We start from the raw sequence: 288358 nt of genomic DNA, 5'->3' as shown, positions 1-288358 counted from the left end.
ATTTCATTAGTTTTCTGCTAATATCCTTTTTCTGATACAGGATCTTATCTAAGATACCATTTTGCATTTAATTGCCATGTCTCCTTTGGCTCTTCTGCTCATGACAGTTTTTTAGACTCCTTGTTTTCAAAGATCCTGAGAAGTACTATTCAGTTATTGTGTAGAATGTCTCTCAATCAGGACTTGTCTGATGGTTTTTTTTTATGGGTAAGCAAGGCTTAGGAGTTCTGCAGAAGAACCACAGCACATCATATAAAGGGTACATTCATTTTTATGTATAATTTAATTTTTATTATGTTATTTTAATGACCATACAATACATCATTAGTTTTTGATGCAGTGTTCCATGATTCAGTGTTCAGTACTCCATGCAATCCATGCCCTCCTTAATACCTATCACTGGGCTCACCCATCCCCTCCACCTCCCTCTAAAATCCTCAGTTTGATTCCCAGGGTCCACAGTCTCTCATGGTTCGTCTCCCCCTCTGATTTCCCCCCTTCATTTTACCCTTCCTTCTCCTAATGTCCTCCATACTATTTCTTATGTTCCACAAGCAAGTACAACCATATGATAATTGAATTTCTCTGCTTGACTTATTTCACTCAGTATAATCTCCTCCAGTCCCATCCATGTTGATGCAAAAGTTGGGTATTCATCCTTTATGATGGCTGAATAAAATTCTACTGTATATATGGACCACATCTTCTTTATCCATTCATCTGTTGAAGGGCATCTCAGCTCTTTCCATAGTTTGGCTATTGTGGACCTTGTTGCTATGAACATTGGGGTGCATATGGCCCTTTTTCACTATATTTGTATCTTTGGGGTAATTAACCAGTAGTGCAATTTCTGGGTCACAGGGTAGCTCTATTTTCAATTTTTTGAGGAACTTCCACACTGTTTTCCAAAGTGGCTGTACCAACTTGCATTCTCACCAACAGTGTAAGAGGGTTCCCCTTTCTCCACATCCTCTCCAACATTTGTTGTTTCTTGCCTTGTTAATTTTTGCCATTCTAACTGGTGTAAGGTGGTATCTCAATGAGGTTTTGATGTGAATTTCCCTGATAGCTAATGATGATGAACATTTTTTTAATGTGTCATCCTGTCTTCATGAGAGAAGTGTATGTTCATGTCTTCTGCCCATTGTTTGATCTGATTATCTGTTTTTTGGGATCCTTTGTACTTTACCTATTCAACTCTTCCCTGTTTGTTTCCATACTTTTGGCAACAACTATCTGATAGTTTTAATTTTTCCATGCCTCTGCTTTTGAATTTCATGGTCAGGCTTATAAACACTATGCTCTGTCTAGTGATGCAGACTCCATTAAGATTTTTTGGCTTCTTATATTCCACTGACACTCTCAAGTACTTCACTCCTTCTAGGGGTATAGACTGCCTTCCTTAAAGTTTGGCCTTCTGTTTTAAGTTTCTTCGAAAATGATCCACTTGAAACAATTCACTTATCCATGGCTATACTTTGTCTTTGGTGCCACGCTGGATGTGGTGCTTCTGAATCATTGTATGAGTTCCTTCCCTTTCTGGATTCCATTTCTTTATTTTTATTCTATTCTATTATTCTATTTCTTTATTTTTATACCAGTATCATATTGGCTTCATTATGGTAGCTTTGCAGTAATTTTAGAAATTAGGTAGTATAAATCCTTCTACTTGATGTTTTTTTCTTTCAACATTGCATTGGTCATTCAGTGTCATATAAATTTTAAGATCAGTTGTCCACTTCCATGAAAACACCCGATAGGATTATAATTGGGATTTCATTGAATTGATAGGTCAATTTTGTTAGATCTGACATCTTAACAATATTGAGTCTTTCAATTCATGAGCATATTATGTCTCTATTAGTTTTCTTTAACTTATAGTTTTAGTAAAGAAATGTTGTAACTTTTTAAAGTATTTTATTTATTTATTTGACAGAGAGAGAGAGAGAGAGAGAGAGATCACAAGTAGGCAGAGAGGCAGGCAGAGAGAGAGGGGGAAGCAGGCTCCTCCCTGAGCAGAGAGCCCGATGTGGGGCTCGATCCTAGGACCCTGAGACCATGACCTGAGCTGAAGGCAGAGGCTTAACCCACTGAGCTACCCAGGTGCTCCGAAATGTTGTAACTTTTTTGTCAGGATATTTTCTTGTATTTGATGTTTTTTATACCATTGCAAATAAAATTTTTTTTAAGAACAAAGTTTGTATTCCGTTTCTCAATACTAGAATTTCTATTGGATCTTTTTAAAAAAGGTTGTATTTCTTTATTGTGATTCTATCATCACTTCATTCATTATAATCACATTTTTCTTTAAGTCTTTTAGTATATTTCAAATAGCTGTTTCAATATTCTTGTTTGCTAATTACAATATCATGGCAGTATTTTTTCTACTGACTGATTTTTAAAAATTTATGGGTCACATTTTTATGCTAATTTGCATGTCTGGATTATATTTTATTTATAGGGCCTGGTTTCATTTTGACAGGGCTACTAAATTAGTCGTGGATTCTTGTTGATTCTGTTAGTGCTGGTTTTTGTCTTTGTCAGGGTAAGCTTCTTTTGATTTTGTCCTTCATTAAAAAGTGATGTTTTCATTCCAAAAGTATGTCCTTTCTGGGCTCTCAACTGAACAGCTGAAATCTTCATCATCTCTCTGAATGGGCCAGGATTGCAATATTTTTCACCCTTCAGTGACTTCAGTTCTCCATTCAATCTTAGGCCAGCATCATCTGCCTTCTATCAATTCTAGTAGGTCTTTTTGTGACTGTGCATGGCACATCCCTCACCCAAAGACCAAGGCGTGTCCTCAAAGAGACTTCTTGGAACTTTTTTGTGAATTTTTCCTTTCCAGGAGAGCCCTAAAATTCTATCCACTTGAGCAATATAGATTTCTGGTCACTGCTTCCCCAGCTCAACAATGCCACTACTTCACTTTAGGCTCCATTTCTCTGGGACAAGTAAATAAAGCACTCCTATGTACAACTTCCTTCTCTGAAGAATTACAGGACTGCTTTGCCTATTGCTCAATGTATTAAAAGAACAGCCCTAGATATTTTGTCCAATTTTATGGTTATTTGGAAGGAAAGTGAGATACCAGTTATTTTTTCGGTAATTGGAAACTGAATTGTTACATTAAATAAACTTCTAAAATCATTATTTTAATGCTGGAAATTTTTGAGTGGGTTGAAAAGTAAATGTGTATAATTATTCATTTATCACTCTGAAACTTTAACAGCCAATAATATTTCCTGACATATTTATGACTCATTTTTGGAAAATAATTGTGCTATTACTAAGGTTTGGGGAAACTCTGGATTATAATATAAACTTTATGCTGTAATTTGTTGAAGAGTTGCTCTTTTTTTCTAAGCAAAAGTTTTGGAATCCCGGATAGTAATTCTATTTTGCAGGTCTGATCCTGTGGAGGAAACATAGTCACCCTTTAATGAACAAAATTCTGAGTCTGTTTTCAAACTATTTTGGACTGTATGACTAAATGAACACTATTTTTGTTATATTTTTGGGTATTCCCTTTTTTGGGTAAGGAAGCATCACCTCAAAGTCTTATTTAAATGTAAAAGGAACACACAACTAAAGGTATTACAAAGAAAGAAAAATACACATGAGAATAAATATCCAGTAAATCAATCACTTCTCTAGACTCAATATTCCATGGGCAGAGACAACTATTTCTTGTTCTCCTTTCATGTACACAATATACCATCTGAGAGTTGTGTTAATTTTTCTTAGAGTCCTGGAATACAACGCAGGAATACACTTTTATGTGTATTATCTGCCTTAAACAGAAAAAAAACACGAGATTGGAAAAATAAAACTAATTTAATATCTGTCATGCAAACTTCCACCTCTGTATCTCACCACATATATACTTAGGGAAACTTTATTTTAAGAGGGAGGAAACCCAAGGATTTGGCTAATGTAGCAACAACTAAAATGTTTTTAAGAAAACAAACAAGAAAAAGTTCCTAAAGTATTAAATTTTTAGAAGGTTAAAGTATAAGGATGGTGCTAGTTACAACAAAGCAAAGCCCTTTGGTGACATGATGATGCACTTTCCCTCTCCAATTTCAGTATTTACTATGTGACATATTCTGAGGATACACTGTTTTTTTTTTTTTCCTGATAAATATATTTCAGAAAAATGAGTTTTGTGTTGACTTTTTTTCTAAAGATGATTTTCTAATGTGAATTTTAAGAAATGAACCATTATAATATAACATACTGAAAGTAGATAAAATTCCTGATGTTGACATATTGCACATATGACCTAATTCATCATAGATTGTGGTGTCCATTTATACATTTTGATGATGACTTTTTTTTAAATTTTGTTTATTTATTTGACAGAGAGATCACAAGTATGTAGAGAGGCAGACAGAGAGAGAAGAGGAAGCAGGCTCCCCACTGAGCAGAGAGCCCGATGTAGGGCTTGATCCCAGGACTCTGAGACCATGACCTCAGCCAAAGGCAGAGGCTTAACCCACTGAGCCACCCAGGTGCCCCTGATGATGACTTTTTTTAACTAGAGGTGAAAGGAGACCTGATTTCCCATTGTGATATTGGTCTCTCCTTATTATAATTTGTATTTCTAGAACTTTTGAGAAGCTAGAGGGTACAAATGTTATCAGAATCTTATAACAAACTAGACTTTGATTTATTTTTGCTTTTATGACAATCCTACTTCAAGGAATAAGTAACACACAATATGCTAACTACTGAGAAGTTTTATGAGGTTCTTTATTTTATTTTTTAAAGATTTATTTATTTATTTATTTGACAGAGATCATAAGTAGGCAGAGAGGCAGGTGGGGGGGCGGGGGGAGGTTAGCAGGCTCCCTACTGAGCAGAGAGCCCGATGCGGGGCTCGATCCCAGGACCCTGGGATCATGACCTGAGCTGAAAGCAGAGGCTTTAACCCACTGAGCCACCCAAGTGCCTGTTTTATGAGGTTCTATAGGTCAGTGCAGTTCATTTCATTTTGAAATGAAAATGAAAATGGACTATTATGTAATTATTACATATGACTTCACATTACCAATGTGATTATTAATACTTTTATATGCTGACAATCAACAATAAAATAGGCAACTAAACAAACTGGTGGAAATAAGATGGCTAGTGCTTCTTAGCAACATGAGGAGAAAATGAATAATATACATAAATGGAGTATCCAGTTTGACTATGGAGTAAAAGAAACTAGGAAGTACTTTATAAATATTAAACCTCATATCATGATCATCATATATTTATGGAAACTTATGGTATCTGTAAGGCCTACATGGATTTAAACTGGAAGTATTTATTTTTTTCCTTCATTAAGAAGTTAGAGCTATATAGTCCTGGGATTGTGTGATAGTGCAGCAATGACAACTGGGACACAGATCATCCTGTCATCCTAGCCTGCCATTATTTGTGTGTGGCTTTCATCTTTGCAGAATCAGAGTTGATGCTGTACTTCAAGATACTACATTTGCTTTTCAAGCAGGGAGAACAGTGAAAGAGCTGATTGTTAATGTGCCATCCCATTCCATTAACAAGCTTTCCAGGAAGAAGCTCCACCTGCCTGCTTATATTTTCATCTCAGTGAAAACTGGGCCATATGGTCACCTCTAGCTGCTTGAAAGTCTGGGAAAGGTAGTATTTACTTTTCCACCTACATAAAGAAGGCAAGAGAGAAAAGTAGTCAGAGAAGCAAATTCACAATATCTGTCATCACTAGTATAAGCAAACCAAGGGATTATGACTTAATGAGCTGGAGTCACCTATTGCCAGGAATAAAAAGTTGGAAAACACTGTATCTGGCAGAATAATTGCTCTTATGGAGAAACTCATTTCAGGAGAGAATGTTTTTTAGTAGTAGGTGAGTCTATGTGAGGAATGGGTAATAATTTGCTCCTAGATGTCAACAAAGGAAGCAAAACTATTCTGCATGGGAAGTTTTTAACTCTTTAGAGAAGAGGTGAGAGTCAGAGATACATCAGAGTACAAACCCTGAAAAAGGTGACTCCTTTGCATAAATCTCTAAGACTTCAGTAAAGTTACTACATTCACAAAATGCTTGTGATTTAATTTTTTTCAAACTGCAGAGTCTCCATTTTGTATCTTGTCTGACATTAGGGTAAAGCAGGAAAGCATGAAATGGAGGAGCTACAGAAAGAGAAGAAATGAGCCTGCAAGAGTTTACATGTATTATAGAGGGAAATCTGGACTGTCTCTAAGGCCTGGAGTGGGGGGTGTGGTCTTCTGCAAGTCATATTTAAGTTGTGGAGTTAAGGATAGCTCCCAGGACAGGGAAAACCAAGCTGACATATAGGCTACACACAGAAAACCCGAGTTAGTAAGTAACTAGGAATCCAGAATCTTTGCAGAAATTCATGCATGTATGAACTATCTGGCAGAGAGAGAGAGAGACAGAACTATGGAACATGTGCTCATGCATTTGTGTGTCTGGTTTAAATCTCTTTGATGCTGGATTTTCTTTTCAAGTTATCATTGCTCTTGTTGGGAGTTAAAAGGGAAACTTTGCCAAGGGGAACATTTTTCTTTGCCTTTTCTTTATTGCTGTTTTATCAGATAACAGACTGAAAGCCAATTTTTCACTAATTCCTTTGAGAAAAAAGTTTTCTTGATTTTGTTTTCCAGTAGGATTTAAATTCCTGAATAGGCACTAATTTAAATGGTTCCATAATATCTATTGCATCTTTACATCATGATTTCTTTAATCAATTCTTTGTTCATAGGCATTAGCTTCTTTCTAACTTTTTATGGTAAAAGACTGTACTATATGACATATGCCTTTTTATACTAATTTGATTATTCTACTTAGGTATATACTCCTAAGGTGAGGTCACAAATTCCAAAAGTATGTGTAGTTTATATTTTAGATAAGCCATCAAAATACCTACCATTAAGATTATACTAATTGAACTTTCTACAGACAAATTTTACTTGCTTTTATTGACTATAACCAAAAATAATTTCATGTTTGTTATCTAATTGATTTAATTTAGAAGTTTCCTATCTTATCTTTTGTCCATTTTTCTCATTTGTGAAAACTCTATGTATGAGGATTTTAATATTTTATTAAATATATATATATGCATGTTGCAACTGTTTTCCTACTTTGTTATTAGTATTTTAGCTTTATTTCTTTTATTTAGTGTGCTAATCAAAGTCTTTCAGTTTAGATTCAGAATATATTAGTATTCAGCTATATTGTTTCTGGTTTCATTTTAGAGCTTTTACTATCCATTGATATAAATATGTTCGACATATTCTTGTGGTATTCTTATATTATCATTGTCATTTCTATGAATGTGAAATTTATTTTGAACCTAGTAGTGAATCCAGCTTTATTTTCAAAGTGGCTAATGCATTATCTTAATATTAGTTATCGAATAATTACAACCCTAAAGATTTTAAATATACCATGAAAACTTCTGTTAATTTCTGAGATCTCCATTGTGTTCATTTAATATGCATGATGGATGGCCCAAGTAATTTTCCACTAGTAGCAGAAGTGGTCCTCTGGCTATGAGGAACAATTAAAATATATTATACGATATACACTTAATTATACAATTTAAATCTAACATACTGCAAGAGGGTTTTAATAGTTTCAAGAGGAGACACTCTTATCATCATAATCCCATTTTAGCTCTGTTAATGAAATTACATCATACTGGGATTCTTCCTTTAGGAGTTTAACAGCAGAGACCTGATTGAACTCTCTCTAACATAGGATTTCATGGAGAAGGTCAGAGAGTTAAACCATCTCTTTATACATCTTACCTGCAGCCTTGAAACAAGTCCATTACTTGAGTTTAAATAACTTTAAATAGCAGGGCTCTGTTTTTCTGAGTTGTATATTTCCCAAGACTGTTTTACATAGGAATGCTTTGCATTTTTTTTAAAGATTTTATTCATTTATTTGTCAGAGAGAGAGAGAGAGAGAGAGAGCAAGCACAAGCAGGGGTACCGGCAGAGGGAAAGGGAGAAGTAGGCTCTCTACTGAGCAGGAACCCCCATGTGGAGCTCGATCCCAGGACCCTGAGATCATGAATTGAGCAGAAGGCAGAAGTAACCAACTGAGCCACTGAGGCATCCCGGGAATATTTTTTATTTTAAAATTCTCTCTTATTGTATCGAAATATAACAAAACCTAAGACTTATATCGTTTGAGTTAACCAATATTCATAATTTATTTTTCCTTGTATATATTTGATAGTTGTTTTTTATTCAGGCAGAATAATACCACAAAGAACTTTTAAAGATCTTGTTTGTATATTCTTGCTATATACTTCTATTTAGACCCACACAATTTAATTATAGTAGCGTTACCCTCATTTTTGACGGTTTTTGTATCTTTGCCCAATTATTTTTCCCACAGAATTTGAAAATACATCCTTCCAAGAAAAAAAAAAAAGTTCTGTCAGCACATTAGAAATGTTGGTTTGATTTTATTGTTTAGTTTTGGAGGAACTTCCATCTTTACAAGATTGAGTTTTCTTCTCCAGGAAAAAGCTACATCTATTAAAAATCAATTTTCATATCTTTCAGAGAAATTTTATAGTTTTCACCCCATATAATCCTTAGGTGTACAAGTCTTACTAAATTTTATAACCAAGAATTTTATTTTTTTGAGCTTTTTTTTTTTTAAAGATTTTATTTATTTATTTGACAGACAGAGATCACAAGTAGGCAGAGAGGCAGGCAGAGACAGAGAGGAGGAAGCAGGCTTCCTGCCAAGCAGAGAGCCCCATGCGGGGCTCGATCCCAGGACCCCAGAATCATGACCTGAGCCAAAGACAAAGGCTTTAACCCACTGAGCCACCCAGGCACCCCATGAGCCTTTGTTTTTAATGGGCACTCTCTCATTTGTATTTATTTCTATTAATATGTGATTATTTTTATAGAAAATTGGTGTATTTATTGTATTTTTTCTTAAGCTGATTAATATTTAACCATTATTATTATCTTAAGTATTTTTCAGATGTTTTTAATATAAACATATTGTCTGTATTAACATTATTATGACTATTTCTCTTCAAATTGTCCATAAAAAATCACTGAGGGATTGTGGTTATCCAATCATGCCACTATGAGTAGCAAATGATTTTGCTCTTTGTCAAATGACTAAAATGCTACATCACAAGTGCTCACCGACTACCACTGATATTAAGAAGCTATTGATTAAAATATATTTGTTGATTTCTGTGGTGTAAGAACGTTAAATAAATGGGAACCTGAGAATCAGTAAAATACATGGTTAGATTAAATATTTATGTGCAATACTTGTATATCATGAAGACTTAAGACAAACATTATTTTTAAAGAATTATTTCATTACAGGCAGAAATTTTGGTTCAGTTTTTTTCACAGTACTTTGCATATTTCATTCTGCCGCTTTCTGATCTCCATTGTTTCTGATGAGAAGTTACCTACTTATTATTGTTCCCATGTATATGATGATGAGTAATTTTTTTCTTGCTGTTTTTACATTTTTCTATCTCTTTGCTTTTAAATAGTTTGATTATAACCTCTTTGCTTTTATGATAATTTGGGGATACTGAGCTTCTTGGATTTATAGATTAATGTTTCACTGAAATTGGTAGTTTTCAGCCATTGTTCTTATAATAAACTCTATAGCTCTTTCTCTCTCTCCTCTCTTCCTAAGATTAACATTACGTGTATGTTGGCACACCTGATGTTTCTCCGAAAGGTCTCTGAGAATATGAAATCCTCTTGCATAGCTGGTGGAAATGTGAGATTATGCAGTTATTTTACAAAATATATTTCCACTTTAATTTAAAATATTAAATGTAAGCCTGTAGCTCAACAGTTTAATACCTAGAACTCTACTCAAAAGAAACAAAAATATATGAGGACACAAATTTGAATGTGAATGTCCATAAAACATGACTCTGTGATAATAAAAGTTGTAAACAATTCAAATGTCCATTAGCCAGGAGATGGATACCTAAAAGATTTATGCCCGTACAATAGAATATTACTCAGCAAAAAAAGAACAAAATAATGATTCATGTTACAATGTGGAAGAATCTCAAGAAAAGTCTGGCAAGTGAAAGTAGTCACATGCAAAAGACTGCATATTGTGTGATTCCCATTATATGCAATATCCAGAATATACAGTTTTAGTGAGACAGAAAACAGGCCAGTGTGCATGGAGCTGCACCACAGTTAGATGAAGTGTTAAAAATCTAAAAAGTGTGAAAATACAGAAAACGCAAAAGAGGAAGTTTTAGCTCCCATCTAACTGAAGATCTAAAGGAGATAATAGAATGTGGAGAGACAGTATATAAAGTTACAATTTTTATAACTGAAAACAGACAAATTATTGAAGGAAACAATGTATTTCTAGAAGGAGAAATAAGAAGAAATACTTTCAAATAAATCTTAGAGTGAAAATGAATATGATTCATGTAAAGGATTTTATTTTTGAAGTAGGCAAGGAGAAATGATAGGTAACAGGTTGAACCATATCAAATTGCCCTTTTCTATGAATCAAAAATAGTCAAATAGCTGCAATTTCATATATGGTTCAGCCTTTTACAAAGAAACAACAGTACAACCGCTTGGAACTTGGGAGGTAAAACTAGCAGTCTTTGCCACACATGTGAAAAAACAAAAACAAAACCTGCAAACCTGATAGCGTGTAAGATCAAAAGCACTTGCACATGGGTCTGTGGGCAGAATTCACAAAACAGGTATGTCCGGCAAATTCAAAAGCCATGACAAACCATTTGCTATGCAAAATAAAGTCTTCAAATCTAGAAGTATAAACCTGATGAAACTAAGGACTAAATAAGACAACTTCTAGCAAACACTGTCAAATTTTAGCTACCCTCCCTAAAGAAACTTCAAAAGAAACTACATTTACACATCTACTCCCATGGAGGAAATTTTAGTAAATTTCTCTCCAAAATGTCAAATTTATAAGTAAAGCTATTCTTGATCTAATTTATATATATGTAACACTTTATTAAAAATACAGAGAATACATTTTCTTTTAAAAGCACATAGAGTATTTTCAAAGGATAATTATAGTTAGTCATAATTAAATTTTCCTTTTAAGTATTAGTAAAGTGCGAATCAGGGGAGAAAATAAAGTGATTCTAAAAGTGCAATAAAAATAGAAGAGTTAGGGTGCCTGGGTGGCTCAGTGGGTTAAAGCCTCTGCCTTTGGCTCAGGTCATGGTCCCAGGGTCCTGGGATCAAGCCCCACGTCAGTCTCTCTGCTTGGCGGGGAGCCTACTTCCTCCTCTCTCTCTGCCTGCCTCTCTACCTACTTGTGATCTCTGTCAAATAAATAAATAAAATCTTTAAAAAAAATAGAAGAGTTAAAGAGACACTTGAGTATTTTTTAAATTCCTAAACTCATTCATTCATAAGAAATGAAAAAAGAACCACAATGAGACATACTTTTATCTATGAGATTGACAAAACTACTAAATTTGAAAAATAGTGCTAACTTGAGCGAGATAAAAACAGCACTTCAACTATTGTTAAGATGCTAAATTATTACAATCTTTTGATAGAATATTTGGCAAAAACTACATATCTTTGACATGGCAATTTCATTGCTAAGAATTTATACTATTTTTCTTCTTTTTACTGGGTAACTTTCCCCCCCCATTTTATTTTGTTTTACTTTCTTTTTCATCATGATAAATATACTCTTTAACTCTCATCTCCTACTTTCCCCCTCCCCTCCTTCCGCTATCCCCCTTCCCTCTGGTAACCATCACTTTGATCTCTGTAGTTTAGAGTCTGTTTCTTGGTTTGTCTCTCTCTCTTCTTTTCCTTTGCTTGTTTGATTTGTTTCTTGAATTCCACATATAAGTGAGGTCATATGGTATTTGTCTTTCTCTGACTGACTTGTTTCGCTCAGCATTATACTCTCTAGCTCTATTCATGTTGTTGCAACATGTTCTTTTTATGGCTGGATAATAAATAAACAAAACTGGAAGTATCACAATTCCAGATTTCAAGTTATATTACAAAGTGGTACTAATTAAGACAGTATCATACTGGCATAAAAATAGTCACATAAATCAATGGAAAAGAACAGAAAGCCTAGAAATAAGCTCACAGTTGTATGGTCGATTAGTCTGTGACAAAGGAGGAATGAACAGATGATGGGAAAAAGTCTGATCAACAAATGGTACTGGGAAAACTGGACAGACACATGCACAAGAATGAAACTGGACTATTTTCTTTCACTTTACACAAAAACAAATTCAAAATGGATTAAAGACCTAAATGTGAGATCTGAAACCACAGAAATCTTTGAAGAGAGCAGAGGCAGTAATCTCTCTAGGATCAGCCATAGCAACATTTTTCAAGATATGTCTCCTGAGGCAAGGGAAATAAAAGCAAAAATCAACCACTGGGACTACATCACAATAAAAAGCTTCTGCACAACAAAGGAAACAGTCAACAAAAGTAAAACACAGCCTAAGGAATGGAAGAAGATATTTGCAAATGACATATCCAATAAAAGGTTAGTATCCACAATAAATAAAAAAACTGATACAACTTAATACCCCCAAAACAAATAATCCAATTAAAAAATGAAAAGAAGACATGATCTCCAAAGAGGACCTACAGATAGCTAACAGATATATGAAAAAAATGCTCAACATCAGTCATCATCAGGGAAATATAAATCAGAACAACAGCTGTCACCTCATACCTATGAGAATGGCTAAAATCAACATCACAAGAAACAAAAGGTGTTGGTGAGGATGTGAAGAAAAAGGAAACCTTTTGCACCATTGTTGGGAATGCAAACTGGTACAGACACTGTGGAAAACAATATCTGATACAGATACAAATACAATTCAACACCCACAGGAAAAAAAAAAAACAATTAAAAAATGGGCAGAAGATGTGAACAGACATTTCTCCAGAGCATACAATGCAGATGGCCAACTGACACATGAAAAGATGCTCAAGAGCTCTCATCATCAAGAAAATGCTAAGAATTTATTCTAAGGATATAAAGATATTCTTGTGAAAGTATATATTTCCAACTAGAATAAACAAGCAAAAAAAAAAGAAGAAGAAGAAGAAGAAGAGAGAGATGATAGCATTATTTTGATAGGAAAAAAGTAAACCAAGGGAAAATCTAGCTGACCTTGCATTTGGCAATAACTTCTTAGAACACAAAATACATGACCTATGAAAGAAAAAAATGGATAAATTGGTGTATTACTTTGCTAGGGCTGCTGTAAGAAGGCACCACAGACTAGATAACTTAAACAATAAAAATGTATTTACTCACTCTTCTGGAGGCTAAACATCTGAGATCAAAGTGTTGATAGATCTGGTTCCTTCTAAGGGCTGTGAGGGAAGAGTCTGTTACAGGCCTTCTCCTTGGTTTGTAGATGGCCTTCTTCTACCAGGATCTTCACAGCCTTTTCCCTTTGTACATGTGTGTATAAATTTTCTTTTTCTATAAGGACACCAGACATTGGATTAGGCCCCACTCTAAGGAGCTCATTTTAATGTAACCATCTCTGTCATGACCCTGTCTCACAATATGGTCACATATTGAGGTACTGAGGATTAGGATTTTAACTTAGGAAACTTATTTATTTATTTACTTATTTATTAATTGAACAAATTAATTTTATTTATTTATTTATTTATTTATTTATTTATTTATTTGACAGCGAGCGAGCGAGCACAAGTGGGCAGAGCGGCAGGCAGAGCGGCAGGCAGAGGGAATGGAAGAAACAGGCTCTTTGTTGAGCAGAGAGCCTGATGTGGGGTTCAATCCCAGGATCCCGAGATCATGACCTGAGCTGAAGGCAGCTTCTTAACCAACTGAGCCACTCAGGCGCCCCTAACTTAGGAATTTTAGAGGGAGCATATTCACCGCATAACAATTGGACTTTGTTAAAATTTAAAAAAAATCTGCACTGTGAAAGACACTGTTAAAATGAAAAAGATAAGACAAAGATTTGGAGGAAATCTTTGCAAAGTGGATATCTGATAAAGGGCAAGTACCCAAAATATAAAAAGAACTCTTAAGACTCGACAAGAAAACAAATGACCTAATTAAAAATAAGCAATATCTGCACAAGATATTTTGCCTAAGAAGATATACAGATGGCAAATAAGCACAAGAAAAGATGCTCAACATCCTGTCATCAGGGAAATGCAACTTAAAACAACAATGAGATACCAATACACACCTATTAGAATGATCAAAATCCAGATCACTGACAACACTAAATATTGGCAAGGACATGGAATAACCAGAACTCTTATTCACTGCTGATAAGAATGCAAAATGGTAAGCCATTTTGGAAGGCCGGTGGTTTCATTCACAACTAAGCATAGTCTTACCAATGGATCCCACAATCATTTTCCTCAGTATTTACCCAAATGAGTTGAATATTTATATCTATACAAGAACCTGAACACAAGTGTTCATAGCAGCTTTATTCATGATTGCTAGAACTTGAGGGCACAAGATATCCTTCAGTAAGTGAGTGGATAAACAAACAGAGGTACATCTAGACAATGAAATATTATTCTATGATGAAAAGAAATGAGCTATCAAGCCATGAAAAGACATGGAGGCACTTTAAATGCATATTTCTAAGTGAGATAAATCAATCTGAAAAGGTTGTATACGATAGGATTCTAACATGACATTCTGGAGAAGTCAAAACTATGGAAACAGTAAAATAATCAGTTGTCAGGGGTTGAAAGTGAGAGATGCAAGGATGACTAGGACAGAATGAGAGATTCTTAGTGTAATCAAACTATTGTGTAAGATACTATAATGGTAGATACGTGTCATTATACATTTGTTAAAACCCTTCAGTGTACAATACACTAAGAATGAACCCTAATGTAAATTATGGACTTTAGTTAATGACAATGTATTAATATTAACGTATTCTTGGCCCATCAATTTTAACAAACACAGCACAATAATGCAAGATATCAGTAATAGGGGAAACTAGAAGGAGGGAATGAGGTATATGAAAACTCTTTGAGCTTTCTGCTCATTTTTTTCTGTAATCCCAAATCTGCTAAAAATAAATCTAACTAAAAAAGTGGGAATAAAACAAAAAACCCTATTTAATAAATAATTATGACATAATGAAATACTATACAACTCCTAAAGAAATTAGGAGATCTGAATACACTAATATGGAAAAAATGTAAAGAGGAAACAAGGTAGAGCAGTGTTTATATTATTATATTTGTATAAATATTATATATTATATATATTATATATAATATATATGTTATATTTGTATAAATACAATTTATATGAGATGTATATATAATGGTCTACATGCATTTTTATGAAAAGATGTGAAAGAATTGTTTATGGTCTTTACCTTTATAAAAATAACTATGGATTGGAATTAAATAGATGGTAGGAGAGAGACATAGGCATCCTACTGTATTCCTTTTATTGTCAGAGTATTTTGATTATACAAAAATTAAGTTCAAAGTTAAAAATACTCTATATACATAAATTATATATGTTTGCTAAAACTGACTATGGAATGAAAGGGACATACACTGGATTTTAGTAAAATTCAAGTGCTCATTGAAAAACTTTCCTTTGCTATTAATTCAAATGGACGACTTTATAATTAATTACTTATCCATGGATTACTTATTTGACAGTTACGATGCTCTTAAATATGAAATCTGTAGGGATAGGACAGACCTGTATGGCGTTGAAAGATGGATCAAGGAAGCTTTGAATTAAACTGGATATGAAAATAAAGTTTGATTTCCTCTGCCTTCAATCTTTTGATACAGAAAGTGCTGAAACGGACTTTTCCTTTACACAGACATGATCAAGATGGAAAAAAGGAGTGGGAGAAACAAGAAAAAACACTGTCAGAGCTGCTTAATATGTCCTCAAGAAAAGAAGCAAAGAGAGCTAACATTGCACAAAGAATCTTTAAAGCAGTGGCTACACAGTTATTTTCTTGGTTATACATACCTCATTGGATCTTAATTTAATTTACATTCAATTAAATTAACATATAGTGTATTATTAGTTTCAGAGGTAGAGTTTAGTGATTCATCAGTTGTATATAACACCCAATGCTCATCACATCATGTGCCTTCCTTAATGCCCATCACCCTGTTACCCCCACTCCCTCCCCCCTTCTCCTCCAGCAACTCTGTTTGTTATCTATGGTTAAGAATCTCTTTTGTTTTGTCTCCCTCTCTGATTTCATCTTTATTTTTTCCTTCCTTCCTCTATGCTTCTCTGTTTTGTTTCTTAAATTCCACATAAGAATGAAATCATATAATTGTCTTTCTCTGACTGACTTATTGGATTTTAAGTGTCAGTAAATTCTATTAAGAAACAGTATCAGTATCACAGTATCCAGGTGGTGGGTATTGGAGAGGGCACTGATTTCATGGAGCACCGGGTGTGGTACAAAAATAATGAATACTGTTACGCTGAAAAAAAAAAAAAAGAAACAATATCAGTATTGTAAATTCTTAATTTTTGTAGTAGGAGTTCAATTCAGCAGATGACTGAATACTATCTATCACATGGTGTGGTAGTCCCTAGAAGCCAGATCAAGAAAAAAAAAATGATTTTTTTCTCTTTTGCTTTGTTTTCTTATGGAGAACATCTGTGATCTCACATGTATGTTAAATTTTAGGACTTAAATGATGCATCACTACAGCCTCTGCTAATGATTAGGAGCTGCAGAGAAGAGGATATTTTTATTCAGAGTAGAAGAAAGATAAAAGCAAAGAATTTTGGATGCTCTTTATTTGCATAGATATGTTAATAGGTCTTTTAAGCCTATATTTGACTATAAGACATGACTTATTTCCTGCTAATACAAATAGGCTATTTACTAGACTAAGTCTGTAGCTACACTTCCAAGGTTGAAAATAAAAGCAAAATGGGGGGATTTCTCTGTACATAGTTCCAAGCAGCTGGTGATCCGCAGTCAGGACCATTGCTCCAGCGGGGACAAGCAAACTGTGTGTGTTTCTATTCTGTATTACTTCCTTGGGGATGGATGGTAGAAGAAATTTGACCTTTTTTCAGGCAATGATACTAGCATGAGGGGTCCCAGCTGAACATCAAAGTCAACTTGAGAGTAATGTATGCAAGTCATAACACTTTAATTTGTGGCTCTGATGAACCCTGAAATAATGAACAAAGAAATGACACTGCCTAAGAGAAGAACAAATCAGGAAACTAATTTTGGTAAGTTGTCCCAAGTACTGGTATCTGGCCCTGCTTCTGAGTGTTTATGTACATATAATTGAAAGAGGATTGTTATAGGCTTCTCTGTACACAGTAAGCTCTTAAAATATTTCTGTTAATGTAACAACTTGTATATTACATCCTGTGGACAACAGATAATTGCTTCAGCTCTCTGCTTTACTGATTCTTATTAGACAAAACCTGCAGGACTTCTTAACCTCAAAGACTGAACAGCAAGAACTTGGTACCTATAAAAGGGACCTTGAAGTCCTAGCATCTCAAGTTATAAATGAAGAAAGTGACATTAAGAATGAGTGTTTGTTTATGTGACTTGCCTAAAATCAGTGACATTTGTTGTCGATCTGCTCTAGACTCAAAAGGATTGTGTGACTGGTCACAGCTTTGGTAGGTAACTAAATGGGCAGAATGAAAAGTTCTTTGTTTTTTTCCCATTGTAAATTAATTTCCCCAGTCTGAGAAGTATGAGAGCAGAATGACACTCTTCACTAACTTAGTAGAGCAGTCAGTCAAATACTGCCGTCTGTTGCCATGTGGTGCATTGTGGAGCTGACACACTTTCAGCCTTTGAAGAAAGGGCATGTAATTGCATCAGTGTGCCATGAAATCCATTTAAATCTGGCGAATGTAGTGCAATTCTTTGTTAGCAATTATAAATTCACAGTGGTAGGTGATAGGAACCGAGACAGAAATGGGATGTCAGGAAAAATGAGGATTACTTGCTGGCAACTGTCTATTCAGTTGCCAAAAAATTAAACAGTTTGAGCTTCATTGGGGTATTAATGCTACTGCTTAGAAACTAGCAGTTAATTTTTATACCCCTTGCTGTCCCCACCTTTGTTCTCATGAAGCAAACAGATTTAGTTTCCAATGCACAGAGTGATGCCATAATAAAAGAGGGTATATCTCTGAAGGAAGATTTTATATATATATATATATATATATATATATATATATATATATAGGAAGTATTTCTGTCTAAGATTATAGTGTTTTAAACTCCACCAACAGGAATATAATCAAGAGAGTAAAAATAGAGTTTTTTTTTTAACCTAAATACAACTGTCCAATATATAGCATAGTGTGTGTGAGTGTGCTGTTCTTGTTTGAAATTATGGAATTTTCATAAAGACTTTGGCAGGGCATATATGTGCAGAAAAGTGAAAATGTTAAGGCTAACACAATGGAAATATTTAGTTTTACACTGCATTTAATTCTTAAAAAGCATCTTTGCTTTTAAAAGTCAAATACGGTGCAGCAGTTAAACTACATGCTTCAAAAACATGGCCCATTTTGCCTCTCCTGCTGTAGACAAATCCCATGACTGCTATTCAAGTGGGTGGTGGCCAATGAGTTAAATAGATGAGGTAACATGATGCACTTTACATAAGTCTCCCAAACATATTTTAAAGCCCAACCTTTTGTATGCAAAAATAATTCATTGTGTAAAACATAGGGAATACTAGAGGAAAGTTCTTTGACCTTGTTTTCTCTTTTTTTCCTTAACCAGAACACTTAATCAGCTCTCTGGCTTTTCTCTGTACCCTGATGCAATGCCCAACTGTTCCTCTAGAAACCTTCCTCAGAAATAAATCATCATCTAAAAGCATCCCTATATATTTTGGGTCACTGCCAATTCCCAACTCTCTCTCCCCATCTAAAAATTTTTCCTATTTAAAAATACCTTCTCCCTTCCAATTCTCTCCAAACATATTTCTTCAATATTTCTTCCTCAAGAATCTGCAGATCATGGCAATAATTGCTAAATGAATAATATATGGAGTAAAATGTGATTAGCTAAAATGCCAGTCTCATTTTATTGCAAATCAGCAACTTAAATTATATTTATATAGACCATTTTCTTATTTCTGGGTTTGGAGAAAGTACTTATTTATTTGGAGCTCTAATGAGAAAATGAGAGTTAGCTATCTTATTATCTAATTTTGAGAATACATTAGAGCTAAATTAGATATTTTCTCACAGAGTGACATCATATTTCAAATTATACACCTGCAAGACTGGAGGATCATTGAGCTTACATATAAACATTCTTCTGTAGAATTTTTAGTAATCTTAATGGCAATTCATGATGATGAATTGAAGCTCATGGTGAATTGAAAAGCAGGATGAGCTCATTAATCAATTCAATACAGTATCTGTCACCGGTAACTTTAGAATTATCTACTTCCTTCTTATATCTGGAAAAGACTAGTTGCCAGATGACTATTGATAAAATGTCATAGTGAAAAAATACCTGAAATTGAAGGATGCCTGCTTTGATATAAAGTACTGAATTAAAAAAGAAGAGCCATGTTTGGTATTATATTAACTCTAATAGATACCAACAAGTCAGTATTTTAAATGAATTAGAATGAAGACTGGAAGTAAATTAAGTGTTAATTACATCATTTATAACTGAATACAGGAACTACAGCATAGGCTCTGAATTAATATGTTGATGACTCCCAAATCTGAATATTAAGCCTGAATCTGATTTCCAAATTTGTATCTTAAGCCCTAAGTTACCAGAACTCCAGCCTCATAAGTCTACCTAGTCTAATATCATCTTCATGTGGATATGGACTAACTATCTCAAATTCAGTGTTACCACAAGGGAACCTGTAGTTCTCATACCTACTTCTGCCTCATCCCTCCATTTCAGTAGGGATACCACAGTCCATTGTATAGCTTAAATAAAAAATCATGAGGCTAACCTATTAAAATATAACAGTCTTTTACTCTCTTCTCATATTTTTTTTAAATCATTTTTTAAAATTTATTTTCAGCATAACAGTATTCATTGTTTTTGTACCACACCCAGTGCTCCATGCAATCCGTGCCCTCTCTAATACCCACCACCTTGTTCTCCCAACCTTCCACTCCCCCACCTCTTCAAACCCTTCAGATTGTTTTTCAGAGTCCATAGTCTCTCATTGTTCACCTCCCCTTCCAATTTCCCCCAACTCCCTTCTCCTAACTCCCCATGTCCTCCATGCTATTTGTTATGCTCCACAAATAAGTGAAACCATATGATAATTGACTCTCTCTGCTTGACTTATTTCACTCAGCATAATCTCTTCCAGTCCCGTCCATGTTGCTACAAAAGTTGGGTATTCATCCTTTCTGATGGAGGCATAATACTCCATAGTGTATATGGACCACATCTTCCTTATCCATTTGTCCGTTGAAGGGCATCTTGGTTCTTTCCACAGTTTGGCAACCATGGCCATTGCTGCTATAAACATTGGGGTACAGATGGCCCTTCTTTTCACTACATCTGTATCTTTGGGGCAAATACCCAGTAGTGCAATTGCAGGGTCATAGGGAAGTTCTATTTTTAATTTCTTGAGGAATCTCCACACTGTTCTCCAAAGAGGCTGCACCAACTTGCATTCTCACCAACAGTGGAAGAGGGTTCCCCTTTCTCCACATTCCCTCCAACACATGTTGTTTCCTGTCTTGCTAATTTTGGCCATTCTAAATGCTGTAAGGTGGTATCTCAATGTGGTTTTAATTTGAATCTCCCTGATGGCTAGTGATGATGAACATTTTTTCATGTGTCTGATAGCCATTTGTATGTCTTCATTGGAGAAGTGTCTGTTCATATCTTCTGCCCATTTTTTGATATGATTATCTGTTTTGTGTGTGTTGAGTTTGAGGAGTTCTTCAAAGAGCTGGAGCAAATAATCCAAAAGTTTGTATGGAACCAGAAGAGACCATGAATCGCTAAGGAAATGTTGAAAAACAAAAATAAAACTGGGGGCATCACGTTACCTGATTTCAAGCTTTACTACAAAGCTGTGATCACCAAGACAGCATGGTACTGGCATAAAAACAGACACATAGACCAGTGGAACAGAGTAGAGAGCCCAGATATGGACCCTCAACTCTATGGTCAGTTAATCTTCGACAAAACAGGAAAAAATATACAGTGGAAAAAAGACAGTCTCTTCAATAAATGGTGCTGGGAAAACTGGGCAGCTATATGTAGAAGAATGAAACTCGACCATTCTCTTACACTGTACACAAAGATAAACTCAAAATGGATAAAAAACCTCAACGTGAGACAGGAATCCATCAGTATCCTAGAGGAGAACATAGGCAGTATTCTCTTCCATATCAGCCACAGCAACTTCTTTCAAGATATGTCTCCAAAGGCAAAGGAAACAAAAGCCAAAATAAACTTTTGGGACTTCATCAAAATCAAAAGCTTCTGCACAGCAAAGGAAACAGTCAAGAAAACAAAGAGGCAAACCATGGAATGGGAGAAGATAATTGCAAATGACAGTACAGACAAAAGATTGATATCCAGGATCTATAAAGAACTCTCTTCTCATATTTTTAACACATGAGCAAATCATGCAGACCTACCTTCAGGGTATGTCCATGAACTTCTTACCATTCCCACTATTATTATCCCAATCCAAGTCATCATGACTTCTTGGCAAGATCAGGGTAATGGTTTATTAATTTTCCTGCTTTTCTTCTTGGTCTTCTCCTTCCATTGTCTACAGTTTGATCTCAGTAATGGTCTGAAAGTTAAATCAAAACATGCTAGTCTCTACTTAAAAATTATTATTTGCTTCACTTAGAATGATTGTCAAAATCCTTATAGACTTAAAAACCATACATGTACTGGCTCTTGCTAAGTATTCAAGCCTCTACTTGAATCACTATCTCCTTTACATACTTTTGTTCCAAAATGACTAGAATTATTTTGGTTTCTTGATGTTGGCAAGCTTGTTCCCATCTCCAGGTATTTGCAAAAATTATTCTCTCTGTTTAAAATATCCCTCTATTTAACTTTCTCAAGACTGGCTTATTCTCGCCATTGCCATTCAGATCTCTATCAAATGTCAATTTAAGTATTGGATTTCCTCTCTGACATCTCAAACTACAGCAACCACCAAATGATCTCTATCTCATTGCTTCGCTTTGATTCTCTGTATAGTACTTACCACTATCTGGTATTTCTTAAGGATTTATGTATTTTATTTCTATTGGCCATCTCTCTCTACTAGAATGTAAGCTCCATTAAAGCATGAAATTTTCATCTTTCTATTCTCAAAGCATATATGGTGACTGGAGCATTTAGGCATTCTATACATATTTCCCCAATAAACTGATTAAGGGATTGTGTATTTTCAATTGAGTAATTACTGTAACTTGGTAAGTGTGAGCCAAATAGGAAACCATTTAGAAAAATAGTAAAAATGTTGAATATACACACCAACATAGCATTTTTATGTCCCATATTTGGATTAGGTTGACATATTTGCAAGTATACCTTATTGTTTTGGATTATAAATACTTTAACATCACTACAGTTAATACACTCATATATATGAGAATGTAAAGCTTATTATGTTCCATGCAATGATTTAAATGCTTTACACACGCTAACTCATATAATCTTTATAAAACCCTAATAATATAAATTTTATTGTATAGATGAAGAAACTAAAGCACAAAAAGATTAAACAAGTAATTCAAGATTATTTGAGTAGTAAGTAGCAGAGTTGGGAATAAACTCTAGAAGCTTGGATTGTTTGTATTCCTAACCACTAAGCAATACTACCTTTTTACTTTGAAATGCAAGTTAACTTATTCACAAGAATAATTTACTGATAGCTTAATGCATTAATGGCAAAGTATTAAATATTTTAGATGGAAAGATAAATATTGTGGTTATATTCTTCAGGAGACTTTTATTTTTGATAGACTAGCAGAAAAGTTAACAATTAATGAAGAGTCAATGATAATGTGTAGAAAAGCTTTGTTAAATAAAAGCAGCAGGGGTAATCATGGGATAGATCATCATATCATAGAGCATGCAACTCTTGATCTCAGGGTTGTAAGTTCAAGCCCCATGTTGGGTATAGAGATTAGCTCAAAATAAAATATCACACAAACAAACAAAAAAAGAAACATCCAGAAAGAAAGGTAACTGACATATATTGAGGAAGGAAATTTGTTAGTCAAGGCATTCTGGAAGAGCTTATGTTTAAGCTAAATCCAGAACAGCAGTAGGAGTTACATCAGAGAATAGGCATGTCATAGTAGAAGAGCAATGCAAATAGCGAAGTCTAACGTCAAGGTCTAACCTGGCATATGTTTTGGGTTACAGGGTTATACTGATATATTAGAAATACTTAACGCGACTGGCTCTCTTCCTGTCTGTCAGTAACATGTGTTCTCATGTGAATCTGTCTTCTAATTCCTATATTCAGTGGCCTTCCTGATCTACTGATTACAAAGTCAACTATAGGTCATTGCAACAGAACTGACATCTCTCTTTTTATACAAAAGAAAGAAATAGAGGTGAAAATGGTCTAAACAGGAATTTTAAAACTTGTGCAAATGAACAACTTTAAAACACCTAAGCAATAGAATTTTAAAATGTTACAAAATAGAAACATTATTGGGTTTAAAGGAATTATTTTTGAGAAGCATTTTTGAAAGTGACTAATAATATGGTGCTCAATAACTTTAAAGGGAATTTAAATTAAGATGCTTTTTAGTAATTTCCCTCACAAGCAACCTTAAAGTGTTTTTAACAAATATAACAACCAATATCAAAAGCATAAATATCAAAATAATCATCAGAGACTTGAATTTCAATTTGTTCTAAAAATAATTTAGTCAATAATATCTGTGGATTATTACTTTATAACACCTTTCCTAGAATAAGTGATTCTATCCACCCCAAATTTTCTGTGTATGTGTGTGTGTGTGTGTGTATGTGTGTGTGTGTTCTTTTCCCACTTGAATTGAATACTTTTAGGACAAAAGAGGTAGATAGTGAAAAAGTTTACTTTATCCAATGCCTTATCATCACAGGCAAACTCTTAGTAGTTACATTACTCAAATAAGAGAAAAGTAAATATAATATTGCAATAAGTTCTAGCCATTAGATTTCAGGAAATCATTAGAATATTGAACATTCTAATGTAAAAAGAATTTTAGAAGTGGTAATTTCTTTTTTGTTAGCTTATTTTTATGTTAATATATGACTGAAGAAAACAGAGCAGTTCATCTGGTTCACTTCTTTTCAAGATATGATGATCTCTCTTATGATTAATTGTACAACTTTTCAGTAGCTATTGTTGTTGCTAAAGAACCTTCCATCAGAAACTTGAGAGAAAATTTAAAGACATTCATCAAACTTTTCATTTGGAGTCTAGAGAAACAATAAGGTAGATATTGACTTCTCTTGAGGAATGGATCATGATTTATTGATCCAAAGAGAGAGTCAATATTTACCTTCAGTGAAAGTAATTCTTGATGGTCAATGAAATGTAAAATTTAATGCATTATTTCTAATAAAAAATATCTTGAAATCTATTAAATGGTGACACTTTAAATAGAATTTATATTTTTCAGTTTATAAAAATATATATGCATTATAAGAAACTCTAATATATAGAAAATTAGAAAAAATTTCAATAATTTCCATATAAAACTGTTAATAGCTTGGTGTATTTCATGTCATTGCCTATAAAAATATTTGAGAGTGTTTATACATGTAAATTTTGATTTTAAATATGATAAAAATAAAATATGTAGTTTGTGTTATTCTTTCCAAATATGCATTCCTGCTTTCTGTAAGAGGATTATATATCCCCACCAATGACCTGTGACTTGGCAAACCTTATGTGCAGTGAATGTACATCTCCAACCCACTGACATTGTGTTTGTCTATGAAAATTGCTTTGGTCAATGGCATGAGGGATACACACACACACACACTATCACATCCCAGCTTTAAAAGTGATTACGTGGGGTGCCTGAGTGGCTCAGTGGGTTAAAGCCTCTGCCTTCAGCTAGGGTCATGATCCCAGAGTCCTGGGATCTAGCCCCGTGTGTCGCGCTCTCTGCTCGGCAGGGAGCCTGCTTCCCTCTCTCTCTCTGCCTGCCTCTCTGCTACTTGTGATCTCTGAGTGTCAAATAAATAAAATCTTTTAAAAAAAAAGTGATTACGTTATTTCCACCAACTCTTTTGCTGTTTTCCCTCTGACATGAAACTGACTTGTGTCATACTGGGGCTTCTCTTTCCATAAGGACCCAGAGTTAGAAGACAAATAGAAGGGGGAAGCATCATCTCCTCACAGATGCTGACTTATAATGTGTGTAAAAAAACAAAGATTTATTGTTGCAAACCATCGAGAATTTGGGTATTGGTACTGTGCTAAAGTGACTAATACATTGAAGTGTATTAATAAATGTTATTTTTAGACATTACATAAACTTTACTATTCCTAAAGGAAATATTGATAAATCCTACTACCACAATATTTAGAATTTTTATTAATCAAAAGATACCATAAAGAAAGTGAAATAAAAGCCAGAGAATACCTTCTCAGAGAAGGTGTTTGCCACATATGTAACTAAAAAAGAATAAATTAAAAACACTCTCAGATCTTATATACAAATATAATTAACTAGTAACATATATTAATATTTAATGAATAATATATAAATATATAATATTTATAATATGTATATAATTAAATAACTATAAAGATTAAGAAAAAGATAAATCTGATAAGAAAGGGCAAAATGAATGAATGGGAGTTTTACAAAAGAGAAAGATCAAATATTATATAAACACTTAAAGATGTTGAGATTCATTAGTAAATAGGAAAATGAAAGCTAAGTATACAATAAGATACAATTTTACTCTCACTATATTGGCAAATTTTAAAACTGAAGTTACCATCTGTCGAAAAAATATGTATCAATTGGGCCATAGGAATGCTTATACTTTAAGTTGGACTGTATTGGTATTTACAATTTGATAAACAAATTAATTTTGCCTTTTAAAGCTGAAAGCATACACATTGTATTACTCAGAAAGTTCACTCTAGGGGCGCCTGGGTGGCTCAGTGGGTTAAGCCGCTGCCCTCGGCTCAGGTCATGATCTCAGGGTCCTGGGATCGAGGCCCGCATCGGGCTCTCTGCTCAGCAGGGAGCCTGCTTTCCTCTCTCTCTCTCTCTCTCTGCCGCCTCTCTGTCTACTTGTGATCTCTCTCTGTCAAATAAATAAATAAAATCTTTAAAAAAAAAAAAGAAAGTTCACTCTAGATACTAGAAAGCTTTTGTACTTTTGTATTAGGAGACTAAGAAGAGATAGCAACAACCTCAGGAGGAAATACCCAGAAGCACACACAAATGAATCTTACACATTAATGAGAGAGAGAGAGAGAGAGAGAAGGAAGGAAGGAAGGAAGAAAGGAAGGAAGGAAGGAAGGAAGGAAGGAAGGAAGGAAGGGGAAAAGAAAAGAGAAGAAAAGAAAAGGAAAAAAAAGAAAAAAGCACATTTAAGGAGCACATTTAAGGAGCTCACACACAATATTGAAAAACAATGCTTTGTTTAGGAATATCTGTTTTACATATGGTAGAGAAATAATTCAGGTAGGAATTATCTGTAGGGGAAGAAGGTATAAAATAGAATTGTTAATAATTGTTCATTTTATTATTATGTTTTATAACAACATGTTTCTATTATTGCCTCATTCATTGTGTGTCTCAATAAATTCTTTTTTTTTTTTTTAAAGATTTTATTTATTTATTTGACAGAGAGAGATCACAAGCAGGCAGAGAGGCAGTCAGAGAGAGAGGAGGAAGCAGGCTCCCCGCTGAGCAGAGAGCCCGATGCGGGGCTCGATCCCAGGACCCTGAGATCATGACCTGAGCTGAAGGCAGCGGCTCAACCCACTGAGCCACCCAGGCGCCCCAATAAATTCTTTTTTTTAAGATTTTATTTATTTATTTGACAGAGAGAGAGAGAGAGGAGAGAGAGAGAGAGAGAGACCGCGAGAGAGGGAGAGGGGGAACACAAGCACAGGTTGTGGGAAAGGGAGAAGCAGCCCTGCCACAGAGCAGGAAGTTCAATGTGGGGCTGATCCCAGGACTCTGGGATCATGACCCCAGCCAAAGGCAGACACCCAACGACTGAGCCACCCAGGTGCCACTCAATAAATTTTTATAAAACTTAACTCTTTTATCTTTGTAAGAATATTAAATGATAATATTAATAATACTGTGAAGAATATTTATTTATAATTTCTGTTACATTTGGGATTATTTTCTTAGGATAGAGTGTCCAATAATGGATTTAGTGGTTTTGACTGTATCATTTTTGTAATAAGTTCTTTTTTTTAAAGAATTTATTTATTTACTTGACAGAGAGATCACAGGTAGACAGAGAGGCAGGCAGAGAGAGATGAAGCAAGCTCCCCGCCACCGCCCCGCTGAGCAGAGAGCCTGATGCAGGGCTACATCCCAAGATCCCGAGACATGACCTGAGCCGAAGGCAGTGGCTTAACCCACTAGGCCACCCAACAAATACTTACTCACTAGTTGTGCCAATATTTTTTCTACCCAAAATATACGGTTCATGCATCAACACTGTATATTTTCATTTAACAACCATATTGTGTTAATTTGGTTTATGAAAATAATATTCCAATGTAAAATAGTCGCTTCTTTATTATTTGCAATTTACATGATGATTTTACAACGGAAATAAACTCTGAGAGTGATTGCAAGCAACCTTCATGTTGTTGTCCCTTATTTTTTAGCTGCAGGCATTTTTTGGTGCTCATTTTCTTACATCTATCCTTTTTTCCACTGTAGGATTATTTTTCCTTTGAGTTTTAAAGGTATGTGCTATGGTGAGTGCTGTGAATTGTGTTAAGACTGATGATTCACGCATGGAGGACAAGGGGAGTTAGAGAGGAGAAGGGAGTTGAGGGAAATTGGAAGGGGAGGTGAACCATGAGAGACTATGGACTCTGAAAAACAATCTGAGGGTTTTGAAGGGGCTGGGGGTGGGAGATTGGGGGAACCAGGTGGTGGGTATTGTAGAGGGCACGGATTGCATGGAGCACTGGGTGTGGTGCAAAAACAATGAATACTGTTATGCTGAAAATAAATTTAAAAAATTAAAAAAAAAGACTGATGATTCACAAACCTGTACCCCTGAAATAAATAATACATTATATATTAATAAAAAATTTGAATCTCATTTAAAAAATAAAAAGTTAAAATTGAAAAAAAGAGAAAACTATCTATTCTCCAACATTTAATGAAATGATTACATTAGTTTCTAGTCTTAATGTGTATTTTTACATTTACCTTTTTTATATCTCTGAAAATTACTAGAAGAGTATAGAATGAGGTTGTTCTACTTCAGAGCTCAACTGGTTCTTCTAATACCATGTATAATTATTCCTTTCTCATCACAGTGACAAGTGAGGGTGCCTTTGTCAATCATTACATTTCATTTTTGTGACACTTTTCTATTTTTAGTTTGATGTTATATTAATTATTAGTGGTTATAATTTACTTTAAAATGTATGATGTTATCCCCCATTACTGCTGTTTATTAATTTTTACATAGTGTAATATATTTTTTAAAGATTTTTTAAGAAAGAATGCTGTGTTTAGTTTACTTACACTGAATATTAATTCTTAAAGAATTATTTTCTTTAAAATACTTAATATTCTCTTTAAGATATTTGGTGTTTCTTAACATTTTTTCTTTTCATATTTTTTGTAGAAAAATTTTATAGTTTTCTGTTCATGTGTGACATATGTATTTCTTTTCTTTTCTTTTTTAGAAATTTCTTGGCCTTCTATGTACTGTTACTTTTTGAATGAGATTTGTTTTTAATTAATTTTTATGAAATAAATTACTAAATGGTAAGAATACTCCCTCATACCATAGAGGTTTTTAAAATAACTCTCAGAATAGATTTTTTTTTTTCATTGTAACCTCTGACCAAGATCTATTCAGGCCAAATGCTCAGATTCGAAGACTGAACTCAACTATCTAATGGGCATTAAGGTATTGGCAAATTTCTTACTGTAGATTTTTATGTATTAGGAATTCAAACTAGAATATTTGGTAAAATTTCAAGAATACTTATATTTGAACATGGGAAGCCCATCTAAGTGAAAAGAAGCAAGAACAGGAGGGAGGGAGTAAAGGGATAAGATTTCCATATTCTACCTGTCAGAGCATCACAGCTTTATCCTTGTATTTTATGCCTCCCCATGAAATGTTTGATATTTTATTAAAGAATCATTGGCCCTAAACAGAAGAGATGTTCAATAAATGTTAATTTATCTTTCTAGGTTTTAAAATATTAAAGATCAATATCCATTATTGACAATAATCAGTATTTGAATATCTCAAGAACATTCCCCTTCCCCAATACACACACACACACACACACACACACACACACTGGATTTGGGCCCAGGGTGATAACCCCTAAAACTGAAGTCCACACTTGAATAAGCTGATAGGAGTATCTTATAGATTACTTAAAGCCTTGTAGAATTCTCAGGCTGCCAATATACAACAAAAAAGGAAGCTTCATCAATACAAGATGGATTTTTAATGGTGGCATAATAAGGGTGAATGCCAAACTAGTTGTAAGCAAAGTCAACAGAGAAGCTCATTCATGATACTGACCCAGGCTCTCAAGTCAAAAGGGGCCCAATCCACGTTTACATTTCTTGAAAATCCCTGTGTATTTTTTAAATACAAATGACAATCTAGGATTACAAAAAATGGTGGCATGCTTTAAATACTTTCTATTAAGAAATGCACATATTTCACACACTCACACACACACACACACACACTACATTGACTTTGTCAATTAGAAATCATTAGGCACAAATTTGAGGTCCTCTGGAAATATGAGATCTGGACCAAATGCTCCACTCATTCTGCCATAATAGGTTCCGATTTTAACTTTTCAGAAAGGACTATTTCAAATAAACTCCTAACAGGATCTACATAGTGTCGGTTTCTTGTTGTTGTTGTTGTTGTTGTTTAATGATACTTTCATGGTACAATCTTTTATTTTCACTTCATTTCATGGCTTTTTAAGGAGATATGAGTAAGGCAGATATTTTCACATATTATTTTTCATGTCAGAAATACTTTTATTTATGGTTCTATCTGTTCTTATATATCCATTGGCATATTTTGAGCTTTTCTGCATTTTTAACTTCTGTTCATTGTAATCTTCTTTTGACAAAGGATTGGTGTAACACAATAATCTGCAAAGCCCCAGAATGTGGCGAGTTGGATACAGTTGGTAATAAGAGAGTTAGCTGATGTTACTTATAGGGAATATTACCGAGTCCTTGAATTCTGTGTCACATCATACATTTTAGAGATTAGAAGCAACTTAAGAGCTACCAAAGAAGCCAGATGTTTACATAATTCTTCATAGTGTCATAGAAAGAGAGAGAAAGCAAAATGAGAAATAAGTATAGAGCATGCAGTGGTTTAGGAGAAAATAATGTATTTTATATACTATTTAGATATCTATAACATATAATATATATTATAAATATATACAATATATACTTCTTTATATATCATAATTATAAATTACTATAATATATATTTCTATATATAACTATTTAGATATTTTATATGTATATATCTTACATATATAAAAAGTGAGAATATGAAACCTATAGCAATAATTTGGATTGTCACTAAGCTTTAAACATTGACCAACTGAAGGCGGAATCCAAAAATATAATGCAATGTGTAATACATTCTTACAGTAGATAACACAAAATCAAGACACTGATTGGAAAAAAAGGCACAAAAGGAACATTTTCCTCAGCCACATCTGATTAAGTGTTTCCTCAGTTACACAATGAGAAGACTTTGAAAGTTAATATAAGAACCATACTGGAGATTATTTCTAGTATGTTTGTGTATAAGTATGCAAAGTGAATTCTTTATTCAAATTATACCTTTATTTCATGGTATGGTTCAGTGATTCTCAATTAATCCTTTCATTATGAAGTGCTTAGTTGAAGAAAGTCTTCATACAATTTATGCATAGGTATCTGAATATGATAATCACTAACCAATAACTGGTTTCTAGAACTCAGTCCCAGAGTAGACTAGACAGCTAAGCCACACTTTGTATGGACTGTAAAGATACCAAGCAAATTCCTGTTGGTCATGTCATATGTTGCCTATATGTACATTAATGGCATGATTATATGTTTTGTGATATCTCTGATAAACTTCAAAAACATTAATTATATGAAGAAGAGGTTCACAGGTTCACAGCATTTACATTTACACTCTAATGGATTCTTATACTAGGTAATTGAGAATAACAATATTATTATCACTCAGGTGCATTAGAAACAGAGAGGTTTTCTGATATGCCAACAGTTTTCAGTCCCACTCACCATTTTAAAGGCAAAACTATTAGTATACATAATCCATTAATAAAGCTTTTAGAAGATGCTTTTACTTGTGAAGAATACTGCACTCTAAACATAAGTGGCATTAATGTTACTCAAGAACTTGAAGCTTCAATATGCTCTTGGGAACAATTAGAATTCTGTCACATAAGTACTAGACTATACCTACTTAAACTAGTTTTCTATATCATGGAAAGTAAGAAGGTAATTATCAAAATGGATATAAATGAAACATGCATTTTAGAAAATAGTTGAACCAATTACTCTCAAAGGATATATAAGGGCTGGCAAATCTTTCACCTGATTTACTCATCCACTCAAACTTTATTTCCAAAAGTAAGCAGAGATCATCCCATAAATATTCATTTATTAGATTTATAAAATGTGGCCAGACCAAGCCGCAGAAAACTGTTTGAGACAGATATCATTTGACAACTAATCTAAGACCATTTTTAAGAATTATTTCTGCCACAGAAGTAGACTTTGGAAAAAAATCTCTAATGACATCTTATTAGATACTATCGTAACAGCAGAGAGTTTTTTTCAGACAAAGAATACTCACTCTGTCACAGTGCAGGGCTGGGAAAAATAAACACAGTCTCCAGACTCTCTGGAGAAAGGCAACAATATGCAAGTCCCTATTCCCATTAAAATAAGAAAACTGCATGTGTAATTATGTAGGGGCCACACGAACATGATTATTTTATATTTGACACTTGATTACTCACTTAATAGCCTCCATTTGGAGAATTGTAACAAAACATTTTGGAGGTGTAATAGCAAACAACGATGGGTACTATATTTTCTTTCCCTTGGTTTTCTCCTCTTTCTCTTTTCCCTTTTATAATCTCATTACTTACTATCATCATCATATCACCATCAGCTAAAAAGCAAAATCTGAATAAATGTATGGCTGAATATTAAAATGATGGTAAAAAGTGAAAATGATAAAGTAATGCTGCTGTGCATTTTGTTTTCAATACATTTGAGTTTGTAAGAGAGGAGTTATCATATCCATTTCTGCTTATAGTATCCTTGTGAAGTAAGAAAATTTAAGATGAGAGATTATGTAACCAGCCCACAGTTAGAGGTTAATGTAGCAGCATTTGAACATATGTATGGGCTTTGGTATCTAAGTGTCATGCACTGAAATCTCAGCTGCATTAATTACTTTCTTGGTGATAGTTGGTGGGTTGGTTAATTTCTATGGTTTGAAAAGTTTTGTACCAGTTCAAGTGATTTAGAGTTAAATTCTCAACTTTTCACTGATGCAAAGGTTTTCCCTCAATTAAATACAATATATAAGAAGCTCTTAGGAAAAGAGACATCTGTGTTCATGTATGTATTGCAAACAAAGGAAAAAGTGGCAGCAGCCACTGTGTTCTTTTATACATGGCCCTAGGATAAAACATTTTTACAGTCCACAACATTCTTTCTCAAGTGATGGATATTTTATATAACAAGGGTAGTGTCAATGGCTCCTCATAAAGTATTATTGAGCTGTGCTGGCTGACAGTATAATATAGTGATTAACAGGGTGAGTTCTACAAGCAATCCTAAATTTATATGGAACCACAAAAGATCCCAAATAACCAAAGCAATTTTAAGAAAGAAAAGCAAAACTGGGCATCACAATTCTGGACTTCAAGTTACATTACAAAGCTGTAGTAATTAAAACAGTATGGTACTGGCACAAAAATAAACACATAGATCAACAGAACAGAATAGAAATTGCAGAAATAAACCCACAATTATATGGCTAATTAATTTTTGACAAAACAGGAAAGACTATTCAATGGTACAGAAAATTGTGTTGGGAAAACAAGACAACAATATGTGAAAGAATGAAACTGGACCACTTTTTTAAACCATACCCCAAAATAAATTCATGATGTATTAGTGACCTAAATGTGAGACTTGAAACCATAAAACTCCTAGAAGATAACACAGGCAGTAACTTCTTTGACATTAGTTGTAGCAACATTTTCGAGAGATGTCTCCTGAGTCAAGGGAAATCAAAGCAATAGTTTCTATTGGAACTACATCAAAATAAAAGGCTTCTACTGAGCAAAGGAAACCACCAAAAAAACCTAAAAAACCTACTGAGTGGGAGAAGGCAATTGCAAATGACATATCCAATAAAGGACTAGTATCCAAAATATATAACAAACTTACAAAACTCAACACCTAAAAAAGAAATAACCCAATTGAAAAATGGGCCGAAGACATGAAGAGGCCTTTTTTCCTAAAGAGGACATTCAGATGGCCAAGAGACACATGAAAGCATGCCCATTATCACTTACCATTAGGGAAATGTATAGCAAAACTATAATGAGATGTCATGTCACACCTGTCAGAATGGCTAAAATCAAAACCACAGGAAACAGTAAGAGGTGGTGAGGAATGCATGACTGGTGGGAAGGCAAACTGGTGCAGCCACTGTAGAAAACAGTGTGGAGGTTCTTGAAAAAGTTAAAAATATAAGTACTCTACGATCTAGCAATCACACTGCTGGGTATTTCCCTGAAGAATACAAAAATACTGATTCAAAGGAATGCATGTGCCCCTATACTGTATAGACAATAAACAATGACCAACCCAGTAATATAACCTAGAGAGAACTGTTTGCACCTTGGTTTATTCATCTGTAAAATGACGCTAATAATAGTACTTACATCCTAGAGTCAGTGTGAGCATTAAATTAGTAATTATACGAAAAGCTCAAAACTCTTTGGCAGTAGTAAATTTGGTAGTAAATGCTATATATATATTACCTATTTTTATTATTGCCAGATCTCTCTTTAAAAGGTGATGGGGAAGTTATGTTGCCCTAAAAGCATGTTTCATCAAATAAAGCTGTGCAAGAACATGGCCAGATTTCAAATTTTGCAGTAATCCTTCACCAATCCTTCTCATTGATTATAGTTCACTACAGCAGGCTTAGTAATGATATTAACTCAGAATTGTTTGGTAGTGGGTGCGATTGATTGTATTAGCATCCTAATGACTAGGCAGAAGAGTGGGAATCTAGTTTCTAGTAGCGCAATCAATTTATCTTATTTTCTTTCCAGTGTGAATAAATGTCCGAAGCTCATTTTGTGTGTTTCCTACTCAAGACTGAATAGGCCTAGAATATTTTGGTGGAAAACAGTATTTGTCTGGGCCCTGGTGGTATTCACTGCTGGGTTGGTCATTGTTTATTATCTATATGGTATATGTTAATTGGTACAAATTATCATGAGTTTTATATTGTTAATTCCTAATATTTCCAACTCCACTTTAGTCCTGTGGGATATTTACTTAATCTTACTAATCTTACATCCATTCCCCCATACTTCTGCATAGAAAATCCAAATTCTCAACATAATTAGTCAGTTAAACTATTTCAGAACATTCACAACATTTTCAAACTGGCATTAACAACCCTATCACTAACAAAAGATTACTATAAGCAGATAAAGGTTTTTTTTTTTTTTTCCTTCAGTTCCTTTTGTCATTTGTGTATATCCCAGAGTGATTTATAGGAAATTCTTTTCATTTAAATGTTCCTTTACAGAGTTAAATATAAAAGCAAGGTATTCTCAAAGTAGTCTGTTGTTATTCTCATTTCCCCTCCATTTCTTCTTTTTACCTATAGGCACCTATTTTGATTTTATGCTATTGTTTGTTTTGATATATAATAGCATAGTTCAGGGTATAAGTTTTTCTCCATCTTGCTTCGTCACTTAACAAAGCATCTTGGAGATCACTTCATAAAAATATGGAGACATGTGTGCCATTCTTTTTTTAGCAGGATAGCACTCTTTTGTATGAATGTTTGAATATAACCTAGTTTATTTAACCACAGTGATGGACATATGTACTTCCTGTTGCTATTACTCACAATGCTGTAATTACTGGACATGTAAATTGTAAACTCCTTTCTGGGGATTCTACTCACAATGCTGTAATTAACGGACTTGTAAATTATAAATTCCCTTCTGGGGAGGTTTTTTCTGTGTGGTTTTTTGTTGTTGTTGTTGTTGTTGTTTTTGTGGTTGTTAATGGTGGTGTTTTTGCCAGTATGCCTTTGGAAAATATTTCTAGAAGTGACCCTACTGGGCCAAAGGATAGATGCCTATGCATATTTGCTAGATACCATATTTCTTTCCAAAATTTGCACTCTTATTACTGACACATGATGACTATGTTTCCACTGGAGTGTCAACAGAGTATATTGTCAAAATTTTTAATATTTGCCAAACTAACAGGTGAGAAGTAACATCCTAGTGTAGTTTTGATTTATTTTTTTAGTTTATTAATATACATAGTTTAATTATAAAGCATTGAGATTAAAATTTTAGCTGAATATACTCATAATTTTATTTTATTTTTTATTATATTATGACATTTATTATGAACCAGAGTAAGATTGAGTAGCATTTCTTTTTGAGTGCAAGGTATGTTCACATATCCAGTCCACTCAGCACAGTATGTTAAGTGCTCAGAACATTGCTAATACTTGATATATTTTAGGACATAGACTTCTTTCACGTTACTGCTGTTTTTATACATGGAGCTCCATGAGTGTCCTAAATAACCCTCCTGACAGCTCTCTACCTTCACATTCTTTTCCCAAGAGGTTAAATCATGACTTAACATAACTGGCAAATGAGGAAGGAGAAATTGGTCATGCACAGCTGGCTTCTGCCTTGTCCTCTTCCTTGAAACTGCTGCAGAGCATGTGCTCTTGTGAAGTTTACTTTTATGTAAATGCAGTGTTAAAGACTTTTTGCATAGCCTGTAACTAGGCACAGATGCTTGCCCAGTATTGGTATTTGGTATGTAGGAACCCAATTGTTGCCTATAAATACAAGGACGTCTTTATTCCTGGGAGACTGATGCTATAATATTTAGGAATGAAGTCTATCAAGCTTGCAACATTTTTTTCAAATGGTCCCCTAAAAAAATCTCCACTATAATAATACTTACTATTATACTTGTATTAACTTTTATCAGGGATAGAAAACGAAGAAGGTTAAGTAATAATGATGTGTAAATTTAGGTGAAGAATATATGGGAGTTCATCGTGTTACTGTTTCAATTCTTCGTTAATATAAACAGTTTTCAAATTAGTAATTAAAAAAATAAATTGGCCATAAAAAAGGATAAAAATAGAAGAAAAAAATCAGTCACTGAGATACAAGAGAGGACAGATGATAAATAGGCTGCTAGGTTGTATTTATGAGAGCAGTATTGCCAATAAATGTCACTGAATAAATCCTAGAATAAAAAAACATGATGTTTGTATTAGAAGGTATAACCAATATCACAAATGAAAACCATGTATTTCTTTTCCTCTAATTAATAAATGGAACTACTAACTATGCGGTGAAATTAATATTCAGAACTAATAGTCAGCAGTTAAAAGTATTAATTTTTTAAAACTCCCTTTTATTTTCTTCTGAAGATAATATTGATGTTTCTCAGTTCTCAACCATAAGATTCCTTTCATTTTGTTTCAAATTCATCCAAGATCAGGGAGAGAAACAAATACTTTTATTTCATAGTCAAGCTCTGTGGAAACAAACTTATCTCTGCTTTCAAGGAGATGACATGATTTGACCCTATGGCTTATAACTAAATGATTTTCGCTTGGTGATATACAAATGTAAATTCTTTGTTTGCGAAACTGACAGCTGGCATTCTCTATTATTTAATGGAAACATTAGAAAGTAATAAATGTGCATAATTTGTTTCCTTTTTTATTGTATCTGGTATAAATTATCTTTTGGGATGAAATGCAAAATGCCAGGTGGTATCAAGTCCTAGGGACATATTGCAACTTATCAAACATAAAATTGTGAAATGTAAAGGAATAATGATTACATAACAAATGTCCACAAATCTTGGCCTAAAAACAGGGTATTTTTAAGAGTCTTAGTTTCTTCTATTTAGTAATATATTATCCAAAAACACTTAATTTTTCTTATTATTTTACTCGTGGGATTTTTATTTTTTAGATTTTAAGATAACTTGGTATTACATTATAAAGTCTTCATAATCTAAGCGCCTACATAATGCATGGAAAAGCTGTATCTTTTACTTTAATGTGAAACGTAAATTTCTTAAAAAGCTCTTGAAACCTATCACTATTCTACTTGTAAATGAATCTGAAATTATTAAGAATGTAATCTGTTGAGGCACCTCGGTGGCTTAGTTACTTAAGCGTCTGCCTTTGGTTCAGGTCAGGATCTCAGAGTCTTGGGATTAAGCTCTGTTGGGCTCCCTGTTCAGTGCAGAATCTGCTTCTCCCTCTCTTTCTGTCCCTCCTCACCCTCGCCTGGGCACTAGTGCATGCTCATTCTCTCTCAAATAAATAAAATCTTAAAAAGTTGAAATCTATTGTGCAACATTAAATTCCATAGCAGACCAAAAAGTGTAAGGCTCATTCTAGCTCCAGTATCTAAATTACTTTGTTTTCTAAACTTTGTGTTTTGTGGGCAGTTGCTCTGGAACAATCCCTGTTGAACTAATCCCAGGTTGGCACCCTTCCCAGATGCTGATTGGGTTTCTTCAGTGGAAATGCAGCACCTCCTCATATAATTTTTACCCTGCACCCAAGCCAGGTCAGCTCGAACCATAGTGCGGGCCTCAGACTCCTCTGTGTGAGTCAGTGACAGGCCCTTGTATCCCTCAGCCTGCAGGAGAGATGTGTTTAGGTCTCTGAATGGTCTCTTGAAGCCCCTCTCACTCATCTACTATGGGGAGGTTGCACATTACTCTGGCAACTCACACCAAAGGAATCCTCTCTAGGTTTCTTCCACATCCCTTTTTACAGTCTAGTACAGAGGGTAAAGCTAAGAGCAGAATAAACCAGTTTTACATCCATTTCTTAGCATGCTTTTCAAAGGTGATACAGCACCTCAGGCTATAGGTCTATGGGGAACCTTCTCTGCTATTCTTGTCCTTTGCATATAATGCCAAAACTCTGTTCAGAGTCCATTTTAACACAGTGATAGTTTTTCTTCAACTAACCAAAGTCTGTTTCTATTGTTTATGGTTGAAAGAACCTTAATTAATATAAGCAACTTCAGTGAATATATCTTGCTATACAGCCAAGAGGTGTCTATTGGGTGCACACACGTGAGACATATCTCTCTCAGTGGCATGGATCTAAGAGAGAACAGCCTTGAATTTCACTGAACGTAAAACATGAAGTTAAAAAAAGCAACAAAACAAAACTTAAAGGAGCCCCAGGACTAAAGGCTGAAGACATTTAGATAGAGATGTGTAGAATTCTGCTACAGTAAGCTAGGTTGTGTTATTTCAAACAATGAATACACATGACTGTGATTTGGGTGCTGTATTTCAGGGAACTGAAGGTTTCCTGAATACCTAGACTAAAAGTCAGATCTTTGTTTTATCTATCTATCTATCTATCTATCTATTTATCTATCATCTATTTATATTAACATATAATGTATTGTTTGTATGAACATATATTGTATTATTTATGAATCACAGGTCTATGATTCCTCAGTCTTACACAATTTATAGCACTCACCATAGCACATACCCTCTCCAACGTCCATCACCCAGTCACCTCATCCCTCTCACCTCCCCCCTTCCCTCCAACAATCCTCAGTTTGTTTCCTGAGATCATATGATAATTGTCTTTCTCTGGCTGACTTATTTTGCTTAGCATGATGCCCACTGGTTCCATCCACATCATTGCAAATGGCAAGATTTTGTTTTGTTTTGTTTTGTTTTTTTCATGGCTAAGATGCTTGTTTTTCAAAGATTTATTTCTTTTATTTTGAGAGGGAGTAAGAGAGAGGAAGGACAGAGGGATAGGGAGAGAATCCCATATAGACACAACACAGATGTGGAGCCTGAAGCAGGGCCAAATCCCATGACACTGAGATCATGACCTGAGCCAAAATCAAAAGTCATGTCACTTAATTGGCTACAGCACCCAGGAGCCCCTGAAAGTCAGATGCTTGTTGATTTCTCAGTAATCAGTTACCTTATGAGGTCTGATGCTTCAGTTACAAAATGAGCAAGGGAGATGAGTGGCAACTATAATCACATTTGATTGACACATTCTAAACATTTTAGTATTTTGTGACTTATTTTAAGATGTATTCATATTGTAGTCTTGAGTTTAAGTGCCTAGTTTAACTAGATAACTGTCTATAATTTAATTAATTTATTCAGTAATATGATTTTTTTTTAAAGATTTTATTTATTTATTTGACAGAGAGAAATCACAAGTAGGCAGAGAGGCAGGCAGAGAGAGAGGAGGAAGCAGGCTCCCTGCTGAGCAGAAAGCCCGATGTGGGGCTCGAACCCAGGACCTGGGATCATGACCTGAGCCGAAGGCAGCGGCTTAACCCACTGAGCCACCCAGGCGCCCCAGTAATATGACTTTGAACATTCAGTATGTGGCAGGCCTTTTTCTGGAAACTTGGGACACATTAGGTAGGTATATCAAATAGATAATCTAGCCCTATCCAATAGACAATAAACAATAAATACAATCAAAAACAAATTTCTAGTAAGCTAGAATGTGCTGAGGGGTATGGAAGACAACACAGAGTAGGATACAGGGGCTCAGGAGTGGAAGTAGGTTGGGAAGTTATGGTTTAAATAAGATTGTCAGAGTAACTTCCTTGAGAAAGTGACATTTGAGCAGACTTGAAAATGAGCTGCTGAAATACGGTAAGAGGCAAAGGTTTTTCCCGACATAACATTCCAAGTTCAAAGGCCTGAGGTGAGCTACTCTAGCCTATCTTTATAGGCTGAATTATAGGGCTGAATAATAAGGATACATGGCTGGAGCCTAGGAGAACAGCAGATACCAGACAAAGTCAGAGAGATAAGGGTGGGGATAGAAACAAGTGAAGGCTGAGTATAATCCACAGACTTGTGGGCAGTAAGAGCAAAAGATACACAATTCTGAAAATGCCTCAGGCTTACTTTTGACCTTGTTCAGAGAGTTCTCTCAAGGAACAATTGCACTCACAAAATAACATGATATGCAGAGATCATGTGCCGGGTAATTGTTTCTGCTCAGCCCATATTTGTCCCACAGAAGCTAAAATGTAGAAGAAAGGTAAAAGATAAAATACTGGTAAAAAGTATTAATGCAAATGAAAATCATTCCTTTAGTATCAAGAACATTTAGAAAATTGACTACCTATCTTTTTTTTTTGAAGTAATTGTTTCAGTTTTCTTTATTTTCTTTTATTTTTCTTTATTTTAGAGAAATTAATGTTCCCAAATCATATTTTTGATAAATTATCAGTTATTGTAATTATAAAGTTGACAATTTTAATGAGCTTCAATGACAACCATTAAAATAAAAGAGCCAAGACTGCCAGTATGACCTCTTCACCTGCTAACCTATCCAGGTGACAGAGTGATGCTCAAATCCTAATGGATCATTAGTTCTGATATGCTATATAGCTAATTTTTTAAAAGGATTTCTAAAAATCTCAGGTAGATTGTTTTTCAGAAGTTAGGCAATGGACATTTTATTTATAAGTTGCATCTTATTCCTTAGGATATAGTGCTAGTGGAAAACAGAAGAGAAATTTGTGTTTCTCATTGCAGAGGATGTGAGAAGTGGAGATAAGAAGCATGTCTTATTCCATTTAGGGAAAAAAGAGCACTTAAACTAGCTTCTTATTCCTTACAAAGAGGATTCTTCCCCTCTTTCTTTGAAGACAGAATTATTATGCTTTTCAGTAAGACAATAAATATAGAGCTCTTTGTTTAAAAATAATGTTTTGTTTCACTTTGGTGGAAACTAATAAACAAACACAATAAATGAAATGGAGTAATCATTATATGCAACATACTGGGCTCTGTTTCACAGATACAGAAAATGAAATAGAAATTTCAGAAATGGAAATTAATCTCCATTTATTGGTTGGTATGAAGTGGGTGTGGAATAGGGCTATATACTAGGCATCTGAACCAAAGAGAATTTCTTTCCTTACTTTATCACAGGTAGCCTCTGATAATTTAAGATGATTTATTAATTATTTGTCTACAATGCACAACAACTGAAGATGTTTATTAGTCTTAGAATAATTTTGTGAAATGCAGATTTTTGTCAACTTGTAAAGGAAATTTTAAGAAAATATTATTAAAATTCATATAAACTTTTCATTCTTGTTAAATGGTAAAATGTCTAGAGCAAAAATGTTACTTAAAATGTGATATACCTAAATTTGATATAATATTTTGACTTAGAAAAAAGAAATAAAGCTTAATGAAAAGCTGATTTAATGTTTCAATTATTCTAGTTAACTTATTATTGCCTCTGCTGCAATCTTTTAGTTAGAGGAAAACTATTTTCCATTTTAAAATTATCAATAAAAACTATAGCATGGCCATTGCTTTTACTATATCCCTGTTACAGAATTTTAAATCTCTGAATTATCCAACCACATTTTTCTGGATGTCTGAATGAGATTTTGTTAACTTCATAACATGGTTCTAGTACATGTGCAGATACCAGTCAATTAATAAACAGGGGACCAGAGGAAAAGGCTCCTGAATTTTGGGCAGCACTGTACTGCATAAGAACAAGGCATTTATCAAACTGTCTTATAGACATCCTGTTAATCTAAATGTGTCTGGATTAAAGTACCAGCAATTTATTTCACCATTTCATCACTTGTGAAGTTTGAAGTTTATTTTAAATGCATAATTATTACCCTTGCTCCATGCTTTCTCACAGGATCTCTGAAGGACAGTAAAGTATTGCAATCATATTTTTGGTACCAATTTTTTTCTCCCAATCATTCCCACAGCTGAAAATATACCATATGCAGTATAGGAGAGTGCATGCAAGAGGAGGAGATCAGTTCTGAGTATTTAGATTAAATGCTTCTGTTTTATTAATATTTGCAATTAACTTCATTGGAAGTTATCCTTCCACCTCTTTTGAGGATTTATACCATTTCTGATTGTGTCTTGAAGCAACATTGAGCACCTCAAGGCATGTATATCAGTGCAAACTCTGCCCTTTTCTCCCAGTATAATCCATCTAACAACTTATAACATATAGGTAAAGATTAACCTTTTAGAACAGCTCTGTATTTTAAATGAGTACCTTCCTAAGTCATTAAATAATATTAAATATCGCTTTAGTTATATAGACAATATAGTAGTCCTGAAATACTTGTTTAATACACTTAAGAGAACAAACACATTGCCCACTTCTATGCTATCTTAAATATTCATTTTTTTAAACCTGGGGGCCAGTTATCTCTTACAAGTAAAATTATGAATGAAAAGGGAAAGATCCCGACTAACACCAAGGAAATAAAAACAATCATCAGAAATTATTATCAACAGTTATATGCCAATAAGTTAAGCAACCTAGACAAAATGGATACATTCCTGGAAACCTATAAATTTCCAAAACTGAATCAGGAAGAAATTGACAACCTGAGTAGACTAATATCTAGTAACGAGATTGAAGCAATGACCAAAAACCTCCCAAAAAAACAAGAGCCCAGGACCTGACAGATTCTCTGAAGAATTCTACCAAACATTCAAAGTAGAAATAATACCTATTCTCCTGAAGCTGTTTCAAAGAATAGAAACAGAAGGAAAACTTCCAGACTCTTTTTATAAAGCCAACATTACCCTGATCCCCAAACCAGGAAAATACCTACCAAAAAGAAGAATTTCAGACCAATATCCCTGATGAATATGGATGCTAAGATTCTCAACAAGATCCTAGTTAATAGGATCCAACAGTACATTAAAAAGATTATCCACCATGACCAGGTGGGATTTATCCATGGGATGCAAGGGTGGTTCAACATTCACAAATCAATCAATGTGATAGAACAAATCAATAACAGAAGAGAAGAACCACATGGTCCTCTCAATTGATGCAGAAAAAGCAACCGACAAGATACAGCATCCGTTCCGATTAAAACGATTCAATGTATAGGGATAGAGGGAACATTCCTCAACTTCATAAAATCTATCTATGAAAACCCACAGCAAATATCATCCTCAATGGGAAAAAGCTGACAACCTTCCTTTTGAGATCAGGAACATGACAAGGATATCCACTCTCTCCACTCTTGTTCAACATAGTACTGGAAGTCCTAGCAAAAGCAATCAGACAAAAAAAGAAATAAAAGGTATTCAAATTGGCAATGAAGAAGTCAAATTCTCTCTCTTCACAGATGACGTGATATTTTATATGGAAAACACAAAGACTGCACCCCGAAACTACTGAAACTCATACAGCAATTCAGTAATGTGGCAGGATACAAAGTCAATGTACAGAAATCAGATGCTTTCTTATACACTAACAATGAAAATACAGGAAGGGAAATTAGGAATCAATTCCATTTACTACTGCACCAAGAACCATAAGATACCTGGGAATAAACCTAACCCAAGAGGTAATAAAGGATCTATACTCCAGGAACTACAGAACACTTATGAAAGAAACTGAAGAAGACACGAAAAGATGGAAGACCATTCCATGCTCATAGATTGGAAGAATAAACACTTAAAATGTCTATACTGCCTAGAGCAATCTATACTTTCAACGTCGTCCCAATCAAAATCCCACTGGCATTTTTCAAAGAGCTGGAACAAACAATCCTAAAATTTGTATGGAACCAGGAGAGACCCTGAATTGCTAAGGAGATGTTGAAAAAGAAAAGCAAAACTGGGGGCATCACGTTGCCTGATCTCCAGCTGAGATCACCAAGACAGCCTGGTACTGGCACAAAAACAGACACAGAGACCAACATTTTTTTTTTTTTAAAGATTTTATTTATTTATTTGACAGAGAGAAATCACAAGTAGGCAGAGAGGCAGGCAGAGAGAGAGGAGGAAGCAGGCTCCCCGCTGAGCAGAAAGCCCGATGTGGGGCTCGAACCCAGGACCTGGGATCATGACCTGAGCCGAAGGCAGCGGCTTAACCCACTGAGCCACCCAGGCGCCCCCATTTTTTTTTGTTTGTTTGTTTGTTTAGAGATCATAAGTAGGCAGAGAGGCAGGCAGAGAGAGAGGGAGAGGGAAGCAGGCCCCCTGCTGAGCAGAGAGCCCGATGTGGGACTCGATCCAGGACCCTGAGATCATGACCTGAGCTGAAGGCAGCAGCTTAACCCACTGAGCCACCCAGGTGCCTCCGAATCCTAGTTTAAATGCATCAGAGCTCACTGGTCGACCGGCATTCCCACTGTGGTAGCCAGTTCCCATGCAATCCCTCGGGGTATCTCCAGGGCACCTGCTGGATGGGGGCTGAGCTGTGGGCACGCAGACCTCATCCCTGTGAAAGCTCAGGCAATGGATGTTGGAGGCCTGGGCTGTGTCCCAGTGGCAGGAGCCAAGGAAGAGGGGAGAGGGGAGCAGTGCGGGGGCAGTGGTTCTGCTGGTCAGAGGGCAGGCCCTGACCTGCCTCTGTTCTGCTCATGACCTCTGATGTGACCACAGGCTGGGGGCCTTGGCTTAGGACTGAGAGCTAGGGTTTAAGTTGAGAACCGTCCTGCCCACTGTCTTGATGGCTGCGGTCCTTGTCTAAAATCCCAGTGGAACAGAGTGGAGAGCCCAGATATGGACCCTCAACTCTATGGTCAAATAATCTTTGACAAGGCAGGAAAAAATATACAGTGGAAAAAAGACAGTCTCTTCAATAAATGGTGCTGGGAAAACTGGACAGCTTTTTGAAATCCTAGTAAAAAAAAATATCCAAGATTCTCATCCCACTGAGTTAAATTGATGCCTTGATATCAATTGGTTTTATTTTTATTTTTAAAAACATGTATGTATAAAATCCCTACTAACATCAGCAGATTAAAAAACACTATAAAATAGCTCAGAAGGGACTACTTATTAGTTTTCTTGGCATATCTAACCTTATTTATATTTTCTGTTTCTATATTGCCTAAGATTTATAGTATATACTTTAGAATGTCCTTTTCACATTATTTGTCCCAGGTCATTGTAAGAGAAGGTTTGTTTGTTTGCTTGTTTGTTTTTAAAGATTTTATTTACTTGACAGACAGAGACCACAAGTAGGCAGAGAGGCAGGCAGAGAGAGAGAGGAGGAAGCAGACTCCCCACGGAGCAGAGAGCTCAATGTGGGGCTCGATCCCAAGACCCTAAGATCATGACCTGAGCCAAAGGCAGAGGCTTTAACCCACTTAGCCACCCAGATGCCCCGAGAAGGTTTGTTTTAATTGTGGTTTACATCCCTTTAGGAAAATTCTTATTTGCACAGGGAGGGAGAATTACAAAACTAACCAAATAACTTAGTTTAGTATAAAAGAAGCTTTTAACAAAAATTAAATTAGATGAGCTCTGGTGTGGGGTAGAAGGCTTTGATTCATCATTTGCTTTTTGCTTCCAAACTAAGAATGTCCCTCATAAGTAATCCACTTCTCAACATTCAATATCCCTAATATAGTCCCTTTGTATTCATAATGACTTGTCTAATATCAAAGGAAAAGGAGAAAATTAAAGATGCCTCTTTTATGTATCTGTATTATAAAGGTGTGTATTACTGAAGGTTGAAATGAAAAAAAAAGGCAAAAAATGCATCTGTCACATATCTGTTAGTATAAAATCTGTATTTCTGAAAATGTCTTATTGGGATATGACTTTATTTATTTATCCTTAGACAACATATGGATATATTGAGAAGCTATGGTATCAGGCATTGTTCTAGATTCTAGAAAGTAAAACTGATAAAGTTCCTGGCTCACAGAGTTTGCTTTTCAGTGGGGGTAGATGTTGTGATACACATGGTTCCATCCTCCAGCTGCTCCACTTCCATCCTGAAGGCAGGTCTCCTTCCCTAAGCCTCCATCAGTAGCTCTCTTCCCCCCTACTTCACATTACATACTGACCAATCTCAATAGTAACTACCCACTGTGCCTTATTGTTTTTAAACCTACAATTAACATCTGCACCACTCTGATATGCCTTATTTGATCGTTTACTGAACAGTCGATTTGAATTTCCTACAGGTATTGTAAGCACAAAGTACAAAATAAGAACTTGATATGTTTTCCCCTACACCTTCTCCTCTCATGTTAACCTGACTTTGTCAGTATCTTTAGCATACATGCACTTATTAAATCAACTGGTCTCCGAGTCTACCCTCTCATCTTTCTTTCACCACCCTTGCTCTAGTTTTGGCCATGTCAAATAACAAAGCTAGTATAACATATAAAAAATAATAATATCATAATGTAAAAATAATATATGATACAATATAATACAATGCAATAAATGGGCTTACTCTAATCTCATTATAGCCTCCTACACTAAAACTAATCCGATCATCCTGATTACTGAAAGAATTATCACTTGAAAATGTCTATACCATAATAATACTTTTCTGCTTAAATCTTCCCATGGCTTCTGGTAAAAAGCAATATTGTTTAGCATGGCATAAAAGGCACTTCATATCTATCATCTACTTGTGTCATATTCTGCCACCTTCCTGTTTCCCTAGAAGGAAACCATCAGTTTAATTTTACAGCTCTTCCATTTTCCTCATCTCTCACCTTGTTTGTCTAGAAGTTTATTTCTGCATTTCTCTGAACATATTTTGTGTGTGTGTGCATGTGTGTTTAGTTACTTGACTCTTTAAACAGCAATATGCTTTATAAAATTAATCATTTTTACTTTTCTTATTTTCTACAATATTTTCCTGATATATTTATTTTCTTATTCCTCTAAGAGTGTTGTTCTCAATGTGGGTCTTTGAGTGTATAATTTTCTGGGCTCTCTTATACCTACCACTTAAATTAAATGCAGCTGGATATATAATTCTAGATTCAAAGTTATTTTCCATCAACCACTTTAAAATTATTACTCATTTTTTTTTTAATATCTGGTATTGCTATTGAGAATTCTGATGCCAGTCTGAGTCTTACTACCATGTAAGAGCTTTTCTGGAAGTTTTTATTTCATTTTGAGGTTATAAGGGTATATTAATTTTTCTTTATGTAAAATGCATTGTACTCTATGAGTCATTTCAACCTGAGGTATTCAATCTTGCTTTAATTATCTGAAATTCATTGTCATTTTCTCAAATATCTCCTCCTATGAGTATGTATTTAAGCATATACCTGTGTCTGTATTTGTTTTCTTTCTCTTCTTCAGTAACTTATGTTCTCTGTATATTGGCCTCTACTTACTTTTGCTTATATTCTATATATCTCTTATGCTTTATTTTTATATCATACATTTTTCAATCCTTTTCATTTGCCTTCTTGGAGAGTAATCCACAATGATCATCCTGCTTGCTAATTTTTCTTCTGTTATATCACATCTTTTGTTATTTTTTCAATCATTATAATGTATATAACTCACATTTTACTTGTATATTTGAATGACTTCTTGCTCCTGTTTTGCTTTATGAATATCCTCTCTTGTCATTTTGAGAATATTTATTATAGTAAATACAATTATCAATGTGTTCCAATAATTTTGCCTCATGCTTTATGTGTCATTCAGATAATTTTCTTTCTTTTAATGCATTTAAACTCTTATCCTGTGGCCTTGCATCCTCAGATAAAAACTATTCTGGCGGCACCTGGGTGGCTCAGTTGGTTAAGTATCCAACTCTTGATCTCAGCTCAGGGTCTTGATCTCAGGATTGTGAGTTTCAAGTCCTGAGTTGGGCTCCATGCCGGGTGTGGTGCTTACTGATAAAACAGAACAAAAGAAAACAAAAAAAAATTGTTCTTTTTTTTCCATTTTATTTTATTTCTTTTCAGCGTTCCAGCATTCATTGTTTATGCACTACACCCAGTGCTCCATGCAATATGTGCCTTCCAAAATAGTCACCATCAGGCTCACCCAAACTCCCATCCCCCTCCCCTCCAAAACCCTCAGTTTGTTTCTCAGAGTCCACAGTCTCTCATGGTTTGCCTCCCCCTACAATTTCAACTGTTCTGCCTGGTAAGGGGTTACTGGGAGACTACTGGGAATGTAGTGGCAAAACAGAGATTCTCTGCTTGTATGGAGCTTAAATCGTTTCTTTAAAAAAACATTTTATTGAGGAATGATAGACATATAAAATGTATACATATTTAATGTATACAATTAAATGATGGAGGTAAATTTATATCTGTGATACCATCACCACAATCAATGCCATAAACATATAATTTGTCCTCAGAGAATGTAACCTTCAGAGAAAATTCAGAGTTTCATGCACCAGAAGTTCTGTGAGAAGGGAATGTACAAACCTAGAAGTAATATATGAAAATAATTTTCTAGTGAGATTATATGGTGGATGACACAAATTTTACTTAGTTGTAATAAACTATTTAAATTTTAGAGACACATATTGCAGGTAAAAATAACTAAATTCAATTATAGCTAATGTTAGGTCGTGAACATTTAGGATATTTTTGTTAAAATTTTACAAATCATATTATTAATTTCCTGGGGATTTTCACTCTCTAGTCAGTGGGAAAAGTTTTTATATAATTTTAATAAATTCATTCTGCACAAAAACCTTAATAAGAGGAATTTAGTTTATTTTTCATCCTGTGTAAAACTGGGATTTTGCATGAACCTGTTACCTTGTCACCAGATATTAGTTTGATTCTTTATGGAGACTGCTTTTGAAATGGTTTGATATTTCTAGCTGAAAAATCAAACAAGGTTTAAAATGCAAGACCGAGTTCGGCAAATCTTAATAACTTCTGATGAAAAAGGATTACACCAATCTGGTAGAAAACATGCTCCACCGCTGCTCCAGTTATAGTGAGAATTTTACTAAAGGAGGTTGTAAATGTCCCTATGGGATAAAGCTGTGAGAATAACAACACCATTATTGTACAAAGGCTGCTTGGATTTTAGTCCCTTGAGAAGGTTTTGATTCTGTGTTGCGGAAGCAGGCATACAGAAAAAGATGTGTCTGTCTTTTTAACAGGGAAGGCTAGGACATTGGAATACACAGGTCTCTCTCTCTCTCTCTCTCTCTCTCACACACACACACACACACACACACACACAACTAGATGTGGTGGAAATTTTGGGGTGCTGTCCAGATCCTCCAGCTGCTAGAATGTAGGCATCCAAAGGTTTTTAGCTGAATCCCTTCCTGCAATTGGGAACAGCCTCGTCCAAAGTCAGACCTCTTCTCTAGGAGTAGCCCACATACTATGATTGGTCCATGCTGGGGTATGAAATTGCCACCCCTTCTCTCTATTCATCACATTTCCACTGAGAACCCTTTCTGTTTCAGTGTACCCATGGGATTGCGTGAGACTTCTGTCTCAGTTGTAACAGCGGTACAATTTTTCCATCTGCTCAATTCTTTTTCTTCTCTCCTTTCCAGGCAGTGTTCTTGAGAGCACATCCCCCCAAATTTCTGCATTCAGATTTGCATCTCATCAATTTATTTTGGAAAAACCTGACCTATATAGCACACTAAGTGATATTTCCCACTGGAATTGTGTTTCTGCCATTGGAAGTCTTAGGCTTTCTTCAGTGGTTCAATATTTCTTAGCCCTCATATCCTTCTGCAGTACCAAAGGTTATTGAAATTTATCTAACAGACAATGAGAATTACCTTCTATTACAGGAGAAAGATTACCCAGATATGTGGAATAATTTTTTAGGACTCTCCTCTCTTGATGTTTATATTTATTACATATTATTGTATATACTTTTCACTTTGTAACACAAATACTTTCTTTTGGTTAGAGGGATCTGTTGAACAATAATTTCACTGATTATATGGAAATTTATAGATCAACACTCTGATACTGAAAAGGGTTTAAGAGGCCTGCGTGTGTGTATGTATAAAGTGTAGTATTGCACATGTATGGTGAGATTGGTTCTTTCTCTTCATTCATTCATCTATTTTAGTACAGGTTCCCTAGAAGTAGAATTGGACAGGAGGAATTCTTGTACAAACAATTTCTTTTGAGGGTGCTCTCAAGAAAAGGAAAGTAGGGAAACAGGTCAAAACAGGGAGAAATCTAAGCATGGTTGTAGCTCTCCTAGAGACTCACTTCAGTTTGATTCATGAAGGATGTTCTGTAGCACAAACTGTACCATAGAATTAATCTTACCTTGAGGCAATTATTGCATACCTGTCAATCATTGGCCAAAGTCTGAGATTTGAAGGGCGTAGAAACAAATCAACAATTCTCAAGAGAAAGGGTAGCTATGAAATGTTATCTGGGCCAACACTTCCAACAGTGTGAAATGGAAGCACTGTGGCATATCTTGTAAAGGAAGGCAGAAAGGGCAATCACAACATCCACTGCATCATCAATCTATCACCTATCATCCATTCATTTATCCATCCAAAAGATGTGTTGAGTATATATCTTGCAAGGTTCTGGGAATAAAAAAATGGGCCCTCGATCTGAAAGAACATGCAGTATAGTAGAAGAGATAGATTAAAAGGCAATTAAAACTCAGAAAAATATGTTCTTTTATAGAAGTCTAACTGGGAGCTCTGTGCAAATTTGTCACTCCTAATTTTTCTTGTATAAATGGGGTTATTGAAAGTTTCCTAAAAGATGTGGTTGTTAATAGTAATGACAAAAGGAGTTCATTAGTTACTAATAAGGATGAAGGAAGGTATAATGATTGGCAGAACAGAAGTTAGGTTATTACTGCTCATTCTTGACAGGGGGAAGCCTAATCAAATTAAGTATTTCTTTGGGCCTATTTTGTTATTTGGTGAGGAAGTGAAGTGTCTGGGTGTTTGTGAAGGAGTTGATGAACTAGATCAGAGGGTTCTTTTGTGTTCTCTTGGCTTATAATTACTTGGTTAGACCTAAAGCTATATCTCAAGGAAAAGAGGCATCAGAGTTTAAAGAGAGCTATTATGATGAGATTCTCTTCTTAGTCCCTTGACTTAGTAATGTTTAATAGGTTTCCTAATATTTTTCCTATTAAACCCCCCAAAGTCTTAAATCTGACGTACCTATGTTGCATTGGAAATTAATAGTGATCACTGAAAATGATCTTTAGGTTGATTAGCCAAGTAGGGGGAAAACAATAAACCCACATTTAATTTGAAACCTAAATGCACTTTGTTAGACAAGAGTTTGTGTGAGTAATGTTGAGACTCTGTCATAAGAGGACTTACATGTCATTGTGTATGTTAAAAATAGCACTGATATTATCTCTCTCTCTTTTTTATAATACAGCTCTGCACGAGGAGAGGATATAATAATATGAGGAGAGGATATAATAATATCCTTCTCTCTAAGTTAGAGAGAGGGATTATTTAACTGTCCATTTCATTTCCATGACTGAACTCAAAATGATTCAGTTACCTTTCTATTTACAAATGAGGAGAGCAAAGTTGTTACTGCTCTGCCATCAATGGGTTTATTTATGCTTTTTTTTTTTTTTTCTGTAGTGGACTCAAGTTAGTTTTGTCTTTCTATATTCCCTTTTGCTGATAAAAACAACTCAATTCTTTTCTCTGGGTATCCACTACTCCTTCATTCTAAATTCTAGTATTGATGTTTGGCTTGCAGGTCTGGTCAATTAGATTCACTGTAACTGATTCAAGGATGTATGTGTGATCTGTTCCAAGCCAAGAATAATTAGCCTCAGGAATTTTGCAAGGCACTATCAGAAAAGAAACATGTTCTTTTCTCTGAGTTTAACCAATCATAAAATGTAAGTCTTTATTTGATATTGACTATCTTTGATACTTTGTCAGGGACAGCCTTCTCAGATTCAAGCCAGTATGGAAGGAAACAGATGATGGGGAGATGTTATTTCTTAAAAACTTAGCCTTACAACCTCAATAGAGCCATGTCTAAAGTCCATCTAGTTATAGAGTTTCTAGTATATGAAAATTCCTTTTGGTAAATAAGCCAGACTGAGTTGTGTTTCAGTTTCTTGGACTCAAAAGAGCTCTGACCCATAAACTTACTTTCCAATCAAAGCTCCAAACTGCCACATGTCTGTCCACACTTCTCTCACAACATCATTGGCTTCTCATCTCTTCATTAGTAATTTTTCTTGTTTGGATGTAGTAATACTATTTTGGGTTGATTACTTCAGCCCAAATCTGGAACTATTAGTGAGAAGTTGCACCATACAAAAGTTCCATCATACAAAACTCTGATCATACAAAGCCATTTGAGGAATTGTCCAATTGTCTTGCAAATTCCACATCCCTCTCCAAGCTTCATTCTTGTACGAAGATGCAAAATTAGAGGAAACTCACAGCAAGTTAGGTCATTAACTGATGAAGGCATGAACACAGATGATTTAAGAGCTCTTTAAGAGGCCACTGAATATTGGAAATGAAGGACAAGAGCAGAGTTTATAATGACTTTGGCCTTCTTTGGTACCCAGGTAAATAACAGCGCCATTAAGAAAAAGTCTTAGGGAAAGATAATATAATTCTGGATGTATGTCTTTCTGTCTCAACTATCAAAAAACCAGTTTAATTTACTTCTCCATGTTTTATTATAATAATATCATTGCTGGTTTCCTCACATCTACTCTTGTTCCCTGCTATCTAAAGGGCAGGGTGAATTTTCAAAATCCAAGTCTGGATATGTAATCTGTTTTGCTTAAAATGCTTTAAAGACTTTCAACACTTTTAAGGAGAAGCAAAAAAGAATCCTTAAGGGGCACCTGGGTGGCTCAGTGGGTTAAAGCCTCTGCCTTCGGCTCAGGTCATGATCCCAGGGTCCTGGGATCGAGCCCCACATCGGGCTCTCTGCTCCGCAGGGGGCCTGCTTCCTCCTCTCTCTCTCTCTCTGCCTGCTTGTGATCTCTGTCTGTCAAATAAATAAATAAAATCTTTAAAAAAAAAAAAAAAGAATCCTTAACATGAACTTCGGTTTTAGGGAAATACTGTTAACACTGGTCTAAAGGCACTACAGAGTTCACCATCATCAAAGAAATAAATTTAGTGACATCAAGGAAATTATGTAAATAGCAACTACCAGCACAATCTGGCACCTTCTTGACTGTCAGCATCCGTCAGCCTACACTTTCCCCCTCTCCTAACTCACTGCTCCCAGGCAATCCCAGGTCCTCAGCACACCCAACTCCCTCCATTCCTGGGTCTTCTAAGCATGCCATCACTCTGCTGGAGAAACCCAGTCTCCCACATCTCCTTTCCCAAGTTAATTTTACTTAGTTTCCTGACATCCCTCACTAGAGCAAATCCTCCTATTAAATTGACTTTGTAATTTTTACTAGATCTGCAGTTCTGTGATGATTCATATGATTATTTGATTATTAAATGCCTTTCTCACTGAACTGTGTGCTCCATGAAGGTAGAGACCATATAAGTTTTAGTTTGCCATTATATTCAGTGCCTTGTTAATGTCTGGCTCATTATAAATCCCTCTTGTGTATTTATTTCTTAAAGAAATGAGTATTTTTTTGAGAGCACATATATTTCTGTTAAAAACTATTCTTCTTGCTTGTCTTTGCATGTTTGAGTCCATACGGCTCAACATTTTAAAAAAATATATTCTTCTCCCTCCTACAGCTCTGCCTTAGTTTCATTTTTATATATCACTGAGATGAATCCCTTCCTTTCTCCTTTGACAAGAAATGCTTATGCCAAATATTAGTTGGTAGGATTTTGAATCCTAAACATATTATGTAATGTTTGTGTGTAGTTCCATGGATGGCATTGCTCTCAATTTAGGCAAAATTATCGATAACATTCCTTTGATAAAGGAATTAATTTTTCTCACTGCAATTTATTTACCCTGGAAATATCAGAAAACTCACTATTCAGAGGTCTCTTAATCTCTTGCCATTTAAAACGACAATTTATGTGGTAGGAATGGTGGCACAAAGGAATGTCATTTATTTCTGCAAGGTTTATGTAATGGACAGAGTGCAGACAGCAGATAAAGCTGAATATTTGTGCCTGGGATAGAGAATATTTTAATTGCAAATTCACCAATAGAGGAATTCTTGTCACTACCTTAGAGGAGAATAAATAGATGATCTCCCTCTTACTTCCACATGCATACTTATGAACTTTATCGGAGAAATCAGGCTAGACATGACTGTGCTCTGTTTAACTATTTCTATCCCTGTAAGTGTTTTAGCTAACTTATTAGCTACAATATATCTACTTTGGCAAGATCTCTGTAGAATTTGCTATTGATGACAGTTTTGCTAAACCAGGATGCCCAGTTTGCACTACTGGGAAGTGATTTGAACAGAGAAAATAAACAGTGCATAAGATTATAAACACAAGCATTTCTCATGTTTTTGCTAATTGGATTTATAGGTATTCATGTAAGATTTTTAATTTTCTAGATTATAATGATTATGATATTTCAGGTTCTATTCCATACAAAATTAACTTAACAAATGGCCGTGAATTATTAGACATTATCATAACCCCTCAGAAAATGAAACTGAGACATAGGAAGGAGAACTTGCTTGAGGTCCAACAGCTAGTGAGTGCTGGCACCAGGACTGGATCTCAGACATCTAATGTCAGAGCCCAGGCCTTTTACCATTACCCAGTATTGCTTCTTGTTTATCATAGATTCATTTGTTTTGTTTTGCACTGATCTCTAAAATTCACGTTGGCTTCAACTCAGATTGAGAACAAAAGCCTTAAGAAAAGTACAATCCAGTTAATGTTCTTTTTATCTGCACACATTTACTTTAAAAAACTACTTGAAAGTGCACTGCTTATTTCCTCTCTCTTTCTTAGAAAATCGGGCAGAGTGTATCCTCCAAAATAATTGCAACTTGCTCTCCTTTTTCATGCATTCTTCATCCAATAGGATGTTGACAGTTTCTCCACGAGAATAAGTCTGATGTTGTCTCCCTTTGAGTCTGTGCTTTGGACATGTGCTTATAGTGAAAGTAACCAAAAAGAGGTCTTTAAAGATGATGTAACTTCTGCCTGGTCATCCTGAGGTGCCCGATCTTGGAGCCTTCACTATGTTGTGATAAAGCCCAGACCACATGAAGAGGACACATGCCATTGTTCTGGTCTTCAACATCAGATGAGATCTCAGCCAACAGTTAGCATCAGCCACCAGACATGAAGGTGAATGCTACTACATATGATTCCTGTCCCCAGTTTTTCAGTCTTTCCAGTTGAGACCTCAGCCATTGCAGATCAGAAACAAATTATCCCTCTTGTTGTCTGTCTGACTTCTTGACTTAAAAGGTGTGGAGGATAATAAAGTTAATCATTTATGCCACTAAGGTTTTAGGTTGGTTTGTTCTTCAACAATAAATAACTGGAATCATAAAATAGAGCTAATACCACTCACCTAGTATAAGGCATATAACTAATTAATATTTGAATTAGTGTAATTAGAATTTTTCATTATAGTCAAATCCTAGATGAACTTTAAAATTGCTTTAGATCAAGAGCATCTAATTTTTTAAAAAAGTCAGAGTGAGAATTTAGATTTGACTTTTAGGGATAGGTTTTTTGCTTTAGCTGAATTGATTACTTGGTGTTTTTTGTATTAACTCTTCTTAAATGTTTTGTGTCTCATTTTCTTTCTCTTTCAAATTCTTTGCTAAAATCATGGTGTTTTTTATTATGATGATTAGTCATAAACTTCTGCAAAGAACACTTGCTTGCATGGACAAGTATATTTGAATGGTGAAGGCTTAACCATATGCTCTGATATGGCCACCAAACTCTAGTATGAAGAAGTAGATTCAAGATCACTGGGAGCTAAGATTGAAACTAATATTATTTCAAATATTATCACTGGAAATTGCCCTTCAATGAGGTATTTTTTTCCAGCAATTTGGAGTATTCAATGGTAAATGTTCTGGGAGTGTGGAAGAGCAATACTATCAAAAGCAATTATCTGAGAGATTTTCAACTAAAAAAATCATGACAATGTGTGTGTGTGTGTGTGTGTGTGTGTGTGTTTTGAGAGCGAATCTTCTTAAACAGAGTATCTAAATCTAAGATTGTCCATGATTTAAAATACTGAAATAATTCAAGCTTACTTGAACTAAGTTTTAGTGCAATTTGTAAGGTTTTACTTGAATATGTTAATTACCTGATTAAGATACATGAATATTTTATCTTGATATTCTTTAAGGATGTTAAAGTTTTTCAGTGTGTTGACAATTTATGTGTTATATTCATATGCCTTAATCTCTTAAATATATAAATCTCTTGACATTTTAAAAATGTGAGATTAAAAAAAAACAATCACAATATATATTTAAATAGATGTAATAATTTTTTTTCAGTTCATCACTACAAAGTGGCAGATATCAAACATTCTAAACAAAAACTAGCAAGAGAAAGGAAAGTGGAAGTGAGAAATTGTAAAACACAGTAGAAAAAAAAACTTCATTAGTGGATATGTTCAGGTAGATTTCAAAATAAATGTGTATATTAATTAAAAACCAACAAAAATATAAAATAAGTAGTAATAGTTTTAAGAGAAGTAGAAAATAGTATGTTTTCAACACTTTAGTTAAACAAAGGGTATTAAACACATAACTTTGAAACAGTGATTGAGATAAGCTTTGGGGACTCAAAGAGACCCTTGCCCTCAAAAAATTGAAGTTCTGGAGCACCTGGGTGGCCCAGTGGGGTAAGCCACTGCCTTCAGCTCAGGTTATGATCTCAGAGTCCTGGGATTGAGTCCCGCATCGGGCTCTCTGCTCAGCAGGGAGCCTGCTCCCCTCTGCCCCCCGCCTGCCTCTCTGCCTACTTATGATCCCTCTCTCTGTTAAATAAATAAATAAATAATCTTTAAAAAAAATTGAAGTTATGGAGAGGGATACATTTGACTCAAATGTAATAACAACAATGATAATAACATAATGATACAATGACAATGTAATGTGTAAGTTCATAGGCACTAACTACCACTGGGCACAAGGGTCCCTAGACACAAAGGTTCTCTGTATGGGGATCTCCCAAACAATTCTCGAGGAAGAAGATCCTTCATGAAAATATCGAAGGTTAAATTAGAAGAGGATGGAAGAAAGAACATTCCAGAAAGAAGAAGCAGCCACATGAAATATAGTACTGACAAAATTACTTATGGAGAGATTAGAAACAATTTAGTCCGGCTGGAGCATAAAATATGAATCAGGCTGCATTGAGTGATAGTTTTGAGCCATATCAAGGATGATCTTGTATACCATAAGGAGCTATGTCTTCTCAGACAGCATGGGGAATGAAGAAATGAGGGGAGTTCATGAGAAGGCAAGTGGTAGGATCAGATATTATTCAACAGTTCTAGGTGGGTCACTGAAGCTTTGTAGAAACTGATTATAAATGAGAGATTTCTTTCAGAAGCAAAGGCAGAGACCAAGCATCTAACTAGAGCAAGGAAGGCCAGAGGAGATCACATATTCAATAAATTTTGATTTGGTAAAGCTATTATTGTTTGGTTGAAAACCTAGCAGATGGGGGATGAAAAAGAAGTAAAGAATACCTTTCTGTTGTAAAACTTAAATTATAAAATGAAGCACAGCAGGCTTGACTGAAGGATGAAACTGAAGCCATTTAAGACAAGGTCTCATGTACCATGTAAACTATAAAACTTAAATTGCTTTTCAATGTTGGCACTCACTGAGGTAGAGAACTTAGGATGATCAATTTTGGGAAACAATTTTGTTGTTAGCAAAGATAAATTGACAATTGTAAGATCAAATTTTGAGCCTCTGAGCAAGGCTCTTGTGTAAACAAAATGCAGAAAGTCAGAAATGCACCGAAGTTCAGGAAAGAAGAAATCAGGATTGGATATTCCAATTTTTGGAAGAGTCAACATGAAAATTTTAGTAAAAGTCATTAGACTACACATAGAAAGTGAATACAAAGAGGAAAGAAATTGTACAAATAGTAACTTTAGAGAATTCCAATAGTTTAACTCACTGATGTACTGGTAAATGTTTAACAGGCTCTCTTAAAAAATGCTTGTCTATAAATATATAAGGTTATTCTAAAATTTACCAAAAAGGATGTGTAACAGAGCTTTTAAATAATGATAAGATACACATTACTCATTACTAAAAATTATTTATAGTCAACCCATTCTCACAGAATGCTTTTGTTGATTTTTGCTGAACTCTTTGTATCCATAGCTAATCAGTGATAGCAACTGATGAAAGGTTATAGTTGCTACATAAATGCTGGTTGATACTCTCCTGAATTGGTAAACTGAAAGTGGAACAATGAAGATGTATCTTAGAACTTCACTTGTGTCAATAATGTGAGAGTTCTTTGCTGAATCAGAAAGTAGTTTTTGAATATGGTAAAAACATTTTCTCCTTTTTTGTGCTATTCACAATGTGATGGCTATAGACATACGCACTTTTAAATTTAATATTATTAACATTTTCTCTAACACTTTTGAAAGTCTAGAAAATAAACAAAGTGAATAATCAAGACTTAATTTATAGTGGTTGCTGATTTCCACAGTTTAAGTACTCTTATCATGGCCAGTTTCAAGAATCCCAACATACTGCCAATTAATGCAGAGCTTGGGAAAAATATGCAGTAGCACATTTTAAACATACAGATAAAATGCATGTAAATAACCCACAGAGCAAAATGTAGTAAAATAATTAGGAAGTAATGAATTGTGAGAACTTACTACATTTGTTTTTAATGTTGAAACATCCAACTGAAAAGTTAGAGGAAAGAATTCACAGAAGTCCACCTTCACATCTGACACTAATTTTAAGTTTGAGAGGTTCAATTATTTGCAAGAAAGACTTACAGAACTCACTAAAAGCTGTTATACTTGCAGTTAAGGTTTATTAGAGAGAACAGATATAGATTAAGTCAGCTAAGAGAAGAAATGCATAAGGCAACATTTGGAAGAATAACATATGTGGAACTTCCAGTTGTCCTCTTCTCATGGAGTCAGGACAGCCTTCTCTCAGCATTGATGTATGAGAGTACGTGGAGAGTGGGGTCAAACAGGAAATTTCTACTGAGCTTGGATATCCAGGGTCTTTATAAGGGTTCTATCTAGTAGAAATGGTTAACTGCAGAAGAGACTGATCCTAATTTTTAGCCCCTCAAGGAGATCAAGATGCGTGATCCAAAGCACTCACTGTACATCACATTATTGGTGTGACTCAGAACATACAGGTTAAATCACATTGGTGTGACTCAGAGCCCCCACCCTAAGTCATACTGCCCCAAGGCAAACAAAGACATTCCTATCAGTCATGACATTCCAAGGGCTTAGTTACCTTCCGGAAGCAAAGGGCAAAGACCAGACCTTCTTGAACAAAGTTAAATTCTTTACTACTAAATAAATATAATTTATTTAATTGTAAGTTTATGTGACTTAATCTTTAATAATGACTATGTTTAACATCTGGCGTGCAATATTCCTGAAAATTTTACAACAGCTCTTGTGAACTGGTATAAATTGCTTCCAGAATGGCACTAGTTAAAACGGAAACAGAAAAAGGATTCATGAAAGGAACAGAGGTATAAAACAATACTAATGCAGAATATATTTGCAGGAAAAAAAAATTAGAAGAGGAGATGTGATGCTTAAAAAGAACAAAATGGGTACCTGGGTGGCTCAGTCAGTTAAACATCTGGAATCAGATCATGATCCCAGGGTCCTGGAAACTAGCCCAGCATTGGGCTATCTGCTCAGCGGGGAGGCTGCTTCTTCTCCCTCTGCCTGCCTCTCTGCCTACTTGTGCTCTCTTTCTCTGTCATATAAATAAATAAAATCTTAAAAAAAAAAGAACAAAATGATCAATAATTAAGTCCAAAAAATAAGGTCTCAAAACTGTCTTTTCTTCAAAAATAATATGTTTTGCTGGTCAAAGGACAAAAAGTTTATGCAAGATTGTTGTGGTAAAGGAGAGGTAGGAATAAGCTGGACATAAACGTTGCTTGTTTTTGTTTAATTTTCATAAGAAAAGTTTAATAAATTGGGCGTAAGATGTATAAGAAAATCTAATGTAAATCTGACAGATGAAATGTATTGAAATCATGATTTTAAGAACTGTCCCAATGTAACTTATAAAGATCATAAGTAACCAAATGGAGATAGTCATATTTAACTCCTTACATAAAGACATATTAAGTGATAAACTATATAATTTAAGGGGCCCAAACAGGTGCCAATGCCCACATCTCTTGTCCTCCAAGGTGGAAAATTCTTCTTTTAGATGTTTATTCTTCTAGCATGTTTTTCTTTTTAAAGTAAGTCCTTTTCATGGGACTAACACAAGCTTTATAATGCTGACCCACAGAAGTAGAAACTATAGAAAATGAATAAAAGGAATAAAAGGAAATAGTGCCCCTGAAGGAAAAGAGGGAAAGGGACACTAAAATCAAAGTGTACTAAATGTTCTGATAAAGGATGATGGGAGGCTTCATTTGCACACCATTTTGTATACATGAAATTATTATTTTCATCATACATAAAATCAATGTATCATACATAAGATTTTTCCCTCCATTGATTCTTGTCAAAAACCAATTAAGTCATATGCTTTTCATGTTTTGGTCTTACTTGTACTTTATATTTTTGAACAAAATGAGTTGTTAAATAATTTGACAATTAAAAGTGCCATTTGTATTATTTATTGACAGAAATATGACCTATGGAGCCATGCAGACTAGGGTTAACAAGAGATTAAGCTTGAACTGGTGAATTACTTGATTTTGGTTATTTGATACTTTAATATACAATGAAGATATTAGGATTTGCATTATATCACTCAATATAATAATGCATATGAAAGCATTTTAACATTATTTTGACAGATACATGGCAGGTATGTGAATACATTAATGTAGAATATTATCTAGTTTTTCTATAATAATCCATTTTGTTTTTTCTGTTAGTGATTGTTCCTTCTTTGTTGATATGACAACTGAGGCACAGCTTTTTTCTATATAATTATCAAGGAATATCTGCATGTCTACAAGTGCAAACTTAGCTAAAACCACATATGGTAGGATTAGTAAAACCTCCTTTTGTAGAGTGTAGTATGGGGTCTTGTACATTTGGATATGTCCAAAGGTTTTCTTGGTATCAATTCTTCAAATTATTTCTACTGTGAATTGATATTTAAGAGTGTAGTATGTTCACTGAAGATAATGACACTGCTGTATATCCTATATACAGTCCCAGCATTGTCTAATATATATTTAAGCATTTGGTTGTCAATTAATATTTGATTTATTAAGATGAGATAGTATTTTATGATCAGTATTTGGGGGTAAAATATATTCTATTCTATTTCTAAATTGCATGGCATGTGGCATAATGATGAATGAGGCCTCAAGTCCAGCTTGTCCCTTTAGTAGCCATAGGACATGATCTACTTACTCAGACTCTCTGGGTCACAGTTTCCCTGTCTTTAGAATAGCAATAATACCTATTTCATGCAGCTGTAAAGATTTATAAGAAGTTGTACATAAAAAGCTTAGCACGACTCCTGACTTAAAGTTAGCTCAATAAATATTAATTCTCTCCTGGCCCATCATTCTTCAGAAGTTGAATTATATGCATTTCACTATAAGCAAGGTAATTAATAGCTAGTGTTGCTAACATCTTAAAAGTGTTAGTTACAGGGACGTCTTATATTCTATAAATGCCAGAGGATAACAACAACATCTTTAAGGCAAATATGCTCAAATAACTTGTGACAGCAATCTTACTACCAGCAAATAAATTATAATAGTAGTAATTTCCCTATGAAATTGGAAACCTTTTCATAAGAGAACAGTTCTTTTATCTTTAACTTCATAAATCACAGTATATAATGTGCTCTCAACTTGAAAATAAAGATGTACTTTTGTAGACGTTGAAATTTATAACATTGTTACTTGCAGCACTAGAAAAAAATTCCACTTTAAGGAAATCTGACTGCAGTTTTTTCAGTGGGACTAACTACTTTTGCCTACATTAAAAAAATGTGAAAATTATGTTATGAAATCTCTCTGATATTTGGTTTTCAAGGAACTTTCTGACCTCAGCTGATTATTGGTGATGTCAATAGTGTTTTACTGTCTGTACATGGCGTGCTTCTAAATAATTGAAGAGTCCTTATGCTGTTCTTTTCATACCATTATTTCAAATAACTAGATCCCATACATGTCATTGATGCCAGAAGCTCTGTTCTGAGAATAAAATGTGCCATTGCATTCCACAGATTAAAAGGACTCTTTATTCTGGACAGGCTTCTGATAGACTGCTTATAATACTGGTCACGAATAGGGATTTTTATTTTATTTTTATTTTTTTAAAAGATTTTATTTATTTGAGAGAAGAAGAAAGAACAAGCAGGGGAGCGACAGAGGGAGAGAGAGAGGGAATCCCAAGCAGACTCCGAGCTGAGCAGGGAGCCTGATGCAGGTCTTGATCTCCATACCCCGAGATGGGGTGCCTGGGTGGCTCAGTTGGTTAAGCCACTGCCTTCAGCTCAGGTCATGATCCTGGAGTCCTGGGATTGAGTCTCATCAATCAGACTCTGCTCAGCAGGGAGTCTGCTTCTCCCTCTGACCCCGCCCCCTCTTGTGCTTTCTTACTCTCTCTCTTTCAAATAAATAAATACATAAATCTTAAAAAAAAACAAGACCCTGAGATAATGACTTAAGCCAAAGTCAGATACTTAATTAACTGAGCCATCCAGGCACCCCATGAATAGGGATTTTTAAATGATGATTTGGGAAAATATAAACAACTTGAATATATTTTGAATTTCATGTTTTTTTCTATTTTACATTTTTTGGGATAACTTGAAAATAATGTTATTTGCTTGAAAGTATATTCATGAGCTTTTTTTAAAATTTGGTAGTAGTATCTTTCATATTTTAGATTAATTATTCTATATAGTTTTGTGTCCTTATTATGTATTTGTTTATAAAATTGTCCATATTAAAACATGTCCCTTCTTATTTAACAACTTTATAAGAGAATTAGGTTATTTATTTACAATGAATATTATAGAATCTAATTTTTTTCTGATCTTAAATACAGGGCATTTAGTCAGTGGTATACAAGTGCCCTTGTATATAATTTTTTTCTCACAATAGACTTTTGTTGTACAACTGGGAAACTCTGAGTCATATTTCAAGTTCAATTTAATTCTATTTCTCCAAAAGAGAAGTATTTTCTGAATATACAAATAAAGGTGCAGCCATGGAAGTACATTGCTCAGATCTCCTGTAACAGAAACTGATGTGGTGAACTTGGATGGAATGATAGTCAGCTTCTGCCCCTTTAGAACCACTACTGCATTTACACAGAAACCATGTTTCCCCAGGCTGCTCATAGCCAATAACTGAGCACACTACCAGTGTTGGATGATTCTTACTCAATGTTGTATCTCTCAAATGGGCAATTTTACTAGGAGTTCTGGCTGAGACTTTTATTTTTTTAAGTATACTACAGTTTAAGGCTCTTCTTACCTATTTCTTATTTCCCTCTTTATTTTTATCTCTCTCAGATCTGAATCATGGTATAAAGACTCTGACTACTCCACCTCCCAACCCTTTATTCTTCACAAGTGTTTGCCCCAATAAATTTCTTGTATCTTAGCATCCATTTTTCAGAGGACCCAAATAGATACAGGCTAGGAGTGGTCCAAGGAAATAGGCACTAAGACAATAGTCCTTGGTTCAAGGTGGTGGCCTAACTATTAAAAATTTCATCAGTGGTAAACTTGTTAAATAATCTGTTAGAGAGATAAACCACCCTAAGGCAAAAGGAGTTCCCTGAAGTGTGGTGCCTCTCCTGGTTGCTAGGCCATTGGTAACATTAAACTTCAGCATATACCAGTGGGGGACCTCCTGGGACTGATGAGGAAATATAGAAATTACGCATCAAGGTATGCACAAGAATTATTTAGCATATACCATCAGGAGCCAGAGGATTATTCCTGGGATTGGATTTTGAGGGTGCTTGGTCAGAACATAAGACTGGAAAGGTATAAATGTGTTCAATCACGAGAACTTTCTTAGAACACAGAACGTAACAATCCATCAAGGACTTCAGGGATTGAGGCAAACTCATTGTTAGGATATAGCCTATGTTGAGTGCAGGGGAAGAAGCACTGAGCAACTAAGCAGACAAAACAACTCAACCAGTTGACTTTAGCCAGTGTTCATAATAGGCCACTCTGGATCTTGCATCATGAGCACATGAATGAAGTGGCCAATGAGGGCTGATAAAGAGGTCACACATAGATTCAATATAATGGACTCCCACTCACCAAAGTCAATCAAGGCAAAAATGACTAACAGTACAATTTGCTAGCAATGGAGGTTAATGTTGAAATGCCTGGGTACTTTTCCATGAGGCGAGAAATGAACTCCTCTGTCACAATTCTGCCACTTCCATCCTAGAATGCCATTGGTTTGTCCTGATAGGAATACATACCTAGTATAAATTTGACTTTCCTGACTACAGAGCCTTAGCCAGCAACACAGTCTGGGAGATTACAAAATACCTTATTTATAGACATGGAATGCCACTACCTATTATATGGTCTGGGGACTCATTTTACAGTGAAAGAATTGTTTAAGAGTGCAAGCTATGACCTGCGATAATGGGGTATGCTGATGCTATCACAAATCACACTATCCAGAAGCAGTCAATCTCATAGATTACTGGAACGACACAGCTGAAACATTATTGTGGAGGCAATATGAAGGGGTGCCAGACTTCAGGAGGTAGGACATATACTAAATCATGAACCTTTGAATGTGTTTGGCGGCCTTATTTAAAAGAATTTGTAGGTCCTGGAGTCAAAGGATGCACTATGGTCTAAATGTTTGTGTCTACCCACATTCATAAGTTGAAATCTTGAGCTTGTATCTTGTCTGTATTCCTACTGGACAAGGAGGTTCTATGCTGGTAATTAGTAATGGGCCTAACCTAAAATCTAACATATATTATGTGAATAATACATGTTTGTTGAATAGAGTTTTATTAAATTTATGTTCTTCACATGGCATGTCTATATGAAATTTAGCATTTACCATACTGTGCAATTATTGATGAGCCTCTCTCCAATCACACTATTAAGCTGTTAGCCATTTAGAGTAAAGATAATTCTCATTCATCTTTGTATTTCCAGTATATAAAGCCACACAGCAGAAGCTAAACACTTTAAAAAGATAATTTCACTTACTTTAAGTGATAATAGCCCATATGAAACAATATAAAATAATAGCATAAATTAATGATAAAGTCAGTATTTTATAATACTTGGGTATATATTAAATATAAAAAGCAAATAAAAAACCCCAAAAAACAAATAACCCAATTTAAAAATGGGCAGAAGACATGAGCAGGCATTTCTCCAAAGACATACAAATGGACAACAGACACATGAGAAGATGCTCAACATCATTCATCATCAGGGAAGTGCAAATCAAAACTACAATATCACCTCACAACAGTCAGAATGGCTAAAATCAAAAGCACAAGAAACAATGGGTATTGGCAAGGATGTGGAGAAAAAGAAACCCTGGTACACTGTTGGTGGGAATGCAAACTGGTTCAGCCACTGTGGAAAACAGTATGAAGGGTCCCCAAGAAGTTAAAAATAGAACTACCATATGATCCAAGAATCATGCTATTGAGTATGTAATTGGGTATTGGTAATTCAAAGGGATACATGCACCCCTGTTTTTACTGCAACATTATTTCCATTTCCATTTCCATTATTTACAATTGCCAAACTATGGAAGCAGTCCAAGTGTCCATCGATAGATGAAAGATAAAGAAGATGTGGTATATATATATATATATATATATATATATATATATATATATTATTATTATTATTATTAAACCATAAAAAAGAATGAAATTTTGCCATTTGCCAACAGGGATGGAGCTAGAGAGTATAATGGTAAGCAAAACAAGTCAGTCAGAGAGACAAATACCATATGATTTCACTCATATGTGGAGCTTAAGAAACAAGAAATGAACAAAGGAAAAAGAGAGAGAGAAACAAACCAAGAAACAGACCCTTAAATGTAGAGAACAAACTGATGGTTACCAGAGGAGAGGTGGGTGGGGATGGGTTAAATAGGCGATGGGGATTAAGAGTATACTTATCATCATGAGCACTGAGTATTGTATAGAAATTGTTGAATCAATATATTATACACCTGAAACTAATATAACACTGTATGTTAACTGTGCTGGAATTAAAATTAAAAACTTAATTAAAAAACACAAGTTTTTAGAGCTTATTAAGTTGCATCTCCTGACATTTTAGGAAAAAAAAAATCATGAGAAGATAAAAAACAAGAATCCTTAATTGATTGAAATAAGAATAAAAGTACCAAAAAAAAAGCATGGTTCTTAAAAAAAAAAATGGTGGTTCTTAAAAGGTTACCTATGTTCACTGGATGCACTTGAGGGTTGCTTTAGGTAAAAGAAATCATTTCTTTATTGATTTAATTCATTCATCATATCCATATTGAGTATCTCCTAAATGCTAACCACTAAATTAAACACCATAATATATTCTTACAGTAGAACATAATTATTTATAATGGGTCACATTTAAACATTTATTTCTTTATTGATACTTTTTAATTTATTATATATTATTATTGAGGCTTCTTTATCATTATTTATTAATATATAGACACATATTTTGAAAAGACAATCTTTAGATGTAACTTTATATATTAATATTTATTTTCTCTCTTTCTCTATTGGTTTCTCTTCTCATACAAACACAAAAAGCAACAACAATAGAACAAAGAAACTAAAAAATAAAAAGGTCAAAGCTCCCTTAAACAAGGACAAAGTATTTTCTTTGATTTCTTTCTAACAAATTAACACCTTATTGCTCTCCTTGCTGTCACAATTAAGCTTTTTTACCTTACTGGCCTTAACTTTTCATAATTCTTTATTGATAAACTATCAATTGGGCAGCCATCATTCCAATGAAGCTGTTCTTTCAAAGATCAAAAACAGCTGCAAGGGGTAACTGGGTGGCTTAGTTGGTTAAAGGACTGCCTTCAGCTCAGGTCATTATCCTGGAGTCCCAGGATGGAGTCTGCATTGGGATCCCTGCTCAGCGGGAACTCTGCTTCTCCCTCTGACCCTCCCCCACCTCACATACTCTTCCTCTCTCTCTTTCTGTCTCTCAAATAAATAAAATCTTAAAGCAAAAACAAAAACAAAAACAGCTGCTGGTAATTCCCAAAGAGTGTTTAGAATTTCCTACCATGAGACTCTGTGACTCAGGAACATGTGATCTATGAAGTGGGAGGAGGGAATATAATTGACTAGAGAATGTCTCAAAAAGAAGTCAAACATTTGAGAATAAAATAGACCAGGTTAAAGAAGGTAGAAAGTGAAAAAATAAGCTAAAAATGATTAAATTAGAGGATGTGACAATAGAAGCTAAGCTCTAACATCAGTATGGTAAACCCAATCCAGCTCTTACTAGACATCAATTTGAACAATAAATAAATAGAAAACATTTTTAAAAAGCGCCATCTCTGTGAGCAGGGTGTATTTAGCAGCAGTGTATAGAAACAATAAAAGCACCAGGTGTTATCCAAATACTACCTTTTCACTTCCTAGGTTTGAAATGTCTCAGCTTTGTCTTTTGTCATTTTCATCACCCCTGATTAAATTCAATACCTTTTGTGGGACATAGTTTGTTACCTTCCTAACCAGCCTTTTTGCTTCCAGATTTTTCTTCATCTAATACATTTTCAACCGTGTCATATAAGCTGACTTTCTAAATCTGATTATATTATTCCTCCTCTCAAAAATGTTCAAGTCAGTGTTTTGTTTTGTTTTTGTTTTTTCCTTTGGGGTAAAAAATATCCAAATTCCTTAATACAGCACTCAAAAATTGTATAATTCATTTTCAACCTGCATTTTCATCTTGACCTCAGGTCATGTTTCTCAATATTTCACATGCTGAGCTTGCTATTTCTCTCCCAAATGCTCATTAATTCCTTCTCACTGTGGCTTAATCTATTCCATCTATCTGAACTCTCCTTCTTTTTCTTTGATTGTTTAGTGATACATTACTTATCCTTCAACCACAGCTAGAATGTAGTTCCTCTGTGAAGACTATCTAGATTGAATGCCACCCAGTATAACTAACTGGACTCTTGTAACACAAGTACTGGTGGATGTTCTCAGTACCCCCAGAAGATGGTTCAAACTTAGGCTAAATGGTTATGCTTGAATCCCTTTTCCTAGCTCTGTGTCTGACAGAATTAACAATCAATGAATATGTATTAAATTTTATTGAATATGTAGGTCTTTGTCTCATGAGACTATCTGTGGTTATCAACATCTGAGTATAGATTAATAAAATGTATAGCTTTGAGGAGGAGGAGTCAAGATGGTGGAGAAGTAGCAGGCTGAGACTACTTCAGGTAGCGGGAGATCAGCTAAATAGCTTATCTAAAGATTGCAAACACCTACAAATCCAACGGGAGATTGAAGAGAAGAAGAACAGCAATTCTAGAAACAGAAAATCAACCACTGTCTGAAGGCAGGACTGGCGGAGAAGTGAATCCAAAGCGACTGGAAGATAGACTGCGGGGGGAGGGGCCGGCTCCCGGCGAGTGGCGGAGCAATGGAGCACAAAATCAGGACTTTTAAAAGTCTGTTCCGCTGAGGGACATTGCTCCAGAGGCTTAACTGGGGTGAAGCCCAGGCGGGGTCAGCGCGGCCTCAGGTCCCACAGGGTCACAGAAGGATCGGGGGTGTCTGAGTGTCGCAGAGATTACTGGTATTAGAACAGGGAAGCCGGCTACAGAGACAGAGCCGAGGAGTGAGCTCTAAACTCGGGGTTACCTTGAACCGTTCGCAGGCTCGGTCAGCTCGGAGCACGGCCAGAGGCCAGGGTGACGGGAGTCATTGGGCGCTCTTCTCTGAGGGCGCACTGAGGAGTGGGGCCCCGGGCTCTTGGCTCCTCCAGGCCAGAGACTGGGAGGCCGCCATCTTCATTCCCCTCTTCCAGAACTCTACTGAAAGTGCTCAGGGAACAAAAGCTCCCGAAAGCAAACCCAGCAAACCCGAGCGGATTACTCAGCCCAGCCCCGGGTAAGGGCGGTGCAACTCCGCCTGGGGCAAAGACGCTTGAGAATCACTACAACAGGCCCCTCCCCCAGAAGATCAACGAGAAACCCAGCCAGGACCAAGTTCACCTACCAAGGAGTGCAGTTTCAATACCAAGGAGAGCGGCGGAATTCCAGAGGAGAAGAAAGCAAAGCATGGAACTCATGGCTTTCTCCCCATGATTCTTTAACCTTGCAGTTAATTTAATTTTTTTTTTCTTTTTAAATTTTTTTTCTCTTCTTCTGCTAAATTTTTTTTAACTTTTACCATTTTCTTTTTTAACGTTTTTAAAATAGTTTATCTAATATATATATATATATATATATTTCTTCCTTTTTATATTTTTTATTGGCTTTCTTTTTTTAATAGTTTCTTTTTTTCTTTTCTTTTTCTTTCTGAACCCCTTTTTATCCCCTTTCTCCCCCCTCACGATTTGGGATCTCTTCTGATTTGGCTAAAGCATATTTTCCTGGGGTTGTTGCCACCCTTTTAGTATTTTGCTTGCTCCTTCACATACTCTTATCTGGACAAAATGACAAGGTGGAAAAATTCACCACAAAAAAAAGAACAAGAGGCAGTACCAAAGGCTAGTGACCTAATCAATACAGACATTGGTAATATGTCAGATCCAGAGTTCAGAATGACGATTCTCAAGGTTCTAGCCGGGCTCAAAAAAGGCATGGAAGATATTAGAGAAACCTTCACGGGAGATATAAAAGCCCTTTCTGGAGAAATAAAAGAACTAAAATCTAACCAAGTTGAAATCAAAAAAGCTATTAATGAGGTGCAATCAAAAATGGAGGCTCTCACTGCTAGGATAAATGAAGCAGAAGAAAGAATTAGCGAAAAAGAAGACCAAATGACAGAGAATAAAGAAGCTGAGCAAAAGAGGGACAAACAGCTACTGGACCACTAGGGGAGAATTCGAGAGATAAGTGACACCATAAGATGAAACAGCATTAGAATAATTGGGATTCCAGAAGAAGAGGAAACAGAGAGGGGAGCAGAAGGTATGTTGGAGAGAATTATTGGAGAAAATTTCCCCAATATGGCAGAGGGAACAAGCATCAAAATCCAGGAGGTTCAGAGAACCCCCCTCAAAATCAATAAGAATAGGTCCACACCCCATCACCTAATAGTAAAATTGACAAGTCTTAGTGACAAAGAGAAGATCCTGAAAGCAGCCAGGGAAAAGAAGTCTGTAACATACAATGGTAAAAATATTAGATTGGCAGCAGACTTATCCACAGAGACCTGGCAGGCCAGAAAGAGCTGGCATGATATATTCAGAGTACTAAACGAGAAAAACATGCAGCCAAGAATACTATATCCAGCTAGGCTATCATTGAAAATAGAAGGAGAGATTAAAAGCTTCCAGGACAAACAAAAACTGAAAGAATTTGCAAATACCAAACCAGCTCTACAGGAAATATTGAACGGGGTCCTCTAAGCAAAGAGAGACCCTAAAAGTAGTAGATCAGAAAGAAACAGAGACAATATACAATAACAGTCACCTTACAGGCAATACAATGGCACTAAATTCATATCTCTCAATACTTACCCTGAATGTTAATGGGCTAAATGCCCCAATCAAAAGACAGAGGGTATCAGAATGGATAAGAAAACAAAACCCATCTATATGTTGCCTACAGGAAACTCATCTTAAACCCGAAGACACCTCCAGGTTTAAAGTGAGGGGGTGGAAAAGAATTTACCATGCTAATGGACATCAGAAGAAAGCAGGAGTGGCAATCCTTATATCAGATCAATTAGATTTTAAGCCAAAGACTATAATAAGAGATGAGGAAGGACACTATATCATACTCAAAGGAACTGTCCAACAAAAAGATCTAACAATTTTAAATATCTATGCCCCTAACGTGGGAGCAGCCAACTATATAAACCAATTAATAACAAAATCAAAGAAACACATCGACAAGAATACAATAATAGTAGGGGATTTTAACACTCCCCTCACTGAAATGGACAGATCATCCAAGCAAAAGATCAGCAAGGAAATCAAGGCCTTAAATGACACACTGGACCAGATGGACATCACAGATATATTCAGAACATTTCATCCCAAAGCAACAGAATAAACATTCTTCTCTAGTGCACATGGAACATTCTCCAGAATAGATCACATTCTTGGTCCTAAATAAAGTCTCAACCGGTATCAAAAGATTGGGATCATTCCCTGCATATTTTCAGACCACGATGCTCTAAAGCTAGAACTCAATCACAAGAGGAAATTTGGAAAGAACCCAAATACATGGAGACTAAACAGCATCCTTCTAAAGAATGAATGGGTCAACCAGGAAATTAAAGAAGAATTGAAAAAATTTATGGAAACAAATGATAATGAAAACACAACGGTTCAAAATCTGTGGGACACAACAAAGGCAGTCCTGAGAGGAGAATATATAGCGGTACAAGCCTTTCTCAAGAAACAAGAAAGGTCTCAGGTACACAACCTAACCCTACACCTAAAGGAGCTGGAGAAGAACAAGAAAGAAACCCTAAACCCAGCAGAAGAGAAATCATAAAGATCAGAGCAGAAATCAATGAAATAGAAACCAAAAAAAACAAAACAAAACAAAACAAAAAACCAATAGAACAAATCAATGAAACTAGGAGCTTGTTCTTTGAAAGAATAAGATTGATAAACCCTGGCCAGACTTATCAAGAAGAAAAGAGAAAGGACCCAAATAAATAAAATCATGAATGAAAGAGGAGAGATCACAACGAACACCAAAGAAATACAGACAATTATAAGAACATACTATGAGAAACTCTACGCCAACAAATTTGACAATCTGGAAGAAATGGATGCATTCCTAGAGACATATAAACTACCACAACTGAACCAGGAAGAAATAGAAAGCCTGAACAGACCCATAACCAGTAAGGAGATTGAAACAGTCATCAAAAATCTCCAAACAAACAAAAGCCCAGGGCCAGACGGCTTCCCGGGGGAATTCTACCAAACATTTAAAGAAGAACTAATTCCTATTCTCCTGAAACTGTTCCAAAAAATAGAAATAGAAGGAAAACTTCCAAACTCATTTTATGAGACCAGCATCACCTGGATCCCAAAACCAGACAAGGATCCTAATAAAAAAGAGAACTACAGACCAATATCCTTGATGAACACAGATGCAAAAATTCTCGCCAAAATACTAGCCAATAGGATTCAACAGTACATTAAAAGGATTATTCACCACGACCAAGTGGGATTTATTCCAGGGCTGCAAGCCTGGTTCAACATCCGCAAATCAATCAATGTGATACAACACATTAATAAAAGAAAGAACAAGAACCATATGATACTCTCCATAGATGCTGAAAAAGCATTTGACAAAGTACAGCATCCCTTCCTGATCAAAACTCTTCAAAGTGTAGGGATAGACGGCACATACCTCAATATTATGAAAGCCATCTATGAAAAACCCACCGCAAATATCATTCTCAATGGAAAAAACTGAAAGCTTTTCCGCTAAGGTCAGGAACACGGCAGGGATGTCCGTTATCACCACTGCTATTCAACAGAGTACTAGAAGTCCTAGCCTCAGCAATCAGACAACAAAAGGAAATTAAAGGCATCCAAATCATCAAAGAAGAAGTCAAACTATCACTCTTCGCAGATGATATGGATACTATATGTGGAAAACCCAAAAGACTCCACTCCAAAACTGCTAGAACTTGTACAGGAATTCAGTAAAGTGTCAGGATATAAAATCAATGCACAGAAATCAGTTGCATTTCTCTACACCAACAACAAGACAGAAGAAAGAGAAATTAAGGAGTCCATCCCATTTACAATTGCACCCAAAACTATAAGATACCTGGGAATAAACCTAACCAAAGAGACTAAGAATCTATACTCAGAAAATTATAAAGTACTCATGAAAGAAATTGAGGAAGACACAAAGAAATGGAAAAATGTTCCATGCTCCTGGATTGGAAGAATAAATATTGTGAAAATGTCTATGCTACCTAAAGCAATCTACACATTTAATGCAATTCCTATCAAAGTACCATCCATTTTTTTCAAAGAAATGGAACAAATCATCCTAAAATTTATATGGAACCAGAAAAGACCTTGAATAGCCAAAGCAATATTGAAAAAGAAAGCCAAAGTTGGTGGCATCACAATTCCGGACTTCAAGCTCTATTACAAAGCTGTCATCATCAAGACAGCATGGTACTGGCACAAAAACAGACACATAGATCAATGGAACAGAATAGAGAGCCCAGAAATAGACCCTCAACTCTATGGTCAACTCATCTTTGACAAAGCAGGAAAGAATGTCCAATGGAAAAAAGACAGCCTCTTCAATAAATGGTGTTGGGAAAATTGGACAGCCACATGCAGAAAAATGAAATTGGATAATTTCCTTACACCACACGAAAATAGACTCAAAATGGATGAAGGATCTCAATGTGAGAAAGGAATCCATCAAAATCCTTGAGGAGAACACAGGCAGCAACCTCTTCAACCTCAGCCGCAGCAACATCTTCCTAGGAACATCACCAAAGGCAAGGGAAGCAAGGGCAAAAATGAACTATTGGGATTTTATCAAGATCAAAAGCTTTTGCACAGCAAAGGAAACAGTTAACAAAACCAAAAGACAACTGACAGAATGGGAGAAGATATTTGCAAATGACATATCAGATAAAGGGCTAGTGTCCAAAATGTATAAAGAACTTAGCAAACTCAACACCCAAAGAACAAATAATCCAATCAAGAAATGGGCAGAGGACATGAACAGACATTTCTGCAAAGAAGACATCCAGATGGCCAACAGACACATGAAAAAGTGCTCCATATCACTCGGCATCAGGGAAATACAAATCAAAACCACCATGAGATATCACCTCACACCAGTCAGAATGGCTAAAATTAACAAGTCAGGAAATGACAGATGCTGGCGAGGATGCGGAGAAAGGGGAACCCTCCTACACTGGTGGTGGGAATGCAAGCTGGTGCAACCACTCTGGAAAACAGCATGGAGGTTCCTCAAAATGTTGAAAATAGAACTACCCTATGACCTAGCAATTGCACTGCTGGGTATTTACCCTAAAGATACAAACGTAGTGATCTGAAGGGGCACGTGCACCCGAATGTTTATAGCAGCAATGTCTACAATAGCCAAACTATGGAAAGAACCTAGATGTCCGTCAACAGATGAATGGATAAAGAAGATGTGGTATATATACACAATGGAATACTATGCAGCCATCAAAAGAAATGAAATCTTGCCATTTGTGACGACGTGGATGGAACTAGAGGGTATCATGCTTAGCGAAATAAGTCAATCGGAGAAAGACAACTATCATATGATCTCCCTGATATGAGGGAGAGGAGATGCAACATGGGGGGTTAAGGGGGTAGGAGAAGAGTAAATGAAACAAGATGGGATTGGGAGGGAGACAAACCATAAGTGACTCTCAATCTCACAAAACAAACTGAGGGTTGATGGGGGGAGGGGGGTTGGGAGAGGGGGGGTGGGGCTATGGATATTGGGGAGGGTATGTGCTATGGTGAGTGCTGTGAAGTGTGTAAACCTGGCGATTTGCAGACCTGTACCCCTGGGGATAAAAATATATGTTTATAAAAAATAAAATATAAAAAAATAAAAAATAATAAATAAATAAAATGTATAGCTTTGACTTTGTGAAACTCAAGCTGAAGACTGGGTTAAGGGAATGGTTAGACCTACCAGAGAGGTCACATCTTTCTGTGGGGTAGGCTAACATATAAATGAGGTCTCAGGGCTGAATCTAGTGGACAAGGAAGACCAGGGTCACATGACAAATCCTAATTAAACACACGTAACAAAAACTAAGAAAACATTACATATATTTGAAATAAGAGCTTTCTTCCTTTCTCCTCACCAGAAAAGTTAACCATTTCCAAAAATCTTTAAATGATTAACATGATTTTTCTAAATGATTTTTATTTAATATTTAAAAAAATAATACGATCAACTTTTTCTTAAAGATAAAAGGTTAATGAACACAATATAAATTCATATAATTTTAGAGAATAGAGTAACTTTAGAAATGGTTAAGTTTAACCCTCTCATTTTATAGTTATGAAAATTTTGCTAAGTAGGGAAGATATTTTCCCTGGGCAGCTAGTGTCAGAGATGGGTCTGGAACCCATGACTTTTGTTCTCTTTCCGTAACATAATTACATCAATTTTATTACCTTTTATTACTATCTAATGCAGGGGTTGGCAAATGATAGACCATGAGCCAAATCTGGCTTGCTGCCCGATTTGGTAAAGTTTACTGGAACATAGCTATGCTCATGTGTTTACATATTGTCTGTGGATATTTCTATGTGACAACAGAATTAAGTGGTAACACAGAGACCATATAACCCTGGGAACCTAAAATATTTATTCTCTGGCTCTTTACCAAGAAAATTTGCCAACCTCTGATCTAAACCATTAGCCCTTTTGTGAGAACCTTACCTACTTTCCTCATTCCTCTCCCAGTTTATTTTCCTTGCAACTACCCACTCTCCAGCAGCATCCACACTCTGTTATGGGACATGCACAAGGGAAGGAAAGAAAGACCTTTATACTCCAGCAAAGATTGCCCACTTTTTAACCCAAACTAAATTTTCCTAAAGGAGGTCATTTTCAATGACTTGTTAATATTATTAAGAAACATGATATACATTCTAAGTTGGACAATGAGTAGACATTGTAGACATTGCTATTGGCCCTAGTAGACACAAGCGGTGGCAAGAATAATTGATAATTTGAGGTCTGCTGCAAGAACTGGCTTCAAAGGCTTTGTCAAAGGTCTGCAAACAAAGGCATACATATTTAAGATTAGATAATTTTTTTGGATAATTTTGTACGGATGTCTTTTTGAATTATTTTTGGGATGACAATTTACAACCACAATTCTCTTGTGATGAGAATTCTGCTTGAGAGTCCTTTCTTGAAAATCCATTCACCATCTGAGTTGATAATGGTGAACACATTGGCTAGGACCAAAACAATGGGATCACTGACCACCACCTCCCCCCAATCCCCCCACCCCCCCCAGAAATAATGCTTGAATGGTACTTTGAAAGAAGAGAGTAATACTTGGTAGTGAACTTTCAACTGGATAAGAAATGGGAGACTAAAATGAAATATGATGTTCAGATAGCAAGAAATGTGATAATGAAGAAGGTAAGCTTCTTAGATTGTAGAGATAAAGATGATGGTGAGGAAAAGAAAAATAACATGGGAAAGACTAACCAGAATTATATGATAGGAGGAACTGTAAAAGATCATATTTATCTGAACCTCAAACCCTGTTGACAGTAGACAGAAAATGGTGAATTCAACCATAACCTTGAGAGTGGGGAAAGCACTTGATGCTCAGTACTGCTCTCTATGGTTCACCTGTTATTGAGGATATTACTGGCAATTCATGCTGCACTCCCTTTGAAGCTACTGAGATTGAGGAATAGAAGAATATCAAGGTGTATGTACACCTACAAGGAAATTATTCCTGAGAGCCTGAACTTTGACCATAGTATAAGAGGCTCACAGGTGCTTCCTCTTAATATTTTTTTAGTAAGTGATTCAGTAGAGCAGGACAAAAGACCATTCACAGGACTATGGTCCAGAAATTCCATCAGGCTCCTGGGTGGCTCAGTCAGTTAAGTATCTGCCTTTGGCTCAGGTCATGATCCCAAGGTCCTAGGATCAAGACCTGCATTGGGCTCCCTGCTTAGTAGGAGCCTGCTTCTCCCTCTTCCTCTGGCTCTCTGTTCATGCTCTCTCTCTCTCAAATAAATAAATAAAATCTTAAAAAGAAAGAAAGAAAGAAAGAAAGGAAGGAAGGAAGGAAGGAAGGAAGGAAGGAAGGAAGGAAGGAAGAAAGAAAGAAAGAAAAAGAAAGAAAGAAAGAAAGAAAAAAGAAATGGCCACAAAATTCTTTCAGCTGACAAAAGGCCAGTGATAGCAATACATTTTATTTATTTTTTTTTTAAACAGATAAAGGGAATTGGTAGCTATATATATATATATATATATATATATATATATATATATATATTTAAATTTATTTATTTGACACAGAGATCACAAGTAGGCAGAGAGGCAGGCAGAGAGAGAGGAAGGGAAGCAGGCTCCCCGCTGAGCAGAGAGCCCGATGCGGGGCTCGATCCCAGGACCCTGGGATCATGACCCAAGCCGAAAGCAGAGGCTTAACCCACTGAGCCACCCAGGCGCCCCAGCAATACATTTTATCATGAATATCCAAATCGTTGGAGCTGGGAATCTAGAGAAGTTCCACCAAGTTACTGCTCAAAGTCAGTGAAAGGTTTTTCAGAATCAGCACTGTAAAAAAGAGGCCCACGTGATTCTGACTGATCAGCCAGGTCTGTGAATCACGGAACACAGAGTTTAGATCAGTGAAAAATTCCAGGTTTTAGAGCTCTCAAATAATCTACAACTTACTTGACATGTCCAAGAAATGGCTTTTTAGATTTTATTTTATGTTAAAATTAACATGCTATTTGAATTCACTTAGAAATAACATCTTATTTAGACCCTTATATACAATGTTCTGAAGCCTGGGTTGGATCCAGCATGTCTCTGCATTAAGCTTCCCTTTTTTTATTCATACAGTGGGGACTGGCATATCTGGATTGCTTCATACTTTCAGAAAGCATTTCTTTTCTTTCACGAAAAGCTACAGATGTTTTCCTTGTTCCTCCTCATTTATTTCCTAAAATGATTTAAGAAGTTTCAACCCCTCTGTTCATGATCCTTACACAAGCTCACAAAGAGATTTTTGCAAGGTTACTGTCTCCTGGATTTATCTTTCTGCTTAGTTTCTATATTAGCACAATTATTATCATTTTAAATTTAGATAGATGAGTTTATATCTAAGCACATTTGAATAACTTATCAATCTATATAAAGTTTGGAACAGAGAAATTAAGGGTAAAATAAAAAGATAAGGTGGAAACAGCAAGAAACTAATACAGGAGTTAATCTTTTCTAAATGTTTGAAATAGGAAGGCACATTTGTTTAAAAACTCTATTACATTGTCAATGGAAAGCGAATCTTATATCTGATTAATAATATACAATGTAAAAACAAAAAGCTTTAAGCTCTTAAAAAATATTATAGAAGCATTTAGTATTTAACCCCCTGCCTTTTAGTTATACAGTGAAATGGTTTTCTATCGACTACATTTAAGTGCTTCTTTTGGAACTTAGGTTTTTGTGGCTATTGCAACATGGGGTGTAGTAAACATCTAGCTCCATAAGGTGGCATCAACCCACCAGAGTGAGCAAGGACACCACAGATCATATTTCAGGTGACCTTGGACCTTCAGCTTGCATTTTTTCCTAAAGTTGTTTTATTCAAAGGAGAAATTCAAGATATTTTAAAAGGTTCCTTCTGATCTATTATCCATTGACTTACAAAAAGAAAATCTCAAATGAATCCAAATTTGTGTTCATCTTAAGAGCCTAAAGTTCAAGTGTACAGTTGAAGCTTATCTCAATCTCCAGTCTTCCCCAACTGGCATACTTGGGCTTGAAATCCTCCAGGAACTCTGTGCTTCTGGGATTTCTGACATTTCAACTTTTGGGTTATAGTCAAACATATAGTCACACGTACCATGTAGATAATGATTTTCTTAGTTTTCTAATGCAGCAAGGAAATGTGGGATAGAGAAACATGTAAGATATTTAGGATTTTTTTTTTTTTTTTGCTTTTTACGGATTGAACTAAATCTTATTTAAAAATAAAAATAAATGGTGCTCTTTGAATTGTTTCTGTAGCAATACAAATGACTCAAAAACACAGAATTAAAATAATCAAATAAAAATGCAATTGGGTTGCATAATCCTCATGTGATAATGGGGAGGAAATAAACTAGCTTACTTATAATAAATGAAAGGGAGAAAGAAAAAAATACATTTGCTTCAACAATTGCTTATTAGTGGATGCTAATATTGTAATTTATTGTTGAACGTTAACCAGCTCACATAACTAGAAAAACAAGTGATTATACTCCATATATCATTAAAATACCATGCACTACATTATGCCAATACAAATGCATTTACATACCCAGTTATTTCTAAAGGTCATTTTAGAGAACATTGTTACAATTAAATATGAAGAAACCTGTTTACTTCTCAACTTCTAGTACCAGTTATCTCTGAAGAGGTTCTTATAATATGAGAAATAAGGACCTAATAATGCAATAAGGGCAAGCCCTAAGCAGTTTTCTCAACTCTGCTCTTTACCAGTTTGGTGACATATAAGTCATTTAATCTCCCTACATGTAGATTCAGAATTGACTCCCCGTTCTTACTTTACAGCAATGTTAGGAGGATTAATTGGTTAATGAATCTAAAGGCTCTAGGCTCAGTAAAGGGAGATACAAATGTAATGTATTATTTGCCAGTGAAAGAAGACAGTGAGGAAGCACTCTCCTTACTAATCAAAATTATTCCTACCAAGAGAGTGAAAGTTAGCAAGTAAATTAAGACTATTTTTGATAGAGTTTCCAGTCTTAGATATCCTAGGGCAGCAAGCAGGGAGAGCAAACATGGCTCTCAGACAATTTAAATATATTTCTTCTATTAAGAAAATGGGGCCACTTCAAAGACAGAATAGATTTCATAAAGCCATCAGAGCACAAACTTTGTGATAGTTGGACTAGACCTAAATAAAAGACATATGTTCAATAAATTAAAATAAACAGTAATTCAAACGAAGATGTTTTCTTGTATTCTTTTCCTGCTGTCTTCTTAGAACAAAGACCACACCATGGTGAATGATTTAAAGAATTAAGTAATAAAAATCAATCCTATATGGTAGCAGCACAAAATATTATTCCCAGAATTCATGATAAATGTGAATACTGTTGAGTGTCTGTAAGAATTCAGATATCAAGGAGTTGTTTAAATAGAACTGGATTGGGAATAAGATTACTCGAGGCTGCCCTTTTTTGATGCTGTCTCCTTCGGATATTTTGCCCTTAAATTAAATTTTTGCAGTGAGAAGTCTGCATTATATCTAAGTTATTTTCCAGCTGAAAGATAAAGCAGTTACAAGTTTCATCTGTGTTTAAATCTCAGTAAGAGTTATTTTCCTGACCAAAAAAAATAAAAGCAACTGATTTTGGTCCGGGTGTGGAATCTCCCAGCGTGCCAGGTTTCCCTAAATTGAGAATGATGAGGATTAATAAATCCACCACTATATCAGAGTCATATCCCACTCAGACTTGGTTTGAATAGCCATCTTCAGGTGTGAAAACAGATTTGTGGCAGTATTTCTGATATTTGTTCTATGAAACCAAAAACTTATCTGGACAATCTTTTCACAATAGTTTGTGAAAATGGCTAATGCATACAGAGAAGAGTTCCTAATACCCAATACTATCTAACATTATCTTCAAATAGATCACCTAATTTATGAATTTGAAGTGTTAGCAATCATTTGTCAACTTCCTTCCATCAGTATGATTGATGACATTGTGGTTACCCTGTGTTCTTGCTTTGTTATTGGATTGTAGCAATTATCTTGGTCTTTTAATTATAAGTCCCAATCAAAAGATCTCATTTCTTCTGAGGAAACTCAAAGCCTTTTCTTAGACAAGTAATTAATTTAGTTCTAGAACATACTAGATATATACCCAGAAAGCTGATGATCTGCGGTCATTAAGACAAAAAAAAAAATACAAACATACATAATGCAAATACTCTAATAAATCATGTTATTTATTAACTAATAAATTCTATATGAATAGTAATCAAATTAGCTAATAAACCAACCATGTATCATATAGTTCATTATAATTGTGTATTTTAAAAACTGATGGTAAACTGTAAGTTGTCTTACAATACATGCAATTTCTTATTATATTAATAGTTGTTCAGCAGCTATATCTAATTTAAAGTTTTCAGAAAGTAACCAATGAAACAGAGAAAGGTTTTGAATTAATTTCATGATATCACATACATTTTTGGGGGATTGAGATAATACTTTCCTTATTTTTTCCCAAGTTTAATGTGTCAAACTATTTGTGGAAATAATGGGAAAAAAGATTTATCATAAATGCTAATTTTAAATAAGATGATATTTTTTAGATCTCTACTAAACTCACTGCAAATTTATCTATTTTTCATATGTAAATTATTATTCTTAAGAAGGTTGGAAACCTGTTAATTCTTTGAAGACTGAATTTTGTTACTTTGAAAAAGCCACCACAAGGTGGCAAGCCAAGAGAAGTTTTAAAACTGTAATCTTGGAACATAACTTGTGGGGTGAGAGCTCCAAGTCAGGTTCATTTGAGGAGTCACCATACACCTGACATGTCAGTAGCCAAACCAGTACATAAAAGTTGATGTACGCCCCAATTAAAAAAGCATGATTATCCATAAAGGAAAGGCAGCAGGCTATGAAGCCAAAACTCTGGCATTGAGCCAGAGATCTTAGCTCTACCTTGGCTCTAACAGTGTAAGGCCTGGAAATCACATTAACTCTTTGTGTCAAGACATGTTATTTCTTCGCGCCAACCTAGCAGTGATTTTGTATATAGAAATGAAAAATAGCTGTCTGTAGCATTTCAGCTCCAGCTACCTCCAGGAGTCTAGGGAATAACCAGTGCTAAAAGGAGCTTTCAGTTTAAAGCAATTCAATTCAATTTACCTCACCTAAACTCCACTCTCAGAGATCAGCCTGATAAGAACATTGTGCTGGACACACTGAGGTATACACAGATAACAAAATGCACATCTTTGGCCTCAAGGAAACAAACAAAAGCACGGGATGAAAGGGAAAGCAATTTATAGAAATTTCATCACTAATAAAATTGAAAATGTACACACATAAATACATAGAAATATCCAAATCTGTTAGACTAGTTAATAAGTAACCTTTAACATTTATATATCTTGCATTTAATACAGACAGTATTTAGTTTGGTAATAATTTATTAAAAAGTCCATAATATTGATAAGTTGTGTATCATCTTTATTATAGATTCCTCATTCACTGAAAACAGGACAGTATATGTTTCTTTCTTTTACAGTTAGGTTTTTTTTTTTTTTTAATACTAAAGCCAATCTCAAAATTTTTGCTTGGAAAGTAAATTAATCCAGAACTAAACTTTAAACTCTGGTCTTCAACATACTGAAGGACAATGGTTTATTTGAAAACAAAGGCCACTTCTTCCATATATGTATGTATGGATGTATGTATGTATGTGTGTATGTATTTCCAGTGTCCTGCAAATAGTGGGGGCCTGCTCAATGTTGCTTTTTATGCTTATGTCCTCTAGAGGGATTTAGTAATATGGACCAATAACTGGACAACTAGAGCGCAGCTTTATGAGTTATTTCTAGTACTTTAGGTGATTTCTGTTACTAATTTAATAAGCCTCATTGCATTTTCTCAAGGAATAATTTAAAAAATACACATTAGAAATTCTCATTTGTAAGTTAAATTAAAGGCTGGAAGCAACAAATGCCAAATTTTTAATCAGATTAATAGCTAAGAACTTTGCTTGTTTTATGTGTGCTAGAAACTGCAGTAGGGGCACCTGGGTGGCTCTGTTCGTTAAGTGTCTGCCTTAGGCTCAGGTCATGATCCCAGGGTCATGGCATTGAGCCCTGTGTCGGACTCCTTGCTCAGTGGGGAGCCTGCTTCTCCCTCTCCCTCTACCTGCTACTCCACCTGCTTGTGCTCTCTCTCTCTCTCTGTCAAATAAATAAAAATTCTTAAAAAAGAAAAAGAAACTGCAGTAAATGTATGTTCAACATTTACTCAAACAGCATCTCTTGTATCTGATAAATTTGTTTTTATGCATACTCAAGTTATCCTTTTGTTATCTTTTTATCTCCTTTCTCATTTATAATTTATAATTGATCAAATGGACCCTATTTTGAAATCAGTTTTTATAGTAATGCAGACTTTCTTAGCTGTGGTCTGGTGATGTTATCTCTAGAAATTCTTAAGCAGGGACAATTTTGCAATGCAGGAGACATTCAGCAATGTCTGGAGACATTTTTATTGTCATTGTAGGGGAGGGAATTGCTCCTGGCATTTAGTAAATAGAGGTGGAATGCTACAAAAAAAAAAAAAAAAAAAAAAAATCCTACAATACACCAGACAGCCCCACACAACAAAGAATGTCAACAGTATTGAAGTTGAGAGATCCTGTCATTTTAAACCTTATAGTCAAAGCTGGATGTATGTACATGTATTTGCATTCTTTAAATGAAGAAAATCTATGGCTTTCGTCTATTATTAGAAGGATTCCTGAGATCAAAAAAACTACATTGAAAAGTTACACGATTTTACTACGCAATTTATATTCTATTCAGTTTAGTTTTGAAATTGGCATTTATTGAGTCTCTTTGCTTAGCAATTAATGTCATAATTTTTGCACTGAGTTAATAAACAAGAAAAATATAATAAAAATGGCACAATAAAGCAATATATTAATGATAATGGCAACTTTATACAAGAGGAGTGGGGGCATAAAGAGCTCTATATTTTCTGCTCATTTCTGTATATTGAAAAACCACTCTAAAAAAGTCTACTAATTAAAAAAAATGCAATGTGATATATGAAATAATAGCAATGAGACAAGCAAGGACAAAACAGAAGGTGACCCCTTAGCACTTGAGCAGGCACAATTTGAAAGAAAGGCACTTCCAGACAGAGAAAAAAGATCACAAACATGTTCCGTAATATAAATTATTCCTGTGAAACGGAACATTTTCTGGGGATTTTTCAACTGGTATAATTAATGGATACTTTAAGTCTGGGGCTTCTGGGTACTCACACACCCTGTTTTCCTTTCCAATTTCCGCCGCTGGATGGATCTTATATTCCTTTTCCTATGCATATTTGTGGTTCCTATACTGCCTTACTATATATCCTTTTCTTTGATAACAAATTCATCATTTTAAAAAAAAAAATTTTTTTTTTAAAGATTTTTTATTTATTTATTTGACAGAGAGAAATCACAAGTAAGCAGAGAGGCAGGCAGAGAGAGAGGAGGAAGCAGGCTCCCCGCTGAGCAGAAGGCCCGATGCGGGGCTCGAACCCAGGACCTGGGATCATGACCTGAGCCGAAGGCAGCGGCTTAACCCACTGAGCCACTCAGGCGCCCCTAAAAAAAATTTTTGTTATTCTAACAAGACTTCCTACTTCTTCTCTTGTTTCTTCCACTGCCAACTCCATTTATAATGTTGGTTTGGAATATTCTCATTCCAGGAGTGGATAAAGGAGAATTTCAAAGGACCTATAAAAATCTAATTACATTCTTCTCTCACTTCAAGAAATTTTTAAAAAATCTTGGAATCATTCTTTGAATTATATTCTTACTTTATAATACTTAAGATAGGCCCAGAACAAGAAATTTAAATCTGGCTTTAGCTTCTAGCCATTGCTTTTGTAGACTTGTATATCTTCTTTTTGTTGTTGTTGATGTAGTTAGGATTGACTTTTTTCTATTAATGAAATACAAACATTTATGATTGTGGCTTTGGGTTTCCAGAAGAAAAGCAGGCAGAGCAGGCTTTGGCCTATATTTATTCTTATCAATTCACCCTTTTACTCTAGAAAAAAGTAGTCCTACTTATACCCAGGTTCGCTCCATGGATTTTAACACTGGAGTTTGGGGAGAAGTCTCAGATAGGGATGCAAACCATCCTTGCCTTGCATTGCCTCCTAAAGATATTGTTGGAAACATAGAATTAAAAACAAAAACTCCCAACCCAGAAAATCTCTCCACAAAGGTAGAAGAGAAAAAAAAAAAAAATTATTGAATAGGAATTCAAGCAGATGCAATGTACATCACGATCTGGTAAAGAAATTTGAAATACAGAAAGAAATCTTACCTTTTATATAGCCAAGCAAATACAATTAATTACAAACATATTCTCAAAATAATCAATAAGCAAATAAACTAGTCTTCAAGTAAGGGAATTGACATCACCATTTGTCATATGTAGTTCAACCTAAATTCACTTCTTAATTGGGGCAGCCTCCTCTGTTTCCTAATTGCCTATATTTAAAAAATAGGCAAGAGGTAAGTTTTCAATTGGGAGCCAGGAGCTGGCTGAAGTCAGGCCTCCACACCCTCTGAAAAGTGGGAGATATGGGTGCTTCCTTCCTTGATTACATTTCAAAGAGATGGTTTCAATCCTCAGGAAATATTCCTGGTTTGCAAAACTGGTAAAAAGCTTATTAGCCTTTAAAAAGATTTATATAGGGGCACCTAGGTGGCTCAGGGGTTAAAGCCTCTGCCTTTGGTTCAGGTCATGATCCCAGGATTCAGGGATTGAGCCCCGCATGGGGTTCTCTGCTCAGCAGGGAGCCCGCCTCCCTTCCTGTCTCTCTGCCTGCCTCTCTGCCTACTTGTGATCTCTGTCAAATAAATAGATAAAATCTTAAAAAAAAATTATATACATATCAAAGGGGTAGGAAAGGATTCACAATTCCTTTTTTTCTAAAGTAAATGCTTTAAGAAAAAGGTGTGTGCCTGTGTGTGTGTGTCGGGGGAGTGGTGTGTGTGTCTCTTTTGCACCAAGGAAAATTAAACTTTTTCTATTTCGATTTGTACTTGCCTTACAGCCTATGAATCACCTGTGATTCAAAAGTATACAGTATTCTCTTGTGGGATTAACAGCTGATTCAAATTTTATTTTAGTATACAAATATGTGCACACACATTTATGTTTATTTGTAATTATTAATCATGTCCAAATCTGACAAGTCTTATACCTGTTTATAAAAATTTCTATTGGTTTTGTTATGTTTCTTAACTTCATATACTATAAGGAACCATTACCTAAATGTTTGTAATAAAATTAATGTTAAACTCTCCGGATAGAAAAAACCCCACTAAATTGTATTTCTTAAACTGAAAAATTAAAGAAGGGAAGAGTCAAAACAGATTTAAATGAAAAATTAGATCTTGCTTCCATACATAAATTGCTTTAAATGTATTTTTTTTTCTTGTATTGGTATTGCCTGGAATACTGATATTAGAATGAGAATCTCAGCATCTATTCCTAGTGTACTGATTCTAAATGTAATTTTTAACAGGACTTCTACTTATGCCTAAAAGTCCAAATCAAAAAGAAAAGAAAAAAGAAAGAAAAATCATAATGTATTTAATCCCATGTACGATGAAAATCCACCCTACAGCTATGTATGATGAAAATCCAGTACTGAGAGTCCCAAGTATCATTAATTGTTGTTTCAAATCTCTGGGTGATGTTCATTTCTCTTATTTAATCATCTCATTTTCATATCCATAATGTATAAATTACATTTTAATACTAATTACTAACTCCTTATATAAAACAGAAGGGATAAGTAAAGGAAGAAGATAGCTAATATTAATTTTCACAGGAAAGAGAATAAGAAAGAAAGGTAAGTATATAATATCCTCTTTTTTGAATTAATAAGGCGGCCATGGGCCTTATTTATAATTTCCTTCCTTCAGTACTCCTTCCATATTCACTTTATTCCCATTCAGCATCTCAGATGGATGCTATTCTTTTCTTGAAATGATTCAAACTTTCATTCCTTGGAGATTCTAACCCTTTGGTGATCCTGATCTTATCCACATTCTTTTTCTGTAGTGTTTCATTAAATTTACCACCAGATATAATAATACTCTGAAGTGCTCCAGAGGATCTTCGGGGACCCAGGGATATAGGGGAACATCTATCTGCCTCCACTATTTAGCAGCAAACCTATTTCTTTTACCAGCTGAGATTATTTGCCACAATCATTTTGCTCTTGGTAAAGTAGCAATAAGAAGTCTTAAGTGATGAGATGGCAATGCAAATTCTTATTTAGTGGAATAAGGACTAGGAGCATTCCTTTTTAAGAAATAAAGACTTCCACATCAGAAGAATCTAAAGAAATGGGACTTGGAAATTAGATTATTCTCAAGTAGGTCCCTTGTTTCCTAGACCCCTGTACCCCGGTTACAAGAGAAACGACGCTATAGGTTGATCACTGTTCCAAAGATATATCATGTGCTAAAAGGCAATATCCTAATGTCCTAAGGTATCATTTACGAGCTAGTGCTGTAATTAAATTTTCTTTGTTTTTCTAAATCCAGTAATTAATTTTTCAATAAGCCATTATAAAATTGTGCCTAGGCTAAAGCATACATCTGAAGCACAGTGAATCCTATGGGGTCAGTATATTCCCTCATTTGTTTTTCTATAAAGTTCATTTTTTTTGACAAGATGTAATGTGTAAAATATAGGATGTTAAATTAAGCATGAGTAACTCCAAGAAATTCCAATTCTTACAGAAGTATTATATTCAGGAAAGACAAATTTCAATCACTCTTTCAAATCACAACCCACTCCTTAATAGGATGAGAAAAGAAAATAGATTGATTTGCTATTTTAATGAACTAACCATCAGGTAACAAGAGCTAATCTTCATTATGGGCACTTTGGATACACAACAGTGACTATAGCCAGGTCTTCCTTGGAGAAGTAAAGTTTATCATTTCAAGACATTTGATAATAATTTTCCCTATAAACATGGCTTTTTTCTCTGTGAGTCTCTTCCTTAATCCTAATATATGCCATGTTCAATTTCCTTTTGACTTTAGCTCTGCTCAAATAATACTTCAAACTGATAATGGGATGTTACTGCACATTGTTCAGCCTATAGCTGGAAAAATCAATAAATACCTGATTCATAAGTAGTTAAGATCTTGTAGTGACTGGTGTCCCACTGAGTGGTGTCTCTGACCAAGACCCAGTAACAACCTAGGGGATGCTGTTGAAAAGAAGAGTTCATTTTAATGGTGGATATGGAGGTACTCAAATTCTAGGGGCCTGCTCTGTGATTCTCTGATTGTGTTATTATAGGCAAAAGAAAACTCAGAAAGTAAAGGGAAAGTCAGAATTCTTTTCATTCTAAAAATTAATGCTGAAGATACGTATATAAAGATAAATGCTCATGAGGACATATACCCTAAGACTTCCTTTGTGTTCAATACCCTCCCACTATCCTGTTTTTAACCACTACTAAATTATCTATCATGTCAGGATGTAATAATTTCTTATTTTTTTCCTGTATGTAACACTATACTTGGAGGGCAAAGATTATATCTTTATCTTCTTAAATCATTAGTGTCCAGCTGAGTGGTTGACAAATAGCATGTAATGACTAAATGAATTAATGAGTCATTTCTCACTCTATACCCCTGAAGAAACTCCAGGAAAAAAAGGTTAAAAAAGAATTGAGGTGGTCCCTTGTAATCTTGAACAATTTTCTCAATCCTAGAGTTTATATGTGGAATTTAGTCTTGGATAGAAAACAATTCTTTGATGAATTTTACACACTCTGTCTTCATACCTCACCTGATTTTCCATCTTTCCATGTTTAAGTCATCTGAAAAAGCAAACAAACAAATAAACAACAAACAAAAAAACCCCCCAAAACCCAAACCTTCAGACTTGTGTGAATCTAGAGAATCCCAGGATGTAGCCACTTATCAAATTCTCTGGATGTCTGGAGATTTGGGTATCATTCTGACAACCAACTTTGTAAAGTTTTGAGATTGCTTTTTTTCTTTCTAAAATCTGAAAAAAAGGTGAGTGAGCTCATGAGATTATGAGCTTTTATAATTATCAAAGAATAAAAAGTATTTATTTTTTGCTGGTCATAAGAGGTACTCCAGCTAAAATTTTTCATCTCAGATTCAAATAGAACAGTCAAGAAATCAATATAACTCACATGATTCTTGTGTTTGAAATAAAGCTCAGTGAATATGTTAAATGGGTATTTTGAAAGCTTTATGTTTACATTTCTAGTGAACTCCTTGCATCACAATGTATGATCTATTTAAAATACTCCTTTCAAATATAGAAACAAATATTTCTCTTTTGCTGCTTTAAATTTTTTTTTCAAAAATGTCTCAATAAAGAAGTTTCAATAGGTTATAAAATTTCAGTCTCAACTAGGATCAAATTTGAGGCCATTATATTAGGATTCTACTTAATAAATGTTCAGGTGTCATCATGGTATGAAATGGATTACCATATTTGAACCATATTGGAGAAGCTGGTATTTCTGGACATCACTCTTTATAAGTAAATGTAAATTAAAGCATTTATTTCATATTAAATCAGTTAAAATATTTCATGGATGTAGGGAAAACTACATGAATATATTTTTCATAAAATTTATAAACATAAATTTAGACTTCTGTTTAAGCAGGTTACCACTGTTTACTTGCCCAACTCTTAGGTATCTGCACATTTGAAAGCTTCTCTTTAGATTAAAAAATACTGTGCCTATTCCTATAAAACTTCAGCATACAGAGTAAGTGAAGGCTTCTTTTTAAAAGTTCATTGTATAAAGTATACCCTGAACATCTATTATAGGGTATTAGGTCTACTATACATTTTGGCATCAATTTAGATCTCAAAATTCAGTCAAATCTAATAATTCGGAAATTTCATTTCTGTAGTGAGGTATGAAAATTGCTCATTATACACCACTTCTCTGTATGTGATAATTTGAGAAATGGGCCCCGACTTTTCACTGTTCCTTCTCATACTATTTGCCATGTGACATTGTATTCCTTTCAGGAAGTGGGGCAGAATATATTTTCCTACTACTTTCCTTTGGGTTCTGACATATATTTCATATGGGCCAATATCAGGAAATAGAAGTGACCAGTACCAAGTCCCTTAAGAGACCATGTGTATTTCCACTTGTTACCTTGCATCCCTGCCACCACCATAAGAGGAACTTCCCCTGTAGCTACTATTTCCTCTGGCTTGATCCTAGAATAAATAGATAGGAGAGACATGACACTAAATCTCAGTGAGGAGAGTAGTCATGCTCAAATAAACCCATAGCTTGAAGCAAAGCTATCCCCCAGTTAAATGCAACCAAGATCAGCTTGCTTCCAAAGCTGAGCTAATTAAATGCTTATTGTTGTATGCCACTGACATTGTGTAGCAATTGTATATGCAATATTACTCCTCCATGTACAGTTGAATATGTTTTATGATCTGAAGTTATATATATCTTCATCTATTCCAGACTGGAACTATATCATTTTATTTGTCATCAACTGAATCAGAAATTAGGACTTGTAGTCCATAAAACTGACATTGTCTCCTTTCTTCAAGTTGCACTGATATAAGATGACATGGGTTTTAATAGGAAGGGAGTCTTTTGATAATCAACATCAAAAGAGACTTGTACATAGTTCCTAAATGAGGGATGGCTTTACAGTTGAAGGTGTGAAGTAGTGGCAAATAAGTCAACTTTTACTGGAAAGAAAAAGTATGGTACCACCACAAGATCAGTGTTTATATTTTAATTCAGTACAACATTGTAAAATGTAATATAAAACAAAGTTTGGAATGATTAAAAAATTCAAGTGATTTGTTTGTGTATGTGTGTATACTGCTGAGGGATAGGGAAGAAAATGAAAAAGTAGGAAATAGCTTCTTTGTAACCTCAAAATTCCATTCCTCTGGTACCACTTTTAGTGCCAAAATCTGTATTAGTCTGGTTTCTCTAGAGAAATAAAACTAATAGAATATATAAATAGATAGATTAAAAGAGATTATGATGGATTGGCTCACATGAGTATGAAGGCTAAGAAGTATGTGCTTTCTGTAACCTGGAGGCTCAGTGAAGCCAGCGGTGTAATTCTAGTCCAAACTCCAAGGCCTAAGGACCCGGGAAGGCTTGAGGACATTAGAAGATGGATGTCCAGTTCAAGCAGAGAGAGTAAATTTGCCCTTCTTCTGTCCTTTTTGTTCTCCCCATCCCAGGTTTACTGAGATATAATTGACATATAATATTGTCTAAGTTTAAAAAATCTAATGTGAGAACATTCAACATCTATTCTCTTAGCAACTTTTAAGTATATAAAAAAGTATTGTTAACTATAGTCACCTTGCTGTATGTTAGAGCCCTAGTCAGTGAACAGCTTTCCATTTTTTTTGGATCAGTCATTGGAGCTTTATAGTTTCCTTTGGTGATATACTTGTTTATTCATGATTCTTGTGGCCCTGCATTGGTTTCTGTGCAGTAGAAACTTTCTGAAGTAGTAGGCACATTTTCTAGACTTTATAGATTGGTTTTGGCAGGGGGAGCCCTTTAGCCACCAGCAGAAAGGGTTCACACTGCACCTTGCCATTGACAACCACTCTCTAATCTGAATGGAAACATAGGTATAAAACAGTGGGAAAAAATCATATTTAGAACTTACTTAAGATATTCAGTGGTAATTAAATTGAAAATGTCACATATTGCACACTGAAAACAAGGATGATGGTGATTAGGTTGGCAAATAATCCGAAAGATAAGAAAAAAGCTATTGCCAGGATATTCATGGGATTACCATGCTTACTTTTTTTCTAAGAGGGAATTAAATTTATCAGGTGGGGAATTTTGTCTTTAGAAAAGTACAATGCTCTAAAATGATCATGTTGATTTCAGAAGAATAGTCTTGGGACTTTAAAAACTACATACTCTTCAGTAAATAATTTCAATCGTTTTACTGGAAAAATAAGTTCTACTTTATATGTGCTAAGGCATGTAAGTCTAAGACACCATAGTAAACATTCAGTAAATACTAATTGAGTAAAACTATTAGTATTAATTATGCCAATTATAAAGGATATTACAGTGTGCAATATTGAGCATGTGTTTCCAAACTGTGCTAGACTTATTAAATGATAATATAATGTGTATAAGGATTAATTTTTTTAAGCTGTAAAATAACATTTTCCATGCAATTAGGAATTACATGGTTTCAACAGTTTTAGCTACAGGAGTGAAGAGGCTGTATCTTTCAAAGAGCATTTATTAGTAATAAAAGAAAAAGCTGGTAAGATTACATGAACAGCAAATTCTAGTATTACAAGAATATCAATGTAATGGATGATTTTCCATACTTTTAAAATTTTATATTTAAAATAAAGATCCTTTTCACTTTCCTTTCTAAATGAAGAAGAATCTTGGGCCACCTCCCATTCTGGGCAACTCAAACACAATTTCCAAAGAAGGGACCAGTAATCCTTTAGTCACAAGATAGAAACCGAGTTGAGTACTCAGGGGGCTGGTGAAGTAGAGAAAATTAGTAGCTTCAAACTGACTCTTTTGTGATAAATTTCTGGATAGGAGAGGGTATTGGGAATTGTGATACCATTTTGATAGGAGAAAATATGTTTACTGAGTTGAAAATATATTTTCAAAAATTTATGTTTCCTACCCAGATTTAGTCAAAGTTTAACCTTAAGAGTACAAAACTATTATGGGTTGCGGGAGATTTTATTAAAGATGGAGCAAAATAGTTATGTATGCGGTTATACTCTTAAAATTATGGATTAAACTTCTGTAATTTTTGTTTTCATACATTTTAAATAGGCATAATGGGGCTAGGTAGGTTAGGAACTTTAATCAATAAACTAGAGAGAAAACTGAGAATTAAAATTAAGTCTAATCAGATATATTAGAATAAAAGGAGTTATTTACTGGTGATGTTAATTTGAATGAGGAAAATACTTTTTATCGCTAAAATAATTACTGAAATTTAAATTTTGGAAATAATAGTATTTGCACTCAAATAGTAATGAAGGAATTTAAACAAGATTATTAAAATGAAAAGATTATTTTTATCTATTATCTGTATTTTCTATGAAAATGTATATGATTTTGTTAAGGGCAACAGGATATTTATTGGAAAGCTATTGATGAGTATCTGATATATTGAAATTTAACTGGGCTATGTTTTCCTCATTCAATCAATAAATAGGGGAATATAATATCTATATTCCTGATGTTCTTATGTAATGGCTTTTTTAGCTTGACTTTGGCTATCATTTATGGTCTTTCAGGTCCAAGATAATATGTAGTCTGAAGGATATATGGACTTGAAGAGAATAAGCTTTAACTATTTGGGTGAGTAAATCCCAACTGCAATTATCTTAATTCTTTCTTTTGAAATTTTAAATTACCTATCTAAAAAATTAAGTTCAGAGATAAGACTTTAACGGAAATTTTATTAGAAATTTGCTAGTGACATTGTAAACCTCTATTACTGGTTTTATCTAGGCTACTTTATCATCTCACAAAAACAAGAACTTTGGTCTGAGGCTTTCAGGATTGAGGACATACTTTTTTATAGTTGAGAACAACTGGGTAGAACCTTTGGTATAGGGAAAGGATCACAGGGTAAAACAGCCACAGACAAATTCAGATTTGAAAAAGGGATTTGAATGGGGCATGTTTAGAAGATGGCAGGATAAAGGGAAATGAGAAAGAGGATAAATAGTGGGATTGCAAAGAAATAGTGGAATATTTTGGCTCATGTGGAAAGAGAAGTGCTAGTACAGAATTTTCAATATTCTAAAACTATTATCTCTGGTTTTCTTTTAAAAAATTGATCTATACTGAATACATGGGGGCTTCAAGATGTGATGATGCTGGGAGTTTCACATATGTGTTCCACAATAGCCTTTCTCCACATTAAAAAAAAAAAAAGATGCACTTGCACTTGCTTTGTTAATTTGACTTTTGCTTTCTGGCTGTAAGTGTTTTTACATCTGTATAACATTATAAGTGGGATCACCAATCTTGAATATGATGCAATTAATTTTTAAATATTTGTGGCAGGGTTAAAAGAAAAAAAAAGAATATAAAATCACCACTCTGTTCCAATGCTTATGAATACTGTATACTTTATTTTTAGATAATTGTGAATCATTTTAGCCTCCCTTGAAGTCTATACTAGGTTGGTAAGAAATAATACAGGTTGGGGATTTTGGAGGTTTCAACATAAAAAATACCAGACTTATGAGAGAAAAGAAATATTTTTATATATGAAACCAAAATACTTAATCCCTTCATTTTGGCAGTTACCTAACTAACAAAAGTGATTAAATGAGTTAATGAATAAAGAATGAGGAGTTGTTAAAGGAGAGAGATTGGAGGAATTGAAAGTGAATGAATCAAACATAAAACAACACAGTGGATGACCACAAAACTCCAAGAAGAAAGGGCAAGTGGTAAGCTCCTCAACATCAGTTTTGGCAATGGTTTTTTGGATTTGAAATCAAAAGTAAAGGTAAAAAAAGTGAAAATAAACAAGTGGGACTACATCAAACTAAAAAGCTTCTGCATGGCAAAGGAAACCATCAACAAAATGAGAAAACAACATATGGAACGGGAGAAAATATTTGCAAAACATATATAAGGAGTTAATATCCAAAATATATAAGAATTCATACAACCTGATAACAAACAAAAAGCCCCCACAACAATCTGAGCAATTGAAAAATCACAGCAATTGAAAAAATGCAGAAAACTAATTAATCCCATTCTCCTACTTCTTCCATGAGCACCAGTCAGAATAAACAATCATAACTGACACAAAAACTTCAGTCTGTACCTATTTGTTTAAAAATTCTCTTTAAAAAAATCATTCTAGTAAACTGCAACTTTTTGATAAAGGAGTCCTAGACAAAGGTTGGGTAGAGGATCTGAATAGAAATTTTTCCAAAGAAGACATACAGATGGCTAATAGGTACACGAAAATGCTTAACATCACTAATTATCAGGGAAATGCAAATCAAAACCACAATGAGATATCACCTCATACCTGTTGATTGACTATTATCAAAGAGAAATAACAAGTGTTGGTGAGGATGTAGAGAAAAGGGAACCCTTGTTTACTGCTGGTGGAAATATAAAATGGCATAGCTACTATGGAAAACAATATGAAGGTTTCTCAAAAATTTAAAAATAGAGTTACCATATGATCCAGCAACTCTAATTCTGGTTATTTATGCAAAGAAATCAAAGGTACTAACTCAAAAAAATATATTCATCCCACTTTGCTGAAGTATTTACAATAGCCAAGATATGGGAACAACCTACCTGTCCAGTGAATGAATGAATGGATAAGGAAGATGTGGTGAATATATAATGGAATATTATTTAGCCATTAAAAAAGAATGAAGTCTTGTCATTTGCTACAACCTGGATGGACCCTGAGGGCATTAAGCCAAATGAAATAGGCCAGACAGAGAAGGACAAATACTGTATGAATTCACTTATATATAGAATCCATTAAAAAAAAAAAAAGCCAAAGCCACAGTTACAGAGAAAAATTGGTGGTTGACAGAAGGGAGGCAGTTGGGGTGGGTGTGGGGGGCAAAATGGGTGAAAGGAGTCAGAAGGTTCATACTTTGAGTTATAAAATAAATAACAGAGTTGTAATGCATAGGATGTAAGTATAGTTTATAATACTGTAGTACATATTTGAAAGCTGTTAAGAGACTAAATCATAAAAATTCTCATAATAAGAAAAAATTCTGTAACTGTATGGTGACAAATATTAACTAGACATGTTGTGGTGATCCTATTGTTATATATACAAATATTGAATCATTATGCTATATACCTGAAACTAATATAATGTTGTATGTTAATTATACCTCAATTAAAAAAAGAGGACAATTAAAAAAAAAGTTTTTTTTTTTTACTTTCTCCCATTTTTAGAAGAAGTAACTCCAATTTTCAAGTAAGTGCAAAATACCAAGTAATGAAATTGTTGAGCTATAAATTTACTAAAATAATTCTAATTACATGGCTTGGTTCTAACTTTATATATGGTACAAGATATTAAATAATGATATTATTAAATTATAAGTTTATTAAAAAATATATCTAGATGATTTGGGGTTTTTTACTTTCTTTTGTGCATTTCTATAATGACTAAAACACCAGGACAAATACTGTCTAAACATGTTGGTTATTGCTGTCTTCATTTACAGTGAGACTGAACCAAGTAACTTGTTTAAGATAATATCTCAGGTAGGTTGGATGGCTAAAATCAAGGATTATAGGACCCAAACCACTGTTTTTTATGCTACAATGGTCTCCTAGAGTTCAGTCAGGGAGGAGAGCTATGCTTGAAACATGCACACTACATTTATTTTATTACTGAACATGAGGATGGGAGTATAGAAGTGATATCGTTAGGTACTGTATTTGAGGGTGATTAGGGAAAGCCCTCTTGGATGAAGTAATAATGTAAGAGATCTAAGATAAATAAACCTTCCCTGAATATAAAGAGGGTAAAGAGGGGAACATTACAGGCAGAAAGAAGAAATATAAATGTCTTAAAGTGGAGGCTTGCTTGGTATGCTCAACTACATGCAAGGAGGTCATTGTGGCTGGATCTCAGTTATCAAGTATCGATGCCTGTATAAAACCAAGTGACAGTAGTTCAGGAAGATGTTGGGGCTGAGAAAATATTTTAAGGTATCAACATATCAATAATATTCAAAGGTATGGGAAAAGAGTAGATCACTAACAAAGTAAGGTAGTTGACAAGTGAGGAGGTCCAAAGACTGTACTTCGGAGCACTCCAAACTTTAAAAGTACAAAATAAGAATAGGATCTGGAAAAAGAGTCTGAAAGGGGAGAAACATAAAAACTAAAAAAAACAAAACAAACCAAAACAAAACAGCAGGAAGTGTGTTGTTCCAGAGGAAAAGAGAAAAATATTTCAAAAAAGGAGTGATCAGTTCTGTCGAATGCTGGTATTATAAGATGTTGGATAATTATTGATCATTGAGTTCGGCAATATAGAGCTCTCAGTGATAGAATGAAATTTGAATATAGTAGTGGAGATCGAAAATCTGTTTAGAGTGGACTTAGAAGAAAAATGAGGCAGTAGTATTACAGAGCAACGGAAAATCATTTTAGGTGCTTTGCAGAAAAGGAGAGTAAAGGTAAAGGTCACAGTTGCAGGAGGAATGTATTACTATGTTGCATGATATATATCATATGTATTTATATTTATGTGCATGTGCGTGTGTGTGTGTGTGTGTGTGTGTGTGTGTGTGTGTGTGTATTTAGGTCTGTAAGAGAAAAATTCTGAGTAAAAGGGGGAAGTAAGGAATATTCTGAGCAAACTCCTCAGTCAGGTGAGAGGGCTGCTATTCAGTGCACGTGTATAGTTCTTTTAATTTGCTTTCTCCTTAAAGGAGAGCAAAGACAAAAGTTGACTCTATATAGTTTATTTAGATGTTTCCTATAAGCAAAAGTAAGTCAATAAACAGATCAGAATGGGAAAAAGGAAAAGCCAATAAAGGTTGCATTATTGCAGATTTCAGAGAGACCTCAGAGAAGAATACAGAACCCATGTAGAACTTCCTCTTCATTTTAGTCTACTATGTTCACAAATCCCACTATTAGAGGGTTATCCTCAGGGACATTCATGATGATGATGATAACAACGGTATTTTTATACATAGAGTTGGACACAGCCTAGACTCATAACTGATGAATTAATTCAATCACTGATGTAAAATAAATTTTCCTTCCGAAAGTCCTATGCAATTACCATGACATTGGCAACCCCATCCAGTTGCTGAAAATATTGAGCAGGATAGAAGAAGAGGCATTTTGTTTGGATGGAGGTGCCCATAGGGGCTCTATATATTTAGCAATTAAAAGAAACTTTTACTTCTGTGCACCTCTCTTGAAAATGACTTGGAATTAGGCTAGCCTGTCTCTGGATATACTTTACAAGAAAGAAAAAACCTATATATTTCTATATCTAATAGGAATAATTTCAAATTGTTAGTATAAGAAGTATATTCATGGCCCTGTGTGTGGGCTCTTTAATAATGCCCATTATCTTTCATAGATGCACACAGATATTGACTCATTCTGAATTAGTTAGCACCATTAGTCATAGAATCTCACAGTATGTCTGTAGATTTGCTTTTGTCCTCACTTTCACTGAAGTACAAGAAGGTTAAGTGACTTGCCAATGAATATCAAACATGTTGGTAAAGAAGCCAAGAATAGAACCTTAAGATCCTGACTCCAAGTTATTTATGTCACTGTATTTATTGACTTTACCTTATGCTTATCTTTTCTCTCATTTCTTGGGCACACTTATGATAAATATAATGAAAAGTGACACTCCAATGTTTTAAATAGAGGCTGTACTTTACACCCATGGCAGGATGGAAACAGAATAAGTCTGTAAGACTTGTGCAGTGGGTTTTTTAATTCAAGTCTCATAGTAACCCATTGGACCATCCATTTAATTTCCTAAGGCTGTAGTTTCCACACTTTCCATATCTATAATATTGATATAGTCCTTTCTTAAGTTCTTTTTAAGTCCCACATTCTATTTTTCTAGGAAATAATACTGGAGGATTTGGTCATTTTAACTTCATCTGTATGGTGAGTGACTTTACCATGTAGGGCTCCTTAGTCTTCCTGATCTATTTTCAAGAATCCTTAAAGTACAATTGTTAGGGATTTTGCCATTACAAGACTCCACTGAGCAGTCCATAGTTAGCCATGTCTCTTTTTCTTAGAATGTTAGCCAATTTTAATTTCTTAACATAGAATCAAAATAGTAGCTTCCCATTACTTCTGGAAAAAAAAAAAAGAAAGAAATCATATGCCTGTTAGTTGACATGTGCCTACATATCTATCACATGCTCTCTGAGAATTAAATCTCATGAAAATCCTATCTGTTTTTCTCCCTACTATATTTATCTATAGCTACCAAGATAGTGTTAAGCACAAAGTAACTCAATAAAGACTTGTTTTATAAATGAATTTATTAGGTAAGAAAAGCTAGAATTCTGCCTCATATAGTCTTAGAAATACCACTGACATAATGCCCATGATAAAATTATAAAGCAAATTAATAGTTTTTAGGTGACAACAAATATTTCTCATTGTACTCCTTTCATATCAAGTCCCAATCTTCAGTTTTTTTTTTAGTTCCTATGAATGTTACAATTCTAATTAAAATGCATTGACTTCTTATTTTTGATGTCAGTTTCTATGCTTTGAAAAATTGGAAAATTGGTTCACTTACATTAGTTTGCACAACTGTATACTTTTCAGTTTTTTTATGACACTAAATTTTTAAATTTTTACTATGCTTATTTCCATTTATTCTTAAATCTTGATTTCTTGTTATTCCAAATTTAAATAGCTTTTTTCCTTATCTTTGTTTCCTAAGATGAAGAAATTAATATCCTAATACTGCCCTTTGGCCCTTCCTGTTCTCTACACCCAGACTTTTCTTAGCTATGTCATTCATTATGAAATATCAGGGTATGCTAGTTCTTTGTTGTGACTCAGCTCCACTTCTACACTCCTGAATATTTCTTTCATTAAAATGAGATTCTTGTTATATTCTGCAATTGGAGGCAATTAATGGAAGGAGGAAGCAGTAAGATGTATTTTTCTACTTCTGGTAGTCTGCATGGTATATTTCTTTTCAAAGTGAGCCTGATGTGGGGCTCAATCCCAGGACCTGAGCTGACGGCAGATGCTTAACAACTGAGCCACCCATGTGTCCCTTTTCTGGATATTTTCTTTTTCTACATCTTCATATATAGTGGGCTTCTATTCTGTGCTCTCTAATCTGGTGTTGAGTCCATTCAGTGGATCTTCGCTTGAGATACCGTAGTTTCCATGTCTGGAATTCCATTTAGGTCTTTTTATACCTTCCATTTTTTACTCAGCTTTTTCATGTTTTCCTTTAAATAACTGTACTTAGTGATAGCTCTTTTAATATCCTTGGCTCTCAATTCTGTCATCCCTCTCCTTTCTAGGTCTGTTTTTTTGACAATTTTTTCTTTGTCACATTTTTCTCCTTCTTGTTATAGATAGTATTCTTTTAAATTATGTGCTGAAGATTATGACTCTGTGTCTGGACTTTGTTTTCTTTTCTTTTTTTTTAATTTTTTGGTCAGTTTGGTTTTATTTTATGATCTAACATTTTTTTTTAAATTTTTTATTTATTTTCAGCATAACAGTATTGATTGTTTTTGCACCACACCCAGTGCTTCATGCAATCCGTGCCCTCCCTAATACCCAGCACCTGGCTCCCCCAACCTTCCACCCTTAGCCCCTTCAAAACCCTCAGATTGTTTTTCAGAGTCCATAGTCTCTCATGGTTCACTTCTCCTTCCAATTTCCCTCAACTCCCTTCTTCTTTAAAGAATTTTGGGCTTTAAACATGTAGGCAATTAAATTATTAGTGATTCCATTTGCTACTTTGAGACTTGTTCTTAATATTTATTTGGTGGACTTTCGGTAGACTTTACTATGTAAACAATTTAGTCCCATTACTAAGGTGTGTTCTTTCTGTGGTCCCTACTGAATATCCCTAGTGGTCAATAAAGACTCTCCTCTCTGGTTGATTGGAATTTGAGTACTTCCGTGTGTGGATTCTGGTTCAGCTCACAGTCCTTTGATTGGTTCCTCAACCTTGTGGAGTTTCACCCATGCATATGCATTTAAGTAGTTGTGATGGTTAAGCTAATGGGTTAAGCTATTTATTTATTTATTTATTATTAATTTATTTGTTTATTTAAGCAGCACTAATTTAAATTTTGCTGTAGAAGTATTTTGTAGATGTAGGTAATATCTAAAATCAGTTGACTTTAAGTATAAAAAACTATAACTGATTATATAGGTGGGCCTCACCCAATTAAGTGGAGGCCTTAAGACCAAAGACCAAGTCTTCTGGAGAAGAAGAAATTCTGCCTCAGGACAAAAGCATCAACTCCTGCTTTAGATTCCAACCTACAGTCTACCTTACAGTTTTCAGACTTGCCAGCCCCCAGAATCATGTGAGCTAATTCTTTGTAGTGTCTGTTTATCTTTATCTATCATCTATCTATCTATCTATCTACCTATCTATCATCTATTTATCTATCATCTACCTATCTATCATCATCTATTTCCTATTGGTTATGCCTCTTTGGAGACCCCTGACTGGTAGAGTAAACAATAAAGACTCAAGGGGCTGGGGCATGGGAATTTCTGGAACTTTCTTCGTATACAACTCTCTCATCTCTGGAATTCAGACTTGAAATTTATAGCTTCCTTAGCACCCATGAAATCCAACCTCTGGCTTTTCAATTAAATAAGATAGCATGTTCTGCTTGCATTCTCTCTGTTTCTCAGTGTGTCCAGACAGAATCTGGGGCAATCATAAAGTTCACTTCATTTATTTCTCTTCTTCCAGTGATCATGGCCCTCCTCTACAAGTTGTCCAGTGACTGAAAGATGTTTCACACACTTTGTCCATTTTTCTGTTTGTCTCCAATAAGGAGGTTAAATCCAGTCTTTCTCATTCCATAGTGGCCAGAGCTTGTCCCTTGACCTTCTATATTAGTAAGGTAAGAATTCAATCAATTAGGAATTTCCATTTAAAAATTATATTGGAAGAAATTTATATTCATAAGGAAATATATATTCATTGTTTTGTTTTCAGTGAACTAGAAATACAGAAGTTTCATACATAGGCACTCTTCTTAGATGTTTGCATTACAATTTATTTTCACACTGAGGTAGACTTCCATTTTGATCTCAGCAAGTGTATAATCAATCTTTTCCCTGTTTGAATACTGTTCTCATATGGAGTCTGAATAAATCATGGGTCCACTGAAAGGTCACAATAGGTTATTTGTTTAATATGTTATTTTATATTTGTTTAGAATCATTATCTTTGGGAATTCTTGACAGATATAATAGACCTCTCTGCACTATGACTATGACTAGTCAGCTACCTCTTTTATAGATTTTTTTTATTGCTTTAGGGTATCAAGTTGCTATAAGAATGAAAAAAAAAATCCCATCTCTGAGCCTAGCAGTATAATTTCCATTCCCTCTTCTTCTTACCACTTTTCTGGGCTAATGAGTTTATTCAGAACTTTTCCTCCTGTGTTCACATACTGCTGCTTCTTTCCTTCCTTTATTGATTCATTTCAGGTCTGGTATAACTGGAAAATTACTCCTTTTACAGCATTAAATTTCTGTATTATTTTTTCCATTCCAGTAAAAATATGATGGATATAAGACTTAGTTTCCTTTCTTATGTAATAATGATTGAGTTGCATGTAATGGACAGATAGAAAATGTTTTATATAAAATGGCCTAATGGAAGCACTTTTCCTTGTTTAAAAAACACAGTATCTTCCATTTTTATGTCTATTTGAAGCTATTTCTCAACTCTCAATTTAGCTTTCCCTGGTGGGAGTCATCATTACTTGCTCTTGGCAAGCAGAAAGATTGCAACAAAGTCATTTAGTTTTTCCCATTTCCTTTATCCCATATTTTTTTAAGTCGCCCCTGTAATGAGATGGTTGTAAAGCTATTTTGTTTGCATTCTTCGAATATGTTTTTTCCTTTTTCTGAAGTATTATCCTATGTACCTTATACTCCATTTGAATCCCAGGTTAAAACTCTGTGTGTGTGTTTGTGTGTGTGTGTGTGTTAGCCTTATGTACTCTCTGTCAGTCATGACTAGAACAGTTATATTTTGACTAATATTTATGGGTCTTGAAGAATGTGGTTACTGTGACCATAATTTCTGTGACATTAATAATTTTAAAAATTATGTTAATATTCCTACAGCATAAATTAATCAATCCATGGGATTGGATGTCATTATTATCTAATGTATTGTTTACTATTTACTTTTAGTTTTGTGGTTATCTTATTAGACAAAATAAATTAGCAGAGAAAACTCAAAGTATATTACCCAGAAAATGTTTGTCATTTTGTTCCCTTGTAGTATTAGCAATCAATGTAGGTAGTATTAGCAATCAATGAGATCATTTAAAACATTTTTAATAGTACATTGGAAATAGTTTGTTGTGATTTTAGCATATCATTTTATTAACTAATAAATATTTTATAGTTAGAATTGTGCCATCCTCATGTTTTTTTCTCCTTTATAACATATTTTACTTGGCTGACATTCTTTTTTACACAAAATGTGGGATCATTTCTCTCTGAAACTTGTCAACATTAAATCTAGGACTTTTACATATATTGCCCAAAATAAATACCTCACTTTTATAGGTGTGTTCATTTTAATATGTGAGTTTCATTTTGGATCTTTTTGGTTTAAATATTGCAATGATTGTATCATTTTAATAATATTTCAAATTATTTGGTAAAGAAATAATTGATTTTGATATTATTTACATTGCAGTATCTGAAATTACTGTTTAAACAGTTAAAATTCCAGTTTTCTTCTTAATGCTGATTTTATAAGCATTTTTCTTCTGTGTTAAAAGCTTCCTATAACCCTTTTCTGTTTTCCAAAGATGAAGAAAGCAAAGGCAGATAAGGAAGTGAGATCTGAAAAGATAAAATATCTAAAAGGATGTCACATTAGTCAAAGTTTTAAGAGAAAATTTCATATTATATTCTTCAACTTTAAAATATACTGAAATAGGGAGACTCCATTAGCTTTTGAGATGCTGTGATTATTCCACACCTGTTCTCTCATCTCTCACTTTCATAATTTCATATAAATCATACTTACTAAAAATCAAGAACAAATGCAGATATCAGTGGACCTTTGGAATTGATAATAAAATCACAATCTGAAGTGCCATCTTTGACTCAATAGAATTAACTATTATGTATATCATATAAAGGTAAATATTTGTAGTTGGGTTTGAAAAACTTCTGAAATCTGAAGAACAAAATGCAAATTAATACACTGCTTTCTGTTTATTTTTGAAGCATTGATTACATCGGTGTAAATATTAATTTCTGCGTTAGTTTGTACTGTCAATATATACAAACATTGATATATATCACTGTTGTGAAATGCAAGAGTGGAAATGCCATTTACTTTACGTTGTTAATTCACTCAGGCAAAATATTTCAAAACAAAACAGATTCAAATGGAACATTTTGGCCATCTTCCCTACCTCATTTTACATTTTTTTGTCTTTCCTTATATGTTCCTATTGCTTACTTACCTTATGAATACCGTTTATACTACTACTATTGCTACTGTTGCCAACAATACATATCATTGAGCACTTACATCCCAGTGCATTTTTAAAGAAACTTTAGGAAGTGGGTCTTGGTGTACTATTATTAACCCTTTTTATATATGAGGGAAGTGAAAAACAGGGGAGATTATGTGATTTGACCAAGATCTTGCAGCCAGTAGAGGCACCACTGGTTTATAAACAGTAATATGGTTGCAGAGCCCATGTTCTCTAGCATAATTTTGTAATTCTCAGACCACTATAACTCTAACTATACTAATATCTGTTCCAGTTCAACTTCTAGAATCAGTCCTAACAGAGCTTTAGCAATGACTGTGCTCTGTACAAAAGCAAGGCACTTGGCCTGGATTTGGACATGTCTATGAGCAAAGTACAAATCCATCCTCCCCTCTGTGTCTTCAGGAGACCAGTGAGGTTGTCTGAGGATTACTCTCCCCATGTGACCCAAGGAAATAATAAAATCTAATCTATCTAGGCCATAGCCTTAACTCAAAGGAAGAATGATAAGGGCGCCTGGGTGGCTCAGTGGGTTAAGCTGCTGCCTTCGGCTCAGGTCATGATCTCAGAGTCCTGGGATCGAGCCCCGAATCGGGCTCTCTGCTCAGCAGGGAGCCTGCTTCCTCCTCTCTCTCTGCCTGCCTCTCTGACTGCTTGTGATCTCTCTGTCAAATAAATAAATAAAATCTTTAAAAAAAATTAAAAAAAAAGGAAGAATGATAATTAATATAAGCTTATGTAAATCAGTACATAAATTTAAGCAATTGTAAGGTATCTCATCTGCACTAACATTTGCTGTTATAATGCAGAATAAGAGCTGGGCTAAATACAAGCTGGAGACAGTTTATAACCTTGTGACCACTGGTTATCCCCTCAACCTCAATTTCATCAGGTGTAAATGGAAATAAAAATTAATAACTTAAAAAAATTACTAACTTTATAAGTTAAAGTATTTTAGGTTTTTGTCAGATGACATATGTATGGTGGGAGGCATATGTTAATTCTTCAATAAATGTGAGTTCTCTGATGACTTTCTTAACTGCCCTAGGTAGAATTCAGTAACCCAAGACATGACTTTTGGCTGCTTTTTCCTGTTTATTTTTCCCAATTCTTTTCTTTCTTTAGGCCCTGGATCCTGGATCTTTTGGCCAAATTATAGTTTCTCTTTTCCAATTTTGGTATAACTAAACTGGACTGATTTTTTACATGGTTTTTACTACTTTGCTCTTCCTGATTACATAGCCTGGCTTCATCAGTTGTCTTTTGGGATATGATTCAACCCTGAATCTTTGCCCACTTGCTAGGGGCTCTGCATGCTCTTTTGCTTGCATGTGAGTATGTATGCCAATTTTAAATAGATGTTTATTTTTTTAGGACATGAATTTTGCTTATTTTTAGCTTGCATGTAGTGCTGATCACGTACATTTATGCCATTACTCTCCATTTACATAGTTTAAACATTCAGAGTACTACCAAATATCATTTTCCAAAATTGCCACTGACCTGGCTTGTTTCCTTATTAAGCTCTTTCAACAATGGCTAGAAAGTGGTTGCTACCTTTTTCATTTATTCTTCCGTCATTGCATTATTAGTTCCAGAAGAAACAAACTTGGATGAAGATGAGCCATTTCCTGGGAGAACATGGCATATTCGTCAATGCATGCCCTTTTCACTCTGGCATAGCTTTAGGATATTGTGTTGCAGAGCTTCTCCAATTCTGCTGATGAGAACATTTTCTTTCTTAGGAATATAATTTGTCACCTACCTAATTAATTATTTTATTGAAATGGCCAAGAATTTCTTTTGTCCTCTTTGTTGACCAAGACTTGAAGTTTCTCATATTCCTTTGTATACTTTGCTGTGAAGGCACAGGGTTTTAGGCAAAAGTGATTTGTGACTCTCTGCATGTCTGTTTGTCTCTTCCATTTGGGGACAGCAGTTTGCCATGTTATCTGAATACTATGATGAAACTTGTTGATTTTCACCTTATTCAGCCTTTTTTCTTGTTGTGAGGGTGGGCATGATGACTTCCAAGCCCCATGCACTCCAGAAAGGCAGTTTATTCCATTTCACTGGTAACTAGAATTCTGTGGTATAGATATACCACATCCTGTTCAGCTATTCACCAGTTGAATGACATCTGGGCTGTTTCTAGTTTGGGGCTATTACAAATAAACATGCTATAAATATTCATGCACAGGTTTTCATGTGAATATAAGTTTTCATTTCTCTCGGACAAATGCCCAAGGAATGCAATTACTGGGTATTACTGTAGTTGCATATTTAATATTATAAACAAAAACAGCAAAAATTTAAAAAAAACCCTGCAAACCATTTTTAAGAATAGTTGTGCCATTTTACATCTTTATCAGCAATGTATGAGTGATTCAGTCTCTCCATATCCTTACCAATATTTGCTGTTTTCACTAATTTTTTTTAGCCATTCTGCAAGATGTTTTGGGATACTGTAGTGTGGCTCTGATTTGCGTTTTCCTAATGACAAATGATATTAACATATTTTAATACGTTGATCTTTCATCTGTATAATCTCTTCAGTGAAATGTTCTTCATGTCTTTAGCCCATTTAGTCATTATATTGTTTGTTTTTACATTGTTTACTTTGAGAGTTCTTTATATACTGTAGATACTAGTTCTTTGCAAAATATATGTTTGCAAATCTCATTTGTATCTCTTTAATTTTTTAATTTTTTAAAATTTATTTGACACAGAGAGAGACAACAAGATCAGGAACATAAGCAGGGGGAATGAGAGAGGGAGAAACAGGTTTATCGCTAAGCAGGGAGCATGATCTGGGGCTCGATCCCAGGACCCCAGGACCATGATCTGATCTGAAGGCAGACACTTAATTACCGAGACACCCAGGCTTCCCTGTACCTTGTCTTTTCATCCTCTTGACAGGGTCTTTGCAGAGCAAAAGCTTTCAATTTTGAGAAAGTCCAATTCATCAATTGTCTTCCAATGGAATGTGTTTTTGTTGTCAGGTCTCTGAACACTTTGCCTAGACCAAACCTCCCAAATTTTCTATTTCTGAGTTCTCAGTTCTTATCTATTGACATGCATCTATCCCTCTGTTGTATTGTAGTGACTTGATTACTCTAGCTATATAGTAAGACTTGGTATCAGGTAGAGTGATTCTGTCTACTTTATTCTTCTTTTGTCAAGATTGCTTATAATCTTTTTTCAGTTGCAAAAGTAACATATGAAGGCACACTTGTAAAATATTTTAAATGACATGTGTTTCATGTGTTTCTCAAAAGTATATTTTGGTAACTTTTGGAGAAAAATCTCCCTTTTCAATTGCAGAGGTTATTGGTTTCCCAAATGTGCATTCTTTCTGATGGGCTTAAGACTAATGCTTCTAGCTATACATAATGGCACAAAGGTCTAATGCTTTAGGTCTTTTAGCAAAATATGGCCCTGGGTGAATTCTCACAATGTAGTGGTAGATATTGATAGGATCATGTTGCTTTGCTTTCATCACAGCAACTCAAGATGGCTGGAGGCCTAGTCTTTTGTGTGGTATGACTAGAGAGAAGCTTGAAGCAATTTTGAAAAAGCAGCCTTGTATGCAATGTTATTCCCAGATAGTTAGAGAGAGGATTAGCCTTATCCCCACATGCTTAGTTTCCCTGGTGTCAGAAAGGCTCATTTTAAGCTGATGTTGTCCACACAAATTTGGAGATAAAGTGATTAAGCAGAAATGTCCATGAGCTATTACTTCCAGAATTACATCTAATTATTCTACGTAGGAAATTCCTGGTGCTAGGAAATAGGGCATCTGTCTTGAGCTGATTTCAAGCTGGAAGTGTGTCTTACTGCCTAAATGGGATTAAAATGACCCTCTTCTGATTCATATTCAGAACTTTTTGGCAGGAGGATTGCTTTAAGAGGTGCTGCATCCTGGAGTAGGGATCATTTTGTATAGTGGATGTTGGAGGAAAGCAGTGCCTTCTATAATAGTAATTTGGGCAGATTTTTTTGAAAAATACTGTTTTAGTAAAAGTCCAAATATATTTTCTCTGTTACATCATTTGGCTTGACAAATAGCATATGGAAAGACAGGAAAATACTTATTAGAGTAGAAAGTGATGTAAAGGTGGGGCACCTGGGTGGCTCAGTGGGTTAAGGCCTCTGCCTTCAGCTCAGGTCATGATCTCAGGGTCCTGGGATTGAGCCCCACATCGGGCTCTCTGCTCAGCAGGGAGCCTGCTTCCCCCTCTCTCTCTGCCTGCTTCTCTGACTCCTTGTGATCTCTGTCTCTGTCAAATAAATAAATAAAATCTTAAAAAAAAAGAATGTGATATAAAGGTAACATCAAAAGACTTAAATGTTAATTTTTTCTGCTAAGTAATCTGTAGATAGAAAGAGGCTTGAGGAAGTTTGACCCCTGTTATCCAAAGTGGAATTTAGTGGAAAGATACCAATAGAATAGAATATAATTAATTTTATCATTTTGCTATTTGCTACCCTAAAATCCTTCTTCCACCACCCATTTCATTTAGGAGGATACTTCTCCCCTCATTCAAATCATGGAGTTCTGGTGGAGACTGATCACAATGCTCTTTCCCTTTATAGGTGGCCATGTGATCCACTTAGGCCAACCACAGATTTTAAGCACCTAGCCATAGCAATTGTTTCTATTACGGGCACATGTTCCAAACCAGTTTGATCAGATTTGTTTTCTAGAATTTCTAGGTGACACTGATAGATGTCTGACAGGTAAGCATGAATACTTGGGAGTCAGTATGCTAGGTTCTGAGGGAATGTAAGCTTGAAAAAATGGTAAATAGAAATGAGAATTTTTTGACCCATTTTCCCTGAGTTCAGTCATAACATGTTTTTTCTTCAGTTTGGTTAGTTGAGCTAATAAATGTTTACAAATATGCTTGTGTCTTTACCTTTTTTTTTTCATTCTTTAAAAGTTTTGAGTTTACAACAAAATTGAGAGGAAGGTACAAAGATTTCTCATATACTCCTTGGCCCCACACATTTCCCCCACTATCAACATTATTCACCAGAATGGGACATTTTCACTAAGGATGAACTTACATTGACACATCTTAATAACCCAAAGTCCATAATTTACCTTAAGGTTCAGTCCTGGTGTTGTATGTTCTAAGGGCTTGGACAAATGTATAATGACATATATGAATTATAATATCACACTGAGTATTTTCACTGCCCTAATAATCCTCTGTGCTTTGCCTATTCATCCCCCTCCCATCCTGTAATGACTGATTTTTTTTTTTTTTAATTATCTCCAGGTTTTGCGCTTTCCAGAATGTCAAATAGTTGGAATTAGCAATATGCATTTAGGTTTCCTCCATGTCTTCTCATAGCTCGATAGCTGATTTTTTCTTAGTGCTGGAAAATATCCCCATAGTCTTTTTGTACTGCAGCGTATATAACCATTCACTTTCTGAAGAACATCTTGTTTGCTTCCAAGTTTTGGGAATTATACATAAAACTGCTATAAATAAGTATGTAAGTCTTTGTATGCACTTAAGTTTTTAACTTTTATGGGTAAATACCAAGAAGTTTAGTTTTGTAAGAAATTGTCAAACCGTCTTCCAAAGTGGTTATAGAATTTTCTGTTCCCACCAGCAATGTATGAGTAGTTCTTGTTATTTCACGTCCTCACCAGGATTGGTGTTCTCAGTGTTCCAGATTTTGGACAACCTAGTAGGTGTGTAGTGGCATCTCATTGTTGTATTTCCCAGATGACATACAATATATAGGCTCTTTTTCATGTTGTTATTTTCCATCTGTGTATTTTCTTTGGTGTGGTGTCTGGAGTCTTTCACCCAATTTTTAATGTGATTGTATTCTTAAGGTTGAATTTGAAGAGTTCTTTGTTTATTTTGGGAATTCTTTTGTTTACCAGACATGTCTTTTGAAAATATTTTCTTCTAGTCTGAGTTTGTCTTCAAATTATTTTGAACATTGTTTTGCACAGAGCAGACATTTTTAATTTTAATGAATTCCAGCTTATCAATTATTTCTTTCATTCGTCTTGACTTTGGTGTTGTATCTAAAATGGTATGACCATATCTAATGTCATCTAAGTTTTCTCTTATATTATTTTCTAGGAGTTTTATAGTTTTGCCTTTTGTACTTAGATCTATTATCCATTTTGAGTTAATTTTGGTATAAGGTCTGTGTCTAGATTAAGTTTTTGCATGTGGATGTTTAGTTGTTCCAGCACCATTTTTTTGCAGATACTATCTTTCCTCCACTGCACTGCATTTGCTCCTTTGTCAAATATCAGTTGATTGTATTTATGGGGGTCTATTTCTTGGCTCCTTATTCTATTCTATTTATCTGTCTCTTCTTTCACCAATACCACAGTGTCTTAATTACTGTAGCTTTACAGTGAGTCTTGAAATCAGGTAGCATCAGTCTTCTAAATTTGTTCTTCTTGAATACTGTTTGGTTATTCTGGCCTTTTGCCCCTTCATATGAATTTTGAATCAGTTTATTGATATTCATATAATAACTTACTGGGATTTTTATTGAGATTGTATCAAATTTGTAGATAAAGTTGAGAAGAACTGACATCTTAACAATAGTGAGTCTTCCTCTCCATGAACATGGAATATGTATTATTTAGTTTTCCTTTGATTTCATTCATCAAAGTTTTGTAGTTTTTTTCATATAGATCTTATAAATATTTTTATGAGATTTCTACCTAAATGTTTCTTTTGGGGGGTGCTAATGAAAATGGTATTGTATTTCTAATTTCAAATTCCATTTGTTCACCATGGAAAGCAATGGACTTCTGTCTATTATCCCAGTAACCTTGTAACCTTGCTATAGTCACGTTATTAGTGACAGCAACTTTTTTGTTAATTCTTTGGATTTTCTACATAGATGATAAATCATCTGTGAACAAAGAAAGCTTTATGAATTTCTTTCCAATCTGTTTTTTAATTGCATTTTATTTCTTTTTCTTGCTTTTATGCAGTAGCGAGGACTCCTAGTATGATGCTGAAAAAGAGCAGAGAGAGAAGACATCCATGGATGTACACCATGATCTTAGTAGGAAAGTTTTGAGTTCCTCACTATTAAGTATGATGTTTTCTGTAGGTTTTTTGAAATAAGTAGTCTTTATCAAGTTGAGATATTTCCCTCCTATTCCTAATTTTACTGATAGTTCTTAACCATGAATGGATGTTGGACTGTATCAAAAGCTTTTTCTGTGTCAATTGATGTGACCATGTGGCCTTTCATTTTAAATCTATTATAATAAATTACATTAGTTAATTTTCAAATGTAGAATCAGCCTTGCATACTTGGGATAAATTTCATTTAATCATTGTGTATATTTCATTTTATACATTTTTGGATTTAATTTGCTAATATTTTGTTGAGGATTTTAGCATCTATGTTCATAAAAGATATTAGTCTATAGTTTTCTTACAATGTCTTTGTCTAGTTTTGGTATTAGGGTAATGGTGACCTCATATAATGAGATAGGAAGTATTCCCCTTATTAACTTCTTCTGAAAGAGATCATAAAGAATTGGTATAATTCCTTAAATGTTTGGTAGAAATCGCCCTTGAATCCATCTGGGTCTGATGCTCTCTGTTTGGAAATTTATTAATTTTTGATTCAACTTCTTTAGTAGATACAGACTTATTCAGACCATTTCTTCTACTATCTATGAGTTCTGGCAGGTTGTCTTTCAAGGAATTGGTCCATTTCATTTAAGTTATCAAATTTGTAGGCATAGTATTTCCTACAAAGATACTGTTTATTCATAGTATTTTCTTATTACACTGTTAGTTTCTATGGCATCTGTAGTGATGCTTCTTTTTCATTTTTAGTGTTGGTAATTTGTGTTCACTCTCCTTTTTCTTAGTTAGCTGGCTAGAGATTTATAAATTCTATTGATCTTTCAAAGAGTCAGCTTTTGCTGATTTTCTGTATTGATTTTCTGTTTTTAATTTCATTGGTTTCTACTGCAATTTTTATTATTTCTCTTTTATATGCTTAATTGAATTTACTTTGCTGTTCCATTTCTAGTTTCCTAAGGTGACTAGAGCAAACCAATTCATAGTGCCTGACATATTTCTTGGACTAAGATGAGTTAAACATTGAAAGAGCAAGAAATTATTACAAAAGAAATGACATACCCATATGTGCATGTGTATGTACATACACATTTAGTGACTATTGAAAGATTTCCATTCCAAAATCAAAACTATTTTCTGTTCTCCTTTGAAATGAGAATGTCAGAAATTCATAGAAGTATTTTTAAAAAGGGGGAAATTACTGGCAAAAAAACAAAAAACAAAAAACAAAAAAAGAGGTGGGGGTTGGTGGTGGGATTTCTGATTGCTCCCTTCAGTCCAGACATCCTTGTTTAAAATTTGCCTACCATATCTATTCTCAACTTCTGGTTTTTTTCTAATAGACAGATGTTGGAATTTTCAAGTCTGTTAACCAAGTGCTACTTTTATCATTCTATTCCTTATTATTTAGCACACTATTTTGAAATAATGCCTACATTGGATTTCACAGCCATTTAATTCACTACTCAAAAGAGTAGTATACAAAATTCATCTAATCTATTAAGATTTTTATTATGATTATTACTATTATTATTAATAGTTAATAGTTTTGTTTTACTTTTAGCTATTAAGCTTTACAGTTCTATAAGGTTAACTTATTTATATACTCTTCCATATCCTTAAAAATATAAATTATGCTTATTCATTTTACTGACTTTTCCACATATTTTGCCATTTCTGTAGGTATGGTTGCATTGTTCACACCAGTTCTGGTATTTGAAAGGACCAGTCTCCACAAAGTGTGTTCTCATAGGCTTTTTTTTTTTTTTTTTCATAAGCTTTTACTTAAAGACAAAAGATACAGTAGAGTGAGTAAAAGAGAATGGCAGGTAGGTATCAGAGATCAAAGAGAATGTCAAAGAGACATTCCCTAAGTCCCTTTTTTAATACATGCGTGGACCATGCTAAGTTTCTGGCCTGACCTGCAAATTCTTGTTTTACGGAGTGCTCCTCAAAAAACTCTTACAATCCCTTTAAATAATCAAGCCACACTTGTCAAACAGGTTGGGCTTGTTGCAAACCAGCAGTCAAGACTGATCCTGTGGGTCACCAGGGAAATTTCAGATTTAAACATCACATCATAAATCCCACTACTCTCAACTCTCCACAAGTCAAAAAGCAGACATCCAGGAGTCCCAAGATATAAAGGCTGAACTTTCTCAGTCCAGCTGTTAATCAACTCTGGTTACACATCACTAATATTTTATTTTGAAAGGCTTTATCCAGTCTGTGCCTGTCATATCATTTTATGACAAACTATCTCTAGATCTTATAGAGAAAATGTGGAATGGACTACTGGACAGTCGATTTCAGTGTTAAATTTTCTGGGTATAAGACTTCCAATTTGTTTTCTCTTCCTTGACATTTAGAACACTGTTCAGCATCTTAAATCTAGTAATCCACCTATACTATTTTACGTGGAAGTAGACAATATTTCTCTGTGGTGAATATTTGTCTCAAGAAGCAGGGAACCAGGCTAGAGATGAGAGTGGTTGAGATTGGGATGAAGTTTGTCTACCAAGCAGATACTAGTGTAACTTTACTGTCATGTTTTTTTGCTCCTTATGCCAGCTCATCAAGGTTCATAAACTTTATAACCTGAAGTTTCCCAACTTTACATCAGCTCTTCCATGAACAGATCTTAAAATACATTTTCTTTCTCTGGATTTGTCTCTGTCTCCATTGTTCCTCAGAATCCTTGGTCCAACTTGGTAACATTTTTGTTTACCATTCTTTTTCCTACTTCGGGATTTTTTTTTTCTTTTACAAATATATATTTGGAGTTCCAAAAGGCAAAAAATGAAGGGAGGAAAGACAGTAATTCAAGAATTTTCTATTTTCTAGAATGGGTTTTTTTAATTAAATATAGTTGACATACAATGTTCTGTTAGTTTCAGATGTTCAACATAGTTAACAGTGCTATATATTACTCTATGCTCACCACAAGTGTAGTTACTATCTGTCACCATATAACATTATTACAGTATTATTCAGGATGTTCTATACGCTATACTTTTGTATCCACATGACTTATTTGATAATTGAAAATTTGTATCTTGATCCTATTTTGCTCGTCCCCCCATCTCTCCCCTCTGGTAACAACCAGTTTGTTCTCTGTATTTATGGTTTCGATTCTGTTTGTTGTTATTGTTTTTTAGATTCCACATATAAGTGAAATCATATTTGTCTTTCTATATCTAACTTATTTCATTTAGTATAATACTCTCTACGTCCATTCATGTTTTTGTGGATGGCAAGATCTTATTCTTTTATATGGCCAAGTAATATTCATATATATATATATATATACATATATATATATATATATATATGTATATATATGTAATAGTCTTTATCCATTCATGTATTGATGGACACTTAAGTTGCTTCCATACCTTTGCTATTGTAAATAATGCTGCAATAAACAGGGGTGCATATAGCTTTTTGAATTAGTTTTTTTTTTTTTTTTTTTTTTTCATTTTCTCTGGGTAAATAGCCAGTAGTGGAACTACAGAATCATATAGTATTTTTATTTTTAATTTTTCTCCAAATTCTTTCCACTACTTTCTGTTTCTTTTCTTTTTTGATACTAGCCATCCTGATAGGTGTAAGGTGTAATATCTCATTGTGGTTTTGATTTGCTTTTCCTTGATGATTAGTGATGTTAAGTATTTTTCATGTGTTTGTGGCTGTTTGTATGTCTTTTTGGAATACCTATTTTGGAAAAATGTCTATTCAAGGTCTTCTGCCAATTTTCAAATCAGATTATTTGTTCTTCTCATGTTGAATTATGCATTGTATAAGTTCTTCATATATTTTGGATATTATCCCCTTACTAGATATACCATTTGCAAATATCCTGCCCATTCACAGGTTGCTTTTTCATTTTGTTGGTCATTTCTTTTGCCGTGCAAAGGCTTTTTTATTTTGGTGTAGTCCCTGCTTTGGGATTTTATATTTCTTATTATCTTTACCTTGGGTACGTCTTTTTTGACTTATCATTTTAACCTAGCTATGGCCTTATAATTATTCACATCTTCCGGGGAAATCTTCCCTGATTTATCACTCTGTGTTGGCTTACTCTTTAATATTATCATATAGAACCTGAACTTAGCCTTCAAGAGTTAAAAAATTTCTTTCTCTTCTATAGGATTTGTAGAGGAATCCATAATTCAATGTATTGTATCTGGTTTGGAAAATTCTCCAGTTTGCCTCAAATATAGCTTTTGTCCCTCTTTCACTTTGGAGAGATTCCAGTTACACATATCTTTTCATATTTTTTTCAATTGCCTCTTGCATTCTTTTTCTTTATTTTGCATCTCTTTTCCAATATGCACTTCAATATTAATATTTCATACTCAAATTTCCAATTATCAGTCTGTTGTTTTATTGTGTCCAATATGCCACTGTTCATTATCCCAGAGACTTACCTCTAGGATTGTGTGCATTATTTAAAATTGTTTTATTACATTCCAGTACTGCAAAATGCTGTAGACTCATCTTGTATATTTCCTGTGCCAGTCCTACAAACGGCCACTTCTTCAAGGGTCTTGGCTCCTTTTACTGGTTAATGGTATTAGACACCAAAAACTGGGTGGGAGGTGTGCTTATTGCTATGGAGGTCATAGACATCAGGAAAGAGATTGTTGCTCCCAAAGGATATAAGTCTTAATGGAAAGGCCAGTGTTTACATTTCAGATATGTTGCATTATAAGGTATCAGTTGGGAAGTAATGTTTTCAAAACATGTAGTCAATCAATAGGGAAGAAAGAAAATAAATTTGCTCTCTGCCTTCTTGATGAAATGATTCTAAGCAATGAGATATTGAAGGACATGTGATATTTGGGCTTATGGGACCCATTTCAGGAAACTTCCCCAATTGTTTACTTTTGTTGTGATCTGAAAGGAGCATCAGTTTTTGTTCCCATTTGGCTTCTCTACTTCTCTAGATTCTCTAAATTATCCGTGAACAGTTCTCAATCAGTTTGGGGCTACAGCGTGTTAATTTTGAATTGCCTGAACTGTGAAATCTGATAATTTTGAGGCAGCACAAACTCTCATTGAAGAGTTCTAGTTTTTGTGTTGAAACTGTACCTTAAAAACCTTGGAATATACAATCTTTTAAAATTGAGTTTCACTTTACTTATTAAGAACAACAAAAAAGGTTATCTAACTTGTGATGTTGAAATTTAACAGAAGACTTATATAACATATTTCAGAAGGAAAATAATTATTTTTAGTTTTATCTTTTTAAAGAAATATATAAATGGAAAATCTAGAGATTCCTGAATAGCTCAGTCAGTTAAGCATCTGCCTTCAGCTCAGGTCATGATCCCGGGGTCCTGAGAGTCCCATGTTGGGCTCTCTGCTCAGCGGGGAGCCTGTTTCTCCCTCTCCCTCTGCTGTTTGCCCTGCTTGTGCATGCTCTCTCTCTGACAAATAAATAAATAATCTTAAAAAAAAGTAAATTAAAAGGAAAAAAAAACAATCAAACAAAATCTGAACTCTTGGATACAAAGGATGGAGTGGTGGTTGCCAGAGGTAGGGGAAGGGGGAAAAGAAAGTGGGTAAAATGGGTGAAGTGAGTTAAAAAGTAAAAGCATCCAGCTATAAAATAAAGAAGTTATGGGATATAATGTACAACATGGTGACTATAGTTAGTAGTACTGTATTGCATATTTGAAAGCTTCAGCACAAGAAAAAATGTATGTAATTATATATGGTAATGGATGTTAACTAGAATTGTTGTGATCCTTTAAAAATACATACACATATCAAATAATATGCTGTGCTCTTGAAACTAATACAATGCCATGTCAATTACAGTTAAATTTTTGAAAATAGATAAAATAAAAATTAAAATGGGCTAAATCAAAGTTGATAGAACAAGGAGATATATTTCTATATACTTACTTGTATATATACACAAATGTAACTATATTCTTTTATTTGTAACCATCTATGTATATTAATCAAAATGAGTTCATACTAATGACTCTGACTCTTCAGTCATTACCACATGGAACATTCTTGCTTCCCTCTATTGCCTATGTAAAACTTCCAAAACCAGTAGAAAGAATTCCAGCTATCGACATATGCAATAATTTACTTAATTGTTCAATTTCAGTGTTCAAACATCCTGGTTTCAGAATTGTTAGCCATAGCCCTGTGAAAAGTACTTTATCAACAATAGTACAGTGCCTATACAGTTTCTTTTGCTGCTATTCTTAACAAATTCCACTCAATTTTAGATTTAGTCAGCACCTTATTTCCCATCCATTGAGAAATTTTCCTCCACGAATTTTCAGTGTGCTTAGATTCTTTATCACTTTCTGGATTTCATCCTGGGATCTTCTAAGTCCTAAATAATGTTTGATAAATTTTCACAGGTTAAATTAACCCTTTTTGCCGTAAGTGTGAGTTCTTCGAAATGCTTAACATCTAATATTTAACATTACAATATCCTACAGAATAGTTTAACCTTCCTAAGAAGTCTCCGGTGTTTCAGGTACTCAGCATCACCCTCCCTGAACCCTTCCTTTGTTTTCTGTCTTAAATAACTGTGTTTTTTCTAGAATGTCATATAATTACAATCATATAGAATGTAGTTATTTTTGACTGGCTTCTTTCAATTAACGATAGGCATTTAAGATTCATCTGTGTTGTTCTGTGGTTTGACGCAGCTCATCTCTTTTTGCCCACAAATACATTCCATCATATGGATATAATGCAGCTTATTTTATCCATTCACCTATTGGAACAGTCTCATTGCTTCTAGTTTTGGGCAATTGTGAATGAAGGTGCTATAAACATTCATATATGAATGATTTGTGTGGACATTTATTTTCAAATCAGTTGGGTCAGTACATGGTTACTGGATCTAATGGTAAAATTATGTTTAGTTTTGGAATAAACTACCAAAGTGTCTTACAAAGTGGCTTTACCATTTTGTCTTTTTTTAAATTTATATTTTATATAAATTTTATATAATTTATATATATATATAAAATAATTTATATTTTATATAAAATAAATTATCAACATAACAGTATTCATTGTTTTTGTACCACACCCAGTGCTCCATGCAATCCATGCCCTCTCTAATACCCACCACCTGGCTCCCCCAACCTCCCACCCCCCTACCTCTTCAAACCCTTCAGATTGTTTTTCAGAGTCCATAGTCTCTCATTGTTCACCTCCCCTTCCAATTTCCCCCAACTCCCTTCTCCTAACTCCCCATGTCCTCCATGCTATTTGTTATGTTCCACAAATAAGGGAAACCATATGATAATTGACTCTCTCTGCTTGACTTATTCACTCAGCATAATCTCTTCCAGTCCCATCCATGTTGCTACAAAAGTTGGGTATTCATCTTTCTGATGGAGGCCTAATACTCCATAGTGTATATGGACCTCATCTTCCTTATCCATTCGTCCGTTGAAGGGCATCTTGGTTCTTTCCACAGTTTGGCGACCGTGGCCATTGCTGCTATAAACATTGGGGTACAGATGGCCCTTCTTTTCACTACATCTGTATCTTTGGGGTAAATACCCAGTAGTGCAATGGCAGGGTCATAGGGAAGTTCTATTTTTAATTTCTTGAGGAATCTCCACACTGTTCTCCAAAGTGGCTGCACCAACTTGCATTCCCACCAACAGTGGAAGAGGGTTCCCCTTTCTCCACATCCTCTCCAACACATGTTGTTTCCTGTCTTGCTAATTTTGGCCATTCTAAGCGGTGTAAGGTGGTATCTCAATGTGTTTTTAATTCGAATCTCCCTGATGGCTAGTGATGATGAACATTTTTTCATGTGTCTGATAGCCATTTGTATGTCTTCATTGGAGAAGTGTCTGTTCATATCTTCTGCCTATTTTTTGATATGATTATCTGTTTTGTGTGTGTTGAGTTTGAGGAGTTCTTTATAGATCCTGGATATCAATCTTTTGTCTGTACTGTCATTTGCAAATATCTTCTCCCATTCCGTGGGTTGCCTCTTTGTTTTCTTGACTGTTTCCTTTGGCTTTACCATTTTGAATTACAACCAGCAATGGATGAAATCTCCTGTTCCTCTGTATCTTTGCCAGCAGTTGGTCCTGTCATGATTTTTTCTTTGTTTGGCTTTGGTTTTGTTTTTTTAGCCATTCTAATGGGTATGTAGTGATATCTTATTGTGTGAATTTAAAATATTTTAATAACTCAAATGTTATTTGAGTTGAGCACCTTTTCATCTGCTGAAGCCACCTGTACATCCTTTCTGGTGAAACATGTGTTCAGATATTTTGCCTCTTTTAAATTGATCACTTTGTTCTCTTATTGCTATTTTAAAAGTTCTTTGTATATTTGGAACATAAGAATCTCTTCATCAGATAATGTGTTCTGCAAACTTTTTTTCCCCCATGTCTGTGGCTTATCTTCTCATATTCTTAGGAGTCTCTTCTGCAGAGCAGAAGTTTTTAATCTTTTTTTTTTTAATTTTTTTGAATTTATTTTCAGCGTAACAGTATTCATTGTTTTTGCACCACACCCAGTGCTCCATGCAATCTGTGCCCTCTCCAATACCCACCACCTGGTTCCCCCAACCTCCCACCCCCCGCCGCTTCAGAACCCTCAGATTGTTTTTCAGAAGTTTTTAATCTTAATGAAGTTCAGTTAACTGGTTTTTTTCTTTCCTGAACTGTGCTATCAGTGTTGTATTCAGAAACTCATCATAAACCCACATTATGTACATTTTCTGTTTTCTTCAGAAGTGTTATAGTTTGTATTTCACATTTAGTCCTGTTGTCAGTTCTGACTCAATTTTATGAAAGGTACAAGGGTTGTGTTTAAGTTAATTTTTTTGTATATAAGCATCCAATTGTTCTGGCAGCATTTGTTGTAAAGATTTCAATTTCTCTATTGAATTGCCTTTTCTCCTTTTTCAAAGATAAGTTGACTATACCAATTTGTGTGTATTTCTGGGCTCTCTTCTGTTCTCTTGATCTGTGTGTGCATTCTTGCCCTCATAACACACTGTTTTGATTATTGTAATCTTACAATAAGTTTTAAAGTTAGGTAGTATTAGTGCTCTAACTTTATTCTTCTTTACTATTGCATTGTATATTGTAGGTCTTTTGTCTTTTTATATCAACTTTAAAATTAGTTTGTTAATATCCACAAAATAACTTGCTGAAATTTTGATGGGGATTGCACTGAATCTATATGGAAAGAGTTCTTGTATTAACAATTTTGAGTTTTCTAATCTGTAGATACAGACTTTCCATTTACTTGAATCTTCTTTGATTTCTTTCATCAGCATGATATAGTTTTCTTTCATCAGTGTAATATAGTTTTGCTCTACTAATCCTTCACGTTTTGTCAGATTTATATCTTTCTTTCCTTTTTTTTCTTCTCCCCCTCCCTCCCTTCCTTCCTCCCTCCCTCCTTCATTTCTTCCTGCCTGCCTTCCTTCCTTCCCTTCTGCCTTCCTTGTTTGTATTGTTCATGGTATTGCTTTTCTGTATATTTCTAATTTCAGTTGTAAATCATTGGCATATAAAGAAACAATTGACTTTTATATGTTAACCTTGTGTTCAGTGACTGTTATAATTGTTTACTAATTGTAGGATTTTGTTGTTATTGAAATTCTCTACAATCATGTGATATGTGTATAGAGATAGTCTTATTCCTTCTCCTCTCAATTTATATATCTGTACTTAATATTCTTGTATTGTAGTAATTCAAGTAAAACATTGAAGAGGATTGGTGAGAAAGAACATCCTTGCCTTGTTCCTGACTTAAGGGTAAAGACATTTACTTTCTTATTATTGAGTATGATGTTTACTATGTTTTTTTTCATGGTGTTTTCTGTCAAGATGAGGAAGTTTCTCTCTACAGTTAGTTTCCTGAGTTTTCATCATCAATGAGGGTTTGATTTTGTCAAATGCTTTTTCTGCATCTGTTGATATGGTCACATAACCTTTCTTTAGCTTGTTGGAATAGTGGATTGCAATTATTAATTTTCAAGCATTGAAAATGTGGTTTTCTTTTTCTGTAATATCTTTATCTGGTATTGATGTTAGGGTTATTCTGGTAATTCTAGTTAGGAATAATTCTGTCTCTATTTTTTTTTTTTTTTAGATGAGATTGTGGAGAACTGTGGCCATTTCTTTCTTACGTGTCTGCCACAGTTTACTAGTTAATTCATCTGGGCCTAGTAAGCTTTATTTAATGTTTATTAATTACTCATTCAAATTCTTTAATATTTAAAAATCTTTTCTGATGATCTCTTTCTCCTTGAGTTTTGACAGTTTGTTTCTTTTAAGGAATCAGTCAATTTCATTTAAATTATCTTATCATGGTGCTTAGTGTTCTTTTATTATTTCTTTAATGCCCATGGGACAAGCAGTGATGAGCCCTTCTTCAATTTTAACATTTGCAGTTTTTCTTTTCTTTCCTGTTACCAGAGTTAGACTTGTAGAGTCTATTAATCTGTTGATCTTTTTAAAGAATCAGCCTTTGTTTCATTGATTTTTCTCTATTGTTTTTCTGTTTTCAGTTCATTAACTTGTGATGGAATTTTTGTTATTTCCTTTCTTCTGCTTCTTTTAGGCTTAAATTGTTCCTCTTTCTATAGTTTCCTTAAGATATTGATTTTCATCCTTTTTTTGTTCTAATAGATGCATTTCATGTGTACGTTTCTCTCAAAATACTGTTTTTGCTGTATCCAACAATTTTTGATAACTTGTGTTTTCGCTTCATTAAATACGCAATGTTTTTTTATTTTGGAACTTCTTTGATTCTAATGGTATTTAGTGTTTGTTATTTTATTTCTAAAATTTATAGGTTTTCAGCTATCTTTTTGTTAGTTTTTTTTCTAGCTTAATTCCGTTGTGATCTAAGAACATATTTTGTATGATTTCTGTTCTTCTAAATTTTGTGAGATATATTTTCTGGCCATAGTGCAGTCTGTCTTGGGGAACATTTCATGGAAGTTTGAGAAGACTATTAATTCCTGTGTTGCTGGATATAGTATTCTAAAAATGTCGATCAACCCCAGTTAATGGATAGTGTTGTTAAGGTAATCATATTCTTACTGAGTTTCTCCTTACTTGATCTATCAATTACTAATGGAAGGGATTAAATGTTCAACCAAAATAGTAGACTTGTCTATTTCTCTTCTCAGGTGTATCGGTTTTTGCCTCATACATTTTGATGTGCAGTTGTTAAGGACATACACATTTAGTTTTATTATGTTTTATAGGAGAATTTTTACTTTACTAGTATGTAGTGCCTCTACATCCCTGATAATTTTCATTTAAAAGTCAACTTTATTTAGGATTAATATAACTATTCACCTTTCTTTTGACTAGTGTTAATATGGCTTATCTCTCCACATCCCTTTACTTTTAACTGTCTTTAAACATAAAATAAATTTCTTATAGACAACATATGTTATGGGACTTTTTAAAAATCTACTCTGACAATCTTTCTTTTATTTGGTGCATTTTGACCACTCACATGTAGTGATTATTGATTCAGTTCGATTAATATCTACAATGTTTGTAACTGTTGTCTATTCTTTCAATTCATTCTTTGTAATTTTTAATCTTCTTATTCTGCTGTTTATGGTTTTAACTGAGCATTTTATGATTCCATTTCCTCGCCTCTCTTAGCATGGCAATTGTACTTCTGTTTTAAAAATTTTAGTGGCTGTTCTGGAATTTGCAGTACACATTTATAACTCATCTAAATGCACTTTCAAATAACACAGCACTGCTTCATACATAGCATATTTACTGTATAGCAGAGTATTCCCTGTTCCTTCCTCTAATCTCTTATGAGTTGTCTGTCATTCATTTTACCTATCTATATATGCTGTAATAACCCAGTTCATACTAACTACTATTAAACAGTTATCTTTTATATTAAAGAAGGGTAATAGCAATAAAAATTTTATTTAACTTTCATTTATTTCTTCTCTGCTGCTCTTTTTTTTAAATAGATCCACATTCTGACCTATATAATTTTCCTTCTTCCTTTAAAAATTTTTGAAATTTCTTGCATGGTAGGTCTGCTGACAACAAATTCCTTCAGTTATTACTTGTCTGAAAGGTCTTTATTTGTTCACTTTGGAAATAAATTTTGGTGGGTATTTAATCCAAGATTGATGTTTATTTTTTCCTTTCAAACTTTATTTTACTCCACTCTCTTCCTACATGAATGATTTCTCACAAGAAGACTATTATAATTCTTACTCTAGTTCCCCTATAGATAAGATGGTTACTTCCTTGACTTCTTTCAAGATTTTGTCTTAATCTGTGTTTATACATGATATGCCTAGATATATTTTATTTTGTTCTATGTTGTTTGGATGTTTATCATAACATTAGAGCCCTTAATCAGTTTTAAATTCCTTGTTTAAATTCCTAGATTTGTGGCGTTTCAGTCTGCCTCTGATGTTTGCTTTATGTCTTCAGACTTTTTTTGTCTGTTTTGTTTTGCTTCACTTTGACTTTTTGTGCTTTTCATGTCACTTTTTTGTTGTTGTTGTTGTTGAAACCTGGACATTTGTCAGGTGACAAAGTTGAAGTAAATAGGCCTTGTGAGATTTTGTTAATGTGGCTCAGAGTTGGTCTGTGTTTAATATTTTCATAACTGCATTTGTGTGAGGTTTTAAATTACTTTAGTGTCCTTATTTGTGTATCCCCTTTGACTTTGAGTTTCTTTAAGTACTCCACCTAGGAAAAATTCTAAATCTTGTGAGTCTTTCATCTGTAATCCACTATTAACCATAATGAAGCCCTGCTGGTATGGTAGAAAGGTGTGGGAAAGGGAAGTATTCTATAATCTTTTGATTAAATCTCTGTATTTTTGTGAGCTTGTGCCTCTGGGTTTTGACCTTCATAAGTGTTTCTCTAGTGTTATAGCTTTTTTATCTCCCTTAGATGAGATAGGCTAGTTAGAGGAGACTGGAGTCTGTGAAAGTCACTCCCAGCAGCTGGGATAAGGGTATGATAATATTTTTTTTTCCTTTTTTTTTTTTTTTTTTTTCTTTCCTTCTGAGAATAGGCAGTACTTATGAAGAAAATTCTGGAAGTATTTGACAATAATTACCTTCCCCTTTATCTTTAAGGGGCACAACAGGGTCATTCCGAAATATTTATCCTGAAAACAGTGGACTTGAAAAACATGGGGCTCTTTCTAAGACTACAGTCTTTTTGTCATGCTAGTCCACACTGAGCTTCCAGCAATTCATCAAAATCACCATATAAGTATTCTTACACATTTATGGTTCCTGTGGCTCCTGCTCCAAGCAAGCAGTTCTTGACTGTGACTCTCTTGATTTGCCTGTCTCTCTGAATTTCAGGGTGGCAATTTGCCCTGTAATCTCAGTTATCTGATGGATTCAATAAAAGCCATTGATTTTCTTTTTGTTCTGCTTTTCCTTGTTTTAAGGATAAGAGTGACAACTTTAAAGCTCTTCTATACATGTTGCAGCTGAAATCAGAAGTTGCAGCCATTGGGTCTTTAACACCTAGAATGTTAACCTGACTTAAGAACTTGATGTTTATACTAATATTCTTCATTTTTTCTATTCTTAGTAACACATTAATCATATTTATTTTAAAGTTACTATCTGATTACTGTAGTATCTAAATAATCTATTTTTTCTTGTTTTTGGGTCATTGTTTTTGTTAAAGCATGCCTTTTAATTTTTAAATTTAATGCTAGATATTGTGTATGAAAAGTCAGAGAAGCTCTGAATGATGTTTTCTTTCTCTAAGGTGATTATACATTTTTTTTCTAAAGGGCAAATAGAAGATAGGGTGATTTCCTTGAGCCCATGGGAAATTCATTTTAGTCGTTTTTTTTTTTTTTTTTTTCTTACAAGCAGAACATGTTTGACTGTGGCTTTACTTCTAGATCATAGCCCTTATCTGTTGGCCGTGTTCCTCTGTGGTCTAACTATAACCTAGCAGTGTTTGCTAGTGTCCTTCATCTTGGCAGGTCTTGAACTCCCACCTCTGTCTCTAGTACTGCACTGCTGATGAACTCTCTTGGCAGCTCTTTAGCTTCCCAGCCACTAATTTCTGTATAAATCATGGCAGTAGCTCTCTGAGCATATTCATCTGAGAAGTTCACAAATATCTTAAAGGAAATGGCATACTTGGGTTCACTTTTTGTGGTTCTCTCTTCCCTGAGATTTTTTCTTTTAAGATTTTTATTTATTTATTTGACAGAGAGAGGGAGAGAGATCACAAGTAGGCAGAGAGGCAGGCAGAGAGAGGGGGGAAGCAGGCTCCTTGCTGAGCAGAGAGCCTGATGCGAGGCTTGATCCTAGGATCCTGGGATCACGACTGGAGCTGAAGGCAAAGGCTTATCCCACTGAGCCACCCAGGCGCCCCTTCTCTGAGATTTTGTCCAACAAGTCCAATCACTTTGAAATTTACATAATCCAATCTCTGAATTATAAATATCAATTACATTAACGAGTCCTAAATGTCTCCATTATTTTTCATTGTCCTGAACTATATCAGTATACACCTATATTTTGAAATATATTCAACCAAATTGAGTAATTTTGGGGGATTTTAAAAAACTTCATATCGAGGATGTTGAAAGTATAATTCAGTCTACACAAAAGTAATCAAGAGAAATATTTGCTTTCAAGTTTTACAATTTTTGAAGCATTTAAAATAAGAAATAAAGGATATCATCATTTATAAATAAGTCCAATGACCTCGTGCTCTATATTAATTAGGATTTACTTCAATCTTATACTATTTTGAGGATTTAATTTTTTAAAAATGTAGTCGTGGTAAACTGAGAAAGTTGCCCTAAAAATATTGTAGGTATAGCAGCTATAAAATATAGATTATAAATTGAGAATTTTAAAACACTAATTTGCTTTACCATTTCTCATGTGAGATTATATAGTTAAGTGTAGTGAAATGGCATACAATATGAAGGCAGCTGAGTGAAGAACAATGATAGTGCAACATTACAGATAATTATGTAGTTGTTCATATATTAAATGCATTTCCTTTCATTTAATTCCCCCAAAAGAAAAAAAAAAAGCAGAATACATGAATCTGTTTTATATTTGGTTAATATTACATATGAAGCTTAATTTAGGACACAATTTAAATTGTATCTCTAATAATAAGACAAATTTAGTTGAGAAAGAATACAATTATTTCAATGGTTATCTAGTTTATTGTAAATATATGTGTAGGGAGGGACGGATGAAGAGAAAGAGAGAAGGGGAGCCAGGAGAGAGAGAGAGAGAGAAATAGATAGAGTGAGAGAATGCATTTAGAAAGTGTGATTAAGCCACAACAACATGGCTAAAAAAATTCTGTTTAACTTAAAATAAATTCTTGGATTATATCTTCTCCATGGAAAAAGTAAATTAAATCTCTTAAAATTTAGTGCTTGGAACCTGATTAACCTTTTCCTTGAAATTTCAAGATTTTATCTGCAAAAGGTATAGTACTGTTTATAAACCAAATCACTTATTTAAAGCAATGGAGTCTAATAATCAGAAACAAAAAAGTCTTTACACATCCATGGCCAATTTGTCCAGATATTTATTTTAAATAAATGCTAGTCTAAATTTCTGATTTTATAGGTCTACAATGATTAGCTAATCCAAAAACTGCTACAATTTACTATTGAATATTTTTACATACACAAAAGCACTAAGGTGGGCATCACATGCATAGACTTGAATTACTGCCTTTTTTTTTTTTTTTTTTTTTTTTGGTAACTGGGACACTTTCTGAAACAAAGAAGGCCAATATTTTGCCGTAATTAGACTTTGTGACGAGGAGTCTTAGAGTTTTGCAATTTTAGCAGGCATGCTTTTTTTTTTTTTTTCTTACTAGTTAATTGGAGATAATTGAAGAAGACAAAGAAATGTCCCTGGTGAGTGTTAGTTGTAGTACTGCTTTGTGAGAACGAAACTATAACTAGGGCAACATGAAACCTGCAAAAGAACAATGGTAAAAAATTATAGAATATTCTTTAGGAGTTCTAAGTGGAAACTAAAACGGCTAGAAACTAACATACTCTGACGTGTCAGGAAATATTTCTTAACTCACTTTGGTAATAGCAAACTTAAAATGAAGCTTAATTAAGGGTTTATCAGAGGTATTCTCTCTCTTTATTCTTTTATTATAATTATTATTTTCTCTGTCTTTTTTAAGTACTATATTTCAAAGCATAAAATTTACAAATAGAAAACTGACTTGAGAGTGAGGGATTTTCACACAGAACTAAACACACACACATACACACAGAAAAATACAATAAACATCTTTGTACTCACCAACCAGAACCAACAATTTTATCATTATTTATTTGGTTCTTATGATTTTTTTGCCTTGTTTTACTTAAAAGTATAAAACATTCTATATGGTTAATTCTATTTGAATAATGTCTCCATTAAATGTAATCTTAGGTACTATTTTGCTCCTGACTCCCTACAGGCAATAGATACCATGAACCTAGTATATGCTTTCAATCTAATTTTGTTAATTTTTTTAAAATGATAGATTAGATTTCTATGTTCAATTTTTTGTAAATATAACAGAGTGTATCATTCCTCAATTTATTATTTTACCAAACAATATATTTTTGAGATCTACCTGTATTCAGAGAGGGAATGAGAAAGAGAGAAAGAAAGATAGAGATGCAGACAGAGATCTCTCTAGTTTTTCTGGTTATATAGTTTCTACTTTTAGATTTCTAATCTACATTTATTATGTTGTGTTCTATGGATCCTGCTTTAACAGAATACAGCTGGAATTTATTTCATTAAAATTTTTGACTTAACAGGTTTTAGTTGGTGAGTAAATACGGTTTGCAAGATTACTTAAACCTTTCTTTTATTTATTTTTTATTTATTTATTTATTTTTTTTAGATTTTATTTATTTGTCAGAGAGAGAGGGAGAGAGAGCAAGCACAGGCAGACAGAATGGCAGGCAGAGGCAGAGGGAGAAGCAGGCTCCCCGCCGAGCAAGGAGCCCGATGTGGGACTCGATCCCAGGACGCTAGGATCATACCTGAGCCGAAGGCAGCTGCTTAACCAACTGAGCCACCCAGGCGTCCCTAAACCTTTCTTTTAAATTTCCATGTTATCTGAGTTTTGGTTGCAACATATTTACTTTTGTTCATTTTCTTTTTCTACCTTTTAGCGAATTTGTTAAGTATGCTTAATTCATTTATTTTCTCTCTATATTAGGAGCTAATTTATTCTATGCTTTCTCATTAAAGGCCTATGATGAAATATGTAATGTGTATTTTATACATGCATATATACATCTGTTTATATTTAAGTTAATTAATATTTTAGCCTCTTTCTGGACACTTCAGGGACTTTACTATTGCCTAAATTTTCTAAAACTGTCTTCTACATTTTTATTAATCTCTTTTAGTTCTGTTAGTTTCTAAATTCAAAAAAAAAGTTATTATTATGTATACTACTCTGGCTACAATTATTTACCTACTTCTTGCTCATCATTACAATTTGAATCCCAATTCCTTTCCCCAGGTACTTTTTTTCCTTGCCAAGGCCTTTATTTTTTCTGCATACTTAGACTTTAGTTTGGTATTGAATATTTGATTGACATTATTTTTTTTTAATTATTATTATTTTTTTTATTTGACAGAGGTCACAAGTAGGCAGAGAGGCAGGCAGAGACAGAGAGAGGAAGGGAAGCAGGCTCCCTGCTGAGCAGAGAGCCGGATGAGGGGCTGGATAATAATATTATCTGATAGCTTTTAACTTTTCTTTAAAAATTTTGAGTTTCCACAGTTTCACAAAAAATATACTTAGTATTTAATTTTAATTAAAAAAAAAAGATTTTGTCTACTTATTTGAGAAAGACAGAGAAAGAATTTGTGAGAGAGAGCATGATCATGGACAGGGGCAGAGGGACAAGCAGACTCCCATTGAGCAGGGAGCTCAATGCTGGGCTTGATCCCAGGATCCTGGGATCCTGATGTGAACTGAAAGCAGATGCTTAACTGACTGAGCCACCCAGGTGCCCCTAATATTTAATTTTTAATTCTAAAGATTTAATATTTTCTTAGTTCTGGGAAATTCTCAGCTATCATTTCATTAAATAGTGCCTCCTTCACATTCTTTCATTCCATTTTTCTGCTCTTCTCTTCACTATTCTGTGAATCCAAATAGATCTATATTGGATCTTTTACATCTATCGTGCTATTTACCTCTGAAAATTGATCAAGTCAGTTTACTTATTGAGGCATATTATAATTTGGATTGTTTTGCACTTTTTTTTTTTTTCATTTGGTTCTCTTCAAATCTTTCTTGTTTCAAAATCTTTATCCTTTTTTTGCAACACATCTCTTATTTTATCTGTTTGAACATTTGGAACATACCAAATACTCAAGTTAAATTTCTTTAAAATTTTTCACTTCCTGGCTTACAATTCTCCCAGTGTGGATCTGCCAGCAGTTTTCTTCCTTTGGGCTTCATTGTGAATCTTACAATTTCATTTTGTAGACCATCCTTGAGGGGATATATCTGGACTCCTAAGAGTTCCAAGACTTTCAAGACTACTCTGTGGGACAGTTTTTTGGTACTACTGCTATGTACTTACAGATTACACCATCTTAGGACAAATCTTACAACAGTTTACATGCTTAGGGTCCTGGCCCTGAATAGCTTGTGTAAATATAGCCTCAAACTTACCATGTGCAATCATGGACACAGGTCTGTCTGTTTCTGCACAGAGTCTGCTGGCAGATAGCTTAAGTCTTACAGTAATGTGAAGCAAGCAGGTAAAAAAATATTTTGTTGCCATACTAAATGTTAGTGACTCTTAGATCTATACGTGGGGTCCAGGGAGTTTGTCTTTGATTTTCATCCTTTTGCAGATAGCTCCTTTCTATCCAGTACAAATTCTTCCACCACCAAATCCATGATTTATGTCCCTTCAACTCCTTTTGGTGCCAAACCCTATGGATAATTAGTTACATATGTCTGAACTGAAAGGAAGAATCACTATCAACCCAACCTGACAATTAAACAGAAGGTTCATAAAAATTTACTTTTTATATATTTTTAAAAAGATTTTACTTATTTATTTGAGAGAGAAAGAGAAATAGTGAGCACAAGTTGGGGAGTAGGAGTTGGGGAGTAGGGAGGGAGACTCAGCAGGGAGTTTGACATGGGGCTCCATCCTGGGACTCTGGGATAATGACCTGAGCAGACGCTTAACTGACTGAGCCACCAAATGGCCCTACTTTTTATGTTTTCATTTGAGCTAAATCTTTAGATTAAAAAAATTGCTTGGAAATATTTATGTTCACAATGAACATATGTATTTCAGTTATATTTCAATCTCTGTATATATTATATAGATGCACTTTCAGGAGGTATTTTGGTAAACAAAACTTATTTCTCCTTGAAATTCATATAGCATAAAAATAAATGTGGAAAGAAACAATATGAGGACCTATGTTGAAAACCAAATTTACTCAAGTTTACTTATGACTTAGTATTTTAGATTTATTTCTATAATCAATGAGATAGAAAAATGTTACTGTTATTTGTAAACTGGTTCTAGAATTAATAAACCCATTTAAACCATGGAAACTAAGTCTGTTTCCTTCAGTGTCAGCCACATACATCATCTATCTTTGAACCAAAAGAAATATTGACTTTCTCATAATAGTTATGATGAGAAGGATAACACTAAGCTCATTATTATCATGACATAGATGAAAAATCAGAGAAATCAATTCATTATATCTGTCCATAAATTAAATTTTAGTCAATTTTCACTATATAAAAGTATACATACTATGCTATGTGTTCATACCATTTCCCGATGTAAACTTAATCAATAGACTAAAAAGGTAAATTTAGTTAATTTTGTCTTTCAACATCATATTGAAAAGAGGATAAAACCAAATTTGGAAAATTGTTTTGTTGTTAATATAGTTCACTTTGAACAGACCCTGTTTGAATTTTCAAATTTTAGTTTCATGATTCATTGCAATGACCTTAAGGCATTGGTTCTGAAATAAACTACATATCATTTTTCTTTTGTAACAGTTGGGCAATTAGCATGGCTTAAAGATAAAAACAATCATGAAACATAATTCACACAGTAAGAATGCAGGAGAGAAATGCATTATCTATGTCCAAAACTTTGAAGAGTTAACAACTTTAAAGAATGTGTTGATTTATACTATATTAACTTCATACATTTAAAACATTATACTTCCCCCGTGTATATTAAATAAGTGATAAGATACTAATTAGGTATTATTTTGAATTCTCTTAAATACTTAAGGATTGAATTAAAAGGGTTAAACCAATCAGTGCAGTAGACAAATATTTTTTGAGGAACTAGGATGTATGAGGTATATGTTGTTAATTAGATATATAAATTTTTAAGACATAATTCTTACCATCAATGAAATTAAACCTACTAGAAAGGAGCTCTCTGAGGAAGTATTAATAAATACATATCATGAGCTTAAGTAAATAATTACTAGAATAAAATGAAGATATAAAAATACTAATAATGAGATGACATGTGGAAATGAGACTGTCTGTACAGGGGCATATGGATTGAAGAGGAATGAAGAAAAGGGAAAGAGGTATATATATATATATTTTTTAAGCTAAATTTTAGGTAGTGAACATACAGTGCAATATTGGTTTCTGGAGTAGAATTCAGTGATTCATTACTTCCATACAACACCAAGTGCTCATGATAACAAGTGCCCTCCTTAATGACTATTGCCCTCTAGACCATCCTCCACCAATGTCCCTCCAACAAGCATCAGTTTGTTCTCTATTTTTTTTTTAAAGATTTTATTTATTTGTCAGAGAGAGAGAGGGAGAGAGAGCGAGCACAGGCAGACAGAATGGCAGGCAGAGGCAGAGGGAGAAGCAGGCTCCCTGCTGAGCAAGGAGCCCAATGTGGGATTCGATCCCAGGACGCTGGGATCATGACCTGAGCCGAAGGCAGCTGCTTAACCAACTGAGCCACCCAGGTGTCCCTTTGTTCTCTATTTTTAAGAGTCTCTTATAGCTTGGGAAAAGAAATATATAATTAAGAAAATGGGAAATGAAACTAAATAAAAGAGAAATGAGACAAGGTATAGGATAATAAAAAACAAATGAACAAACAATAAAAATGAAGAAAATGAGCCAGACTTCTGGAACAGTCATTTATTCATTGAATTTTTTATTTTATTTATAATCTGAAGAATCCTTCTAATCTGAGGATATCCTTAGCAAATTCATAAACTACATTTTACTAATATTTTGGTAGAAAGAAATCATTATTATTTTGCAATACAACAGTGCATTTAGCACTGAGAATATTTGATGTACTATACTTTTATAGATGTAAAACTCTTGACAAATAGTACTATTTCTTTTGTCTTTCATAAAGGTTTTAATTCATAGTTGTAATTTGTGAGTAGCATATATATATATTTAAAAAAGCCATTCTTACATAAAAGCCCCCCCAAAAAAAACAAAAACAAAAACAAAACAACAAAAGAAAGTTAAGATATCTCAACAATCTGAGTTATGGGTTGGTTTTTGTTTTTGTTTTTTTTTGAATCTGATAAAAATTATCAATCACAAACTTTTATTTCCTATGAGAAAATAATATAGAACAATTTTCTCAAATCTTTTCCTGAAGACAATATTAAAGAATCAATAAAATATCTGATAAAAAGCCACTGAAGAGAAAACATCTTAAAATATCAAAGAACTATCAAGACAGTGAATAAATTAAGTCCAAATTTAAGAGATGCTATGTAAGACTACAGAGAAGAGGTCCAGAACTCAAAATGCTTTCTCTAAACATAAAAGTTTCTGATTTTTTTACATACCATGTGCAACAAGTGGTCAAAAATAAGAGCAAACAAGGAAAGACTAAGATAGCAAAACCAGAACAGAATTAGAAACAGATCTACAAAGACTTCAGTTTTAGATTTATCATCTACAAAGTAAACACAAACACACACATTTTACCATACTCTTGGAGACTGTAAAAGATTTAAAGATTTAACAGGAAACAAGAAACTATAAAATGTGTCACAGATTTGTATAAGAGCCAAATAGAAATTCTTGAAAAAAAAAAAAAATCTATACATTAACCAGTAGTAAGAGGAAAAAGAAGATACTGCAAAGTAGTTTCCAAAAGCAGATTTTCTATCTAAGAGCAGGTTAGAAATACCTGGAGAACCAGCCAACTGGAAAATAGATCTGAAAAAGCACTTAAAATACAGCATTGAGAGATAAGAAGACTCAAATTAGAGAATAGGGGATAAGAAAACAGCAAATACAGTGAGACATTCTAAAATCCATATCACTAGAGTTTCAGAGGAAGTGGAGAGAAGGAATAGTTCAAAAGCAATATTTGAAGATAATGGTTGAGGATTTTCCAGAACTAATGAAGTAACAGTCCAGAGAGTCAAGAAGCCCAGTAAATCATTAGCATGAAAAATAAGATAAATACACTTGGAAAACTGTTTAGTATCTTCTCAAACTGAACATAAGCATACTCTACGGCCTACTGATTTTGTTACTAGTTTATACCACAAACATAAATGTATATGTACATAAAAATATGTGTAAAGTATCTACATAAAATATGTATCAACCTTATTTATATTAGCCTTAAATTGGAAACAAACCAAATGTCTATCACAGGACGAGATAAGCATTGTATAGTTTTCAATGAATGGAAAATAAAAAATTATGCAGTGATGAAAAGGAACAAATTGCTGCAATAGCATAGGTATTATCTTTCACATATAATGTTCTATAAGAGAGGATGATCAGATAGGGTTATACACTGCAAGATTCCATTTACACAAATTTTAAAATCAGGAAAAAGAAAAAAAATGTGTTAGAAGTCAGAATAATAATTATGGGGGCGCCTGGGTGGCTCAGTGGGTTAAGCTGCTGCCTTCGGCTCAGGTCATGATCTCAGGGTCCTGGGATTGAGTCCCGCATCGGGCTCTCTGCTCCCCAGGGAGCCTGCTTCCCTCTCTCTCTCTCTCTCTGCCTGCCTCTCTGTCTACTTGTGATCTCTCTCTGTCAAATAAATAAATAAAATCTTTAAAAAAAAAAAAAGAATAATAATTATGTTTTGGGGATGTTGAGAGGGAAGATACGAGAAGTTTCTAGTGTGTCTTAATGTTCTAAGTTTAGATCTGGGTGATTAAATAGATAAACTTGTTTGGAAGATTTAATAAAGCTATATACTAAAGATTTGTCCATTTTATTACAAGTATGCTGTATTTCATCAAATAAACCTTCTTATTAAAAATGTTAAAGCTATTGAGAAGAGGAAAATGATAATATATAACATCTTCACCAAGAGTGTGGATATGAAAAGCTTTCTTTTTTTTTTTTTTTTAAGATTTTATTTATTTATTTGTCAGAGAGAGAGAGAGAGAGCGAGCACAGGCAGACAGAGCGGTAGGCAGAGGCAGAGGGAGAAGCAGGCTCCCCACAGAACAAGGAGCCCGATGTGGGACTCGATCCCAGGACTCTGGGATCATGACCTGAGCCGAAGGCAGCGGCTTAACCAACTGAGCCACCCAGGCATCCCTTTCTTTTGATTTTTAATCTAATTTTATTTAATTTTTTTTTCAGTGTTCCAAAATTCATTGTTTATGCACCATACCCAGTGCTCCATGTAATACATGGCCTCCATAATACCCACCACCAGGCTCACCCAACCCCCCAACACCCTCCCCTCCAAAACCTTCAGTTTGTTCCTCAGAGCCCGAGATATGGAAAGCTTTCTTAAGAAACGTAAAGTACTAGGGCGCCTGGGTGGCTCAGTCAGTTAAGCAGCCAACTCTTGATTTCAGCTCAGGTCATGATCTCAAGGTCCTGGTATCAACCCCTGCGTAGGGCTTCCTGCTCAGTGGGAATCTGCTTATCCCTCTGCTCCTCCCATAGCTAATGCACTCTCTCTCACTCAAATAAATAAAATCTTAAAAAAAAAAGAAAAGAAAAGAAATGCAGAGCACTTATGATGCAGAAAGAAACTGATAAACTGATAAATAAATAGGGAGCTTCTTTTCATCCAAAGTGATTGGTGAGCAATTCATATCCAGAATATATAAAATTCTACTTATCAATAAAGAAAAAAATACCCAAAAACTAATTGAAAAAATTGGTAAAACTCTTGAATAAGAACTTCAAAACAAGAAAAAAAAATACAAATGACAATAACAGCATCATACAGAAAGGTGGGAAACATCTTTAATAACCATACAGAAAATCTAGCTACTCCATGTGTTGGAAAATTTATGGAACAATGGCAGTTTCCATACACTACTGGTTTGTGTGTAAATTCTGATGCCATTTTGTAAAGCTGGAATTATCTGTTGTAGTTAAAATACACACATCCAATGAACAAACAATTCTACTCTTGGAAGAACTGCAAGAGGCACACCAGGGCCCATGCATAGAGATGCTTGTAGCAGCTTTGCTCATAATTGTCCTAAACTAGAAATGACTAGTCATTTCTAAATTAATTGTGTTGTATTTTAAAAATGTAACACTCCCTATCAAAGAAGCTAAAGAAACTAAGCTAAATCCAACACCACTGGTGATTCTTAAAAGAACAAAACAAACCCAATATTGAGCAAAATAAGCACACTAAATAATATGTTCAGGATGATTTTATTGCTAGAAGCTACATAAACAGGACAGACTGTTCTGCTGTGATGCACACATAGGAGGTAAAACTAGAAAGAAAATCATGGAAGTGATTACCATTAAAGTTGAGATAATATTAACCTCAAGTGCAGAAAGAGGAAATGTAATTGTCCAGAGACAGATGGAGTTGATAGAAATGTTCCCTATATTAACCCAGATGCTTGTTACATAGGTGGTCATTTTAGGATTATTCTATATCTGTATATTTATGTTGTTTTGCATATCTGACATTTTTCTATTTCATAATAAAGTAAAAAGACCACAAACTCATATACATAATCAGTGAGTGCAACTATCTGATGAACATTTGTACTGCCTAATTAATAAACTAAACCCAGTGGACAAAAAGCTAAATTCTGTGTCATTATAACAACTGCCTCAACCTGACTATAGTAGTGAATCTAATTGTGTTGTTAATCCAGAAACATTTTGATTCTAAAATCATTTGACATAAACAAAAGCTGACTCAATTTCTTTGGTAAGATTTCAAAGTGCATGAAAAGAAAAGTCTTTTCAATTTAATTAGGTAAAGATTATGATTCTTGTGCTAAATATAAATATATACATTCTATTTGAAAAAGAAAAGCTAGACACATAAAGCAGAATTAATTCAGAAAGAAAATACTCATTTCAGTCTCAAGTTTTCTCTAAATTATTTATTTACTTTAAACTCTGCTTCTAATTTTTTTTTAACTACCCAAAATCTCTAATTAGGTTTACATTAAAAAAGGTCTTTATCATTTGCAATATCAAGTATTTCTTCATTATATACTCTACCCTGAATCTCTACCCTATGAACACTTAGGTATCTGTATTTTTTTTTTTTTTTAGGATTTTATTTATTTATTTGAGAGAATAACAATGAGAGAGAGGAGGTCTCCAGGACCATGACCTGAACCGAAGGTTGATGCTTAGCCAACTGAGCCACCCAGGTGCCCCACATAGTTTTGACGTTATCGGTCCTCTGGAGGAGTTTGGGAAAAACCTGAGGGCCATCAAACCACATTCTGATAAACACTGTAGTATAATAATAGCTCTTTTGAAATGAATAACCTCATTCTCCTCTTATTTTTATATTCTTCAAGCGATAAAGAAGATTTAAAATGTGGAAATATGAGAGAAATTTTTAGAATTATGAGAATTTTAGAATTATCTAAAACTGAATTATGGTGATGATTCCACAACTGTAAATTTACTAAAATTCATTCAATTAAAAACCTACACTTGGTTAATGTTATGCCTTAATAAACCTGTAAAAATTGTGGAATATAATCTCATCTTTCCTTTGTAAAATCATCATGTAGTGATCTTGCTTTGTGATTTCACATTTATTGTAACTTGTGACTTATTTAAATGTTTTATTTTAGAAGAGGCAGGACAGTGTAGTGATTATAAAAACATGCTCTTGCTTGACCCTGAATTCATAGATTTAATTCCAAATACCTCTCTAGGTATTTGGTTTGTTTTCTTTTATTCTAAGTATTAACTGAGCTAATGTGTCTAGATGAACATAGAGTAGTGTCATTACCTGGTAAGCACTATATAAATGTTAGCTATTATTCTATATGCTAAATTAAGGAGCCATTTAAATGGTGAAATTAAAAATACAGAAGTAAAATAATAAAACTGATAGAGAAAATAGGAGAGAAAGGAAATAAAAAGGAATTCGTTAATCCTCTTAAAGTAAATAAGTCCTATCCTTGAGACAACACATAAGTAAGCAATGATTAAATTAATTCAAGTGTATTTGTAAGTGGTGGACTGATGAATAATGATGTCAATAATTAGCAAGATGAAAGAAATTTGATTATTTTGGCTATATCTGTTATTGTTTTATAGTAAGTAAAATAATTTTAAGGAAAAGATGACCTGAAGTAATAAAGGTTGAAGAGTTTGATATTATTAAAGACTTGCATAGGTACTGGTGAGAAATGGAGATAGATGCTAAATAAGAATACCTAAGAGCAAAACCAAATGTAATTGGAATCTAGCTCAAGTTGTAGACTATAACTTTAAAAAAAATTTTTTTTTAAAGATCTCATTTTTAAGTAATCCCTGCATCCAATGTGGGCTCAAACTTATAGTCTCGAAATCAAGAGTCATGTGCTCTACCAACTGGGTCAGCCAGGTGCCCCTAATTTTTTTCAATGTTAATGGCTGCATATTCCTTTGACAATCTCAAGAGACAAAATGATGAAAGTACTTTACTAAAACTGATCCTCTTACTAAATATTATAATCAATTTTTAGAGTGTACAATAGCCATTATGATTAATAGTCATCTATTCTCTGTGAAATAATTGTTCTGAGTCAACCATGATAATTTCTTCAACCTTGCCAGTGTTTAGTTTAGAGATGGCCAAGTTTAACAACATTAGGCAATGAAATGCAAATGAATGTTCACTTTGGACTTTTAAGGAACTGAATTCAGCCTTTGCTGTGGGATATGAAAAAAGATACTTGTTTACCAGTTTTTGTTAGCAGACATTTTATGTTCATAAGAACCATCCTCAAGATGAATCTAGTTTGTGGTAGTAGAGCAGAGACAAAGAAATAACCTTGGGGTCTTTATAAAATCTGGTAAAAACCACATGAAATATCTCAGAAGACTGGCCTAAATCTAGACTGCCTATTATGTAAGTTCATATATTTTCTCATTTCTAAATACCATTTAAGTTGTGGTTTCCATTACTTAAAGTGAAATAATTCAACCTAATACAAAATAGGTATTTGGAAACACTCTTCAGACATTCATCATAAAGTATAATTAAGAAGGAAATTAAGAAGAAAAAGATGATATTTAATTAAAATAGGATTAATATTATATTTACATATGTAATTGAATTTACATTTAATCATCATTGTGTAATCATTTTATCTGGAAATCATGGTTTCCTCCCAAACTGAATATCCCAAAGGAGCTACTTAGATGATTAAACCTGTGGAATTCAAGCAACTGAGAAAAAATCAATTGTACAAGTTCATGTTTGACCAAAAGTAGTTCTTAGCATGTATATAGATCATAAAAATGATGTAATTGAAACAATCTTACAAATAAAGGAATTAAAAATTTAGAAAGTATATTTGATAATGTGATAAGAAATTTGTATTTGCTTCTGTCCTATTTTTAGCATTGTTATCTAATAGAAATCCACCAAATAATACATTCAATTTGTATTAGTATGAATCATTGCAATGATATTATAAATGGCTTACAAATTACAGGAGAAGGTTTACATTCTCTTAACTGCATTTTATTTCTTTTATTTTTCTCTTGACTTATAGGCAATCTTCTTAGCATACTTCATTACATTATTCTCAGAGTACATTAATCTCACTACTTTTAAGAAATAAACACATGCCAAACTTCTCACATTGATTGTACCTGAAGCAACTCTGCTGAAATTGTCCCTTTAAACATCTTTTATTCTTGGGTATAATTAGAAGAAAGAAAAAGTGAACGTAAAGCTAAATTCAGTTCTTATATTTTAATATAACAATCTCCAAGTACACTAACATAAGTGTCCTTTAATATCTTCTTAAATAAGTGATAAAAACTATACTACAGCATATCAAATCTTTGCCAGCCAAATCTTTCATCCTCCCCTAAATATGTGCATGGGCTAGAAACAGATTAATTAAATTCAGAACCCATCATAATGTTATTCCCTTAGAGAATGGAAAGGTGAAGTCTCACTCAGCACAGTTTTACTAAGCTAAAAAAAAAGGAAAAAAAAAAAACATTAAATGCAATTTCTTCCAAAATCATAAGATGCTCTTTCATTCTAGGAAATCATTCAGGCTTGACAGCAAGAAAACACTTCTAAATTGGAAAAGCCTTTAGTTTTCAAACTTTTCCTCTGGTTCTTATTTCCCTTTTACATTCTGAGGTCAGTAATGTTCCACTCAAGTACACTCCTCAGAGTTTTTGTGCACTATTCTCCAGTGCTTATTTCCCACTTGAGTGCCATCTAGAAGGAACTGTTAATCTATCTCTACTTTAAAAAAATAAGATTTCTCCCTGATTGATACAAATTATTAGATTGAACTACATGAAATTGTCAACATTCATCCATTTTGATTTATGAAAACAGTATTTTCAGATGGACCAAACTAATATAATCAAAATATTGAGAATTTCAACACATCAGAAAAAGGTGATCTAATGCAGTCAATAATAGAAGCTTATTTTCTTTCTAATTTGTAATGTTTCTGAGATTTCAACTTCCCAAGATTTAGACTTCTCTGCTGTATAGAATAGAGAGTCATTACTTTTCACTAATATTGTTTTCTTCTTTGCTAATTTCAGGGACTATTTTAATCTGAATTTGGCTATGAAAATAGTACTACAAGGAGAGGAGTTTTAATATGAGGATTTAAGCTTATATATTTCTGACAGAAACTGGGGGAGTAAAAATAGATAAACCTAGAGCAAGAGCACTGGAAAAATTTATTAATGATGTTGGCTGAAGCATAGGCTAAAGAGGATGGGAAAGAAACCAAGGACCACAGGGACTTTTGACAAGATTTCTTGTTTTCCCCAGAACTGCGAGTCAGAAAGGTGCTACTTTAGGTCTGCACCTGTACCCATTATGTCTGACCTGACTATGTTAGTGACAGTCACTTCACTTCTACTTTCCTAATTTCACTCAACTTCCTCTTAATGAGAAACACTGACTTGTGCTAATACAGCTAAGGGGATTCCATTGAAAGCATGTCTTAGCTTAGAAGGTAGTCATAGTAATTCCAAGGTGACTAATGACAATTTACCACAGATGTAGAGGCCTCAGATTCATGTAAGTGATCAAAGATTTTCATCTCCAGGGGACTACTACTTTTCCCTAAAAAAAAAACCAACCCTAATAATATAAACTTACCACTGTGATATACCATATCCACAATATCTCTTTCCTTCTTTCTCTTTGAGTTCAGTGGAGGGTAATACCTCCACTCCCCCTCCCCCTCCACTGAACTCAAGGATTTTGCCAATAAATTAAGTGGAAATGCTTTTCCAAGATCTTTTTGGCTCACAGCCATAATTAGTTATCGATAGGAGATAAAGCATATGGCAGGCTTAATAATAGAACATCTCTCTTGCACTCTGAAAGAAAGTTGGTCTACCTGATCAGCTTCTACATGAGAAATACATCTCTTATCCCTCTGTTCATTTGTGAGACCCTCTACCCTTATTAGAAGATTAGTGAAGTATCCATGCATTAAATCTGCCCTCCATTAGAAAAGTCACCTAATCACCATTAATGTAAGTAAATACAAATGACTACGGAAAAAAAAAATTTTTTTTTTCCAATGGAAACGTTCTTTCCAATTTTTCCAAAGAGACAAGATCTTGTTTACAAAGTGGTTGACTATAATTTTTATACCAATTAGTTCTTATCACTTAGAGAAAACTGGCTATTTGGGAAATGCATGAGAAATGTGTGAAATAAAAGTGTTCCTTATTGCGATTTTAAATATTTAAGGATAATAGTTTATTTCTTTAGAATTTTGTTTAAAAATAAGCTTGTTACCAATTTTTATACACCAAGTATTATTTTCCTAGCGGATATCTTTTTTCTCTATTTCACAACCTTCAGCAATAATTGTAGCTAATGGTAATCAAAGTTAAAGTGAAAGAATTGTGAATCTTGTAAATGTATCATCACTTGAGAAACAGGAAACCACAATACCATAGAGAACTAATAGTGTCCATGAATGTAGTACTCATCCTATATGTTAAAGATGTCTAACATTTTAATGTTACTGCAATATTACATGAAAAACATGAGAAAATGAGTTTGAGAAAAAGAGGCTCACCAGGCTGTGAGGGATGAGAATGATATTCAGATAGACAACAGAGATTGGGCAGGTAGGAAGATGGTGTTGGAGGTAAAGGAAGGATCTTAGAACCTTGAAAATTGGCAAATAAATACAATGTCCTAGTTATTAAAGAAGGAAATGAGTTGATGGCTTTGAAGAACAGAGTCAAAGTCAAAGATAAAAGCTTATTTTTGCAATTCTACCTGAAAGCCTTTTCATGTGTTTTTTCTGAGTACCTTTGTTTGCTAAAGTAGAAAAAGTAGAAAAAGAATACTTTGTCTATTTTATCTCTTTCATGTCAGAAAACTTACTGGCGGGGTGCCTGGGTGGCTTAGGGGGTTAAAGCCTCTGCCTTCGGCTCAGGTCATGATCCCAGGGTCCTGGGATCGAGCCCCGCATCGGGCTCTCTGCTCAGTGGGGCGCCTGCTTCCTCCTCTCTCTCTGCCTGCCTCTCTGCCTACTTGTGATCTCTGTCTGTCAAATAAATAAATAAAATATAAAAAAAAAAAAAGAAAACTTCTTGGCTTCCTTGAAATTTAAATTAACAAGATTTATTCCATAATGACTAATTTTGATTTTATAATTCTAACCAGGGATGAGTGTCCTTATAATAAGGAATTTCATCAGTTCCTAATAGGAGAATATATAATTTTTCATTTTCATTAAAATGGACTTACTTTAAAATGTCTCAAGGTACTTTGATCTAAATGATGATTTCTGTCAGTAGTGAAATAGAGAATTAGGTAGCTTACACTGTATTTAAAATTATTAATACCTGTACTTGAACATTTTTATTTTAGAATAGATTTAGATTTACAGAAAAGTTGCAGAGCTAGTAAGTTGCTATATATTCTGTACTGTTTCTCTTATTATTACTTTTATATATTCATATATTTGTCATAATTAATAAACTGATGAGGATATATTACTATTAAATGGAGTCTATACTTTATGCATACTTTATTCCTATTGCGTTGACCTAATCTTTTTCTTTTCCAGGATCCCATCCGAAATACTACATTACATTGAGTCATCATGTCTACTTAGGCTCCACTTGGCTTGTCACAGTTTCTTAGATGTTCTTTGTTTTTGATCACATTGAAAGTTTTAGATTACTGGTCAGGTATTTTGTAGAATGTCCTTTAGTTTGGAATTGTCTGATGTTTTTCTCATGGTAAGACTACGGTAGTATGTTCTTGAATATTATACAGAAAGAAATTTTAAAATTATCACTCAAAAATCATTATAATCTAGGAAATAAATGTAAATGTGTAGAGAAAGGAATGGAAAGTTATATATATCAATATATACTATATAATAAATATCTAGTATCAAAATGTAGAGTCCAAAGAGCAGATTTTCAAACTTTTTGAAACCTTAATCCATAATACATATATTTTACATTGTGCCTCAGGAAACATACACACACATTAAAAAAAAAAGGTCATATAGTCATATTTTATTGTAATCCATTAAAATAATTATATAATCCACCAGTACACTATGACTTGTAGCTTTAATAGACTGAGGAAATCAAATAGGGCCTTCTTTCTCATCTTCCTCCTCCCTAGCTTTAGAAAGCATTTGACTGAATGCTACCAAAGACAGAGGGAAAAAATGAGAAAAAAAAATATTGGAGAGATGATATAACATCTAATAATATAAAGTTCCCTAAAGAATTTCTTTACATATGTTGGTAACACAAAAAGGTAAGTGAGAAGAAAATAAATACATGTTTTGGTGATTTTCATAATGGCCATTATAGTTAAATTAGGTGAATCAAGAATAAAAAAGTTAATTCCATGGATAAAAGTTGTACAGTAAGTCAGCAGTAAAGAGGGAAATAAAAACCAGGCATCTGCTCCCTGCAGTCACTATCACTCACGTCCTGCAAACAGTTGATTTAGCAGTAAATTGCAATCTCTTTAATGCTTCTTATTACATATGTCTGTGTTTTCACTATAAAAAAGAAAGTGAGGGAGAGAGGAGTCAAGATGGCGGAGAAGTAGCAGGCTGAGACTAATTCGGGTAGTGGGAGATCAGCTAAATAGCTTATCTAAAGATTGCAAACACCTACAAATCCAACGGAAGATTGAAGAGAAGAACAGCAATTCTAGAAACAGAAAATCAACCACTATCTGAAAGGTAGGACTGGTGGAAAAGTGAATCCAAAGCCACGGGAAGATAGACCGTGGGGGGAGGGGCCGGCTCCCGGCGAGCGGCGGAGCAACGGAGCAAAATCAGGACTTTTAAAAGTCTGTTCTGCTGAGGGACATCGCTCCAGAGGCTTAACTGGGGTGAAGCCCAGGTGGGGTCAGCGCGGCCTCAGGTCCCACAGGGTCACAGAAGGATCGGGGGTGTCTGAGTGTCGCAGAGCTTACCGGTATTAGAACGGGGAAGCTGGCTACAGAGACAGAGCCGAGGAGTGACTCTCAGCTCGGGGTTGCCTTGAACTGGTCACAGGCTCGGTCAGCTCAGAGCGCGGCCAGAGGCCAGGGTGACGGGAGTCATTGGGCGCTGTTCTCTGAGGGCGCACTGAGGAGTGGGGCCCCGGGCTCTCGGCTCCTCCGGGCCGGAGACCGGGAGGCCACCATCTTCATTCCCATCCTCCGGAACTCTACGGAAAGCGCTCAGGGAACAAAAGCTCCTGGAAAGCGCTCAGGGAACAAAAGCTCCCGAAAGCAAACCCGAGCGGATTACTCAGCGTGGCCCCGGGTAAGGGCGGTGCAACTCCGCCTGGGGCAAAGACACTTGAGAATCACTACAACAGGCCCCTCCCCCAGAAGATCAACGGGAAACCCAGCCAGTACCAAGTTCACCTACCAAGGAGTACAGTTTCAATACCAAGGAGAGCGGCGGAATTCCAGAGGAGAAGAAAGCAAAGCACGGAACTCATGGCTTTCTCCCCATGATTTTTTAGCCTTGCAGTTAATTTAATTTTTTTTTCTTTTTCAATTTTTTTTTCTTTTTCTCTTCTTCTGCTAATTTTTTTTAACTTTTAACGTTTTCTTTTTTAACGTTTTTTTTAAATAGTTTATCTAATATATATATATATTTTTCCTCTTTTTATTTTTTTTCTTTATCGGCTTTCTTTTTTTAAATAGTTTCTTTTTTTTTTTTCTTTTTGAACCCCTTTTTATCCCCTCACAATGTGGGATCTCTTCTGATTTGGCTAAAGCATATTTTCCTGGGGTTGTTGCCACCCTTTTAGTATTTTACTTGCTCCTTCATAAACTCTTATCTGGACAAAATGACAAGGCGGAAAAATTCACAACAAAAAAAAGAACAAGAGGCAGTACCAAAGGCTAGGGACCTAATCAATACAGACATTGGTAATATGTCAGAGATAGAGTTCAGAATGACGATTCTCAAGGTTCTAGCCGGGCTTGAAAAAGGCATGGAAGACATTAAAGCAACCCTCTTGGGAGATATAAAAGCCCTTTCTGGAGAAATAAAAGAACTAAAATCTAACCAAGTTGAAATCAAAAAAGCTATTAATGAGGTGCAATCAAAAATGGAGGCTCTCACTGCTAGGATAAATGAGGCAGAAGAAAGAATTAGCAAAAAAGAAGACCAAATGACAGAGAATAAAGAAGCTGAGCAAAAGAGGGACAAACAGCTACTGGACCACTAGGGGAGAATTCGAGGGATAAGTGACACCATAAGACAAAACAACATTAGAATAATTGGGATTCCAGAAGAAGAGGAAATAGAGAGAGGAGCAGAAAGTATATTGGAGAGAATTATTGGAGAGAATTTCCCCAATATGGCAAAGGGAACAAGCATCAAAATCCAGGAGGTTCAGAGAACCCCCCTCAAAATCAATAAGAATAGGTCCCCACCCCATCACCTAATAGTAAAATTTACAAGTCTTAGTGACAAAGAGAAAATCCTGAAAGCAGCCCGGGAAAAGAAGTCTGTAACGTACAATGGTAAAAATATTCGATTGGCAGCAGACTTATCCACAGAGACCTGGCAGGCCAGAAAGAGCTGGCATGATATATTCAGAGTACTAAACGAGAAAAACATGCAGCCAAGAATACTATATCCAGCTAGGCTATCATTGAAAATAGAAGGAGAGATTAAAAGCTTCCAGGACAAACAAAAACTGAAAGAATTTGCAAATACCAAACCAGCTCTACAGGAAATATTGAAAGGGGTCCTCTAAGCAAAGAGAGACCCTAAAAGTAGTAGATCAGAAAGAAACAGAGACAATATACAATAACAGTCGCCTTACAGGCAATACAATGGCAATAAATTCATATCTCTCAATACTTACCCTGAATGTTAATGGGCTAAATGCCCCAATCAAAAGACACAGGGTATCAGAATGGATAAAAAAACAAAACCCATCTATATGTTGCCTACAGGAAACTCATCTTAAACCCGAAGACACCTCCAGGTTTAAAGTGAGGGGGTGGAAAAGAATTTACCATGCTAATGGACATCAGAAGAAAGCAGGAGTGGCAATCCTTATAGCAGATCAATTAGATTTTAAGCCAAAGACTATAATAAGAGATGAGGAAGGACACTATATCATACTCAAAGGAACTGTCCAACAAGAAGATCTAACAATTTTAATATCTATGCCCCTAACGTGGGAGCAGCCAACTATATAAACCAATTAATAACAAAATCAAAGAAACACATCGACAAGAATACAATTATAGTAGGGGACTTTAACACTCCCCTCACTGAAATGGACAGATCATCCAAGCAAAAGATCAACAAGGAAATCAAGGCCTTAAATGACACACTGGACCAGATGGACATCACAGATATATTCAGAACATTTCATCCCAAAGCAACAGAATACACATTCTTCTCTAGTGCACATGGAACATTCTCCAGAATAGATCACATTCTTGGTCCTAAAGCAGGTCTCAACCGGTATCAAAAGATTGGGATCATTCCCTGCATATTTTCAGACCACGATGCTCTAAAGCTAGAACTCAATCACAAGAGGAAATTTGGAAAGAACCCAAATTTGGAAAGAACTCCAAATGGAGACTAAACAGCATCCTTCTAAAGAATGAATGGGTCAACCAGGAAATTAAAGAAGAATTGAAAAAATTCATGGAAACAAATGATAATGAAAACACAACGGTTCAGAATCTGTGGGACACAACAAAGGCAGTCCTGAGAGGAAAATATATAGCGGTACAAGCCTTTCTCAAGAAACAAGAAAGGTCTCAGGTACACAACCTAACCCTACACCTAAAGGAGCTGGAGAAAGAACAAGAAAGAAACCCTAAACCCAGCAGGAGAAGAGAAATCATAAAGATCAGAGCAGAAATCAATGAAATAGAAACCAAAAAAACAATAGAACAAATCAATGAAACTAGGAGCTGGTTCTTTGAAAGAATTAATAAGATTGATCAACCCCTGGCCAGACTTATCAAAAAGAAAAGAGAAAGGACCCAAATAAATAAAATCATGAATGAAAGAGGAGAGATCACAACGAACACCAAAGAAATACAGACAATTATAAGAACATACTATGAGCAACTCTACGCCAACAAATTTGACAGTCTGGAAGAAATGGATGCATTCCTAGAGACATATAAACTACCACAACTGAACCAGGAAGAAATAGAAAGCCTGAACAGACCTATAACCAGTAAGGAGATTGAAACAGTCATCAAAAATCTCCAAACAAACAAAAGCCCAGGGCCAGATGGCTTCCCGGGGGAATTCTACCAAACATTTAAAGAAGAACTAATTCCTATTCTCCTGAAACTGTTCCAAAAAATAGAAATAGAAGGAAAACTTCCAAACTCATTTTATGAGGCCAGCATCACCTTGATACCAAAACCAGACAAGGATCCCAACAAAAAAGAGAACTACAGACCAATATCCTTGATGAACACAGATGCAAAAATTCTCGCCAAAATACTAGCCAATAGGATTCAACAGTACATTAAAAGGATTATTCACCACGACCAAGTGGGATTTATTCCAGGGCTGCAAGGCTGGTTCAACATCCGCAAATCAATCAATGTGATACAACACATTAATAAAAGAAAGAACAAGAACCATATGGTACTCTCCATAGATGCTGAAAAAGCATTTGACAAAGTACAGCATCCCTTCCTGATCAAAACTCTTCAAAGTGTAGGGATAGACGGCACATACCTCAATATTATGAAAAACCCACCGCAAATATCATTCTCAATGGAGAAAAACTGAAAGCTTTTCCGCTAAGGTCAGGAACACGGCAGGGATGTCCGTTATCACCAATGCTATTCAACAGAGTACTAGAAGTCCTAGCCTCAGCAATCAGACAACAAAAGGAAATTAAAGGCATCCAAATCGGCAAAGAAGAAGTCAAACTATCACTCTTTGCAGATGATATGATACTCTATGTGGAAAACCCAAAAGACTCCACTCCAAAACTGCTAGAACTTGTACAGGAATTCAGTAAAGTGTCAGGATATAAAATCAATGCACAGAAATCAGTTGCATTTCTCTACACCAACAACAAGACAGAAGAAAGAGAAATTAAGGAGACAATCCCATTTACAATTGCACCCAAAACTATAAGATACCTAGGAATAAACCTAACCAAAGAGACTAAGAATCTATACTCAGAAAACTATAAAGTACTCATGAAAGAAATTGAGGAAGACACAAAGAAATGGAAAAATGTTCCATGCTCCTGGATTGGAAGAATAAATATTGTGAAAATGTCTATGCTACCTAAAGCAATCTACACATTTAATGCAATTCCTATCAAAGTACCATCCATTTTTTTCAAAGAAATGGAACAAATAATCCTAAAATTTATATGGAACCAGAAAAGACCTCGAATAGCCAAAGCCATATTGAAAAAGAAAGCCAAAGTTGGTGGCATCACAATTCCGGACTTCAAGCTCTATTACAAAGCTGTCATCATCAAGACAGCATGGTACTGGCACAAAAACAGACACATAGATCAATGGAACAGAATAGAGAGCCCAGAAATGGACCCTCAACTCTATGGTCAACTCATCTTCGACAAAGCAGGAAAGAATGTCCAATGGAAAAAACACAGCCTCTTCAATAAATGGTGTTGGGAAAATTGGACAGCCACATGCAGAAAAATGAAATTGGATCATTTCCTTACACCACACACTAAAATAGACTCAAAATGGATGAAGGATCTCAATGTGAGAAAGGAATCCATCAAAATACTCGAGGAGAACAGAGGCAGCAACCTCTTCGACCTCAGCCGCAGCAACATCTTCCTAGGAACATCACCAAAGGCAAGGGAAGCAAGGGCAAAAATGAACTATTGGGATTTTATCAAGATCAAAAGCTTTTGCACAGCAAAGGAAACAGTTAACAAAACCAAAAGACAACTGACAGAATGGGAGAAGATATTTGCAAATGACATATCAGATAAAGGGCTAGTGTCCAAAATCTATAAAGAACTTAGCAAACTCAACACCCAAAGAACAAATAATCCAATCAAGAAATGGGCAGAGGACATGAACAGACATTTCTGCAAAGAAGACATCCAGATGGCCAACAGACACATGAAAAAGTGCTCCATATCACTCAGCATCAGGGAAATACAAATCAAAACCACCATGAGATATCACCTCACACCAGTCAGAATGGCTAAAATTAACAAGTCAGGAAATGACAGATGCTGGCGAGGATGCGGAGAAAGGGGAACCCTCCTACACTGTTGGTGGGAATGCAACCTGGTGCAACCACTCTGGAAAACAGCATGGAGGTTCCTCAAAATGTTGAAAATAGAACTACCCTATGACCCTGCAATTGCACTGCTGGGTATTTACCCTAAAGATACAAACGTAGTGATCTGAAGGGGCACGTGCACCCGAATGTTTATAGCAGCAATGTCTACAATAGCCAAACTATGGAAAGAACCTAGATGTCCATCTACAGACGAATGGATAAAGAAGATGTGGTATATATACACAATGGAATACTATACAGCCATCAAAAGAAATGAAATCTTGCCATTTGTGATGACGTGGATGGAACTAGAGGGTATCATGCTTAGCGAAATAAGTCAATCGGAGAAAGACAACTATCATATGATCTCCCTGATATGAGGGAGAGGAGATGCAACATGGGGAGTTGAGGGGGTAGGAGAAGAGTAAATGAAACAAGATGGGATTGGGAGGGAGACAAACCATAAGTGACTCTTAATCTCACAAAACAAACTGAGGGTTGATGGGGGGAGGGGGTTGGGAGAGGGGGGTGGGGTTATGGATATTGGGGAGGGTATGTGCTGTGGTGAGTGCTGTGAAGTGTGTAAACCTGGCGATTCGCAGACCTGTACCCCTGGGGATAAAAATATATGTTTATATAGCTGTAAAAAAAAAAAAAAGAAAAAGAAAAAAGAAAGGATGAATACCCAAGTTTTGTAGCAACATGGACGGGACTGGAAGAGATGATGCTGAGTGAAATAAGTCAAGCAGAGAGAGTCAATTATCATATGGTTTCACTTATTTGTGGAGCATAACAAATAGCATGGAGGACAAGGGGAGATGGAGAGGAGAAGGGAGTTGAGGGAAATTGGAAGGGGAGGTGAACCATGAGAGACTATGGACTCTGAAAAACGATCTGAGAATTTTGAAGGGGTGGGGGGTGGGAGGTTGGGGGCACCAGGTGGTGGGTATTGTAGAGGGCACGGATTGCATGGAGCACTGGGTGTGGTGCAAAAATAATGAATACTGTTATGCTGAAAAAATAAAAAAAAAATTAAAAAAAAAAAAGAAAGTGAGTATAGGGAATTCAAAGCTATGTACAAATGATTTTGGTTCTCAATTTTACTTCTCTATTGAATACGAAAAACTGCAGGAATCATGTACAAATGTCCTATGTTTCAAGTGACTTTCCCTATTGCAGTCCCCAGGGCACATTCACAGTCTTGAGCTAAAAGGTAATATTACAGGGATCCTTTCTAAATGGGGATAAAATAAGAGAAGAATCTTTCATTCTGAGTCCCATGAGGAAGGGAGGCTCAGAAGCATGTTTTCTTACCACTTCCGTTTGCATAAAGAGGTGGATACACATCTATGGAGCATTTTCAGAAAGGGCTTATGTGGCAGGGGTGTAGTTAGTGGGTGGAGGATGGTCTAGACACATGAGGAATTCTAATACGGGTATTTGGGGAATCTTATGAATTCAATTCTTGTTTAGGAGCCAAAAGAGTAGCTTGTTAGTAACATTTTTTAATGCCAGGGTTTGGTTCCCAGTGTCAGTAGCTACTTCTTCAGGCTATTTGGCACACATCATGTAATAGGGGTTGCCTGAAAAAACAAACAAACAAAAAAAAAGCTAGAGGCCAGGAAGTATGACATATTGCTCATCAACAATTCGGCTAGCCAAGAAATGATCTGCATGTTGATGGGCCCTCTGATTAGCTATTCATGATGAAATGTACTGTTACAGTGCATGTATATGCATAAAGCAAGAAGGGGTAAAGTTAAATGTAGGAAATAGATGGGCACAAACGCCCTTTGTAATTGGCCATTTCTAGGTAAACAAAGGGTGATTTATCTTGTCTAAATGCAGAGAAGATATAATTACAGTTATTTTAAGCCACTAAATTATCTACTATTTGTTTAAACAAAATAAAGTCCTAATAAGAAACAACTTGGCTTGTTGAGTTTTGCTTGGTTAATTTTTAAAAATGTTCTTTGGTTTAGTTATTACACTTTATTTTAAATTTACAGTGTTGGTAGCTTTAGATGTGACCTTGTATTCCTTCTAATGGTGATGACATTTCAATTTTTAAAAACATCTTGATGGTATTTTTCCACATTAATACAAGCTTGACAGAACAAAGTACTAGAATCTTTAAATGAGCCTTTATTATATTTATAAGCAACGTAAGAGCAAACAACAAAAGCATAAAAGGAAATTTTCAATAAAGCATGGCAGCATTCTGACCCATGACTAAAAGTGTGCTAGAGTCTGTGGTTTATAATTGTGATTTATTTATTTATTTACTTATTTAATTTTTAAAGATTTTATTTATTTGACACACAGAGATCACAAGTAGGCAGAGAGGCAGACAGAGAGAGAGGGGCAAGCAGGCTCGCTGGTAAGCAGAGAGCCTGATGTGGGGCTTGATCCCAGGACTCTGAGATCATGATCTGAGCTGAAGGCAGAGGATTAACCCACTGAGGCCCCCAAGCGCCCCAATATAATTGTGATTTAATAAACCCTAAAAGAGACCTAAAGTTAAGTGCAAACTTTGAGTAAATATGTATTTGTGCATTTTTTTCACGCAGTAAAGGTACCTACTTCTTTTCATAACGTTTTTAAAGCTAAATGGATCATAACCAATAGTAGCCAAATTTCCCCCTCCCTCCAAAGATGAATCTTTGCCAAACTTTTAAAAAACTAGATCATCTATATATTATGCAAATTGTTTCAGAAAATTAAAATGAAGGAAACATATCTAACTTATTTAGGGTGCCAATTTAAACTTGATACTATAATCAAATAAAGAGAGCATACATGAAAAGATAATTATAGACTAGGATTTCTTTGGATTCAATATCTAAAACAAAAGATTTCAACCTACAGTTCAGTAGTATAAAAATCAATGTAATATTAGCTTCTGTAATAGACAAAACCCCAAATCTCAGTTGTATAACACATGGAGATTGATTGATTAATTGACTGATTATTTAAATTTATTTCTCTGATAAAGGTAGTGGTAGTGATAGAAGGTAGAGTGGTATTCTGTACAAGCAGTCATTAGAGCCCAGGTCCTCTAGGACCTTTGGTTCTCAATTTTACTTCTCCATTGAATACGAAAAACTGCAGGAATCATGTAAAAATGTCCTATGGTAGCTTCTTCTAATGTCTTGTTGGGTGTGACTTCCAGCCAACATATGGTGAAAATGAGAGATTATAATTCAATGGGGAAAGAGGGAAGTTGTTCAATGAATGATATTACAAAAACTGTTTATTAATATGGAAAAATAAAATTCAATCCCTACAGACTACCTAAAGCAAAATCAATTACTAAGAGAATATTGGGAGTCTTTTAAATTAGATCCCAGTTTCTTAACGTCTGAGTCAGGAAACTGGCACAGAAACCACTTCCACTGTATTCTATTGGTCAAGTGATCACAGAGACAAGATTCAAAAGCAAGGAGTACAGATCACTCACCTGGATGAAAGAAATGTCAGAGAATTTTGGCCCATATCTAAAAACTGCTACAAGTGTCTCCTGACATTTTGGGTTAAATTTTACTGTTTACAGGGAGGAACAGTACTTAAATGAGGGGAGACAGAAGAAAGCAACAAAAGAATAAAGGTAAGGGTGTAGTATACAAAAAATGCAAACCTCATACTAATAACTATCTTCATTAAAACTTTTTTTGAAACTGTTTCCATATTTTACCTTTGAGAAAGATTTGAAATATTAGTCATACATAGAACAGTATTAGCAAATCAGTCTAATGTACTTTGATAGAGTAATTTTTCACTTCTGATTGCTATGTTTTATTTTAGATAAGTCACTTCGGCAAGAGTTCCACCAGTATGCATTCATAACAATATTTTTTACCATTACAGATTAAATAAACAGATAATGAATTAATTTACATTTGAAACATGAAGTATATTAAACAGAGAACGTACCTTTTGTTACCCTGGGCAACATCTACCCTCTGCTTAGTTATTTATTTAGATTTGACAGCTACTTCAAATCAGAAACTTGAGGATACACATGGAAGACAAAATATAGAGGAAAATTATTCCCTTATTTACCATTATATGCATGCTAAAGTAAGCATGCAAAACATTTTAAAAAAGAAAACAAAACAAAACAGCAGGCCACCCTTTGGTAAAACATTCTGAGCTGAAGAGATGGTCAATTTCATACTTATTCACAATGTACTATAAAAATCTTAAGAATATGTAGATTCTAGTTTGCCTATTAAAAACATAATTTATTTTCTGATAGAAAGGGCATCAAAAAAATTTTGATTAATGACAGTGCTAAAAGAGAATTAAGCACTATTTTTCCCCCTGAGAAGTCATCTGAGTTTTATCTGTGTTATATAGGCACTATTTTTAATTAGGTTTTATCATCTTTCAAGAACTCATATAATCATTTATTAGACTTGTAAGTTGTCTGTTGAAAGTTTATGTGAGCTTCATAAATGATCTCCCACTTTTCTCCTGTATGTTGAAATAGTTTGTGTACGGGTGTGTTTAAATTTTGGTAAAATTTGCCAGTGATGTCATCTGGTCATGAAATTAGCTTTGTGGGAATATTCTTTTTTTTTTTTTAAGATTTTATTTATTTATTTGACAGGCAGAGATTACAAGCAGGCAGAGAGTCAGGCAGAGAGAGAGGAGGAAGCAGGCGCCCCGCTGAGCAGAGAGCCCGATGCGGGGCTCGATCCCAGGACCCTGGGACCATGACCTGAGCCCAAGGCAGAGGCTTTAACTCACTGAGCCACCCAGGCGCCCCTGTGGGAATATTCTTAATTATTGATTCAAATTCTCTAATAATAAAAGTGTTCTGAAGTGTTTTGAAATGTTGAAGTGTTCCATGAATTTCCCCATTTCATTTCAATCTACAAATTTTTAGAAATAAAGTTGGTAAAATATCATTTCATTCCTTTTTTTAGTGCTTACAAAGAGTAATACCTATATGTAGCATTCATATATGATATTGAATACTTGTGCTTTATATCTCTTTTCTCTTGATCAGCTTCACCAGATGTTTACCAATTGTCAGAGAACCACCTTGTGACAATTTTAAGACCCTTAATCTTAAATTTCTCAGTCACAAAGCAGACAGGAGGGATCAGGATAAATGTTTCTTTTAAGACTCAAAGACTCAAAATAATGTGCTAAATTTGGGGTAGGCATATCTTAGTCAAGTTCCATATTTTGGGTGAAATTTCCAAGATTTTTGTCCTCAATTGTACTCCAGACTTCTATTTTATTGTACACTGTCGTAGATGGATTTTCACCATTTTGTTTCATTTTTCCAGAGTTGGATGAATCTGCCTTTTAACTGTTTTCAGAATGCCACTTTAGAACATAGCCTAAGCACTTTTTTCCCACAAAGATAATTTGTTTGGGGCAGCAGAATATGGTATCCAGAGAATATGTGACAAAAGACAGACACAGGTAAGTGGTTAGTATCCGACTTTACAAGAGGGATATCAGTGCATCACCAATAGTCAGGCCAATGGAGCGCAGTGATGAACAATATAGGAGCTGTCACAATTCAGAGATCCAGATAGATAAGTTAAAACAAAACAAATAAACAAAAGGACAGGAAGTAGCAGGGTGACAAAAATTAGGAAACTAAATGCAGTCTCCAGAAGCTGGGAGTATGGGGATTGACAAGAGAGAAAAGTGGGGTTCAGGCTTGAGGGACTGGAGAATTTCTAAGACAACCAGTTTAAGCAGGGACATTGGCACAGGAGACCAGGGACAATCTCCTGTTACAGAGCCATTCCCAGAAACAAAGCTGAAGCATAATTTCTTGATTTGGCCTGCATGGTCAGAGCCAGACTGGTAGCAATAACAACTTGTTGCTGACCATCTGGCAGTGAATTAAATCCTTGCTGGCAAGAAAGAGTTTTGGGTTTAGAAACAAGGGCAGGGTTGAACTTAAATGCCAGGAAGTCTGGCAAAAGGGAGGTAGCAAGATCCTGATACCATGGACAGTTGGACCCTTTCATACACATTTCTTTTACTTGTTTTAACCCTGTTTTAAATTAGGGACATTAGAACTTTCTAATAATAGATCTCCTATTATTAAGAAGAACATATTTTATGTAAATATGTTCCTTACCAAGCATTATTAACAATAAATTAAACCTAAGGTAATTTTGATTTCTCAAAGCTTATAATGTCTACCTCACAGGAAATTAACTACTAAAATGTTTATCCCAGTCATTTCAAATTGGGGGTCATATCTTCCAAATCAAGAAACCAAATTATCTTTAAACCTTGAAATATTGCTATTACTCAAACTTCATATTTAAAATGCTTCATTTATGGGAAAAACAAACTGTCAAAATTTGTTAAATATTATTTTCAAGAAATGTCATATTTCTCACTCCTTTACAGAGACCCTATTATTATTAAATCAGTCTGCCAAAGCACATTTTTACTTATTTTATTATCTATTCCCAAATTAGTACAGATGTTGATGTCAACCCTTTCTTATACAACTCTATCTTCTGAGAAATTTTGGTAATTATTTCATAAATGCTAATTTTAAAATGTACACTATTCTTTTTTTATAATCTAGAATGCAAAACAGAGTGTTGGATAGGATGGGGGTAGTGACCAGAATATCATTTCTATTTCTATTCCTCAAAGCTCCTATTCCAAATAAGATGCTGCTTGTCTCTTTCAGTTTTTGTATGAGCCTGTTGACTTTGCAATCTGAAAGCTCTTGATCTTTAATGATCTGTAACACATCTGTATGCATAATACTGCCTTCCAAACTCCTCAACAATACAAAAACATTAGGCACGTATCATGGAGCTCTTTTAATACATTTTCCATGCAACAGTGCTTTTCCAAAACGCAGCCCATTTTTGCATAAAAAATAAGATTTTACTGTGTGAGGATAATCAGGTAGTTATGCTGAACTAATGAGCTTTTTCTCTTTCTGACAGTTCTCAGATATAGTAATTGGGGAATTTAGTCATTCTTTAGATCCAGGAATGATGAGTTTTCTATCTTTGGCCATCGTGGAAGATTTCCTTACACTAGAATATCCTGGCCAGGCATTAACAAAGCAACACTCCAATCCATTGATTACATTATATGAAATAATAGGTTGTCTGCCTATTCATTCATATAAAATCATTTGTTAAAACGGAGTCACTTTGCATATAATGTAAATTGATTGTGCCTACTTGCTACTGTTCTTTTATTACATTATGTATCTGAAAAGATGTTATTTTTCTTCTTTACTATATAAAGCAAAATTTAAAAATTAAAAAAGATGAACACAGGGAAGTGATGATGTATTAGCTGGGATAACTTCATTTTATTTTGTTAGAGGAAATATGTTTTCTCTAATTTGGAACCATATTTTAAGAATTCTATTGTCATAATTTTTAGACATTCCATCTTTTTCTGTTTATCTCATATCCTATGTTCCAGAATTCACTCTTGATGCTTTATAATCATACAAATCCCCTTTCTGCATTACGAAAGGAACATTCAATTCAAAAACGGAGAGGAAGGGCCTGTGAAATTCATTTAGACTAATAGCATATTTATTTAGCACCAAAGGGCAACATTCTCATTATGAAAATATGTTTTATTTTTTTTCCCCCAATATGACAAACAAGCTAGTGAGAAAGTGGCAAATCTTCTACCTTTGGCTATTTTTCTCTGAAACTCTGTCCTATTTCTTACTCTGTTGTGGAAATAGCCATCACTTTCCCATTTCTTTCCCTCACTCAATTTCACTTCTTTCCATAGTTCTTTATATTCATGATCAAACAAATGAAAGCTTGAGGGTTTCCTGTGTGTACCCAACATCAGAAATGCAAGGAAATGACTATGTCTTAAGGAGAGCATAAACCTTGCCTTCAAATCTATGTTTATGAGATTTAAAAATTATTTTTAGGTATTTCTAATTCTGATAGAAACATACTCGAAAAACAAAACAAAACACAAAACTGTGGTGCCTTGTTTCTTATTCTCTCCATTGTCTGGCAAGCAGAAAATAAGATTAAACTGATAAAAAGCTTGCAAGGAGGCAAGATTAGCTTAAAGAGAAAAATTAACAAATGAAAACAATATTCTGCCTGTTTAGCAAGAGCCAACAAAAAAATCCAATGACCAAAAAAAGAAAGAAAAAAGAGTATCTAAAACATGTGTTCTGTAAGCTAAGTGTGCAAAAGGATAGCTTTTTAACAGCTATTGAATTCACTCTGGGACTGAACCATTAAATCATTCTAACCCCATCTGTCAGACAATCGGGAAATCTTTACATTTTAGCTGGAACTTTAACACAGGGATCTAGGTATTCACAGGTTGCTTTCCTGTAGTATAAAGTTTAATGTACTGTATAGCACATCGTTGAAAACTGGCCAAGACTGACATGGACTTGGCAGATACTTTCTGGGGCTCCTGGTGCCAACAAGATGTCTTTGCTAGGTAAAAACAAATAACCAATTTTTTTTCCAGCCTGCAGAGATAAAAGGTTCCTGGGAATTGCTGAGTGTTATATTGCTGTCCTAAAACCCTTCATTTTGTGTTCTTGTTCTGAGTTGTGTTTTTGTTGTAATTGGCTCCCTGCCTAGGAACTTGCTGTGCCCTGCTGGGTTAACCATGATGGGCAGGTGGTATGAGGAACCACCAGTTGATCTGACAGTAGCCCAGTGGAGTTTTGCATTACCTTTACCACAAGAAGGTAGTATAAATATTTAGAAGGCAAGATGATATTTTCTCCCCCTCCCCCCCACTCTCCCCCACCTTGCTTCCCTGCTAAATTGATCTCTGTCTTCTCAGCCTTTCACTTCTCATCTTTCTGTACATACACATCCAAATTTCATTCTGTAAGCTTACTCTGCTGTGGCACTTTATCAGCTTCAAACATGTCAAAACAATCAACACAACCATCTTGGGCAGGGCTCTTCACCAGAAGTTAAAGTCTTTATTGACACTTTGGCAAACATTTAGAAAAGGTCTCCTTAAATCCCATAGATAAGGCTATGGAATGTTTTATTAGCATTCAAGATCTATGAAATAAAGGAAAAGGGATTAGCCAAAAGTTACTATTTATTTGCAAATATATGTCATTAAAACTTGCAAGAATACTGTTATTTCATTTATAAATATTCTGTTGTGGAGATTTTTATTGAATCTCCACTATATCCCAAGCACTAAGGATACAGCAGTGAACCAGAGACAAAGCCCTATTGTCATGGAACTAACAGATGAGTGGGAAAGATGAAAACTGAGTGAATTTATAATAGATATATAGGTCATATAATTATAAGTATTAAGAAGGAATATAAATCAGGTTAAAGAGACATTCGGGGAAGAGGGTGGTGCCATTTAGGTAAGGTGATTAAGTAAGGCCCATCTGAATCAAATACAGAAGTGAGTTTATATAAATTGAATGGTGTCTATCCATTCATTCAACAAATATTTATTGACTGCATAGAATAATGCAAAGCAAGTGTTTTATTTAGTACCTAAGCTATATTGTGTACATACTTCAGGTATTACTTGTTGCCACTCTGGCATAACATAGAGATTAAGATTTTAGGTTTTGATATTATATACCTATGTTTCCATCTTACTGTAGTATGATATGTAATGAGAAATTAATTTCTCTAAATCTCAGTTTTCTCATGTATAAAATAACATCCATCCCAGTGACTTGTTATATGTATAATTGAAAAAGCAAATGAGAAGCACCTAGCATAGTTCTTAAAACACAACTTGTAATTATTGAATACAGTTATTAAAATTGTTAAAAGCAATGCTTGGTCAGATCTTTCAAGTTAAAAATAAAATATTGATTATATAACCATGGGAGCACTTACTTTACTAAAGCCTTCTGCTTATTTTAACGGTAGCATTTTATTTTTTTATTTTTTTTAAAGATTTTATTTATTTATTTTACAGAGAGAGATCACAAGTAGGCAGAGAGGCAGGCAGAGAGAGAGAGGGAAGCAGGCTCCCTGCTGAACAGAGAGCCCGATGTGGGACTCGATCCCAGGACCCTGAGATCATGACCTGAGCTGAAGGCAGAGGCTTTAACCCACTGAGCCACCCAGGCGCCCTAACGGTAGCATTTTAAAAATGAATAAAGTATGATATGAGAAAAATTATAGCAGCCATTACTTTTTTTACAAATGAAAACAACTTAATTAAAAGGCCCCATTTCCAATACATTAGTTCAAAGTAATTCAGTTACTTTCAGAATTCTCTCTATATACCTTTTTCTCCAGGTGACCTATGTTTAAGAGCAAGTCAGAATGTTATAGATCATCCTGCCATAAGGAAAGAGAAAATAATGCATTCTGCCATTTTTGGTCACCAAGGTCCTCAGACTGAGTCCCTCTTGTCTCAGCTTTAGATACTCTTGACACTTTTGACCCCACCTTAGGCTAGACAGAAGCCTTCATCTGCTTTCCTTGCACTATCCAGGACTCTTTCCCAAACAGCTATCTTTAAATCATTCCTATCTTAAAATCACTTTCAGCTTAGACCAGTGGTTCTCAAGCATGCATTAAAATCACCTGGAAGGTTTATTAAGCCATAGATTGCAGAGTTCTATCCCTGGAGTTTCTGATTCAGTGGGTCCCAATGGAGCCTGACAACTTGCATTTCTAATAAGTTTCCAGGTGATGTTGATGTTATTGTTCCAGGACTGTACTTGGGAACCTACTGACCCAGATGAATACTTACTTCCTTTTGGGCTAGAAGATCATCATGTTGAATTTTCCATTCTTTATGTTTTATAATATAAACTGTATTTCTCAGTCTTTCAAAATTCACCCTCAACATTTAAAGCTGAACTTTTGGAATTCTAGAAAAACCTTTTTCTCTCTCATCAAAGTCTGATTCTTACAAATCAAAAGTACTTTGTCTTTCAGGACAATGGTTTTCCTTTTCCTTAGTATATTTTGTATTTGTTTCAAACTAAGATTAATGAAATGAAATACCAGGAAGAAGACCAGATTTTTTTTTCTAATTTCAAATGTATTTTTCAGTGGAAAAAACAGTGCATCTGCATATTTAAAAAGTATCTACTGTTTAAGTATTCTCTATTTTAGCCTTCTGATTGCTAAATATGATTGAGTCACATAACAGTCTTCCAAACTCTGGAGGTATCATACTGTTACACAATTATGTTCTGTTAAATAACGCTTATGCAGATTACAAGTACTTAGCTAAGTTAATATGAGCAACCGTTTACAATCTGTTATATTTTGCTTATGGTAATTTTTAAGAGATTATGCTGGATGCACAAATAAGCTAGCTGAACCTGCTAAATGAAAGTGCATGCACTTAATCCTTTTTCTCTTACTGAATTTAAATTAGACTGTAAGAATTGCTTTTTTAAAAGCATATCTCTTAGAGTTGAAATAAACACTTTGGCCATTGAGGAGAGTATGAATTGTAAATGCATATATACATACATACATACACAAATATACATATGTAAACACCTACATATTTTGGTAAACTGATGAGACAAAACCAGATATAGTACACAAGAGCTGGCTAATGTAATCTGAATAAAACAATGTATCATCACCTTCAATTTTTCTAGCTTTAAGCTGACTAGAGGATACACTTATTCTAAATTTTTAATCATCTTTTTTTTTGAGTACCCTCAAATTAGCTGTGATTTGATTACAAGGTCTCTATTTCGATTGGATTGGGCATGAAATTTGGGGTGTTAGTTTTTTGTATGTGTGTGTTTAGTTGTTTCGCAGACAGACTCGCTCTATCATAAATGCATGGGATGTGCTTCCCACATGGGTATGCCCCACAATTTGCAATGTCCCTGGGTTTTAGTATGGCATTTACACCTATAAGGTATATGAAGATAATTAACATAATTTAATATTTGAAAATGACTATGGTAGTGCAATATGAAGCTAAAAGGGTCAATACATTTTCTGAGGAAGAGATTATGAAAGCTATCCTTTGTTTTTAGCAGGTGAGGTTGCTACTTTCAGAGTATGCCTTTGTATTTGGAGCTCTATCTCTGTCTATTAGTCTCTGTAATATAGATCCGAACAGATTTTTTTCCCCCCAAATGATATCGGCCTATCTCTGTTTCCTCCCTGCCAGCTGCCTGTTCGTATTTCTGTTTATTTCAAGCAATCAACAACTCTTTTACATTTCTACAGGCTGAGTTTCTGTGGTCCCGTCTTTCTTTTGGCTGGAAAATATCCTAGCTTCATTTGACAGCAGGTCTAGCAAGCCTGGTTATAATACCAAGTGATGCATTCTGGTCCAGGATTTTGATAATTTCAACTCCATTTTGCTAATTGAAGACAACATTAACACAGTGTTTGCCAATAAATTGTGTCCAAATACTGAATAAAGGGAGTGACAGTGTTCAAGGACACTAAGCTCTGTGCATGCATTATTATTCTTAGACTCCATGTTAATCTTCATTGCCTCCCATGGGTACCATTTATACTAGAGAGCTATTATTTTGCCTGCCACAAATACTTCCCTTTCATTTGGTAAAAGCACCTTGCCTTTCTTTTGGAAGACAAGTCTTTCCTCAATAGTCTTAATCCATGTGATTTGAGGGAGGCTGATTCAACCTTGAACATTAGCAATACATGTGACCCAGATGTGGTCATTTAGGGCACTTCAGTTTCCTCACTAAACTCATAACCTTGGCTGGAACGGCAAGGCCCTTACATGTGGATTTTACTGTCCACAGAAGAAGAAGTATTTTGTTTATTTGTTTTCAAGAAGGTGTCTAAAGTGATAAAAGATCATCTTGATATCAGTGGTTATCACTTGGCACTACTTGTGGCTGAATACAGCTGCTAAAATAAAGTCAACAAAGATAAAAGCAAAGCAGTGGTGAAGAGTTACCTTTACAGAACTCTTCTTGAATACCTCATTTGAATATCTATATCTACCCAAATCTAAAGCTGTTTCCACTCTTAGACTTCTCCTTATGCCAGTCAAACACTCCATTTTTTTGTTTGCATCAACCAGAACCGGGTTCTACCACCGAGAACTAAACCATATTATAAAGCTCATTGATTAACAGTATCCCTAATTCCAAACACTGGCATCAAAAACAAAAACACTATAGAACCACAAAATTTAGGACAAAGCCAATGATTTATCCTATGATAAATTAGTAAGCACTCTGCTTTATTAGCATTAACACCTAACATTTCATCTATAGGGCTACCAAGAAGCCATTTGATGTGATATGCATGTGTACTCAAATATGAGAATTGCTTGTTCTTTCCTACTTTATTTTCATTTTCGGTTCTCCCCTTCGTTTGATACCCAAGTATAAGGCTGCTTTGGCTTTATAATACATAGTGATATTTCCTCTTTATTTATTTATTTATTTTTAAAGATTTTATTTATTTATTTGTCGGAGAGAGCACAAGCAGGGGGAGCACCAGGCAGAGGGAGAAACAGGCTCCCCACTGAGCAGGGAACCTGATGTGGGACTAGACTACAGGACCGTGGGATCATGACCTGAGCCGAAGGCAGATGCTTAATAACTGACCCACCCAGGCATCCCGATATTTCCTCTTTGATTAAGCTGTCCTCTTTAATAGGGAGGTGGTATATAAACACTGTAGTGGAGACTAATGATAAGCTATGGAGGGAAGAGATTACAGTGACAGCTCTGAGCCCTGTAGGTCAGGAGAGAGTTGCTGCCAGTGTAGGATTTGTCCAGCAACTCCTTTATTTTCAGGATGATTGTCATTTCATTGTATTACATTGAGCCTTTAAACAATCCATAATTTATTGCTTTTCTTCTCAAATGTGTGCTTCCAGGGCAGAGTAAGCAATGTGGAGACTTTCCCAAACAACTTTATCAAGGTCTTCTATGTATGCCTGTGAATCCCAACAGAAGAGTTTCCTTTGGTGTCCAAACTCCAGATCATGGGCTTTTATTTCATAAGTGATCAGTGTGGAAGATGAGGCCTGGCAAGAGTCATTTTTATCTCAATAACTTTGACCTCATTGATGTACTCAGGAACTGATACTTTTGCTGACTAGAATATATTCCTAATATGTGGAGACCACTTTTAAGATCTGAGAGTCCTCTAAATTATGATAAATGTAATCTAAATTTGGCTCCTGGGCTTACTATCTGGGAGTCCTTGGGATTTAGTTTCCTCTCATGGAAACTAGAATAATCTTTTTGTTTTTTAAACTAGAATAATCTTAATAGATGATTTTATTGGGTGTTAGTCATTATTAAATTAGATAATGTTGATTAGTCTAAAAATGTGATTTATTAGTACAGAATGAGCATTATAGTCCAATGTAAAAATAATCATCAAAAATGAGTCCAATTCTCTGGCAAAGTTTTTTTAGTAATAATTTCCAAGATGTGATTCATTCAAAACATATTCTCCGACTCATACATGTTATATCATGAAATTATTTGCCTGAGGTTACCACTTGATCTATATGTTCTATCTGACCACTTCCCCTCTTTTTCCTATGTGAATACATCACAAGCAAATTACTGGCCATATGTTTCTACTTGTACTCAGTGCCCAGAGTGTGCACATACATAAAACGGTTCCCATGAGGGAAGAAAAATAAAGACCCTTGAGATGAATGAATCTCCTAGAGCAAAGGAAAGATGCTCTTCTCTGGAATTCAACATAGTCATGGAATCAGAGCACACAAGAAGTGATCTATCAGTACCGCCTCAAGGTCACAATTTCAAATTCAGAGAATCACCCAAGGGAGAGTTTCAGAATTAGTAAGTGCTTCTGGGACTGCAGCAAAAAGCAGTTCAGGAAGAAACACCATTTATAAAAGTGAAGAAGCTACAGTGAATACTAATTTTTTTTCTCCTTTCTGGACAAATGACAGAATAGGATTACCACAGAAAATGGGAAGTGATAGTAATTATGACTTAGGAGAGGCGTTTAAAATCATTATTGGTGGAGATGGTGATAAACAAACAGAGTTGTTTGGGCAGGAAGGAAAGTTAAAACAAAAATTCTGAAAGAACATAAAAGAAAAAGGTCCAAAACAAAAGAGTTCTTTTCTTAAAGACAAATGGGAAGGAGAGAAATTAGTGAAACCTAGGTGAGATAAAAGATTAAAGTTTTAGTATTCAGGAGTTTGGAAGACCGGTCAATTTTTATAAAAACATATTTAAGTACTCTCACTAGAACAAACATTTCTATCTACTTGGAACATAATTTTGTTTATAAATAAATAACATTAAATAATCACACTATTAATGATATGTTACCTTTATGAAAGGCTTCTTTTTTTTTTTAAATAAACTCTTAATGTCATCATATTAGTCAGTCTGGGAGAGAACAAGAGAGAACACAAAGCAAATGGGTTAGAACTGGGACAAAAATTTATATTTTCTAAATGCTCAAAGCTTCTCCTACTATATTATACCTGCTCAAACAGGTTTTTACCAATTTCATAAACATTTAGAATGGAGACTTCCATCTCATTAGGCCTTGTTGGTTCATGTAGTACTATCAATTTCCTAAATTCAGGGTATATTCCACGAAAACCAACTAGTAATTATTTTGGTTATTTGTCTCCTTAGGGACAAACTGATACCAACTGTATTCTAAGGATAATTTCTTATTATTCTTACTTGGCAAAGCAAAAATTTTTTAAATTAGAAATAGCATGGTTTAATTTATGGTAAGAGTGTGTGATATACCCAGAATATTAGAATTCTGTTTCATTTAGTCAAAACAGTCAGCTGTGGATCTTTGGTTTGGTAAGTTTTACTGCATCTTGAGGGCAAAGCAAGAATTGTCATGTTGCTTTGAGACTGAAACTTAGAAGAAAAGTTGCAAGAGTGTGGTCAGAGAGAAAACTTTGAGATGGATAGTTGAAATTAATCTACAAGATTGGAGATATGCAGGGAATTCCATATTTTAAACACAAAACTAACAGCTACCTCCACGCTAGTTATAATTGCCAGATTTTATGTACTAAAATTGCTACTTTGTCCTGAAAGTGGCTAACTTTATAAAATCTCCATTAAGCTTATAGATAGAATTTTATTGTCTAGCTAAATGGTAGTATAATGTTTCTCTCCTTTTCCAATTGTTCAACTTAGGGAACTTAGAATACAGTTATCCCTCACTGTTGAGATTCTGTTCAGTTTAATCAACAAATACACTAAAATAGTATTCTCCATAATTACTTCATATGTATCTTATTAATTTTTTACTGCTGTGTATTCTTCTTCTTCAAATGCATTATTGTATTATTCTTTCCATTAAAACTCATCTCTTTCTCATATGAATAATTTCCACAGCTGTCCAGATCCATCTGTATTTTTGATCAAGCTGATTTATTATCTTTAGCTTCCAGCATTTTATTATTACAGATTTGGATGTGTGCTCGTTTACATTTTCCACTGACTGCTTAATGAATATGTTGAATAATACCAATGCACAGTCTGATCCCCAGGGACCTTCCCTGATACTTCTAGCCTTCAATGAGGCATAAAATAAGTGAAGTTTTCTATTTGCTGAGCTAATTTGTATATTCTTATTGTACCATTATTTGCATGCAATAAAACCTTAAGTAATGAAACCCTCAATTAACTAGATTTTTTTCGACTTAACTTTTAGAATAAAGAAGAAATTAATAGCAAAACAGTAGCTAGCAGGTATTTTTTACAAAACCACCACTTTGCAGATTCCTAGCTCAATTTTGCTTTAGAACAGTTTCTTCTATCTTCTATAACTATAGTGAGAAAGTTTTAAATAATTAAGACTTGGGTATAGCAATATCCTCAGGGAATTTATTAAGAAAATATGCCATAGACCCTATAGTAAACTGAAGAGAACTGGACCTGCTGACTTCATGTAAAGGATGCTATTTCAGATAACATCCCATCCCCCACCTGCAGGTGTATACACGTATGTAACCAGAGAGAATCTTTCAGACAAACAAAAAAATTATGGAGACCCTGATCCCCTTCTCTTTATGATCAGATAAGGTGAGTTTTCTTGCTTAACTTAAAACAAGCTAACTAATCCCCATTCATAAATTTCAGTTTTCAAATACAAATTTTTATACACATTTTTGCTGGTATATATATCATAATACACATGGGCACACAGTCCTTTTCATCTTACATTTTAACAAGTTCTATCTCAATCAACTTCATGATGGTATGGCTGTGTATAATTCTAAAGCTATCTTTTCTTCAGAATAAAGGACTTAGCTAAAAGTGAATCTTTTGACATTATGATGGCCAGGCTCAGTATCACCCTGAGGTCTTCCCTTCCTCCTCTGGTATAGTGGTTGTTGCTTCTTATGTACCACTTTACCTCCCTAAGTAAACACTAAGGCAGTGTCCCAACTTTGCAGTCTCTGATCTTGGACCTTCATCTTTATTGCCTATTCCCATACAATCTTTCTATCTTAGCTATGCTTGAGGCGGGGAGGCAGGGGGTTAGGTGAGCCTGGTGATGGGTATTAAGGAGGGCACATATTGCATGGAGCATAGGGTGTGGTGCATAAACAATGAATCTTGGAACACAGAAAAAATAAAATAAAATTAAAAAATTTAGAATTAAAAAAAGGGAAGATGTTAAAAAGATGCCTAAAATTTCAATTATAACCTGCTCTATTATGAATTATCTTGGTCAAATCATATGAGAATCAGTTCCCTGTTATGTCATTTAAAAAATGGCAATTATAAATCTTGAATTGTTCCTAGGGTTTAAATGCAAAAGTATATGTAAAGTCCCTGTAAAAGTGGCTTGTTCATAATAGATAAGTTGTCCATAAATTTTAGCTACATACTCCTTCTTGTTGCAGGGGAATCCTTAGTGGCTATTTCTCCAAATATTTAAATAAACTAAAGCATGATATGAGGAAAGCTTGATGAGTGGACAGAGGGACATAGATTCCAAAGAACTAGAAACACAATGGTTAAATCTAAAATCACCAGAGAGAAAATCTATAGTATACTAATTCATTGAACCTTGTATTCGTGTAGTAGAAACATAGTAACAGATATCTAACAATATCATGTTTTGCCAGTCATGGTATAACACTAGCTAATACAGGTTGCTATGGGGATACCTTACTTTTAGTTTATTTAAGAAACAACTGTTTATTTATTTATTTACTTACTTACTTATATTTCAAGTTCTTTGAAATGTTGAGGTCTTCTAAAATTGTCATAGGACAGGCAGTGGAAGGTTTCTTGGGCGTGGGGAACCCTGGCTGTTATTTCTGGTGCTATGACTGGAGAACCATAAATTTTCTGATCAACAGGGTATTTCAGAACCTCTTGAGAAGAAAACATAGTTTCTCATTGTTACCTACAAATATTGTGTAGTCTTTGGAAAGTTAAAGAGAGCAAAAAATTATGTCTGCAGATCATAAATAAATGGTATGGAAAAATATCTTGGAGACAAAAGAACTTTTTAGAGGAATTATATACATCATTGTATCACCAATACTTTTGATGTCATAGGGGATGTTATTCTGAGGCAAAATAAGGAGACTGACAACTCTGAAACTCAAAAGATCCAGATTCTGAATGGAAAACTTTTTAGGAATATCTTATTCAAATTATTTTTCAAAAAATTATTTTTCTTACATTCTCTTTTTAATGTGTACATATAAGTGATTCACAAAATAGTAATCTAAATTGAGTGAAAAATATATTTTTTCCAGGGGTGTCTGGGTGGCTGATTTAGTTAGGCATCCAATTCTAGGTTCCAGCTAGGTCATAATTTCAGGATCCTGGGGTGGAGCCCAGTATGGGCTCCATGCTCAGTGGGGAGTCTGCTTGAGATTCTTTCCTCTCACCCTCTCATTCTGCTCTGCTCCTTCCCACCCATGCTCTCTCTCTCAAATAAATAAATAAATAAATAAAATATTAAAAAAAAGAGATTTTTCCATAAGGACAAAATTTTAAAAGTTTTAATTGGTAATGTTTTTTTATTGTTCTTTCTTTATGGTAATTAACATAAAGATGTATCACACAATTGAGTATGTCTTAGATTTAATGAAATATAGTGGCTGTTCAGATGCTATAAAATAGTGATCTAAAATGAGCATATTTATGGAAACATTATGTTTCCATATTAGCTGTCTGCTATACCTATACCTATAGTTTAGGTATAGCAGACAGCAGAACACCACTGTGAATGCAACAAAATTACAAGTCCTAACATTTTTTGACATAATAGGGGAAACAATAGAGAACACATTAAAAAAAAATTAGGATGCAATGTAAGAGGACTCATCTTTTTATACTGGCATTTAGAGTACTTAGATTACTCATAGAAGAGTAATTGTGGGATTATCCAGATCCATTTTCTTACATACATACATACATACTTACATACTTTTGCTATTTTATTGTCATATCCCATATAGTGGTCTGCTCTGTGGAAAGCATGACTGGTTTAGGTCTATTTGTACAAATAAAAATGTACAAGTGTTCTCTTTTGTAATGTGGGGAAATGCAAAGTTACCTCAAAGATGAGGATATTTTTATTTAAAAAAATACACTGTAGTAATCTTACTTTTAAAAACTTCTGAAGTAATACAAAATAAGCCTGCTAGGCAAAGAGAAAGCTGAAAAAAATCAGAAGAAAATGATTTATATGGCCAAGCATATAGATTAAATGAAAATACAGAGATACTTATGTCCAAATTTTCTCAATTGTGGCCTCTATTTTGCACCTGCAGTGTGTGGGCACAATTCAAACAAGATAACATCTGGCATAGTGTAAATGCAGTAATCAACAATTGCAGAAGCATTTAAATTGTGGCTGCACTTATGGGAAAGAGAGAAAAGGCAATTAGGAAGATGTGAGTCTAAGATAGGTTTAAACTCACAATTTCCACAGAACTCATTCTTTAGACAAAAGACCAGAAGCAAGGCTGTACAGGATTTCAGAGGGAACGTGAGGTCACAAGCTCAAGTAGTTCAGTCATGGAGTGATGGAGGGATTTGGAGATGATTAGATCTGGTTCCTCATTCCCACCTCAGCATTTCCTAGGCTTGGGTAGTTGCAACAATTACTTAAACTCTGCATCACATGTCTCTCATTTGTAAAATTAAAATAATAGAATAGAAAGAATGTGGGTTTATAGTGAGAATTATAGTAGAATGCCGTAAAGTAGGAAGAATTGTGAATGGTAGTTTGCATTCTCACCCTTCTTTTCACTTTCTCATTTCTTTCCCTGTATTTTATACATAATAATGATAACTTTTATGTATTTGACTTGACTAAGTGTGCTTCAATTTGACTTATAAATTCACCTACTTTGTACCCTGAAGACCTGCAAATCATTTATTCATTCTAAACCATGTATCAATAGCCTCTTATGCACAAATTAATATGCTAGGTGATGGAATTGCAATTGTGAGCTTGAAAAGACGAGGACCCTTGTTTCATATAATCTACTGAATGAGACAGACATTAATCAGATGTACATAAAAAATAAAATGACATTACAAATGTGATAATCACCATGAATAAAAGATATTCCTTGTAACATGAAAGGGTCCAGAAGCCAAGAAAGTCAGGAAAATACTTAGTAAACTGAAGGAAGAACAACTATCTAAGCAAAAGGCAAGTGAAGAACATGCAGGCAACAACAACAAAAAACAACAGGAGATAGGCATTTTTGGCAAAAAAGAGCTCTTTAATACCAAACATATTTTCTTGATTTAATACATATTAAAGACCTGAAAAACTGGTAGAGGTCTTTATCAGGTTATGTGGAAAGACTAAGAGGGTTTTCTACATAGGGCTGAAGTTATGAGTAATGTTCAAAAATGTGTTTTTGATTTTATAACAATGTAAATATTCCTTAAAATTGGCAAATTGTGCCAATGGACAATTTAAGGGCAATCAGATGAATTTAATTCACAATGACATGTCCAAGGGCTAAATTTGGGGGAGAGATAAAAACAAAGCAGGAGTAGGATCAAATTGAGTTTGGCATGACAGATGTTCACATATAACACTTCCTCCTCTTGATCATTCCTACTTTTTCCTTTACTTAGAGAATAGGAAAAAAGTATTTAATTTCTAAGCTGGATTGAACTTCATTTCTGAAGGAGTGTGCACAAATACAGTAGTACAGTTTATATATGTATGTGTGTAGTTTGTGTACTTTATTCATGGTGTGAACTGATGTGAGGGAAATACAGCTATCAAGAAGCTGTCCAAAATCTGAGCTAGAGTATGGATATTTCACAAGGTTACAAATTATAAGAGTAATTGTACCTTAGACCTCTGAGATGGACACCATAAATTAATGTCCTTTATTTTTAATCTTTTATGTACTTATCCATTCTCTTATCCATTCATTCTATTGTTGATAGCATATCATGCATGAGAAAGTCTCTTAGTCATGAAGATACATCAATACACAAAGTAATCACATCCTATAGACCCCATAGAGCATATAGTTTTTCATGGAATATAGACAATTACACTTTTATACATTTTTTATATTATATTATACATACACAATTATACATTATATGGTAATTACAATATAGTAATTACCATAGTTAAGGTAGGAAACAAAGAATGCAAGGAGATCGGAAAGTTGGGCATAATAATCTAGTGTTGAAGGATGAAAACAGTGAGAAAAACTTCTCAGATGCAGTAATTTTAAGTCCAGTCCTCACCAAGGAATGGGAAATGGCCAAAATTTGGAGGATAGGTAGCAGAACACAGCATGAAAGGGAATAGTATGCAGAGGGGAAGCCTGTAGGCTACACAAAGAAGTTCAATATGATGGAATATAAAAGTACAAGATGGATTGTGAAAAGCTATGAGGGCAGAGAGGAAAGGAAGAGCTAGAAGATCGAGATTCTCATGCAGCAAATTAAGAAGTTGGATGTATCCTCAAAGCAATAGTTTGTTTTGTAATTGGGAAATGGTTCAGCAAGGGAGCATCATGATCAGAGTCACATTTTTGTTTGTATGTTTTAAAGATCCTTTTACAGAGATTTTATATGGATAAAATTTTAGGAAAAAAGAAACAAGGGACATAGAGATATCAGTTGGTTTTAGTGGTACTGGAGAAAACAAAATGATTAGGAGATATGTTTAAGTCATTGTCTGCAAGTCAGCATAATTGATTTGGTATGGGGTTGCAAAGGACGATTTCCGAGTGTTTGACTGTAGTAACCAAAGATGATATAGTACTGATTACAGAGTAAGGGAACAACTACCAAAGAGATAATTAGGAGAAGGCATAATAAGCTTTGCGCAGGTGGAGTTTGAGGTGTCTATCAGACACCAAACAGAAATTTCTAGTGACTATTTAAATATACAGGATCTGGAATTGAGGAGAAAAATCTGGTATGGAGTTAAAATATAGAGAAAAATAGTCATTACAGACATAGTGTTTGCAGCCTTTCCTCTGCAAGATGCAGCTTTAAGATGGCTTCCTAATTCTAAATCCCAGAATTAGATCAGTCCTGTCTGTAGCAAATATTGCAGATCGTTTCAATGAGCTTCTCTTCCTCTAACCTAGAGGATCGAAAGGTAAAATTTCATTTCTCACACTCTTAAAGCTAAGTTTTTAAAACTGAAAATCTTTCACCAAGCAGGTTCCCATGTACAGCTTGGGAACCAGAACTAAAATTACAGGGCAGAGGCCATGTGGCTTCTCTGTCAAGCAAAATCAGGGAAAAAAAAAAATCCCTTTTCCTTCTCTCTTTTCAATTTTCCCTTCCTCTTCACCCTCTCCTACCTTCTCCTCCATTTCTTCTACCTCCACTTCCTCTTCTTCTTTTTCTTTGGTGGGGGGCTCACACTTTCTGATTTTATTTTATTTTTTAATTTTTAAAATTTAAATTCAATTAATTAATACAAAATGTATGTTTCAGAGGTAGAGGTCAGTGATTCATCAGTCTTATGTAACACCCAGTGCTCATTATATCACATGCCTTCCTTAATGCCTATCACCCATCTACCCCATCCCCCCACTCACTTCCCCTCCAGCAACCCTCAGTTTGTTTCCCATGATGAAGAGTCTCTTATGCTTTGTCTCCCTCTCTGATTTAATCTCCTCCTCCTCTTCTTCATCTTCTTTGTAGTCTTCTTTTTTAATAACAACTATATAAGGTCTGTGATGTCAAGCCTATGCAGGATTTCAAATGGATTATTTTTGTTGTGTGGTTGGATAGTTCTCCTACTTAAAATGCTTCTGGAATATAAATTTATATTCTGGCATATAAATTTAGTGTCTAAACAACAATATTTAAATATATTCTTTCTTTTTTCTTTTATTTTAATTAGGAGTAGATGGTATTGTCAGCCATTAAAAATACTTCCTTAGTTAGAACTAATTAGGTTTTGCTGGAGTCATTACTGGGTACATATTTTGCAAGGACCAGTACAAAATAAAAATGTGAGACCCTTATTCAAAAAAATTACAAAGAATTTCAAGATGTCAACCACAGAGCACTAAATCAAACAGCAGGAGTTTCTTAGCCCATAACCCTGTGCACCTGCACAGTCCACACCCCCTTGAAATCAATCCCAACTACAATTTTAAAAAACCATTTGGGGGGCACCTGGGTGGCTCAGAGGGTTAAAGCCTCTGCCTTCGGCTCAGGTCATGATCCCAGGGTTCTGGGATCGAGCCCCACATCGGGCTCTCTGCTCAGTGGGGAACCTGCTTCCTCCTCTCTCTCTCTGCCTGCCTCTCTGCCTGCTTGTGATCTCTGTCTGTCAAATAAATAAATAAAATCTTTAAAAAAACCCCAAACATTTGGGTTGATGTGGGCAGAAGGTCCATTCTGGAAGCAAGTATTCTCAGGCTCCACTACCTCATAGCTTTACCAACTACAACAGTTGTTAGTTGCTGGGTCAGCAAAAAAGAGGTAAGATAATTATTCATCAGCTAATCACTGGTGCACTACAAGTGTCACATGCTATTTCATCTTATATGCCATTGGTCTAAATTGGCACAGGCTCCCTCCTAACTGAAAGAGTGCTGGAAAATATCAGGAAATAATTTTAAGCTCACTGTGGTGAGCTTTATTGTATTTGCATTGTAATGTACACCTGCACAAGCCACAGGAAGTCCTGGAAATCCCCAGGACTCCTAAAGCCAGACTAGAGACTTCTTTAAAACTTATCACAAGGACATGCCTTCTGCCATCAGAAAGATACCAAAAAAATGAAGGCAGGGAGGAAAGAGTTGAGCTATGTATGCCTTGAACCCTTCCCTAACTCCATAATATGATCATTTATTCCTTCTTTTAAAGGAGAGGGAGGGACATGAAGATTGAGATAGGCCTGGAATATTATTCTATAGGAAACCCATTCATATGGAAATTAAATGACACTGGAAATGAGGTTCATGTCAAAAACCCCTTCTCCTTCATGATCCTTCTGTTAGACTATTCATGGAGGTATCCAGGAAAGCATGGATATCATTTGTACATAGCTGATGTTCAGGTATCTTCATTAAAATGCCTATGTGCTCAGAACACTGAACATTCAGGAAGAGGAAGGGAGATGGGTTGCTTAATATGTTCTGGCATCTTAAATACTTTTATTTTCAAATGCCCTTCCCGGAAGAAACCTTTCAAAACTGTTTGGCTTTTGTTTGTTCATTTTCCGTGAAGAGTTGCTGGCATGGAGAAGGCTGAAATTTACCAATTACTGTAGATTTTAATTTAATATTTTACATTTTCCTTGTATAATCTAAGCTCATCCTAACAGTAGTTAAAACAAGTTTAATAACAGAAAGCCACTTTAGAGAAAAATATAGAATTTCAGTGTGTAACAATACCATCGATAATTCACTATTATTTGATGTTTCAGAATCTCTACACCATTCTTATCATTATGATTCATGACCACAGTCATTATGTTTATGTGAAATTATAACAAACAAATAGAATAGGAAGGCTAAATCAACAGATCCAAAGTACAGAATGCTGTTAAGCATTTGTAATACTTCAAAACTATCTTTAAAATAATAATCTTTTCTATATATAATTATCTCATCATCCAGATCTATATAATTTTAACAAATTTTAACAAATAAAAATACCCTAATGATGAAAATGCAATGTCATTATACCAATACTATAAAAGAATATATAGTTTTAGCCTGAGATTCTTACTGGCAGGAATCTAAGCCCCAGAAAATATGCATTCCCTCAAAATATAGGTGTTTTTTTTTGTTAAAGATAGATAAGCAGTGTGTAAATGAGAATGTAGAAATATATAAAATTTTCCAAATGAAACTTACTTGCTTCACACTGATTAATCCATAAATGTTTACATTTGCAATAGTTGCCAAGATAGGATTAAAGTCTTGATTCTTGGGATATCCAAGAGTGAGGAGAAAGGGGTATTCTGTTTTTCCCTTCCTGTTGCAGTGACAACAGGCTATTTCAAGATGGCTCATTTTTTGGAAGTAGTTGTAATAAAAAATATAAATATTAGTACTTTGCCTTATATTTTAACCTAAAAATTAGTTAACCAACCAAACACACTTTATGACAAACTACCATTAAGATACAAATATTTTGTAGTGTGGCAACTTCTTAGATGTATGTTCTTCCAAACTGTCATTAAAACTTTGATGATTTTTTTACATCTATAAAATATTTCCTTTTATTCTTTAATATTACTGTATTCTTTTTTTTTTAAAGATTTTATTTATTTATTTGAGAGAGAGAGTGAGAGAGAGCAAGCATGATGGGGCGGTGGGAGGCAGGCAGAGCAAGAGAAGGGAGAGGGAAAAGCAGGCTCCATCCCAGGACCCCTGAGATCATGACCTGAGACCAAGGCAGATGTTTAACTGACTGAACCACCCAGGCACCCCATCTTACTGCATTCTTAATAAACTGTAAACCTTAAACTCTGTCTCTTTTGAGGTTTTGTCAATTTTTTCTCACTAGAGTGAATTTATTTTGACTGAATTTCTCATGATAATATATATTTGTAATGCTGGTGAGTAAGGGAGAGGCAGAGCTAGGTAGGGAGAGATGAGGACTACAGGCAGGATCTGGCTCACAAAAATCTCAAAAATGTGGAGGTGTAAGGAGACAGAAATAGACCAAACCAGACCACCCTGCCCTAGGTGTCAGAGGTGGGTCTTGTTATAACAGCTATTTGTGACCAACAAAAATTAAAAAGGAAGTAAGCTATTAAAGGTGTTATCACTAAAAATAAATAAAGGTGTTATCACTAATCTTTACTCAGTGGTGCTATTAATAGAGATGTTAGCACTGAAGACCTACAAGGGAACTTAAAACCCCTCAGGGGCCCCTCTGTCTGGAACTTTCTAACTCCTGAAAGCCTTTTCTGTATTCTCACAATCGCTTTACACTCTCCTTTGTTCACGAGATTCATTCTTTGACTCTGTGAGACAAGAACCTCTCTTTCCCGCTTCATTGGTTTTAAATAACTTTTCTGCCTCCTATATTGAGGGTCAGTTTGGGGTTGATATTTTCTTCATTTGCAAAATACTGACTTGATATGCTTATCTTTAAAACAAATTTAGATGAATGGGTACGATACCAATATTGGGGAATGCCTTCTTCAATCAGCTGCTTGCCTTATCTAGACAACGTGTAAGACATTTCAATCTGGCAGTGACCTGTCTAAAACCAGAGCAGCTGTTTAATCATTCATAGTCACCTTCTATGAACTTCCAACTGCCACCATTCCTTTAATAGTTCTGGAACATGTGATACTTTATTCCAAGTAGACTGTTATGCAATAAGGAATACTAGTCAGGTTCTGTAACATCAACACAGAAAATGTTTGAATGTATGAACAAGAGGGCCTACCGTGTGTTTTCTTACGTTCTCATTTAAAATTCTTAGCAGCTGCTTGAGATTATTAGCCTCATTTTACAGATGTGAAAACTCAAGTTGAGAGGTTGGGAAATTCATTGCCTATCAAAGACAAGCAGATAATTAAGTGCTCTCATTGGTCTGATTCTAGGTCCAACTCAAAGGTAATGGAAAGATGTAAAGTCTCTTAAATAAATAGTGAGAAGAGAGAATAACAACAACAAAAAATGTTGTCTTCACATTTCTGGGTAATAAAATCAATGGTTTCTCAACTTGTTTCCAGTATTGTAGTTAAAGATTTACTCATGATTCTCAAGCAATTTCAATGAAAGCCCAACTGGTTCAAATTTTTTTTTTTTTTATCCCAGAGTTAAATAATAAAAGTCCTAAAAAGCAATTTTAGAATTGCAGTGATATAGTAATGGCATCATTATGTTTACAGGCTGATAGGGTCTGAAACTAGGTATTTTTAAGGATAGCAATACTTTTCACCAATCGCATGAAACTAATCATCGGTTGTTAAGTTGACCTGGGAACTCATCCAGACATCTGCCATGTAAAAAGGAAAAAGGCACAAATCAAGGAAAAATTGGGGGTGAGTTAGTAACGGATTTATCTTTGAATTGTCTAATTTAGTTGAGTTACACCTTCACCATACTTCTCAGCAATATAGCTTTTTGAAGTGAATTTCCTCTTTGGCCAAGAAGAAATAAATGAGTAGATGAATAAAGGAAAAATGAGGTACAGGAAATAAATGAAAACTTTCTCATATATCTTCCATCTACCAGGTACAGACAGCATAGTTACTTATGTAGTTAACTGTTCTCTGAATCTTTAAAGCCATGGCAAGATTTATTGTTGAATACTGAAGATGAAATAATACTTGACGTTACGCAAAATATCATATATTGCAGGTATCAAATTACTGTCATTTAAATAAACTGTAAATCAGCTTCTTATTCCTTGGCAGAGATTTAGCTGCTGTAAATCAGTAGGATCTTCCTGCTTTTCCAGCAAACCATTACTGTCTTTTATATTCTAACAATTATCATGTGACTCCTCTTCAAAATAATAAAGAACAGGGAATCACTGCTGCAGAGAACATCCTTTGGGGATTTCTCACAGGCAGAGTATTTCTATTTTTCTTTTCTAAGGCCACATAATGATTTCTCATAGCACAAGTCAGTGAGCTTTTCCTTAAATAGCTAGGTAGTGAATATTTTAGGATTTTGCCAGATAGGGCTCTGTTAAAACTATGAAATCCTACCACTGTGGCTGGAATGCAGCTACAAACAATAACTAAAAAATGGTATAGGTGGAATCCAATAAAATTTTATTTATAAGAACAGGACAGAATTTACCCATTGATTTTGGTGACTTCTGTCATGTAGAATAGCTTCATCATACCTTCCACTTGGCCAGAGTACCCCACTGAAAGATTTTTTCACTATCTCCAAATTTGCTGGCTGCCAGTAATTTGCCTTTGTCCTTCCTCTCCTTTTGGTATGAAATTCCTTTCTATATCTTAGCCATTCTTCAATTTCTATCTCAAATCTACCTCATCAAAGACCTCCAGTAAGCATCATATTATGTATATAACAGGATATCATGAACTATCCCATTCATTAGGCAATCCCTTCTCTTGATGACTTGTAACAGTGTTATTATATTATTTTTGCACATAGAATCCTTTTTTTAAGAACTCAAGAAAAAAATATGAATTTTTAAAATGGGCAAAGGAAATAAATATATATTTACCAAAGAAGACATACAAACGGCCAACAGGTACATGAAAAGATGCTCAGTATCACTAATAATCAGGGAAATGCTGATCAAAACCACAACGAGATATCACCTCACACTTGTTAGAATGGCTATTATCAAAAAAATAAAAAACAGTTATTGGTGAGGCTTTGGAGAAAAGAAAACCCTTGTGCACTGTTGACAGAAATGTGAATTGATGTAGCCATTATGGAAAACAGTATGGAAGGTCCTCAAAAAAAAAAAGAAAAAAGAAAACAAAAAACTACCATATGACCCAGGAATCCCATTTCTGTGTGTATATCCAAAGGAAATGAAATCACTATTGCAGAGAGATATCTTCATTGCAGCATTATTCACAACAGCCAAGATGTGAAGACAACCTAAGTGTGCATCAACAGAAGAACAGATAAAGCTGTGATTGATATATATGCATATATGTATATGTGTGTGTATACATATATACATATATAATATATATACACATATATATATATATATATATATATAATTCAGTAATAATAAAGAAGGAAACTTTGTCTTTTTGTGACAACATGGATGAACCTAAAGGGCATTACTTTAAGTGAAGTAAGTCAGATAGAGAAAGGCAAATACTAGATGTTCTCACTTATATGTGGAATCTAGAAAAGCAAAACTCGTAGAAGCAGTAAAATGGTTGTTGCCAGAGGCAGAGGGGTGGGGGAAATGGGAAGATGCTGGTCAAAGGATATAAACTCCCAAATATAATATAAATAAGATCTGAGGATCTAATGGACAGCATGGTGACTATAATTAACAGTACTATATTATATACTTGAAAGCTGTTAAGAGAGATCTTATCACTGCATATACACAGAAATCTTAATTATGTGAGGGACTGACATGTTACTTAATCTTACTGTTTATAATCATTTTGCAATATATACATGTCTAATAACCATATTGTACACCTTAAACTCATGTTATATGTAAATATATGCATGTCTAATAACCATATTGTACACCTTAAACTCATATATGTTATATGTAAATAATATCTAATAGATCTTGGGGGGGGATTAGAAGGAACCCAATCATACAGTATGATCCTCTCATTTGGGAAACATAAAAACCAGAGAGGCTAAGTAATCTTCCATGATCAAATGAGGACAAAGGAATAGGAAAGCCCAGCTCTCTTAAATCCTACTTTAGTGGTCTTTATTAAGGCTGTAAAAATCTTAGCATTACATAAGAATTCCTAAGAGGATGTAACTCAACATTCCATCAAGTACAAAAAGTCCCTCTATCAGTTCACTAGCAATTAATACCCATTTCTAATATTTCCAATCATAGGGAAATCACTACTGACAAGCCTCTGCTTAAAAATAACTTAGTTTCTAAAAGGACCTTTGTGAGTCCATTTCCTATTAAACCAAAATGACACACTTAAATTCTTTGCTAATGTATGTAGAGTTGATGAAATGGTGATCTGGTGAGAGTCTTTGCTCTTATTAATAAAAATTGTGAGTAGAAAGTAAAATGAGAAGCTTCATTACCTCCTGTGGAGATGTCTATGGTTGGGCAGGTGTAATTGTGATTTCTCATATTGAGTAAAACCATCCTTGCTGTAATATTTACTCACTTGCTTTTGCTCCACAGATTTTACTTTCAGAGTCTTATCTCACTTTCACATGGCAAATATTCACACATTTCAGAAATACTGTCATGTATCCTCTAAGAATATTTTTTCAGATTAAACAGGACCAAAACTGTCATTTATCCATACAAAACCAAGAACACTTCTAACAACTCACATGTATGTATGTCATTCTTAAAAAAACAGTGGTTTCCACAGTGGCAAGTGGTCTGACCAGCACAGAATACATTGAGCCTCTTGTCTTCCATGATTTGAAAAAGCTGAAATTCTCTTAATACAGACTGATTGCATTTAAAGATACATTCCTTTGGATTAATCTGTTGGTAGTCTGCATATATTCCTTACCCTGTAAGTTGATTTCAGCAAGCTAAAATCAGAAATAACTCAGTTATATTTCAACAAATTCTTACATAAACAATTTTATCTTATTTCATCAATTGTGCTTTCAATAGATCCTTGAAATTCATACTATAATGTGGAATACTAAGTTTTATGATTTAACCTCATATGCTGTCACTGAGAATGCTACATGGTTGGAGGTCTTTGGGCTTAATTTCCTAAATCAGTGGACCACTCTTCAAGAAAGAAAAATTCTTTTATGAGTGTTAAAGTCCCTGAAAAAGAAAGTTCAAAAACAAATGTTTTTTTTTGAAGGCTTGACAGTAATTTTAAAAATAGGACAAAGCATTGTGCATTTAGATTTATATTTCATGTGCTTTTGCTAGGATAAGCATTCTCTGTAAGGAACTCTTGGGAGTGCTGAAGGTTGAAACTGCTCTGTACTTGTTTTTACACACAGTCATGGGCTGAATCTCACCATTTGTGATCTAAAGTTCTGAGGACAACCTCCAAGGCGGATTATCAGCAGTGAAAGAAAGCTTAAATGTATTAGTAAGTCTCTACCTGAGCTCTATCTAATTTATTACATATAAATCAGCATTTTGTTGAGTTTACTTAGTTTTAATCTATTTAATCTAAGTAGCTTCCTCTTTATAAATAGTATTTTTAAAATCCATTTTGAGAGAACAAAAGAAGACAATTATATGTGACAGATATATGTTTAGGCAAAATCTAAGATACAAAAACACAACAGAACATGGGGAAATATCTCATTCTATCAATGCCACAGGACTTTCTCACCAAGCTATTTCGTTAGTGATCTAAAAATAAGCATGGGGTTTTCTAAGCCTTCTAAATTAGTGTGATGCAGGCTAGAGCACCCACATCAAGGCTCTTATCTATAAGACCAGCAGGTTAAAGTCATTTGCAAGTGTCACCTCTGCCCTCCTACACTCATCTTGAGTGGTTCATTAGATTGTTTTGAGTAGTAGCACCCAGGTGTCAATGAGATTGCTAAAGGCTCTCAGCATGAACTTAGATTTCATAATGGATATGACTGAAGCAATGGCTGTTATTTTCATACAGTAGCAATTCTGTAATTTTGGATTCTGAAATTTGATGACCTCAGTTGTACTTTAGTCATCTACTTCTTTACAATAGAGACTGGTAGGCTGGCCTATCTACACTATAATGTGTGTGAGAGTGGGAGAAAAGTGAGAACTCATGATAAGGGGTAGGGGGTAATAGTGTAAGGAACACATTCTTAATTTATGTTGGCTTGAGAAAAAACCTCATTTGGGCTTGATGGTCAGAAGTTTATATACTATTATATAAATATGGTACTTGAGGTATTATATATTTTAATAGACAACTTTTTGGACTCCAGAAAAAAAATGATGCTAATAATCTACATGGTATCATTTAATGCACACACACACACACACACACTCACTCACTCCAACAATCATAGAAAATATAGAAAGACCCATAAATAAAAATTTAAAAAATATTGAAACATAATTCCAAGACCTAACTCTTATAGTCTTTTTACTATATATATTTTATAGGGACAGTGTATTAAACATATTACGAGGTATATATATATATATATATATATATATATATATATATATATGTATGTGTGTGTAGACATATACATTTTAATGTAACTGAAACAACCCATTGTCTTTTCAGATTTTTTTTTATTTTTTTTAAATTTTTTTTATTTTTCAGCATAACAGTATTCATTATTTTTGCACCCCACCCAGTGCTCCATGCAATCCGTGCCCTCTCCAATACCCACCACCTGGATCCCCCAACCTCCCACCCCCCGCCCCTTCAAAACCCTCAGATTGTTTTTCAGAGTCCATTGTCTCTCATGGTTCACCTCCCCTTCCAATTTCCCTCAACTCCCTTCTCCTCTCCATCTCCCTTTGTCCTCCATGCTATTTGTTATGCTCCACAAATAAGTGAAACCATATGATAATTGACTCTCTCTGCTTGACTTATTTCACTCAGCATAATCTCTTCCAGTCCCGTCCATGTTGCTACAAAAGTTGGGTATCCATCCTTTCTGATGGAGGCATAATACTCCACAGTGTATATGGACCACATCTTCCTTATCCATTCGTCTGTTGAAGGGCATCATGGTTCTTTCCACAGTTTGGCGACCGTGGCCATTGCTGCTATAAACATTGGGGTACAGATGGCCCTTCTTTTCACTATATCTGTATCTTTGGGGTAAATACCTAGTAGTGCAATTGCAGGGTCATAGGGAAGCTCTATTTTTAATTTCTTGAGGAATCTCCACACTGTTCTCCAAAGTGGCTGCACCAACTTGCATTCCCACCAACAGTGTAAGATCAATGAGGTAGAAACCAGAGATAGAGTAGAACGTATCAATGAAACTAGAAGCTGATTTTTTGAAAGAATCAATAAGATCGATAAACCATTGGCCACACTAATCCAAAAGAAAAGAGAGAAAGCCCAAATTCATAAAATTATGAATGAAAAAGGAGAGATCACAACTAACACCAAGGAAGTAGAAATAATAATCAGAAGTTATTATCACCAGTTATATGCCAATAAGCTAAGCAACCTAGATGAAATGGATGCATTCCTGGAAAACTATAAACTCCCAAAATTGAACCAGGAAGAAATCGACAACCTGAATAGACCGATATCTAGTAACGAGATTGAAGAAGTGATCAAAAACCTCCCAAAAAACAAGAGCCCAGGACCTGATGGATTCCCTGGGGAATTCTACCAAACTTTCAAAGAAGAAATAACACCTATTCTCCTGAAGCTATTTCAAAAAATTGAAGCAGAAGGAAAACTTCCAGACTCTTCCTATGAAGCCAGCATTACCCTGATCCCCAACCAGGCAAAGACCCTACCAAAAAGGAGAATTTCAGACCAATATCACTGATGAATATGGATGCTAAGATTCTCAACAAGATCCTAGCAAACAGGATCCAACAGCACATTAAAAAGATTATCCACCATGACCAGGTGGGATTCAACCCTGGGCTACAAGGATGGTTCAACATTCGCAAATCAATCAATGTGATAGAACAAATCAATAAGAGAAGAGAGAAGAACCACATGGTCCTCTCAATTGATGCAGAAAAAGCATTTGACAAAATCCAGCATCCGTTCCTGATTAAAACGCTTTAAAGTATAGGGATAGAGGGAACATTCCTGAACTTCATAAAATCTATCTCTGAAAGACCCGTTGAGATCAGGAACATGACAAGGATGCCCACTCTCACCACTCTTGTTCAACATAGTATTAGAAGTCTTAGCAACAGCAATCAGACAACAAAGAGAAATAAAAGGTATCCAAATTGGCAATGAAGAAGTCAAACTCTCTCTCTTTGCAGATGACATAATTCTTTATATGGAAAACCCAAAAGACTCCACCCCCAAACTACTAGAACTCACACAGCAATTCAGTAACGTGGCAGGATACAAAGTCAACGTACAGAAATCAGTGGCTTTCTTATACACTTACAATGAAAATACAGAAAGGGAAATTAGAGAATCGATTCCATTTACTATAGCACCAAGAATCATAAGATACCTGGGAATAAATCTAACCAAAGATGTCTTTTCAGATTTAAATAAAAATTTATTGAAACCCAGTGTGTGGCAATTTTTATATAACTACAAATTCTCTGACATTGCTGTCTTTACCTTGAATATAGGCTGATCTTAATACCTCATTATGATCAATTCCATGTGTTAATTTGGGCAGGTTACCTGTTCAAACACTAATCTAGGTATCTTGTAAATTAGGTTAAAGTCCAAATTCAGTTGACTTTAACAAGAGATTATCAGGGCACCTGGGTGGCTCAGATGGTTAAGCATCTGCCTTGGGCTTGGGTCATGATCTCTGGGCCCTGGAATCGAGACCCACATTGAGCTCCCTGGTTGCTCAGCCAGGAGTCTGAGTCTGAGTCTCCCTTACCCTCTCCCTCTGCCTCTCTCCCTGCTTGTGTACTTTTTCCATCCTCTCAGATGAATAAAATCTTAAAAACAAAACAAAACAGAAAAAACAAAAAGGAAAAGGAAAAAGAAAAGATTATCCTAGATGAATTGGGTAAACCTGATTCAATCCAATGGGAAGTTGTAAGAGCACATCTGAGGCTTCTCAAAGTTCTGCCTATAGATAACTGCTTCAGAAGTGTCCAAGAGTTTCAGCTTGCTTTTCCTGATGGCCTGCCCTATAGTTTCCAAATTTGCCTATCCAGTCCCTAAAATTATGTAAGCCAATTCCTTTCGATTGGCACTTGCCTATTTGTCTATCTTTTCAAACTTCAGTATAGTGATTTGCCGTATAACCATAATATACTGATAGGTGCATGGAAATCTTTTGATATTGTTTTTATCTTTTTTTTTCTTTCTTCTTGTTGCAAGGTTGAGAATGGCTTCCAAGCTCTTTACATTTTTTAAAGTGAAACTAGAACTTTCTAAGTGCTACATCCATGTGAATGTCAGTTGGAGGATGGTGGCACACTGTTCAGGAAAATATGATCATTAAAATAACTAGCATACATTTATTTTATTATTGTTTTCCCCTTTATATAAAAAAAATATGAAAACTTAAGCAAGTGGGATGCATATAAATGTCTTGATTAGGGTTCTATTATTTTTAAAGAGTTGGTTCTAAATATTTGGTTATATAAATGCTAAGAAATGGATATTTCTTGCAATTTCTACTTAGGCTTTACACTATAATAAGGAGATGCAAAGGGACTGTGAAATAGGTAATCTGACCATACTTGGAATATTTGCAGGATGCTCCATATATTCTTAGAGTCAGATAAGAGGATGAATGCCTGGCATGAACACCATAGTGACTGGCCCAGACTCTCATTCCGTGTCCCTACTTCTATTCTTGCCAAACTAAAAAAGGATTATGAACCAGTAAATGACAAAGAAGACCATTGTTAATAGCAGCTAACTTTCATTATGTGGCACAAAGATGACTTTTTTGTCCCCTGAAAAGTCCTTCCTTCCTTCCAAACTCATTGCTGTGTAGCCTAAAAACAATAGCTGAATTGCTCTGGGCATGTGCTTGAAAGTGAGGGCTAAAAGTAGAGTGTGCCTTTACTTAACAATAACAATTAGAATTTTCTTTCTCAAATAACCTCACAAACACGATGGTTCACAACTGGCATGCTGTGACCTAGTTTCAGTTGGTTTTATAAGAATATTCATTATAATAATGCAGTAACCAAAACTCAGCATGCTGAGCAGCTAGAAACCAATTTCTCAGACTTCTACAATTCCCATCTATCTATTTCAGGGGATTGTTGTTCTACAGGTACTCAACTACATGTAGATATTCTTACACTTTTTTATACTTATATTTTTCTTTGTTCCCTTGCTCCTTATGAAAAAAAGATTCCCAAAACGAAACCTGGTGTAAAATTCAAGTGCTTATTAGCTGAGAATACATTTTCTCAACTAATTTCTTCTAGGGACATGGGGGAAAACCCTAAAGAAATAACAATGGATTTTTAATGTATTTTCAAATCACAGATAACAGTAAAATTCTGTGGATAAGTAAAAAGAATACTTCATATAGAGTGTATAATATTCCTGGAGAATTATATCATAAATTCAAAGCAGGTCTAGTTTTGTTACTAGAAATATTCTACTCTAATTTATGCTTTCTTAATTTGTTAAAGAAACAAATAGCACAAATTTCTTTGGGATAAGGTATTAAAATATAGAGTATTATATGCAACAATTCAATATCCTTATTCCATTGTTTTTATTCCTTGAAATTTCATCAATATTATCTCAAACTACATGCCTGCTTTCTCCATATACATATACATACATATATATATCCATATCCATCTATCTATCTATCTATATATATATATATATCCACATATCTCCTGTTACTCAGCTTTGGTTTTCCAATTCTCTAATTAGAAAATTAGCTACTCTATACCTAACTGGATACCAAATTGTCTCTAAATTTCTGCTGATGTTTTAATCATACAGAAATTTCAACTAGAAGTTATGCTTTTTCCTGCTATCTTAATAAATTAAAAGTATATTTTCTATAAACTGAGATGTTTCTTGCAAGGAATATAGATAGTCACGTAACCAAGAACTATTTTTGAACTGAATAAAGGATATTGGATAACCATTTTGGGAGATGCTGTAGTGATCAATGAGCTTGAAGGATTACTGAGTAAGGTTTTTTTTGTTTTTGTTTTTGTTTTTTTAACAAATACATTGACATATTTATTTTTATAGATTTGTTTTATATCATAGAAACATTTATTCTGAAGGTTCTTTCACTGTTGACAAAAGTGATAGAATGTTTCTTTTGAAATTGTCCTTAGACACCATGTTCTATTCATTAATGTTATGGATTCTGTCAGTTCTAGGCACTATTGCTAGACTTAGGAGCATCAGGTCTAGAAAGTATGCAGCTTACATTTTTCCTTTTCTTGGCCTTTGAGTCTTGATAAGAGTCAGTTTTGACCTAAAAGGCATGACCTCCCTTAATGCATCATACACTTGTTCTAAAGAATCCATTACATAAAACTACAGGGAGAATTAAATTTATGAGGGATAGTTTCCTAATGAAGCAATTTAACATTTTTGAAGTCAAAACAGGAATAAATTTTTCCTTTTTAAAAAAACAGCTTTGTTAATCATCTGTTACTCCTCTAGATCAACTGGTTACCTGCTAGAATGCTTTAGAAAACAGAAAAATCAATGCAGATGGTATGGCTTTTTTAGTTCTAAGGAAAAATTGTTATACAATTATTCAAACATTCAACAAATTCAACAAATATTCAGTGATAGCCTACAATGCACTAGACACTGAGCCTTGTGCTAGATTATCTATTGTGAATATACAGATCAGTAGTTCTATAGGGGTGTCCTGTTTCTCTTATGAAGTCTATTTAGTATTTCTATGAATCATAACATTTCCTGCTGTGTTGTAGGTAGAGAGGGGTGAAAATAGATTGTTACAAAAAAATGTAAGTATCATAGTAAGAGTAGTAAAGAATGACTAGAAATGTCAAATAGGTGTGACCAGGTAGAAAGAAGGCCCGACATTCAACTTCAAGATAATGTAGGGATCACAGCCCCATAATTGAATTAATATCCTAAACCTGATACTACCAATCCTACCTTGGGGGAAAGGAATGATCTGTGTGGAACCAGAATAATTTTAGTATGATAAACTAAATACTTTAACAGTGCTGAAATGATTAGTAAACTTGAAACCATGACCTGGACTTGACAGATGTGGAGGAAAGAAGGCAGATAGCAGGAGAGGAATTAATAATAAAGGAGAGAAGAGGCAGAGGCATTTACGCCAGACCTGCTCTTTTATCTTTGACTGTCTACCAGAATAAGAATAACCTTGAGAGGAGTCTTCTCAGATGGTAAGAAAGAAGTCTCTGGTATGTATCTTCCGAATTGTTACTGAAAACAGTCCCTTCCTCACTTCCTTCACCAAATGTCCATTGAGCACTTCTCATATGACAAGATATTAGATATGCTCTGGGATATAGCAGATCATTCTTACAGAGCTTATATTGTTATGTAGAATTTGCTTGGGAGCTATTAATTTGGAATCTTATACATTATTTGATTTGTGATTACTGACTCGGGTTAAAGTCAGAGGGCCAATAATTACCTACTTTAAAACTAAAGTCATTTATTTTTATAATTTGTATTATAAACAGAAATCCATCAAAACAAGTTAACTCATTTGATTACCACGTATAATTAGAACAAATGATTTTAACTGGTTCCCCAGGAAGTTACTTTGCTCAAAGATGAACATTTCCTCATTTTTTGGCTAAAGTCAATTAGATTACACTGGCTATAAAAATATTCCTCAATAAAAATAACCATATTTATATATAATATATATGCCTATATATAGGGTAAGCTCTGTTGCTTTAATTTTTATGTACACATAAAAGTACATATATTTTGTTATTACATTCATATGTATATAATGTCTATATAAACACAATAAAGTATGGTGTAACTTAATACATGATAAAATGCCTTTAGGCCATCTTATAATGAAACCAAGTTTATGGATACAGCAATTTGTGTACATAAAATATAAAAAAGATTTAGATTACTATAGCTCAAATACTTTAAAAAGGTGTTTACTTCTAAAAAAAATAATTGTTTTATGAATCTAGCCAAAAATGTGTTAGTCATCTTGATCTTTTCCCTCTACTCTTCGTGTAAAAGCAAAATTTAGGCTAATGTCTGATGTAAGTAGTGAGTGAACAAAGGTTTGAAATGGACTAAGTAGATGTGATGCTCTAAGCATCTCTAATCCTGACGCAAATATGCCATTGGTAAATTCTATAATATATATAAGGTGAGACTTTTTTCTCAGCAGGGAAAAAAATAAGAATATGAAATAAGTTGATGTAAGTTGGTCTAATTTTCCACTCTGTTCCACATGTTGATGGTCCTCATAATTCATACCTGAGGGAAAGTACAAGCAAGGCAGAAGACATCTGAAACCAGATAAGCCCTACTGTATAAGGGAAAGTGCCAATTAAAGAACATGTATTATCAACAAGAAATCATGAGTGCATTAGTGCATAGTTGAGAAGGAAAATAATTTGGCTTAAGAGGATTAGAAATCCCCAGTTCCTAGTTATAAGTAATTCAACCACATAGTAAAATAAACAAATTCAATAATATATGAAGTTTATGAACAAAGACAGTCAAAAAGAGAGAAGTGACAATATGATGATACATGCAAAGCTTTGTTCTTATTGCTTCTGAAAAATCTATGTTTCAGTAAGGTCTTACTATGAGGAGAAAAACAAAGCTTGCTGTTAAATCCTTGGGGCTAAACTACAGTTTTGCATTGATTTTTATGTGTTCTTTTCTCTAAAAAATCACATTATTTATTAAAATTGCAACACTGCAATAATTGATACACAGTTAAAATGTTCTAAAAAATAAACTTTGCAAGAGTTATGATTCATTTATCTCTGATTTCACTGGTTTTGTTTGGGTTATTTGTACATTAATGTTCAATATGGTTTAATTTACTCTATGCCCATGTGTTATTCATAAACTGTGTTAAGTTCCACCAATGACAACAAATCTATTGAGACAAAAATAAGAAAGCTATTCTTCTTTCCTCTGATGATGTGGCCTTTCCTAATGTCCCCCATGCAAAAATAAAGATAATAACTTATCTTTATTTCAAATAATTGTTCTGAAGATTGAACAATTTAAGCGATAATGCTTTACCATTACATAGCATTTTGAAAAATCCATTAATTTTTTATTAATATAATAATTATCATTAATAAGAATGCCTTTTTTTGGACACGTAAAAATGAAATGGGGCAATTATAGGTAAGTATGAGAAATGATGGAAAAAAGGCTGACGCAACCACCCAAGAGTTAACTAAAGCTGTGTCACATTTCAGTCTCGAAAAAAAAATTAGATTTTGCTCAAGGGTCATTACTAGCCTTCAGTACCTACCAAGTAGCAAAAAAACAAGAAGACACCCTCAATTAACCTCTCCCCCACCCACTTATACTACATTATCATACCTTTCATTTTTCAGGACTGTGGAATATGACTTTGTCTCAGTAATTGAGACAAAGTAATTTGTTGCTGCCATAAACTTGCAAATATGGATACGCTCTTTTCTTTCCCTGTCTCCTCCCACCAGCATGCAGGTGTGAGGAGATAGAGAAGAGGAAGAACAATTTCAAAATTCAGTGAATTTCTGACTAGTAAATAATTAAATTCAGAGTAAAGTAGAGGATCCTTATAGTTACACAGGATGTTCCTAAGTGGATTCTACATAGAAAATCAGAGACTAGATACTCGGTTTGGAGAGACAAACCAAGATGTCACCATTTTAAATGTATGTGATCTTAAGCAAGTTTCTCAAACATACTGGCCCTCAAAATAAAATGTGAAAATAGGCAAAATACTTAGTATATTGCAGGTATACAATTGATACCAAGTAACCACATCATGATGATGATATCAGACACCAAATATATCCTAAAAGTCATTAGTACAGATATCTATAATTTGGCATTATTTATCCACCAGTGTAAATCTTATGATTTTATAGAATATTCTCCTTTCATTTTGAAAAACTTGGAGTTGATTAGAATGAATATCCTAATGCTAGACTTACTGAGAACAAGTCAAATTTAATAAATGGCATGTTCAAACCAGACTTTAATAAATCAAGCATTTCCTTTCTTTTGTGAATTAATCAATATTTGCATATTGTATGTTTATCAATTTTAATATCAATTATTCACATGAAATGCAGTAGAAATGAATGAACATAATTAAATTATGTCAATTAAATTTGTATTAAGCCCAGATTAGTCTCAGGATTTTTAAAATAAATTTCTGCTATTAGTATTTTTGCTATTTATGAATTAATCCTAAAATTAAAATGTAGGAAGGGGCACCTGGGTGGCTCACTCAGTTAAGCATCCAGCTCTTGATTTCGGCTCAGGTCATGATATCCAGGTCGTAAGATAGAACCCTGCCTTGGGCTTCTTACTGGGTATGGAGCCTACTTGGGATTCTCTTCTCCCTCTCTCTCTGCATCCCCAATTCCTTGTTAGGGCACATGTATGTCCTCTCTCTCATAAAGGAAAAATTAAAATGGAGGAAAATTGTTACGGGTCCAATTGATTATTGTGACCATTACTTGCTCATTATTTCATTAATCTGATAATGATATTATTATCAATAATACTCTTGCCTAGTTTTTTTTTATAATTACTTTTTAAATCTTAAAATTATAAAGTGCAACATGTAGCATTTTTCTGATGGTTCCTATAAACAAAACAAAACAAAACAAAAACACAAGAATAATATCTTGCTTTTTTAAAAAATCTTTTCATATTTCTCATGTACTTTTTTTTTAATTTTATTTTTTATAAACATATATTTTTATCCCCAGGGGTACAGGTCTGTGAATCGCCAGGTTTACACACTTCACAGCACTCACCATAGCACATACCCTCCACAATGTCCATAATCCCACCCCCTCACCCAAACGCTCTCCCCCCATCAACCCTCAGTTTGTTTTGTGAGATTAAGAGTCACTTATGGTTTGTCTCCCTCCCAATTCCATCTTGTTTCATTTACTCTTCTCCTACCCCCTTAACCCCCCATGTTGCATCTCCTCTCCCTCATATCAGGGAGATCATATGATAGTTGTCTTTCTCCGATTGACTTATTTCGCTAAGCATGATACCCTCTAGTTCCATCCACGTCGTCGCAAATGGCAAGATTTCATTTCTTTGGATGGCTGCATAGTATTCCATTGTGTATATATACCACATCTTCTTTATCCATTCGTCTGTTGATGGACATTTAGGTTCTTTCCATAGTTTGGCTATTGTAGACATTGCTGCTATAAACATTCGGGTGCACGTGCCCCTTCGGATCACTACGTTTGTATCTTTAGGGTAAATACCCAGCAATGCAATTGCTGGGTCATAGGGTAGTTCTATTTTCAACATTTTGAGGAACCTCCATGCTGTTTTCCAGAGTGGTTGCACCAGCTTGCATTCCCACCAACAGTGTAGGAGGGTTCCCCTTTCTCCGCATCCTCGCCAGCATCTGTCATTTCCTGACTTGTTAATTTTAGCCATTCTGACTGGTGTGAGGTGATATCTCATTGTGGTTTTGATTTGTATTTCTCGGATGCCGAGTGATGTGGAGCATTTTTTCATGTGTCTGTTGGCCATCTAGATGTCTTCTTTGCAGAAATGTCTGTTCATGTCCTCTGCCCATTTCTTGATTGGATTATTTGTTCTTTGGGTGTTGAGTTTGCTAAGTTCTTTATACATTTTGGACACTAGCCCTTTATCTGATATGTCATTTGCAAATATCTTCTCCCATTCTGTCAGTTGTCTTTTGGTTTTGTTCACTGTTTCCTTTGCTGTGCAAAAGCTTTTGATCTTGATAAAATCCCAATAGTTCATTTTTGCCCTTGGTTCCCTTGCCTTTGGCGATGTTCCTAGGAAGATGTTGCTGCGGCTGAGGTCGAAGAGGTTGCTGCCTGTGTTCTCCTCAAGGATTTTGATGGATTCCTTTCTCACATTGAGATCCTTCATCCATTTTGAGTCTATTTTCATGTGTGGTGTAAGGAAATGATCCAATTTCATTTTTCTGCATGTGGCTGTCCAATTTTCCCAACACCATTTATTGAAGAGGCTGTCTTTTTTCCATTGGACATTCTTTCCTGCTTTGTCAAAGATGAGTTGACCATAGAGTTGAGGGTCTATTTCTGGGCTCTCTATTCTGTTCCACTGATCTATGTGTCTGTTTTTGTGCCAGTACCATGCTGTCTTGATGATGACAGCTTTGTAATAGAGCTTGAAGTCCGGAATTGTGATGCCACCAACTTTGGCTTTCTTTTTCAATATTGCTTTGGCTATTCGAGGTCTTTTCTGGTTCCATATAAATTTTAGGATGATTTGTTCCATTTCTTTGAAAAAAATGGATGGTACTTTGATAGGAATTGCATTAAATGTGTAGATTGCTTTAGGTAGCATAGACATTTTCACAATATTTATTCTTCCAATCCAGGAGCATGGAACATTTTTCCATTTCTTTGTGTCTTCCTCAATTTCTTTCATGAGTACTTTATAGTTTTCTGAGTATAGATTCTTAGTCTCTTTGGTTAGGTTTATTCCTAGGTATCTTATAGTTTTGGGTGCAATTGTACATGGGATGGACTCCTTAATTTCTCTTTCTTCTGTCTTGTTGTTGGTGTAGAGAAATGCAACTGATTTCTGTGCATTGATTTTATATCCTGACACTTTACTGAATTCCTGTACAAGTTCTAGCAGTTTTGGAGTGGAGTCTTTTGGGTTTTCCACATATAGTATCATATCATCTGCGAAGAGTGATAGTTTGACTTCTTCTTTGATGATTTGGATGACTTTAATTTCCTTTTGTTGTCTGATTGCTGAGGCTAGGACTTCTAGTACTATGTTGAATAGCAGTGGTGATAACGGACATCCCTGCCGTGTTTCTGACCTTAGTGGAAAAGCTTTCAGTTTTTCTCCATTGAGAATGATATTTGCGGTGGGTTTTTCATAGATGGCTTTGATAATATTGCGGTATGTGCCCTCTATCCCTACACTTTGAAGAGTTTTGATCAGGAAGGGATGCTGTACTTTGTCAAATGCTTTTTTCAGCATCTATGGAGAGTATCATATGGTTCTTGTTCTTTCTTTTATTAATGTGCTGTATCACATTGATTGATTTGCGGATGTTGAACCAGCCTTGCAGCCCTGGAATAAATCCCACTTGGTCGTGGTGAATAATCCTTTTAATGTACTGTTGAATCCTATTGGCTAGTATTTTGGCGAGAATTTTTGCATCTGTGTTCATCAAGGATATTGGTCTGTAATTCTCTTTTTTTGATGGGATCCTTGTCTGGTTTTGGGATCAAGGTGATGCTGGCCTTATAAAATGAGTTTGGAAGTTGTCCTTCCATTTCTATTTTTTGGAACAGTTTCAGGAGAATAGGAATTAGTTCTTCTTTAAATGTTTGGTAGAATTCCCCCAGGAAGCTGCTTGGCCCTGGGCTTTTGTTTGGAGATTTTTGATGACTGTTTCAATCTCCTTACTGCTTATGGGTCTGTTGAGGCTTTCTATTTCTTCCTGGTTCAGTTGTGGTAGTTTATATGTCTCTAGGAATGCATCCATTTCTTCCAGATTGTCAAATTTGTTGGCGTAGAGTTGCTCATAGTATGTTCTTATAATTGTCTGTATTTCTCTGGTGTTCGTTGTGATCTCTCCTCTTTCATTTTTGATTTTATTTATTTGGGTCCTTTCTCTTTTCTTTTTGATAAGTCTGGCCAGGGGTTTATCAATCTTATTCTTTCAAAGAACAAGCTCCTAGTTTCGTTGATTTGTTCTATTGTTTTTTTTTTTTTTTTTTTTTTTTTGGTTTCTATTTCATTGATTTCTGCTCTGATCTTTATGATTTCTCTTCTGCTGGGTTTAGGGTTTCTTTCTTGTTCTTCTCCAGCTCCTTTAGGTGTAGGGTTAGGTTGTGTACCTGAGACTTTTCTTGTTTCTTGAGAAAGGCTTGTACCGCTATATATTTTCCTCTCAGGACTGCCTTTGTTGTGTCCCACAGATTCTGAACCGTTGTGTTTTCATTATCATTTGTTTCCATGAATTTTTTCAATTCTTCTTTAATTTCCTGGTTGACCCATTCATTCTTTAGAAGGATGCTGTTTAGTCTCCATGTATTTGGGTTCTTTCCAAATTTCTTCTTGTGATTGAGTTCTAGCTTCAGAGCATTGTGGTCTGAAAATATGCAGGGAATGATTCCAATCTTTTGATAATGGTTGAGACCTGCTTTAGGACCAAGAATGTGATCTATTCTGGAGAATGTTCCATGTGCACTAGAGAAGAATGTGTATTCTGTTGCTTTGGGATGAAATGTTCTGAATATATCTGTGATGTCCATCTGGTCCAGTGTGTCATTTAAGGCCTTGATTTCCTTGTTGATCTTTTGCTTGGATGATCTGTCCATTGCAGTGAGGGGAGTGTTAAAGTCCCCTACTATTATTGTATGATTGTCGATGTATTTCTTTGATTTTGTTATTAATTGGTTTATATAGTTGGCTGCTCCCATGTTAGGGGCATAGATATTTAAAATTGTTAGATCTTCTTGTTGGACAGATCCTTTGAGTATGATATAGTGTCCTTCCTCATCTCTTATTATAGTCTTTGGCTTAAAATCTAATTGATCTAAGGAATGCCACTCCTGCTTTCTTCTGATGTCTATTAGCATGGTAAATTCTTTTCCACCCCCTCACTTTAAATCTGGAGGTGTCTTCGGGTTTAAGATGAGTTTCTTTTAGGCCACATATAGATGGGTTTTGTTTTTTTATCCATTCTGATACCCTGTGTCTTTTGATTTGGGCATTTAGCCCATTAACATTCAGGGTAAGTATTGAGAGATATGAATTTAGTGCCATTGTATTGCCTGTAAGGCGACTGTTATTGTATATTGTCTCTGTTTCTTTCTGATCTACTACTTTTAGGGTCTCTCTTTGCTTAGAGGACCCCTTTCAATATTTCCTGTAGAGCTGGTTTGGTGTTTGCAAATTCTTTCAGTTTTTGTTTGTCCTGGAAGCTTTTAATCTCTCCTTCTATTTTCAATGATAGCCTAGCTGGATATAGTATTCTTGGCTGCATGTTTTTCTCATTTAGTACTCTGAATAGATCATGCCAGCTCTTTCTGGCCTGCCAGGTCTCTGTGGATAAGTCTGCTGCCAATCGAATATTTTTACCATTGTACGTTACAGACTTCTTTCCCCGGGCTGCTTTCAGGATTTTCTCTTTGTCACTAAGACTTGTAAATTTTACTATTAGGTGATGGGGTGTGGACCTATTCTTATTGATTTTGAGGGGGGGTTCTCTGAACCTCCTGGATTTTGATGCTTGTTCCCTTTGCCATATTGGGGAAATTCTCTCCAATAATTCTCTCCAATATACCTTCTGCTCCCCTCTCTGTTTCCTCTTCTTCTGGAATCCCAATTATTCTAATGTTGTTTCATCTGATGGTGTCACTTATCTCTCGAATTCTCCCCAGTGGTCCAGTAGCTGTTTGTCCCTCTTTTGCTCAGCTTCTTTATTCTCTGTCATTTGGTCTTCTATATTGCTAATTCTTTCTTCTGCCTCATTTATCCTAGCAATCAGAGCCTCCATTTTTGTTTGCACCTCATTAATAGCTTTTTTGATTTCAACTTGGTTAGATTTTAGTTATTTCTCCAGAAAGGGCTTTTATATCTCCCGAGAGGGTTTCTCTAATATCTTCCATGCCTTTTTCGAGCCCGGCTAGAACCTTGAGAATCGTCATTCTGAACTCTGGATCTGACATATTACCAATGTCTGTATTGATTAGGTCACTAGCCTTTGGTACTGCCTCTTGTTCTTTTTTTTGTGGTGAATTTTTCCACCTTGTCATTTTGTCCAGATAAGAGTATATGAAGGAGCAAGTAAAATACTAAAAGGGTGGCAACAACCCCAGGAAAATATGCTTTAGGCAAATCAGAAGAGATCCCAAAATTGAGGGGGGAGAAAGGGGATAAAAGGAGGTTCAGAAAGAAAAAAAAAAACAATTAAAAAATGAAAACCAATAAAAAAAATATAAAAAGGAAAAAAAAATATATATATTAGATAAACTAGTTAAGAAACGTTAAAAAAGAAAAGGGTAAAAGTTAAAAAAATTTAGAAGAAGAAAAAAAACTGAAAGAAAAAAAAATTAAATTAACTGCAAGGCTAAAGAATCATGGGGAGAAAGCCATGAGTTCTGTGCTTTGCTTTCTCCTCCTCTGGAATTCCTCTGCTCTCCTTGGTATTGAAACTACACTCCTTGGTAGGTGAACTTGGTCCTGGCTGGGTTTCTTGTTGATCTTCTGGGGGAGGGGCCTGTAGTGATTCTCAAGTGTCTTTGCCCCAGGCGGAGTTGCACTGCCCTTACCCGGCAGGTCTGAGTAATCCGATCGGGTTTGCTTTCGGGAGCTTTTGTTCCCTGAATGCTTTCCGTAGAGTTCCAGAGGGCAGGAATGAAGATGGCAGCCTCCTGGTCTCCCCGGAGGAGCCGAGAGCCCGGGGCCCCACTCCTCAGTGCGCCCTCAGAGAACAGCGCCCAATGACTCCCGTCACCCTGGCCTCTGGCCGCATTCCGAGCTGACCGAGCCTGCGACTGGTTCAAGGTAACCTTGAGATTAGAGCTTACTCCTTGGCTCTGTCTCTGTAGTCGGCTTCCCCGTTCTAATACCTGTAAGCTCTGCGACACTCAGACACCCCCGATCCTTCTGTGACCCTGTGGGACCTGAGGTCACGCTGACCCTGAGTGGGCTTCACCCCAGTTAAGCCTCTGGAATGATGGCCCCTAGTGGAACAGACTTTTAAAAGTCCCGATTTTGTGCTCCGTTGCTCCGCCGCTTGCCGGCCCCTCCCCCCGCGGTCTATCTTCCCGTCGCTTTGGATTCACTTCTCCGCCAATCCTACCTTTTAGAAAGTGGTTGATTTTCTGTTTCTAAAGTTGCTGTTCTTCTCTTTGATCTCCCGTTGGATTTGTAGGTGTTTTCAATCTTTAGATAAGCTATCTAGCTGATCTCCCGCTACCTGAAGTAGTCTCAGTCTGCTACTTCTCCGCCATCTTGACTCCTCCCCCTCCTGTACTTTTTTTTTAAATGGCATGGAGCCCAACACGGAGCTTGAACTCATGACTCTAAGATAAAGGGAGATGAGATTAAGAGTCTGACACTTAACCAACTGAGTCACCGAGGTGCCTCCCAATGTATTTTAATAGGTCCCTATATATATGGCTGCGCTGTAACAAAAATATTACTAAATTAATATAAATCTTAATATAATTAATATTATTTTTATATTATTTTTTATTATTAATAATATTATCATATTATTAATATGTCTTAAGTAGCTATACTTTGTTAATGTATCTTTCTAGTTCATGAAGAATATATTGCGTTTCATGACTTTTAACACTGCAAAGCAATGACTTTCTCAAAGTCAGAAATTTAAATATATCATGATTTTTTGATATGTTGTAATAGCACCAGCAAGACAAAATTTGGGGTCTCTCTGTACCTTGGGTTAATTTGCTGTATTCAATCAAGAATACTGAATTTAGCAGAGTCCCTGCTACATTTGTAATGCTCAATGAATATGATTTTCGTTCTATCTCTGCTGCCTTGCATTAACTTTTTAGACCCTCTCTTCAATTAGACATGCTCTTTACCTCATGTTCAAAATCATGTTTACACTGCAGGTTTTCTAAGTCCTTCTCTAACTGAATAATCTTATTTGGGTTATTACTTTTCTATGATTCATCCTAGCTCCATGTATTTAATGCATAGTTTAAACATTCATACATTCTTTCATGGTTTGTCACAGTTCATGTTGCTTTACTTGCCCCACTTATGTTGCTCTATTATTCAGATGCCCTAAAGATAAAAATACAACACTATACTATAAATATTGCTTACTTTATATTAGTTTAATAGTTGAAATTTATATTAAGTGTTCTTTTAGTTTTTAGAGTAAATAAAATTCATATTTTCATTATGTCATTTCTAATGTTGATGTTAGCCAGTCATTGGAGCTGAAATTGTTTTCAGATAAGAAAAGCAAAGATATGTCATTTTATTTATTTTTTTTTTTAAAGATTTTATTTATTTATTTGACAGAGAGATCACAAGCAGGCAGAGAGGCAGGCAGAGAGAGAGAGAGGAAGGGAAGCAGGCTCCCTGCTGAGCAGAGAGCCCGATGCGGGGCTCGATCCCAGGACTCTGAGATCATGACCTGAGCCGAAGGCAGTGGCTTAACCCACTGAGCCACCCAGGCGCCCCAAGATATGTCATTTTAAATTGTTTGCATTTATAAAGCACATATTTTGACATAATTATTGTACTCTAATGATGGGTTAAAATCTGATAAGTACTTAAACTCCATGGATTAATCCACTGATGCAAATTTATGTAAACCAAAGTACTCGGAATTTATGCTACTTAAAAGATACTATAATGTGATGAGCTTAAACTTCTGATAAAAATGGGGGTAAAAAGTTACTCTTAGAATTGCCATTATGACCATGGTCTATTTGTATTTGCCCCCCTCTATGCTGAACATTTTGATCTGTGATCTATGAAAGACACTTCTGTTGCTGTCTTGAAAATACCATTTCTCATGAGTAATCTATTTGAGAAGTTCTTCGGTCTTGTTTTGTAAGTGGAGGACAAATTAAGGTTGTTAATGAAGGAAAACACAAGTAGTTGGGGCCTGAGTTTGACAAAAGAAGGAGTTAAAATCTTACCTGGCTCTGAGAAAAACAGCTCCGTTAAGCAATAAAAACAAAAGTTAAAACAACAACAACAAACAACAAAAAGCACCCAGAAAAAGGATCTTGAGATCTTTTCATGTGGTTTCAGATTTTACTTAGTCTAAGTCCCTCATGCAGAACACCTGGGATTCTCTAAGAATTAGATAGGAAGCACAACTAAAATGATGACTTGATTCCTCCTATTTCCCATATGTCTCAAAATCTTAACTGACTTTCATAGTCCAGTGTAAGTGCCACATCCATCATGAATATTTACCTAAACATTTCGACATTTATGATCTATTTCTTCAAATCCATATGGCATCTATTTCTTGTATTATACAATTTGGTGTTAATTACTACTTCATAATAGTTAAGCAATGTTTTAAGACTACGTATTTATATTACCCTTCCCTAATCCCTCAAAGTAGTATTATATGTTCTTGTAATTCAAAGACTGTGATTCACATTTCACTTTTTTTGAAAGTGTGTGTGTGACTGAGTTGGGGGGGGAGGGGCTGTGGGAGAAGGAGAGAGAGAACTTTAAGCAGGCTCCATGCCCAGCAGGAAGCCTGACATGGGGTTCAATTTCATAACCCTGAGACCTGAGCTGAAATCAAGTGTTGGAAGCTAAATGAATTCAGCCATCCAGGTGCCCCCACATTTCACTTTTATGTGTCTGATACTAATATAACTGTAAACATGACAGACCTTTTTTGAACTGTGACTTCAGTGTCAGAAACTTGACTTTGTCACTTACTAGCTGCATGACCTTGAGCAAGTCAACTCATATTTCTAAAACTATTTTTTACTATGAATAAGATACTCTAATAATATTGAATTCATATGGTTATAAGAATAAAATGAAATAAATAGTACTGGAACCATTAAATACTAGAAAAGTTGGTTACAGTAACAAAAATTATGTCTAAATGGACAAAAAGTGCTTATTTATAAAAGTGCTTATATAATTTACTTAGGACTTGATATGAGGAACATTGAACAGACATACCATACTGTAATAATCATTCATCTCAACTGTTTTCTACATCAAAATTAAAAACAAAATCAATTCTTCAGCATTCAGCACCTTTATTGTTAAAGATGTTGTTTCTGTTTCCCATACAGCCATGATGGTTTAGTCTTTCCCCATTTCTCAAGAAAAGATGTAAAACCAGGATACATTTATCCTGGCATAAAGTGCCCTAATTTCTTAGACTTGTAAGAATCTTCATGAAGAAGGCTTCATGACCAAAAACCCATATTTCATGCTTCTCAGTATGACTTTTATTGATATTACTTTAATAGGGAATCTAGTGAATTATAGCTTATTTACTATATTATGTATTTACTATAGTTGATATGCAGTAAACTGAAGACTGCTGGAGAAAGACATCTGCTTATGGGGCCCAAGGTATTCTGCTGGGGAAGGAACTATAAAACAGTAAAATTTCCTTTTATTTAATTAAAGGAAGGGAGGAGGCAACTTCTCCACCTCCACACCCTAAAATGTCTTCACTTTGCAATCTCTCCTGGACTGTCTGCATACATGTGATGATATGCACACAAAATAATTATCTTCCTCTTCTTTATTGATGCAAATTCTTTATTTTGTCTTTAGGGAGGGCATGATTTCCTATTTTCCCAACAGAACTGTATCTCAATCATTTCTAAAAGAGGTTCAGAGTTTTTGTAATCAAGAAGATTCTAATTAAAGCTTAGAGGAAAAGAAGGAATAAGGGCAAACTGTAAGTAGGAAAAAAGGGGTAGAAATTATTTGGTTTACACCATTTCTTGGTTCACTGTTGTGGACATCCTAATCTTGACACATTCATCAAAATCTGTGAGAAGCAGAGATCCTCCATCATAACAGGAGTTTAGTCAGCAGCCTGACCCCAAGCTCCAGTGACTGGTCAGTAATCTGGAGAGCAGAGACTCATATTTTACTTATTACTGATTTCGGTGGTTAACTAAGGTTGCTTTTTCTGGAGCAAGGAGATTCTGGAGATGACTGTAAAGTGTTATAGGCTCTTTGAGGGACATCTAAGTCTCTATATTTAGAGAGATGCATGCACTTACTCTTTTTTTTTTAAGATTTTATTTAATTTAGAGAGCTAGCTTGGGGGGAGCATGTGTGGGGGAAGGGCAGAGGAAGAGGTAGAAGCTGGCTCCCCACTAGGCAGGGAGCCTCATCTGGGGCTGGATCCCAGGACCTGGGATCAGACCTGAACCAAAGGCAGATGCTTAACCGACTGAGCCACCCAGGTGCCCCATTTACTCTCTTAACAATAAGTAACAGTGCAAAGGCAAGGATATAACAGGAGAGACACCAATGATACAAAGTTAACATACTCTTTGATCTTCTGATCCTGTGCAGGAATAAGAGTTGGAATACTAAGAATATGACTTTATCATTTTGTCCGAACAGGAAGCCCTATTTCATATACTTCATCCAATTCTAATTAATTAAACATAATAATTCACTTGAAAACTTCCTATTTTTATTTAATTTTTATTTTTAAGATTTATTTGATAGAGAGAGCACAAGCAGGCAGAGCAGCAGGCAGAGGGAGAGGAAGAAACAGGCTCTCTGCTGAGCAGGGAGCCCAACACGGGGCTTGATGTCAGGACCCTGGGATCATGACCTGAGCCAAAGGCAGACACCCAACCAACTAAGCCACCTAGGTGTCACCAAAACTTCCTATTTTTAAGGGAAACATTTTTTTATATTTGTTAGTTAAAACAATGTTTGAGAATTTGTAAAGACTGTGATTCTTACGCTGCTCGACTAAACTATAAAGTTTATACCACAAGAAATTTCTCATTTAATGCTCACCAAATTCTTATACATTTTTCATTTGTGAATTATTCATATTTACTAATCAAGTAATGCTATGAAAATTATATAACAAGGAAGAAAAATTACTTCCAGATCCTGAAGGTAGATGTCTTAATGGTCCATATTAATTCATACTTTAACTAAATAATGAATTAAGAATTTGCTACTATAAAACTCTATTAAATATAAATTACTTTAAAGTTATAAAGATATAAAGTTAATTATCACTTAATATCTTTTTTGAAGAAAACATGACATTTTAATGTATAGAGTAAGTATGCAGGAGAGAAAAATACAGTGAATCATTAAAATATATTTCTTGGTTTCTATTTCTATATGGTTTCTATTAAGTATTAGCAAATTAAATAACAGACAAATATTTATAAACCAATTTGTCTAGCACATTATTTTCAAGATATTTACTGTTCTTTGTAACGGTACAGGGGATATTGAAAAAGGTTCTGAAATGGTGTCCCAGCTTGCAGAAGCAAAAATCACTAGGTGAGTTTTCATCTGCCAGTAGATGTATTTGAAGTAGCCAAAGACAAGATTTTAAAATAAAGCTTTAAACTCACAAGCTCCATCATGAATAAAATTAAAAGGCTTTATTGCCTTCATTAGTTTTCTTTACCCCAAATCTCAAGAATTTGCTTTCAATATCATCCATCAGAATCATCTGTGGAGGAAAGGTCACAGATCTAATTTTTCATTCAGGCACAGAGGACATTAACATCTAATATACAATGTGAGATATCATATATAATAATTAGGATGTAATTACTTTCATATATTTCCTCATAGATGTCTTTAGGCACTAGCTGTTCTTCTACTTCAAGAAATCACAGTGGATGTTGTTCCTATGGTTACCAGGAGGGGTGCATTTATGGAGATAGCTCAAGACCATAAAAGGAGTGAGAAACTAAGCTGCAACTGCCAGGGAGTCTGATGAAATCACTCTGCCCATCGGTATTTCTCAGTTATCTTCCATATTAAGATTGTGCTCTTTACTAAGAACAAAACAATAAATGAAATATTTTACATAAAAAAATCAACTTAATTAATTTTTGGTTTACTATCCATTTATTGCTGCAGCTCTAGATTCCTGATAAAATTTGTAAAAAAAAAAAATTGGGGAAAAGAAAGAAGTCTATCATTTTAGAGGACATGGCAATTTCAAAGAAGCATTCTCTCAAATGTTACTGAAGTGATCACTGGAATAGTCAACTAATATTGAAAATAATAATCCATGGGAAATAGCAATGTTCTGTACAGAATTGTTAAGCTTATTTAATTGAATATGAGCCTCATCTTTTTTGTTATTTTTGTTTTGTTTTTATAATGGTCTGAAGTAAAACTTCCCTATTTTAACAAGATGTTTGCTAAAAGAGGAAGAAAGAGATAAGGAAATTACAGCATCACAGGCTCTAAAAGGAAGTAAAGTAGAATTAGAGAGTGAAATGAAGATGGTAGTAAATTATTAATCTTCTTTAGAGGAAACTGCCATTTTTAGTAAGAAATCTTTCATCTTTCACTTTTCTTGTCCATCTATTTGCATAAGAACAATCCATTGGGTAAAGTACCTAAACATTCTTACTTTTAAGATGAAAAACAACAATCTTCATTGTGCTAAAGTTTGCAAGAATATAGATATTTATACCTACACATATATATTCCCTTTTATGTTCCCTTATCCAATCAAAGGTAAAATATTTAATCATTTTTATTTAGTTCATGATATTATTTGCTTTTAAAATCCAGGTTTAAAAAAAGTCCCAGTTGAAGCCTATGAAAAGTACCATAGTTTTTTCCAACTCTGTATTTTTGCATGTTTCTGACATTAAACATTTTAGAGAAAGCAGTGTTCATCAGTTCAGCAAGCTTGGCTGTCTGACTGCCAGAGCTGAGAAAGACTTAAGAAAAAAAAAAAAAAAGAAGGGGAAATAAAAAGCAACTTATGTGAATTTTCTAATTAAGCAAAGGAAATCCAAAGGTATTTACTTGAACCTACCATCGAGTATCCTGACATATTTTTAAACTGAATAGGATATAATTATTTGTGTATGTCAACAAATACCCAGTGGCACATTTGAGAGCAACATCTATTAAAGAGCAGATACCCCGTTTTCCTGGGAAGATTCTGAAATAATTAAGTTAGTAAATCATCACCTAGTCAGGACATCAAGCTCCCACAGCTACTCTCCTTGATCTTCACCTTAATTATGTACCTGTTTTGATCCCTGACTATAAAATGTACTGACATGCACGTGCCTTTGACTGCTCTATTCTGGAGATACTTCACAAGCTATTCATGATTTAATGTTTTTATTCTAACTCCCCATGTTTCTTTGACATATGTATCCAGAGAGAGGTGTCTTCCGTAACTTGCAAAGTCCTATGGGGTAAGCTACTTACAATCAATTCCCATTGTTCAGTAGCCGCCAGAGTGACATTTGCAATCAGACAGTTCTTTAGTGCTTAATGTCATGATGAGAATGATTATGATAATTTTTTATTTTGATTGGAGTATAAATATATATAATGAAGACAGAGTTAATAACATGTTTCAAATGTACATGTACATAACCCCCCACATACACAAATAAGGTAAAATATGTTATTAAAGACCTTCCTTATCTCTAAAATCCATCAAGATCACAATTATGCTTTGAATAATTAAAGAGAATGTAATAAGATAAATTAATACCACCAACAAAAAGGAATGTAATGTTGATTATCTATTATGGTGATATAGTAGTATAATTGTATTTTGGAAATATATCTTAGTTTTATTTCTTCTATATGTTATTTTGACTTTCCAGTATCATTAATATATATATGTATAAATCTGTGATTTTCTGTTAGAAAAAAAATAAAACATAATAATGTGTGCCTATTATTCAGTTAGATGACAGATAAGATGAAATATTAGAAGTGAATATTCTGCCAGAGAAGTATTAATTATTCTCTATAGTGCACCTATAATATTCTCTTCGGGGAAGTGATACTGTCTATTGTAGAACCAAGAAAGAACAGGTTAATGAGAAAGTAATATTATTAGAGCACTTACTACTGGATTTCCTTAAGGGATAATCAGAGGGAGGGAGCATAATATCACATCACCCAAGTCTGTGGAGTGAATGGATGAGGACATTATTCGAATAAGAAATAAGTGGCATTCCTAATCTCTGTACCATACTCATCTTTTTTTTTTTAAAGATTTTATTTATTTATTTGATATATAGAGATCACAAGTAGACAGAGAGGCAAACAGAGAGAGAGGAGGAAGCAGGCCTCCTGCCGAGCAGAGTGCCCGATGTGGGGCTCGATCCCAGGACCCTGGGATCATGACCTGAGCCAAAGGCAGAGGCTTTAACCCACTGAGCCACCCAGGTGCCCCCCATACTCATCTTTGAAAGAAGTTGCCTGTGTCCTCAAGGCTTATCTTATAAAGATATCAACATTTTGAAAAATACAAAGACAAAAGATAGCAAGAAAAATATAAGCCTCAAACTTTGACTAGTGATTGAATTTTTTCACCTGCTATTTATTACTATTTAATCTATACATGGGGAAAAAATCATCTGAGCTGTCCAGAAACATCTGGATGCTATGGCACCCAACAAATATAACAGCCACAGCTAATGAGCCTAAAGATAGGAAGAGTATTACCTGGTTGCTGTTTTAGCCTTCAGCCAATGAATATAAATAGGCTTTCTTTGATCTTTTGTCCTACTAAAATGTAATCCAGTTTATTGAACTGGTGAATTACATTAACCATTTTGGCATCATTTCTTTATAAACCTACCATGATGTCCTTTTTCTGTTCTTCCTCTCTCTGTAGTAGAGAAACCATATAAAATGATATGATTTAAGCTCAGTGATTCTAATGATTGAAAAATAACATGCATAAGAAATGCTAAAAATATATAAGTGGCCATATATATAGTCATGCAAGATGAAAAAAAAAAAGTAGAACTTCAACTTTCACATTTATTGTTATTTCTTCATCCAAAATGGTCTGCTTCAGTTTTGTCCCTGTGTAATGAGAATAATGATGGGGTCTGCTTTATAGGGTTTTGTAAAGATAAAATTAAGTAATGTATATAAAGTGCTCAACACAGAGCAAGTGCTGAGGAAATGTATTCATTGATATTATTACTCTTGTGGCTATTAGCATTTTATCAGAACCTCAAATCTAGAGCTGCATTTTATGATGACAAATTCATTCACAATTAGGAGGGAAGGCTACATGAGATTAGAAGGTGTACCTAGTTTAAGTAAAGGGCTTATTAAGGTAAATGTGAAAAAACTGGCTCCTTTAGTCTGTCATTTAAGTCTAAGTTTTTTCCTAAGGAGAAATGTCTCCAATGAGTACCCTGATTATTCCCCTGCCTCAACTGGCAGTCATTACATTATATATAATTATAGATTCAAAGGTCATTTCCTATGATCTCAGTTGCATTTCTTTTCTTGGGCATAATATAATATGAAACTATATCTATTATATATGTACTATGGTCATTCTCATGAAATCTTTAACTCTTGCACTTCCATTGACCCAAATATGGGGAAAAGAAGACTAGTGATGCTAGAAAATTGTTTTGGGCTATGTGGAAATATGCAGGAATTGATACCAGGTTTTTAACAAGGGAAACTAGAAGTAATAATAAAAATATAATTTTAAGACAAGGAATTAACAATGGATCTAAAACTACAGTTTTCATTTAGCAGAATTACAAAACATAAAATGAGTTTTATTATTTAAAAACTACTGTCATAAAAATGTTTTTATATAACATTCAAAACCAATCAGTGACCTATATAAAGAAAACATTCTTTTTTCTTTCTTTCCTTTTTTTTTTTTTAACAGATGAGGAAACTAATTATGACAGGTTCAGTGGTTTACTAGATCTCATGTATATGTAAACAAGAGATTTGAGGCAGGGAGTAATATCTTTACCCTCTAAACAAAATTCTTAATATTTATATATTTCATCTTAAATATTCATTAATAAAACAAACACTTATAAGTAAAGTTCTAGCAACTCATTTTATTATAAATATATACCAAATTTCTCTCTTATAAAATCAACATTAGTGATTTTTATTTTTTTTTATTTTTTCAGCATAACAGTATTCATTATTTTTGCACCACACCCAGTGCTCCATGCAATCCGTGCCCTCTACAATACCCACCACCTGGTGCCCCCAACCTCCCACCCCCCACCCCTTCAAAATTCTCAGATCGTTTTTCAGAGTCCATAGTCTCTCATGGTTCACCTCCCCTTCCAATTTCCCTCAACTCCCTTCTCCTCTCCATCTCCCCTTGTCCTCCATGCTATTTGTTATGCTCCACAAATAAGTGAAACCATATGATAATTGACTCTCCCTGCTTGACTTATTTCACTCAGCATAATCTCTTCCAGTCCCATCCATGTTGCTACAAAACTTGGGTATTCATCCTTTCTTTTTTCTTTTTTTTTTTTTTAACAGCTTTATAAACATATATTTTTATCCCCAGGGGTACAGGTCTGCGAATCGCCAGGTTTACACACTTCACAGCACTCACCATAGCACATACCCTCCCCAATATCCATAACCCCACCCCCCTCTCCCAACCCCCTCCCCCCATCAACCCTCAGTTTGTTTTGTGAGATTAAGAGTCACTTATGGTTTGTCTCCCTCCCAATCCCATCTTGTTTCATTTACTCTTCTCCTACCCCCTCAACCCCCCATGTTGCATCTCCTCTCCCTCATATCAGGGAGATCATATGATAGTTGTCTTTCTTCGATGGACTTATTTCGCTAAGCATGATACCCTCTAGTTCCATCCACGTCGTCGCAAATGGCAAGATTTCATTTCTTTTGATGGCTGCATAGTATTCCATTGTGTATATATACCACATCTTCTTTATCCATTCGTCTGTAGATGGACATCTAGGTTCTTTCCATAGTTTGGCTATTGTAGACATTGCTGCTATAAACATTCGGGTGCACGTGCCCCTTCGGATCACTACGTTTGTATCTTTAGGGTAAATACCCAGCAGTGTAATTGCAGGGTCATAGGGTAGTTCTATTTTCAACATTTTGAGGAACCTCCATGCTGTTTTCCAGAGTGGTTGCACCAGCTTGCATTCCCACCAACAGTGTAGGAGGGTTCCCCTTTCTCCGCATCCTCGCCAGCATCTGTCATTTCCTGACTTGTTAATTTTAGCCATTCTGACTGGTGTGAGGTGATATCTCATGGTGGTTTTGATTTGTATTTCCCTGATGCTGAGTGATATGGATACTATATGTGGAAAACCCAAAAGACTCCACTCCAAAACTGCTAGAACTTGTACAGGAATTCAGTAAAGTGTCAGGATATAAAATCAATGCACAGAAATCAGTTGCATTTCTCTACACCAACAACAAGACAGAAGAAAGAGAAATTAAGGAGTCCATCCCATGTACAATTGCACCCAAAACTATAAGATACCTAGGAATAAACCTAACCAAAGAGACTAAGAATTTATACTCAGAAAACTATAAAGTACTCATGAAAGAAATTGAGGAAGACACAAAGAAATGGAAAAATGTTCCATGCTCCTGGATTGGAAGAATAAATATTGTGAAAATGTCTATGCTACCTAAAGCAATCTACACATTTAATGCAATTCCTATCAAAGTACCATCCATTTTTTTCAAAGAAATGGAACAAATCATCCTAAAATTTATATGGAACCAGAAAAGACCTCGAATAGCCAAAGCAATATTGAAAAAGAAAGCCAAAGTTGGTGGCATCACAATTCCGGACTTCAAGCTCTATTACAAAGCTGTCATCAAGACAGCATGGTACTGGCACAAAAACAGACACATAGATCAGTGGAACAGAATAGAGAGCCCAGAAATAAACCCTCAACTCTATGGTCAACTCATCTTTGACAAAGCAGGAAAGAATGTCCAATGGAAAAAAGACAGCCTCTTCAATAAATGGTGTTGGGAAAATTGGACAGCCACATGCAGAAAAATGAAATTGGATAATTTCCTTACACCACACACGAAAATAGACTCAAAATGGATGAAGGATCTCAATGTGAGAAAGGAATCCATCAAAATCCTTGAGGAGAACACAGGCAGCAACCTCTTCGACGTCAGCCGCAGCAACATCTTCCTAGGAACATCACCAAAGGCAAGGGAAGCAAGGGCAAAAATGAACTTTTGGGATTTTATCAAGATCAAAAGCTTTTGCACAGCAAAGGAAACAGTTAACAAAACCAAAAGACAACTGACAGAATGGGAGAAGATATTTGCAAATGACATATCAGATAAAGGGCTAGTGTCCAAAATGTATAAAGAACTTAGCAAACTCAACACCCAAAGAACAAATAATCCAATCAAGAAATGGGCAGAGAACATGAACAGACATTTCTGCAAAGAAGACATCCAGATGGCCAACAGAAACATTAGTGATTTTTTTATACAGGCTTAATGACTTCCAAGAAATAGCTTTGGACATCTACTCTGTTTTCATCGAAGGATATTCCATAGCTAATGGAATTACATCAAAAGTTATAAAGACACAAAGTGATTGAGAAAGCTTCCAGGTAACTGGCTTAAACAACTGGGTGGTCTGTGCTATTTGCTGAGAAAGAGAAGATGTGATCAAGGTAGAATTTGGGGGAGGGGAAGGGAGAGAATCAAGAGTTCTATTTTTCACACATTGTATTTGAAGGTACAGCTCAACATAAAAGATCCAACATCAAGGAGACAGTTTCGTCACACAAGTTTAGAGCTCATGGGATCTAATAGAAGCTGTAAATGGCTGTGTCATCAGCATACAGAAATGGATGCATGCATGAATCCACTTAGACATAGGACAGAAATTAAGAGTTTGGTTCTTGAAACACTCCAACATTTAGAAACTGGGTGGGAAAGAGAAGCCAGCAAAAGAGAATAAGGCATAACTCACTGTAAGACAAAAATCTTTAGAAAGTGACTATAAACAAGAGAATGTTTCAAATATGCTGAATTTAAAAATAAAGGCATCACCTAAGTGGGTTCTGAAACTTTTGTTGGTTTGGTTGAAATAAAACTAATTTTTGAAAGGATTTCTACCAGTCTGGATATGATAAGAAAAACAGAACCAGTAAGTAAATAATTTATTTTAGGAATTTGATTGTAAACAACCATGGGAACTCATTATGCTCTCCCTATGTGGAGCTGTTGCAGGAAGTCAGAAGAGTGGCCAGATTGACACTGATGGGAAAAGGGGAAACATGGAAAAATTAGAACATCCAAGAATGAATGGATGGAGCAAAGTTTGGAACTGGTTTCAGTCTCCCATCTCCTCCAAGCCTCCAGTTTCAATGATAAAGACTTTTTTCAAGAAGAGCTGGTGGTTTTGTCAATGATTTAAGAGTGCAAAAAGCCGAGAAGTCCAAGACCCTTAAGAAGGAGATGAAGTAGTAGCTAGAGTTGTGAGCCTAGCTGTGGCAGATCCCAACCAAGGAGCCACTGGAAAAAATATAACCTGCCTGAGTTGCACCATTACCTCATCCCTTCCTCTGTCTTCCCTAGAGTGAAAAAGAACATGACTTCACTTCCATTGTCTAAATCTCATTCACAATGTTTCATGTAACTCATGAAAACTGGAATTAGACAGGGAAGGAAATTTAAGGAAACTAGTTCCAGGTTAGCTAACTTGACAAAGCACAAATTCTTTTCAGGGCTGAAGAATAAATAAGGAGGTAAGTAAACAGTTCTTTCGAGGGGTTTGCTGAAACAGAATTAAAATGTAAATGTTTTTGCACAGATTTTTTTTTGATTTTTTAAATTTTTGTTCTATAAAATGGCTGATAATCGAGTAAAATGGTAGATAATGGAAAATAATTCAGCAGAAATGGAGAGACTAATGCTGGAGGGAGAGAGGATGAGGACAGATGTAATAAAACCCGTGAGAAGGTGAGATGAATAATTGCTATTAATACTCTAGGTGTAGTATATTTCTTCTTGGTCTTAATTTTCACTATGTATTTCTTTTTTTTTTATTTTATTTTTATTTATTTGACAGATAGAGATCACAAGTAGGCAGAGAGGCAGGCAGAGAGAGAGAGGAGGAAGCAGGCTCCCTGCCGAGCAGAGAGCCCGATACGGGGCTCAATCCCAGGACCCCGAGATCATGACCTGAGCTGAAGGCAGAGGCTTTAACCCACTGAGCCACCCAGGCGCCCCTCACTATGTATTTCTAATGGAATTTAGTGGTTCACAACACAGACTCTGGGACAGACTGGTTTTAATCTTGACCATTACTTAATAGTTCTGTGACAAAGAACAAAAATTTCTTTCCCTCAGATTTTCTTTTTAAAATGGTAATATTAATGGTAGCAACCCACAGGATCACTGAGAGACAAAATAATAATGGTATCCACTCATAGGTCATTGTAAAGACTCAGTAAGTTAATATTGGAATTCATGGAGAACTTATGGGTACTTAGTAAGTGCTGTGTTATTATTTAAATATTTGAACGCCTAAAGAATATAATGTAAAGAAATCTTTTTGGTTAACAAACTAATGTTATACTTTCTATTATTTAAATTCTTTACAAATATTGTTTTATTATCCCATAATATTCCAGCATGCAGAATGTAATAAAATGTAAGTAACTTTTAATTTTTCCATGATGTACATTCAGGACAACCAACTGTACATTTAGAACACTTCTAATTTCAAAGACATTATTTTTTCCTTGCTTTACATAATGCTGTAGTGAACATCTTTGAACATAAGGATATCTCCATTTACATTATTTCTGTAGAATAAACTACTAGAAATGGAATCAATGAGTCAATGATTCCCAGCATTCTTGATGTTCTTATTTTGAATAATAAAGGAAAGTAAGTCTAAAAATTAAGTTTTGACTTTGTTTTTTAAAAAATATTATCTTAAGACTTAAAATTTCAGAGGTGCCTAGCTAGCTCCTGGACTTCACTGATTGTCAATTACATTTTTTTTTTTTTACAGACAGAGATCACAAGCAGGCAGAGAGACAGGCAGAGAGGGGGAAGCAGGCTCCCAACGGGGAGAGAGCCCAACGCGGGGCTCGATCCCAGGACCCTGGAATCATGACCTGAGCAGAGGCTTAAACCACTGAGCCACCCAGGTGCCCCTTTCAATTACATTTTGATAGTATGATTTGTTACACTTCACAATTAAAACATATGGATAATTCCTTTGTACAGTAATTGTATTTGCTATTTTAATAAGGAGTGGCAAAACTGCTAAGATAATATTCTTATCTGTCTCTAGCAATCGAAGAGTCTTCTTTGCATTACTAATTTGACCAAAGTTGGTATCTTCCAATGAGGTTCTCCTGTTAGTATATTTGTTAATGACCATAACTATGTCTTTATTTCATGATTTTATAATCATTACTTTATAAAATATATTTATGACAAATGTCCTTAAACATCTTCTGCCTATAATTTGCGAATTTTCCCTTGGTGACTGAAAGATTATATTGTGAATAAAATAGAAGAATATATGCCTACGCGAGGAAAGAAAGGATTTTACCCTATTTAAGAGAGTTCACAAATAATGCCATAATTACTTTTATTAGGAACTACCTCATTTTCTTTGCGATCATTTGTCTTTGGAGTGCAAAGACAGGCTGTTTCTGAGAGACTGAGGCTAAATAAAATGCATCCCATTTTTTATTTCCACCATCAACCTGGTGTTAACATCCATAAGAAAATGGAAAAGTACACTTCTAAATAGTGCACTCTCATGGTTTCCTTGACATTGCACTCCCCTTATACCTTCTAATCTTTTCTTCTTTTTCTCCTTATATCATCATAGTTACTACCAATTAGGTGTTTAAAATTTTAGAAATCACTTGTGCATACTCCAAATGCCCTCTCTCCTTTACTTTCTGAATAACGTTGTTGGGTAAGTATTTTATTGTAGAGAGGAAACCAACCTGCCACAAAATAACAATGCTAGTAAGAAAAGAAACAGAGAGGCATATTAAATCCAGAAGGTGTGACTGACTCAATTCGAGCATTCAAACCATTATCTAAGTGCCACCCCTTTACCCCCACATCACTAGCTCCTTTTATCCACACAATCACTTAAGCAGCAGCAGGACCTAAGTTTCTGTTTACTGTAATCCATTCTCTCACTTTAAACACTTTACTTCAGTGACTTCTTTCTCATGATTTAAGATTCTACTGTAGGTTGGGGCTTCCACCGTTTGTTCACAACCTTAGAATCTGCTTCTGAGCTAAAGAGTCATATTTATCTGCCTTGGGGACTCCTGGAACCAAGGTGTTCCACAAGAAACTGTCTCATATATCTATAATTAATTACATAATTTCCCTGGCTTCATTCCTTCCCTGCCAACTGGTCTTTATCTTGAATTTTCTATCTCTGTGAATGTTCAAATATTCATGAGATTCTTAAGAAGTCCCCTTAAGAATTCACAAGGTCCTTAAGAGCCTTTAAGAAATCTCTTTCTCATTCTACATTTCAATCAATCAACCAAGACCTACTTCATTCCAATTATTATAAATATGAATTCATCTTCATTGTGTATCCGTACTGCCAGTAGCACACTACTTCTCTCCTTCATTTTCTTTATAACAGAATAACTTGTCTTTCTCTTCCATCTTAAATCCACCCTTCAGGTGATCTAAAAGTGATCTTTTAAAAATGCAATCCCTATCAAAATACCACCAACTTTTTCCAAAGAAATGGAGCAAATAATCCTAAAATTTATACGGAACCAGAAAAGACCCCGGATACCCAGAGGAATGTTGAAAAAGAAAACCAAAGTTGGTGGCATCCCAAATCCAGACTTCAAGCTCTATTACAAAGCTGTAATCATCGAGACAGTATGGTACTGATGCAAAAACAGACACATAGATCAGTGGAACAGAATAGAGAGCCCAGAAATGGACCCTCAACTCTATGGTCCACTAATCTTTGACAAAGCACGAAAGAATGTCCAATGCTAAACAGTCTCTTCAACCAGTGGTCTTGGGAAAATTGGTCAGCCACATGCAGAAGACTGTGAAACTGGAGCATTTCCTTACACCACACACAAAATTCAACTCAAAATGTGTGAAAGACCTCAATGGGAGACAAATCCATCCAAATCCTTGAGGAGAACACAGGCAGCAACCTCTTTGACCTCAGCCGCAGCAACTTCTTCCTAGAAACATTGACACAGGCAAGGGAAGCAAGGGCAAAAATGAACTATTGGGACTTCATCAAGATCAAAAGCTTTTGTACAGCAAAGGAAACAGTCAACAAAACCAAAAGACAACTGACAGAATGGGAGAAGATATTTGCAAATGATATATCAGATAAAGGGCTAGTATCCAAAATCTATAAAGAACTTATCAAACACAACACCTAAAGAATAAATAATCCAATCAAGAAATGGGCAGAAGACATGAACAGACATTTCTGCAAAGAAGACATCCAAATGGCCAACAGACACAAGAATAAGTGCTCCACATCACTCAGCATCATGGAAATACAAATCAAAACCAGAGTGAGATACCACCTCACACCCCTCAGAATGGCTAAAATTAATAAGTCAGGAAAAGACAGATGTTGGCAAGGATGCAGAGAAAGGGGAACCCTCTTATGCTGTTGGTAGAAATGCAAGCTGGTGCAGCCACTCTGGAAAACAGTATGGAGCTTCCTCAAAAAGCTGGAAATAGGGCACCTGGGTGGCTCAGTGGGTTAAGCTGCTGCCTTCGGCTCAGGTCATGATCTCAGGGTCCTGGGATCGAGGCCCGCATCGGGCTCTCTGCTCAGCAGGGAGCCTGCTTCCCTCTCTCTCTCTCTCTGCCTGCCTCTCTGTCTACTTGTGATCTCTGTCAAATAAATAAAATCTTTAAAAAAAAAAAAAAGTTGGAAATAGAGCTCCTATATGACCCAGCAATTCCACTACTGGGTAATAACCCTAAAGATACAAAGGTAGTGATCTGAAGGGACATGTGCACCAAATGTTTATAGCAGCAATGTCCACAATAGCCAAACTATGGAAAGAACATAGTTGTCCATCAACAGATGAATGGATAAAGATAAGGTGGTATATATGCACAGTGGAATACTATGCAGCCATCAAAATTTTTTAAAAATAAATCTTGCCATTTCTAATGACATGGATGGAACTGGAAGGTATTATGCTAAGTGAAATAGGCAATCAAGAAAATTATATTATCTCTCAGATATGAGGAATTTGAGAGGCAGGGCATGGGGTCATGGGGGGTAGGGGTGGAAAAAATGAAACAAGATGGGATCAGGAGGGAGACAAACCATAAAAGACTCTTAATCTCAAACAAATGGAGGGTTGCTGGGGTATAGGGGGTAGGGATAGGGTGGCTGGGTTATGGACATTGGGAGGGTATATGCTATGGTGAGTGCTGTGGAATGTATAAGCCTGGTGATTCACAGACCTGTACTCCTGGGAAAAAATAATATCTGTTAATATAAAAATAAAAAAATAATAAATAAAGGATTCTTACTGCCAAAAGAAAAAGGCCGTTTTCTGAGATTAAGTTATATCAGATACTATAATTTCCATCTTGCTAATTTGGTTTCATACTCTTGCTCTCTTTGTTTTCTGTTCTTGCTCTCTCTATATCTCTCTCCCTAATTTCAGAAAATTGAGCTTCCTTGTTATAAGCAACCCTATGGAAGAGTCCACATAGAAGGAACTAGAAACAATAGCCATGTGAGTGAGATTGGAAATACATTCGTCAGAGCCAGCAAAAACCAATAGCTTTTCTGCAATCTCATGAGAGATCCTGCTCCTGAAACATCTACCTAGCTTCTCATAGATTACTAATCCCTGCAACTGTGTAAGATGATAAGTGTTGTTGATTTAAGCTGCTAAATCAAGAGAAGTCTGCAAGTTATACAGCAATAGATAACTAACGAATGAGGTTTCATAAACAGAAAATTATGTTACTTTAAAGACACTACTAAGCAAGTGAAAAGGCAGGTCACAAATTGTGAAAAATAACTCACGATAAGTATATGTGACAAAAGTCTTATAACTAGAATATAAAAGTCTCTTATGACAAAAACCCAATTTTAAAAATGGACAAAAAATTGGATACTTCACCAAAAAGATATTCAAGTGGACATGAAGAGATACCCACCATCATTTACTTCAGGAAAGAAAAATAAAATCACAGTGAGATACCACTCATCACCCACTAAAATAGCTAAGTTTTAAAGGCTTAGAAAACCATATGTTGGGTAGGACATGGAACAACTGGACCTTCCTTTTACTGCCAAGGGGGAGTTTAAATGGGCAAACACGCTGGAAAACTCTTTAGTAATTTCTTAAAAAGTTAAAATACACTTCCATATGGCCCAGCAATTTCTCTACTAGGTATTTACCTGAAGTAATTGAAAACACATATCTAAAAAAAACCTATATGTTGGCACCTGGGTGGCTAAGTTGCTTAAGCATCTGCCTTCAGCCTCAGTTATCATCTCTGGGTCCTGGGATAGAACCCCTCTTTGGGCTCCCTGCTTAGCAGGAAGTCTGCTTCTCCCTCTCTTTTTGCCCATCCTTGTGCTCATTCTCCTCCTCTAGCTCCCTCTCTCTCTCAAATAAATAAAATCTTTAAAAAGTAATAATGAATGAATAAATAAATAAGTAGTGTTTCAAATACCCGAGATAAACATCAAATGCGTACCTAGACATTTTTTCTAAGGCTATATTCTTATTATTAAAGTCCTATTATAAAGGTCTTAGACCGTTTTACAAGTTCTTAATTTATATTACAAAATATGTTTCCACATTTAAATAAGCATAAAAACAAATAAACTATGCTTTTCAAAAAACAATTCATTTATTTATTTGACACAGAGAGAGATCACAAGTAGGCAGAGAGGCAGGCAGAGAGAGAAGGGGAAGCAGGCTCCCTGCCGACCAGAGAGCCTGATATGGGGCTCGATCCCAGGACCCTTAGATCATGACCTGAGCTAAAGGCAGAGGTTTAGCCCACTGAGCCACCCAGGTGTCCCTAAACTATGCTTTGTTTTTGTAAAACAGTTTGGGGGGATCAGGGAGTGATAAAAGAGGTGAAAAATGAAGACTGATAGCATAAGAAGGAAAAGAGAAAATAAGTAGATTGCTCTATGCTAAATTAGAGGTAAAATTTATCTACTTTTTTCAATCCAAAATTATTCAAAACTACAATTATTGAACATTTAAAGACATAAATTATTTCTACATAAAAGTGTGAATCCAAACTATAAAGTTAAATAGCACAATAATGCTGACTTAACTATTACATGCTTTGAATTTTATTATTATCTTGTCAACTCTCTTTATCATTTTCTCTAACATTATTAACTTAATGTTTGGGAAAGGAACACTAAGCTTGGATACTGGAGAACAAGATTTCTGCCATTTATAGGTATAAAATGACTTTGGACAAATACTTACCTTAGACTCTGGGAATCTCAGATTAATCATCTGTGAAATGGGGAGAAAGAGAGTGCATGTTTGAGGCTTCAATAGGATAATGATTAAGAGATCACGGGGCACCTAGATGGCTCAGTTAAACATCTCACTCTTGGTTTCTGCTCAGGTTGTGATCTCGAGATCATGAGATGGAGCTCCATGTTGAGCTCCACACTCAGGGCAGTCTTCTTCAGATTCTCTCTCCCTCTTCCTCTGCTTCTCTCCCCACTCCTGCTCTCTCTTTCTTTCTAAAATAAATAAATAAAATCTTTAAAAAAAAGATATATCACAAATATTCCTCTACTTCTGTCGTTAAAGTTCAAGTTAGGTATAGTTTTTATACACACACACACACACATATGTATGGAGAGATCATTTATACTGAATTTGATTTTGATTTGCATTTTATATATAAAAATATGAAATAATTGCTCTTGAGGAACATGGGTGGCTCAGTCAGTTAAGGGTCTGACTCTTGATTTCAGTTCTGGTCATGATCTCAGTGTCCTGGGATAGAGACCCACAATCAGGCTTTGCACTCAGCTGAGCATCTGCTTGGAATTCTCTCTCTCCCACCCCCTCTACCCCTCCCCCCAATCAAACACACACACCCTAAAATAAATAAATAAATGTTTTAAAAAATAAAAATAGGAAATAATTGTTCTTGATTTTGACAGTTTACAGAGCAGATTCGATACTATGCTATCATTGTCACATTCATACGTACTACATAAATCCCTCATATTTTATAAAAAATGGCATTAAATAGAGGTCAGAATAACAAGTGCTGGCTAATTATCTGATTTCAAGCATACCAGATGTATTCCCTATACATTTTTAATGTTCTTTAGCTTCATAACTCAAGTCGCCGGCAAATAAAGGTGGCAATTGGCAAAAGACAGCTGTCAGAACATACAGCTGTTTTTGTTTTGTTTTTTATTTTTTCTGTTGGTTTTTTTTTTCCTTTTCTTTATTTTAGTGTTAGGTCGAATTTTGTGAACTCATCACATTTTTGTGAATGATTTTTCTATTCTAAGAGCAAGAAAACAAATACAGAATTGAAGTTTCCAGAGGTCTCCAAAATCACAGTTGCTGTTCAAGAAAATTATGAGAAGCTCAGCTATTTGGTGTTTATAAAAGTATCAGTTAGCAGACTTGAAAATCAATATTTCAGAATTTCTATTCAAAGTCAAAGTGAATGATTTTATGTCATATTAGCATAGTTGTAAGTCCTTAAAATATATAGGGCCATAAAGGATGTCATATCAGTTACAAAGGAAAAACATATAGTCTGAAAAAGAAAGAGATTTTTAAAAGAGACCCTACACAGAGCTTCATGCTAATATATATCATACTTTTCCTCCATCTAGGATTTCTTTCTTTTTCTTTCTTTTTGGTCATTATCTAGTGGTAGTTCATGTAGCCACTGTAGTAAATTAAAACTCACATCTTTCAGCATTAATGTGAAAGATGAGAGTGACTCATGATAAATAACCATTAATACACCATGTTTCCCAGATGATTTACTAATATAGTTCTTGAAAACTGATGATGGGAAGAGTCATGCATTTTAGATGTAGGTCTTCCTTTGAAATTTACATGGTGCACAAATGTCATCTAAGAGAGGTCTGATGAATTTCAGAAAACAAAAGATTCCACAACAGTATTGACCAGTATTTTTGTAGATTGTTACTTTTTACACAACAATTTTTTGTCTTAATAATTATGAATTGAGTCTTAACATCAGAACTCTTGACTTTAAATTCCAGCTTCAACACTTGGACTTTGGGCAAGACACATATACACTGTAAGCCTTAGTTTTCCTATCTTTAGAACAAGCTATTATCAGGACATATCTATTTGCTAGGAGGTAGGAAGTAAATACTACCTACAGTGCCAGATATAATACCTAGAATAAATCAAAGATTAATAAAAATGTTAACATGTCTTAGTCTTTTCAGGCTGTTATAACAAAAATACCATGGACTAGAGAGCTTGTAAACAACAAACATTTATTCTCATAGTTCTGGAGGCTGGAAGTCCAAGATCAGGGTTCCAGCATGATCAAGTGTGAGCCCTCTTCCCAGACACAGACTTCTCTCTGTATTCTCACTTGCTGGACAGAGCTAAGGAGCCTTGGAATCCCTTCTGTAAATGTGATAATCTCATTGAAGAGGACCCTGTCCTCATGAGCCAATTGCCTCCCAACGGCCCCACCTCCTAGAACAATTAATACTCCACGTTAGGATTCCAATATGTGAATTAACAGAGGAATACAAACACTTAGATAGAGCACTTACATTATTCTTTTTATCCTTACTTTGTTATGTTGTTGTAATGTGTAATATATTATTTAGCAAATCACTAGTTAGAGAATCAATTTAAGTAAACAATACCTGTAGTAGTCAATAGACAGTGTATTTCCAAAATGTTCCAAGATTAAGTTAATTAGCATAATTTCCTGATAAGTTTGTCATACAACCCTCAACAAAACATTCTTAAACCAATATATTTATAAAATGTAAATGTTACAAATTCTGCAAAGGGATATTTTAAATATTACGATAGAAGCACTTTTTCTTATTTCAGTAGAAATTTCTGAATTCAGTTAAATTTCAAGTATATTTACTGAGGGGATGCTATAGTTTCTAAAAGTGGGAGAATTATGGTTCTAACTTTAATACTGTAAAAAAAGTATTTAATAGTGAAAAAGTATAAATGAAGACAAACTAGGATGATGTCATGGAAGCAAGACAGAATAAAAGATACTTAAGGGCAACTTAGTCACAATGTCACCAGGTTACTGATGGTGAAGTAAGCAAAGTTCATGAAAGACTTTTGAAATCAGTTGGGATCAAAATCAAGACAAAGTCATTCTGTGTTTGGTTCTTTAAAAAAAAAAAGTTTATTTAAATTCCAGTTAGTTGACATACAATGTAATATTAGTTTCAGGTGTGCAGTATAGTGACTCAACATTTCCATGTAGCACCTGGTGCCATCACTAGAAGTGCACTGCATAAGCCTCATCACCTATTTTACCCATCCCCCTAGTTACCTCCCCTCTGGTAACCATCAATTCTCTATAGGTAAGAGTCTGTTTCTTGGTTAACTTCCTTGTTTTACTTTTCCTTTGTGTGCTTGTTTTCTTTTTTTTCTTAAATTCCCCATATGAGTGAAATCGTATGGTATTTGTCTTTGGCTGACTTATTTTGCTCAGCATAATGCTCTCTGGCTCCATCCATATCCTTGAAAATGAAAAGATTTCATTCTTTTTTATGACTAATATTCCATTGTATATACACATATATACTACATATACCCTTTTTATAACACATATACTAATTCTTCTTTATCCATCCATCAGCCTATGGACACTTGGGCTATTTCCATAATTTGGCTATTATAGATAATGCTGCTATTAAACATCAGGGTACATGTATCCCTTTGAATTAGTATTTTTGTATTCCTTGGGTAAATATCCAGTAGTGCATTTGCTGGATCATATGGTAGTTCTGTTTTTAACTTTTTGAGGAACATCCAAACTATCTTCCAGAGTGGCTGCCCCACTTTGGATTCTCACCAACAGTGCAAGAGTGTTCTCTTTTTCCCACATCCTCACCAGCACCTATTGTTTCTTATATTGTTGATGTTAGCCATTCTGAGGGGTGTGAGGTGGTATCTCACTCTGGTTTTGATTTGTATTTCCATGATGCTGAGTGATGTGGAGCACTTATTCTTGTGTCTGTTGGCCATTTGGATGTCTTCTTTGCAGAAATGTCTGTTCATGTCTTCTGCCCATTTCTTGATTGGATTATTTATTCTTTAGGTGTTGTGTTTGATAAGTTCTTTATAGATTTTGGATACTAGCCCTTTATCTGATATATCATTTGCAAATATCTTCTCCCATTCTGTCAGTTGTCTTTTGGTTTTGTTGACTGTTTCCTTTGCTGTACAAAAGCTTTTGATCTTGATGAAGTCCCAATAGTTCATTTTTGCCCTTGCTTCCCTTGCCTGTGTCAATGTTTCTAGGAAGAAGTTGCTGCGGCTGAGGTCAAAGAGGTTGCTGCCTGTGTTCTCCTCAAGGATTTGGATGGATTTGTCTCCCATTGAGGTCTTTCACACATTTTGAGTTGAATTTTGTGTGTGGTGTAAGGAAATGCTCCAGTTTCACAGTCTTCTGCATGTGGCTGACCAATTTTCCCAAGACCACTGGTTGAAGAGACTGTTTAGCATTGGACATTCTTTCGTGCTTTGTCAAAGATTAGTGGACCATAGAGTTGAGGGTCCATTTCTGGGCTCTCTATTCTGTTCCACTGATCTATGTGTCTGTTTTTGCATCAGTACCATACTGTCTCGATGATTACAGCTTTGTAATAGAGCTTGAAGTCTGGATTTGGGATGCCACCAACTTTGGTTTTCTTTTTCAACATTCCTCTGGGTATCCGGGGTCTTTTCTGGTTCCGTATAAATTTTAGGATTATTTGCTCCATTTCTTTGGAAAAAGTTGGTGGTATTTTGATAGGGATTGCATTAAATATGTAGATTGCTTTAGGTAGCATAGACATTTTCACAATATTTGTTCTTCCAATCCAGGAGCATGGAACATTTTTCCATTTTTTTGTGTCTTCCTCAATTTCTTTCATGAGTACTTTATAGTTTTCTGAGTACAGATTCTTTGCCTCTTTGGTTAGGTTTATTCCTAGGTACCTTATGATTTTGGGTGCAATTGTATCAACTCCTTAATTTCTCTTTATGCTGCCTTGCTGTTGGTGTATAGAAATGCAACTGATTTCTGTGCATTTATTTTATGTCATGACACTTTACTGAATTCCTGTATAGTTCCAGCAGTTTTGGAGTCGAGTCTTTTGGGTTTTCCACATAAAGTATTATATCATCTGCAAAGAGTGAGAGTTAAACTTCTTTGCTGATTCGGATGCCTTTTATTTATTTTTGTTGTCTGACTGCTGAGGTTAGGACTCTAGTACTACGTTGAGTATAAGTGGTGGTAGTGGAGAGCCCTGCCATGTTCCTGACCTTAGGGGAAAAGCTCTCAGTTTTTCCCCATTGAGAATGATATTCGCTATGGGTTTTTCATAGATGGCTTTGATGATATTGATGTATGTACTCGCTATCCCTACACTTTGAAGAGTTCTGATCAAGAAAGAATGATGTATTTTGTCAAATGCTTTTTCAGCATCTATTCAGAGTATCATATAGTTTTTGTTCTTTCTTTTATTAATGTATCATATCACACTGATTGGTTTGCAGATGTTGAGTTAACCTTGCAGCCCAGGAATAAATTGCACTTGGTCGTGATGAATAATCCTTTTAGTGTACTGCTGGGTGCTATTGGCTAGTATTTTGGTGAGAATTTTCACATCCGTGTTCATCAAGGATATTGGTCTGTAATTCTCCTTTTTGATGGGGTCTTTGCCTGGTTTTGGGATCAAGGTAATGCTGGCCTCATAAAATGAGTTTGGAAGTTTTCCTTCCATTTGTATTTTTTGGAACAGTTTCAGTAGAATAGGTATTGATTCTTTTTTAAATGTTTGCAAGAATTACCCTGGGAAGCCATCTGGCCCTGGACTCCTCTTCTTTGTTGGGAGATTTTTAATGACTGCTTCAATCTCCTTACTGGTTATGGGTCTGTTCAGGTTTTCTATTTCTTCCTGGTTCAGTTTTGGTAGTTTATATCTATCTATTTTCTCTAGGAATGCACCCATTTCTTCCAGATTGTCAAATTTCCTGATGTATAATTGCTCATAATATTTTCTTATAATTTTTTGCATTTCTTTGGTGTTGGTTGTGATCTCTCCTCTTTTATTCATGATTTTATTAATTTGGGTACTTTCTCTTTTCTTTTTGATAAGTCTGGCCAAGGGTTTATCAATCTTATTAATTATTTCAAAGAACCAGAAAATGACTTTTGATCACTTCTGTCATAACCTATTAATCTAATATACCAACATCAGTACAATGTAAGAGATCTTACATAAGATTGTGAATATCAGGAAGTACCAGATGATGACCAGGACCTTCTTGGACACTAGCTAGTACATATTTATAAAATTCTTATATTTTCTTTAATGGTATTTCTTTTTATAATGACCTTTATCTATCCTAACATCATGAGGATTATCCCCTTTGATTCTTTACATAAATTTTAGGTTTTTAGTATCTGTGTTCAGGACGAATACCTATTTCAAGATAATTTGCTTATATGGTGTGATTAAAGGGTTTATTCCATAGAGATTTTTAATGGTTCTAAGAAAATATTAAAATTTCCCCATATGAATTACACTAGCACAAGTTTCAAAAATTATTTGATAAGATTTCTATTTTCATTAAAACTGAACACCTAAAATTTTATGCCTTTCTGAAATAAACATCCACTATTACATGCCTTTCCACAGATAAGAACTACAATCTTTGGAGAAAATAAAAGGACCTGCAGGCACTGGTGAGTAAATCTAAGTAAGATGATTCTGAAAGGAGAGTTAAAACATGGAAGGTGTAGGGTGATTTTCCTTTTCAACAACTTCTAGCAGGAGGATAGATTGAACTCACTTCCATGCTCTCAACCATGTGATCGATACCAAACAAATTTGAGGGAATATAAGACAATGCATAATATATGTTTAAGAGGAGTAGTGGAAGATGAAGAGAGAAAATGAATAGAAAATATATTTCAATATGCTAAAATATAAAAACCAATTTTTTTTCAAAGATACAGTTATAAGTCTGTTGGTTTAAGAAACTCAGTGAGCCCTGAACAAGATACATATGAAGAAAACCATGTTGGGACTCCTGGGTGGTTCAGTGGGTTAAGCCTCTGCCTTCAGCTCAGGTCATGATCTCAGGGTCCGGGGATCAAGCCCCATGTTGGGCTCTCTGCTGGGCAGCGAGCCTGATTCCCCCTCTATCTCTGTTTGCTTCTCTGCCTACTTGTGATCTTTCTCTCTCTGTCAAATAAATAAATAAAATCTTAAAAAAAAAAAAAAAGAAAATCACGGTACTCATGAAGTAATCAAAGTGACAAAAATGAAATATAAGGAGACTATCTTAAAAGCAGCCAAAAATGACAGATTTCATACAGGGGAACAATCACTTGAATGACTGCTGACTTCTTGTCAAAAAAATATGGAGGCCAGTACACTCAAAAATACTGGGAAAAAATAATCAACCTTTCCATAGCCTGTGAAAACACTCTTTAAGAATAAAGGCAAAATAAAAACATTTTCAGACAAAATAAAGATAACAGAAGTGGTCATTGGCACACCTGAAATACAAGAGATAACGAAGGAGGTTCTCAAGGCTGAAGGAAGATAACAAAAATGACCTGGATCATCAGAAAAGAAGAAAAAAAAAAAGCATCAAATAATAATGCGTATTAGAGAGTCAACTCAGCCTGAAGTAGTAAATGTAAGTGAATGTGTAAATATGTATATGAAGCAGAATTTGAGAGAATTAAAGGAAAAATAAACAATTTTATAATCACAGTTATAGGAATTTAAACCTATCTTTCAGGATTCAATTTTAAAAATTGGTAACGACATAAATTATCTGAAAATCTCTATTAACATATTGACTTAGTCGATATTTATACAACACTAGGTACTACAATTGCAGCATGAAAATTGTCAAATCCACACAATATATTAACCAAGATAGACCGTATGTTAAGCCATATAAGTCTCAACACATTTCAAAGGACTGAAATAACTTCTAAATAATACATAAGTGGAAAAGAAAAATTCCTAGAAACACCAAAGATATTTCAAACTTCATGAAATTAAAAAGAACATATTCAAATACATGGATGTTTGGAAATTCCCCAAGCATTTAAACCCTAATAAGTCAAGTCTAAATCCACAGGCCAAAATAAAAACCAAAACCTTAGAAAATATTTTGAACCGAATTAAAATGAAAACACATGTCAAAAACTGTGTTAGCTGTTGAAGTTATTATGTAAGGAGGCTGAGGTGGCATTAATGTTTTGGTAGCCTTGGTAAACAAACAGAAGTAAGCCAGAGTAAAGTCCTTTAAACACACTTGTATCCCACAAACCACAGTGGCCAACTACTCCTTCCTAAATAAGCCAACCACTTAAGCTATAGCCAATCAAATAATTTCCTTCCTTTAGTTCTGCATTTGGTCTGTAAAAGCCTTGGCCCAGCTCCTGCCCAAGGAGCGCTGCTAACCACTTTTGGTTTGGTGCAGCCCCACAAACAGAAGTTCCATCAAATAAACTTCTGAAAATTTTAACGTGCCTCAGAAAGTATTTTAACACAGCTAAAGCAGTCCTTGGTATTTTATTTTATTTTACTTTTTAAAGAATTTTTTTTAATTTATTTGACAAAGACCACAAGTAGTCAGAGAGGCAGGCAGAGAGAGAGAGGAGCAAGCAGGCTCCCCACTGAGCAGAGAGCCCGATGCGGGGCTCAATCCCTGGACCCTGGGATCATGACCTGAGCTGAAGGCAGAGGCTTTAACCCACTGAGCCACCCAGGCACCCCAGTACTTAGTATTTTATAGCATGGAATGCCTATTTAAGAAATGAAGAAAGGTCTCAAAACAAATGACTTCAGCTTTCACCTTAAACAAGCAAAAGATCAAAGTCATAAGAATTAGAATAAGTTAAATAATAAAGACTATAGTGAAATCAATGACACAGAAAATGAAAACAATAGAAACTATGAAATGAAAAGGTGGCTTTTAGAGATGATCAATAAAATTGATAAATTCTAGCCAGCACGATCCAGAAAAAAAAAGACACAAATTGACAACATCTGTAATGAGAGGGGTTACATCACTCTAGATTTTACAGATATTAAAAAGGATGTTAAGGGGATATTAATAATTATTTCAGCCAGTAAATTTGACAACTTAGATGAACAATTTTTTTTAAAGACAGAAATACCACAGCTCACTAGAGAAGTTATAGAAAATCTGAATAGCCCTGTCTTTTAAGGAAAGTGAATCTGTAGGGAAAATATTAACCCTCAAAGAAAACTTCCCAGCTCGTTTCTTAGCTATTAAATAATATCAAATATTTGTAGAATTAATAGTGATTCTACAGAAACTCTTAGACATAATTTAGGAAGAGGGAATACTTCTCAATTTATATTATGGAACCAGAATTACCCAGAAACCAAAACCAGTCAAATATATTACAAACTACAGACCAATCTCCTTCATGAATGTAGATTCAAAATTATATACAAACTTTTAGCCAATGGAGTCCAACAATAAAAATAGTAAATTATTATCAAATAGGTTTTATCCCCAGAAATACAAGGTATATTTAACACTCATAAGTCAATTGATACAATTCACCATATAACAAACTAAAAATGAACAAAAATCAACTTAATAAACAGAAACCCTTTTGACAATATCCAAGAAACATTCCGGACAAAACCCCTCAAACTAGGAAGACAGGAATATTCACCCTATCTGATATAGACCATTTACTCTTGTTTTTTCTCATCAATCTTTTTTTTTCCCCTCTGTACAGCTATTTTACATACATATTTAATCATTTATATTTCATATTTTATACTTTAACAAGCTGTAGAAACTTACAGGACCCAAAACCTTTCTAAGACTATTAATAAACCTTGGGAACATTCCCAGGGCTCCAGAACCTTTCTGGGAACAAGATGGAAGGTAGGTTTTTTTTTGTAAAGATTTAATTTATTTATTTGACAGACAGAGATCACAAGTAGGCAGAGAGGCAGGCAGAGAGAGAGAGAGAGAGAGGAGGAAGCCGGCTCCCTGCTGAGCAGAGAGCCCGATGCAGGGCTGGAGCCCGGACCCTGAGATCATGACCTGAGCTGAAGGCAGAGACTTTAACCCACTGAGCCACCCAGGCCCCCTGGAAGGTAGTTTTAAATAAAGTTTTTTAGGGTCGGACAGCTGCACGCAAGGGCGCTGCGCTCAAACCCGACACACTTACCCAGGGTCCTCGGTATGACCAGAACCAAGAACTCAAAAGAGTTCAGCCGCGGGCACCTCGCGAGTCAGTCTCCTCCTCCCATTAGCAGGCAGCCTCAGATCCCATTCCTCCTGGTCAAAACAAAACAAAACAAAATCTAAAAAATACGTTTTTGATGATAGAAACCAATCTTATCTAACACTTCTGGAAGCGGACAGTCTCCTTTCAGAGACCCACAGTATGGGGAAGAAGGCAAGAAGCTTTTCTACCACAATAACGAGCAAAGAAGAGAAAACGGAAAATACTGTAAGGACTAGGGCTCCACAGTCCCTCCTTTGGGGTGAGAAGGCCCGGAGTTGACTTGGCATTGGGCGTTTGCGGATTGGCTGGCTTGGATATCCTGCCGCTGGGGTCCAGCGGGACATTTGCATAACTGAGTTCCGGTTTGTTGAGGTGGCACGCGGGAAGCCGGCACGCGGGAAGCCGGCACGCGGGAAGCCGGCACGCGGGAAGCCGGCACGCGGGAAGCTCTTGGGCCCTTATTTATGTTTCAACGCGTGCGAGGGAAAGGTGTGCTGCTGCCACGGCGGTGGGAGAGAAGTTTGCTGGCTTTCCTGGTCCACGGGTGCCTCTGCTTTACAAGGTAAGAGTGTGGGTATGACAGTACTCAGTAGATAGTTGCCAAATGAATATACTGTAATAACAAATGGATAGTCCTCGATTAATGCCATAGGTATTTACGTAGAATATGTTCTCCATATGTCTAGACCCTAGAACGTGACCTAGGAAAATACCTATTTTCTATGGAGCGGAGATTCTGGTATGGAAATAAGCCAAACCCACACAAGCAAAGTAAGTACATTAGATGGTGGTAATGCTATGTGAGAAGGAAGGTCAAGACAATCAGTGTTGCTATTTCAAAGAGGCTGATTTGGGAGGCATAATCAAAATGTAAATATTTATAATAAAAACCTAAGAATAGGGAGAAAGCAAGATATTCATGTTTCTGAGGAAAGAGATTTCCAGGCTGAATAAACTGTTTCTGTGTGGATGCCTAGCTAGCATGTTCAAGGATTAGCAGTGAGGCTAAATGTTTCTAGACCAGTTAGCAACGGAGTGAGTGAGAGATCCAGGGCTGTATATAGCATTAAGGGCCACTGTAAATAACTTGGATTTTACTCTGAAGGAAGTAGAAATCCACTGGTCAGTTTTAGGCAGAGATGTGATTTTTGTTTTAGAAGGAGATATCTACCTGTTATGTTAGCACTGGACCTTTGAGGTATGGAAGTACGAACAAGGGCAGGGAACCATCGGGTTGGTGGCCAGTAGATGCAGTGGATGCAGAAAAAAACAGTTGTTGGGAAAGGAGGATAACAGAGGCAGTGGCAATACATGGCCAGATTCTGGTACATTTTCAAAGTAAAATCAGTAAGTTTTACTGTGATATTGGATGTGGGATGTGAGGAGTTAAAAATAACTTCAAAGTTTTTGGCCTGAGCAACTGGAAGAATGATGATATAATTTGTTGAGCTTGGGAAGAATAGTGAGGTAAATTAAGATAGAAAGGATGCATGGATTTTGTTTTTCTCCTCGAGTACAGTTTAATAATTCATAGATAATTTTATAGTGTTCAAAGACATTTTAATTTTCTAATATACCTTTAGAATTAATATACCATCATGCTTAGAACTTTTATTTCTAAATCTTCCCTTTTATATGTTTGACTTTACAATTCATGTGTTTACATATTCTGTCTTATCACTCCTACACTATGTTTTGTGTGCAAGTTTGGACTTTTGTACTTTCATCATGCTGTCAGAGAGCTGGAATTGCCATTATTGCAGTGTCATCATCTTTCTATGTATAACAGTGTTGGTGATTTGTGCAATTAGTTGGATATTTTATTGAATCTTCCCTTATTTTATATAAACTACTGGAAAATGGAAAAGTGAAAGTGCTGATACTAGATATAAAAAGATGTGTCATAAACGTAATGCAATTGTGACAAAGATGGAATTCATTAAGGATGCTGAATGAAGGAACACTAGTTTCAGGTCTGTGATCTTTAGGCTTAATCTGATTCTTTCTGTGTGAACTGTGAGGGGGCAAAAAACAGAATTAAAGAACATGTATGGGATGCTAGAGAACATTGTCATACTTAAGACCCCTATAAGAGAGTACAATTAATGCAAGGTCAATCTGTTGTTCAACTTTAAAAATAATATTTAACTTTCATAGCTATTTTTATAAACATTTGATATATTTAAGGGGAAACTACATATAATGTTTAATCCATATATTACGTATCACTTCTGTAGAATTTTGTTGATTAAACATTATGGTTTCTATAATAAACAAATCTCAAGTGCTTGTTACCAGCATATTCATAATTTATGTCTTTACTAAAAAAAGATGTGTCGGTTTAACCAGCTAGTTAGATAATAGATTAATCAGTAAAAGCTGTATTAGCCAGGTTACTGGGAGAACTGATAGAATTAATGTGGTCAAGTTGTTTGCACACATATTAAGGACATATTTGCAAAATTACAAAATTGTTCTACAATTAATGGAAAAGAAGTTACTCAAATTACCATACCATCAGGTAACTGACAAGAGACCAAGTTAGTATACTGTCATAGTGTAATAGCACTGTATATCCTCAAAAACTTCTTTGCTGGAATCTTGACTTATCTTACAATTGATATGTTTAATCTATGATTACGTGATTTTTAATTTCCCTGTTAATGTCTAAATATTTCTATATCTGCTCAAAGTTTATTTTGTAAATGATACAAAATTGGAAAGAATTTTAGTTTTGTTTGGATGATTTTTTTGCCATCTCATACTATACCTAAAAATAAATTCATAAAGGCTTTAATTTTAAATATAAAAATTAAAAATTAGCAAATATAAGAGAAAAGCAGAATAACAGAAACAATTTAAGACAGGTTACATGGGCATGGACTGACTGTATAGGAAAAATTTTCTTTTTTTTTTTAAGTTAAAGGCCAATCATTTGGAAGTTCTACAAAGCAGATAAAGGATACACCAAAAATATAAGGGATTCTTGAAACAGTACAATAAAGGTGAAATATTTAGTGTAAAAATGGGCAAAATATGAAAACAAATTTAACAAAATAGAATATATCTATAAAAATCAAGCTTTAATGTGGAAACAGTCTCCATGACCATTGTCAGATGAATAGGTAAAGAAAATGTAGTATATACATATAATGGAAGTTTGTTGAGCCTTTAAAGAGATGGAAATTCTGCACTATGGTACACAGGAGGAAACTTGAAGACATTATGCTTAGTGAAATAAGACAAATATTGCATGACCACTTACATGAAGTATCTAAATTAGTCAAATTCATAGAATCGAGGAGTGGAGTGGTGTTCGCCAGGTCTGGGGAAATGGGAAATGGGGTTACTACTAACCAACCAGTATAATGTTTCAGTCAAACAAGATGAATAAATTTTAGAGATCTGTGTACAACCTTGTATATATAGTCAACAGCAATACTTAATACCCTTAAGAAGATAGATTTGTGTTAAGTGTTCTTTCTACAATAAAATTTAAAAAAAAAAATCAAGCTTTACCTTAATAATCAAACAACAGGAAGATATCATTTAGGAAATGAGATGACCAAAAAATACAATGGGCATGAGTCATAATGTTCTATGATGATAAGAGTTTAGGGAAATGTCTCAGTAACAGAACCCAAATATCTGGTTTTAAAATTTAAAGTTTGTCTTTGTTTTCATTTTTTTAGCAGTAAGACTATATTACATATGTCAACAAAAAAGAATTATGAAAAACTTAAAAGATTTATGAGAAATTTAAGTTTATAAGCAGTTGACAAATTACAGAAAATAGGAGAGAACATAAGTATAAATTGGCACAAAATTTCTAGAGGAACAACGTACTAATACATATCAAGTCCTTCCCCGCCCCCACATCATTTAGCCCTAAAATTGGACATAAAGTAAAAAAGAAAGAAAGAAAGAGAAATAGAAATGTTTTACAAGTTTTAGCTAAGGTCATTATAGCACAGTTTATAATATTTAAAAAAGAAATAGTCTATCTAAAAACAATGAATTTAATTATAGTAAAACAATTGTTATAGCCATTTAATAGATTGCAGCATACGATTTAATTATCTTTTAGCTACCTATTTATTATATGTAAAAATTACTTGCTATAATGCTTAAATAAATATCATGTGATACAACAAAATATAAAAGGCCATTTTGTCTTATAAAATAAAATTATAGATATCCAGATATTTTATATATACTATATGTTTTATAAAGTATAAATGTTTTGTAGACTGAAACCCCAGAAGCCCTTTTCATTGCCAGATCTCAATCATGATCCTCGAAAAGTAAACACTATTCTACTTCTGAGGCAATTATTTCCCTGTGTATTTTTACTTTTTCATTATCTAAATATGTATCTTGGAGCACCTGGGTGGCTCAGTTGATTAAGTGTTCGACTCTTGATTTTTGCTCATGTCATGATCTGTGTCCTGAGACAGCCCATGTTGGGTTCCACAGTGGGTGTAGAGCCTGCTTATGATTCTCTCCCTCTGCCCCTCCTCCCACCCTCCTAACCTTTGAGCACATAGTCTCTCTGTCTCTAAAAAAAAAAAAAAAGCATCTCTAGACAACATAGGTTAATATTACCCTATTTCTTAAAATTTGGCATGTCAATGAAACCTCTTAATATACAAGTGCATACTCGACCTCTTTTCCTTGCAGCATATCAAGTTGAAAAACACAAGCCTTTTAAATTGCAAATTTCCCATGTTTGGATTTTGTTGAATACGGTCATTTTGCAATTCATATGTTCCACTGCCCTGTGTATTTTCTCTAACTTGGAAGAAAGTAGACTTAGGTTAGATTTTTTCTTTCTTTCTTTTTGGCAAGATCACACATGATTTTGGTTATTTCTAGTTTGCCTCTTCTGTTATGCTTAATGCCTATATCCATTAATTCATTGATAATTGAATCTGAACATTTCTCTTTAAGTTATTGCCAGAGGTACTTATGTTAGTTTTACTTTTCCTCCTCTGTTGACTATTAATAGTCTTTATTTGTTGTATTAATAAAACATTAATACTCTTTTTTATCACTTATCACTGAAAGGATTAATAACATCAGTACTTTTGTAGAAAAAAGATAAATGTTCAATTTTTCTTTTTTATAGATTTCCAGATAATCAATTTGTTCCCTCTCATCTCCTGAAAGTAACTAATTAGATTGTTGTCAAAGTATCATTAGAAACTCATGTATTTCAGCGTATTTGATGGATTTCAAACTTCTAATATAAAATCAGTCCATCTTAAAGCTCAAATCTTTAAGTATAGCCCCTCCTCACATTGAATCCTATCTCCTTCTGATGTGATCCTGATAGTATTTGCAGTGACATGTTACTCCAGGTTCACTTTGTGCATTTCCAGCCTCAGACCTGGAATCAGTCATTTCTCCAAGAAGCCCTCACGTTCTTCAGCAGGAAAAGATCTTTTCAGTCTACAACCTGGATTACAGCAGTATTCATTTTTACCTGATTTTTTTCTATATAATTTTGTGGCTGCAACTTAGAAGAAGTAAACATTGGATAGAACAATTAATTGGTCAGTAGATGAATCAAACGCTTAATGAGTTCATCCTGATTTCCAATTTAACTTCAGGCCTGCAGTACTATTCAACCTTTTCTACTTTATACTTCTTTAACCTTCAGAATTCTGTTTTCAGGTACAGAGAGGGGTGACAGGATTAGTGTTCAGTAATTACTCATTTGCCTTATTCCACATCACACCCGCATTTGTGTCCACATAACAATGCAAATACCTCAAAACCTGAAATGATTACCAAACACACTTAAAAGATTTCGAATGTATTATTTCTTGTCCTCAGTTAGTTCTAACTTAAATCTATCTACTTTGTCCTATATATATATATATATATATATGTATGTGTGTGTGTGTGTGTGTATATATATGCTATATAGAATTGCTATGTATATTATATATATAATATATATTATATGCAATATAAATGCTATATATGCAATTATATGCAATATAAATGCTGTATATAGTTCTTTTCATTAATCTTAGTTCTATATAGCTATATATCCAAGACTTATTATATGAAACTCTGAAATTTTACAAGTTTTCTGAATTTTTGAAGGCTTGTTTCAGAATAGGTCTTCCAACTTCACAGAGCTCTCACATCTGATTTTTTTTTTCAATTAGTATTTAAAAATAGATTCATCTGGCTCAGTTCTCCTCACCCACTTTTATCTAGACTTTTTCTTTTCTTCATTTGTGTTGCTTTTTTCATAGTAAGTTTTAATTCAGTAATTCGGTTCTCAGTGCTTTTTTGTTTTTGTTTTTTGGGGTTTTTTTGTTTGTTTCCTCTCTCTCTCAGTGTGGAACTCTGTTCTGGATGGGAGCCATGCTTAATCAGTTTCAAGAATTAAAGAGGGGTTGGGCTTCAGTTGTCCAGTTTCACTGACCAGTTGTGGATTAGACAAAACCCCTGCTACTTTAGCCGTTTTCAAATTGGCCCATGGCAACTATACCGTCCTCAAATCTCAAGACCTATGATTATTACCTATGTTCCCACTGTTCTAAAGACAGACAACACAGGGCATATAGCTATCATATTTCCTCACTGTATTTTGGGTTTGGGAAAATATCTTATAACATAATTTTGTTGTAAATAAGGTCCATCAATTTTGGTTTACTATTTAATTGTTTTGTCTGTTTTTATAAGGATGTTTGAGGAGATTAAATATCATGCTACTTTCTTATTTTCCCAGAAACCCTTGTTCTTATTTTGAAACCAATTTTTCATATTGGAGGAATATGTCCTTAAATAAAAATAACTTCCCTCTCCTTTCAGTGTTCCTATTTCAACGGATTAGAAGTCTAATAACTGCATTTTGTGTGTAAAATAGAACAAATTTTGGCAGCACCTATGCCAGCCAATTAAAGTAAAAGCATAAACCAGAGCTGAACACAGTGCACCAGAAATTGTGTTAATATCAGGCAAGTATCTTTTGGCTCTTTCCACAAAAATCTGCACTGTAGACAAATTGCAATATTATTCAGTATTATTCAGTTATTCAGTTATTCAGTATTGGTTATTCAGTATTGGTCTGTTTAACTTCATTTGAAGAGCCAAAGCCTGAGATTTTTCTTCAACAACAAAATTAGTTGAAATAGTCAAATCCTTTTTGTTTAATGCAGTTTGGTATCAATTATTTTTTAGAATTACTAAATGTTATTTGAGAAATGAGTCTGCAGTTATCCCTGCTGTCCATCCCTTTTGGCTTCACTACTTCTATCCGTGAGCTCTGCCTTTGGGAATATAAACATATGGTGCATTTTGCAAAAATTTATTCCAATGCTTATAAAGTCATATTTTATTAGACTCTGTGGTTACATGTATTTACCATTGGACTATCGCATAAGAAGAATAAGTCATATATAACCTTGTATAAGCTACGATTTTATGACAACAATTGGTTGGAACAACTATGCTAGGAAAAGGTAGCTCATTTGTAAAATGGTGTTTGTAAAAGTGTTCTGCTCTTAATCTTCTACTTTGAAAGTTTCAACTGTTAAGCAGTTTAAAAAATTTCAGGAGTACAAAACTATTTCTGTGTACATTAAATAAGCTTTCTAGTAAGTCCTAAAGAGTTTCTTCAGTTTTTACACATACCTAAAAATGCATCATTGTCTTTTAGATTTGATTTTTTGAACAAAATGCAGTTAAGAGAATATACTACACAGAATAACACTTGGGTTTTGAGGACTACAGACCCAAGTCTTCACCATGATTTTGCTATATGCTAGGTGCATGACCTTGAAGAAATACGTCTATATGTACCCCAGCTTCCTCCTCTAAAAATTGAAACAGTAATAATATTAAATTAATGGGATTATTATGAAAATTAAAGTTTATAATAAATACAAACCAACTTTTACTCTGGTGTATAGTCATAAAAACTTTAAACAGAGAAAGCATCACAAATTTTACATGTCCAAACTATAACACTTTTTTCCCCCATTCAACATCCCTACTAGAGCTTTTGATATGACTCACTGCCTTTCTTCTTTCAATTCTTTCTTCAAAGGTGATAATGAATATTATATGTTAAGGATATTATTCATTTACTAATGGTGCCACAGTAGAGTAAACTCATTCTTCAGTACTCTATAGATGTTTTAAACATGCTTATGTCTGAATAGGTGGATACTAATTACTAAATCTGATTTTTTTTAAAAGATTAACAATCAAAAATTGATATATCTGATTTTAGATTAGGGCCTCATTTTATAACAACTTTATTTTCAAAAAGTTCTGTTTTCTTTCCCTTGCCTTTGGTGATGTTCCTAGGAAGATGTTGCTGCGGCTGAGGTCGAAGAGGTTGCTGCCTGTGTTCTCCTCGAGGATTTTGATGGATTCCTTTCTCACATTGAGATCCTTCATCCATTTTGAGTCTATTTTCGTGTGTGGTGTAAGGAAATGATCCAATTTCATTTTTCTGCATGTGGCTGTCCAATTTTCCCAACACCATTTATTGAAGAGGCTGTCTTTTTTCCATTGGACATTCTTTCCTGCTTTGTCGAAGATGAGTTGACCATAGAGTTGAGGGTCCATTTCTGGGCTCTCTATTCTGTTCCATTGATCTATGTGTCTGTTTTTGTGCCAGTACCATGCTGTCTTGATGATGACAGCTTTGTAATAGAGCTTGAAGTCCGGAATTGTGATGCCACCAACTTTGGCTTTCTTTTTCAATATTGCTTTGGCTATTCGAGGTCTTTTCTGGTTCCATATAAATTTTAGGATGATTTGTTCCATTTCTTTGAAAAAAATGGATGGTACTTTGATAGGAATTGCATTAAATGTGTAGATTGCTTTAGGTAGCATAGACATTTTCACAATATTTATTCTTCCAATCCAGGAGCATGGAACATTTTTCCATTTCTTTGTGTCTTCCTCAATTTCTTTCATGAGTACTTTAAAGTTTTCTGAGTATAAATTCTTAGTCTCTTTGGTTAGGTTTATTCCTAGGTATCTTATAGTTTTGGGTGCAATTGTACATGGGATGGACTCCTTAATTTCTCTTTCTTCTGTCTTGTTGTTGGTGTAGAGAAATGCAACTGATTTCTGTGCATTGATTTTATATCCTGACACTTTACTGAATTCCTGTACAAGTTCTAGCAGTTTTGGAGTGGAGTCTTTTGGGTTTTCCACATATAGTATCCATATCACTCGGCATCAGGGAAATACAAATCAAAACCACCATGAGATATCACCTCACACCAGTCAGAATGGCTAAAATTAACAAGTCAGGAAATGACAGATGCTGGCGAGGATGCGGAGAAAGGGGAACCCTCCTACACTGTTGGTGGGAATGCAAGCTGGTGCAACCACTCTGGAAAACAGCATGGAGGTTCCTCAAAATATTGAAAATAGAACTACCCTATGACCCTGCAATTACACTACTGGGTATTTACCCTAAAGATACAAACGTAGTGATCCGAGGGGGCACGTGCACCCGAATGTTTATAGCAGCAATGTCTACAATAGCCAAACTATGGAAAGAACCTAGATGTCCATCTACAGACGAATGGATAAAGAAGATGTGCTATATATACACAATGGAATACTATGCAGCCATCAAAAGAAATGAAATCTTGCCATTTGCGACGACGTGGATGGAACTAGAGGGTATCATGCTTAGCGAAATAAGTCAATCGGAGAAAGACAACTATCATATGATCTCCCTGATATGAGGGAGAGGAGATGCAACATGGGGGGTTGAGGGGGTAGGAGAAGAGTAAATGAAACAAGATGGGATTGGGAGGGAGACAAACCATAAGTGACTCTTAATCTCACAAAACAAACTGAGGGTTGATGGGGGGAGGGGGTTGGGAGAGGGGGGTGGGGTTATGGATATTGGGGAGGGTATGTGCTATGGTGAGTGCTGTGAAGTGTGTAAACCTGCGATTCGCAGACCTGTACCCCTGGGGATAAAATATATGTTTATAAAGCTGTAAAAAAAAAAAAAAAGAAAAAGTAAAAAGAAAGGATGAATACCCAAGTTTTGTAGCAACATGGACAGGACTGGAAGAGATGATGCTGAGTGAAATAAGTCAAGCAGAGAGAGTCAATTATCATATGGTTTCACTTATTTGTGGAGCATAACAAATAGCATGGAGGACAAGGGGAGATGGAGAGGAGAAGGGAGTTGAGGGAAATTGGAAGGGGAGGTGAACCATGAGAGACTATGGACTCTGAAAAACGATCTGAGAATTTTGAAGGGGTGGGGGGTGGGAGGTTGGGGGCACCAGGTGGTGGGTATTGTAGAGGGCACGGATTGCATGGAGCACTGGGTGTGGTGCAAAAATAATGAATACTGTTATGCTGAAAAAATAAAAAAATTAAAGAAAAAAAAAACTGTCTTCTTTTATGTAAGCCATGAACTAATTTATAGATTAACATGTTTTATTAACATTAGAAAATAGCTCTTTTATGAAATTTCCTATTATCTTTGGACTAAAATGTTAAGTTATTCAGCTTTTTCCAATGAATAAAGTATAAATGTAGAGAAAGATTTTCTTATATTTGATCTATTTCCCATGTTTAATAAAAATAATTGTGGAGTAGTTTATACTTAAGTTAGTAGAATGAATCTTTTTCCTTTAATAAGGATATTTGTCATTTAGATATACATTTTCAAATATAAATTTGAAAACACTGGCTTTTGCTGGAGATCTCTTTCATTCATGGTGACAGAGGAACCTAAGTCCCATTTGTATCACACACTTTGGCATACTCTAAAAAACGAAAGAAGGTCAATGTGCTTGCAGTATAGAAAGCAAGAGGAGAATAATAGGTAATAAAAAGATGTTGGGGCTCCTGGGTGGCTCAGTGGGTTAAAGCCTCTGCCTTCGGCTCAGGTCATGATCTCAGGGTCCTGGGATCGAGCCCCACATTGGGCTCTCTGCTCAGTGGGGAGCCTGCTTCCTCCTCTCTCTCTGCCTGCCTTTCTGCCTACTCTCTCTCTGTCAAATAAATAAAATCTTAAAAAAAAAATATGTTACTAGTCCATGCAGAGTTTCACATACTATTTATATACTTATTTCTTGATATGTTAAAGTTTGTATGTGTGCATAAATTTTAATTGCTATAATATAACCGAAAGGATTAGGATTACTTTTAATATTAGCATTTCCCCACTTTTGTAATTTCTGCAAAGATGTTTAGGCCTATAATCTTCTTAGTTGCAAAATTTTTTTATGTTCTAACTTAATGTTTAAATTTTAGCGCCTAAAGCAAACTTTGCCTTCATAACCCCACTTCTCCTAGCATTAGCTTTACAAAAGCCTGAGCTTACTGAGAGAAGAAAAAATAGAGTGCTTTTAGTGGTAGTGGTAATGGTTAGATTTATTTCTAATTCATTTTTATAAATAATGGGATATTTCTTAAACACTAAGGTAGTAAAGTAATATTCAGGTATCACATTAGGGTAATTTAAAACATGACTTTTATGGGGCGCCTGGGTGGCTCAGTGGGTTAAGCCGCTGCCTTCGGCTCAGGTCATGATCCCAGGTCCTGGGTTCGAGCCCCACATCGGGCTCTCTGCTCAGCAGGGAGCCTGCTTCCTCCTCTCTCTCTGCCTGCCTCTCTGTTTACTTGTGATTTCTCTCTGTCAAATAAATAAATAAAATCTTTAAAAAAAAAAAGAATTAAAAAAAAATAAAAATAAAACATGACTTTAAAATACAATGAAAAGGGGCACCTGGGTGGCTCAGATGGTTAAGCATCTGCCTTAGGCTCAGATCATGATCCCATAGTCCTGGGATCAAGTCCCCCTTTGGCCCTGCATCAGCCCCGCATCAGTTCACCATCAGCTCATCACCCAGCTTTGGCTCCTATTGGGCTCCCTGCTTGGCAGGACGCTTGCTTTCCCTCTCCCACTCCTCCTGCTTGTGTTCCTGCTCTCTGTCACTCTCTCTGTCACATAAATTTAAAAAAGAAATTAAAAAAAAAATGCAATGAAAATCTAGTAAGAGGTTATGCAGGTGAGTTACATCACCTAAAGCTATTTTTAAAAGACTATTTAAGAATATTTAAATCTTCATAGAAAAAGAATTAGGATAATTATGGGGCGCCTGGGTGGCTCAGTGGGTTAAGCCGCTGCCTTCGGCTCAGGTCATGATCTCAGGGTCCTGGGATCGAGTCCCACATCGGGCTCTCTGCTCAGCAAGAAGCCTGCTTCCCTCACTCTCTCTCTGCCTGCCTCTCTGCCTGCTTATGATCTCTTTCTGTCAAATAAATAAATAAAAAATCTTAAAAAAAAAAGAATTAGGATAATTAAAGAGGCTGGTAAAAGATTATTACAGTAAAAACAACAAAGGATAAATGTAATTTTTGGCCATCGTCATGACAGAATTCTTATATTTAAAGTATATTTTTGATCTATGATGAAGGTAGGGAAATGTCAAAACTGACTTCCATGTTTACATCTAGAGAGACTGAATGTAGGTGCTGCCACTACCCAGGACAGTAAGATCATGAAGTAATAGTGTTGGTGAATTTCTGATATTACATGGAAAGCTGTTAAATGGGCATTTGTACATATAAGTTAGGAGCTCAGAAATGTATCCTAGAATGAGAACTATGAATCATGCCTTTCATTCATGGAATGATCATTTTTAAAAGTTGAATGTACAAAGTAAAAGACTGGTCGCTGCATTGATTGCTATTTAGGATACAAGAATTATGAATTTTTCTCTAAAACATATTTTTTTTTAAAAAGTATTTTATTTATTTATTTGACAGACAGAGATCACAAGTAGGTAGAGAGAGAGAGAGAGAGGGAAGTGGCTCGCTGCTGAGCTGAGAGCCTGATGTGGGGCTCAATCCCTGGACCCTGAGATCATGACCTGAGCTGAAGGCAGAGGCTTTAACTCACTGAGCCACCCAGGTGACCCTCTAAAAAATATGTTAAGAGCTAGGTTTCATTAGCTTTTCTTTGGTTCTTCTGTCATATTGATCTCAACAAAAAAAGGATATTCTCAGATATTCGAGGGCTTTGAAAAAAATCACATCCATGACCCCACAGTGAAAATTTAATCAAGATGTAATTTAAGTAACCAGGAGACAGGTTGAAATAAATCCAGATTTGGAAGCCATGGTGTAATAGAACCGACAGGAAAAATGACACCAGCAAAACATGAAGTTAAGAGCAGTAAGGCATGCACATAAATAACTAAAATAAAATGTACAAAGTAGTGTGTCCCCTGTGAAATGATGTACAAATAAAGTTCAATTTAGTATAGGAAACTGGAAATTTTTTCCATAACAAAAGATCACAGATACCTGAGATAGGAGGTGACTGTAGAACTGGGTGTTTCGGGTAATTAGGATTTGAATAGGGAAGGATAGGAGATAAATGATTAGGTGCTTCAAAAACCAGCAAGAGCAGGTACAAGAAGCTGGACAAGATATAGGGTCCTCCCTGTGAGAATAGCAGGCGTAGCAAGTAGGTACTGGGTGACTCAGCAGGACAGCTAGTTTAGACCAAACCGAGCATGCCTTTCAATTTATATGTCATTTCACTGTCCATTAAATGGACAATCATTATTTATAGGTCCAACCCAATAATTTTTAATTATCCTAATAGAAATAAATGAAATCTTGCTTAAAGACTTCTCTTTAGGAGTTCAGTTGTAACTGTCTGACATTCAAAATAAATTGTTCATTTTGAGGTAGGATTTCTTAAGCATTAGATCTAATGTTTATGCAATATCTTATAAGAAAAGATACAGACAAGTAGGGAAATTAACAAAGCAAGAAGGAAACAAAACTTTTCAATTTAATTTTTTCAGTATTAAAGGTATCATTTAAAAATATTATAAATCATAGACTACATGTCAATGCTTATTGACTATAAAGAGAATTCTTAAAATGCTTCTTCTGTACTTAGAAAATGTGAAAATTTGCCAAAGGAATTTTAGTTTGGTGAACAGAATGTTATTTTAGCAAACAGATTAACTTTATTTTATTTTATTTTTATTTTTTTAAAGATTTTATTTATTTGACAGATGGAGATCACAAGTAGGCAGAGAAGCAGGCAGAGAGAGAGGAGGAAGCAGGCTCCCCGCTGAGCAGAAAGCCCGATGCGGGGCTCGATCCCAGGACCTGGGATCATGACCCGAGCCGAAGGCAGAGCCACCCAGGCGCCCCCAGATTAGCTTTAAAAAGTATTATGCTTCAAAATAAGATTTGATGAGTAAATTACTAGATACAAAGTTGTTCCACATATTTGCAGTATGACGTATTCTGTATATGAATGTGAGACTCTTAGAATACATATAATTTTATAAATCTTTTACTTATTTCAGGTTCATGCTTGCACCAATGTTAATATTAAATTCCTAAATACACAAAACAAGTAACTCAATAAATACTTAAAATAGGAGGGGCGCCTGGGTGGCTCAGTGGGTTAAGCCGCTGCCTTCGGCTCAGGTCATGATCTCGGAGTCCTGGGATCGAGCCCCGCATCGGGCTCTCTGCTCTCACGGGGAGCCTGCTTCCTCCTCTCTCTCTGCCTGCCTCTCTGCCTGCTTGTGATCTCTCTGTCAAATTAAAAAAAAAAAAATACTTAAAATAGGAGAAATTTTCTGTTTTTAAATCATAATTGTTTTTATTTTTATTTTTATTTTTTTTAAAGATTTTATTTATTTATTTGACAGAGAGATCACAAGTAGGCAGAGAGGCAGGCAGAGAGAGAGGAGGAAGCAGGCTCCCTGCCGAGCAGAGAGCCCGATGTGGGGCTCGATCCCAGGACTCTGAGATCATGACCTGAGCTGAAGGCAGCGGCTTAACCCACTGAGCCACCCAGGCGCCCCCATAATTGTTTTTAAAAAATAGCCTTATTTTTAGCTTATTTTCCATGAGCCTTCTATTTCCTAATGTAATCAAATACTTCCTCTCTGACCTTTTTTTCCCCTTTTTTTACATGTCTTAGAATGGTAACACAGACTGTAAGTTATTGTAAGCACATAGAAATCTATAGAACATTTAAACAGAACTAAAGAAAATTGGGCAAAACAAAAAAAAAATAAAGATTGCAGCAAAAATGATGCCTATAAAAAACTGTTTTCATTTCTCTTTCCTATCTCATCACTATCTATACTTGGCATATTCTTCTTCCACTTTTGTTCATTGAAACTGAACTCAGATGGCATTTTCGCAATAATCTTTCTTTTCTCTTCTCCCAGAATGTGAGATAAAAGTCAGGTTATATACTTGAAATCTGTCATCAGATAAACCTAATTTGTGTCTAATCCTTGTACTCCTTACTTTGAGAATTTAAAGTTACTATTCTTTCCTAAGGAGACAGAGAGAGATAAGTCCCTGCCTCAGGAATTTCTATGAGGATTTGACGAACTTATATATGTAAAGAGCTTAGAATTATTACATGTTATATAATATTTTCATGTTGTACTGTAAATGCTTCTGCTCTCTTATCCTTATTCTCTGATTTTTCCTTGAATTCACTCTGATGTAATTCTGCATCCAAAACACTGAAAATCAATGACTAACCACCATGACAATAAATCCAATTTTATTTCTTAATTCTCATCAAATCGTAACACTGTTGGGCTGAATCAATTGATCACTGCCTTCCCAGGAGTATATTTTAGTGTTTGACTTCCAGGTCCACTCCCTACTGTTGTTTTTCCTCTTCAGTCACCTGCTAGTCCTTCTCAGTCCTATTTGTTGATTCCTCATATCCTCAGTCTCTTAAAGATGGCAAGACCCAAGTCCTGTGGCCTTTCTGCTGTATACTCACTGCCATGATAATCTCATGCAGCCCATATGCTGAAGTCTCTGATATTTGTATCTACAAATATTGTCTCTGCAATATTTGTCTATACAGTAGCTACTTAATGTCTCCATTTAGATATCTAAGACACATCTCAAACTTGATCTTTGCAGTTCCCCCATCCCACCCTGCTCTTGTATCAGTCTTCCACATGTCTCAGTTGATGGCAGCTCTGTCCTGTTTGCATAGTCTCAAACCCAGGTGTCTTGTTTCTCTCTTTTTCTCATATTCTCTCTCATATACCACATCAAATCCATTCATTGGCTAAATATTAAAATACATAATATATAGAATTAGACATTTTCTTACCTGTCTGGTCCTTTTTCTGTTCCAAGTTTAGATTATAATAATAATAATAATTAAAAAAAAAAAAACCCGATTACATTATCCTTTCCTCTAGAGTATGTTTTTAATACAGAAGCCTGAATGATACTTCATAAAACATACTTAGATCATGTTCATTCTTTTCTCAAAAAATTTGCAATGCCTCCCCATATCATTTAGCACACACACACAAACAAATCCAGTGTATTTGGAGTGTCCTAAAAATTTCCACAAATTTTTTCCTTATTCTTTCATGTTCACCAAAGCCAGTGGCTTCCTTTCTGAATGTTGAGCTTGTCAGTTAGACTTTTACTTCAGGATCCTTGCACTTGCTCTTCTTTCTGCCCATGATGTTCCTTGTTCACATATCCGAAGGCTAACTCCCTCATCAACTTTAGCCCTTCACTCAAATACAAATTTCTAAATAAAGAGGTTCCTCATGGCTGCTCTATTTTTTAACTTGCACGCAGCACTCCTTATCTTCCTTCTTTGCTTTAGTTTTCCCAATAGTATACATAACTGACTTTACCTGTACTTTGTCTTACATCATTAGAAAGTCATCACTGTGGGAGTGACTACTCCTCTCCCTCCCCAATAGTTAAGTGATAAACCTAAAACCTAATAACCTAGAAAAATAGCTGGTGAATAATCGACCTGTAATAGATATTTGATTAATTTAATTGAGTTGAATTGATTCCTTTCTTTGGCTCTTGTGTTCATCTGCTTGGGCTGCCATTAACAACAGCAGCAGCAGCAACAATAACAAAAACATAGGCAGGCTGGCTTGATAGAAATTTATGTTCTTTACAGTGCTGGAGGCTAGAAGTCCACAATCAAGGTTCTGGCCAATTAGGTTTCTGGTGATGACTCTTAGTTGTTGACAGCCACCTTCTCACTTTGCCCTCAATGGCCTTTCCTTAGTGCATGCATTTGGAGAGAAAGAGAGAGAGAGAGAAGTTTTCTGATGCCTCTTCTCATTAGGCCACTAACCTAATAAAGGGCTCAACTTCGAGGACCTCATGTAACCATAATTACTTTTTTAGAGTTCCTATTCCCAAATCAGTCCTTTTGAGGGAAAGGGGGGCCAGGGATTCAACATATGAATTTTGGAGGAATACACTCAGTATTTCTTACATATCAACTTTCCAATTGAGGTTGTGAACTTTTAGATACAGAGTCAATGTTGTCCATGTTTCTATGTGTAATATCCAACCAATAAAAAATATTTATTAGTTTACCTAAAGATAGGTGATATGCATTGTCAAATTTTAAAAATCTACTTAAACATGTATAGAACATTTACTATTCTATCATAAATATATAGAGAAATTTTTAAATTAGTCATGTTTCTTTAAAAACCACATGACTGTCCTTATTTTTTAATATTGTTGTTTTGGAAAGATTTAGAAAGCCTAAAATTTGAAAACTGAATTTATACTTGCATTATTACTGAATGAGTTCTACGTAATAATTCTAATAGGAATCAGTAGCAAACATAATATTTTAGTATATGTGCTGCCGAAGCGATCATAGTAGCAAACATCATAAAAATGAGAATGCTTTGGGGCGCCTGGGTGGCTCAGCGGGTTAAGCCGCTGCCTTCAGCTCAGGTCATGATCTCAGGGTCCTGGGATCGAGCCCCGCATCGGGCTCTCTGCTCGGCAGAGAACCTGCTTCCTCCTCCCTCTCTGCCTGCTTGTGATCTCTCTCTGTCAAATAAATAAATAAATAATCTTAAAAAAAAAAAATGAGAATGCTTTGATAATGGTGAAAATATTCCCACAATTTAAGTCCCCTTCTTTACTTGTTTTGTACACAATATTGTTTTTTCCTTGCATCTAAAGTAAAGAATTATCTTTATTCATACAATAAAAAATATTTTAATCTTTTTTTCTTTCTTGCCTCCTGAGGTATAGGCCCATTTCATTTTTGTTTTTTATGTTATAAAACAAATCCCCCTGTAGTGGTCTTCCCAAATATGTTGTGGTTTGTTTAAATATAACACTAATAATTCATATGCAATTGTTCTTAAGTGAAATGTTTAAGAATAACCTGTCTTTTCAAGTTCAACAGTGTCTTCAGAAACACCTGATAAGCATCGAGCAGATTGTTATGAGCTATTTATTTAAAGTAAATAATAATTTTCCATTTTTTTGTTAAATGTTTATGGATAATTAATGAAATAAAAATGTTTCAAGGAATTCCAGGTAATGCACAGTGTTATAGTAGGTTTTGGGGTTAAGTCAGTTCTAGGATTTAGTACCTTCACTTGTAGAATTAGGATTGTATGCTAACATACCAACTACACAGAAAGACTGACTTATAAAAATAGAAATCCCTAATCAGCAGAGTGGAATAAAACAAGAAGGAAGAACATAAAATACATGATTAACTGAAAGAATAAAAGAGGTTCTAAAACTATGCAAGTATGATAGAATAAAAGCTTAGTAACAAAATTAAAAAATGATTTTGATTTAGCCAATTTCTATAGAAAATAACTCAAATATATAGATTCCCACTTTTAGTCTAGTTTAGAGTATATTTTTTCCTAATTTAGAGCATTCTTAAAGTAATACCTCCAAAACAAATTGAATAATACTCATCCTGTTTGGGAGATACATCAAAAAATGAGGTTATTAAGTTCCTTTGACAAACATTCCACATATGTCTAATTTATTTTAATTTTGTCGGCAAATATTTTCTTATGCCATGTATCAGAAAGATATTTTTTTCTCCCGAGGAATACACACTGAATCACCATATTTATATATTTTTCATAAGTACAGCGAAAAACCTTATCTAGGAAAATCATTTCCAAACTCTTTTGGCATGACACATAACTTTGGTCTATTTATTGCTCTTCAAGAATAACATTTAATTTAAACAATTTATTCTGCAATAGTGACAAATCTAAGATTTTCTGTTAGGAAATCACATCCCATTCACCTCCTGTAGTTTAGCTCAATGAACTCTAAAAATAAAATTTCAAATAATAGTAGATATACCTTGAGTTACTCCTAAATAATACTTCAGAACACAACAGGCCTTAGAGTAAATCTGAATGTAGGAATGATTCCCTACAGATACCAGAGACCCACCACAGCCATTGTATTATTAGTTACACCAGGAAGCCTTGTCACAGTGCGTGACTGCTGAACCTGGAAATATTCTGAAATGTCACAGACCAAATCTCCATTGCTATATAGAATCTACAGAGACCTATAAAGGTATTTTAAGTTGGATTGACAATTCTGCTTCCTTAAAAACTTCAGCTTTCAAGAAGCTAATGTTATCTGGGTCTATTGTTTCCTTCTTTCTATATTGTATGCATACCATTTCTTGGTAAAACTCTTAAATAGCTATAAATTGTGTTTGATTCAAGGAGTTTATGGATTACATATGAATATAGAAGACTAAATTAGGTATTGAAGAATTTAGAGAAAAAAAAATTCACATTTTTCAAGATGTTTAAATATGCACAGATCCTAAGCACTAACAACAAAAATACATTATTTATTTTGTAAAACAGGTGTTTAATTTGATAATAATGAAAAAATTCACTATGTTAAACTACAGAAATAGTATTATAAATGTTAAGAAACTTTTCATTTACACATTATCAGAATTGCTAATCAGGTGAAAATGTAAAATTTAATCATATTAAAAAGAAAACTAGAACTGTGCTTTAAACTTTAAAGTATGAATTAGACAATAGAGGCAATAATCTAGATAAGAAATTAAACCAAAAAACTTCCATGATCATTTCCAAATTTTTAAGCATTTTTTTTTTTTTAAGTAGGTTCCACATGGATCTGGTGTGGAGCCTAACATGGGGTTTGAACTCATGACCCCGAGATCAAGACCTGAGCTGAGATCAAGAGTTGGACACTTAACTGACTGAGCCACGCTGGCACTGCATTTTTAATGACAAACATTTTTGACTGATTATTGGGGTAATTTTTGTAAATTCTCTACTGTGTATAAGTACAGCTTTAAAATCAGTAAGAAAATGGGGCAAAAAAGCTAGTTGTACATTCAGGAAATAATAGTTTATTAAAATCACTGATTTAATGCTTACTTGTGTTTATAATAATGATGTCTATGTTACTTTAATACGAAACTAATTTTTATGTGGAAAAAAATTGTTTAAGCTCTTCTATCCTGTTAGGCGTTAGTTGAACAGTTAGGCAGTCAGGAATAGGGTCCCCAAAAAGAAAATATGGAGTCAGGACAGCTAAAATAATACTGACCTCCTGTTTTGCAGCTTAGACAGGACCTCACTGACTTTCTGCTTTGCAGCCTTTACAGAAATGACTTCTGCAAAATGTCCTAAAATAAAACAGTTAACCACAAAAGCACGAGTCAGTATCACAAGCAAGGGACAGTTAAGACATAAGCCCCCAGATGTCAACAAAAAAATGGATTAGTCAGTATATAGACATTAACCTAATAGGTAGGTAGATAATGTGACCAAAGCCCTAATTGCTTAAGATAGTTAAGCAAAAGAACTCATAAAACCCCCTAAACTTAGAAACAATGGCAACCCACTCAGATCTCCCTCCGTCTCTGAGAGCTTTGTACTCTTGCTCAATAAACTTTGCTATACACCACTATTGGTTTGGTCTACCTCTTCATTCTTTGAAGTGGTGTGACCAAGAATTGCGGGGACTAAGGGAACACAAAATCCTGTAATACCAAGTATATCTAAAAAACTATTTCCTTAGTTAGATTTCTGAAAGTGTTTGGAATTTTGTAGATTCTTGTTGTTTTATTGTGTCTCAGAATTTGCACTGTGTTATAAAAATGATTTCATGGAGGACCTAGCCTCTGAGGAGATCCCTTTGGAGTAGGTACAGGGCAAATGCTAATACCTGTCCATCATCAGCATTCTATTTCAACTGGCATCAGAATGTTGGCTTTCTCATGGGGCATATTGTGGCCTATTTTGAAGCCACACTCTTAAGATATACATAGCGCACAGTCCATATCCTGTCTTGGCAGCACAACTCGGTTAAAGCAGTAAAAACTTGTACACCCGGACCTACTTCATTTTCCTCTCTCCTTACCACACTGTTTGTGGTTCCTTCAGTAAACCACCAGTCTTCAAAATTCCTCAGAAAGAAAACCGACAGGAAGCTTCAAGTAGATACATAGTCCCAAACTACCCAGGACAAATGTCAATTTCTTAAGACTATTCCCCTCCCATGGCAGTTCTGGGGTGGATCTAAGAGTTTTTGCAGTTTTGATACATCTAACCCAAAATTATCTATGTCAGCTCTCCCTTTGGTAAAAGTCCCTAGTGTTTCTGAGAATGAGCTCCCTTCAGTTACTTTAGTGAGCTATCCCTCAGCATCAACAGGCTCATTTTCTTCCTTTAAGTTCTCAATTTTCTGCCTATATGGCTGGATTGGTGGGAATTAAGGTTGAAACATTAGTTTGGATATCCTCTGAACAAGTAGGTGGAATCCAGGGGAGGTTCAGGGTAGAACTTGGGCAGCTTCATAATTGTTTTATAATGTTAGTGGACATGTTGTTTATCATTTTCAAAATTGAAAAGAAAAAAAGACCAGTTTTACATATTGTAATGTATTTCAGCTAGTCCACTGATATAACTAGAACTTTCCTGTAATACATGAATGAAAGGGGGTTGAGCTGTGAAGAAGAAACACTACAAACATTACAAAAGGGAAATAAAAATCCTTTAATGTGTATAAAGATTATATTCTGTGAACATATAGCCATAAAGTGGTATGCTAATATAAATATAAAATTGGAGATATATTTTCTGTGATTATGAATAAACACTAAGCTTTGATGGTCAGTATATTAGTTCTGAGTAAAACCTGACTGCCTGTAATCCTTCATGAATATTTCACTTCACTTTTTCTGTAATTCACTTGGGGATGTGTGTTATATTTGTCTTCCATTTTCCCTGCCCTGAACCAAGCATACACCTCATATGTGTGCAATGAAGGGTTAAATAAAAATTATTACATAACATGGCAGAGTAATTATTAAGAATTTAAAGTGGCAGAATAACCTACTGAGAAATTAACTGTCTAGCTTTTTTCATTTTTTTCTGTGATAGCACAACAAAATGGAAAAATGTTATTCTGTTCCACCCTCCTTTTGTAGCAGGGAGCTCTCTTTTTGTGTTCTTGGATTCTGGGATTCTTTATTTCCTGGGTAAAGGCGCGGAGAGAGTTTTCTTATGTGTTAATGGGAAATGGAGAGAAGTTTTTGGGCAGAATATAAAAATAATATATATTACAAAGTAAAATCCCCTCTGGTTCCCTATACCCATTCCAATCTTTTGAGCATACTTAATTCACTTGACTGACAGGGACTGTAGCATCTGTGCACTTTGTCACTTAAAATTCTGTGGTTCTCCAAGGCCTCTTGTTTCTCTAATCTCCCTATGGATGGCTTTCGTTCATTATGATAATTCCAAACTTTCTAGACATCACTTATTCCTTCTGACATGGTCTCAGAATTTCAGGAGATACACAGAATTCTAATTCCCTCAGAAGAAACCAAAAGAAACACACACACACACACACACACACACACTAACATCTTTCCCTTTTTTTGTTGTTTTAACAAATCTATGAAAATGTATCTGTGCTTTCCAATATGGTAGTTACCAGCCATGTATTGCTTTTGAGCACTTAAAATGTGTCCAGTGCACTGAAGAACTAAATTTTAACTTTCATATAATTTTAATTAGCTTAAAATTAAATTTAGTTAGTTAATGTAGCTTGTGGATACCACAAGACAGTGGGATTCTATAGGAAAAGTCAGTTTTATTTTGTGAAGCATTACGTGAAGAAACATTTTAGAGGAAGTATACACATTTTCATGGCAGTTACAGACATGTGGAAACTTCTGTTTTGTTTGTAAGAACAAATTAAAAATGGGAAAATGGCAGTTAAAGCTAAAATCTTGTACTGATTGCTTAGAAAGAAACAATGAGCCACATAATTTTCTGATACAAAGAGGATAAGGGAAAGTAAAAGATTTCATAACATGTAGATGATTAAAGATTTTACAATACCAGTCTTTTTAGAGAGGTTATAAAATTATGAAAAGAAAACCTCACTCTAACATTTGAGTCTTCATAAAATTGATCATGTGATAGTCAATGTGAGTGACTAAGATCTTAAATATGAAAATTCACAAGGTGCAAGTACATGAAAAGTACATGAAATTTTCAATCTTAAATATAAGGCAGTATGTTTTCTCTTTGAGTTGTCTGTGAAAACCCTGTGTATTCTACAAGTCAGGTAGACAGCACAAGTCATGGAAAAGGGGATTCTGTTTTTCAGTTAGCACATAATCTGAAGCTGATAATCAGACTTCAGTACTTTTATTGAGATTACAGTTTTGTTTTCCTTCAACATCATAAATTTAGCAAAGGATTATTGGAAATAAAGATAAAATCACAATGTAGCTGTTAAATTAGTCTGCTTTCTTGAAGACTTTCTGAAAATTTATATTAATATGAATACATGTAACATTTTATAATTATGCTAAGATGTGTACAGAAAATAACCTGTGAAGTTCTTATTGATCTAGTAGGGAGTTTATACTTCTTTAGTAAAGTTACATCTATAATTTTTTTGCTTCACTTCACATTTAAGTAATTACCAATGAATTTAAGATCGCCAAAAAAGTCAGTGTGTTTTATGTTTAAAATTATAGACATAACTATCTGAAATGAAGCTAGCTAATAGTGATATTAAGAACTTTTTTGTTTTCTAGAAATTATCCACTAATGTTCATTTATATTGAATATAAGTTAATAAAATTTCTAGTCATGAACTTTGAAAGTTCACTAAAAGATATTGAAGATGAATAACTAAATATTTTATCATATTTGAATATTTATGTCAGTATTTCATTTGGGAAAATGTTTTCCTGTAGACCAATGTTGTGTATTTCACTATATACTATATTTGTCTCCAGGACTAGTTAGCAAGAGTTAGGGAGTAAATCCTCCCTGATATAAAATATCAATTGCATTTCCCTTATGCATCAGCATCTCCTTTTGTCCTTTGTTTAGACACTGTTGTCGCATGCGCGCACATGTGGGTGTGTCTGTGTGTTTTCATGAACAGAATAATCCATGTGAAGGCTAGTGAACGGAATATTATGTTTTCTGTTAATTCAATGACAGTTTCAAAACTAAGCATTCATGCGGTGCCTGGTGGCTCAGTCATTTAAGTGTTTGATTCTTGATTTAGGCTCAGGTCATGATCTCAGGGTTTGTGTGATTGAGCTCTGCATCAGGTTCTATACTCAGTGGGAAGTTTACTTGAAGATTCTCTCCCTCTGCCTGTCATCCCACTTATACAAGTGTGTGTGTGCATGCTCTCTCTTGCTCTCTAAAATAAATAAATCTTAAAAAGACCTAAGTGCTAATGGAGAAATTAGGGAAAGTATAGACAAAGCCTTTTTTTGCATTGTGTATGATATGAATAAAAATTAAGTCATTCACTTTCTATTGGGTTTGTCCATCATGACATAATATATTCCAAGAAGGTCATACATAATCCTAACTAAGCCAACTTTCTGAAAAGAATATTATTTATCTCATTTGCTCTCTTTCAAATAATATTTTTGCAGTCACACGTTACTCTTTTAAAGTGTATCTGCCATGATTATTAAGAAGAGAATCATGTAGGGGCGCCTGGGTGGCTCAGTGGGTTAAGCCGCTGCCTTCGGCTCAGGTCGTGATCTCAGGGTCCTGGGATCGAGGCCCGCATCGGGCTCTCTGTTCAGCAGGGAGCCTGCTTCCTCCTCTCTCTCTACCTGCCTCTCTGCCTGCTTGTGATCTCTCTCTCTCTGTCAAATAAATAAATAAATAAAATCTTTAAAAAAAAAAAAGAGAATCATGTAGCACATAATTCTATATCAATTTAATAGTACTCTCATGCTCCTGTAGATAGTCAAAATAAACAGAACGTCAAGAACAGTTACATCAGCACTGACTCCATTCTTGTCCACATATACCGCATCCTACTCTAGTATCTTTATAAAGATTTTTTATTTATTTATTTGACAGAGAGAGAGACAGTGAGAGAGGGAATACAAGCAGGGGGAGTAGGAGAAAGAGAAGCAGACCTCCTGTGGAGCAGGGAGCCAGATAAGGGGCTTGATCCCAGGACCCTGGGATCATGACCTGAGCTGAAGGCAGACACTTAATGACTGAGCCACCTAGGTACCCCTCTAGTATCAATATAAAGTGTGAAACATGCTTGTGCCGACTCTTTCATGACTTTTAAAACATTTCAGTAATTTACAATCTATTCCAACTCCTGCTTAGTACTTTACTTTTATGAGGAAATTGGAATTCTTTTTTACCAGGGACCTGCCAATGTGGGCTGTGTTTGCATCAAAACTGTGAAGAAAGCGGTCCAGGTCATCATTGATAAGTACTACATATGCCTAGGCAACAACTTACACACCAAGTGTGTGTGTGAGGAGTTTGCTGGTATTCCCAGCAAAAAACTGCAACATGATAGCCGGCTGTGTCACACATCTGAAGTGGATGGGGAAATGCCCCATGAGATGTATCTCAATCAAGCTGTAGGAGGAGGAGAGAGAAAGGAGAGATAATTATGTTCCAGAGGTCTCAGCCCTGGATCAGGAGATCATTGAAGTAGATCCTGACACTAAGGAAATGTTGAAATTCTTGGGTTTTGTCCAACCTATACATCACTCAGCCTACAGTTGGGTTGAGTTTCAAAATGCCATGTGGAACCCCTTGAATCCTTCTACTGTTCTATAATTTCTTCAATAAATCTTGGAAAACAACAGCAGCCGCAGCAACAACAACAAAAGAAATTGCAATAAAGTTCCCTATTCTAAAACCATTTCCACATTTTAGGGGATTTCACTGTGCACATTCCATATACATGCACATACTCCAGCTTTCAATTACATAATGGGTAGTAATGTTAAATAAACTTACAGATTTCCTTTGGTATTCTATATTCTGATAATCTATTATTATGTATGTTAAATATCATTTTAACAATTTTCTGTGATCAGGTTGTTTCATAGCAGTGCAGTTGCCATCATTTTTCCTGTTATTTTTATCACATGCATAATTTTTAAAGATACAGTTCCTTATAATGACCTTGAAGAAATTACTGCCTTTAAGAATTCCACTATATTATTAGTATGTTACTCAATAGGTACTTTTCAGACATCCTCACTAAAATAAGCAATATTATTTCCTCTGTCATTTTCCTCCATCCCTTTGTACTTGTTTCATAAGAAAATTTGAGCATGTGAATAAAATATTATAAATAGAATCTATTTTCAAATTAAGAAAGAAACAAACATATGTAAGATGATTTTCTGGGGCACCTGGGTGGCACATTCGGTTAGGCGACTGCCTTCGGCTCAGGTCATGATCCTGGGGTCCCCGCATTGGGCTCTCGGCTCAGTAGGGGATTGAGCCCCGCATTAGGCTCCCTGCTCAGTAGGGGAGCCTGCTTTTCCCTCTTCCTCTGCTGTTCTGCCTGCTTGTGCTCTCTTGCTCTCTCTGTCAAATACATAAGTAAAATCTTTAAAAAGAAAAAGATGATTTTCTAATGATTTTATAGTAAGGTTCTAACTATATTAATAATATAATAATTAATTATAAAGGTACATATTTCTCTAATATATGTTTATAATATATCTAGCTTGTGTTTATATCATAAAGATACTATAAAATAAAATATTCAGAATGGGGGAATTTTCTGAATTTTAAAGTAATGGAAGAACTCCCAAAGAAGAATGTCAGTGGACATTCATCATAAAATACTACAACTTCTCAATATAAGGAAACTGCAATTAAAAGACAAATAGCTATGGATCAAAATATTAAAATAAACATGTTGAAATCATTATAGTTTAAATGCTTCAGACAGATAAGGAAATAATGTGAGAATAAACGAGCACACTTTGAATTGACAGTTCAGAAGAGAACAATTTTGATATTTGCTATAAATATTCAAAACCCATCTGAATATGAAGCAGCTGATAAATTTTAAGAGAAAATTTTCATTTCTAATTCCCTAATGCAGTCCTACAGGGAAGATATGAACTCTGGGGTTCAAGATATATATGTATATTTTTGTGATCACATCTTAGTAGCTCTTCAAAAATTTAGACTCTACAACATAACAAAATCTAACTTTTTCTCCTCTATGTGTACCTGATGCTCTTTTTGATCCTTTCATGCTCTGCTTTTCAGTGGTGTCCTTAAGAAGGTCTTATTCTTGGATTTCAGTGTAACCTTACCACCTCTGCTATTAATTAACCTTTCATCCTCTGAACTGGTTACACATTCAGTGTGCACGTTTGTCTTTCTTTGTTCTATTTGAGCAGTCTGTAAAATGTAGAAGAGGAACCAAGGCTCTCCCAGCAAAAGGGCACCAACTCTTTTTACAGCCTACTCCTTGGTTCACGGATTCTCAGCGGTCAGTTTGAGATCATAATTGTGTTCGTGTGTCACCAAAGACTGTTCTCAGGGGCCTACCCTCAATTCCTTATTCCCTTACAGAATCCTAAATACCATTTCCAGTCCCTTTACCATTTAAGCTTTCAACTAAACAACTTCAAGATACAATTCTCAAGGGAGAACTGGAGGAGGGGAAAAAAGCGCAGTTGAAAACTAGCTTCTGTCGTGTGTGTATTCAGATAACCAGTGGCCAAACTGTAGAAATTTCTCCTGGCAAAACATATTTCTAAAAGTAGAGGAAGGTGATTCAGATAACTATCACAAGCCCAGCAAGTCTCATTTATATAGATCTTAAGTGTGGGGGGGCGGTGGTTACTGTTTTTCAATCAGAGTAACCATAGTGTGGCACTTGATTATTCAGTGCATACTAAAAATGGCTTAACATTCTACAGAAAAACATCACTCTTGTCATTTGTCTAAAAAGTAATGCTGTATTCTGGTTTAATTTGTTTTAAAGAAACAATCATGGTATTTAAATATAAGGAGTTTTTAGAAGTTAGTTCTATCAATGAAGTGATACGGATATTGGATTTTCTTCTAAATATAATTTGGGTAACAGAGATAAGCGATCAGCAGTATACTATTTCATGTGACTTTGGGTTAAGTTAACTATGTCTTAACTAACTTCGTTTTTAGCACTTAGTGGGAAGAACAATCATCCTGCTTTGACCAGGCAAACCTGAAATTAGGAACAGGTGAGGCAATTTTGTTAGAAGCTCCTTCTCCATCAGTTAAACATGGGGGTTCATGGAAGTTATGTTCATGGTATAATGGAATGCAGAACAGTGGATGGGAATTTGACTCTAAAAGACCCTTTTGTTATGGAAGACCCTTCACCACTCAATAAACAAAATGGTGTGAGAGCAGGTATCACAACAACTGTAGCATTAACCTTCAGAATGGATTCCTGACAGTCATTGATGATTCTCTGGTATGTGATTTCAGTCAGCATCCAAGTTCCTTGGAGGCAAAGTAGTGTGCCTTCTACTTTAAAGAGTTTGTGGAAACTCTTTGACCCATCCAGAAGAGTCTGTCACCAGAAGCTGAATTACTAAACAAGGGTTAGGGAACTTTACCTCACATTGAAAGACAGACTATAATTGAGTTGAAGATCTTGGCCTGAGTCAATTTGAGTGGTCTGGAATTTTCAAAATAATGAGAACAACAAAAACAGGCAGTCCAATTTTTTTTTTTTAAAGGAAGATTTATGAGAGTTCACCAAAAATGGACTTTGTTGAGAAGCTTTTTGCTTTTGTTTTGTTTTCCTATATGTCAGGCAAGTCTTTCTCTGCTGAGAGGATGACTAAGTGAATACACTACTCTATTGTTGTTTCTGTTACCTCGGACTTCTGATCCCTCAATTGCAATCCCAAGTCTGACTTTGATTTTCTGGACTACTACTAAAAAAAGGACATCAGAGATTGATGGAATAAACTAGCCTACAGACTTTATCTTACTTTAGGATTCCATCCATTTTATTCTGAGTCACTATGTTACAGATTTTTCAAAACCAGAGTGCTGCTAATTCGTGGTATGCTCTGGCCATACAGTTCATGGTGATCTTGATGTATGCTACAAAGATACCTCAAAAAATTAGGAAATCAGGGTGAAAGTGACCATAAAGTTAAATAAATCAAGAAGGAAGGAGAATTGGGGATTGGTATCTGGGATTTCAGAGATCACCTCAATTATAGAGAGAAACATGCCTGGGAGAGATTGAGGAGTTATTTTATATGTCTCAGTAAACATGATCAACTGAGAACTCACTTATTGTATCATCAAATACAACCAATCTCTTTCAAGGCTAGGAACCAGGGCCTCCTCCCTAGTTAAAACTGAATACTTGCTGAAACAGAGAAGTGATAAAATGGGCATTCTTTTATATTGCATTTAAAAGAGAAATGCAGGGGTGCCTGGGTGGCTCAGTCGGTTAAAGCCTCTGCCTTCGGCTCAGGTCATGATCCCAGAGTCCTGGGATTGAGCCCCGCATCGAGCCCCGCATCGGGCTCTCTGCTCGGCAGGGAGCCTGCTTCCTCCTCTCTCTCTCTGCCTGCCTCTCTGCCTACTTGTGATTTCTGTCTGTCAAATAAATAAATAAAATCTTAAAAAAAAATAAAATAAAATAAAAGAGAAATGCAGCTATCTATACAGACATAAACAATAAGACATCTCAATTTCCATGTTATTTGAATTATGGAAAGCATAAGAAAAGTTGTAAAACTTTTCAACTTATTTTAAGACAGTCATCAACTATATAAACACATATGTAAATTTAAAAATCCCAGTACAATAAAATCCTAAATAAAGTATTCGTAAATATAATTTACTAGTGTTTCAAACAACAATATCATGACAAAAGTAACATTTAATCCTGAAAAGGCAATATGTATTTAATATCAGTAGGTTTATATTATCAGTGATCATCTTAATAGTTTTCAAAAATCTGTGGCACATTGAATTAAAGCATACATTTATTTAAAAATATGTAAAACTCTCAATATGCTAGAACTAACATACCATCATTGAAGATAACTCTTTTTAGAAGAGAATTAAGAAATTTATCAATGAGTAACAAATTTATAAACAGTTCCATCAGAGAGTTAATTTCCCCATGGCCTGGTGGTGATTGCTCTAATTGCACAGTGCATGGTAAATAACCCAGCAAAATGTGGTATATACTCCATGTTTTAAGAAAATAAACATTTAATTGGCAGAAATTTATCAATAAGTGACAAATATATAAATAGTTCCGTCTAGGTGAGCTGTTTCATTAATTGCACAGTGTACGGTAAATAATTCAGTAAAATGTATATACTCCATGTTGTAAGAAAACAAACATTTAATTACCCTGGGCAGACAGGGTAGACATACATATGTATTTTTCCCTATACCTTTACCTAAGTTCAATTAAAACCCAGGCATACATTATCTACAAAATGAACATTCTGAAAGGTGAAGCAAAAAAGGCAGAAAGACTAATGATCTTGAGATCTGAGGAATGACACACTGATGAGTTTCCTACATTTTCTTTTTGTCTCATATATCCCAAACTTAGAGCTGGAGAAGACAGCAATCTAGAATAACACAGTTGCAGACAAAAATAAAAGTCCCAATCCTGTTGTTTCCAATCCAAAGACAGGAAATTGGCTGTACAGTAAGAAAGAAAAATTTATATAACCAATACTTTATTGTAAAACAAAACAAAAGAAAAAAAAAAAACATACGAAAAACCATGACCACCCCTAACCCACCCAGCAAAAGCAGAGTTGGGAGCCTAGGTTTTCACTGTTTCCAAGTTGTAGCAATGTGCACCAGCTTCCTCCACTACCACAGAGAAGTGTCAGAGAAGGATGACTTGGAAGCCAATACATTCATTTCTTCTAGGTGGTAACAAGGACTTGGCATGTTATTAATGGTGAGCCTGAAGTAATAAGGCAGTGTTCCTCCTCCACTCCTCCTGGGAAAGCATTAGAGGGCTCTTAGAGAGTCAAGACTTTCATTGCCAGCAGTAACAAGGATATCCTCCCCAACTTGGTGTAAGTGGAAAGCATGTAAGATGCTGAAAAAAAAAAAAAAAGGCAGAGCTTAGCCCTTCTAGATAGGGAGCTATTAATACAGGGATAGGAGGGATCCAGAACTATAATCTCACAATAATAATGACTACCTCCTAATCTTGGGTATCAACACAGGCCAAGTGGGGAATTTGGACTTCTACTTTTCTGGCAATAATGATGTTGCATTTTGCCCTTTCTTTGCCAGAGGAGGGTCAGAACAAGCCAGCTAAAACAGGTTTAAATAAGATCCAGATTTTCATAATCTCAAAATGTCCATTTCAGTATCAAATTATTCACCTACCAAGAATCGAAAGATCTCAAATGGAATAAAAAAGGCAATCAATAGATCCCAACACTAAAATAACAGAAGTGTTGGAATTATCAGAAAAAGACTTTAAAACAATCCCCACAACAGTGTTTAAATGAACACTTATGAACATATTTGAAACAAATGAAAAATAGAAAGTTACTGCAAGGATACAGAAATTCTCAGCAAAGAGACTGAAGCTACAAAGAGGAACCAAATGGAAATGATGGAAACGAAAAATCTGGTATCTAAGATAACTCAGTAGATGGGCTCAAGAGCAGAATGGATGGAATAAAGGAGACAATTAATGAACCTAAAGACTCAGTGATAAAAATCCAATGAGAACAACAGAGGGAAAATAAACTGGCAAAAAAAAAAAAAAAAAAAGGAACAGAAACACAGGCATTGGCATGGGTGAAAGAAAAATTTCACATTGGAATAATTGGAGTCCAAGAAGAAAATTAAAAACAAAAAAAAAGATAAGGCTGAATGAGTACTTGAAGAAATAATGGCTGAAGAATCCTCTAATTTGACAAAAGGGAAACCCACAATTTTAAGGTGAGCAAATCGGAAACAAGATAAGACCAAAGATATCAACACCAAGAGACATCATACTCAAATTCTGAATACTAATTGCAAAGAAAAATCTTGGAAGTTCCATTGAGAAACAACATTTTTTTTTTAAGATTTTATTTATTTGACAGAGAGAGATCACAAGTAGAGAGAGAGAGGAAGGAGCAGGCTCCCTGCCTAGCAGAGAGCCCGGTGCGGGACTCGATCCCAGGACCCTGAGATCATGACCCGAGCTGAAGGCAGAGGCTTAACCCACTGAGCCACCCAGGCAGCCCGAGAAACAACATTTTAACTATCAGGCAAAAATAATTCTCATGACAGCAGGTTTCCCACAGAAACCATGAAGGCCAGAAAGAAAGAACTGTCAGTCCAGAATCCTATATTGAAGGAAAATATTCTTCAGGAATGAGGGGGGAATCAAGACATCCTAGAAGAAAGAAATTACAGTGAATAAGAACTGATAAAAGAAAATATCCAAATCTTCAAAAATCGTATGGAACATATTCAACAGCATTTTTCAGCAGGTAAATACAAATTAACTCCTCTGTGATATACTATGTTGCACCGACCAAGATAGCTATAATTAAATAGATTTATAATATTAATTACTGATAAAGATGTGAAGGATCTAGAACTCTCATTCACTGTTGGTGGTGGTTAAAATGGCTATAAGACTTGGGAAAACTGTATTACTAAAGCTAAACATATGCCAACATTATGACTCAGCAAATCTACTGCTGCTATCTACCCAAAAGGCATGTGTGTATTTATTCTCAAAATCACATACAAAAGAATGCTTGCAATAGCTTTATTCATAATATTTACAAACTTTATAAAAGGATAACATTCTGATATGCAGAATAATATGGATTAACAGACATTATATTGAGCAAAAGAAGCAGACACAAATGAGATTATATCCTAAAAATCCATTTGTATGAATTTTAAGAACTAACAACACTTATCAATGATTATAAAGGTCAAAATAATTTAAAAATTCTGAGGGTATTAATTAGGAGAATGATTGAAATTTATAGATCTGGGATCTAATATTGGGCATTATCTTTGTATCTGTATCTGATATTGGTTATTGTATATGTGAATAGTCTTTGAGATCTACATTTAAGTTTTGTGTATAGGCGCAGTTGAGTTAAACTGGCATAAGTATGTTTCCTAACTCTGAAAGTTAGGTTGTTCATTATTTGAACTTGAGGTTTTCAAATTTCAGAGTCCATGGTAATCTCCATTATGTCATATGGCCCTCTGAAGATAAATAGTGCCATCTAGATCTAATTCTACAGCTCAGCGGCCCTAGAAAGTAGAAGAGAATTTATCCTGATTAAGAACACTGAAGAAAGAATACTAATATAGGGGCAACAATTCAATATGATTCACTTGATATTCTGCATAGAATATCACTTTAAATGGAAGACCACTTATGATTAAAAATTGTAATTTGTCTTCTCATATTGAGTAGAAAGTAAAAGAATAGTTCTTTTGTTACCCTCATAGATGCAGATTCAATAGTTATACCAATGAACTATTCAAAAAGTAGGTTTTTTTCAACAAATATATAAATTGTTTTGGTAACACTAGAAGACTTAAGTTTTTAGTCTAAACATACTTTAAAAGGTAGCTATCATATATAGGGAAATATGATATTAAAATAATATCTAATATTAATGCAGTTAGATATAATATTCCTTAGGGGTCCCTTCAGATTAAGGTGTTCTCTCTGAGTCTTTCCCAACCCATTGCTCATATGGTTATCTAATCCTCTCACATTTTTAGTTATCTCCTTTATGCTGAAAATTGTCAATATTAAGGCAGCCTTCTCCTCTGCTCTCCCTTTATTATTTGGACATTTAATGGATGCTTCCAGAACAAAATGTCCTATAATAAGCTCATTAACCTCTTCTGTAAACCTAATTTGTATTCTCAGCATTATATTGCAGTGCCACAGTTAACCCACTCATCCAGCTAAGAATATTGTGTCATACTTGGTCTCTTCAATTTCATAATTGCCCACTTCCATTCCCTTTATGTCTTGGATTATATGCTCAGTAGTTCTCTACACACAACAAACTGTGGTTTCTTAGCTCTCTGATTATTACTATTTTTAAATCAATTTTTTAGAAGAAACTCACCCTCATACCCTTTCTTATACTCTGTACATATTACACTTATTTCCATTTGGCTAATTAGGTATTTAATTTACCTGTCTTTTCTATTGGACTGTAACTGCATGGACTATGCATCTAGTCTCTTTCCATCAAGACTATCCCATAAAGGAGAGTTCTCAGGTGAAGAAGATGGTAATAAAAGCTCTTAGTATGGGGCCCCTGGGTGGCTCAGTGGGTTAAGGCCTCTGCCTTCGGGCTCAGGTCATGGTCCCAGGGTCTTTGGATCGAGCCCTGCATCGGGCTCTCTGCTCCGCAAGGGAGTCTCCTTCCCCCTCTCTCTCTGCATGCCTCTCTGCCTACTTGTGATTTCTTTCTATCAAATAAATAAATAAAATCTTAAAAAACAAAAACAAAACTTAGTACTATTCATTGCACACCAAAATCAGTGTACCCCTTATGAAAGCAGATTACATATCTGAATTAAGAAAGAACATGTCTACAAAATTTGAGACTTCCTTTGTTTAGAAATCAAGCTGCTAGGTTGCTTTTCTTATTTCTATATAATGAATTGAGAGAAGCCATTCTTTTCTTATTCCAAATGAGATCTGAAATTTATTACTTGAGATCACACTTATTCACAATTTCTGCTCTCAAAAATTAAGAAGAGTGTCAGAACACTTCGTCATACTGTTGGGAAGGATGACCAATTAATTTCACAGATATTTGGCTTTAGCAGTGGAAAATCCTTCTGCCAGCCTCATTCTTTTTTTTTAATTTATTTATTTATTTATTTATTTGACAGAGAGAGAGAGAGAGATCACAAGTAGGCAGAGAGGCAGGCAGAGAGAGAAGGGGGAAGCAGGCTCCCTGCTGAGTGGGGAGCCCAATGTGGGGCTCGATCCCAGGACCCTGGGACCATGACCTGAGCCGAAGGCAGAGGCTTAACCCACTGAGCCACCCAGGTGCCCCTGCCAGCCTCATTCTTAACTAAAGGAGCCACACTTCATTTTCTTTGTCATAAGACCAATGGGATACTTGAAGAAGGTAGAAGCAATGGGTAGTAGCTGTACCATACTTGGGAGTATATTTGGTAGAGTAAAAGGAAATAGGGTCTTTTGGTGTTTTACAATTATTTTTTAAATTTTGATGAAAGTACTCTCTAGCCCATAGAGTAGCAGGAGCCCCAGTTTGACTGACATGAACTCAGAGTTGTTTTACTTTTGATTTTCTAAATAAAGAATATATAAATAAGAAACCAAATATAAAATGTTTATCTTTTGAATATATAACGCTTTTAATTTTCGTTTTGAAAGGGAATAGTCAACACTTGACCATGTAACCTGAACCATGTTTTCCCAAAGTTTGATTTGCTGAATCCTGATTTGAGCAGCTGCTTAATAGGAATTGAATGATAGAAGACTTATATGATCAAACATATTTGAGAAATAAATAAATAAGCAAAGTTAAATATGTTGCTTCTCTTTCTGAGTTAGAGCATTGAGTATGCAAATATGCCTTAAAAACTGTTAGCATATGTAGATTTTCCACATGTGTTTGAACATTGTACTTTTTTCCACGGGTTCTCAGGATAAAAGAATTTTATAGAATTAATGTTACATGAAGTATGTCTTGCAAAATACTACCAGAAACTAACCATATCTATCTTTCCATTTCTCCCTAATATTTCTGCCTTTTTATAAAAAAATGTTCCCTTTTCGTTCTTTTGTTCTTGTTTGTTTAGTTTTCTGACCTTACTAAGCATCCACTGAGCATGGCAAAACAGGAGGTAGAAGCTATTTATTGCTGTGACAACCTGGGTAACCTGAAAGTGTAAGGGCATAAGAAGAAATAGAAGATGTTATTCTAAAAAAAAATCTATTTTTTTTTCTGGTCTGCTACATACTTTGTACACCCATTTCATTATAATATAAATGACTACATAGAATGTCAACCTAAAGTACATCTTGGCCCCAAAGCCCTTTTGGATAGCCATATAAACTATTCAGGGATTTTATAAACCTCTAAACTGTCATAATCCATGTAGTAGCATTTAGGTACTTGAGTTTAAGTAAAATATAAAGTCTCTTTAAAAAAAATCACAAAAGAGGTTAAAAATGCCATGAAACTGCACTAGAGTTGATGGTAAATGGCTTCTCTCCCATCAGTATTTTTCTGTCCCACCTTTCAATGAATATCATGCTGGATTAATACTTAATGATTATGTCTTTACTTAGCTTCTTTCCATAATAAGAAAGTTCACCAGTAAGTCATAATGGATAATCATCCCGAGAAGATTTATTTAAATATTCAGCCTGATATTACCTATTACTCTTTTATATCAGAATTAATAAGTGGCATTTCCAAAATTCAGTATTTATACTAAATGAGATTGCTCTGATATGAAATAATTTCCCATAAGTTGGTTAATCATTTAAAGTAAAGCACAGCATCCTGCAATGACCTTTTCCTCTCTAAATTGTGATTGTTTAAGTCAGGCTAAATCCTGCTATGCTGTATTATATATATATGTTCTGAGATCTACTGGGATCCTGAATCTTACCTGTTTTCTGCCCTAAGCAAAGCTCATTTGGTAGCTTTTTGTTCTTTTTGTGTGTGTATTTTATTTTATTCCCCCACACGATTAGTACAAGGCTTTGGCCTTAAACTCTCACGTAGAACTTATAGTCATGGTGTCTTGGGTAGGATGATTTTTGAGTGGAATTATTCCTTTAATGCTTGTAGCCCCAAATTGACTAGAATAATAAAAATAACTTCTTGCACTCTTTATTTATGCTTATCTTATGTATCTTCTAGCATTTTTTTCTGCTTTCCCCCATATCTTTAGCATATTGTTTTTTTTTGCTTTACTTTGTTTGTTTTGTGACTTTGACCATTTGGCTCTTTTTTTTTATGGGAGGAGGCTCATCTGATTGGTTCATCGATGATTGCTGTCAGGCAATTGCATCATTTTCTTGTCAAAATATATTACATTTTCAAAAATCTGAGTATATAAACCTTAATAACTTCTTTTGCAAAATCATTTCAATTTTTTTCTCAAAAAATTGAGAAAAAATTTTTCTCAAAAATTAATTTTTCCAAAATAGAATTTCTTATAAGAGATTTAAAATAAGACCTCTAGTCTACTTCATATAGAGAAGAATTAGCATTATTTTATAGATTAACAGAAATCTGAAAAGTGTAATTAACTTTTCCTATGATATTTATCTAGCTTATGGAATAGACAAAATATGTTAACAATAGGCTTTATGTTAAGCATTCATTCAGTGGTGTTAAGTTTAAGGCAAATGCATGTTCTTTGGTCTTCAAGGAGATGCCAGGTCCTGGTACCATCAAAGAATTGAATCATTTGTTCTGGTTTTATTTACAGTTTGAATCTGTTTGTTTTGTTCTTCATTTGTGAATGTGGATCAATTCAAGTGCATCTGAACACATTCATATCTTAGTTTATAAGTAGCTATCTGCTAAAGACCAATCAGATATCAACTCTTTCTTAGCTGTGGATTGAACTGGCCTTATGGCTGAAGTCAGATTTCTCTAGTATCCTTATGCTTACTAAATGGTTATTTAGCAAACTAGGACATTTCTTTGTTTCTAGGAAATACGAGGATATCTCTGTTATCAAACTGATTTTGGAAATGTTTGCTCTTGATAAAACTTCATTTTGGCTCTTTGCTCTGTTACTTAACATAACAGTTTGCATAGTCAGAATTACATCCAGAATTACTAACGATGTTTTTGTTGAATAGAGTAAATGGGGAAGTTTTTCTCTTAAGTCTATGCTCAATTATTAGTCATCATTCTCAAAGGATTCTAATCTAATGAAATAAAATCGTTAGTCTCTAGATCCAAGGAAAGCCTGCCATTGAATTGCATTTAAATGGTGGATGATGTGTATTTGAAATCCACAGAAAGAACTGGGAGATCAGAGTACAGTATTGCCTAAAATTAAATTGTATTAATAAATATCATTGTATAACGAAAACTCAAATGGCTCTTTTCATTAACAGTCTTAACATATACTCCTCTGTCCCTTCTATATGCTAACCCGTTTACTCTAGGAAGTGGCGTTGCTCCATGAACATGAAGCCAAAGGTTATGGGTACAGTTTGTTTATATGCCAATCTCAGTCCCCAAACAATATTCTCCTTTCCCTCACCCATGTCTCTCAGAGAGACTGCTTCCACTACCATACACTTCACATGAATCTTACAGGCTTGATAATTTCTTAACCTTCTAATGTCCAGATAATAATCTAATGTCCAGATAATGCACCTATCATCTTAGAGACAAGCTTGGTGGACATAGAGAAGGTAAAATATAGTAAAGTCTTCTTTTATACCTCTAAATTATTTTTTCTCAAGAGCTTTTGGGTTTTATTTATATTGATTGTAAGAAATTAAAAAAAGTTAGTTACAGATTAGGATTATATGCCAGAGGGATGACATTATATTCATCATAGACTCCTGGGTATGAAAATCTCTTGATAGTCATTAAACTGAATCAGTGTAATATATTTTTACATAGTTGTTTTTAATTTTCAACTTGACTGTTTTCCACTGTATTATCCTTGAGTCTTCTAAGGACCAAAGAAACACAGTACACAAACATTGATATTCCCATTTTACATATAATATTAGCAAATTTATACGTTTGGTATATTCTTATTTAGTATGTGTTTAGTAGGTGCCTTTTCAAAGTATGTATGTTGTCAAATTCATTTAATCTTCACAACTTCAACTCTAAGATGACATTCTATTATTATTTCCCTTTTACAATTGATGAGGAAATCGCAACATTCCACAGCTAGACTGGTAGAACTGGAATACAACCAGGCAACTGGCTCTGTAGATGTCCATTATAGTCTTTGTATTGTACTGACTCTCACTGCACAAATAAGGAAATTAGGACTTCATGAAAGGGTGATTTTTTCCACATTGTTATATAAGCATTAATATAATGAGTCTGTTCTAGAGCTCTTGTATTCTGATTCAAATTTATGAGAGATTACAAAGCTTAATAGACATATTGCAAAGTTCTTAGTAAAAATCAGATTAGTGTTTTTCTCAGATTCAAAAAAAATTTTTTTTAAAGATTTTATTTATTTATTTGACAGAGATCACAAGTAGGCAGAGAGGCAGGCAGAGAGAGAGGGGGAAGCAGGCTCCCTGCTGAGCAGGGAGTCCGATGCGGGGCTAGATCCCAGGAGCCTGGGATCATGACCTGAGCAAAAGGCAGAGGCCTTAACCCACTGAGCCACCCAGGCCCCCCAAAATGTTTTAATTTCTAACTGGGTGTCATTCTTTTGATCAAGAAAATGTTGTTTGGGATATTAGGACACAAACAGTAGCAAATTTTTGCAATGGTACAGTGTGTATTTGTGGATGTATGTTATGTATAAGTAAAACCACAAAGACTAAATCCTAATTAAAAGGACTGAATTGATTCATTTATTTAACAAAGATATACTGAACAGTACCAAGCACTGTCCTAAGTTGTTAGGCTATGTCATTAGAAAAAAAAAAAAAAAGATCCTCCTTTGTGCAGTTTACAAATTAACTAATGGAAAGATAAACAGAACAAAACAAAGCAAAAACAAAAACAAATAAAAACAAGCCAATAGTAAATAAGAAAATTATTAGTAGAAATTGTGGAAACAAGAAAGTATGAAGTATAGTAATAAGGAATCTGAAATTCAGTGTGGTTGATGCTGGTGGAATGGTTATAGTTTTTAACAGAGTCTTCAGATTAGGTTTGACATTTGAGTAAAAATTGTAAAGAGGTGAAAAATGTAGTTATTTCCAGGGGAATAACATTCTAGGAAATAGGAACAACCAACACAGAGGTTTTAAGGTAGGGATGATTGGCATATTCAAGAAGTACTAAAATGGCCAGCAGGACTAATTATGTAATTTACATAATGTAAAAATGTTAAAAATATTATTAAAAGTCCAAAGATGGTGTCTAGGGAGTATTAAACAAAATGGGGGGTCCAATTGAGCAAAAGGCCTTTATGATGGCATAGGTTGTACATTCATAAAACTGGTGGCAGAGTGAATAAAAGAGATTAGAAAGAGGAAGGGATACCAGATCTTGTGTTGTAGTTTTGGGCCTAGATGTGGTTTTGCTTTACTCGGAGCAAAATAGGGATCTACTTAATGGTTTCCTTCCCTCTTGTATTACTGTTTTGAGAATAAAATATAGATTGGCAAGGGCAGAGGCAAGGAAATGTTGCATTAATAAGTAATAATTGTTTGGATTGGATGATACTACTTTAAGAAACCAGGTATTTCTTTGCAATGAATTTGATAGCTTTAACTTAGTGTGTGAATGAATGTATATCTTGTGGTATAAATGTATATTAAGGGACTGGTTCAAATGAAAAGAGAACAATTTGGCTTTATATAAACTGATTATAAAAGATAAAAAGTTAGTTTTAGAAAAAGGTATGAGAGAAGGGATGGCATTATATTTAGTATAAACTTACAGAAATGGAAATCTCGTTAGATTTTAACTATGTCTGTAATGTTGAGTGTACAGTTAAAAACATCTAACGAGTAGGGCAATGAGTCATCATTGAAAGTAATCACAAACTTAAGATAATCATATATGAAAAGATTTTTAGAGATTGTATCATTTGAAGGAAGGTATGCTTTTGACTCTCAAAGGTATTTCTGAACAGAAACACTTGCCTTAGCTCCTACTTTTTGCATCCTGAATGATATGTTTATCATAACAATTACTGCTAATTTTAAACTGAACATTTTTGTATATATGTATACCTTATGGGCTTTAGGAATTAAATTATATTTACAGGAAGTCAAAGGTTAAACATCAAAATTAAAAACATAATGAATTCCTCCTTTAAGTATTTTTGGCAATTTTATATGGCACAGAATCTTGAAATTCTATTTGTGTTATTATGAAGTGATAGAAATAGCCCAAGTTAATTACTATAATCTACACTATAAATAAAAGTTGAAGGTTATTATTCCCAAAAGCAATAAAAAGATGGCAACATACAAATAGTCCACTATCTCTAAGAATTTACTGTAAAAAATAGGTCAGGTTGGGATTCTGGAAAGATGAACAGAATGGTTCAATAGTTTATGAATGTCCTCCAATTTCCTAATTAAAGAAAAAAAAAACAGATAAGAGAGCAAAACCAAAAGTCCCATGAAAAATACATAAAATCAACTGACATAATGGTTTCATGGCCTAAAAGAGAAGTGTGTCAAACCTGCAAGACCTACATGGAGTAAAAAACTGCCCAAGGGAAAGTAGAGAGGAAGCAACTTACCTCTGACTGCCCTAGGACTTGAGAAATTCAGGTCACCAATGATACTTGCTATCACCAAAGATATTCACTGTCAAGTATCCCAGTTCAAACTGAGCAGAGCATGTAAAACTTAGAATTTTAGGCCTAGACTTATGGGCGAATGAGAGGAGATTCTAAGAAGAAAAGATAGAAATGGTATGAACTCTATGACATCTAAGAAACCAACACTCATATCAAAAAGACCCTTCATTGAGGAGAAAGTGTGGGGAGTATGATCAAAAAAAGCAGGACTGAGACTAAGGGCAGAAAAAAAAAGGGGAGCAATATCTCAGAATACAAGTGAACGTATGCCTGATCATTTTATGAACAAAAGAAGAAAATAGCTCTAGAGTAATAGAGTTAGCAACAATATGAAGGCCCATAATTACCTTCTAAAAAAGTACAAAAACACTAATCTCCCTTAAAAATGAGCAATCAATAAAGAATTGTGATTGACTTCTGTAGAAATCAGTATAGAGATATGAAAGAAGAAATAGCAGAATTACATCCCTGAAAAAGTGAATGTGTAACAGATATATCTATGTACACACAAAAAATTAGAAATATAACCTAATATTTCTAATTGAGCTAAAATTAATCCAAAAATAATAGAAGTTCTGAAAGAACATCTTAAATCTGAAATAAACAAAAACCAAGAAATGAAGTTGAAAAAGAATGTATGAAAAATGTATGACAGGAATTAATTACAAAATTTTTAAGAAGTCATCTCAGAAATAGTCAGAATTGGAAGAAACACAACACAGAAATAATCATGAATAACATCATCTGAAATCTGATATACAGAAAAATTGGTATGCACATTTTTTTAAATAAATGAAGAAACAAGTCAAATGGATTTGAGCAATAGGACTAGATACACAGGATAAGCCAGAGCAAACCAACATAACTAAAATAAGAATCCCTGGGGTGCCTGGGTGGCTCAGTTGTTAAGCATCTGCCTTCGGCTCAGGTCATGATCCTAGGGTTCTGGGATTGAAATGGGCATCAGGCTCCTTGCTCAATGGGGAGTCTGCTTCTCTCTCTCCCTCTGCCTACTTGTGCTCTGTCAAGTAAATAAATGAAAAAAAAAATTTAAGATAAGAATCCCCATATTGAAAACTAAGCAATTCAACAGAAATATAATTTTTAAAAATTGAAAAACATAAACTAGAAACACAGTTTTTACAGTTTATACATGAGAAAATCAACATAGGATGACCCACAGATTGACACATACTAGCAAAGTATTGGCTTTGAATAGAAAGAAAAAGAAAAATCTGTTTGGGTGTTTAGGCAGACAGGTTATACAATCTATAAGAAAAAGAAAAACAGTTTGTTCATCATGCTTTTGGACAGTAATAACATATTTAAGATATTTGAGCAAGGAAAATTAAACCAGTATTTTATATTTACCCAAACTGGTCTGAGGTAACTATTAAGATCATAGAAAAACAGGAATATTTTTGTTCCCATGAGTTCACCTTTAGAAATATAGGATGAAAAATTTCCTACAATCAATGAAGAGGTTATTTATGTATCTTAATAAGTAATGGTTTCATCAAATTGTAATAGTATTTGGATTTCTTGGATACATTTCAATAGTGCTCTAAGACAGGGCTATCACAATGAAATATACATCATTTGCAATTAAGTTTTAATAAAAATACTAGATGTCTTCCTGAATTTGGCAGAAGAACAAATATTTAATAATTACTTAAAGTTTTGAAAAATTTTTTAAATATTTATTTATTTGTCTATTTGAGAGAGAGAATGAGAGAGAGAGAGGCATGAGAAGAGGGAGGGTCAGAGGGAGAAGCAGATTCCCTGCCAAGCAGGGAGCCTAATGTGGGACTTGATTCCAGGATTCCGAAGGCAGTCGCTCAACCAACTGAGCCACCCAGGCACCCCTTGTAATTTTTAAAAAATTATTTTCCTGGGGCGCCTGGGTGGCTCAGCGGGTTAAAGCCTCTGCCTTCAGCTCAGGTCATGATCCCAGGGTCCTGGGATCGAGTCCCACATCGGGCTCTCTGCTCAGCGGGGAGCCTGCTTCCTCCTCTCTCTCTGCCTTCCTCTCTGCCTAATTGTGATCTCTGTCTGTCAAATAAATAAATAAAAATCTTTAAAAAAAATTATTTTCCTAAGAGCCTAGTAGAGTAGTGGATTAAATAAGTCAATATGTTTAAAATAGAAGAAAGTAGTTAAACTGTAGGTTGTTTGCAGTTATCTAAGTAGAAGGCAGTGGAACCTCTGGTAGTCATGGAGAAGGATCATACTTGAGCTTATTTTAAAGAAAGAATTAGGAGGATTCAGTTACATAAAGAACATAAAAAACTTTTTTTGAAAGAAGGGTATATAAAATATGACCAAGTTTTCTAGATGAGGAATCTAGAAAGTCACTTGGAAAAACCTTATTGACAGAACTGGGTTAGCTGGAAAGCAAATATATGTTGGAGGATGATATGGAGGAGTTAAATTTTCTATATAGCAGTTTGAGGTGACAATCAACAAAACATTTTATATAGACAATAAGTTAGTGGTAAAGGCTATGGGTATAAATGTGGGGTATTTTTAGAGAAATGCATGATGATGATGTAAAATTAAATAAGGATTCTGAAAGACTAAATGAAGAAAATAGAGCAAATTTCTAAGATTAAATAGGTTCCCATATTTTACAGTTAGTTGCATTTTTCCCTAGTGGTAAGGATTTGCCAAAATATAGGATGATGCCAGAGGATATAGATTTGAGATATCTTCATCTTAGATTACTAAGTGTCTAAGTAAGTCATTCTAAACAAATGAAATTTTCATCATGGTCGCTGTGGGCATATCCTGTGAACACCCAGCTCTCAATTACATTTTAACTTCTCGACTTACAATATAGTTATCATGGGGTAGATTGTATCATGTAAAAATCGTAGGAGAGAAATGCATCCAAGTATGTAAAATACTTTATCTTTCTATGTAAAACTAAAATACTAGCTGTATTTGGTATTGCAGCATTGTCTTTTATATAAGAAAAAGTAAAACAGCCTAAGGCTGTGTCAACCCAATGTCAAAACAAATCAATAAATTCAGTATGAGAACATCAAAGTTATATGCTTATTTTAAATAATTATACTTAGATTTTCATATGTTTTTCTGATTCTTAGCTGTACTTCTAATGTGCTAAAATACCTTAGTTAATAATATAAAATCTTATCTCATTAATTTACATGCATATATCAAACATTGCAGCATTTTAAACATATTGTTCTGAGTAGGTTCTATGTTCAGTTTTTTGATTATTTGAAATATTCAGACAGTTATATGATATGACAGCCTTTTTTTTTTAAGGTCTGTATGCAACTGAGTTTTAGTTATGACAATATCATCATCAGTTGGAATATTTCTATTTTTTTTTAAACTAAATCATATTACTTAAGGATTTGACCAAAAAGTAGATTGCAAATTTCTAAAGTAAGTTAGTCCATAGGGTTTTACATAGCCTGCTTTGTAGATGCTAAAATCTTCCCCTCCATAGTCAAAGTGAAATAGAATTTCAATTACTAAAAAAAGTGAAATAGGATTTCAATTACTAAAATTATCAGGCCAAATTATTTGTAAATTATAATATATTAAATTGGGGAAATAAGAAAGAGGAACTTAATTATACATTTTATGGAACTGATAACATTTAATTTCTTCATTTTTCATATTTTACTGGTTCAACTTTATTGTTATGTAGTAGATGATAAGTTAAATCAAGATTTAATATCAGATATCAGAAAGACATGAGTTAGCATTTGGTCTAGTAACAAGAAAGATGAGGAAAATTAACTCCCTTCCAGAGAAAATAACATGACTTGGCTACATCAAATTTATCTATCTGTCTACCTATCTACTCTGTATCTACCTATCTACCTATTTATCTATCTAAAGTCTATTGTGCCTGTCTACTTATGTAACCAATATGACTGTGCATTGAAGGCAAGAAGAAAGGAAAAAAGGTTAAAGACTGGAACATAAGTAACAAAATTGTCCCTAATTTTGGACATAATTGTTTTTGTGGAAAGTTCTACAAAATCTGTAAAACACTACTAAAGCTTATATACAAATTAGCATAAATGATAGTGATTCAACCATCATTTGTAATTCTGTATACTAGCCAAACAATGAGAAAATTAGAAATTTTTAAAAAGCCACTTGAAAACACCTAAAATAAAGTTTAGGAAGAAACTACAACACATTGGATGTCCACTACACCAGAAACAACAAAACTGTTGAAGTTAATGAAGACCAAAATAAAGTGCTTTACATATTCAGGAATGGGAAGATTTGATATTGTAAAGATGTCAGTTCTCAACAAATCAGTTTATAGATTCAGTGCATTTTTTTTCCCATTGTGGCTATATTGAAATATAATGCACATACAGTAAAATCCCTCTTTTAGTATACAGGTCTATGGTTCTTACTGTTGGGGAAAAATAATGAGACTGGTGAGAAACCAAGAGACACTCAGAGAAGTAGGAGAACTCGGGTTTATTTTTCTCTGGTGGACCCAGACGAGCTTGCACTGGAATTTCTGGGCCCCAGGGCAGTGGGATTATAGGCCTTTTTATAGGGGAGTGCAGGGGGTCAGGTTCCAAGGACTATGCTGACTGCTGGTAGATAGGTTTAAACTTGGGGGAGAGAGGACAGGCTTCCCACAGGCAGGGAGCCTGTGGCTGGAAGCCTGTTTAAGGTAGCAGAAAGGGCTGGTTATCTCTTGGCGCCCAGAGGGGCTTCTGGTTATCTGCTGCTCTACTGATTGAGCTAGTTACTTTCTATCTACTGGGGCCTGCCTGCTTGAGCCTGCTCTGGGTAATTTTCCTCTTCATTACTATAGTCTTAGTGTTGGCAACTATCCACACAAGGTAATTTTAGAAAAGCTTTAGTGGGAAAGGAAACCTTATACCAAGTAGCAGCCATATCCTCCCACCCATAGGTTCTGGCAACACATAATCTACTCTCTTTGTGTCTATGGATTTGCCTCTTCTGGACATTTCACATAATTGCAGTCATACAATATGTGGCACTTTGTAAATGCCCTCTTTCAAACTGCAAAATATTTAAAGATACACACATGTTGTAGTATGTGTAAGTGCTCCATTCTTTTTCATTGCTAAATGTCCAACTGTATGGGTATACCTACATTTTGTTTTTCCCTGCTGGTATAACTTTTTAGGTAAAAGTTACATATGGTAAAATGTACATAACTTTAAGATATAGTTCTGTGTCTCTTTACAAATTTATACTCCCATGTAACCTACATACCTGTCAAAGTAAAGAACATTTCCATAATCCCAGGATGTTTCCTCAGATCCTACCTATACTTTTAGTACCGAAAGGTAACATTTGTTATAAACGTGGAAATGGAGAAGAGCACAAGTGAGCAATTTAAGTCCAGATTTCAGTTTTTGAACACCAGTCTCCACTAACAGAAACTAAGATTCCCTCAAGGGATGGATGATTCCTACACTAGGACAGGCAAATAGAAGTTGAGCCAGGAATATCCTGTTGTGCCAGAAAGAAGTAAAGTATCAAGAATCATGGGGACTTGTCGGAGGTTTAAGGAATCAGCATGACAGAGTTCACACTGGCCAATCTGGAACTACTTGAGCACCAAAATAATTATTTACTGATTTATGTCTTATTAAATGGAAGAAAGTAGTTATCACACTGACATAAAAATAAGTGAATATATAAATGAATAAATGCAAAAAAGGGAAGGGATTTTCTCCAAAACAGTAACAGAAAATTTATGTAGAAGAAATAAAGGGGTTAGAAAATTATCAGTAGGTACTAAAAATAATAGATAAATTTTGCTGATGATACTTCTAGTTTCATCTGTGACATGTAGAAAGTTTGAAAGTTATTATTTTCATCTTTATAACAGAAAAACCTGAATGGACTGAAAATAAACAATTTTTCTTGGATATACCAAAAAACTGACATGGCAGGACAGACTTCTACCCCCAGATCTGCAGACAGTCAAATCCAAGGAGACACAGCTAAGATCTGCTTAATTGCAGCAGAAGCAATGATCTGTTAGGATCTCAGAAGAAATGGTATTTTTGGTAAATCGCTGGAGGCTTAGTAGGGATGAACATGAGAGTGAGAAATTCCTGGAGACTGGGGTTTTAAGGGGGACCTATCACATTCATTGGATTTACTCACAGAAACCTCCACTAGATTCTCACAAAGAATATCCAGGAAAAATACCCTTCTGAATGTGACAGAGGGAGAGAGAGAATAATCACTGAAATAAAACCCAGAGTCTTCTCCACAACAAGGCCTAGTGTCTCAAGGATGGAGATTTAATCAGAAGACTATATAGACTAATAGTGGACTTGTCAGAAACCACATAAGAAGAGAGTGTAGTAAAATAAAATGTTGAAAGAAAAACAAGCATCCGCATAAAATGTTTTATATACCATTAAAGCAAATGAGGAAAATATAAACAATTGGAAGCTCTGAGTAAAGAGTTTATGAGAGTTCTTTGTATTATTTTTGTACCTTTTGACATAAAATTATATCACAGAATTTAAAACTAAATACAAAGTGTTACCTCAAAATAAAACCATCTTTCCAGCTCACAACCCTGTAGAATTAGGCAAAAAGGAATGGAGAGATCTAACTTTTTCCAGGAGATTTCCCTGAAGTAAGGAATTATAAAATGTGAGTTAAATAATAATGCATGGTGAAGGCGCTGTGGAGGTGAGAAGCACCTTGGCCAGAATTATGGAAAGGTGGAAAAGAGGTTTACTTCTGGAATATGTTTGACACTGGCCTGTCTTTTTCTTGCCACCAATAGTCCTGATGTTTAGATATACCCTAGAATATTGTAGGAGCAAAATGAGAGTAGTGCTTTATTTAAATTTCATATCATTCTATTCTGACAAAAAAAGAGGGAAAGGGGAAAATGTGAAGTGTTAGTAAGGAAATTAGGTAGTTTCTCTGACTACAAATTCACTCAGCATAACATAAGGCACTAATAGAGGATTAACCTGCATATCTGAGCAAAAAATGTTAGTAAATTTACATTTCAAAAGGGGTAAGAAATTAATTTGCCTATTTCATAAGCACATAATAAGGAGTAAATGTTTAACCTAAAAATAAAATACAAATTATATTACCACATTTAGTTTAGATAACTATTTTTACACGTGGTCAAAATCCAAGTAATCCAAGAGTGTTTTTCAGGCAAAAATAAGTTTTAAACTTGTGAACATTTTAAAAGTTTTTCCTGGAAAAAACTTCCTGTAAGTGACAATTCCTATTTTCAACTCATTTTGTAACTGGTTACATAATCATAAAACCTGTTGATGTGAGCCAAAGGAATAGTTTATTCATGCAATATAAATTATTTCTAAGCCACTCCATGCTTCTTCCTCTGCCATCCCTATTAGAGATAATTGATGTAATTCATGTATAACTGGGAATCCTATGAGCCTACAAATAACATTGCAATTATCACTTCACATTTCAAAAAAATTTATCAACTCTGACAACCTCCCACAACTCTGTATTTGATTCTAACTATAGGTTGATCATCTTTATTGTGATCTGAAAGGAGAATATGGTTAACTGTAAGAATATGATTAGTTCATTAATTGCTTATTATTTTTCTCAAATCAATGGTCTTTACATATATGGTTAGTAAGGAATATCAGCTGAAGATATCAAAGTCTCTCCAAGCAGATATCAAGGATCACCTCTATGAAGAAAGCTAGCATGCTGTTTATTTATGGAGTAGTAGTACATTAATGAATATGAATATATAATTTTTCCCTCAAGAAATCTTCATACTGGACTGTGACCTTTACCAAAAAAGGGATGATTTTTTTAAAATTCACCTTTGTATTTCCTGCATTTAGTACAATGTTTGGTGTAGCACAGTGTACCTTGTGGACAACATAATGAAAGGACAGAAGAGATAAGAAAAAGGAATGGGAAAAGGAGGAAGGAAAGTTGCTTAGATGCGAGGGCAGGTCTTTCGAGGACAGGTAAACTAAATCTCATTTTTGTGGTAGTATTTCGAATGGGAATAGCATAAATATTCCCAGGAATACTTAAGTAGAATTATTTAATTGAGGATAAAACCAAGAAACTTGGTGACCTTGAGGCTTTATCATAGTTTAAATCAGTTGAGCAAAATATTTATTTTGTTTTTGCAGTTTAATATTAAATTTAAAGCATGTATGGTATAAAAGGTACAGGAGCTCCAGGAAGTCTGGAAAGAGGGGCTCTCACTGTTTTCCTTTGTACAATTTTTCGTCTGTTCTTGGGAAGCAGTAAAGTATAGAGGTCAAGAGTGTGAGTTTGTGAACCAACCCATTTTCATCCATTCCCTGACACTTGTCATTGTGAGGTAAGATCTTTAATGCCTCTGTTTCAGCATGTGTAGAATGAAAGTAATCCATTTCCACACCCAAATCATTTGTGGGTCAAAGCTTTTAAAATTTTTTTCTGATCTGTTTGATTTGTCACGATACCTCCTTGAGATTTTCATTTGTATTTAGCTGAAGTCAATGAGATGAAGTATATTTTTCTTTCATTACTGGAAATTTAAGTTTCATTCTTTATTAAGCTTCCATTAAGGTATTTTGCCCTTTTTAATGTAGCTTTTTTTTTCTTTTCTTTTTTTTTTAATATTTTATTTATTTGAGAGAGAAAGAGAATGTGAGTTGGGGGGAAGAGCCGAGGGAGAGAGAGAATCTGAAGCCAGCTCCACACTGAGCATGGATCCTGACGTAGAGCTTGATCTCACGACCCTAAGATCATGATCTGAGCTGCAACGGAGTCAGATGCTTAACTGCTGAGCCACCCAGGTGCCCCCTTTTTAAATTTCAATTCAAATTGATTATCTGCTTTTTTATAAATTTGGGGTTCTAGAGTTGATCACTTAGCTAAGTTATATTCAAACTTTTATTTTTTTCTTAAAAAATAAATATGAATTACTTTTAAAGTACCATTATTACAAATAATTTAATTGTACTCAAGTTCTTTTTTTAAAATTTTGTTTTGTTTTTAAGATTTTATTTATTTGACACAGCTAGAGAGGGAACACAAGCAGGTGGAGTGGGAAAGGGAGAAGCAGGCTTCCCATGGAGCAGAGAGCCTGACATGGGGCTTGATTCCAGGATATGGGTCATAACCTGAGCTGAAGGCAGACACTTAATGACTGAGCCACCCAGGTGCCCCTGCACTCAAGTTCTAAATGATTTTCAGTTTCCATAATAATTCCTTGATGAACTTATTTAATATTTAGGTAGTATTCAAATATTTTGAAACACAGTCTTAATGGTCTTAATGATCTGAGTTTTTGACCTATATCCTTTTTCTTCTTTCTTGAAAGGTAAGCTTACTAGCCATAAATTCCCTCAATTTTTTTTTCCATAAATTCCTTCTATTTTTGTTTGAATGGGAAAGTATTTCTCCTTCACTTTTGAAAGATACTTTGGTAGGGTACAGAATTCTAGATTTTCGTCTTGTCACTCAACACTTTAAATATTTCAGGCCATTCTCTTCATGGTTGTGTGGTTTCTGAGAAAAGGTCAGATGTAGTTCTTATCTTTGATCCTCAATAGATAAGTTTCTATTTTATTTTTTCTCTCTCTGACTTCTTTCAAGATCTTTTCTTTATTTTTTATTTTCTGCAGTTTAAATATAATATGCCCAGTTTGCATATAAAATGCCTATTTTTATTTTGGCACTTATTTTAGTAAGTGTTTTCTGAGCTTTCAGGAATTGTGATTTGGTTTGTGGCACTAATTTGAAGAAATTTTCCTAGCTATTCTTATTTCAAATATTTCTTATATTATTTTCTCTCTTTCTTCTAATATTTCCATTACACATATGTTACATGTTTTGTAATTGTGCCAGAGTTCTTGGATAGTCTGTGTCTTTTCTCCCTTTTTTTTTTTTCCCAGTCCCCTCCTTCCCTTCCTTCCTTCCTTCTTGAATTTGATTTATTTATTTGACACAGAGAAAGAGAGAGCTAGAGAGCACAAGTAGGAGGGAGGGCAGAGAAAGAGGGAGAAGCAGACTCCCTGTTGAGCAGGGAGCCCCATGCAGTGCTTGATCCCAAGACCCTGGAATCATGATCTGAGCCAAAGGCAGATGCTTAACTGACTGAGCCACCTAGGTGTCTGTCCTTCTTTCTTTACTTGTTTTATTTTGAATATTTGTATTGATATATCTTCAATCTCAGAGACTTTTTCCTCAGTGGATCCAACTACTAATGAGCCCATCAAAGGCATTCTTCATTTCTGTTACAGTTTTTTTTTTTTTTTTTTTTTTTTTACTTCTAGCATTTATGTTTTATTTTTTCCTTAGAATTTCCTCTCTCTTTTTACATTACCCGTCTTTTCTTGCATGGTGTTTACCCACTAGGGCCTTTAGCATTATTGGTCATACTTGTTTTAAATTCCTGGTTTGAGAATTCCAACATCCTTGCCATTGATACTTGCTATGTCTCTTCAAATTGTGTTTTTGCCATTTGGTATGCCTTGTAATTTTTTTCTTGATAGCTGAACGTGAGGGGCTGGGTAAAAAGAACTGTAGGAAATCAAGCTTTAGTAATGTGATAAGGTGTGAAGGAAGGGGATTGTTCTTTAGTCCTATGATTTGGTCTCAGTCTTCAGTGAGCCTGTGCTGCTGGACTGTGAACTTCAGAAGTGATTCTCTGTCCCTTGCTATGCCCCACTTGAGTGGGACAGGATGGCTAGACATGGCCAGAGTTGGGTATTTGCCTTTGCCTTCTCCCATATGCTGAAGCTGGCTGAGATTGGATAGTTATCTTCCTTCAGGTCAATTACCTTAAAAATTTTTTATTTTTTTCTCTTGAGGTCAGATCTTGTTAAGAACAGAATACCCTGTTGTATTTCAAAATAGTTACCTTCCCCTCCCCCTTCTGGAATGGTGATGGCATTATTGTGTGACCTTCACTGTAAGAATGTGGTCCAACTCCTGCAGGCAAAACATGAAATTGCACAACCACTCTTATGATTAGTTTCCCCTGGAGTTTTAAACTCTCCGACTTGTCCACACTGAGCCCTCAAATGTTTGTCAGTTACAGGTAGGTTTTCCTACACCTGCACTGGTTCCAACAGGTTTCTGAGCATGTGTTTATGCTCTAGTAAATTGTGATTCCCTGTATTCACCTGTCTCTCCAATCTTGGGAGCAGTTGTTTGCCCAGTGAATTCACATCTTTGTCAGATCCAGGAAGAGTTGTTGATACTCAGATTTTTTTTTAGTTGTTAGTATGGAGTGAGGACTTACAAGCTCCTTACATGCCAAACCAGAAATTGGAAATCTTTCTTTTAAAATCTTAGTAGAATTACCATTTGTATTCTTTCATTTGTTCTCCAAATGCATATTGTACATTGGTTGTGTTCCAGGTGCTATATTAGGTATAATAGAGGAAGGCATAAATGCATGTAGCTCTTAACCTCTATTATTATCTTTTATATAAATGTATTTTGGTAAAATACATTATCTTTTAACAGCTGTTTTGAAGAACAATATCACAGGTTAGTTAACTTTCTACTGGCTATATATCTAAAAAGTTTTGAAATGGTTTCTATGCCACCCTTAAAAATTTGAAGTACGTGTAGTTGATCAAATAAATTAAAGATGTAGCAGAGTTATGTTCATTTAATATATAGAAAGCATAACTGTCACTTTGATATCCTAATTTGGGATATACATACATGCAGAATAATGGTTTGATTTTATATATATATATATATATATATATATACACACATATATATGTGTGTGTGTGTGTACACATATATATGTATAATGTATATACACATTGTTATCACTGTGTTTACTTTATTATGTATTTTATAGCATATATATACTTCTACATATGCATATATGCTTCTTTTTTTCCCTTTTTTAAAAATTTTATTTTATTTTTTCAATGTTCCAAGATTCATTGTTTATGCACCACACCCAGTGCTCCATGCAATGTGTGCCCTTCTTAATACCCACCACCAGACTCATATATACTTATAATTAAAGTTTTATATAATTTTTTAAAGATTTTATTTATCGTGAGAGAGAGTGGGCATGAGCAAGAGGGAGAGAGAATCTGAAGCAGACTCTGTGCTGAGCATGATCTGAGCTGAAACCAAGAGTTGGATGCTCAACTGACTGAGCCACTTAGGTGCCCCAGTTTTATGCAATACCAGAAACTATAACTCATATTTGATCTAACAACATTCTAATTTGTTAATATCACAATGCACAAATCTCATGGCATTCGTAAAAATTGCAGTTACTCACTCATAAATTTGATACTCCTTGCTTTTGATAGCCTTGATAGCTTCAAATTCTGGAATTCTTCATGGACTATAGATTTCCTTGAAAATCAGAGAGAAAATGAAAACAAAAAAGAGGGAATAAATTTTGGTGTTTTGCAAACCCCAGGAATCCCTAAGGCAATTTTAGTTAAGATATTATATATTGTATTAACTCTGTTAAAATTTCTGCTGCTTTTTAAAATAGATTTATGTTACTTACTAATAGATAATAACTTTTATTTAAGTCCTCATATGACTCTGGTTTTCTCTATTTAAAGAGATGTACTTAATTAGAATTTATATAATACTGACAGTTGTTGCTTCAAAATATGGTATGGTTAAGAACCATTTTCTCCTTTTTTTTAATAGGATCTTTTTTCAATCCCAATGCACAACCATCTTGCCTGTCACATGCCATTTTATACCTATTACAGAGATACAGCAGAAGTTTGTGTGAGTTCTGTTTTAAAAAATCCCTCCAAATAAATGTATATCCCTAAATAAAGAAATGAGAGACTTGTGTCTCACATCTTGACAAGTTTGCTATATCATTTATTTTCATTCTCTCATGATGAAGTGGTCATTTTAGAACTTGATACATTTTTCTCTTTGAAGGCAAAGTGTCTCTTTATGAATTATTCTTTCAGTAGAATACATGCATATATTCTTATTTCTGTTTATCAGTCTTTGGTAGTAATCTATGAGAGAGGAAAAAATTGGAATATCTGAAAGTGGTATATCACAAGTGAATTTTCTAAATTAGGATATTCTCCCAATAGACACACTACATTCCTTTTTTTTTTTTTCTTCTCTAGATTATCGTGGGAAATGCATGGTTGATTTCTTTTATCATTGTAGTTTCTGTTCTTTTCTATAATTTTAAGTGTGACAGGTAAGATTGGAAAAGTAGAAAATACCAGCCCGAAGAATGGCTAGATGTCTCAAAAAGACAAAAGCATTATAAACATTTTAAATGATACAAAGATGAGTTGGGGTGAAAATAAATACCAATTAGAAAATTTGACATAGGGGTGCCTGGGTGGCTCAGTGGGTTAAAGCCTCTGCCTTCGGCTCAGGTCATGATCTCAGGGTCCTGGGCTTGAGCCCCGCATCAGGCTCTCTGCTCAGCAGGGAGCCTGCTTCCTCCTCTCTCTCTGCCTGCCTCTCTGCCTGCTTGTGATCTCTGTCTGTCAAATAAATAAATTAAAAAAAAAAAAAGAAAATTTGACATATTAATTTTTAGATATAGTAATTGTTGGCTGTAAGTATTAATAAAAGATATATAGTGCAAGAGTGGAAAACACTGCATTTTACAAACTAATATAGGATAGACTGTAAAGCTAAGGCCAATTACTATCAATTTAAATGTATTTTTACCTTTTCATTTGTTTGTAACTTTTAACAGCTGTTTTGAAGAACAATATCACAGGTTAGTTAACTTTCTACTGGCTATATATCTAAAAAGTTTTGAAATGGTTTCTATGCCACCCTTAAAAATTTGAAGATTACCTTTGGAGCTTATAACAAGTACTTTGTTATGAGACATAGATGACACCAGTGGATTGCATCACATATACTGAAAATATATTATGCATCCAATTTTTTAAAATTTATTATTTTGTTTTTGTGTAATTCTTGTTTCCTATTCTTAGTAATTGACAAATAAATACTAAGCCTTGAAATATGTCTATGAAGCTAATAAACTACAATTACTTAGGTAGTATTTGTTTTTAATTAAAAATATTAATCCTTTAATTCCTGCCAGTTCTACAGTGAATGGCAAGCAATTGAAAGTCTGATGTTAAGTGTAGGTGTTCCAGATGTAAGTAAATTCAACACAATCCACATAGAGCACAGTTTGAATAAAGGTTACTAGTCTTATGATTGAAACACAAGCAGTATGAAACATAAGCAGTATGAGTTAATTCTGTACTCCCAATCCCTGAATAGTGTTCTGTTTTATAAAACTTGGAGAGGAAAGAAAGATTTGTGAGGAGATAATCTCTGTTTTTCAAAAGATATCATGTGTCATGTTAATATTCAGGACTCTTTTCAAATGGTTTTTATTTTTCCTTCAAAATTTTATTAACTGCCTGATACATACAAAATATAGTCTAGATTCTGAGGATATTGAATGGGCAAATTTTGGTCCATATTCTCAAGGAATTAAGAGACTAGTAATGGAGAAAGAGTAATCACGAAGTAATTTCTAAATGCTGAAAGATTCCGAATACAAAGTGGAGGAAGGACAAAAAAGTGATCAGGTTGACCTAGGTAGATTTGGGGTTGAAGGAAAGATGTCACCAGAGATCATTATAGAACCTGAGATATAGCATATTACCATGAAGTACAGTTTTTTTTTTTTTTTTATCTTGTTTTGGAGAGGTTGTATATTTAAGGGTAAAAAGATTTGATTTCTTTGTCACTCTTTTTCATTAGATTTCAGTGTTCTGTTTCTACTGCCTTTAGAGATGCACAAATTATACTAGTAGTTACACAAGACACAAAAAAAAATACATAAAAATCATTTCCTACCATTTCATTTCCACAGTGAAACTACTTAGCAGATGACATGCTAATATTTGGAAAGCCACGTATTAATAAAATCTCCCTGAAAAGAGAAATGGTGATTACTAATTGGCTGGCTACACTTTGTTTTCTTGTTCATTGATACATAAAGTTTAGAATGAGCATAAGCACTACAAAGTTTATTTCAGTGTGTAAACTCTTTCTTTGGTGGTGTATGTAGCAAACGTGGCAGTATACTCATCAATAATGTTTGATTTTAAGGCATCAGACATCTGAACGTTTTAAAGGTAGATTCTGCTAATCATACTGTTCTTTGTTCTAGATAGGTTAATTGAATTTCAAAAACTGTTTCCTAAACTGATTAGATTATAAATTTTATGCTCAGTTTTGCTGAATAATATTTTTTCAGTGAATTAATTCCCTAGGAGCTAATTGAAGCAGTAGCGATAATTTGGATAGCATCTTTACTTCCTTGATTGCATATTTTTATGTAAGTAAATTGCGTGTGAAACTGGACATTTCTATTTCCAAGACCATTAAAAAGAAAAAAAAACCAGGGTAATTTCCATTGTTTGGTAGAGTAAGATATTATCTATATCTCACTTTTAAAAATTAAGCCCATAAAGACCTGGCGATTCGCAGACCTGTACCCCTGGGGATAAAAATATATGTTTATAAAAAATAAAATTAAAAAAAAAATTAAGCCCATAAAGGTTTATTAATTAATATATTTGTATATGTTTTGTAAAATTCTTTGGAAGATTAGTGTTTTATATATTTTTCTAATCTAGCACATTTTCCTAAACTAAAAGAAAATTTTTTCCATGAAATAATTTATTAATCAGTTATAATTTGGAGATTAGGAAAATGGCAAGCCTTGTTGACATGGATTTTGAGGCACAGTCAGAACTTGGGTTGGGAGTAGGGGCAGAAATGGGATTGGTATAGTTAAAGAGCAATACCATTTATTCAAAAAAGAGTAGAGGCACGTATTATGCTATATATTTGCATTTGTGGATTGAAGTGATATACAAATTGAGTTCCATAACAAGTAGGTTTATCTCGTTGTTTCAGCAAGACATTTGAGCCTTTTTTTTCCAGTAGAAATGTTTGCCATCTAACTCTAAGACACTTGAAGTCAGTAGTAATTATTAAATATCTTCAAATTCTTGGACCAATTCTTCTCTCTCTGTAGAAAGAAAATCAATTAATACTTCTTAAATGATAACTACAAATACTCAGATAATTGTTCTTTATCCATATAATTTTCATTTCCTATTTTTTGTCACATTAGGGTTTATTTAACTTGGACTAGTTTAAAAATGTAAAATTTAAAACTGAAGGTGCCTTGAATTCTCTTTTCATAATATGTTGCCTCTGTCACTTATCAAGGTCAGTATATACTAGTAGTTCTTAAACTTTATTGTGTATAATAATTACCTTCAGAGTTGTTATGTGTGACTAATTCTTCTGCTTCATTCATAATTACTGATTAGAATCATAAGGCATTGTCTAGGAATCCACTTTGAATAAATTCCATAGGAAATTCCAATTCAGGTTATTGGGAAAGCACCCCAGCCTTATTTGTACTTTTAGTTGAAATCTAACATCACCCCATTTGTACTTTTAGTTGAAATCTACCCATTTAGAAGTCTCATAAATCACACAAAGAAAAAATACATATCTTTAGTATGAATCATCGTGTGCATTAAACATTTTAAATTTAAATCTTTGTCCTTTCCTATTGTGATCCCAGTAAGCTGTAGTCACTTCCATCGTCTATTTTCTAGCTAACATCTGTGTGAAAATCTTCTTCCCACTCTAGCAGCTTGTATGCCAGCCAGTCACAGAACTACCAAGTTTGGAGTGCTATTCTTATGTAATTGCTGCCTGTGGAAGATAGTACCGCTGTGCAGAATGCTAGTTCATTAGTTATGGGTTAGATGGAATTTGGGAATCGAAACAAGAAACTCTTCATTTCCTTCAATTCAACCAGAGCCTCCACTGCTCTTCTTATATAGGGGGCTGATTCCAATTGCAAAATCAGGTGAGCACACCCACACAGAGCACGTCATTCACTAGCAGCAGGTCATCTCCTTTTCTCCCTCCAGCTTAGCTCCATGGGACTGCCAGCTGCTGAGCAAATGTAGTATAGCCCCCTTGCATAGAAAACTGATTTCTACTGAGTGGGAAATTGATGAAGATTGTGTGATTCTAGTCAATTTCACTCACAATGGGTAAGAAGCGCCTGTGCACAAGCTGGTATGACACTTCCAGAGCAGCTGCTGCCCTTTACCTGAGCCTAGTAAAGATGCAGAAAAGAAAGTGGAGCAGATAAAGAAACAGGGAGACAAATAGGCAAGCCTATCTTATTTTCTGGCTTTTCGCATTTAGCATTTCATATGTGGTCATAGTTTTACCTGAAGTAAACATCCAAATAGTTCATAAAGTTTCAAACAATACAGGATTTACTTTCAGTGTACTACACAAGAGGACACAAATTTATTTTTTATTATTTTTAAAAATTTGTTTTCAGAATGACAGACCACCAATGAATCAGCTTTTGTAAAGATTGTAGATAAAAGTTTACTTTAGTGCAAACACTGTTAGAAAATGGCAGAGTTAAATGTCTAACTTGATGATGTCACCTCAGATTTATAAGAAAGATAATAAAATTATAAAGTATAGTTTCTGCAATTCTCTGTCAGCCCTCCATATCTTCTTTAACTAACACACTTACCTACCTACGAAGAGGGTAAATCAATTATACAAAGTCCCAGGAGAGGAAGTGTCCCTCAGGCCCCTCCCTTTTACCCAGGGATCTGCCATCTCTTCTGCATCTGCATCTTTATTCATGATACTTGCCCTTTTCCCCTAGAATATAAATGTGCTCAAGTCTTTTTTGTGACAATACACATACACACATATTCAGACTTTCCTCTACAGCTATAGCTCGCTTGCTCACTCCCTTCTCCTCTCCATCTCCCCATGTCTTCCATGTTATTTGTTATGCTCTGCAAATAAGTGAAACCATATGATAAGTGACTCTCTCTGCTTGACTTATTTCACTCAGCATAGTCTCTTCCAGTCCCATCCATGTTGATACAAAAGTTGGGTATTCATTCTTTCTGATGGAGGCATAATACTCCATAGTGTATATGGACCACATCTTCCTTATCCATTCGTCCGTTGAAGGGCATCTTGGTTCTTTCCAAAGTTTGGCGACCGTGACAATTGCTGCTATAAATATTGGGGTACAGATGGCCCTTCTTTTCACTACATCTGTATCTTTGGGGTAAATACCCAGTAGTGCAATTGCAGGGTCATAGGGAAGCTCTATTTTTAATTTCTTAAGGAATCTCCACACTGTTCTCCAAAGTGGCTGCACCAACTTGCATTCCCACCAACAGTGTAAGAGGGTTCCCCTTTCCCCACATCCTCTCCAACACACGTTGTTTCCTGTCTTGCTAATTTTGGCCATTCTAACTGGTGTAAAGTGTATCTCAATGTGGTTTTAATTTGAATCTCCCTGATGGCTAGTGATGATGAACATTTTTTCATGTGTCTGATAGCCATTTGTATGTCTTCATTGGAGAAGTGTCTGTTCATATCTTCTGCCCATTTTTTGATATGATTGTCTCTTTTGTGTGTGTTGAGTTTGAGAAGTTCTTTATAGATCCTGGATATCAACCTTTTGTCTGTACTGTCATTTGCAAATATCTTCTCCCATTCCGTGGGTTGCATTTTTCTTAAAGCTTTCACGACAGATCCCTGACTGTACTCTTTTCCTGCCTAACAATTTCATACTCTAGTTGGAAGAAATCTCTTGTCATTTTAGGAAACATCATGTTTTTTCTTGCTTTTAAAATATATCCTTTTTTTTTTCCTTCTTTGGTGGTAAAGCATTCTTTCCACATAGAGGATCATTAGTCCTTTTTAGTTAGCTATTCCCAACTTTTTAGCTGTTCATCTGCAGGAAAATTTCCTGAATCCTAAGCTAGATTCTAGAATTCTTACTTTGTGACTAACAAAGATGGATAACATTATGGATCTTTTTGCCCAAGAAACTCAAAGTGCTTTACAAAAATAATCATAGTTTGACTAAACATGTAAAGTCATGTAACAGTCATCTATGTTCATCTTCTGTGGACTGGGATGGGGCTATGGATCTGGAAGAAAAAAATAAGCTACATGAGTCTGTTTTCCAACAACTGAAACAACTCAGTTGAAGATCTGTGGCATATGACCATTTCACTTATAACAACCATTAGAGAAGCAGGATTCATTGGTCAATTGACTATTGTTAAATTAAGAAAATAATTAATTTTATTTTCTATTTTAAAAAAATCTTTGTACATCAGAGTATTTTTAATGAAGTATTTGGTAACCACTAAATGGGTTTTTTTTC

At 34.8% G+C, this 288358-nt stretch overlaps 2 long non-coding RNA genes across 3 annotated transcripts; both read right to left on the bottom strand.

The window, feature by feature from the left end:
- Positions 1–78533: 78533 nt before the first annotated feature.
- Positions 78534–227846, bottom strand: LOC125106809 (uncharacterized). The gene is made up of 4 exons (XR_007129432.1): positions 227459–227846; positions 90316–90380; positions 88275–88362; positions 78534–79227 (listed from the first exon to the last, which is right to left on the bottom strand). It is a non-coding gene; the product is annotated as an uncharacterized LOC125106809 (long non-coding RNA).
- LOC125106810 (uncharacterized) lies at positions 143544–176352 on the bottom strand. Of its 2 annotated transcripts, none has more exons than XR_007129433.1 (3): positions 176267–176352; positions 167872–168026; positions 143544–143656 (listed from the first exon to the last, which is right to left on the bottom strand). It is a non-coding gene; the product is annotated as an uncharacterized LOC125106810 (long non-coding RNA). The 2 variants fall into 2 exon arrangements; XR_007129434.1 differs by lacking the exon at positions 143544–143656 and adding an exon at positions 151176–151327.
- Positions 227847–288358: the final 60512 nt, after the last annotated feature.

The sequence above is a fragment of the Lutra lutra genome, chromosome 8 (genome assembly GCF_902655055.1).
Source record: "Lutra lutra chromosome 8, mLutLut1.2, whole genome shotgun sequence".
NCBI lineage: Eukaryota > Metazoa > Chordata > Mammalia > Carnivora > Mustelidae > Lutra > Lutra lutra.
Note: the sequence above shows the minus strand (reverse complement) of the source record. Positions and strands in the feature narration are given on the sequence as shown.